The sequence below is a fragment of the Delphinus delphis genome, chromosome 3 (genome assembly GCF_949987515.2).
Source record: "Delphinus delphis chromosome 3, mDelDel1.2, whole genome shotgun sequence".
Taxonomy (NCBI): domain Eukaryota; kingdom Metazoa; phylum Chordata; class Mammalia; order Artiodactyla; family Delphinidae; genus Delphinus; species Delphinus delphis.
The window spans coordinates 72,032,110-72,272,983 of NC_082685.1; the positions used below are offsets into that span (position 1 = coordinate 72,032,110).

The window sequence follows — 240,874 nt, forward strand, 5'->3', positions numbered from 1 at the left end:
CCTCAGACCCACAACCCAAGTACATGCTGTTTGCCAGGAAAAGGACTGGGTTTCAGGATAAAGATAAATACTTTCAGCTAAAATTTATTGAGCATAGACTGTGTGCCCATTCGTGGACTAAGTGTTTTTCATGTATTATTTCATGTAATGTTCACTTTGATATGAGTTACTTTTTTTTTAATAGATCTTTAATGGAGTATAATTGCTTCATGATACTGTGTTAGTTTCTGTTGTACAACAAAGTGAATCAGCCATATGTATACATATGTCCCCATATCCCCTCCCTCTTGAGCCTCCCTCCCATCCTCCCATCCCACCCCTCTAGGTCATCACAAAGCACCAAACTGATCTCCCTGTGCTATGTGGCTGCTTCTCACTAGCTATTTTACATCCTGTAGTGTATATATGTCGATGCTACTCTCACTTCTACCCAGCTTCCCCCTCCCCCCCGTGTCCTCAAGTCCATTCTCTATGTCTACATCTTTATTCCTGCCCTGCAACTAGATTCATCAGTACCATTTTTTCCCTTAGATTCCATATATATGTGTTAGAATACAGTATTTGTTTTTCTCTTTCTGACTTACTTCACTCTGTATGACAGACTCTAGGTCCATCCACCTCACTGCAAATAACTCAATTTCGTTTCTTTTTATGGCTGAGTAATATTCCATTGTATATATGTGCCACATCTTCTTTATCCATTCATCTGTTGATGGACATTTAGGTTGGTACCATGTCCTGGCTATTGTAAATAGTGCTGCAGTGAACATTGTGGTACATGACTCTTTTTGAATTATGGTTTTCTCAGGGTATATGCCCAGTAGTGGGATTGCTGGGTCATATGGTAGTTCTATTTTTAGTCTTTTAAGGGACCTCCATACTGTTTTCCATAGTGGTTGTATCAATTTACGTTCCCACCAACAGTGCAGGAGGATTCCCTTTTCACCACACCCTGTTCAGCATTTATTGTTGCTAGATTTCTTGATAATAGCCATTCTGACCGGTATGAATCAATACCTCATTGTAGTTTTGATTTGCATTTGTCTAATAATTAGTGATGTCTTGGTGAAATGTCTATTTAGGTCTTCCACCCATTTTTAAATTGGATTATTTGTTTTTTTGATGTTAAGCTCCATGAGCTGTTTGTATATTTTGGAGATTAATCCTTTGTCTGTTGTTTCATTTGCAAATATTTTCTCCCATTCTGAGGGTCGTCTTTTTGTCTTGTTTATGTTTCCTTTGCTGTGCAAAAACTTTTTCTTTTTCTTTTCCTTTTTTTTTTTTTGCGGTACACGGGCCTCTCACTGTTGTGGTCTCTCCCGTTGCAGAGCACAGGCTCTGGACACGCAGGCTCAGCAGCCATGGCTCACGGGCCTAGCCGCTCCGCAGCATGTGGGATCTTCCCGGACCGGGGCATGAACCCGTGTCCCCTGCATCAGCAGGTGGACTCTCAACCACAGTGCCACCAGGGAAGCCCACATTTAGGTATTTTTGAATTTATTTTTGTGTGTGGTGTTAGGGAGTGTTCTAATTTCATTCTTTTACATGTAGCTGTCCAGTTTTCCCAGCACAACTTATTGAAGAGGCTGTCCTTTCTCCATTGTATGTTCTTGCCTCCCTTGTCGTAAATTAGGTGACCATATGTGGGTGGGTTTATCTCTGGGCATTCTATCCTGTACCATTGATCTACATTTCTGTTTTCCTGCCAGTACCATACTGTCTTGATTACTGTAGCTTTGTGGTATAGTTTGAAGTCAGGAAGCCTGACTCCGCCAACTCTTTTTCTTTCTCAAGATTACTTTGGCTATTCGGGGTATTTTATGTTTCCATACAAATTGTAAAATGTTTTGTTCTAATTCTGTGAAGAATGCCACTGGTAGTTTGATAGGGATTGCATTGAATCTGTAGATTGCTTTGGATAGTATAGTCATTTTCACAATATTGATTCTTCCAATCCAGGAACATGGTATATTTCTCCATCTGTTTATGTCATCTTTGATTTCTTTCATCAGTGTTTTATACTTTTCTGAGTACAAGTCTTTCGCCTCATTAGGCAGGTTTATTCCTAGGTATTTTATTCATTTTGTTGTGATGGTAAATGGGATTGGTTCCTTAATTTCTCTTTCTGATTTTTCATTGTTGATGTATAGGAATGCCAGAGATTTCTGTGCATTAATTTTGTATCTTGCAACCTTACCAAATTCACTGATTAGATCTAGCAGTTTTCTGGTGGCATCTTTAGGATTTTCTATGTATAGTATCATGTCATCTGCAAACAGTGACAGTTTTACTTCTTTTCCAATTTGTATTCCTTTTATTTCTTTTTCTTCTCTGATTGCTGTGGCTAGGACTTCCAAAACTATGTTGAAAAAGAGTGGCGAGAGTGGACATCCTTGTCTTGTTCCTGATCTTAGTGGAAATGCTTTCAGTTTTTCACCATTGAGTATGATGTTTGTTGTGGATTTGTCATATATGGCCTTTATTATGTTGAGGTAGTTTCCCTCTATGCCCATTTTCTGGAGAGTTTTTATCATAAATGGGTGTTGAATTTTGTCAAAAGCTTTTTCTGCATCTACTGAGACGATTGTATTGTTTTTATTCCTTAATTTGTTAATGTGGTGTATCAGATTGATTGATTTGCCTATATTGAAGAATCCTTGCATCCCTGGGATAAATCCCACTTGATCATGGTGTATGATCATTTTAGTGTGTTGTTGGAGTCTGTTTGCTATTATTTTGTTCAGGATTTTTGCATCTATATTCATCCGTGATATTTGTCTATAATTTTCTTTTTTTGTGATTCTTTTCTGGTTTTGGTATCAGGGTGATGGTGGCTTCATAGAATGAATTTGGGAGTGTTTCTCCCTCTCCAATTTTTTGGAAGAGTTTGAGAAGGATCAGTGTTAGCTCTTCTCTAAATGTTTGATAGAATTAACCTGTGAAGCCTTCTGGTCTTGGACTTCTGTTTGTTGGAAGATTTTTAATTATGGTTCCAACTTCATTACTTGTGATAAGTCTGTTTATATTTTCTAATTCTTCCTGGTTCAGTCTTGGAAAATTGTACCTTCCAAGAATTTGTCCATTTCTTCATGGCTGTCCATTTTATTGGCATATAGTTGTTTTTAGTAGTCTCTTATAATACTTAGTATTTCTGCGGTGTCAGTTGTGATCTCTCCTTTTTCATTTCTAATTTTATTAATTTGCATCCTCTCCCTTTTTTTCTTAATGAGTCTAGCTAAGGGTTTAGCAATTTTGTTTATCTTCTCAAAGAACCAGCTTTTAGTTTTATTGATATTTGCAGTTGTTATCTTCGTTTCTATTTCATTTATTTCTGCTCTGCTTTTTATGATTTCTTTCCTTCTACTGACTTTGGGTTTTCTTTGTTCTTCTTTCTCTAGTTGTTTTAAGTGTAGGGTTAGATTGTTTATTTGAGATTTTTCTTGTTTCTTGAGGCGAGATTGAATTGCTATAAACTTCCCTCTTGGAGCTGCTTTTGCTGCATCCCATAGATTTTGGGTTGTCATGTTTTTGTTGTCATTTGTTTCATATGTATTTTTTAATTTCTTCTTTGATTTCTTCAGTGATCTCTTTGTTATTTAGTAGCACACTATTTAGTCTCCATGTATTTGTGTTTTTTACAGTTTTTTTCCTGTAATTGACTTCCAATCTCAGAGCATTGTGGTCAGAAAAGATGCTTTATACAATTTCAATTTTCTTAAATTTTCCAAGGCTTGCTTTGTGACCCAAGATGTGATCTGTCCTGGAGAATGTTCCATGTGCACTTGAGAAGAAAGTGTATTCTGCCACTTTTGGGTGGAATATTCTATAAATATCAATTAAATCTATCTGGTCTATTGTGTCATTTAAAGCTTGTGTTTCCTTATTTATTTTCTGTTAGGATGATCTGTCCATTGATGTAAGTGGTGTGTTAAAGCCCCCTACTATTATTGTGTTACTGTCGATTTCTCCTTTCATGGTTGTTAGCAGTTGCCTTATGTATTGAGGTGCTCCTATGTTGGGTGCATAAACATTTACAATTGTTATATATTCTTCTTGGATTGATCCTTTGATCATTATGTAGTGTCCTTCTTTGTCTCTTGTAATAGTCTTTAAAGTCTATTTTATTGGATACGAGTATTGCTATTCCAGCTTTCTTTTGATTTCCATTTGCATGGAATATCTTTTTCCATCCCTTCACCTTCATTCTGTATATGTCCCTAAGTCTGAAATGGGTCTCTTGTAGACAGCATATATATGTGTCTTGTTTTTGTACCCATTCAGCCAGTCTGTGTCTTTTGGTTGGGGCATTTAATCCACTTACATTCAAGGTTATTATCGATATGTATGTTCCTATTACCATTTTCTTAATTGTTTTGGGTTTGTTTTTGTGGGTCTTTTTCTTCTCTTGTGTGTCACAGCTAGGGAACTTTCTTTAGCATTTGTTGTAAAGCTGGTTCAGTGGTGCTGAATTCTCTTAGCTTTTGCTTGTCTGAAAAGCTTTTGATTTCTCTGTCAAACCTGAATGAGATCCTTGCTGGGTAGAGTAATCTTGGCCATAGGTTTTAAGTATATCCTGCCAGTCCCTTCTGGCCTGCAGTGTTTCTGCTGAAAAATCGGCTGATAACATTATGGGGATTCCTTTGTATGTTATTTGTTGTTTTTCCCTTGCTGCTTTTAATATTTTTTCTTTGAATTTAATTTTTGTTAGTTTGATTAATATGTGTCTGGTGTGTTTTTCCTAGGGTTTATCCTGTTTGGACTCTGTGTACTTCCTGGACTTCGGTGACTATTTCCTTTCCCATGATAGGGAAGTTTTCGACTACAATCTCTTCAAATATTTTCTCACACCCTTTCTTTTTCTCTTCTTCTTCTGAGACCTTTATACTTCGAATTTTGGTGCATTTAGTGTTATCCCAGAAGTCTCTGAGATTGTCTTCAATTCTTTTCATTCTTTTTTCTTTATTCTGCTCCTCAGCAATTATTTCCACCATTTTGTCTTCTAGCTCACTTGTTCATTCTTCTGCCTCAGTTATTCTGTTATTGATTCCTTCTAGTGTATTTTTCATTTCAGTTATTGTGTTGTTCATGTCTGTTTGTTTGTTCTTTAGTTCTTCTAGATCTTTGTTAAACATTTCTTGTACTTTCTCAATCCATGCCTCCATTCTGTTTCCAAGATTCTGGATCATCTTTACTATCATTACTCTGAATTCTTTTTCAGGTAGATTGCCTATTTCCTCTTCATTTATTTGGTCTGTAGGTTTTTACCTTGCTCCTTCATCTGTGACATATTTTTTCCTTTTTTTTTTTTTTGATGAGTAGGATTGTGTTCCTGTCTTACTGGTTGTCTGACCTGAGGCTTCCAACACTGGAGTTTGTAGGCTGTTGGGTAGAGCTGGGTCTTGGTGCTGAGGTGAGGAACTCCATGAGATCTCACTCCGATGAATATTCCCTGGAGTCTGAGGTCTCTGTTAGTCCAGTGGTTCCACCATGGAGCTCTCACGGCAGGAGCTTCGGCCCAACCCCCATTGGTTCACTTGGGGGTTCCTCTCGTCTCCTTGGGTGTCAGGGTCCCCCATCAGCGGCCGGCAGGTGCCCTAGTTGTGGGGAAATGCTAACTCAGTGTCTTCCCTCACTGACCTCTTGACTCGGCCCTGATATGAGTTATTTTTTTAAGGGAAACGTTTAGTGTTTTTTTTTTTTTTATAGTTTTACTACTTAGGAGTGCATCTCTAAATAATATACATCATTTCACCTGTTTTTGAACTTGATGAATAGAATTATAATGAATGCTTTCTTTAGAATTTTACTCCTTTGGTCAAAATTATATTTGTAAGTTTTATCCACATTGTATGACACAGCACATCCATTTTTAACATTGCATATTGTAAGAATATACCTTACTTTATCCATTTTACTGCTGATGAACATTTGAATTGTCTTCATTATTTGGTTATTATGTCCCTATGAACATTCTTGAACCTGTATGCTTTTACATGTATGCATGAGGTTCTGTATGGTATAGACCCATAAGTGAATTTGCTGGGTCATAGGGTTTGTATATTTTAAACTTTACTAGAAAGTACCAAACTGTTTTCCAAAATAGTTACATTAATTTGTACTCCCACAATCAAAGGTAGAGAGTTCTTGGCATACCACACTTTATGAACACTTGGAGTTGTTAGTTTTTAAAATGTTTGTCTACCTGGTGGCAATGTTTGACATTTTGATATGAGTTTGCATTTCCCTGATTACTAATGAGTTGAACACCACTGTATATGGTCATTGGCTATTTAGAGTTTCTCTTTTGTGTGGTGTCTATCAATGGCTTTTGCACTATTTTATCTTGGGTTATATTTTTTAAATCTTAATCTGCAGAGGGGTTTTCTTTTTTTCATCTCATATAGTCTATTTATGAGTTGTTTGTCAATTATATGCATTGCAGATATCTTCTCCTCTTCTGTGACTTATATATTCACTCTCTTTATGGGGTCTTAATTTTAAAATAAAATCTTAATTTTGTGTGAGCAATGTTCAATGTTTAAGAAATCTTCCCCTATCCTGAGGTCATGAAGGTATTCTATTTTTTTCTAAAAATTGTATTTCACTTCCATTTCCAGTCAAAATGGGAAAACAGGGAATGGATTTACCCTCCTGTCCAAAAGAACAGAGAAACTGAACAAAATATATAAAACAATCACTGTCAAAATATTAACATCAGGCCATGAAGGACAGTGATTCCCAAGAGGTCAAAAGCAAATGAGATGAACTCTTTGATTGCTTCAGTCTACTGCCGTGAGGCAGCTTCCAGGGCACAGCACAAGGAGGAGGAAACCACATGGAGACCAGCAGACTCCCTGAATTGAGAATATAGAGCCAAGATTCTGGGGAGTCCAAGGCAGCTAAAGTTTGCAGAACAGGGGACTCAAGAGAGAGCTAAATAGAGGAAGAACTCCAGAGAAAGAACTCCCTAGAGTTTTCAGCACAGTGCTGCTCAGTATATGCGTGTGAATCACCCCCATTTCTCCTCCCCCGAGGAAATCAATGATTCTCGTTTCTTACATACCCTTTCAGAGATATTCCACGCATATATATCCCCCCTTTCCTCAAGTGTTATATGATATGCACTGTTATGCACCTTAGTTTTTTTAACTTAAAATATAGCTTAGAGACGTTCCATATCTGTAAATAAAGAGCTTTCTCAATTTTTTAAACAACTTTATTATCTAATCATTAATTTAAGCAGTTCTTTATTGTTGGCTACTTAAAATGTTTCAACTCTTATGTCATTATACATAATGGTGCAATTTCATACATATATCCTTTTGCAAATTCTAGTGAATATTCAGTGATATGCTGGGGCAGGCTCATCTGGGCTTGCAAGAGCCAATTATTAAAATTTCAGGAATTTGTAAAGCTGATTGACGTCAGGAGAATAGCTTGAAATTGACCATGGTGGAAGTATTCACACCATTAAAACTGGCAAAGTCTACAAGTAAAAGGACCCCATTTCCTTTTGGCTGGAGCGGGGATGGGGGCAGAGAGTTGGTCAGCTTCCACTGAATTCATTTCGAATAGTGGAATTGCTGGATCAAAGGGTATGTGCATTTGCAATCTTGATATATATAGCCAAATTGCCCTTCAAACATTTTTACTAGCAACGTATTCCTAGAATCTCATCAACAGTGTTATCAAAATTATTGATTTTTGCCAATTTGATGGGTGTAATTGGTTTCTCAATGAGGTTGTAATATATCACTTATTATTGAAAATTAACATCTTTTTGTATCTTTTTGAGTTTTAATTTTTTTAATAAAAAATCTCTATTCATATCCTTTGCCTATTTTCCACTTCAGATTGTGGGTTTTTGGGTTTTTTTTTTTACAAAGCCTCCTATTATTTTAAGGCGATTAGCCCTATTCTGGGATATGAGTTGTTCCTATCTTTTCTCCAGAATATTATGTGCTATTTAAATTTGTTATGGTAGTTTTTGTAATGCAGATTAATCTAAATGATTTACATAACTAAATTAATCAACATTTTCTCTTATGACTTTTTTTAAATAACTGCTTTATTGAAAAATAATTTACAAATCATGAAATTCATCTTTTTACAGTGAACAATTCAACAGTTCATAGTATATTCACAGAGTTGTGCAACAACCATCACTATCTAATTCCAGAACATCTTCATCACCCCAAAAGAAACCCATTCTTTTTGGTATGGATTTCTTGTTGTGGTTTTGGTTTGCATTTCCCAGACAGCTTATGATGTTAAGAAACTTTTTATGAGTTTATGGGCCACTTGTATATCTTCTTTGGAGATATGGCTTTTTAAGTCCTTTGCCCATTTTCAATTTAGGTTATTTATGTTTTTACTGTTGCATTCTAAGAATTCTTTGTGTATTCTGGATACAAGTCGCTATCAGATACATAGTGTACAAATATTTTCTCTCATGCTGTGGGTTGGCTTTTCAATCTCTTGATGGTGACCTTTGAAGCAAAAAGTTGGTGACTTTGATGAGGTCCAATTTATCAATTTATTCTTTTGTCACTGGGCTTTTGGTGTCCTTTTGCGATCAAGGTCACAAAGATTTACTCTCATTTTTTTCTTCTAAGAGTTTTCTAGTTAGCTCTTACATTTAAGTCTCTGATCTATTTTGAATTATTCTGTATTTGATGTGAGGTAGGGGGGTCCAACTTAATTCTTTTGTATGTAGAAATCCAGTTTCTGAGCACTATATGTTGAAAAGACTATTCTTTCACCATTGAATGGTCTTGGCATCCTTGTGGAAAATCAACTGACCATAAATGTTTATTTCTGTACTCTCAGTTTTATTCCACTGAATTATATACCTATCCTTATGCTTGTATTACACTGTCTTAATTACTGCAGCTGTGTTTTAAGTTTTGAAGTAAGGAAGTGTGAGTCTTCAAACTTTGCTATTCTTTTTCAAGGTTTTTATTTTCTTTGCTATTCTGGGCCTCTTGAATTTCCATATGTGTTTTAAAATCAGCTTGTCAAATCCTGCAAAAAAGCCACCTGAAATTTTGATAAGGACTGCATCGAATCTGTAGATCAATTTAGGGACTATTGTAATTTAACAATATTAAGTCATCCGATGTAGGAACATGAGATCTTTTGCCATTTATTTGTCTTTAATTTTTTTCAACGTCTTATAGTTTTCAGTTACAAGTCTTGCACTTCTTTTGTTAAATTTATTTCTAAGTATTTTATTCTTTTCGGTGTAATTACAAGTGGAGTTGTTTTCTTAATTTCACTTTTGCATTATTCATCGCTGTGTTGATTTTTTATGTTGATCTGGTATCCTGCCACCTTGCTGAGCTTAGTTAATTCTAATAGTTTTTTTTTTTATTATTATTAGCTCTAATAGTTATTATGATTCCTTGGGTTTTTTTTTTTTTTTTTTTTTTTTTTTGCGGTACGCAGGCCTCCCACTGTTGTGGCCTCTCCCATTGCAGAGCACAGGCTCCGGACGTGCAGGCTCAGTGGCCATGGCTCATGGGCCCAGCCGCTCCACGGCATGTGGGATCTTCCCGGACTGGGGCACGAACCCGTGTCCCCTGCATCGGCAGGCGGACTCTCAACCACTGCACCACCAGGGAAGCCCTCCTTAGGATCTTTTATAATAGATCATGTCATCTGCTAATAGAGACAGTTTTACTTCTTACCTTCCAGTCTGGATGCCTTATATTTCTTTCTCTTGTCTAGCTGACTTGGCTAGAATCTCCAGTACAATATTGAATAGAAGCAGTGAGAGTGAACATCCTTGACTTTTTTCTGATTTTAGGGGGAAAGCAATCAGTCTTTCACTAGGTTAGCTGTGAATTTTTCATAGATGACCTTTATCAGTTAGATTAAGTTCCTTTCTTTTCCAAGTTTCTCAGGTTTTGTTTGATTGTTTGTTTGTTTACCATGAAAAGGTATTGGATTTTGTCAATTCTTTTTCTGGTTCATTGAGATGAACATGCAATTTTGTTCTTTCTTCTATTAATACAGTGTGTTACATTGATTGATTTTAGATGTTAAACCAATCTTAACAGTGTGATAAATCCAGATTTGTCATGGTGATAATCCTTTTCACATATTGCTGAATTTTGTTTGCTAGTATTTTGTTGAGGATTTTTACATCTATATTCTAAAGGGATATTCATTTGTAGTTTTCTTTTCTTGTAATGTTTGTCAAATTTTGATATGAGTGAAGAAGTATTCCTCCTATTTTTGGAAGAGTCTGTAATGGATTAATATTATTTCTTCTTTGAATGTTTGACAGAATTCATCAGTAAAGCTATCTGGGCCTGGGATTATTTGTGGGAAGTTTTAAAATTACCAATTCAACCTTTTCACTTGTTATAGGTCTATTGAGATTTTCTGTTGCTTCTCAAGTCAGTTTTGGTAGTTTGTGTCTTTCTAGGAATTGTCCAGTTTCATCTAGTTAATGCAATTTTTTGGCATATAGTTGTACACAGTATTCTCTTCTAATCATTTTTATTCCTATGAGATCTGTAGTGGTGCTCTTATGGTTTTTGCATTGTAAAAGCCTTCCTTACTCTGAGAGTACTAAAAATTCTCCCATTTTTTCTTTTAGTATTTTTATGTTTTCATTTCCCACATTTAAATATTTAGTACATCTAGAATTTATTTTGGTACAAATTATATGGTGGCGATATAACTTTATTTTTCTTCACATAGCTATGTAGTCATCCTAACACCATTTACCAAATAATCAAATGTGGGCTTTATCATATCCTGAATCCTTGATTTATTTTTGTCCATTGCTAGGCTTTACATTCTGTTCCACATTCATGTCTGACTTGTCATATCATGTTGTCTTAGCTATCATAGCTTTATAACAAATTTTCACATCTGGCAAGGCTCATTATTCTTCCTTTGAAAAATTATCCTAGCTATATTTGCTTATTTATACATAGTTTCCCTACATGAACTATAAAGTTAGCTTTTGAAATTTTACTAAGTTCCAGTTAATCCTTAAATTAAGATACTTGAATTGACACCTTTATGATATTGAAACAACCTATCCAAGAACATGGTATGCCTTTCTATTTCTTCATGTCTTTTTCTGTGTCCTTAAGTGTTTTAAAGTTTTCTTTAGGTGCATCTTGCATAAATTTTGTTTGGTTTATCTTGAAGAGTTTTAGCTTTCTTCTTACTATTGCAAATGGGGTTTTTGTTAAATTATATCTTCTATCTAGGTGGTTTTTACATATGAATATGACTAAATTTTATATTTCATTTTATAACGTTGATAGACTGAATTCTCTTATTATTTGCAGTAGTTTTTCTATTGCTTCTCTCATTGTTTTCCAGGTGTAGAATCACAGTATCTACAAATAATTACTTTACCTCCTGATTTTCAATGTTTCACATTTGTAATTTCTTTCTCATATGTAGTTACATTGTTTAATATCACCAGAATATTGTTAAATAATGATGCTAACATTTTATATGGAGAGGTAGTAGAAGTGTAATGGTTAAGAACATGAACTCTGAAGTCTGGATGACAAGGTTGGAATCCAATCTATATAACTTGTTAAATGTATAAACACAATGGGCATCCACTTTTTTCATTTCAAAAATTGGGTTGACAATAACCTATCTGATAAGGTTGTTTTGAGGATTATATGAACAATATATATAAAGTGCTTACAACAGTGCCTGGTATATAGTAAGTGCTATATAAGTGTTTATTATTGCATTATTATATCTGTATATAGTAAGTATGTTCTTGTTTAAAATTGTGGGAATTTGGATATGTAACTGATGCTAAATGTTTAAGAGAAACATAATTGGTTAAATACGTGAATTATTGGGACATTAATCAAAAAACAAATAAAAGTGATTGTCTTCAACTTCATGTAAAATTACTGGAGTTATAAATAAAATCCTCCCTCTTTGCCCTGAGCCACATCCTTAGCCCATCCTACAGTTTAGTCATATGAGCCAGTACATACTCCTTTCTAAATGAGCCACTGCACACAAGGCTTTCTCTCACTGGTAAACCCTGTTTGATTCAAGTTTACCCATGTAAATGTATATCAGAAAGTTCTTCAGTGTATCACACAAGGTTAGGAAAATTAGACATTAACCCTCCTTGTTCTTTTTTCCTGTCCCCTTCCCATTGCCTATCAAGGAGGTCATCTTTATCAGAGTTCACCTCCACCCTGCACTCCCAGGCACACCAACTGACTATTGGGTAATAATGAAATCCTAAACTATTTTAAGTTTGTTGCAACAGCATCACATTTATATTCAAGAGTGCCAATGGCTCTCAGACCTGCACTGAATAAAGTCCAAATGTGCTGTTTCTTTCATTCAAATTCTTTCATCAGTCTGGCCCTGATCTAATTTGACATTCACCTCCTATAACTCCAGACATGGCCCCTTTTCTCTGGCCAGAGTGGTCTCTCCACTCTCCCCCATAAGCACCACTGTCATTTATGACTTTCTGCCTTAGCTTATTCTGTGTTTTCTGCTTTGAGTTTCCTTCTCCTTATTCCATACCTGCCAAATGCCCTTATTTTAGGGTCCTGCTCAAGTCCTACTTTATCCAGGTAGCCTCCACTGCTCATACTCACCTTCCCAGGAACTCCCCCAGCTCTTACTGTCTGGGTCGTATTTTTGGTACTGATACTCTGAACTCAATGTATTGTACTAAACTCTAAATTATGTGCTAGATTCGTCTCTCAAATAAGACAATAACTTTCTGGAGAATAGGGATATACTGCTTAGTACCTGATATGCTGCAAGGCACATAGAGGCTCTCATCAAATACGGTTAAATTGGGACTTCCCTGGGGGTCCAGTGGTAAAGAATCTGCCTTCCAATGAGGGGACAGGGGTTCGATCCCTGGTTGGGGAACTAAGATCCCACATGCTGCGGGGCAACTATGCCCGTGTGCTACAACAAAAGAACCCACAACGAAGATCCAGCATGTCACAACTAAGACCTGACATGGCGAAAAATAAATACATAAAATTAAAAAATATTAAAACAATTTTTTAAAAATACTGTTGAATCATTGTCAAATGAGTGCCTTAGTGAGTGAATGAACGAATGAACAAGGGTACACATAAATACATGTACAAGTGAATGAAGGAATTATCCCCAAGGCCCCACCATGTGGAGGCTTGTCAGAGACAAAACCAGAAAGGTCAAAGCCAGTAAGTGACTCATGATGTTCAAAGCCCATGGCAGGGGTAGAAGATGGGGCTGGAACATCTGGAGAGAGAGTTTGAGTCCAGCTCCTTTCCCTGTGTCAGGAGAGTGCTGTCTGGTGCCCTAGGCATACAGAGCTCACTATTATAATGCCAGGCAAGAGTAAGTACAAACTGAATTATTTCCCCATTAGTATCTGTTTATACTCCTATATCCTTCCTGAAGAAGAGGGTCTTTGTCTGAGATTCCCACATGGCCCTCACACAGCCCTCTGGACTCAATGAACTATACCTTCGTAAACAGTTCTTCCAATGAAGGAAGGAAAATTAAGCGATTCCTTCCTTCAAATAGAATGACCGATAAAATGATCACATCTTCCCTCTGGTCTAATAATTCCCATTAAGACCTCATAAGCACAGCAAGAAGTGTGCGGTCCATTTTCTTTTTAATAGGGAATGCCAGCACACGTCTGTGGACTGGCAGAATGCACTCATATCTCACACCAGAGTGACGCCACGACATTCTAAATGAAGTCCGTTGAGTGTAATAATGGTGTGGAGAAATCTAAGTATAAAACATTATGTGATCTAATCAACCCAGAGGAAAGAAGCAGAAACTTGACCAGTCCTAGCAAAGACCCAAATAATCTGAAAGAACAAATGAATTTTGAACTCTGTGGCTTTCATGAATTCCACATGAAATATAGAGTTTGGAATTAACATAAGCTCCATCAGCTCCTGGAACAATGGGATAAATTTTCATTTATTAAACACACCAAATTCACAGATTTCTGAGTCAAAACTGAGCAAATATACACACTCAGGAGAGAAACCCTGGACAGTTGAATGTTATGGTACTGGGGTGGAGTGAGGAATATGGTAGGCCAGGGTAGATGGAGGTCTAATGAGGAAAGAAAAAAGTGGGGACAAAGAACAGAGAACTCCTCTCACTTCTCTGAAAGAACAGCATGCCAGGGTGGGGAAATTAAGTTAGGAGCCTTCTGGGAAACTTCATTGTATCTGCCATTTCAATCACTTCCCCTTAAGAAGTAGATGTAACATAGAGGTATTATCATCTGAAACCAGTACACTGGCCACTGCTAATTTGACCAGGAATGGAAGACTGATGCCATCACAGCTATTTATACATGACTAAGGTAGCCTCATCACAGTCTCTGCCCAGAGGCACATTCTGCGTTAGAGGGGGATTGACTGACCAATCAGATCATTTCTCTTGGGTAGTGAGAATTTCAAATAGAATCTTGGGTCTCCAAGAGCAGGTTCTTTGGAAGAAGAGAGAAAGAAGCTAAGTCCTTCCACAGCAGCAAAGTAGAGAAGTGAGGAATAGAAAGATGCCAGCCGTTGAAGGCACAATGTGATCCCTTCTCTAAAGTTGGGTTGTTTCTTGAAGGACAGCACAGTTTTAGTGGGGCTGGGCTCTTTAAGGCATTCTGAGTGAGTTTCCTTCTTTTACACCTGAAGTACCAACACACATATTCAGAATTATTCCCTGCCTGGGGTCTTTCGGGTGCACAGAGGCTGTTCGAGCATTTCTTGTGCTTATTTTGCCTTCAGATGAAAAGATGCAGCCCCACCACCTAAAGAGTGTGTCCTGTACTTATGTTGGGCATCTAAGTTCCTTGGACAAAAGAGTAAGAGTGTCTGATCCCATGTAGCAGTGGCTGGCACATAGTAGGACTTCAACAGATGTTTGTTCAATGAACAAATGTTGGATAAATAAACTTCCCTATAATCCCTCTCTCTTTCTTTCTATAGGGTCAGGAAAATGTAACTCAGTCCTGCTGTCTTGCTAGATGTTGAGCTGTGAAAGGTAAGTCTGCAAGCAGGGCAGACAGATGTGTCTCAGAGAAGCTGCTGAGTTCCACCCCGGACAGGTCAGTTGTCTGAGGTTTCTAAATGTCCTGCACAGATCCAGACACAGAGATCTGGGGTCAGGTTTGGGGGAAAGGCCAGGTTGGGCTGGACAAGCTTCCTCCTTTTCCTCTCTTCCCTCTCTCCACTTCCCTCTTACCCTTGACCCCTCTCCTTCTTCTTCTAACATTCTTGCTCTTGAGCTAAGAAAAGGAACCTTGATCTCATCAAAGACAAAGTCACATCTACTCTCCTTTCCATCAGATACCTTACAACTCTTCTTTTTAAATTCTGGAAATAAGACTTTCCTTGGGAAATCCTAAATGCCTGCTGAAGTCTTTGAAAGACCTCATCCCCTTCTCCTCTCCTCCTTGTCACCTGTCCTCTGGCCACACCGGCCTCTTCACTGTTATTCAAACAGGCATGCTCCCAAATCAGGGCCTTTGCACTTGCTCTTTCCCCTGCCTGGAATGCTTTTTTCCCTAGATAGCCTCATGGTACAACACTTCTTCCCTTTCAGGCCTTTATGAAAATGTCGCCTTCGCAGTGAGTCCTGCCTTGATTTCTTCCTTCCTTGCTCCATTTTTCTCCATGGGGTGTATCTTTATTTTGGATAGAGTGTGTTTAATTTATTTATCTTGCTTAGTGTCTGTCTCCCATAATTGAATGTAAGCTTCTTGAGGGCCAGAATCTCTACCTGTTTTGTTTCCTATTCTTACTCAGCGCCAAGAACAGTTCCTGCTCTCAAGAAACACTTGTTGAATTTTGAATGGATGTGCAATGTTGTGAGGTGCAGGCGTCCCAGAGCTTCATCTCCCATTATGCCCTGTCATGTCCCCAGTGAGCAACTCTGAACTCAGGCACCACTCAGCCCACCACCAGGTGGGAACAGGAGGGTGCCACTGGGTAATCACAGGATGGCTACACAGTGTCGAGGGCCACATGCAGGACCTCGAGTGACCCAGTGAAAGTGACTGCATCTGTACCACTGAAATGAGATCAAAACTGAGTGGAGAGTTTGTCCACTTAGGTTAAGTGATCAGCTACGTTCCAAAGCCTTAGCAATATCATTCCATACAGATTTTGTAAACTGTGGCAGAAAGGTAAGGGGTAGCAATGACAGAAGACATCATCATTTGGTGTTTGAATCCTCATAAAGTCTCACAGGATCAAGGAGAGAAGCTAGGCAGATGAAAGACCAAAAGTGAACCCCACCACTTCAATGTCACCATCTTACTTACCATGAGGAAAATGAAAGGAAGGAAGTTAGATAACTTATTTGATTTTCTATGGACTGAAATACTTCATCTTCACCTCTCTGTCTGGATTGAAATGCACTATACATTATATAAGGTTCAGGATATCCCTTTATCACCAAAATTAATGGTGGGCAAAAGGAGAGAGATTTAAGAAAAAAAAATAATTGTTAGTATTCTCTAGACAACTAGCTAAGTTAGGAGACAGTTTTCTAGGAACAATTACCCACCAAAACTAGGATTTGAAATGGTTGAAGTGTGCCTGCCTGAAAAGTCCAAAGTTGTGAGTATTGAAAGCTTCGATTGAGGCAAGCCGGTTTTAATGATCCATATTTTGTCCTAGAATTGGTTCACAAATTACCCATAATTTCTCTTCATGGAGCACATCTGTACTCTTCATGGAGCGTGAACTTCATTAGACTATTTTCTTTCTATAAAAACCAGGGCGATTTTACAAGACAGCAGGGCGGTGTGCCTGTCCTGCATGGAATCTGAGCAGTAATCTCATCTGGCGTGTGTCAAGGCAGCTCCTTTACACATTTATGAGGTGCTGTACATCTGAATATGTACCTGGATTCCAGAAGATTCAGATTATGATTAACTGGCAGCTCACATGCTCTTTGTTATAAGGTCCACAGAGCAGCAATAGCTATTAGATGGAGGGATGAATCACAGGCTAACATATTAGCAGAGGTACCAGCAGAGGCTACAAGACAGTAACAGGAACGACTGTGTAATTCCATGTGGCAGCCAGAGAGAAGAGGGAAACGCTCTAAAGTAGATTAGTACATCCAATTAGAGGTGGTAAAATTTGTCTCTCTGTCACATGTAGACGTCCTTCCTTCAACAAACATGTGGTTGCATACCATCTCTGCACCAGGCACACTGTGAAATCCAGGGGATGCCAAGATGAATAGGGGCAAGATGTACACAGTCCTAGTGACAATGTGTACGTTGCACAAAGGTATTGAGGCAAGTCAGGAAAACTAAGTGATGTATAAGGCATTTGGCCCATGACATAGTGATAGCTAGATGTGACAAGAATATACCCCATTTAAGAAAATGTAAAAAATTTTTTAAAGGAAGGAATATGTTTAAGACAAGACTCCACAGTTCAGGATCTGACACAAACAAGGTGAGGGCAAAATATAGGAAGAATAATTTTTCAAATTCCTTAACTCTAAAAATCAAATTGCTCAAGTAATATCCATTCAACTCAACCAATTGGTTTAAAGATTGATTTTTTAAAAAATAAGGTGGAGAAAAATTCTTCGTTCTAAAGACCTCCTCTGATAGCGGTGATGGCAAGAAGTGTCTCTGGATAGTTCTAAGGCTCCCAAATTTCCATGAGAACTTCCCACCCTTTAACCCCTATTCATTGAAAAGGAAATGAACTTTTCTCCAATCTCATAAAAAGAGCTGTGCAAACATGGCTTCAAGACAAGGCCCCTAGCCCTGCCCCCCACCCCATCTTTTACCACCAGACTGTGGCACTCAAGACTCTTCCCATATGGATATTCCAGTGATGTTTAACTCTTGATCATGCCTTGGCAAGAGCACAGAAGTGGTGATTCTGTGAGAAGTCAAAGGGGGAGTTGTGCTGGGTTGAATAGTGTCCCACGAAATTCATGTCCACTTGAAAGCTCACAATGTGATCTTATTTGTAAAGGAGGTCTTTGCAGATGTAAGTATTTAAGTTAAGATAAGGTCATATTGGATTAGAGTGGGTCCTAAATCCAATGACTGGTGTCCCTATAAGAAGGCCATGTGGAGACAATGACACACAGAAAGACGGCCACGGGAAGATGGAACCAGAGACTGGAGTTATGCTGCCAGAAGTCAAGAGACACCAGGAGCCACCAGAAGCTGGAAGAAGCAGGAAGCATTCTCCCCTAGAGCCTTTGAAGGGAGCATGCCCCTGCTGAAACCTTGATTTCAGATTTCTGGGCCCTGAACCATGAAAGAATACATTTCTATTGTTTTAAGCCATCCAGTTTGTGGTACTTTGTCAGAGCAACCTGAGGAAACTAATACAGGGGTCATGAAAAGGACCATGGTTAAAAGCAATAGGTATCAGTTGAAAGAATGAATGAGAGGGCATGGAGAAAAGGGAACCTTCCTACACTGTTGGGGGGAACGTAAATTGGTGCAGCCACTATGGAAAACAGTATGGAGGTACCTTACAAAACTAAAAATAGAGCTATCATACAATCCTGCAATCCCACTCCTGGGCATATATCCAGAGAAAACTCTAATTCGAAAAGATACATGCACCCCACAGAAAGAGAAAAACAAATACCGTATGCTAACACATATATATGGAATCTTAAAAAAAGGTTCTGAAGAACCTAGGGTCAGGACAGGAATAAAGACGCAGATGTAGAGAATGGACTTGGCGACATGGGGAGGGGGAAGGGTAAGCTGGGACAAAGTGAGAGAGTGGCACGGACATATATACACTACCAAATGTAAAACAGATAGCTAGCGGGAAGCAGCCACATAGCACAGGGAGATCAGCTCGGTGCTTTGTGACCACCTAGAGGGGTGGGATAGGGAGGGTGGGAGGGAGAAGCAAGAGGGAGGGGATATAGGGATGTATGTATACATATAGCTGATTCACTTTGTTATACAGCAGAACTAACACACCACTGTAAAGCAATTATACTCCAATAAAGATGTTAAAAAAAAAAGAAAAGATACATGCACCCCAATATCCTTTGCAGCACTATTTACAATAGCCAAGACATGGAAGCAACTTAAATATCCATTGACAGATGAATGGATAAAGAAGATGTGGTACATATATACAATGGAATATTACTCAGCATGAAAAAGAATGAAATAATGCCATTTGCAGCAACATGGATGGACCTAGAGATTATCACACTAAGTGAATAAGTCAGACAGATGAAAACAAATACCATTTGATATCATTTATATGTGGAATCTAAAAAAAAGATACAAATGAACTTAGTTATAAAGCAGAAATAGACTCACAGACATTGAAAACAAACTTATGGTGACCAAAGTGACCAAAGGGGAAAGTGGGGGGAGGGATAAATTAGGAATTTGGCATTAACAAGATTAACAAGATACACACTACTATATATAAAATAGATAAATATAAAATAGATAAATAACAAGGTCCTACTATATAGCACAGGGAACTCTATTCAATATGTTGTAGTGACCTATAATGGAAAAGAGACTGAAAAAGAATACATATGTATATATATATAGTGAATCGCTTTGCTGTACACCTGAAACATTGTAAATCAACTGTACTTCAATAAAAAAATGTTTTAAAAAGAATGAATGAATGACAGTGGGATGACTGTGTCCCATCTCCTCTGCTGCAGGGAAGCCCCTGAAGTACACCCAGGCACTTAAGATGAAGGACCATTCCAAGTGCCTCCCGCCCGCACCAGAGGTTGTGAGTTAGGGATGGGAAGGAGTTCCCTGGGCCCTCCATGCCTGTTTTGTGGGTGGAGCAAGTTCTCTGGGGCCTCAGAAAAGAGGTCCAAGTCTAAAGTCTTTGAACCCACTCACAAAAACCACAGTGTGAAGCACACAGACCTGGGTTTGAATTCCTACACAACGGGTGAAATTACTGCGGCACTTTGGGCAAGCGCCTACAGTCTTTGAGTACTAGCTTCTCTTGTCTGAAAAACAGGCCTAAGAAAACACTGAACTCTTACTATCCAAATATTTCCCATAAAACTTGCAAAATTCACTCTCCAAATTGCAAAACTGCTTTAAGTAGAATGGCTATATATCTCACTTTGCCCCAGATAGTTCCCGTTTCAGCTATTAACCCAACATAGTTATTAACGGTTCTTTTACTCACAAAAACTTGACCCTGAATTATATGATCACCCAAGTTTTGAGGAATTCTCATGGAGAAAAAGTAAAGTTGCACACCTGAGCCACAGTCATATCTCAGCCATTCGCCTAGAGGGTTGCATTTTGTGATATTTGCATTCATTTTGTATCTTTAACATATATGTGTTTTGCTTATTTTCATTACAGTTCATTTCAGTGTAGAATGAAAATAGAGTCGGTATGGAATACTGGACAGTATTGTGTATCAAACACAAAACACCCACTGATGTGTTTAATATTTAGACGATTGGTGTTCTTTAGGCTTTATATGAGGCAGAAATCCTTGACGGATTGTTATCTAGATGTTTAAGATGTTCTGTGATATCTGGAGCAAACTAATTGCATTTTTGGGTAAGCCTGGAATTATTTTTTTAGATTTAAGAAAATAAAACATAGTCTCACTCATTCCAAAATTCCTCTATCTGGCACATTTTCAGGAGCAAATTAAATTGATAATGAGGCATACTTACCTCATTGGGTTGTGAGAATGAACCTTACATAGAGAGTTGGAATTTCAGCTACCAAGCTCAGGGCAAGAATAATCACTTCCTTCATTTATATTTTAAGTGCTCACTTAGGCTGGGTGACAGAAATTTAATATCACTTGGAGGGAGCTTCCAGCCTTCCCTAGGACTACGACAGGAAGTTCTGGGGTGCTCCTGTCACACCAGGGCACTGGGTTGGGAGCCCACTGGGCCCTTGGTGCCCAGTCCACACAGTCAGCTGGGGCTTTTCTTGCGCCTGCGTGTGGCTCCTTAACCTCTACTTCCGGTGTCCCGCTGTTGCTGGGCCCACTTGGGGTACAGGAGATGCAGGGCATGGCCTTCCGTCATCCCTGCCTCCATCCCCACTGTTAGTTCCCAAGTGCTGCTGCAACAAGTGACCGCAAACTCTGGCTTAAAACAATGAGAAAGTATTACCTTACAGTTCTGGAGGTCAGAAGTCCAAAATGGGTCTGATGAGCAAAATCAAGGTGTCAGCAGGGTTGGTTCTTCCTCTAGGGGAGAATCCGTTTTCTCGCTTTAGCCAACCTCTGAAGGCCATGGGCACTCCTCGACTTGCAGCCTTTACCTCCCTCTTCCAAGCTGGCAGTGCAAGATCATCACAACATCTTCACTGATTCTGCTCACCTGCCTCCCTCTCGTAAGGATCTTGTGATTACATTGCACCCGCCAGGATAATTTTCCCCGTCTCAAGATCCTTAACTTAATCTTACCTGCAATGTCCCTTTTTGCTATGTAAGATAACATATTCACAGGTACTGGGATTAGAATGTGGACATTTGTGGGGGGGAGCGTTATTCAGCCTAGCACATCCAACACGATTGTTCCCTCCTTGGGGCCTCCCAGGCTCTCCTGGAAAGCAGGGGATGGGCCCTTCTGCTCTGGGACCCATACTCCTCTCTGTGTTCGTGCCCATGTACCCACCTTAGCTCTCCTCATCCCCACGCCAGCCCAGGAGGATCTTTCTTCAAGTCTGGGGGTAAAAGGAAAGCCCCTCCCTCACCCAACCATTTAGTTCAAACCCAGAATCTCCTCTGCTCCCCTAACTACTTGGACTTTCAGAGCACATACAAAAAGTAACTTATAGTGTGCTTCTGTTTTTTGGCCAGTCACCTCCTTCTCCTGAGATTAGGGAGCAGAGTCGACCATTTGATTAAAAGGGGGGAGGTAAAAGGGGGAAATATGAGAAAAGTCTGTAAATTAATATCTCAAAGTATTATCCAGTCACATTTGCAGAAGAACAGAGGCTCTTGTGAGGGGTAAACACTGAGGAGTGTCAGGGTGGGGCCCCAGAGAAAACCTGCCAGAAGTCTGGCTCCCAAGCCTCTCCCTCCCTCTGGTGTCTTCTCACCCTTATTTCTACGGCAGCCACCGCCTCACTTGGCTCTTTGAGCTGCTTCCCCTTCGAAACATTGGCCCAAATCTGTCCAGAGCCTCTGCCCATGTTCTCCTTAGCATACCTGAGACAGGCTGGCACTGCTACAAAGAGCTGCACTCAGTACCAAGACAGACAAAAAGGCACACAAAATACAAACAGCATAAAAAGTATCATGACTCCCTCGGGCAACTGTCTGACCGTGAAAACACCCTTGTAGCAGCCAAGAGGTCCAGCCACATATGAAGAATGTCTGGCTTTCTCCCTTCAACCCCACTGCCACCCCATCCTGACCTTTCACTCCAGAGCAGGCGTCCCATTATCCCCTGACACAGGGCAGCAAACCAGGCAACTTCTCCTTTTCCTGATCCAAGTTAAATAGAAGCCCATGTTCCCAAATCTGCCATCCACCCTGGTTCACCCTCTGAAGGGCACCCCAGTCTGAGGACAGCACCATGGTGACTGACAAATGGATGGTCTCAGTCTTCATGTTAGGTTATCAACTCCATCACCTGTGGAGAACTTTATATCTTATTCATAGGTAGGAATGACCCCGATCACATACACACACACGAAAATATCTCAAGAACACGTTAACTATATTTTCCCTGCGTAAAGACACACTAATGGAGCAGGAAGGTAAATTTTCCAAGGGAGCAAAAGTGGAATTTTGGGGGGAAAAGAATGAGTTATTATTAGTTTTAAATACAAAAGCAACCCAAATTAAAAGTGGGCAAAGGACTCAACAGATTTCTCCAAAGAAGATATGTAAAGGACCAATAAGCATATGAAAAGATGTTCAACATTATTAGTCATTAGGGAAATGCAAGTCAAAACTACAATGAGATACCACGTCACACTCACTAGGATGGCTATTATGAAATAAAAAACAAAACCAGAAAATAAAAAGTGTCAGTGAGGATGTGGATAAATTAGAACCTTCATACATTTCTGGTGGGAATATAAAATGGTACAGCTGCTGTGGAACACAGTTTGGCAGTTCCTCAAAAAGTTGAATATAGAATTATCATACGACCCAGCATTTCCACTCCTAGGTATGTACACAAGAGAATTCAAACATATGCTCACACAAAAACCTGAACATGAATGTTCATAGCAGCATTATTCATAATGGCCCCAAAATGGAAACAATCCAAATATTCATTAACAATAATTAGCATTATTTGAACAGATGTCCAGATGTTCTCAGCACCACTGCTAACAAAAACCAAAAAGTGGAAACAATTCAAACACCCATCCATGAGTAAAGAAATTGTAGTGCATGCAAAGCATGGACTATTACTCATCCATAAAAAGGAATGAAGTACAATGTGGATGAACCTCAAACACATTATACCAAGTGAAAGAAGCCAGACACAAAAGGTCACATATTATATAATTTCATTTATATGAAATATCCAGTTCAGGTAAATCTATAGAGACAGAAACTGTATTAGTTAGTGGTTGCCAGGGGCTGGTGGTTGCCAGCTTAATGGGTACAGAGTTTCCTTTTGGGGTGATGAAAATGTTTTGAAACTAGAAAGAGGTAATAATGGCACAGTATTGTGAATGGACTAAATGTTATTTAATCACATACATTAAAATAGTTAATTTCATGTTACGTGAATTTCACCTCATTTTTTTATGAAGGGAAAAAGAAATACGGAACTAGGAGGAAGAGGACCAGAGATTGAGTTCTGCTTTTAGTACTTATTAGCCATTTCACTATGGGCAAGTAACTTAAAATTCCTCTTGCCTCAGTTTCCTGAGGCTTATTTATCTGTAAAATAAGGCTGATAACGTTTGTACCATCTATTTCACAGGGTTATTGTAGAAACAAAATCAGGTATTGTTTATTACATATTTATATCATGTAACAGTGATAAAATGCTAGCTATAATTGTTACTGAGGTAACAGTCCTTAAAACGTACACTCAGTAAGAAAACTGAAAGCTTCCTTTCATACTTTTGTAAGATCCACGTTGCTATAAATGTACTCACAAAGTTCTATTTTTAATTATTTCATATTTTGCAAGCAAAGAATTAAAATAGATAATTCTTATCCCAATAAGTAGGCAACATCTTAAAATTTTATTTAGGGTATCAAGTCTCATTAGATAATTGACCCACAGGGAGGAAGATAAAATACATCTCACAAATTCTTCATGGACAGGAGACAGAGATGTGAGTATTTTAAATGCCCAACAGGCACAAATGATACATGGTTACTTGTGGTATATCTATCTTCTGTGGAGCAGATTTTCACAATATATTCAACAGAGTAATGATAAAAATATGGGCTGGAGGAGTAAAAACATCTTTAGTTGAAGGAAACGTGAACAGGATTTATGGTTGCAATGGCTTAACGTTTAATTTCCCTCTTAGTGAAAAATACCCTCCCAAATTTCAATCTGGCTTCAGTCTAGTTCAGATAAGGAAAATGGGAAATTTGACTTAACAATACAAAATAACATAAAATCATCCGCATGCTAAAGGAGTCAGGAAATACTACCCAGAGATCAAAAGATCTCTCTCTTCCTCTCTTTTTCTTTCTTTCTCTCATACCATAAGCAGTCCCATAGGAATTTGGAAAGAATGTGGTAATAAACAAAGGAAGTATGATGAAATCATTAGGATTTTTATAACATATTTATGAGGCTAGTAAATAGTCTCTTTTCTCTGATTTTATATCTCTACACTATCTCCTCAAAGTATACTAGCTGATAATTTCTTGAAACATTTTAAAGGATAAAATACAAGAGAGTTGAGGGTTTATAGGATTTCACAAATAATCTGGACTATATAAATATAACTCTAGGGCTTCCCTGGTGGCGCAGTGGTTGAGAGTCCGCCTGCCGATGCAGGGGACACGGGTTCATGCCCCGGTCCGGGAAGATCCCACATGCCGCGGAGCGGCTGGGCCCGTGAACCATGGCCGCTGAGCATGAGCGTCCGGAGCCTGTGCTCCGCAACAGGAGAGGCCACAACAGTGAGAGGCCCGCGTACCGCAAAAAAAAAAAAAAAAAAAAAAAAAAAATCTATCTATCTATATATATCTATATATCTATTTTGCTTTAGAATGCCATAGTCATTTCATGCCAATGTGAGATTCTGGACATCTAGTAATAAAAGCCTGTGGTAAAATTATTCATTATCCACTATTTAGTAATTTGCAATAAAATCCTCTCACATGAACTAGACATATGTAGTTGTTATGAGTTTCAAGAAAAATTACAACAGCTCAGTCTAGCCAGCACGTGTGTTCTTATTGTGGTGAAACTGGTTTAGTTTTGTTGCTAAACACACTTGGAGTGCCCAGCAGCAAACACTTCAGCTCCCCAAATTCTGTAAGCTCATCATAAATTCTTGAGTTGAGGGCCAGATTCAAAACACATGCTTCTGAGTAACCAAGTAACCAACACATGCTTCTGAGTAACTTCCATTGTAGTTGCAAGTAACCAAGGACACCTCATAAACTCCATACTTTGAGGTTTTATACTCAGTTACATACCTGAATAGTTCATTTTCTCATTTCTAATTAATTTGAGACATGTATGTATCAAGAGAGATCGCTGACTAGCATGAGTCAGCAAGTTGATTTCCAAAAAGCTTAACATTTTCATTACTATTATAATAAGTAAATATAACTATCCTTAGCCTTTTTGAATCTCCCTTCACAGAGCTTTACCCTCCAGACGTAAGCTGAGACACTGAGCCAGTATGACTCAAATACTCAAAAGAACTATGGAAGTGGCAGTGATAACATGCCACCGCAGTAAGCTCTTCTGGCTCCCAAGCAGCCTCTCAGGATGATAGGGAGGAGGTGAAAATAAGTCTTACAACTGTGTCAAACATAATAAGTTTAACATGAGACCTTCAATTGATTTAACAAGCATTGATAGAGCACCGACTAAGCGCAAGGCCCTCCCTTTCACGAGGTATTCCAATATTTCATGCTTCTGCTGTTTCAGGCACACCGGCATCTCCTGAGAGAAAGCTGTACTTCCGTTGAAAGATCTCAGATAGTTATTAAAGATCTCATTGATTATTCTAAAAGTGGCATGGAGATAAGAGCCTCTTCCATGGGGGGAGCCTGGCTGGACTTGAGGACACAAGGGTGGGGTGTTCCAGACCAGATTACATGCAGGCAATGACCACAGAATTGAAGCATTCAGGCCCTGTCTCCCTCCAATGCATCTAACTGTGGAAACTCAATCAGGTCCAGAAATGAATCAATTTCCTTTGCCTGTGTCCTTAAATTTGATGAATAGAGCCTTTGCTTAGAGCTACTGAAGCTGCTATTCATCTCAGTTAGTTGCTAAATAAAACGTTGTTCTTGGATGTAATTCTGGCAAATATGACTTTGGAGATTTTTCGTTTAACTATGTAAGTCCAAATTATTCCCCAAGTGATTCTACATTTGAGCTATTTTTGTTACACATGCTCCATATTTTTTTCCATGTCAGAGACCAGGAATCTAGGAAGACCAGGTTTCTTGTTGACAGTGAAGAGGATAAACTCAAGTCTAACTGCACATTTTTGTGACAGCTAAATCCTTTTTGTAATGTTTATTAAGAATTATTTTTCTATTCGACGAAATTTGATAATCTGGAAAAAGTTTTAGACCTTTAGACATACAAAATTTAAAGTAATGAAGAAAGACAAAGTTTAAATAAACAAATAAGCTTGTGTCTGATAAAAGAATCAGCAGTTTTGACTTTAAGTAGAGGGTGTAGTTGAACATTTTTCATACAATAGTTCAGAACCCCATGGTCTTCTATGGATAAGGACTTGCCCATGGTCATGAAACTAGTAGGGGTAGAATGTAATTGGACTGTGAGTCCTTCTTTCCTTTCCTTTCTAAATAAATTTTTAATTTTTTCTAAGTGAAGCAGGCTCAGAGCTTAGAGAGTCAAAAAGTAACAACTAAAAGCCTTCTCACCAAAAAACACCAGCCCCTGACCCGCCTCTCACCACAACCCTAGTCTCCGTATTCAGGGAGCTCCTCTCTGATCTGTTGCTTTCAGTGTTTATACATCATCATTTTCTATATCACAGACTTTTATCCCTAATTTTTCATTATGAAAGAAATGTCAAATAAATATATACATATAAAACTATACATACACTTTAGATAAATTATTTAAAAAGTTGGAAGCATCATGACACTTCACTCCTAAATACTATGTAGTAATACTAAATATAAAATTATGCTATCTTTGCTTCCCTTGTTTTAAACATTATCACCTGACTTTCTCTTATGGTTGTGGAGGGTTTAGTTTTCTTACACCACCATCCAACTGTTTCACAGCTCACATCCACTCTGTGTCATTATAGTACAATTTTTGTTTAAATATATTCAACGTTGTATAATCTTTGTTTCTCCTGAAATTAATAACTGCCTTTATTTTTCATTTGCTTACTTTCTTCGCTTAGTTTCTTATTCATTCCTTTGACATCTTCCAAAAGCCTTTTAAAACATTTTACTGACATATTTATAGCTATAATATATCTATCTATCTATCTATAGATTTGGTTTTGGTTTTTGTCTTTAGACCTCCCGCCTGGAGCTCTCCATTCTCCCTTGGCTGTCATCCTTGACCTGCCTTTGCCGATCTCCAAGTCTAGAGACCGGGTCTCCTGGTCTCATGCTTGATGTACTCCCTTGTCTCGATGCGACAGAGCCTCTAACAGGCTCATGAGGAAAAAAGGAAAGCATAAAGGACCACTTCTATTTCTTGAGTCACGCTGCTCCAGTCAGGACTGTTTTCACTACTCACCTGGTGTGCTGATGTCCTCCTGTTTCCATTTATCCTGAGGACTCCTGTCACCAGCTCCTGTGATCCAGCTCCGAGCACCGTGTACCATATCTTCCTCTTTCTTGGCTTATTTACTCCCTTGCTTTGGTGGAACACAGTCTCCAGGAGCTTCCTGAGAAACAGTGCATGGGAGGTAAAATTCTTTCGAACTTTCATGTCTGAAAATGTCTTTATTCTACGCTTGGTTGATATTTTGGCTGACAATGCATTCCAGGCTGGAAGTAATTTTCCTGCAGAGTTTGGAGTCATTCCTCCATTGTCTTTTAGCTTCCAGTGATGTAGGTGAGAAGTTTGAAATAATTCTGATCCCTGATCCTTCGCATACGACTTGTTTTTCCTTTGTTGAAACTTGTAGAATCTTACTCCTATTTTGAAATTTTTGCATGACGTCCTTTGATGTGGATCACTGTGATTTGTGATGCTGGACATCTAGTGGGCCCATTCAGTCAAGATTCATGTTCTTCAATTCTGGGAAATGTTTTTGAACTTCTTTTTGATGCTTTCTTCCCCTTCTTTGTCTTTTTTTATTTTCCAGAAAATGTATTCAACTTTCTCTTCAACATTTCTAATTCCATCCCTAATACCATTTCTGCTATTATGCTTTTAATTGCTAAAAACTGGTTTTTGTTCTTTGAAAGTGCTTGGGTTTTCAGGGGTTTTTGTTTGTTGTTTGTTTGTTTTTGACTAATAGCATTTGTTTCCTAAATGCAGTGTCTTCTCAGCTCTCTGAGAATATTAATGATCTTTTTAGTGTTCTTTTGTTGTTGTTGTTGTTTCCTTTTCTCTGCATTGCTTCCAATTTCTCCAAATTGCCTTTTTCCCTGTTGGTTCATTTTAGCTTCTACCTTCAAGGTTCATGACATCCCGCAGATATGTGACAATCCTTGACTGTCTACTTACGTTTAATATGGGGAACCAGAAAGCTGATTGGAAGTTTTGAGATGTTTGGTTTGGGCTTATCCATATTGCACTTCACTGTAAAATGATCTGGCTGAGGTCATTTGTTGGGGAACTTTGGATGTCGGTAGGTTTAGGTCTTTCCCTTAGGGCTGGGCAGTTTCCAGCTGGAATACTTTTCTCTTTCTCCTGTCTAGAAGGTCAACATCTGGCTTCCTGTATTCTGAGAGTTAAATATGAAAAAAAGCTGAAAGGAATCATCATTCAGAGCGCAAACATTTGCTTCATTTCCCTGTTTTGATATGGTAGCCCTGCCCTTAGCACTGCCTGGCACCCGCCAATCCAGATAGCCTCAGTTTCCCCTCTGCAGGGAAGAAACCTCCAGTGCATTGTGGGGCTGGGAGGGAGCCGGCTCTTCCAGAAGTCCTTGCACTGCCTTCTGGGGACCGACTGTGCATAGAAATCAGGTTGTTCTCCGCTTTCTCCAGTCCAGGTTTAGAATTTAGTTTCCTGCATTTTTAAAGATGCCTGCTGTACATCTGCTTTCCAATTTGCAAAATTGTTGTTGTTATCTCCTGTTGCATCCACCTGGCCCTGATGAGTTTGTCTTTTATTTTAAATCACTTTACTGTAGTTTTCATAGGGTTTCAGCAAAATTAAGCAAATGTGTTCAATCTGTTATATCATCTAGGAAGCTCTATTGTGATTTTTTCTACTCCATTAAAAACATTGTACAAATCTTGTAAAGTATATAATTCAAGATTATATGATAAAGATAACTATGATACTTTTAATATAAATAACCACTCTAATCAGCTGAAGTAGCCATATCAGATGAAACCATGAGGTAATAACCAGAGGCACCGAATTTTAAAGGAAAGGAATGTTTAAAAAACGAGGTGAGAACAGAAAAACTTTAATTTACGGTACGTGATATTATACGTTTCAACTTCCAACACAGAAAACAGAAACGACTAGGTGGAAAAGGATAAATGTAGACTAAATCCCCCTTAAAGGGCAATCAAACAAATAACGGGAGAGACGGTTCCAGGAAAAAACCCTGACATTGATATATGCAGTAATAAAAGTTGAAAATAATCAATGACATTTTATTGAGTGTTTGATATAAACAAACCCTGATCAGTCCCCCTTTTATATTTTACATAAACAACCTAAGTCTATATTATATTTTAGATGCACATTAATCTATAGATTCCTGTAGGACAGCTGAAATCTACTGCAATCTACAGCCATGCAGTTAACATGTATGGCTCCTCGTGTGAACAACTGAAAGGAGATGGTCCCTCAAAGCAATGACTTTTTCACTAAAGAAGCAGGAATTAAAATGTGGAAAGTGCCAAACGACTGTCATCTGTAACACCCTGCACTTCCTCTTAGGCCTCCCTCCTCTAAGTTTCACAAAGAGACCTGTTAAAAGAGTCAGTGTCAGATACCTGGGCCACTGGGCATTGCAAATGGCATCTCAGAATTAGCTAGAAGAATGTGGGCAAGAGGAAAGAGTTTATGAAAAATCTTCAGTCAAATATATTATTTTTTTTAAAGCATATTTGTTGCACTGTTATGGGCAAAGAGGATAAAGGGGAAGCCCTAAGGAATGACATTCTCAAAGTCTGGGCATTCTCCCTTCAGGGAGATGCAGCCAATGCCAGGCATGATGTAAAAAGATCCCTCACTGCTGGTCAAGTGCCTGGGCTTCTCCCAAGGTGGATGCCATGGGGATTGAGTTGTGGTTCAGTGCTACACCTAGACAAACAAGCTGTGTTTTGCAGCAGTACACTCCTTCACCCCATAAGGTTCCCTCCCCTCCCCAAATCCCACCCCCACCTGTCAATCAGAGAAAAGCTGGTCCTTGACAATTCCTCCCGACAGGGTTTACCTCATCAGAAGCAATAACTTGACTTTGGTTTGCTTTTGTTTCTTCCCATTGGCTCTACTTTATCTTACTTATAAAGTAACACTTGGAATGGAAACATTTTTTAATGATATACTGGCTGACTGAAACAAATTACCTTTGATTTATTTTATATCTTAAACCAAAACGAATTCTTGATCTGACATTAGCTTATTCAGAGTGAAAGTTATTTCATTCTTAAGGTGAGAGATCCAAAGAATAATCTCTAAAAACCTCTCTGATATCTGGGTAGGAGATATCATTCCTCATTTCCTCATGCCACAGGAGGAAAAGGTCACCGATTATATTTAAGACATGTCCTATATATTGTGCCACTAAAATGAGTATATGGCAAGCCTGTGGTAGGAGGCCAGGGTTCCTGACTCAGTTAAATGCTGTCTAGATAGCTCGATTTGGACCTGGTATCCTGGCTTCTTTCCTTCTTCAACCAACTTGACCTTGCTCTCCAGATGTGGATTCTTTCCTTCATTTTTGGTAGGACCTGAGGTCTCTGTGGGTCGACTTTTTGTTGCTGGCTCAGCCTATCCCTGACCCAACAGTTGCTATTTGAACCAGGTATTAGGTATTTTATAGAATTTCTGGAGAGGCTAGAGAACGGGGCTTGGTTGTTAGCGAGTTTCAAAGCAGCCGCGAGAAATGGCCAACCACTGCACTGGACTGTTCGTGAAACTTCCCTGCCACTGCCATTTGCCACACCCTGGACACCAGGGATGGACTCCAAAACCTCCAGTGAAGCTGAACCAGGAAGTCCAGGTGCCTCACTCATGACACTTGTCAGATTTGATCTCTCTTTGCAGAGCCAGTACTCACACTGGTCATCTCTGTCTCCTAATCCTAAGCATTGTGTCTTCTTGGTGAAAGACTGGTCACATGCTGAGACTACCTACAAGGGAGTCTTGGGGAATGTAGTTTTAGCATTCCAGCCTCCCAGAACAAGAAAGAACACTAGAGGGAAGTTAGAAAGGGTGTTGAGTGAGGCATCTGCAATATCCACCCCACCCTAAAGGGAATGGGAACTCCCCACATTACTCATCTGGGATGAAGGAGTTCCCATCTTTGGGCCTGGGTTCTGGGAGTCTAGACAGGAGGATGTTCCTGGATGGTGGAGGGAAAACAGTGTCTGGCCAGGGAGGCAGGCTGGGAGATAGATAAGGAGTTAATGCAGCAGGGAATCTGCTAGAATGGCTTGGTACCTGAGGGGCTCCTAAGATAGCCACATCTAGGAGACACCATACATGACTCTCTGTGACAGTGGAGTACAGTCGTTAACAGTACAGACTCCGGAGCCAGTCTGCTGGGCTTGAATGCAAGATCCACCCTTATTAGCTGTGTGACCTTCGGTTTTATATACGTATATATGTGTGTCGTGCATGTGTATGTGTGTGCACATGTGTGTGTTTGTGTGTGTCTAGGTCCAGCTTTCCCTGGTAATGGGTCTGTATCCATGCTAAGGTGGTGACAGTGATGAGAGAGAAGGGGAGGAGTAGCCCTTCCTACCTGACATTCTCTCTCTATTACTAACCTTGGAAGATCGGAGTATTCTTTTATTAAGAAAGACAAATTAAGAGTTTGGACTTACCCACTACTATATATAAAATGATAAACAACAAGGACCTACTGTATAGTACAGGGAACTATATTCAATATCTTATAATAACCTATAATGGAAAAGAATCTGAAAAATAATATATACACATATATCTGAATCACTTTGCTGTACACCTGAAACTAAAACAACATTGTAAATGAACTATACTTCAATTTTTAAAATAGTAAAAAAAAAAGAAGAGGAAGAAAGTGAATAGTTTTCCTTACACAGGGAGCCTGTCTCTCTACCTGAGGAACAACAGAAAATTGCAGAGGAATTACAAAGGATTCCCTTAAGCAAATGAGCTCCTATATCATAATTACAGATTAAAAGGTTTGATGGGTTGTATCAGTTATCTAGTACTGTGTAACAAATCACCCCCAAAACTTAGTGCCTTCAAACAACAATTTATTATCTCTCATTCTTCTGTGAGTTGGCTGGGCAATTCCTCTGCTGGTCTTGTTTTTGTTCACCCACACAGCTGCATGCAGCTGGCTGGTTGGCTGGGCGGGCAGTCTAAGTTGGCCTCCCTCATGTGTCTGGTCACTGGTACTGGCTGTGGTTGCCTGATTCTGCTCCATCGGTCTCTCAGTCTCCTGTAGGCTAGGTTCACTGCCTCAGGTTGACAGAGACCCATCTCTCCCAGTGCTCCGGAAAGTGCGGGCAGCACTGCAAGGCCATGTAGGAACTCAAGCCACCTCACTTTCACCACGTTCTATTGGTCAAAGCAAACAAGGCCAGTCCAAATTCAAGAGAGTGGAGAAATGGACACTACCTCTGGATGAGATGAGCCCCAAAGTCACACTAAAAAACGGAGTGCCTCCTGGGATGTGGGCGTGGGGGAGGGGCAGGGGGACAGGATCTGTTGTCACTAAACAATCCATCACACACAGGAGGTAAATTCAGAACTGACACAATAATTAAGGATTCAGTGATGATACAGAAATTCCAAGTTCAGTACCAATCTTCTTAACAAGGCAAACACAACCGTCATTGTGATTAATAATTTCCCGCTGTTTTTCTTGAAATTCAGAAAAATTGAAAAACGATTTTTGCACTACTGTAGTTGAAGGCAGAACTTTTCAGTAACCACTTCATGATGAAATGAATAAGCTCCTTAGGTTTTTTAAATTGTAGCTTAAAAGTAATCCACTCATAACAGAAATATTACCTTCAAAAGGCCCCTCCAGGGCTTCCCTGGTGGCACAGTGGTTGAGAGTCCGCCTGCCGGTGCAGGGGACACGGGTTCGTGCCCCGGTCCGGGAAGATCCCACATGCCGCGGAGTGGCTGGGCCCATAAGCCATGGCCGCTGAGCCTGCACGTCCGGAGCCTGTGCTCCGCAACGGGAGAGGCCACAACAGTGAGAGGCCCGCGTACCGCAAAAAAAAAAAAAAAAAAAAAGCCCCTCCAAGCCCCAAGAGTCTAGAATTCCAGGACCTACATTAAGCCTCAAAGGACTCTATTGGCTCCTGTTACTGAAAATGTCATAGTTTTCAAGTGTCTCTGGCATGCTCCCTCATTGAATGAAATCTTAGGGGCTTTTCAGATCATTCAAATGAGTTTATGATGGGCCCTTCGTAGAAAGAGAGGTAAAAATCCTCCCTTCTCCCTTATTTCAAAACTTTCACCTGGCTTATGCTTGAGAACAGACTGAGTGTGGCCACCCCTGCTGGGAAGTGCCCTCCTGGCAGCCCTGAGGGGCCGCTCCCCTTCAGGCTGCTGGTGACAGAGCCAGCCCTGCAGAGAGTTGTTTCCCTTCCCCAGCCATCACCATTCTTATCTGTCCAGTTGAGAGGCGCTGGATTAAAGCTGGGCCTGGTCGGGGGCAGCAGCACAGAGGGAGTGCTGAGGTTTGCAAGGAGCTGGTATCATCCCCAGAGCAGGTGAGCGCACAGGGCTTACCTGAGAAATGCATGACTCTCCACACCTGTGCCTGCCTGGGCTGGGGATTCTTTTTCCTTCTTCCCACTTTCTTTTCAAATTCGATTTTCAGTTGGTACTTTTGAAAATGACTGTGCCGTGGTTACAAGATTCAAAAATCTTTTCCTTTGAACAATGTTTTTGTTGTGGCAGGAGAGACAATATTTAACAGTTTTTCATTTCTGTAAACCATCTCATGTCTTCCAAAAACGTGTTTTAAACTCATAACTTACAGATCATCATAAAAGACATCCCAGAGACCATTCTATTAATTGAACTCAATGAAAAAATAAAATGCAAAGTTGGATGAGCAGAATAACCAAAAGGCTGAAAGGAAAAACAACAAAGCATTAAAGGTATTTATTTGGGGAGATTAGGACTTTGATGATTTTTTCCTTCTCTTTTCTTGAATTTTAACATTTTTATTGTAAAAATAAATTTGTACATACAGGAATTTTACCACATGTTTAGGGAGCAATTAAGAATTTTGTTTTCACTCCCAAAATAATACATTAGCTTGTTTGTATAGATTGATGTGAAAACAGTGGCTTGCCGTTTATTTTATATTTGACTCTAATTATATGGCCAGGGATTAGCCCCACGACAGCAAATACAGGCTAGATTTACAATGTCAGTGTCTTTCTTCTCCAAGGAAAGCATATTAAACTCCCACTCTGGTGCCGGGGCCATCTCAACCTGAAAGCTCAGTAAGTAGCCTTTAGACTTACCTTCAAATAGAAACAAACAAACTGAACAAGAAGAGAAGGAATGTTGTCTGCAACAATTTCAAATATGTACTACCAGCTTTCTTTTTTGAGCAGTGCTCTTGACCAGAAATCCTAGGAGAGACTGGCTTATCAGTTGATGGAAGAAAGATATTCAAGGAGAAATCCATGCAGACACTGTTAGCCAGTGACCAGCACTGAACGCACAAAATGATAAGAATGCCAGTGTTTAAAAGAGCTGGAACTTTTTGAAACAGAGTAGTACATGGACTTTGTCAATCTGATGTTTTAACGAGGAAATAGATGCCACCATTTTACTTTGTCAACTTTCTTTTTTGGTGGGGGGGATGATGTTGTTTCTGAAGATACTAATTATATCTCAAGTTGCAGCCAAGGAAAAGTTGCCCTCTAGACTACTGTTGCTACCAGCGCTTGGGCTCATAACTGGGTATTTTTGTGAAACAGTAGTGCTGGAAGTCTTTTAACGTCACTTAAAAATACAAATATTTTAAGCTTTCCCAAATTTCCAATTTTTAAAGAAAAATCATTAAGGCAATTTCTATCCCCAAGAATGCAAATGACAGAGAAGTATTTAAAGTGAGATTTCTCTCTTCTACAATAGTAAGGTTTCCTTTAATACAGTGAGGTATCGTTAAACCAATAAATGAGAGTCAATTTGTATATTTTACCTTTTAAATTAAGCATAATAGATGGTATGATTCAGTCCCACAAAACATGTTTTGAAGTAGATAAATCTGCTTGTAGTAACTTCACAAATTTTCCTTTGACTTTGGATTTATTATTTCAACTGTCTCTGGTGAGGGCATTTCATATGCTTATAAATCTCTTTCATTTCTTTTTTGTGCTTTAGTGCTTCATGTTAATGGACTCCATAACTGTTACATAAGACACATCTATCTGCAAAGGTTTAGGAACAAACATTTATACCAAGACTGTAAAAGTTGGCAGCCTTGGTGAATAGTAAATAACAGTGAATAGGAGCGAACATAAATATGCAGATCAATTAAATAACAGATTGCCTCCAAAGAATTTTTTAAAACGTTGCCTGTCGAGGTAGACACATCCAGCACTCAGGTCAATGCAGGATGAAGTAGGAATCATTAGGGTTTCATAGCATTCAACTTTAGTTCTCTCAAGTAAATAGATTTTCCCTAATTTTTGGAATATAATCAGTGTTTAATCAATCTATTTCACTTTAAGTTGCAAGAATCATATTCACTGGCTCTCCACTTCTCCTCCCTTCCCAGTCATCATACTCAAACCCAACTATGCTTCTATGTTCCCTAAAGTAACCCTTTTTGACCACTGACTTTAAGTTAGATAATTGTGAAATTTCACACTCGAAATTCATAGAAACAGGCATATTAGAGTTTCAGATGAACTTCAATTCCTCAGTCTTATCTGTTCCTAACAACCTTAGTTCACACGGTTAAAGGGGATATTGTAAGCAAGTGTCTTGCACATAGCAGGAACTCAATGAAGGTGAGATTTCCCTTCTGCAGTCTTGCTCAGTGGGTTGAATCTCCACCTCATACTCTCAGGGACATTGATTGGCATGAAAGAAAAGTCACTTTACATAGTTTAAACCCATTTCATATACTCATCCTACCTTTGAAGATCCTTGAGAGCAGGAAACATGCATCTTCGAATCTTCATTTTTGTACCCCAGTTCCTAGCATGTGTAAGTGTCAACAAAAGTCAGTGCTACTGCTTCTCTTCTGGTTGGCGAAGGAGGTCTGGGAGGGTGCGAATGGGGCATCCTGGTTAGCAAATAAAGGCAAGATTACTTTTTTACTCCTTTAAGACTTTTTCACTGAAGTTTGGCATGGGCAGTCCACTAAGGGAGAACCTTTGAGTAAATATGTAGCTCTAGAAAAAAACGTGCTATGCACATTAAAGATGGAGAGAGCCCCCGTAATTTCATTCCAATACTGAGTCCTAGCCAGACCCCAGTGCCTCTCTGTGATCTAAGGTGACTGCACCCTCATCTTAACACTTGAAAGAAATTTTCCAGGCAAAAACTCACCATTCAAATGCTATAGTCAACAAAAGCCTTAGGCATTTATTTGCTAAACATGAATTTAATTTAGCAAAGTTTCATTGTAGTTTGAGGGAAGGTAATATTTGACTCAACTAAGGCATTATTTACAAATGAGGAAAAAAGTTAACACAGTGGACAAAACATAAAGGGTTGAATGACACTGAAAGGTAGCTTTGAGAGCCACATTTATGTTAAAAGCAGCAGAAATGTAAAACTTCCTTATGATATACTAGAAAAAAACCTAAATATGATAAAACTGTAGTCTCTAGTACTCATAAATCATTAGTAAGCACTCTTTAAGTTAGATGATTGTGAAATTTCACACTCGAAAGCACTCTTTCTTTGTGATGAATCAAAACTACAACAAAAGTGGCAAGCTATAAATATATACCTCCACTGTTTATTTTGCCACTACAAAAGATAACTGCCAACAGACTGGCTAATCCCTTTTATAATCCATACATGCAATACATAATGTATACATTTTATATTAATCTTACATTTTATCAGTAATTTTAATTATACAATTTACACTATGATTATATCACACAAGTGCTCTTGAAACATGTGAAAGAGACCATAAAGAATGCACACAAATGAAAGTAACTGTATTTTGTAGTAACACTGATTGTAAGTGACTATTGCATAGTTAATGACTCAGAGTTTTCTAAAGCTGGTAAGAGACATCAAGTCACAGAATTAAGAAGGCTTATGCATGCCAAGCAGGATAAATAAAAAGAAATCTACGCTTAAGCAAATTCTAGTATAACTGCTTTAAAAATCGAATATAGAGAGAAAAATATTAAAATCATCCAGATTTTGAAAAGATAGATTACTTCCAAAGGAGTAATAGCAGATTTCTCAGTAGAGATAATGGAAACTAGAAGTCAAAAGAAATGGCATATGCAAACTGCTGAAAGGAAATAATTTTATACCGAACAAAAATATCCTTCAGGAATAACATTTCCAGATAAAAATAAAATAACTTCTCATCAGCAGACTAGCACTTCAGGAAATACCAAATGGAGTTGTTCAAGCAGGAGAAAAATGATCAGTGTATAAAGTTAGATATACAGGAAGTAATGAAGAGCAAAGATAATGTAAATGTGCGGATAAATCTAAACGTGTAAGATTTTATCAGGCAATACTGATTTTTATGTGTTGTGGGGGTAAAAATACAATACATGACAAGACCTGCATACAATTGCAGAGAAGGCAAATGGAAGTAAAGTGTCCTGAGGGTTTACATTATCCAGAAAGAGAGTAAGACTAACAGGTAACACTAGGCTTTGAAAAATCAAGACTGCATGTTGTCATCTCTAGTAAAACTACCGAAACAGTATTAAAAGGATGAGTAAATGTCAGACTAGTAGAGGAGGAATAGAGAATACTAACGTCTGTTCCATCAGCTCAGAGTAAGCCAAGAAGAGAGAGAAAGAGGAACATAAAATAGGGTACCAACAGAAATAAAATATGAAGACATTAGATTTAAATACAAACATGTTAAGTAAATACATTAAGTGTAAACAGGCTACGTATTCTACGTAAGATAAAGATGACCAAACTTCATTAGAAAAACAATTTATGCTATTTACAAGAAATATATTAAGCTATAAGGACAGATAGATTGAAAGTAGAATCATAGGAAAAGATAAAGCAGGCATTCTGTAGCCAAAAGAAAGATGGTGAGTTATAGCACTATCAGACTTTAAGGCAAAAAACATTACTAGAAAGAGCAACATTTCATAATTACAAAAAAATTCAATTTATTGAAAAATAATATTGGATTTTTTTGCACTCAATAAAGTTGCCTAAAACACATAAAGAAAAATTTACAGATCTATGAGGAGAAATAGACTATCTGCAGTCATAATGAGAGATTTTAATGTACTCCTATGGTAACTTTTATAACCCTTATAACACGCAGATAAAAAGTCAGTAAGGATAGAGATGAAATGCAGGATTGACAAACTTGATCTAATACATAGAATATTGAGTCCAGCAAGGACAGAATGCACTTAATACATGGGAAACAGTTTCCCCCACAAAATCGACTAGATCCAATGTCATAAACCAACTCTCCATATGTTTTAAAAGAATGAGATAATAAAAAGTATATTTTCTCACCACAATACAACTAAGCTAGAAATCACTAACAAAAAGATTTTTAAAATGTTATGTTGTGGAAATAAAGTACTACACTTCTAAGTAACATGGCTTTTTTCTAAAGTGTAAATTAGAAAATACTTTTAACTGAATGATAATGAAAATACTACATATCAAAACTTTAGATGTGGAAAGCATCTAAAGTTGTGCTTCTTATGGGGAATTTTATCATTTTAATTGCACATAGAGCAATAAAAGAAGAAAGGCTAAAAAAATTGATGAATTGAGGAAAGTAAGTCAGACAAAGACAAGTACTATATGATCTCTTATAGGTGGTATCTTAAAAAAAAAAGCAAGCAAACAAACAAACAAAAACAACTAAGCTCATACAGAGAAGAGATGGTGACTGTCAGAGGTGGCAGTTAGGGATGGGAGAAATGGGTATCTATTTTTTTGGTTTTATTTTTAGTTTAAATAAATTGAAAAAAATAACCTAAGTTCTTTGTGTCTTAGTTTTCAGGATTCTTTCTTCTCAGGAATGTTGTTATTCATGGATTAATAAAAAGAAGAATTTGGCTTACACAACAGTGAGAGCTAAAATACTTGCCCCTGACACACACACCTATTAGAATGGCTAAAATCCAAAACACTGACAACACCAAATGCTGACAAGGATGTGGAAGAACAGGAACACTCACTTATTGCTGGTGGAAATGCATAATGGTACAGCCACTATGGAAGACAGTTTGGCAGTTTCTTACAAAATGAAACATACTCTTACCATATGATCCAGGTATCACTCTAAGAGGTATTTACCCAAAGGAGTTGAAAACTTATACCTACACAAAAACCTGTGCACAGAGTTAATAGCATCTTTATTCATAATTCCATAACTTGGAAGCAGTAGGTGAATGCATAAACAGTGGTACACCATACCATGGAGTGTTATTCAGCAATAAAAACAAATGAGTTATTAAGCCATTAAATGACATGGAGGAAATATAAATGCATACTGCTAACTGCAAAAAAAAGAGTCTACTTCAAGGACATAGAAAATAATAGGAAATTAAACTCAAAGAAAGAGAAGGAAGGAAATAAAGTTAAGAACATAAACTAATGAAATAAAATCAAACCAAACATAATCATCAGCTCCATTGATGGAGCTGTTGAAGAAAAAAGAAAAATAAATAGCCAATGTCAGGAATGAAAAAAGAAGACCTGACTATAAGTTCTGCAGACCTACAAAATTATAAAAAGATACATTAAATAACTTTATGTAAGTAAATTTTAAAATATAAATGAAGCAAATTCCTCAAAATATAAATGTAAAAACTGACAGACGAATAGAAAATTTAAATAATCCTTCAACCATTAAAAAAATTAAACCTATAATTTAAAACTTTACAATAAAGAAAACTCTGGGCACAGATGGCTTGTAAGAAACATTCAAGGAAGAAATAAGGGCAATCTTTCACAAGTCTTTTCAGAGAACAGGAAAAATACCTACCATTTGCCGATTCATGTTAAGGTGCTAGAATAACCCTGATTAAAAAAAAAAAGTACTGACAGGAAATTCCAAAAAAGAAATTTTAAAGTTGGTCTGATTTGTGAATATAGATGCAAATATCCTGAACTTAAGAATAACAAACTTACCCATTAACATAAAATTGGAATGTTGGTGATTTGCTTGGTCTGAACTGGAAAGCCAGAATCAATTTATTTACTGTTTTTGTTTTCCTGAACTTCATTTCAGAAGTAATGCCTTTTTTCAGTTCTTGTTAAGTTTGTTTTATATATATATATATATATATATATATATATATATATATATATATATATAGCAATAGAAAAAAAGGTCAATACATGTTGGGCGTATTCCAGAAAGCAAGGATAGGTTAAGATTTAAAAATCAATGCAATTCACCACATTTACAGATTAAGGGAATATCACCTGATTATTTTGGTTGATGTCAATACATGATGTTGATTTAATTCATGATAAAACCTCTTAACAAACTAGGACTAAGAAAGGAATTTTCTTAAGTCAAAAAAGAGTATCCCCACCCAAAAGAACATTCAGCAAATATCAGACTTAATGATAAAATATTGAAAGCTTTCCTTCTGGCATTAGGACGGACAAGTTTATTATTAGTTTCCTAGGGTCTTCACATGGTGTCTTCCTCTGTGTGTGTCTTTGTCACTCCTCTTTTTACAAGGACACCAGTCGTATTGCAGTAGGGCCAACCTACTCCAGTACAATCTCATCTTAACTTGATTACATCTGCAAAAAACCCTATTTGGAAATAGGATCACATTTACATATACTGGGGTTTAGGACTTCAACGTACACTTTTGGGGGCAAAATTTAATCCAAAAAACAAGGACTCACCCTATTGTCACTTCTTTTTGTACTGAAGGTCCTGGCCGTGCAATAAGGCAAGAAAAAGAAATAAAAGGTGTAAAGATTAGAAAGGAAGAAGTAAAACTGTCATTATTCATGAATAATATAGTTGTCTCTGTAGAAAATCCTAAATAATTCACAGATAAAATATTAGAATTAATAAGTTTAACAAACTGGTCTATTCAAGATTAATAAACAAAATTTATTTTACTATGATGTAATACCAAAAAACAAAAATAAATGTTTAAAAAGATATAATTTATAATAGCAAAAAAACAAAACAAAACCAAAAACCAAACACCTTGAAATCAATCTAACATGTGTAAGACATTATGAAATCTTACTGAGAGAAATTAAAGAAGATCTAAATAAATACAGGAATATGACACATTCATGAACTGGAAGACTCAATGTTACAAATATGCCAAGTCTTTCCAAAATGATGTATACATGCAATGCAATTCCAATCAAAATCCCAGTGGGATTTGGAAACTGACAAGCTGATATGAACTCAAGTTTATATGAACACAGAAAGCATCAAGAATAGCCAAAAATCTGTTGTACAAAGTGCTGAGACTTGTACTAGTAAAATTGAAGACTTACAATAAGGCTATTTTCATTAAGACAATGTGGTATTGGCACAAAGATAGACAAACATGCCAATGGGACAGAAAAGAGGGCCCACAAACAGACCCATGCATGTAGGGACACTTGTTCCATGACAGAAGTAGCATTACAGAGCAGTAAGTAAAGAAAACACGTTTCAATAAATTATGCTGAGACAAGTGGAATTCATATGGAAAAAAAAATTCGACCCCTAGCTTGTGCTGTGAACCAAAATAGCTACACCCAAAAACGTGGATGAATTTCACAAACAAATTTGAGCAAAAGAATACGTAAGATTCCATTCACACAAAGTTAAAACAAAACTAAATCATATTGGAAGAAATCAGGATTGTGGTTAATTTAGGGAGAAAAAAGTGTTAGTAGTTGCGAGTGGGTACAAGAGGAGTTTCTAGAGAGCTGGTGAATATTTCATTTCTTTAGATGGGTGGGGTTCTAGCTGCATTTGCTTTGTGATAATTCATTGATTTGTACATTTACATTCTGTGCACTTTTCTTTATTTGTATTAATCTTCCCAATAAAATTTTTAAAAAGTAGACACATTCACTCACTGAACAAATATTTATTGAGAAATCACTATACACCAGACATTGTACTAGATCTGAATCAAAAGGAATAAATATAGGCATAAGCCCTGTGATACCCTTAGCTTGCTACGAAAGGGGGACTCCCTCTTTATGTGGGGTGAAGGTGATAAGGAAAGGCATTAGATCCTTCACTGGGCTGAAACATCAAAATAGTTCAGAAGTGTTCTGTCCAGCCCTCAAAAGTGGTGGTTACTCTTTGTATACACTGGAAGGTTCCAGGGTAATTTGAGATCTACACTTAGTTATATATAGGAATCCTATCTGCTTACCTAAGTAAAATCTTGTCTCGAAAGTCATGGCACTAGCCCCTAAGAAAACCAAGAGAATACTATTATTAATTTGCAGTTAATTTTGGCGCTATTACACTAAAATAAAAAAAGTTCTTTGAAGTTCTAATGCAAAAAGCATTGAGTTTTAAAACAACATTGTCCTGATTATAAAATACATGCTCAATGTAGAACATCTGGGATAGCAGAAAATTACAAAGAAAACAAAAATCCATTTTTCTATCACCATAGCTACTGTAAATGTTTTGGTACATTTCTTTCCATTTTTAAAATGCCTTTATACATTTATTTTCACAGTTGACATCCGAATTTATACGTGATTTTGCAAACTGAGCTTTCCATTTAAAAATATGAGCATTTCCCCATGTCATTAAATAACTTTCCTAAACATAATTCTTAAGTTTGTAAAAATTATATCCCCAACTTGAAACATCTCAATGAGAGGTCATTCATCATGTGTAATCGAGTCGAAACATCCGGGGTCCCAGAGTTCTGAGAGGCGTCCAAAACTTAGCTAAAGCCTCTGATGGAACATTGGAACCTGGCAGGCGCGGCGGAGGCTGCTCCAAGGGCAGCTGCGGTCACAGACCGGGACCCGTCCGCAGAGTCCCCAGCCCTAAGGCGCGTAAGTTGCCAGGAGGACCCGGAGCCCGGAGAGTCCTCGACTTTCCATCAGGTTTAATACGCGTCTACGCTGTAAGTTCCTGGCGATACCCCAGCGCACACCTCTCAGCTCCCGGGTCCGGGCCGAGCCCGCAGCACCCGAGCAGCGCTGGCTCGCTCCGGATCCCGGAGCCCAGAGCAGCCTCTGGGTGGCTGGATTCGGCTGCGCCCTCCGTGGCGCGCCACTCCCGAGTCCTTAGCTCGGGTCGCTGGGCTGAACTTGGGAGGAGGCGCCCTCGGTTCCGGGCCTGCCCAGACTGCCCCATCCCCATCACCCCCGCCCCCCCCCCCCCCGCCCCGAACCGGGAGCGCGCAGGCGCAGCCGGCCGAGAGTTCCACCAGCGGTACCGGAGCCTGCGGTTGCGCCCGAGGCGCTGCCCCCGCTGCCACCCCTCACGATGGGCCCGGGTCCCCGGCTGCTGCTACCTCTGTTGCTTTGCGTGGGGCTCAGCGCTCTCGTACCTCCTGCGGGAGCGTCAGGCGTCCGCAAGCGAGGCCCCTCGGTGACGGCCAAGGTGACTGGGCGGCGGGCAGCAGTTTCCCCTCGTGCTGGCCGAGGGGATGGGAGAGCTTTGGGGACTGGAACCTCAGGGTCAGGGGCGGCGAGGAGGCGGCTTCCCGGGCGCAGAGGACGGGAGGCGGCCGGGGGGCTAGGTGGCAGGAGGCTGCCCGCACGCGGGGGCCCGCGCTCTCCCGGGAGACTGTGGGGGCGCTGGGCCCCCGCCGCCGGCTGTCTGAACTTTGCCTGGGAGTTGGGAGAAGCTTCCGGAACCGGCGGGCCCTTTCTTCAGGAAGGAGACCGCCGAGTACTTCCTTCGCCTTGGCGGGGACTAGGGAATAGAAGCAGGAAGAATGCGGGAGGGACGGGGACTGGCGGAGGAGACACGTTGCGAGCGGAGGGGTTGCAGCTGGGCCGCCCGCCGCGGGTGTCACCTGACCTGGCAGATCCCAGGTCCAGCCCCTGTCGCGGTGGGGTCGGGGCAGGCATTACGTGGCCTTGCTGAAACCAAGGGCTATCCTCCTTTTCCAGTATTTAGGAACGACCGTCCTCCCCGGGGAGGGAGAGGTGCGCTTTTCAGACTCTGGCGGCTGGTGGGTGGACCCCAGGGCTTGGGGACGGTGCTAGCAAGGCACAGGCGGCTCCAGTATAACTGAGGCCAGCTTTTTGATCACGATTGGGGGGTGGGGTGGGGGGACATCTGCCATAGACTGTGTCTTTACAGCTTCAGGTCCTTCCCCACCATATTTAGCCAAGGTTAAAGGATAATGGGAGGGTGCAGGGAGAGATAGAGGGAGGGAGGGAGGGGATGATTTGGGGCCCTTGATGACCACTTCTAGAAAACCCAGTGGCAGGGGTGTCTTGGAATCTGGAAGGAGGGGCAGCTGCAGGTGGTCTTAACAATCGGTCCGGTGTCTGCCAGTAGAAATGATACTGTTGGATGCTTAAATCCTCTACCACACACCCCACCCGAGGAGGGGGGAGGACAAGGGGCGGGGGAGGTTCCGCCCAACATCTGACGTAGCCTAAGAGTGAACAGAAAGGCCGTGCTGCGGAGTACGTGCGGTGATAAACTGAGCTTGCTGGCTTTGAGCACTGATTCTCCTCCCAGCCCCTTGATCTTTGGGGCTTATCTAGCTTTGGGAAACGGCTTATACAAAGCCACATAGCTGAAGGGGGGGAAGTGGGGGGGGTGTTCTTCCAATCTGCAGATACTATTTGGGTCTCATGGGATAAGCCTTAAACATAAAATTCATGAAGTTGAAATGATGAAGGAAATAAACCCGGAAATAGATTGGGTGACATTTAAAAATACCTGAAGGGTAAGGAAAAAAAAAAAGCCTGGCAAAGACTTAGGAGGCAAAGGGAACTGCATATGCAAGGCCTCCAGACAGAAAAGTATGTTCAGAGGATGGAGAAAGGATGGTGTGGCTTCAGCCCAGGGATGAGAGGGGGAGTGGCTTGAGATGAGGTTCTGGGTGAGCAGCAGCAAGATCAGGTAGTGCCTTCCGGGCCACAGTTCGGAGTATGGGTTTTAAGGCAATTATTCTCATAATTTGAGGTCTTATTCTAAGTGCAGTTATAGCTGCTGAATGGTTTTAAGCATGGGATTGACATGATCTCATATATGCTTTTAAACAATTACTGTGGTTGTTCAGTGGAGAGTGAACTGGGAGGTCTTCAGGGCTCCAGGTCAGAATCTGGATGGTGGTGGCTTGGATTAGGGGGGGTAATGGTGGAAATGGGGAGCCAGGGAGGGACTAGAAATCGACTTTTGAAATGTAACTAACAGTACTTGCTGACTGTTTAGATAAGGGTGGGAGAAAGGGAGTAGGACTGTCAGATGAAATACAGGATGCCCAGTGAGATGTGAATTTCAGATATGCAACGAATAATTTGTTACTGTGAGAACGTCACCTATAGTATTTGGGAACAGGCTTACCTGGGAAGCTTTTAGACCTACCAGTGCAGAGACTACCCCAGAGCAAGTAATCAGTAATCAGTCTCTGGGAGTGTGGAGCTGCGGTTGGGAACCTCGAGGAGAGGGGAGGAAGCTGGTGGCTGCAAGAGGGGAAGAGTTGGGGCATCTTAGCCCCAAGTCCAGGGTGCTGTCACTGAGGGAGTTTTCAGGACTCTACTTTTGGAACAGTCACTCAATCTATCTCCTTTTTTCCCACCCCATTTGTCATTACGTTCTAAAAACTGTGTAGGCATGTCCTTCCACCTTTTCAACTCTGTTGAATTACTTTTTCAGTGGACATTTTAAAACAACTAATCTATTGGAAAGTAGAAACATTAAAAAATGATTTCTCTGAGTGTGGAAAAGTAGATTAATTGGCCATCACTCTAGTTTATTGTTTTCCCCAGCAGTCTTTACCTTTTCCTCTGATTTTGTTTAAAAACAGGAATCTGTAAATGAGAGGTGTGAAGTGCTATTCCCCCCAGGGCCCTTTAATGGCACTCACCTTGTCCATGAATCCTGCTGCCAGCTGGACACCTCAGCCTCCTGGCCATCCGTGGAGCCTCGGGTTTGGGCTCCAGCTCACTAGTCTCAAAATCCACCGAATTAGTGTTTGCAGCCCTGCACTTTCCAGCAGATGCCATGGGCTCTGTGCAGGGTCAGACACCGAGACTGTAGAAAATACTGCTGCCATCTTTCCAGCTGCACTCACGTCACACTTTGCTGGCACTTCCCGCAGCTCTTGGAGTGGCCAAGAGGCTTCAGCTGGGGTAACAACAAGTTACCTAATGTCTGAGGCTCCTCCTCTGTTCCATTTCTATTTCCTCTGGAAGTGGAAAGAGAAATAATACCTACCTGCAGGGTTTTGCATATTAGATGTGATAAAGCATGTAAAATGCTTAGCCCTGATTGAAGTTCCTGATTAAAGAGGTCAATTGTTAGTGTTATTTGTGTTATGTTATTAATCCTCCTGTGGCAGTGCAGCCCTGAGAGGAATCATCATCTGGGTACAGATGACGAACAGGAGCTCAGAGCTGCCCAAGGTCCCATGGCCAGTTAGTGCTGGAGCTGGTTTGAGGACAGTTTCCTGGACCTCACAGCTCGTGTCCTTGGTGTCTTCCCCAGTTACTTTGGAAATGGAAGCAGGATTAACCCTACAGGGTTTGGGCCAGGCTATGTGAGTGCCTCTTCCCCTGTCTCTCCCCACCTCCAGTGCCCTGTAATAAAAAAAAAAAAATTTTTTTTTTACTTATTTATTTTTGGCTGCATTGGGTCTTCGTCGCTGCGCGTGGGCTTTCTCTAGCTGCAGTGAGCAGGGGCTACTCTTTGTTACAGTGTGCGGGCTTCTCATTGCAGTGGCTTCTCTTGTTGTGGAGCACAGACTCTGGGCACGTGGGCTTCCATAGTTGTGGCACATGGGCTCAGTAGTCGTGGCTCGCGGGCTCTAGAGCACAGGCTTAGTGACGCACGGACTTAGTTGCTCTGCGGCATGTGGGATCTTCCCGGACCAGGGCTCGAACCCATGTCCCCTGTGTTGGAGGATTCTTAACCACTGCACCACCAGGGAAGTCCCCCCGTAATTTTCAAATGACTTGCAAGGGCAGCCTCAAGGGAAAAAAGGAGTGACTGAGGGGCCAGCTCCTGAAGTGCAACATGGAATTCAAGTGCCACCTTTTCCAGGAAGCCTGCCCAGATCTCCATAGATAATCATCACTCTAACCGTGACATTTTATCTGTACATATCTTCTCGTGAAACCTGACTTCCCATTATAGTATAGCGAGTATCTATATGCTTTCTCTTCTGTGGGACGGTAAGCTCCAGGAGGGTAGGGACTTTGCAGCCCCACCCCTTGTCTAGCACGGGGCCTGTTCCCAAGGACACGCAGCAAAGTCACAGACGATATCAGGGTGAGAGGGTTTGCCTGGCAGCCACCCTGGGCCCACCTTCACCCTCTGTGTAGGTGTGTGTGCGCCCTGGTCCTCATTTAGTATCAACTGGCATTGAACTATTTAGGATTTTTTGAGTACCTGCGTGAGCTGACACTGCAGAGCACTGGGAATCTAAAAACACTGTTTCTACCCCTTAAGGGTTCCCTGCCTAGACAGAGCCATATTCATCGTAAATCTCAGTCCAAGTGAACGCAGCCTCAAATTGAAATTTTGTCTTTCATGCTCCTAGTGTTGCCTAACAAAAGCTGGATCTCTTAGCTGGCATCCTTCCTTTGCCTCTGGAACTGGTGAGAGTCTCCCTTCCCAGCCGGCTGCGGTCAGAAGGGCTGTGTTGCTTCTCTGCACATGGATCACTTTTCCTGACTCAGTGCTTTGGTCCCAGAAAGAACTGCCCATCCTTGTCCCTGGAGGCTGCTCCCCTCCTTCCAGGCCTGCCTCCCATCACACCTTTGCCAGGATGCCTTCCTTCAGCCTTAACATTCCTCCAGAACAGGGGGTGTACAGTGTTCTTGGGGCATTTGTAACCTGGGGCCTTGTGCTATGGTTGTTCGTTTACTTGGCCTGTTTACATAAGCTCCCTTAGGACAGGGACTCCCTCCAGTAGCTTGTACCCTCACGCTGCCTTCTGCATGGATCTTTGACAAGTACTTGTTGACAATAAGATTTGATTTCATCATTTCCATTAGAGTTAGGGAAACTCTGCTATATTTTCTTGCCATCACGCATGAAGTTGAAGGATGCTGTGGTTTGGAAAAAAAATCATATTAATATGTGTGCTAGGCTACGTGTAAGAAAATAAGATTTTTACTGAAGAGTGATGCTGGGTGACAGACACTTTTGCTTCATCTTCTTATGCTGCCCTCCCATATTTGATTCTCTTTGCTGTTGAAGTGTTCACAGGCTTTATTTCCTCTTCTTTATTTTAAAAGTCTGATAGGCTTTTCTAGTGTCTTATAGGGTGCTTCTTTACGATTACATACCCAATTCTTGTCCCAGTGCTGCTTCGTTATTGCCTGTTATTGAATTTACTCCTTGGTTCAGAAATCCCTTTGGAGAACCTGCTTCTCTTTGACCCCAGCTCTGCATGCTGGGCTCCTGTGGGTGTTAATGCAGCTTCCTGAATTGTCCTACTCCACTGCACTGCCCATTCTCAAGGGCACCGTCTTCTGTGCATTCTATGAAGTTTTACCATATAAATAATAATACAGTCTTTGCTGCTTTGGCCATGTAAAATTGCAAAATACCACATCATCCTGTGACAGACGTCCTGACGTATTGACAGAAGCTCTTGTCTTGAACTACAGCTTGACAGTCTTTACTTCGTGATTTTTCTAAACTGTACGACATCTTTTGTCTTTGACAACCCTTCTTATATTTTTTAAAGCCATCTCTTGAATGTCTTTTTTACCCATTCAAACAGTACATTGGTTCGTATAATCTAAACTCGCTAATAGAATGCCCTTTGACTCCATGGCCTTTTCAAGCATTCTATCTCAGAATCATCTCAACACAGTGATTTGTGAAGCAAGATGTATGTAATTTCATTTCAGATGAAACAGTTAAAAAAAAGTCCAAGAGAGCTTTTAAAGTTTATCTGCAAAAAAAAAGTGACTCATTTCTGGATGTGTGCTTGCTCTTTTCTGTTCTAAACTGTTGTGACAGAGTAAGGACACGTTGTACATGTGCAGCTTTGGGGACATGATGACTGAATTTGGTGTCTGAGTTTACAGGGTAAATGGTTCTGTCAGGACCTGAGTGTAATGTTTGTTGTATTTTGGGTGCAGCTGTGGCCCTGGTGCCTTAGTGTGTCTGGACGTGAGTGGCAGGCCTTCTGGAGGAGTGTTGTGTGTTGTGATAATCTTTCACGGTCCCCTTGACAGCAGATGTCTACTGAGAACTCACTGGGAATTTAGCACTGCTCGAAGTTATGTAAAAATAAATCTGGATGGTTAGACTGTTTCTCTCCTCACCATTTTTTTTCCTCCTGCCAAGACTGGAGAGCATTACCTCTCAGGAGACCAACAGTCTCCACTCTAACCCGTGTCCGCAGAGCTAGGAAACGGGAGGCCAGAGCAGTGCTGGTCTGGGTTGTGGAGGGGAGAGGAATTCTTGAAGACATTACTGGCTGACTCTGACAGTATTGAGTCCAACTTTAAACCCAGTTTCTAGTACAGTGCCTGGCCTAGAGGTGGTGCTCCGTAACTGTTTGGTGAATGAATGTTTGTGAGTGAAATGCACCCACAAGATGGTTTCAGAGCTCCTTTAATTTATATCATGCTCCTTCATAAAATAGCTCCTTCGTGCTCCTTTATAAAATACTGGTGGGCAGGGCCCTTGCATGGGGATCAGTTCTCAGATTATCATGTTCCCTTACCTTGTATTGTGGCTTTTTCACATTATAACCTTCTGCTCTGCCTTTCAACCACATGCAGGTCTTCTTTGATGTGAGGATTGGAGATAAAGATGTTGGCAGAATTGTGATTGGCCTCTTTGGAAAAGTTGTGCCCAAGACTGTGGAAAATTTTATCGCTCTGGCAACAGGAGAGGTATGTCTCAGTTTTATTCCCTTTAACTGGGCAGAAGTAGATCTTCCTTCTTTTAAGCCAAACGTAAAGATGTATTCTGGGAAAATAAGTATTAAATTAGTAGATGAGATGAACTTGAGACATCTAACAATATTTTACTTTATTTTCCTAGAAAATCGCTATTCTTCAAGCCTTCAGTTTCCTCAGGGTTCTAGAAACTGACAGGAAACAGTCATCAAGTGAAAATGCAGACTTCTCTCTTTTTACTTGTGCAGGTTAATACTTTACCTCTATAGTTTATGTGTTTACTTTTCAGTCAGCTAATGATAAATTTCTATCAGTAAATTATTGCAGGCACCTAATCTAGTTCTGTAGATATTTTGTGTAATTTTCTCATTTTGTCATTTCCAGATAAACACTGGGGTTTATCTTACAGTATGGGTTATATCTACTTGTGTATTCAATTGACATAATCTCTTTAGAAAGGATATGGATATAGAGGAAGCAAATTTCATCGCGTCATCAAAGATTTCATGATTCAAGGAGGAGACTTCACCAGTGGAGATGGCACTGGCGGTAATGTTGTCTAACATTTTTCCTTTCCTGCTTACCCAGGTGAAACCTAAGATTAAGATGATGTATTTACCCAGCATATTGAATTCCCAGATTTAAGGAACAAAGTCATAAAGACAACCAGACTAATTTTTCAAGAAGGATTGAGTTGGGGTGGGGGTGCCGTATCTAACAAAATCTTGGTAGGTGTGAATGAGTGAGGCCTCCTAATTTGTAACAGTATTGCTTTGGTGTTCATTATCTTTCCATAGTGGAGGTATATTCATTTAGTAGGCTGTTTTGCAGTGCTTAAAATCCTAGACTTCTGGTATGTAGCAATACAGAAAGATGTCTGTCATAGCAAGGAAACGTAGACTGAAAAACTGTACCCTGGGGTGGCAGCCAGCTGCAGATGTGCACGTTGGTGGAGGGGGTCTGGGGACATCACGCCAGAATGACGAGGCTGGTATTTAGGTGGCAGGATTATAGGTGAATGTACCTCCTTCTTTCAAAATTCTTTCATTTTAATTGTCAGCTTTTTCAACAATAAAAAAATTAAGTAATAGACAACTTGTCAAAATTACAGTATACATTAATTTTTATCAACAAAGTTAGAATTCTATAAAGTACAAATAATTCAATTTATAGAGTTTAAGTATCTCTGAGCTTATTGTTTCTCATTGAGGATTCCAGCTACCCAGCTCCCTGGACTATTTTTCCCCAGAAATGTAGTGAATTCCTGAACACACACACAGTATATAACCACACAGAATTTAAATTTACTTCAGGTTTAAGATTTTTAATTCAGCAAATACTGGTGTTGGTGGATATTAAATTGCTAACTTTTTCAAGAAACAAGCCATTTTCAAGCACTATTGTTCATTTTATGTTTATTGCAATTTTTTAAATAACAAAATGGCTGCCATTAAATGTTTGGATTTGCCAGACACTTCAGGAGGATTACTTTTAGTCCCTGCAGAAATGCTGCCAGGTATGGGAATGTAGAATGGAGCACAGGAACATGTTCAGGTTACTTGGTTTCATGGGGTTGGTGAGGATGCTCAGGGTAGCAACCCCAGCTGCTGCAGAGCTGGGTCTCAGTGGAAAAGCCTGCAGCTCCAGTACGGGTCCCCTCAGGACTGGCACCCCACCGCCCTGCCTGGGGCCCAGCAAGAATGGTGATGGAGTTCTACTGTGTCCTCTTTTCTGTGTCCCTCTCTCTCTCTGCTTTCCCTGCTCTGTGTGTGTGTATGGGTTCACATGAGATTTGTAGATAGGACCTTTTGGATCATTTAAACTTTGCTACCAGCCCACCTCATATGTCACTTACCAACCAGCTATAAATGGCTTGCCTTTGGTATCCACTTCTGGTCCTTCTAACTGAGCCAGGATTTTTTTTTTCTGGGTAAGATGAATTATATTTGATCTAGTCTACAAAAAAAAAAAAAAAAAAAAAGTCAGGTTTCCTTAAATTATTAAATATTGTATTAATTACTCAGATAAGTATAAAATAAGACAATTACAAAGGAGTGAAGTTGTTAAAATATCTAGTTATTCATTCAAAAGCCATATATTGCAAGATGTAAACCTTAAGAAGGAAAATAATTAGGATTCACAGAATGTCCTTACTAATTCCTCTACTGCAACACTTTGTAGATATTGTGTTTTAAAAGTTAACTACATTAGCTGTGAAGAAGTTTTGGTTGTATATAAATGAAGAAAAACACCTTATGTGAGACCCAAGTCTTAAGGAAGTAGAATTTTTGCCTGGTCCTTCACAAGTACTGCATAGTAAGAAAGGAGATGACACAAGAGCTAACTGAGCCAGGACTTTAAGGCTGGCCACCAATGGATAAGGAGCCCTGCAGCGGAGGAGGTGGGTGTGACAGTCACTCAGGGTGTTAGGGGATGGAGCAGATACTTTTCATGGTCTGTACTGTTGTTTTATAGGAAAAATGTGTTCTGCTCTCCCTGCTGCTGTGCTTGATCTCCAGCCCCCATGCCTGCCTTTGGTTCTTCCGTCCAAGGTTGGCTCCCTGGGTGCTCTCAGTTGCTGTGATCCTCTGTATCCTGATGAGCCCTGAAGTCATCAAGCCTAATGACTTCCAGGCTTGCGCTGTTCTCAGTGCTGAGGCTCTTCATGCTTAGGGAACCAGAGTTAGAGCCAGAAGGTCAAGTTCTACTCTGCTGTTTTCAAGTTTGATAACCTCTGTTTCCCATTCAAAATGGGAATGAGAAAACCTATTCTACAGGATTGTTGTGAGAATTTACTAAGGGTGTATATTAAGTGCGTATTGTACTCTGGTTGGCTGCAGAGGTAGGAGTGATCCAGGGCAAGTGACCTGAACCTCAGGACAGAGGTGGAGCCACTAGGTTCGCTTATCCACCTTTCCATTGGGCTTCACAATGTCATCCTGCCCTTCAGTTCCTTCTCGTTTCAGAGTGAAATCACTGACTTGCTTGTTCAGGGTTTGGGTCTTGGTTTGAGGCCAGAGGGCATCCTTCCATCTTGTGTCATACTTAAGGCTTTTGTTTATTTGTTTTGGTCCCTGATGCCCTGTTTCCTTAAGGAGCTAATTTTTTTTTTTTTAATTTTTTTGGCTGTGCTGCGTGGCATGCAGGATCCTAGTTCCCCAGCCAGGGATCTAACCCATGCCCCCTGCAGTGGAAGCATGGGATCTTAACTACTGGACCTCCAGGGAAGTCCCCGTTAATTTTATCCTCTGCTTTATTTCTCCTTATATTTGACCATCTTTTCCCCATCCCCACCTCCTACAGGGTTCTATTAACCAATCTACTCAAACCTTATATTCCCCTTTGAAGAATTTACTTTCATAGAACATCTGTTGTCTCTCCCCTTTTTGTTTTGTCTCACTCAGGTATAAGCATTTATGGTGAGACATTTCCAGATGAGAACTTCAAACTGAAGCATTATGGCATTGGGTGGGTCAGCATGGCCAATGCTGGGCCTGACACCAATGGCTCTCAGTTCTTTATCACCTTGACCAAGCCCACCTGGTTGGATGGCAAACATGTGGTATTTGGAAAAGTCATTGATGGAATGGTAACTTGATGTATTATTTTTTCTCATTCAAAGATTTATAATGAGAGTACTCTTAGTGATTTAATCTCCAAACGTGCTTGTTAGAGAGCCATAATTACATGCTGACTGGCCTTTTCAAAGGTGAATAAATTATATATGGTGTGGTATTTTTAATTGTTAGGAGCATTGGGGCAGAAGCTGGGGCCTTGACAGGGAGAAGTTGAGTACTTAATTCATCTCACACTTGAAATAAGTGGAAACTCTTTTTAAAGTAACCAGATAAAATCCCACATGTACATACAATGAAATATTATTCAGCCTTAAAAAGGAAGGAGATCCTGTCACATGCTGCAACATGAATAAACCTTTGGAATGTTAAAGAAAACAAGCCAGTCACAAAAAGGCTGTATGAGTCCATTCAAATGAGGTATCTAATGTAGTCAAATACATGGGAACATAAAGCAGGATGGTGGTTGCCAGGGGCTGGGGGGATGAGGAAATCGGGAGCTCGTTTCAGTGGGTATCTCTATAGATCTTCAGTTTCATAAGATGAAAAAGTTCTGAAGTTTAGTTGCACAATAGTATGAATATGCTTAAACTAATGAACTGTACACTTAGAAATGGATAAGACGGCAAATTTTATGTTATGTGTTTCTTACCACAATTCAAAATAAAATATTTTTAAAAGCCCTGAGCCCCATGTGGTTTATTTTTAAAACTCCTGAGCCTCCAGAGGTGGGCCCGCGAATAAGCGTGTTAAAAAATTGTGGTAACATGTACACAACATAGAAATTTCCATTTTAACCATGAAATAAGCAGTTTTTAAAGTGCCACAGGTAGTTCGGATGTGTAGCTGCTGCTTTAGGTACACGTGTGCACATATGAACCCACACACACAATCTATTTAGAAATATATATTATTGATATTATTAGAAGAATGCTGGTCGTTTATCTTAAATTAACCTAAGTCAGCCAGAGACTGGATTAGCTGACACCATGTCCAAAGCGCTCAGACACTTTGTTGCTGTTTTTGTCTCAACGCTGTTTGGGAAACTCATCAGAAGTCCACTTGCCTAGTCCTGGCCCAGTATGTGACATAAATTAGTCCATGAGCTTGTGAAGCCTTCCGGAGTAGAGAAAGGGGCCTTTTACACGACTGTGGGGTTGGGGTTACATTAGTATCAGACTCAACCTGTAGATTACTGGCTGGGGTCGGCTTTAAAATGGACAAACCCAAAACTAGCTCCACTACTAAACTGCTTTCTGGCTCATTTTCTTATGCCTAGACCTCTTATAGAGTGGAGCTGAAACTGTCTCAAATTCCACGTTAACTCTTAAGTTGGGTTGTAACAAGTGAATAGAAATACTTTTTATTAGCACTAGATGTTTGCAAAAATATCTAATTTTTTTAGAATATAAAATGCTAATAAAAAGAAGAGAGGAAATTCACAAATATGCTCTCTGATTAGCAAGCTAGTGGGTAAATTTTATTCTGTTATATATAAATTTCCTGACTAAATTTTCCATAGTTATCTTGCATGGTTTTTGTAATTACAGAAAAAGCAAAAACAACTTATTTCCCACTAGGGCTTTCAGACTTCACATTGATTTTACCTCTTGATCACCACAGTTGCTGGTCAGAAGTGATCCATGGGTCTACTTTTCTCTCACCAGACAGTGGTCCACTCCATAGAACTGCAGGCAACTGATGGGCATGACCGTCCACTCACCAACTGCTCCATCATCAACAGTGGCAAGATAGATGTGAAAACGCCCTTTGTGGTAGAGGTCGCTGACTGGTGATACAATGGGCAGAAAACAAAGAAGAACACACTCTGCCAGGGGTGTGTGTGTGTGTGTGTGTGTGTCTGTGTGTTGATTCTTAAAAGTTACTGTTTTGCTTTGTTTTTTAACTTTATTCTGTTTTCTACCCCAGATCACAGGAAGGTTATAGAAAGCAACCACTCAAAGTTTAGTTAGCATGAATTTTGGTAAATCACTTGTTGAGGGACTTTGCACTTAAAAGACATATCCCTTTCCTCCAATGGTGCTGTTTTTAAATTAGAAAACTTTGTATTGGCTATTTTCTTTTGAAGAACACAGTCATTTCTTTGCTGGATTCATTGTGACCCCCAGATTCAGTGATGCTGAAGATTTGTCTGAAAAAAGATGGGAACAAGAAGTTTATTACTTTGTATTCAAACAGAAATTCTTTTCAGGTAAAGGGAGATTTGATTAGTATTATCTGATATATGTCACAGGGACTTCTACCTAATGAAAGGTGCTTTGGTATTCTCTATATTAAATACTTTTTATGTAGATCAATTATTTTTGCAAGACTTTCTTTTAACCTGAAGTGCTTTAAAACAAAATATACAAAATATATGCATTTTAATGTTAATAATGAAAGATTAGCGAAGGTTCTATAAGTCAAAATATTAGCACAGCTGGATCATTTGGGATGGGAGTGCACAGAAAGGATGCCTGTCCATATCCCAAATACTTGAGCTGATTATTCACTAATTTTTACTCTGTGTAACATGTTTAGAAATTTCCCTTGAGTCCAGTTGCAACAAAAAGGAGTCTTTCTTCACTTACATAGTGGGGATGAAGATTCGGGCTGTACTTAAACTAGATGGGAAAGTAAAATCTTATTGGTGGGGCCTTGTTGTAACATACCTGGCTGTACCAGAATGTGCCTGATCTCTGTTCAAATGGGAGTGGTCGTTGTTAAACGGCCCCATTGCTTCTCCCCAAAATTACATCTCTTGAGCTGTATTCTAAGAAAACCGCTTCAATGAGAGATGAGGTGAAATGAGCATTCTTACTGCTGATAGGGGTGTTAATTGCTACAGTCCTCCTGAAGAGCATTTTGTTATTTTTTTCCAAAAAACTTCATTAAAGGCCTTTGATATGCCAGGTACCAGTTTTTGAGTTTGGGGAATACAGCAGTGGACAGCGAGAAAAAGGCATCATGGAACTTACATTCTAGTGATGAAGACAGAATAAATGAGGTAACAAATAAAAGGGTGTTGACACTGTAAAGAAAACACCAGGTTTGCTGGAAAGGCCCAGGTGCGGGCGAGGGAGAGGGGCGCTGTTTGGGTGGTCTCATGGGGGGACATTTGAGCTGAGCTCTGAGGAGAGAGAAGAGGCGGCTGTCAGGCCAGACCTGTGATCCAGGCCTTCCAGGCAGAGAGGGGAGAGATAACACGAGGGTCCTGAGGTGGAATGTGTGGATTCCAGGGCAGAAGACAAAGCCAGTGTGCTGCAGCCTGAGAGGTCAGAGAGTAAGGCTGATAATGGAGCATTTGGGGCCTGGGGTGCCAGGGCAGAGCTCTTCTTTTATTCCCAGTACAGTGGGGAGCTATCGGGTTTAAGTTGTGGGGGGGCATGATATGATCTGCATGTAAGACTATTTTGTCTACTACGAGGAGGAGTTTTATAGGGGGTTGAAGTACATACCAGGAAACTCAAAACATTCGTATCCTTTGGAATCCCACTCCTGGGACTTTGCTGTAGACGGTGATCTGAACTTGAAAGCGTGACAATGCTGTGGACGGTCTGGCAACCCGTCCCCCTTGGTCCGGAGATGGCCACCTGTTTTCTTTGAGGAATCACACAATCCTTTCAGACACCTCTTATCCTTAGGGTGGGCTGACCCTACAGATGGGTACATGCCTGGCCTGGCAAACTCATTCATTAACTCACTTGATAAATACTAGATGCTGGAGAGAGCTGCAAACGAAACTGCCAGCCCTCGTGGTTCCCATGGAAGGAGACAAATAATTCGCACATATACCACGTGAATATATAACAGAACATCAGGTAGTCATAAGTCCACAAAGAGAAACAGGGAGAGAGACTAGAGAGTGAAGAGGGGATCAGGGCAGTCCCTGAGTAGGGCCTGAAGGAAGTGAGAGGGCAGCAAACCATGGGGACATTGGGGGAAGAGTGAGCAAGGCAGAAGAGGGGACAAGAGTAGTGGCCCCGGATGAAGGGCAGACTGGTGGGCTCAAGAAACAGCAAAGGGTCCAGGTGTGCAGAGTGAGGGCAGTGGAGGAGTCAGATGGGAGAGGTGGGAAAGGGAGCAGGGGGTCCTATAGGCCAGTTGGAACATTCCCTTGTCCTGGCCCCAGTGACAGGCTCAGAGTTACATGTTTGACCCCAGTCATATTAGTGAGCTTCAACTGTGGGAGTTCTGCTGGGAGAAATGCTAGGACAGAGCTGCTGTTTCTTATGGGAAGAGGTAAAGGAGCAGGCGTGAGAATGAAATCAGCACAAAGGGAAGCTGGTCCAGGAGATGGAAGATGGATTCCTGAAGACACTGCTGAGCCCCTAAGTCTAGCCATGCCTGAAGCCAATCTCTACCCCTAGCTTTTTAATTACGCAAGCTAATACAGTTCCTCTTTTGCTTAAGCCAGGGTGAATTGATTTCTTGTGACTTACAGCCTAAAGTCTTTGTCTAATACAGCAATATTGGAAAAGTTTTACGTATAAAGATGTGAACTGCAGAATTGTTTATGATTGCAAAATACTGGAAGCAACTTGAATGTCCCAAAATGGTTATAAAGGAGTAGTATGCATTCATTAAGACTGATGCTACAAAACTCAGAGTACCGTGTTATAAAGAAAAAAGTAGAAATTCTGTATGCAGCACGATCTCAATTATGTAAATACATTCTCATAAAGCAAAAGCAACAAAATGTAGATTGACATAAAAACAAATGCAAATGGTGGGATTTTTAAAACTCATGTTTATATTTTCTTTACTTTTTGTCTTCGAATTTTTCTCTAGAGTGTATTTCTTTATAATACAATACTTGGGGAAAAACTTATTAAAATTTTTTTTAAAGGTAACACAGGAGGAAATTGGAAACAAATGTCCTCGTACATATAAAGTGCCTTAAGTCTCAAATGTCAGAAAGCACATAAGCCACTGCTACGCCCCCATGCATAAGGACATGTACTTTCTACCATATTTGCCATCTAGCTTTTTCATGAGTATGAACATAATGAGATCTCTCTTGTGATAAAGCAAAAATTGGTTCATTTTGGAAGTGCTGAAATTCTGAGACCACTAGTGCACAGGTAGCAAACTGTCAGGGTGTCTGTTATCCCAGATGATCTATGAGCTAACGTCACCCCCCCTGCTAAAAGCAGTTTATCCTGAGGGTCAGGCTGTATACTAAAAACATCAGCAAACTGATAACTACATATAAACTATTGCTTTATAACAAGGTCTATGTTTTCTGCAAAGGCTTTTGAAATAAACAGCTCGCTATTTAGCCAATCATGCTGCTAAAAGGACACAAACGTAGCCAAGGGTGTGTGTGGAATCACAGGAAAATTACACTGGCTGCTACCACCGCCATGCCCACATTATTATAATTCAGTCTTGAATCACTTTAATAAACAATTTAAACATTTTGGTATCCTTAGCCACAAGTTGTTTAATTCCAAGTGCTATTTAGCAATTTTCTGGAATATCAGATAAGAATTTAGTAAAATTTATTCTTGGGTCAGATTAATTAGCATGACACTTGCAAAATGATTGACTGCTCCATTTCCGATGAGTCTTTAGAACTCATCAACCTCATTTTTTAGTTCAGCTGTTTTGAATTACATAAAGACAAAAATATGGCAAGGATTTTATAGCAGGAAAAGGATTTGTTTTTGTTTTTCAAAATTCCTATAATTCAGGCAGCTGAAGAAATCTTTGATCTTGAAGGCTTAGAAATTCAAAGCCCCTCAAAGCACTTTTTTTTTTTTTAAGAAAAAGTAAAAACAGTATTTGTAATGGAAAATTTTGGTGCTGTTAAGTACATAACGGCTTTTACTTGTCTGCAGTTCATCTCATGGACTTGATTTTGGCCAAGTCTAAGTGTTAGGTGTGATACAACATCACCTGCTTGGAGATTTGCTAGTGTTACTGATATTCTAGAGTGATGGAAAAACAACTGGCACTGATGCAGAATTAGAGTGACTAGTCACAGAAGTCCCATCTGGGGGGAAAAAGAAGTCCATCTGACACATAGTAAGAGTCAAAACAAAATGCATTACAAAATCCATAAATGGAATTGTAAGCCCATCACTACTTTCATTACAATGCTTGGGAGTCACAAATTTGGAGGATTTGGAAGGGACTCAACATGCCAATATATCTTCTATTGCCTACTTCTAAAGTTTTATTAGGAGTCATGTAAGTTTCCACATCCATTACTTTTTCAGAGGCTGTGAAGGACTTTCTTCCTGAAGCACACTGGGCCTTTAAAGTGCTATTAAAACTACGGTCACCATCTGTCCTAGGTGGTAAATATTATGTCCTGTCATTTGGATAGATATCTCAGTTTGAAAACCTGAACCTTTTTCTTCCAACCTGGACACAAAACACAGGTCTCCTGCCTGTGCCTCTTCTGGACACCAAGACCTACACTGGGACAGACTGTCTTGAGGAGAGGAGTAAGAACTGGTCAGCCTGGAGCAGAGAAAGGCAAGACTTGATTTATCCCTGCTGTCCTGGAAGTACACCTCTCTTATAAAGACCTAAGGACTTCTGAATTGCCTCCAAGCCTGTACAAGCTGCTCTCTCTGCCTACTGAGCCCCCGCCACCCTATCTGTTCCCTGCCATTCTTCAGGACTCAGTACCTGGGATCCCTCCCTCGACGAGCCTTCACTGGAAACTTCCTCACACCGTGTTCTAACTGCTTGCTTCCTGGGTGTCTCCTGTCTCCTCCTTGGACTGGAATTTGCTCTCGGCCAAGGATTAGATCATACTCATCTCCCCCTGAGACAGTGTTTCACACATAACTGATGCTCAATAAGTATGTTCAGAATCGGTAACCAAAAATAACCCACCTACAATTATACTATGAGGTATTTAAACTCTCTCAGGACTAGAAATATTGTTAAACATTGGCATTTGTCTTTTGACTCTTTCTACCCTTTTTCAAAGACTGTTACCTTTTTCAAAAAAAATAAACTTTTCCTCGTTATTTTCTGAGTTGAGGTTAGAAGGGCATGATAGAAGTAGACTGGCAAAAATGATGTGGGTGTCAAACAGTAGAAGAAAAGCCCCAAGTGGTGGTGAGCCTTCAGTGGCAGCGTCCGTGGTGAGTGGCAGCTGGCTTGGGTGACACACCTTGGTCATGAGCGTGCCAAGCTGCTGGCAGTCGGTGAGGCCCAGCCCTGAGCTGAGCAGTGTGGATTTGACCTGAGAAGTGATGAGAAACCACTCTCTCTCGAGTCTTAAGTACTGCGGAAGTCATGGTATCCACCTTGGAAACCTTTACACTTGAATCCTCATTTGTTGGGCAATTTATGTGGTTCAGTGAGAAAACTGCACAGTCACATGGCTCCACCACGTGTAAACCCAGTTAGGTAATAACATGATGCCCTTTGTGGTCAAAGTCACAGGTTTGCTCTCTGTGCTTGGCTTTGTTCCTGGCTACGGAGCGTATTCCTGACTCTCGTGAGCAAGGCACGAAGTTAGAAATAGTTCAGCAGCATAAATCTATCACCACAATGAGAAAAATCTAGCTTAGCTTCCTTCTGCTGGTCAGTCAGTGTTGCACCTAGTCTGCTTCTATGCAGCTGCAGGCACTGGGAGCTCTTTGGAGGATTTTTTTTTAATTCATGTTTTTAAAAATTTCATGCCTGGTAACGAAATATAAATTTCATGCCTGGTAAAGAAACATAAATGGGTATAAACAAATAAAATAAATCATTATTTGTCAATTATATCTCAATAAAGCTAAATAAAATAAAATAATAATAGATCAAATCCCTCCTGTGTAAAACCAGTGAATTGTTTCCCATTGCACATAGGCTATAAGCCTTGAATGCCATGTCCCAAGGAGGGCCCTGTGGGATCCAGCCCCAGCCCTCCACTATCCTCTACACTCACCCGTTTCCTTGGGGACCCTGACTGAAGCTCTCTCCTTGGTTGGGCTTTGGAACCTTCTGATGTCTCTGTGACACCCTCTCCCTTCCCCCATTCTTGCCAGTTAATTCCTCCAACATCCTTTGTCTCTACTTCAGTGTCACTACCTCAGAGAAGGTTCTTGACCTGCCCAAACCTAAGTTACGTATCTTTCCTGCACATAAGTAAACCTCCTTATTTTTCCTTTATAGCATGTAACACATTTTATAATGACACTTGGGGGCATATTTACCCATCTAATATCACATTATTCTGTAACTTCCATGAAGTCAAGGATTCTAGTTTACTCAGATTCACATTTAAAGATAGCAATGATTTAGAATGACACCATGATGCCTTCTGTGATGAAAAAAAATTACCATGATACCAGATATAAAAGCTTATGCAAAAGAAGATAATTTCTATGGGTAAGATACCTCTTATCTTTTACTTCATTTAAAATACCTTATCGGTTTTGTTGAGCTTCTGATGGGCTGGTGTCTTAAAGGTATTATCAGCCTTCTGCAGTAACCATCTGGCATTGTTTGATTTTGTGCCCGCTCCTCCTAGAAGTAGTGAGGGTGTTTTTTAATTAAAAAAGTTAAAATATTTTTAAAATGTGCAACATGAAGGGTTGCGGTTCTCAAACTTTATTGTGCATCAGAATCACCTGGAAGGCTTGTTAGATTTCTGGGTCCCATTCTCCGAGTGTCTGGGGCAGAGCCTGAGAATGTGTACTTCTAACAAGTTCTTGGGTGATGCTGAACCATCACCTTGGTCCAAGGTTCCAACTTTGAAAACCACTGCCCTGAGATGTCACAAAACCATGTTTTTTAAACCACTGGATTAGCTTAGTAACTCATTTGTAAAGGATAGACGTTTAAGAAATCATTCAAACCATCACCATTCTGTGTATCAAACTGGTGAGCAAACTTTAGAAAACCACTGTTTTAGAACAATCAGGAGGTAACGAATCATTACGCAAATCTGGGAAGATGTTAGTAAACCCTGATTGCAAGGTCGTTCACTCCGCAAACGTTTCTGAAGGCCCTGCTGTGAAGTGTGTAGCCAGCTCTGAGCTGGCTGATGGGAACACAGGCTGCAGGCCACCCACTCCTTCAGCAGCGATTCTGGGATCTACTCCCGCACCTCCCCACCCCCACTGAGAAACAGGGTAAACAAGTCGTTAGCTGCCCCTGCCCTCAGGGAGCTCATGCTCTTTGGAGGGGGAGAAAGACCTTAAACAAATCAACAGAATACTACAGAGGGTGGTAACTGCTATGACAGAATACAATTGTGCTATGATAGAATAATGGGGCAGAGCGAGAGTTGGGGTGCCACATAAGATTGGGTGACGTGGAGGGGCTCTTGGACGAGGGGACATCTAAGTTGATGTGAGAGTGGGCCAGTCTTCTGATGAGAGGTGAGAAGGGTATTTCAGGCAGAGACCCGCAGGTTCAAAGGGCTTAAGTGAGAACCAAATTTGGCAAGTCCTGGGAAGAGAAAGACCAATGTCGCCAGTGAGATAAATACCAGGAAGAGGAGGGCGAGGAACTTGGGAGAGGGTGGCAGGAGTTTAGATTTTAAGTGGGGATGGAAGCCACTGGATAATTTTGAGCAACAGTGACATGATTTGACGGACATGTTAAAAAGATGGCTCTGGCTCTCATGTGGAGGATGGACTAGAGTACAAGTGGAAGCAGAGAGACCTGGGAGGAGGCTGCAGCTGAGAGCACAGAGCTTGGTTTAATCAAGGGAGATGGGACAGCACTCTGATTTATAATGTAGTGTAGAAAGATGAGCAATTGTCCCAATACTAGTTCTTTCCGACCTGAGTATTCACGTGTTGTTCAAAAATGCACATAAATACAAACAGTTCTAACGTGAGGCTGACGGGGGCGGGGGTGGGGCGGATTAGCTTAGCCTGAACTGTGTGGATCAACAGTGCAAATCCTGATCCCCTTTACTAACTGGTGGCCTTAGTCAAGCTATCTTGCCTTTCTACTTTCATTTTTTTCACTGTAGAGGGGAAAAAATAAGAATACATACCTCAGAAAGATGTTGTGAGGCTTCAATGGGATAATCTGTGGATAGAACTTAGCCCAAATTAGTGCTTTATCATGTTAGCTACTTATTAGTCACTCCCGATCTTTGCTTTCTTCTTCTATAAAGGTTTGTAAAAGCTTTGTCCAGTTATAATGGCCTTAGTCTCACCACATGTGGCGCCCAGAGGAGCTCACTACGTAACAGCATCTAAGTGAAGAGAATATCAGGGCTGGAGACACTGTTGATGGCGCCATGGCTGATGTTAGAGTAGAAGAAGGCAGAAAGTGTTTCACATTGTATGGGTCAGATTTACAACTATACTCTGAGAATATAAAACAAAATTTTCTACAGTCAATTACATGTACTTCAAAGGCTTAACATTTCAATGTACCCTCCTCCCCCTCACACAAAAATAAATACCTCTTCACCCTCATCACCAATCCAGACCGTCACTCTGCATCTGTATGGACAGAAAACATAAATGTTGCAGTATTTTCTGTTTTGAGTTAGTGTCTGCTACTTCCCTGGGTTTCTGCTGCTGAATTCAAAATCTATAATTATCATCAAGGATGAAAACCAAAACAAAGCCAAGATGAAAGTGATTGCTTTGAAGCTGAGTAGAGACTGGAGAAGATAGTCCTAATCACTGAACTCTACATCCAATTCAGTTAAATGGAAAGACATTCCCTAGTAAATGGCCAAAAATTCCAGAAAACAAGGATTTTGTCTATATTCTTTATTTATTAAAAAAAATAAATTTATTAATTATTTTTGGCTGCATGGGGTCTTCGTTGCTGCGCATGGGCTTTCTCTAGTTGCGGCAAGTGGGGGCTACTCTTTGTTGCAGTGAGGGCTTCTCATTGCTGTGGCTTCTCCTGTTGCAGAGCATGGGCTCTAGGTGCACAGGCTTCAGTAGTAGTGGCATGCGGGCTTCAGTAGTTGTGGCTCGCGGGCTCTAGAGCACAGGCTCAGTAGTTGTGGCGCACGGGCTTAGTTGCTCTGCGGCATGTGGGATCTTCCCAGACCAGGGCTCGAACCCGTGTCCCCTGCATTGGCAGGCAGATTCTTAACCACTGCACCACCAGGGAAGCCCTCTATTTTCAGATAACTAACACCATGCCTTAGTGCAGCAAGAAATCTCAAATGCATTTCACTGAATGAGTGGATGAGTAAATGAATACATATTCACATAGGGTGTCTATTGAAACCACTACCCAAACTTGTCTGTCATCCTTGCTGCTTCTTCAAAGAGTCCTGCTATAGACTGTTTGTGTCTGCTCCCCCCACCCCCTCCTAATTCATATGGTGAAAACTAATCTCCTATGTGATGATGTTTGGGGGTGGAGCCTTTGGGAGGTGATTAGGGATTAGTGCCCTTATGACAGAGGCCCCATAGAGATCCCTGGTGCCTTTCCCGCCATGTGAGGACACAGTGAAAAAGAGAGCCCCTTACCAGACACCAAATGTGCCAGTGCCCTGATCTTGCAATTCCCAGACTCCAGAACTGTGAGGAATAAATGTTTGTTGTTTGTAAGCCACCCAGTCTATGGTATTTTTGTTACAGCAGCCAGAATGGACTAAGACAAGTCCCTCCTCCCCATGGCCACATGCAATACTCTGAGAGTTGAGCTGCTGTTCTTTTCATAGTAGATTCTGCAGGAGGTAGGAAAGCCAATAACCACCAAAGAAGGGGAGTTCATAAACCATCTCTCACATCCCTCAAACAGTGGTTCCTAACCTATGTGTGTATCAGAATCAACTGAGGATTTTCTCTTAGTACCCAAGGACAGACCCCAGCCCAGATTTATTGATTCAGAGTTTTAGGTGATTCTGATGCACATCTCTGGTTTAGAACTATTGGTTTAGAATCTCAGAGGTTGTCAGGGATACAAGAATAGCACCTGGTATGTCTGCCCAAACTCCTCCTGCACCCTAGACAAATAGTGATCACTAATTGGTTGCTATACTCTTACTCACTGAGCCTGTATTCACTCAAAATCCTTTTCTTAAAAAAGCTTTTTAAAAAAATTGTAGTAAAATTACACGACATAAAATTTACCATTTTTTACGTGTCTAGTTCAGAGGCATTAAGTACGCTCACACTGTTGTGCAACCATCACCGTCCATCTTCAGAACTTCCTCATCTTCCCCAGCTGAAACCCACTGAACGCTAATTCCCCATTTTCCCCTCCCCCAAGCCCCTGGCAACCACCACTCTATTTTCTGTTTCCATGAGTTTGACTATTTCAGGTACCTCAAATAAGTGGAATCACACAGTAGTCATCCTTTTGTGACTGGCTTATTTCACTTGGCATAATGTCTTCAAGATTTATCCATGTTGTAGCAGGTGTCAGAGTTTCCTTCCTTTTTAAGGCTGAATAATCCACTGTATGTATAGACCACATTTTAGCCATTTATCCATCAGTGGACACTTGGGTTGCTTCCACCTTTTGGTTGTGAATAATGCTGGCAAAAACTTGGGTGTAGAAATAACTGCTCGAGTCCCTGCTTTCACTTCTTTTGGGTATATATCCCAGAAGTGGAATTGCTAAATCATGTGGTAATTTTATGTTTAATTTTTTTAAGAACTGCCATACCATTTTCCACAGAGGCTGCACTATTTTACTTCCAAAAAGCAATGTATAAAGGTTTCAAGGTCTTCACATCCTTGTCAACACTTGTTATTTTCTGCTTTCTTTGGATAGTATCCACTCAAATCGGTGTGTCAGAATCCTTACCTGAGTGCTTTATGAGCCATTATCAATTGACCAGAGTTGACAAATGAGATGAAAGCCATTTGTTATTTCTAAACTGTGATTGTGAGATTTCTATACTTTTCAAAGTGAAATGACTGAAGAATTTACCATGTGGGGATAGTCACAGTGTTATTGGTGCCATCTGTATACATGGTCCGCTGTTTGAAATTGGGGAGAGGAGGAGGATACCAGGAGAATGGACACCGGGGCTGCCATATGCAAATTTGCCAGGTGATGGAGGTTAGGCCTGAGAAAGACTCTGCATACAACAGCAACTGGGGGACATTCTGATATCAGCCCCAGGCAAACCATCAAATCCAAGAACCGGGGGATAAGGGAGTGTGAGGGCTGTCCCCATATCCTGGCTTAAGTGGTTAAGAGGATTTCTTTTCCTCTTCTTTATTCTGTTTTCTTCCCTCTACTCTACTTCTTTATTGGCTACGAATCCATGCTTTGAAATATCCATGTTTCATAAAAAAAGGGGAAACGGAATATATGTACAGTAAATATACATTATTTGCTTGCATGTGGATGAAATCTCTCTGGAAGTATACATGTAAACCAAGAACAGTGGTTGTCTCTGGGAGGGGAACTGGGAATCTAGGAGACAGGATGGGAGAAGACTTTTCTTTTTATATATCCTTTCATATGTTTTTATTAAAATTTTGACTGTGGAAATATATTCCATCCTCTTTCCAATGTGCATTTCTGAGGTGCTGACACCAGAAAGTTCCAACTCCTTCCCAGACTCCCTTGAAGCTGGGGATCAAGAATAAGGTTCTGCCAATTGCATGTGCTTTCATGAGCTGTAAAAGATGGAAGTGGGTGAATGCCATCTTCCTGCTGCTTTAGGCTGCGGTTGCTGACAAGCAAAGTCATGGGCGTTGAGAGGCAACTGTGGTATAGGTGGTGACAGCTGAACACTTTGTTCTAGTGCCCAGTCACCAGCTGCCTGGGTGCTGCCATGAGGTAGTTATGGTAGTAAGTTACCTCCTCATCCTACGTGCTGATCCCTGGATCGAAGCTACATGTGCTGTTTTTGACTTCAATACCTTCAGTAGCAGCCTCCCAGCTCCCTGAATTCCTGCTAAAGACAGAGGCTGTAGCTCCCCTGGCAGGCGGGTATTGGAAATTGCTGGAGCATTCTGGAAGTCATGCCTAGAGACCCACCAGGAGTTCATTCCCCTCATCCTTCCAAAAGATTCTGTAAGCACTGCTTCTTATTATTCCATTCTGCTTAAAATACCTACTGTGGTTTCTATTTCCTGCAATGGAATTGAAATGGAATATTAAACATTTAAATAAAAATTAGAAAGTCATCACTAAAAAAAAAAATTCAATTCTCAAAAAAGAGTAGTAGTGCCACCAAAGTTCTTGATAGTGTGCTACCAAAGATGCTTGGGCTTTATTTTTTTAAAAAACCCTCACTATCTTGGTAAATCAACTACTTAATGAGTACCTATTGGCTTAATAGATGAGGTAATTTAACAGTTACCTTGTCAGATTAGAAGTAAATGTCTATATGAATATGTGAGAAGGTGTGTGTGTGTGTGTGTGTGTGTGTGTGTGTGTGTATAAAGAGACAAGACACAATTTATGTTTCCAATAACATCCTGGCAGTACAAGACATATCCAAACACTTCTTGTTCTTCATTTTTATTTAACTCAAAATAGCTAATAACAAAAACATTTAAAAAATATCTCCAACACTTGACTATTCAGTCATTTTTGGTTGATGACACTTGATTATTTAGTTCTTGCTTATTTCCAGCATGTAGTAACACATCTATCATAAATAAATCTCTAAGAGTCTGCAGCAAGCTTTAAACCTGTATATTTAGATCCTAATCAAAAACCATGATTTAATTATTAGTTTTATATCTAAATATTTTTCTCCCACACAGAAGCTTATTAACTAATAACCATAAATAGGCTAGCTATTAACTGGTTTTCAAGGACATGTCCAAATGTGGCACATATATACAGGCTGCATATATGCTTTTATCCTTTACTACTCAAAATGTGAATGCCTGTAAGATGTACAGTGGAGTTATATCATAAACACATTTAATTCAGTACATGAGATCAGTGAAAAGGAAACGATAAGGAATAAGGAAAATAACAATCAATCTGGCAATTATATACCACCTATTCAATGAATGGATGCCCTCAAGTAAACCAAGATGAGTGTTGTCAGTCTGGTGTTCCCTCAGTCACTGTAAGTTCATATCTGTCTCATAGAGGGCAAGCATCTTGCAAGGCTAAGTATTATTCTAGTGTTTAAAGTTATGTGTTTTTTCCTACAAAATAGCCCCTAAACACCAACAACTTCAATTGGTCTTCAACGGAAGAAACAGTTACCTCTTCCAACACTGGAGGAAAAACTGGCTGCCGTGGATGGAGACTTCCAATATGGTACCATTCTACAGGGCTTTCAAGGATAATCTTGGGACCCCATTTTATCTTACGTGCCGACATTAGAAGCTAACCCCCGGATATGACGCAGCCCCACTGTAATGTAAATTAAAATGCCATGATTTTAAAAATGCCCTAATATTGTCAGTATAATTTCATTCCCAGTTTAGTTCCTTCCTCACATTTGGCACAGTGTGTTTCTGTGATGCTCTCCTGGTGCCAGCACTTCAGAATGTTACCCATCACTGGCTGAGAAAAATCTCATGATGAAAAGATTAGTGTGTCATAAAATCTGAACAAAACAGCTACCAAAGTTGATCAGTCTCACCATGATTCGGGATAAGATTTCCAATTAGCAAACGGTGTGACTGAAGCAGAGAGTAACTGTTTTGCTACGCTCGGAGCTCCCAAAGATCTTTAGCTTTCTTTTCCTGGGTTTCTAAATTGGCAGCTACATTCTACTTCTTAAACACTTGGCCTTAACCTCAGCACCGCCCTGGTTCGGTTTCTATTTTTAAAAGCACCATTCTAATGGAAATGTCCCTGCTCTGAATTAAGCTGCCGCTGTGAATTTTACCACTAGCGAGAGCCATCATGTCATAGAGTTTAGGTTAATTTGGTAGGTATCGATTTCCTTGACTACGACTTCGAAACTTGCTTCAGCTTCTTCTAGCCATGGAGGATTTCTACCTGGGCTGTAGATGAGGGTAAAATATCCCATGGAGAACTCCTTCAATAACCACATTTGGAAAATCTGAAAAACAAAAGTAAAACTGCTTTTCTTATGGACATCAATAAAACACACGTGCACCTCCTAGAACGAAACAAGGTAAGGCCTAGGCATAACTCGGGGATCTGCATCACCATACAGTTTGCCCTTGTTTCGGACGTGCCATCAGTCATGCTGCTTCGGCCTCGAGCCACGTGAGTGTACCACCAGGCGCTGCAGGAATACACGGCCAGATTTGTAGCTTATTGATTTAAGGGATGTTCTAATGGTTAATGCTGCTAGGCCCCAGCTCTTTATCTGAATGTTTTCTCCCAAGGAAGATGGATTACACTGGCAATTCAATTTCTAACAAAATCTCAATATACTTGAAGGAATTCCAAGATTTCTACTGGGAATACTTTGCTGCAGTTTTTCCGCCGTGGTTTACAGTGGCGTTTAGTCCAAGTGGTCTTGAGTATGCTTGTTCTATTATACTAGCTTCTAGAGAGCAGGAGGACAGGGGCCTGCCTTCCTAACGTAAAAGGGCAGATTCCTGACAAAAGCCACACTTGTCAAACTTGAAAAATCAGCTACATTTTTATAGGAAATGCAAAGGAAATTCAGAGGTGTATGTTATGTTGTATCTCAGTTTAGTCATCACAGCAGGTAAAATATGAACAGATAAGTTGAACAGGAGAACCGATCTATCACACGGTTCAGAATTTTCATTTATAAACTTTAGTCTGAACATAATTATATCTAGGATTTAAATAAATATAGTGATTATATATGGAAATTAAGTGGCCCAATACTTTGAGCTTCCAAGTAATATGTTCACTGATTAATTCAACCTCCACAGAGTACCTACTACATAAAACCACTTACAAGGGGATTGGACCTCATCAGGCTCTTGGAGGAGAGGGCTCAGGAGAGGGCGCTGACCAGGTGGAAAGTCTGTGGCAGGCAGGAGCCTGAGGCTAGTGTAGCAAGTGGAGTGGCTGTAAGGGCAGGGGGGCAATTCAAGCCTGGTAAGAATGGACAGGAATTCTGGCTTTATCCGAAAAGCAGTGAGAAGCTACTGAGGGATTTCAAGCAGAGTGAGACAGCAATGAGTTGTTTTGAAAAGATGACTGTGGCTGCCATTCAAAGAGCGACTGGAGCAATTTCAGAGTGGTGATGGATTGGATGGTAGTAGTGAGGGATTTCGTAACAGTACCTACTTAACAGGCTGTTGTAAAAATTGATGAATGAAACAAAGTGCTTGGACCTGAACTTGGTACATAGTAAGTACCAGCTATTATCACATGCCAAGTACTGCCTAATTACTGGGAATTTAAGTAACAGTGCCTGCCACGGAACTTACATGCTAGTCAGGGAGTCAAGTGAATAAACAAATAAAATGTGTTTTTAAAATATCTCCAATACGCAAGTACTCAATTACTTTTGGTTGATCACACTCACTTGATTTCTTAATGTTTGCTTTTACCCAACATGAAGTCACATAATTTTTAATAAAACATATCTTTAAAAGTTTGCAGTGGACTTACACCTACATACTTAGATACCAATCAAAAGCAATGACTCAGCTAAGTTAATTTTAATTCCAAACACATTTCTCACACGCAGACGTGTATTGATACCAATAGCCATAAATGAAGCTGTTGATTAATTTTCAATAAAATGCCCAAATTAGACATATTACACGCATCAGCATATATGCATTTATCCTTTACCACTCAAAATATAAGAGTCTGCTTAAGGTTAGTGATATCATAAGCTTATTTAGTGTAAACATTTTGATCCAAATCAGTAAGTTCAGCAAAAAGGACAAAAAGGAAAACAACATGAAATACTTTGGGTAATTCTACAGCACTCTAATAGGTCAAGCAGTGGTTTAAAGGCAAGGAGAAAAAGTAAAGCAGGGCACGGGGCCAGAGAGTGATAGGGGACGGGAAGGTGAAGAAGGACCTTTGTGCGAAGATGCCATTTGAGTGAAGTGGTGTAGCAGCCAGCTGTGAGGGTGTCTGGATGAAGAGCAATCCCACAGAGGGAACAGAGCATGCCCAGGCCCTGTGCTCACCGTCCAGCAAGCGCTAAGCATATGCCAGATGCTGGAGATTTAGAGGGTGAAGGTGACAGAAGGAGAGAGAGAGAGAAGGCAACACAATCTGTGATCATTGTTCTAAAGGAAGCAAAGAGGGCGCTCTGATAAAAGTGAATGGAATAGAGATATTTTATAATGAGTCCACCAACTAGTAACTGATGAGAAAATCAGAGGTCTTTTTTTCTCATCTGTTACAGTTTGCTCCACTCTAAACTGGATTTTGGCTTCATTCCATGTATCATTTGATACAATGTCCATCACTGCTTAAATTACTCAGAAAACTGCCCTTGCCTTTGCTTCCCTTTGAGAGGTGATGAGAAGGAATGTGATTTGGGAAAGGTTTTGTTGGTTTTCATTTATTTTTATAAACATCTATTGTGAAGCTTAAAAAAAAAAGTAAGGGGGTGGAGGGGCTCTTGGAGGCTACTTGAAAGGAGAGCCAGCAAAGGCTCCCTGAAGATGCACCTGAAAGAGGAGAGGGCCAACAATGTGTGAGGACAAGAGGGTTCCAGGAGGAGGAAGCAGCAAGTGCCCTGCGGGGAATGAGTTCGGCGCATCTGAGGCCCAGAAAGAACTGCAATGTGGCTGGACCAGAGTGTGTGAGGGGGTCTCGGCAGACACGTGGGCCAGGGCCAGCCCACGGTGGGCCTCGTCAACCACGGTGAGAGTCTGGGGCTCGCAGATAGGGTTGGGATGGAAAAACAGTATTGTGACGCAGCTGTGTACTCAAGGCCATCAAGACCACAGCAAGGGGATTGTTCCAAGGAAAGTAAAATGAGAAGAGCAGGGGGTCTAGGACAGCCTTCAGGAGAGCTGCCAGAGCCTGGAAGAAAAGCAGGAAGGTGGGAAAGCCAAGGGGAGATAGTGTCTGAAGGAGGGGAAAGTGGTCACCAGTGGCTAAAGTTAATGAGAGGTCAAGGAGGAGGACTGAGAAAAGTCCACGGAGTTTAGCCACACTGCAGTTGCTGGGGACCTGAGCCAAAGTTATTTTGAATTCCCCAGAAAACTCAAAACGAAGGCCAAAAAGCATATGCTAAGAGAAGAATGTTTTATTTTTAGCATTTTATATGAAGAAAGTGTTTAACTGTCAGAATTTTAAAGACAGACACTCCTCTGATTTTTATGGGTGTCAGTGTATCTGTGAAGGTACTTCCAGATTCTGTACCTGGAACAGTTAAGAGGCCTTAGAACACGAACATGTGATGCAAGTAAAATTTATCTTTCAATTAAATGCTAAAGAGTTGCAATAATGTATCACTAGTATAATATTTCTAAGACAATAGGAATCTGATTTATGACATGGGCTCAGGCAAAGTTCCACAAAAGGAGATGTAGTGGCTGGCTCTCTCATACTTCGTTCCGTCCTTTACATCAAATTCATGATTGACATTGACTCTCAAGGAGGAATCCCCTTTCTGTGCAAGTTGCTCAACTACATCACTATTCTACCAATGATCCATACCTCTTATTCTTTCTAACTCCAGACATTCGCCCCTAAGGCTCTTTCCCGGAAAGTTCCTCCCGTTCTTCATGGTCAAGCCAAGTGCACAGCAAATCCTGCTTAAGAAGCTGGATGAATTGGATTTAAGGATCATAAAATATCTTCCCTCTTCCAGGAAGCATCGTGGCTACTCCAGTCCACAGTGATCGTTCTACTCTCTACACTTTTATAGGAATTTCAGTCAAATGCTTAAAATATCTGAGCAGAAACAATACCTGGAGAAAGTACTTGTGGAACCATTTTTAAAAGCTAGTAAGAATACTTCATAAAACACTGCCCCATACAGAGTGAAGTAAGTCAGAAAGAGAAAAACAAGTATCATATATTAACGCATATATGTGGAACCTAGAAAAATGGTACAGATGAACCGGCTTGCAGAGCAGAAATTGAGACACAGAAGTAGAGAACAAACGTATGGACACCAAGGGGGGAAAGCGGCGGTGGGTGGAGGTGGTGGTGTGATGAACTGGGAGATTGGGATTGACATGTATACACTGATGTGTATAAAATTGATGACTAATAAGAACCTGCTGTATTAAAAAAAAAAAAAAGGAAGTTCATTTGGTTGAGATAAAAAGACCACTGCCCACTTAATCTAGACTAAGTTACATCATGAATATTTGTTAAATGTAACATCTTGTTAACATAATATCAACTAACACACCAGGTATATTTCTTACACATGGGAAGCAAATGTTAAAGAAAGGGGATTATTCCTCACTGAAGGGATTTTATAGAGAAAATACTACGAGACCATATTCATGTGTGGTTGTATAGCAAAGGCAGCTTTCTTCTAGAACGTCCCTCAACAGAGCGGGGCTGTGTCCTAGTTGGCCTTCTTTAAACTGATAGCTAAGTGGGTGATCTGAGCACACAAGCATCCCTGCCACAGAGAACAGTCCCCTCTCTCTTGCTGGTGATAAGGTTTTATTGTCAGAATGTAGGAATGGTGTCCATAGATAATTTATCTATTGCTATTTAGCTGCTATGCTATTTAGTTACTCTCAGAAACAAAGGCTGAAAATTCACTATATGCAAAGAGCACAGAAGGAGAGATTAGGCAAAAAGGGATCCACCCACCAGACCTGTGAGACTGGGCAAATCAGGGACCTCCCTGAGCCCCAGTTTGCTCAGGAGCGAATGATGATACCTGCCCTGCCTATTTCATGAGGTTGTTAAGGAAATTAAATGAGCTAATGTCTGAGAATGTACTCATGAAGAGCTGCATATCAGAACACTTTGAGAGGGACTCTGAATCATTTAAATTTCTAGGCACAAAGAAAGGACTCAGGCTAAAATACCAAATTACATTTACGCTTAAATTAATTCATTATACTTAAAGATACAACTTTAAAAATGTGTATCTGTCTGTCAAAGATGCTGTAATCTAAATGGAAATGGAGATACGCATGCAACGTATATACACAGCTTTTGGAAAGAAGCATTTTAAAAAAGGACCGGAACCTTGGATTCAAACCCTAGATAAAAACCAGCAGAAGCCAAAATAACACCACCCCCAGAATTAAGGACAATAAATCCCTTTCCCTCTTATTACTCTAATTCGAAACAGCCTGGCAAGAGAGAAAGAAAAATTACATTTCCTCCTGAAAGGCCTGCCCCAATTAAAATTCTGAATGTCTCTTACACCAAGAGCACTGGTTTATTGGCAGATTATTAAGCCCTGGCCAATGTCACTCTGTTAGACCTGTATTAAAAACGTGGTTTATGTGGTGTAGGGTCAGATCAGTAAAGAGCTGTTAGCAGATGACAGGTTTGATTACCGCTGGCTGCAGGCAAGACGTATGGATCCCTGAGGAACAGCAGCACCGGCTGGTGGGACAGTTTGCTGGAAAGGTCAAGAACAGGCATGTCAGCATCAGGGGACGATGGTAAACAGAAAACACTACAAACTAGCTTTGAGGGGATCAAACTGCTGTGCGGGGACACCTCAAGGTTTATGTATCTAACGGTACGGGTGAATAATAGCAAGCAGAGCTGGAGGAACAAACCAGCAGTGCGCTCATCTTCTAAACATGTCTTTGTGGAATTTGAAGCAGATATACAATCTATACCATAAATCACTGCTGCAAAGTGATTTTTTTTTTAAATCTTGTAGTACGATTATTGATGAAATGTATTCTTATTACTTGTATGAAATCATGTAGGACTTTATTCCTCTAGCCTTAAATAGAATGGTTACTTCTGTAACTTCCCATCAAATATTTATCATCTTAAAATCAACTTTCTAGCAAAGGTTTTCAAGAAAACCTTGACTTGAAACAATTAGATGATGGTAAGTAAATGTTTAACAAAACCTTAGTCTTATTCTTGGTTTGTATAACTCCTGACTGAATGGTGTTTGTTCTTACCTTGACTCTTCAGATTCTGTCTCGTCAAAAGATCTAAATTTTTTTAAAAAAAGAAAAGACGACCATAAAAGTTGGGTCAGTATTTATGTCAACAAAGGAAGAAATAGCCAGTATTCTTAGAGCTCTGAATTGGGAGACATTTTGAAAAGAGACTTAGGTATTTTCACAGAGTCACAGCGTGGCTGATGCCTCATTCTAAGGAACCCCAAGGCTGCAATATTCTTGAATTTCAGTTTTCCTGGAGATGACTCAGAAATCCTATGGTTTTGCTTTTGGACTTATATAATGGAGAAAAGATTTCACTCATTTCATTCCCACTATCTCTTCTTAAAAAATACACAACTACATATGAAGCCCAACCTCCCAGCAAATGCACCAAGCTGGAACAGGAAGCACTGACCATACACATGACTTGGTGAGTGCGGTGTACGATTCTTGTTCTGAGGTGACTGAAAAGTGGCCCCGAGTAAACACTGCTGGTGAGGGAGCTGTGACGGGTATTAGCCTCTCATCCAGTGGATGGCTGGGTTTTAACACAACTCTGGGTGTGGTTAGCTTGAACATCTTGTAGTTAGTGTGAGTCATTTAGGCAGGTCTGGAGGCAGCAAGAAAATGGCTAGAACCCTCTCCCCAACTTGGATCTGCAGAGAGTTTGTGATGACGTGGTTCTTTGTAAATAGATTTAACATGTAAGAGATGTTGCCGACTGCCTTCGGAGGCCAGATCAACACAGGTGCTCAGAGCTGGGCGAGTGGCTTGTTTCAGAGTTAATGCTTTAGGAGAACTTTTCCCAGTTGCTGCTGATATCAGATGTCTGGTTTCTTGGTAGAGAGGGGTTAGGATCTGCAGCCCCCCCATTTAGAAGTTCCTGAGGGAGAGGCAGCAGGACAGTGGTGAAAGAGCTTACGCCAGAGGCCTGGGCTCTGCCAGCTCCAAGGTAAGCGACCTTAGGAAAGGCACTTTACTCCTGTGTCTCAGTTTGCTCAACTCTAAAATGAAGCGAGTTGGATAAAATCACTTCTAAGATTATTTACAGCTTTAAAAATCATATGAATAAATGTGCCAAGGGGATACAGACTTTGCACAAGTATTCACAAATAAACATTAGTCTCTAAATAAGCTATATAATTATATAGCTATATAATTATATAGCTATAGCTATATATAGCTATAGCTATATAATTATATATATATAGCTATATAATTATAACTCCCATCATGTAACACCATTCCATATAAAAGTATAATTTAAAAAGTCAATTCTTCAAGTTTAAACCTGAATTAATGAGTGTTGGTCACCTGGCCACAAGACTCAGGAGCAATTCCTTTGACTACAAGCAGGGGGCGAGCGAGTGCTGTACCAAGCCAAAAGAATGGGTGTGGCCAGGTTGGCCCTCCGCACCACCTGTGTTATCTGTTAGGCCAATAAGTGATTGAAAAGTAACTTAAGATACATGTCCAATAGGTAAACAACTCTTACCCACAGCTCTCTGCCTTTGGTAGAGAGGGCAAATGTCGCACATTTAGGAAATCAAGAAACAGTTTGGGAAGTTCTTCGTTTTCTAAAATGACAGCCTGTGAAAGCAGAAAACAATTAGAAAGTGAAGTCTGCTAGGCAATCAATCAAATAAACTATTTTGAAAAGTCATAACCATCCATCAAAGTTCTTACCAGCATTATTACCCAAAATCAAAATTACCCATTTCACCCACCAAGATTTGAGGCCAACACACACGTTATTCAGTGTCAGCAAATGCTCCATTTTATCTATTCTTTCACCCAAGCAGCCATTATAGAGCATCTACGATATATACTTCAGATGCTGACGGGCGGCAAGACAGCCAGGTGCCAGGGAGACACAGTTCCTGCCTTCATGGAGGTACTAATCCAGAATGAGTATTTAAAAAACCTGGGAACATCAATAATACTGCTAAGAGAGTTACATCAAGTTTTCCTTATTTAGTGATAAAGTGATCTGAAATTGTGTGTGTGTGTGTGTGTGTGTGTGTGTGTGTGTCTATCTACAAGAAACCACTACTGTTCAGGAAATACTATACACGGCTTTTTTAACTGGAAGATTTAGTCACGATCCTTCAGCTAACACCTGTTTCAGCAATAGGATCAACTGACATTTATTGCTATTTGGACAGCTCCACTTAAAGGGTCAGTAACAGTTTCACCACTAAGTGTAAATCAGTGTATATGCTGAAAAAAAAAATCTATAGAGTTCTTCCATTTAGGGAGCTCTGCTAAATGGCTGCCGTAATGGCATAACCATGTCAGTTCTCAGATATCCAAATTATGCAATTTCAAGGAGAGATCTAATAGAGAACTGTAAGAGTGCATTTTCATATATATTTAGTTTTGAAAGAGTCTGCCAGCGCAATGACTGTACATTTGCTCCCCCGCCCTTTTTTTTTACAAAGACCACCGGAAAAGCATCAGACGTTGTGCAGTAATCTCTAAAATTAATGTAACTATTCTTAAGGGTCATTTTTATAATTTACCATGGCTTTTTTCCCCCCAGTAAGTACATATTATTTAAAAAACAATGAGAATTGATGGGCATATATACACTACCAAATGTAAAATAGATAGCTAGTGGGAAGCAGCCGCATAGCACAGGGAGATCAGCCCGGTGCTTTGTGACCACCTAGAGGGGTGGGATAGGGAGGGTGGGAGGGAGGGAGACGCAAGAGGGAAGAGATATGGGGATATATGTGTACGTATAACTGATTCACTTTGTTATAAAGCAGAAACTAACACACCATTGTAAAGCAATTATACTCTAATAAAAATGTTTAAAAAAAACAAAAAAAAACAATGAGAATTGATGCTGAAATGTCATTCACTCAGCTGATCAGGAACAGCTATGCAAGGTGATGCAAAAGATACACAACACGTGAAAAAGGTCAAATTGTGTGTTTCTTGTATACACATAATTCTATATAATGTATTGTTTTTAGCCATAATTTACATCTGGAGCTGCCCATTTCTCACCATGCTTTGGAATTCTGTTACTCAGTTCAGGACATATAAATGGAATAAGCTACTACAGAGATCACCAGTGCTAGCACACTGACCTCTGTACTATACTAGTGCTCAACCATCCTGCTGTTCAGTTCCTAGAGAGGGGTAATCTGGAGATCCAGCCTTGTCTGGGGCTCTTACTCTTCCTTACATGGCCATTGTGCCCACTGAAGTTTAAGAAATAAAAAAGAGGAAAATAAAGATATCTGGGGTAATACTTTATTCGTTAAACAAATATTTACGGAGCACCTATTATGTTAGGCACTGGGATATGGCAGTGAATACTACAGGTCAGTAGAATGTGGGCTGGTGGAGAAAATTAGTGATAAACAAGTAAACACACACATAAGTTAAACTTGCCTTAGAATACAGTGACACAGAATCTGCACTCTCTAAATGCCTTCCCATCCATCCCTCCATCTTTCTAAAATGTTTACTTTTTTCTTGATTATAAAGTAGAAAAATGAAAAATTCATAAAATGGAGAGAAAAAAAACCCCCTCCCCTATCCAGGGGCATTCTTCCATTACTATTTCTGTTTCTTTCCTTCAATCCATTTGGCTTTCATCTAAATTTTTATCTATCCGAGAATATTTTTGGGGTGCCCAGAAGGTCGTTATTTCAGTGTCCAAAATCAAAGGTTCTAGGAATCATGATACATATGAAGTTCGAAGGAACTGTTTTTGCCATAATACAAGTTGCAGTGATTATCAGCTTGTACTTGTAGATATCTATTCAAGAGGATAATACCTATTTGAATAATAAAGCTTAATGTTGTAACAAATACAGAGCTGTTCACCCTGGCAATAGTTTTAATTATGTGAACAAGTGGTAGCTTTCAGATTAAAAAAAACAGCGGAGGGGGTAACCGTTATCTCCACCCCCATCTTTTAAAATAAATTAAATCAATAACAAGTGTGGGACACTTTTAATGACCTGAACTACTTAATTTCCAGGATCTTTAGACATGTCATCCATCACTGCAGCATGGAGGAAGACATCTCTTGAGTGTTCGGTGGTGGTGGGGGGGGTTACTTTCGTTTTATTAATGCAAGATTTAGGGAATTTTAACAAGGTGAATTGTTTATTTGCCTTGACAGATTGGCTTACAACGCACTGACTACATCTACAGCGTGATCATTAATGACAAAAGACAGGCAAAAAGCTGTTTACACTGCAACACCGGGACAGGAATTAATCCTGCTCAACCTCCCCAGAGTACTCCAAATAGATGATCATGTTGTTTTAGGTCAGATATACTAGAAAAAAAGAATATCGAAAACTTCAAAAATTTGTGAGCATTTTTGTTAAATTGTTATTCGCAAATAATATTTCCTATAAAACAATGACCAATGTGGATTTCAGGATTTACAGTTGTAAGAAAGCAGCACTGGCGGGGGGAGGGTGTTAGTCAAGCTTTCGGTTATGCGGAGGGAATATCTCCTAAACTGTGCTAAGAAGGCTTGTAAGAAAATAATTAATACTTAAGCCCAGAGACAGAGTATAATAGAGTAGAATTTACCTAGTTTAATACATATGTATAAGTGAAATGACTGTCATTAGTTAGTACAGAGATGCAACAGAGAAAATGTATTAGGTCAACCAAATCTTTTGGTTCAGAAACACATGACCACGTTCCATGAGTGACCCATCAGTGAAGTGGGGCCTCACAACTGTTTCATTTAAATCCTCTTCAGTTTCTTGAAAAGCTTCCACTCAAGAAGAACCACTCCTTGATGCTGCACCCTGGGCCATCCCACATGCTTGGGACCACGGTCTGGTCTAAATCACCGGACCTATTCACTAGATAAGCTTCTGATTTAAAAAAATTAAAAATATATATATATATAAACAACATTTTAAATATCAAATAATATTTCCCTGTTGTTTTAGCTTGCTTATCTTTATTTTTGATTTATCTTCAATGGTAAATTGAATGGTCATTTTCATTCTTTACAGAGGCAAGTGGTGTAGTGGAAATATGTAGTTTTAGAGCAAGACCTGGGTTTGAGTATCTCCTCTGTCTACCTTAAAGGTCATTGTGAGGATTAGGTGATGTCTCCAAGAGTCTCTGGCATGCAATGAGCATTCAATAAATGTTAATTCTGTTTCCTTTGAATTTTTTTGTTGTATCAATTCTCAACCATCTATTTTATTGGTTTTGGAGGTTTGGATTATTGTCTATCTAACAAACAGAGCTTCTTAGTCCTCTACAATTCGTGGATCCCTTTGAAAATGATGAAAGCTGAGAATCTTGCTTGCTGAAAAATACACACACATATATAATTGTGCTGCCAGTGGTAGGCCCCTGACAGCCCAGCCAAAGATGGCCCCTGACAGCCCAGCCAAAGATGCCTGCTTGTAGCTCTGATGTGGCAGCAACGCTGCTGGGCACACTTTTCATTTGGCCTGGAGCCTGAAGCACTGCTGGGCCCATGCTGGATGCCAGCTCCCCAAAGGACACGCTAGCCTTCTTGTTTCAGTTTTCTACCTCTTTGTCAATTAGAACCCCGCTGGAGTGTGTGCTGCCTTGCTATTAGAATTCATGAGTGCTTTCAGCTTTAGGCTGTGGTTGAAAATATTTGTCTGGCCGTGTCTGGTGAAGGATTTTTTTCTTAAAGTCCAAAATCTACTGCTGTACCGGATTTAGAAAGCAGTTCATATTTATGGCGTCTACGTCTTCTAAATATAACTCTAGAATTCAATAAGCTGTGGTGTTGAAGGTTCCCAAAGTTAGCAAAAAAGGAGGGAAAGTAAGATTTAAACTCTATTTCTACAGAGTACAGCTGATGAAGCACTAGTATGCCACACCTGTTATGAGATGGGCATTTTGAACCACTGGGCAGTGATAGGTCCCAGGCCTGGTGCTTTCTAACTGATTAACTAATTACTCTGATGGTAGAGTCCTGACACTGCATGCAAGTTGGAATGCATGGCTGGGTAGCTAATTTACACAGTAAAACGTCAGAATTCAAAATGAGCATAACAAGTTGAAGAAAAAATTGGAAATAATCCCATTAAATCTTACAGGTTAAAGTATTGAGCCAAATACTGTAAGAGGCAGAATTAATTAATCTCCAGATGTAAGTTGGAGAGTAGGTCACAAGTGCTGTTGGTCACAAGTGGTAGGTCAGCAAGAAAGTCCTGCTTCCACAAAGGTGTAAAATGAGCTGAGCAGTCCTCTCACTCCACTGAAAGCAATATTATTTAATCCCCAAGTAAAGGGAAATGAGAATAAACTCAGGAAGAGCTAGAGGCAAGCAATGAAAATGGCTAAAAGATTAAAATAGTGTCCATATGAAGAAGTCACTCAACAGTGGGTACCAAGCATGGAATGAGGTGGTGGAGGACCAAGGAGATAATGTGGTCTTTAAGTTAACTAACCATTCTGTTAAGGAGGGTGGCAGTTTCCAAAGCTGCTGGAACAAGAAGAAACTACTGTCCAAACCAGCAGAGAAGGAATCTATCTCTAGCTGAAGCCTGTGCCATAAAACTAGGAAAAGTGGCACATGCATGGGAAGAGTAGGAATCATAAGAGCTTCTAAATATCTGGGTTCTGAACATCTTTTAGTTGCTCTTTCATACACATGCAGACTGGAGATGCTACAGAATTAACAGAAAACCAGTCATTTCCAGGCAATTTACCACTTAGGAAGTACACAGGCTGAAAATCAGGTTGTTATTAAGATGCACAAAGGAAATGGGGCTAAATCAAAGAACTGTAACGAGTGTGTGATATATTACGTAATAGACTTTGCTAAGACTATATCCAACTCTGATACATATTAAAATGGGCAATTGAGTGTACCTTGTAAGAAAAAAAATATAATTATTATTCTTTACAACCATGTTACTCAGTTACAGAAGAATAAATAACTTTTCTTATTACAGACCAGAAATATCACTCTAAAAAAAGAATGGAAAAAAATTCTCTATGAAAATATTTACCAAAAAATCGCCTAAAGGGAGCAGAAAAACAATAGCATTGATAGCAGCATCCTCCTCCAGCTCAATGTTTACTCCAGGAGAAATGTCTCTTTTATTGAAAAGGTGCAATTATCATCATGTAACAGAAATCACAAAATCCCGATTTTTCTACATTATCAGCTTTATAAAATCATGTTCCCAAAGGATACCATTGATTAGTTGCACATGTTCTTTCTGTGACATCCCAAATACTTAATTGTCAGTTATCTTTTCTTCTTCAGTAAGTAAAATGTAGTCACAAAATTACAGAGGGACCTGTTCTGCCTTAACCTTCGCTAGATGCCATCATGCAGTGGAAAACACTGGTAAAATATCACTGGATAACACCGTCCGAAAAGGGAGACATATAAACACTGTAATGATTTCCCATGAGTTTCCATTTTAGAAAATTGTCACTAAGGCGAGCATAAACGGTGACATATCTCCACCGAGGACACGGTGAAATCGAACGCTGGCATTCTAGTTAGGTCCAAACCTACCCAGCAGCCAATTATAACAGGAACGGAACATCTTGCTGAAAACTTGGACAAGACCACTTTGCTAACCTTCCAAGATCACTGCACAAAGCTGCGCTGTTTTCACTGATTTGATCCTTTTATTCTCTTTTCAAAACATTAAAAAAAAAAACCCACCACATTTCTTCCCATTGTCTATCAAGGTTTTTTAACAACCGCAAGGAACCGCTCAGTCACAAAAGCCAGGGTATTGAACTAAGTCGGGAGGTTTCCAAGAGTCCTGAAAGCTCTTTTCCTATTCCACCTTGTTTGGTTTGAAATGCCCGACGGTTGAGGTGACAAAGTTCATGACAGTTTTTCCTCTCTTCACCAGGAAAGATGCTTCACACCACACCTGCTTCAGAGGTGCAGCTAAGAACAGGGAGGGAGAAAAATCAATACCTCCTCACGGCAGTAAGTGGGCTGCCGTGTCCCTGTCCTCTGGGAACAAAACCTACCAGCTCACAGAGGCTTTGCTGTTCTCAGTTCTCCACTTACCCTTCCCCAGCACTTGCTCACAATATCACAAAATGAACCACAGTAAGGTTACCAAAGGAACACTTTTTAAAAAAGTCACCTGGTAAATGGATCTAACGAAGGCTCATGACCACCTAAAAAATAAAAATCAGATGTGCTCTGGAAGAACCCAGTGTACCACGCATCCTTCTTTGTGTGTGCCACCCTTCCCAAGACACGTCTCCTCGGTGTCTGGTGAAAACTGCACCATTCATAGATTCAAATAGATATCTGCTATCATTTCACAGGGCTTTACAGACTATCTTGCAAGAAATCTGAGGACTTGCACTAAAAGCTGAAGGCTGCTGACAAGGGACCATTTAAAATGGTAAAGAATCTGTGCAAAGAAACAAAGTCATTTGGCTTCAGAAAGATTTGACAGAAGAAATCTAATTTCTGATAATATGGCTAAAAAGATAAAACTAACCATGGAACAATAGCAACTGGGAAACCAACCATCTTTTGAAGTATTTTAATACCAAAATTTATGTCCTCTGTGTTTCTGGAATATCTATTCATAAAAAAGACATTTGTTTACCAGGTACTAAGTACAACCACTGGCACAATGGGGAACCAAACAAACATGGTCTTGTCCTCCCAGGACGTACAATCTAGTGGGGGAGATGGATGGTTTTCAAATAATCACAGTGATGAATGTGAGATTACAAACTGATATAAGTACCTTAAAGGGAAGTAAATCCCTTCTGTAAGCAACAGTAAAAAAAAGCACCCTATTAACCTGTGAAGTACGAACAAAGCTTCCCTGGGAAAGTGACCCTTGGGATGGGAGTTGAATGAGCTAATAGGATAAAGGGAGTGGGGTATTTCAGATGCAAAGCACAGCACGCTGTTCAAAACACAATGTGTTCAAAGACTTGTGGAAGGTGGAAGCGTGGCATTGGGAAAACTGAAAGGCCAGTGAGGCTGTGCCTGAGGAAACAATGAAGCTGAGCAATAAAGTAGGAGAGCCTGAGCTGGAGAGGTGGGGCAGGACTTCTGCGTCATGTGAAGGATGACTTGTATTTTGACTACAACTGGAACAGCAGTGGTGTTCCTCGGATCCAGTGACTGCATTATAGCCTCTCTTTGGCTGTCTCTAAACAGCTTCTTAATCTACTGAGTTAATTTTAACCATTAGATTTTCATTTCATATTTGGTTCCTTTTCAAGTCTGCCTGTTCTGCTTTTCTTAGGCTCATGATCTTTTCTTATGCTTTCAATTATTTTAGACATTTTAATTTTGGGTTTCCATTCAATTGTCCTTTTACTTGAACTTCTTGGGATTTAATCCTGTTTTTGTGTCTCTCACTCATAGCTGTTCATTTTCTTCTGTTTTGTAGTTTAGGTTCATGAGCTCATCTTCTGCAGGCCTTTATCTGTGGGAAAGGCTAGGCCAGGTTCAGGGAATGCCCCTCCCCACCCCCACAAGTGGTTTTGCTTCTGCTCTGAGGAAGTACAGCCCTGAATGAGCTGTAGTCAGCTTTGTGAAATGATATATTAATTTTCTAGATTGGAGGCATGAGATCATGCAGATACAGAAACTATAAACCCTAAACTCTCATGAAACATGGTTGAGAAATTTTGTTAGGAAAACTTTTGTCCATATCAATGGATTTTCATAGGCCAATGGTCTCCAAAGTGGGTTACAGAGATGTGGAGAGTTAAATAAGGTAATTAATTGTGATTCAGAGAAACAAATGTTAAAAAAGATTGAAAATATATAAGAAAAAGATTTAAAATAAAAAATAACAAAAAATAACAAAACTAGCTTTTCTAATTTTTAATGGATTTATAGCAGTACATGTATAAAACATTATTAAATATGCATATATTGAAGTATTATGCTCAACTATTTTTTGATAAGGATATACAGTCCTAGGTCAATAGACTATTACTCTGACTACAGTGCATAAAGAGTTTATAAGAGCCAGTAAGGCCCAATCTATCGAAACAACACTACTGAAATAGTCTACCTTAGCCTTGGTTATCCTTTTACTAGGGTATAGCTCTATTATTAGAAATGCCCTTCCCACCTCTTCTCAACAGGCCAACTCCTACTTCTCCTTCAAGTTTCAGCTCAAGTGTTACCTCCCTTAGAAAACATTCCTGAGACCCTCAGGTTGGGCTAAGTTATCATTTTTTATGTGTGAAATAAAAGAATCATTTTATGTGATGTGATGATTAATACTGGACTGAGTCATATTAACTTTCAACAATTTTAACCTACCACATAAGGCAGTTTTCATATAGTTTACAACAACAATATTTATTTAACACCTGGTCTGTGCTGGGCTCTTTATCTTATTTAATTTTCACAAAACAATGATATACTTTCATTATTCACATTCTACCTATGAAGAATTTGGGGCTCAGAAAGTCTAAATCACCTGTACAAGGTTTCTTAAAGGGTAAGGGGTCAGGCAGGACTGGAACCTAGGTCTCCCTAGCTCTAAAACTACTAATCTACAGATGTACCTATTCACTGAGTCATTCATTCATTCCATAAATATTTACTGATGTTTATGCATGCACAACAGCACTGGGCTACATAGTTTAATTCTTTTCTTAGTAAATTTTATTGGAATCCTTTATCTTTTCCAATATATATTTTTCTACTGTATTTGTAAATTTAATGGAACCCATAGATAAATTTAATGGAACTACTGAAATTTAGCTCCCTTAAAATACATTTCTAATTTTCTTTGGATTTAAATTTTTGCTTAACATCGCAACTAATTCTTATAAGTATATAAAGACTCCAAGAAGAAGAACAATAAATTCCATTAATTTCTGTCCTACGTTAAAAAAAAAAATTGAGGATAAAGCAAAAGCAAAGACCAAAATTATCTGGCCTCACAACATTTCAAAACCTATTTGGCAACTTCTGACCTGTTCAATTCTTCTTTGACTGGGTAAAATGCTTTAAAGCCATATTTTACATACTTTTGATCCATTTAAATTACCTAACTATATGTTGAAGAACAATGTGGCTCAATCACACATTATAGATAACACCAGATTTATGAGGCATTTTCTTGATCTTCAAATAGAGAAAAAAAAATTCTCAAAGCAATAATAAACGAGCTACTTACCTATAAGTCAAAACTAAAATCAGGGGACTAATACATTTGAATAAAATCATGTATTACAAAGCAAACCAAAACTGATTTAGTTATTCGAACAATATGGCAAGACACCGATTGAAATACAAATTATAGAATATGCTTATGGAAGTGCTATCTTTTTACTTTAAAGAAGAAATAGAAATCAGAACTAGGCTTGTAAGATGTTGCCTGGAGAGAGCCTCTGGAGATTGGTTTTTAATGAAAGATTTACAATTAGCATAGCCTATAGTGTGTTGAGGAATTGATGTTTTTAAAGTGTTTAAAGTGCTTGAAAACAATTTGCTCTCTCAAGTTCCTTAAACATGCTCCCAACTATCTACTTTATTCCTCTGATTTATTTAGCATTCTCTTTCTTCACGTACTGTGCACTTTGACACAGCTCCAGCACTGCTGAGTTTCAAGAGGTGAAGTTTAGATCAATTAGGCCTTCCGAGGTATACACATTCTCATTGCACTATAGCTAAGACATAGTGTACCGGGCAAATATCTTTTTAAAATTTTGAATGAACACCACCAACAGTATTTTATAATTGTCCAGGTATAAGCACTGCATTGAGTCTCCTGTTTATATGCTAAAGTTATGCAACTAATGTTTTACATGAATTTAAGAACCTTGAATGAGGCTGAACTTGAAAGTTCATAGTGCATGGTGCTCAGTGGGAACGCTTAGTGGGAAGCAGCTAGAGAGTGAGACAGAGACTTATTCTGAGATGCAGTAGCAAGTCCTCAGAGAAATGTACCAAAAATGAAAAGCGGCCCTTGTGGAGATGGTTCATAGGTCTAAAGTTAAAAACAAGTCTATATAGGAAATAATAAAGGAAGTGGGGAAGAGGTCCTTGACCTCTTGGCTGCAACAAAAAATGCAGTTAATGAAATTGTTCACATAAAATACACAGGTGGGTTAACAGTAGCCCAAAAGGACTACACCGAGGGAGATGGAATACGACAGCATGAAAGAAGAGAGAGTGGGTCTATATGCACCTGGCTGCTAGTCACCGCATCACGTCCAAGCAGGAGCCTGTGCTCTCAGTCCATGGAAAGAAGAACACACCTACTCTGGTCCTTCCCCCAAATCTGATGCTGAAATAAGTCCTCCCATAACTTGGAATTAAATTATCGATGTCTATTTAGGGATTTACACTCAACAGTGAACATGGACCCTTTTCTGGGGGATTCCAGATTATACCAGCCTTCCTCTGATAGGCTCCCAGGTTTCCCAGGAAGTAGGCAGAGAATGACTGCAGGGAAAGCTACTCTACACTTAAGCTTGAATTCTCTGCCTGCCTGCTGCCACTGGAGGCTGTAGCACAGACTGTTGGTTGCCTACCCAAAATCCATGCTCCTCTTCTTCCTTATTAATGGAGCACCAAGTTTTGGTGGTGGTGGTGGTGGTTCTGGCAAATTGCCAAGCTAAAAAAGCAAATGGGAATCACAAAAAACAATGACAATAACACCCCTCCCACATTTCCCAGATTCCCCTGCCACGTGTTGCAGACCTGGCCACTAAGATGTCAGTGGAGGTCACCGGATGGGAAAGACCCAAAAAGTTCCCTAAAAGTGAACAGTCAGGCTCCGCTGGCCCTCATCTTTTTCCTCATCTATTCACCCCTTTCCCCTCCCCTCTTTCCTGGAACATGAGTGTAGTTTCTGAGTTCATATGTTACCTTGTGATCATAAGGGAAAGGCCAAAAGAATCAAAGAGATCCAATCCCTGACGATCTTGAGCTACGGAAACAAACCCCACAATTACCCACCACCGGTAACGCTTGAGGAAATAATATGCCTGAGAAAGCGAAACCCCACTTTTAGTTAAGTCCTTTTATCTGGACTGTTACCTGTGGTAGAACACAAACCCCTGCCGATACAGACTTCTTGCCTCCTCAGATCATAAAGTCCAATTTTTGGCCCAAAGAGCAGAGTACTGGGTAGAATATTTTAACAAATAGAGAGAAGAAAAGGAAAAACCCAACTCTGCTATTTACTTTTAATTCACTATTTTAGTACTGGGTAGAATACTTTAAGAAGGAATGAAGGGAGTAAGGGAGGAAGGGAGGAAGGGAGAGAGGGAGGGAGGGAGGGAGGGAGGGAAGGAGGAAGGAGGGAAGGAAGCGGGGAAGGAAGGGGAGAGGGAAGGGGGGAAGGAAGGGAGGAAAGAACCAACCCTGATATTTTTATTTTTAACTTACTACTTTAAAAAAGTCCACAACATAAAGAATAGTCTACGAAAAATCAAAAAGCCATTAGATTCACACATACATTGCAGTGTCTATAAAAAGCAAGAAAAGGACAAATACATGAAAAACTTGTCTGCCTAACACAGCAGGTGCCAAGAACACACATTACCAATAGTAAAGAAATCAAGCATATAGGTAATGAGACTAAATAAATAAAAATGTAAGCTGATTATCCAGAAAAATATCCTACCAAATCACAGACAGTACCCCTACGGAAATGGAAAGTGTTTCATTAAACTTATTTTACAAAGGATTGTCCAAATCACTGTAAAGTGACCCAGAGGGAATAATTTGGCATTGGCGGGTGGAAGAAAATACAATTCTACTTTAACTTTTTAATCACAAATTTTATGATCTTTTAACAGCTTTCTGTTAAGAGCAATTAAAGGCAGACAGCAAAGATTTACGCTGATACTCTAGCAAGTTAAAATGACTATATACATTTTCAAGCAGAAGTTTTATATTTTGAAGATCTTAGCAGTTTGAGGGTAAAACACTAATTTATTAAAGAAGAAGAAGAAGAAAAAGCTGGAAAATGTGCCTCTTCTGAAGATAACATTTTTGGATTCACTTCTGCTCCCTGCCCATGGCTGTCCCTGGTACACAGCCTGCTGAGAAGCCAGACATCACTGGGGTTAGGCAGAGATACTGGAGAAACACAAGGGTACAAATACAACAGAGGGACCAATGCACAACCTGGACAGCTTGTCAGGCCTACACACTAACCATACTAGTCTACCAGACCAACCATCCCAGGTAGTGGTCTACTCAACCATGCTTACCCCCAGCCTGGCCCAGCTATGCCCCAGGGAGGGATCCAGGGAGGCACCAGGGAGCACCTGACAGGCAAGCTCCTATTTTCTGCCAGCAAACCTTTTTCATGTATGTTTCCCCAAGGCTCAGCTGGGTGTCATCACCTGGGGATGGCCACTGATCAAGTGAACACTACACCTTATTATCTTATAGTTATGGAGAAATGGTAAATAGGTTGTTTCTGTTTATAAGAATTTTACGCACTTTTGGACATTTATTCACTTAAATTGTTTAAAATTAATCATAGGTAAGTTTCTTAGGTCCTCCGTGCTTCAACAAGGTCAATAATATTCTCTACCTCAGAGGTTGTAGTTGTGATGAAATAAGACTCATGCCTATAAAGAAACTGCTACAGTGCCTACTGTACTGTAAGTACCTAATAAATATTATTTATTATTATGATTCTTAGTAGTAGCAGTAATTTAAGATGAACAAAAATAATCTATCACAGAAGCTGAATAATTTAAAAAGCTGATTTAAAGAAAGTAAACATTTTCCTATATGGTTTTACTTGTGTCATTGTTAATTTTTTAAAAAAAGCTTGTGCTTTGCATAAGATCCAACTATCTCGTAACTTCCTGGCCTCTTAATGCATACACTAATGCATGCACGCAGGCCAAAATATCTGTTTTATGGAATTTTTACACAGAACTCCTTTAGTCAGATCTTTAAAGCACTATCTCTGTGGACCAATGAGGTTAGACATGACCTAGCTGTGCTATACAGAGCCCTTCTTTGCAATGGTGCTGCGCCCCTATCAGTGAAACGTCCAAACAATTGATCTGGAGATTTCTCACTTCCATCAGCCCCCTTTGACTTGTCAGTCCTCCTTGTCCAGCTTCAGATTCCATGATTGACCATCATAATCAGTTCCCTGAAATGCCTCCAACCCCATCAGGCCCCCCTCTCTGTGTGCTCAGAATCCCTCAGTTCTGGCTGAATCCTGGCATCTCTTATCCATGCCTCAACCCCAGCTGTTAAACACCACAAGAAAACCACACAGTACAAAGAAACTGGTTTCACATTAAATTCAAGGTCTTATCTACAAAATATTGTCTTGCTACTCTTCTCTAGAACAATGGTTCTCCAACTTTAGCCAGCAGCAGAATCACCTAGAGGGCTTGTTAAAACACAGATTGCTGGGTTCCACCTCCCAAGTTTCTGATCCAGTAGGTCTGGTATGGGACCTTAGAAATTGCATTTCTGAAAAATTCCCAGGTTCCCAGGTGATGCTGATGCTACTGGTCCAGGAACCACTCTTTGAGAACCACTGCTCTACAGGAACCACCATCATCCATTTCATACCTCCTCCTCTTCTCTTTGAATCTCCCTTACCCCTTCCTTCACCCTCCCCTTAAGCTGAGAAACAGTCTTCACACTTCAGTGAGAATACAGAAGCCACCAGACTTGATGTCCCTCATCTTCACCCCTCTCTATCTACATTACCCTTCCATCATCCTCTCTTCCTTCTTCTGCTATAGTGGAGGAAGTGCCACTCCTTCTCTCAGAGGCCAATTCCTCTAGTTATACTCTGGCTCTCAGCCCACCTCTTGACTTTCTCAAGTATTTCTTTAGTTATAACCCTTATCTCCTCTGCCTATTCACTATCTAATTCCTTCCGTCCTTCCTTCCTTCCATCCATCCATCCATCTTTCTATCACCTCTGCTGAATCATTCCTATCAGCTTACAAATATGCTCTAGTATCTCACAGAACAAAATAAACAAATCGAAAAAATCTCTCAGAGAACACAGCTTACTTCTCTGCTTCTTTTCATGGCATACGTTCTCATGAATGTTCTACAGATGCTGTTTCCTTTTCTTATCTCCAGTTCATCCATTACTCAATCCTCTACAAAAATGGCTTTGGTTTCCACCATTTTCAGCCTGTCAAGGTCACAGATCTCTTCTGTGTTGCTAAATTCAATGGCCACTTTTGTCCTTAACATACTCAACTTCTGAGTAGCCAGCATTCAGCCAAACAACCTCTCTCCCACTTCCTGAAATATTCCTTTCTTTGCTTTTGCAACCCTCCGGTTTCCTCCTATCTTGTTTTCACTCTCCTTTGTTACCTCTTCCTTTTCCACCTGACCTCAAAATGTTGGGATTTTTCAAGGCATAGCCAGTCCCTCTTTTCTCCCCAGTCTTATCTGAATGTACCAACCGCCATGGATTTTAAAACCTTTATGCTGATGAGATGCATATTCATATCTCCAGGCTGGAACTTTCTTCTGGGTTCCAGACTCATAGAACTAAATACCTATTTAACATCTCCACTTGAGCTTCTTAAAGATATCTTCAATTCAAAATGTGCAAAGCAGAAATTGCTGTTTCCTTAAAAAAAAACACAAAAAACCTGCCATCCCCTTCTCCACCACCTTCTTCACCTCAGCAAATGAGAGCACCACCCACCCAGCTGCCAAAGCTGAAAGCTTCCTTCCCTTCACCTTCCACATTCAGCCTATCATCAGCGTCACCTGGAGCTCCTCTCCCACTCGCTCATAAAGCTACAGCCGGAGCGGTCTTCAGAGCCACCGGTGGGCCTATGCTCCTTCCCACAGCCTCTGCATCTGCTGTTCCCTTAGCCTTCTTCTCATATTCGACATGGTTAACTTTCCTCAGTCTTAGGTCTTGGTCTAAATGTCGCCTCAGAGGTGCCTTCCCTGATCACTCAAACTCAAGCACTTGCTCTCATTCCCAGATCTTTTTCTTGCTCCCTTATAGCGCTTGCAATTATTTTATTTATAAGTTTACTTGGTTTTTGTCCCTTCAACTCCAGCTCCAAGATGGCAGGACTGAGCCTGCTTTATTCACCCTTCACCTCTGCATCCAAAACAGTGTTTTGCATGCATGAGGGTTACTCCAGAGGCAGAACCCAACACAGGCAAATACTGACGAGGCAAATTTTGGCTTAATATAAAGAGAAACTTTGTAACTGAAGTCTCTGATGGAAGGTTATACTTTGGGAGATAACAAGTACCACCCCAGCAAATACTTTACCAAAAGTAGTTGAGGCCCAGCTGCTACAGAATGTTGTAGCAAGAATTTATAGACAGTCAGGAAATTAAGCAAGGTATTTGCTAAGAAAAACAGTAATATTGGGGCTTCCCTGGTGGTGCAGTGGTTAAGAATCCGCCTGCCAATGCAGGGGACATGGGTTCGAGCCCTGGTCCGGGAAGACCCCACATGCCACAGAGTAACTAAGCCCGTGAGCCACAACTACTGAAGCCCGTGCACCTAGAGCCTGTGCCCGGCAACAAGAGAAGCCACCGCAATGAGAAGCCCGTGCGCAGCAACGAAGACCCAATGCAGCCAAAAAAAAAAATTAATTAATTAATTTAAAAAAACACAGTAATATTTGGTATCAGCATAATATTTTATGGATTGCCAAATGGCCCCACATATACTGGGTCACCTAACTCTCATCACCACCTGTGAGGTAGATAAGATCAAAGCATTTTATGGGAAAACTAATCTTGTGATGTTAAATGACTAGCTGTTAATAACATCAAGCCCAGATCCTCTAAGGTGGAGAGTGTGCCCCTTGAGGTAGGTGAGTTGAGCATCCAGGCCTTGTACTGGTTCGCAGTTGCACTGTCTCCCTAAAGGGTACTTGCAGTTCCTTCTTTAATAACCTTCTGGTCCTTCAAGGGTCAGCTGCTCCCCTCTCACCCTCTGGCAAGAAGGGGGCCCACAGCCCCTCCCTTAAGCTCTGGAGCTCAGCCAGGGTGTGGCTGAATGTATCAGCAAGACTCAACCAAGGTGGATGGCAGACGGAAATAAACAAAGAGGGTCATGAGACTAGTGGCTTACAAATCACCAGCAAATTAAGCAATTGCTCACCTAAGTCTTAGGGAGAATAAACCAAACAGAATCATGATGCTGCCGTTTGTTGTCAGACTTACCCTGCTACTCAAAAGAGGCCCTTTTCAACCTCTTTATTACAGCTCATAATGCTGAACATCAATAAGGATAAAAAGAGAAACTGGAAATAGCCTTGTTCAGTACACTTTTTCAGGGGAAAATGTAAGTTGAAAATTAACAAGCTTAATTTGTCTTTAATTTTTAAATCTTATTATCATAAGAAATACTAAAAACTACTGTTAAAATTTCAAATGTTTTCTAATTTTTTTTGTACTCAGCCCACCACGTCTTCATTTTGAGAAGAGGAAAACAGCTACCTGCTAGAGCAATTCTGCCTTGAGCACAATTTTGCAACCAGAAAATAACTGAGCGAGACAGCAAATAGGACTCTTAAAACATGCCCCTGAATAACGAATAACACAGTGAGAGGGAGCGTCCCAACTGTGATAACTTTTCTTGTTTTGTCTCACTGATATTTTCTTACGAGGGTTTTTGGGTCAGAGTAAACTCCTGAGGACTGATCTGACATTCCCTTTGAAACTAATTACTTTAAACAGCAGGTGCTCACTTCAAGACTGAGCAGGAGAATGCAAGACATTCCGGGAAGTCAGTGCACTTGAGGTTAATGTTCTCATCTTTTAGGAGCTTCTTTAAGCTTAGATATTCCCAGCTCCACTAGCGGTGTCATTTGTGCAGAGATAAAAGAAGGATCAATCTGATAAATTGGGGGGGAGAAATGAAAAAAAATGCAATTTTTTTGCGGTACGGTAGCTGATCTTAGAATGCACTCTGAAATGTTTAAGTGCTTAAAAACTAATTGGGGAAATACTCCCTTTCTAGTTGAGACTTTCAACAGATTGCTGCCGTGATCATATACGTGTAAGGCGGGAACAGGCTGCAGAGAGAAGGGTGATGGATCTGTATCTGTGTTCGAACTTTCTACCAGTAAACCCAGTTTTGATAGAATAGGCATTTCTTCACTAATTAATGCAAAGAGGGATACTCTGGAAAAAACACTGATGCTGATGCTATACCAAACCAATGGATCTCAATGATTTTTCAGTGGCCTTCTGTTATTAATTTGATGAATGACTACCACAATTAATAAGAAATTTTAGCAAACCCCAAAGTATACCTTTTCAAGTATACCTACTTCACTATAAATAAAAATAGAAGCAATACAATCATAGTTTTAAAATAACTGCGCATTACTTTGCTGCTTGTATTTGAAGGATCATGATGAAGTCTGAGTGACCAGTCAGGCTAATGCTGTAAGCTAACTCCTGATCTTGGCCTGAAAGTCTGTTCTGATCAATGACTCAAATGAATTTGACTTTGAGATGAACAGAATCTAAGGAAAATTATTTATATTTTATGTATATGGTATAGGGTAGAGCCAAACATTCAACAGTGCTTAAAAATCACAGGTTCTAATTGCCTTAAGGCAGGCAAAGAACAAAAGAGAAGAAAAACTATAAGATGCCCTTTAGTTACACAGAAGTCAATAAGACATGCAAAATTTAAGTAATATTTAAGAGAAAAAAAAAAAGGAATGGAATTTAAAGAACAATCAAAATACAACCTAATTACTGCACTTGCAAACAACAACGTCAGGAAAGTTCACTTGAATCCCTTATTAAGAGTAGACATGTGGGCTTCCCTGGTGGCACGGTGGTTAAGAATCCACCTGCCAACGCAGGGAACACGGGTCCTGGTCCTGGGAAGATCCGACATGCCGCGGAGCAACTAAGCCCGTGTGCCACAACTTCTGAAGCCCGCGCCTAGACCCCGTGCTCCGCAACAAGAGAAGCCACCACGATGAGAAGCCCGCGCACCGCAATGAAGGGTAGCCCCCACTCATCGCAACTAAGGAAAGCCCGTGGGCAGCAACGAAGACCCAACACAGCCAAAATTAAATAAATAAATAAATAAATAAATAAATAAATAAATAAATAAAAGAGTAGACATGAATTTCATTTACTTCCACCTCTGGGACTAATTGAATAGTTATTCTTTTAAGCATTGAGAAGAAAATATTACTGAAAATAGAACCTTCTTTTATTCTGATTTCCTCAATTTCTTAGTAAAGCTGACAGGCAAGATTTGTAAGTAAATATTCAAAATTTTATTTTATTTTATCAATAACTAGTGGTATCTTGTATCATTATTAGCACTACTACTACTATTACTAAATGTGCTTTAAAAAAAGAGTTACTAGTTTTCAAAATGGATATACCTAATGAATAGGTATATACTTAATGTATTGTCCATTGTAGATAATACAGGAAACTCCCCTGTGGAAAAATTTAAATTTTGTTATTCTTACTTTCAAATTTAATGCCAGTTTTTATTCTAAAATGCTTGTTGAAAGTTAAGTAACTTCTCTGAACTATCCACATAACAAAACAAATTGATCCCTTTAGTATTTGTGTATTTTGTATACATTTCTTCTAAACACAAATACTACTTTGTAGTTATTTGTTTAGATACTGAATGGCCAAACCAAATTCCTCAAAGGCAAGGGTTAGGTGCAAATAATTTGCTCTGTGCCAGGCAGCTCGCACAGTAGATGCTCAATAAATATCTATTGAACATTGACATCTTTTTCTCAGGGGTTGACAGTATGCTATGTATTCTGATAACTACAAAATCCATTCCATGAGAAATGCTTTTGTTATCAGTTATCATTTTAGATGACCCATAGGTCTTTTTTTCCAGTAGCAAAATAATTAAGTTGCCTATAAATGTAAAGTTTTGTAATACATAAAGCAGTTTAATTTGCTGCAAAATACTACTTTTTACATGCTAAATGGAATACGATCAAACGTGCTAAAAGAACTGTTCAAAAGAAAGGAGACTGCAGTCTTCAGCAGGAGAATAAGTAGCAGTGGGATCTACACAACACCTCCTTCAGTTCAATTCTATCACACGTAGGAGCACTGGAGGGGCTTGAAATGCAGCAGGTGCTTGACAGTGTAAGTTCCCCCTCTCTTTCCAGTAGCATTCGCTCCTATCGGGGAGTCAGGGATGAAGTTAGTACAGAAGAGGTTTCTATTATCTACCAGCCATTCTTCCCTGGAAAACAAATGTGTGCACCAAAGAGAATGAGTTAAATTACTGCCTTCCTGCCTTTCCTTTTCCCCACTTCCTACCTTCTATTTTTGTTCTTTTGACTGTCTGGGGGTCCAAAAGCCACATTTTAAGATACAGTTATCTGGAAGCAACCTAAGTGTCCATCAACAGATGAATGGATAAAGATGTGGCACATATATACAATGGAATAGTACTCAGCCGTAAAAAGAAACGAAATTGAGTTACTTGTAGTGAGGTGGATGGACCTAGAGTCTGTCATACAGACTGAAGTAAGTCGGAAAGAGAAAAACATATACCATATATTAACACATATATATGGAATCTAAAAAAAAAAAAAAAGGTTCTGAAGAACCTAGGAGCAGAACAGGAATAAAGATGCAGACGTAGAGAGTGGACCTGAGGACACGGGGAGGGGGAAGGGTAAGCTGGGGCAAAGTGAGAGAGTGGCATTGATATATATACACTACCAAATGTAAAATAGATAGCTAGTGGGAAGCAGCCGCATAGCACAGGGAGATCATCTCGGTGCTTTGTGACCATATAGAGGGGTGGGACAGGGAAGGTGGGAGGGAGGGAGATGCAAAAGGGAGGGGATATGGGGATATATGTATACGTATAGCTGATTCACTTTGTTATAAAGCAGAAACTAACACACCATTGTAAAGCAATTATACTCCAATAAAGATGTTAAAAAAAAAAGAAGTTATCACCTTTCAGGATGATCTACATTGCAAGGATGAGTCACCTTCCAAACCTGAAGCACACTAATGAGATTCAAAGGCTAATGAATAAGAAAAGGGAGGTACCACCAATTGTTAACATGTATTTGCTTTCTCAAGTTTATGATAAGAGTTGCTCAAAATGTGTAGGCAAAAAAGTAGATTCTGTGGGCGTGAGGGAAACTTTGGGGGTGATAGAAATGTTCTAAAACTGGACTGTGCTAAATGTTCCAAAACTGGATTGTGCTATTGTAACTCTATAAATTTAATAAAAATGATTGTACACTTATGGTATTTCATGGTATGTAGTTTATACCTCAGTAAAGCTATTAAAAAGCGTATCTCTTCTGTCTTCTCACTCTCCTGTAGTTGACCTTCAAGAGTCTGTCAGTTGATTTGGCTAAATAAATACTGTAAGATGCTGACGAAGTTTTTCCTGGGTCAGCAAAAAGATTGTTAAATACGGCTGATACTTGGTGTTAGATGTTGCCAAGAGAATGGAATAGGGGGATTTTTTTTTTCTAATGAAAAACTAATTAAACATACCACTTTTTGTATACACAATTTTATGTCAGGTAGAAATAGTAATTACCTGCTAAAAACATATTAAATTGGCCCAGATTACATGCCTTGCCTGAATCAGGACAAGTTCAAAATGAGGAATTTTAAGTTGATTTCAGTGACTACACCTAACTAACTGAGCCCATCAATCCTAACCTTGGATTAGGATTTAAGCAAGATGATCCTAATCATCTTGCTTAAGTTTTTTTCACCATGGACACATTGCCACGCAAATGTTGTGCTGGTAACTTGGTTTTGAAGCATTCTAGTATCTCTCCTATGGCATCATCTACACCTTCAGCTTGCTGATTACCTTTTGGCTTCACGAACACAGCTCTCGTTTGTTTGAGACAAGGCGTGAGCACTGCCAAAATCAGAGGCCCTGGCTTGGCTCTTCTTTCCCAGACATGCCCTGCTCCCTGCCACACAGTGGGCAGGGAAGAGAAGGGCTTCTCTCTTTTCAACTTTCTTTTGAGTTTGACAACCCTGATGCCAACTAGTCTTCTCTCCCTACCTTGGAAATGAGATCTCGTATTTCACAGAAGAAGCACGGAGTAGATATTCTCTGCATCACACCAGACATCGGAAGCGACATAGAGAACGTAAAACGTGGTGGTGACGGATAAGGGCACAAGCGCCACTCAACACGCCAGCATTTCCAGCATGGCTTCTTTCACCTTAAAGCCCTCTGCCCTCCAAGCTTGTCTCTTGTGTGAAAGGTTTGAGAAATTAGTTGGGTTTTCTGGTATTAGAAGAAGAGAAGAAAAAGAAATGTGAAGGCAACTGCTTTTTGTTAAATTTACCTCCCAAACCTTTATCACGAGGGTAGGAGTAGAAGGAGGGAAGAGACAGAGCTAACATTTACTCAGGACCAATAGAAGTGAACTTGCCCCTCTCCCCCACAAAGAAGGAACATAGCTTATAATAAAATGTTTCCATTATAAAGAATAACAGTTATTGAAAAGCATATGAAAATGCTTTCAGAACAATCATTTGTAATAACAGTTTATTTACGAGAAAGAACCCAGTAAAGTACGTCTGCAAAGTTCTGCTATTACGGGCAAGCAGATTCATTATAAATTTTTGTTAAGAATATTTTACTCGTATTTAAAATTATAAATTGCAAGAAAATATTAAGTTATTTAGCTAAGCTTGACTAATATGTGTATTACTGAATAATAAATGCATGTTTTGTCATGTAAATATATCTACTATTTGTTCATATTGTTTTTGACAAGTGGTTTTCAGTATTTCATGAGTCTGGAAGGGAAAAAAAAAAAGCCACAATTGGTAGGTCAGCCTATCCTTCGTTTTTGAGATGTAAAATCATTGTTGGACACAGCTTCAAGGAAAATATTTATAAATTCAACATCTGTAACCACCTATTATGGAAAGACATTTTAAAACCAAATGTGATTGCTGACAAAGGATATGGGTGGACTGTTGTATAAATGGAGATCACACAACCTGTAAATAAGGAGGCTGTCAGCACAACTTTTGTGTACATTTATGTTAAGGCCAGAAGGCTCAGCAGTGGACATTACATGTACATCTGAAGATTATATAATTCTATCCCAAAGGTAGGAGGAAAATTTTTATCTAGCTTTCTTTAAATATGTTTAAAATTAGTATTCTGTGATTATTACTCTATTTGCTATTCATTGGAGACATCTGCATAAGTGATGACCACAAATGTTCTTTCTTTAAAAGCATCAGCACACATCTGATTACATTAATTCAAGTTTCCATTTTAGTAGATATTCATGGTTTCGAAATAAGATTTTTTTTCCTTAGGATTTTCGTGAAGGTTAGTCAGTCCTTCTTGGCTGCCATTCTGGTCCCCAAACCTACACCCCTTCTCACAATGCAGTGGGCATGCAGGGCTGCAGGCTGCTCCTTAACTATGGAAGCAAATCAATAGCAGCTGAATGCCATCTGCTTCGGGCCGCAGAACAGAACCAAAGTGTAAGCCATGCATCTTCCCTTATTGAAAGGTTATTTTATGCAAGTAAACAATTCATCGTCTTCTTGCACGCTTGATGCTCATTTACCACTTTGATCAATAAAATATGCAAAACAACAAAAAAATGGAATCCTAAGAGTAGTTCTGATGCCAGCGTGATAGTTAATCAATACCCGGCCTCTGTTCCCCAGGGCAAGTGTGAGCGCACTCCTGTTGTAACCTGTGAAATCCAGAGTGGCCGACGTGGCAGAAAAGACTGTTTTTAGAAGGGGGGTACCTTACGTTTACCCTGCAGGTTAAAAAAGGAGAACACATTCTCACTGAATTAAATCCAAACACTAACATCAACAGGCTTGAATGTTACTGATTCAGGCCAGTACTTCTCAAAGCTCAAGAAAAAGTCATTTTGGTTTATATGCCTTTTAGAATCTCACAGACAGATATTGGATGAGATCCCTGACATGGACCTTTGGACAGCAACCCTTTCTAAGCTCTGTCTTATTAAGTCCTGGTTTTCAATGTATTCATGTTTCAGGTGAACTCAGTTTTTCTTCTAAAAACAAACTGCTGTGGGAATTTCTTGTGCACAGTGTTTCTTTTAGTCATACCACAAGCTGCCTTATTATAGTAAACCTCTTGACAATTGATTCAGGCAGAATACTTTTCTCCCAACAAAGAAAACTATATCATCTCACAGATGCTACTGTGTAAAAAAGCCCTCAATTCAAGACTGTTTTCTAGCAAAATACAAAGCACTAAAAAAAATGGATTTTTTTCCATTCTGACCAGTTCTCTTCAGCTGAATTGTGAATTTAAGCACAACACAAGAATTTTTTTAAAAGATAAATTAGGTACCTTTCTAGAAAGTCTAAAATACAGTTTAATAGAAAGAAAAACCTTGCCCTGTGAAATAAGAAGTTCCCCAACAAGGTGTTTTTTTTTAGCATATTTTCAGATTACTATAAAAGTGACAACAGTTACCTATTAATCAAATAGTTTTAGTTTTCTAGATACTATTACAAGTTTAAAAACCTAACCTTTTTGCTCCTTACCCTGATCTACTAAATTCATCACACTTATACACACCTCTCCGGTCATTAGATATAATTAGTGGTATCTAATAAACATATTTTGTCCTATTTTCTCATATTTACCTAAGTGCGCCATTAAAGATCTTAATGATATATGGGGGAAATGAGTAATGCTATTTAATACACAGAAGGAAAGAAAATAAAATTTAAAGTCTTAATGGGATATCTTTAGTATGAAGAAAAAAAAGAAAAATCCTACCAAATTTCTATCAGTACATGTTTGTAGTAATTTCACATCAAACACTATCATAAGTACTTTTCTTTACAAAGTATTCAGCTGAGACTAAAATTTTCTCAAAGTTCTCCTTTATGAAACAAGCTAAATTACACAGCATTGACTGTGGGAAGTAATTTCCTTGTGATATTCCTAGCTTCATACAATAGAACTCTCTATTTCTAGCTATTTAAGATCATCATTCTAGAACTGTATTTAATTCATCTACTCAGCTTTTTTTAAAACACTACATATACATAAAAATTTAAATATGTATTTAAATCAAATAACTGTGATAAAATTAATAACAACAGCATGACTACAGAAGTGCAGTAGCTTTGAGTCAATGACCCAACCAGCGGCAAGGGTATAATTTAAAGGCAGAAATTTCCAGTGCATGCACCGTTAGCCACAGTGAACCTGTTACTGCTCTAAAGGGAATTGTTTGCCTCTTATTAGATTTTCTACAGCACAGCCATAAGTGATAAATGTACTGCTGTACTCACTGTCAAGTTAATCAATGCTGCCAAAGTTTTGTTGACTTAACAGTAATCCATAAAGTGAGCAGCATTTTCTCCATCCCTATGACATCTCAGTCCGCAGAAGGTTTACGAATCCAAAAGTAGCTTCACATGAGAAAGAACTGCGGTGGGGATATTGGAGCAAAAGAGGGTTGATAGGGTTGACGGATTGGGTGATTTTCAAAATTAGCAGGTATTATGAATCCCCTCTTTTGATTAAAAAAATAAAAAGCATTTAAGATCACCTCCACACACACACAAAATTCACTTTTGTTGTTTACAATCCTAATAAATGAATAACTGTCCTGATGAAAGATGATTCCTTCCACAACCCCCCTTCTCACCTCAAAGCAAAACGGATGAACAAATAAGAAAACACCCAAACCTTCAAGAATCACAGAGCAAACTAGCCATTTCTAGTGCATGGTCTTAGCCTGTCTACAGTTCAATGCACGGATCAAATCCAGTACAGGGCACCAGTAATAAGAATGGTGATGTGGAAAAAAAAAAAAAAGCCCCAAATTTTGCTTCACTGTAAATCTGAGCACATGAAAGACGTGACCATTAGAACTGAGAAAAGAAAGGAAACAACAGGAGAGGAAGAGCTGCCCTGCAAACAAACCGCTGCCATGCTTTCACAAGCAATTACAGACATATGAAATATGAATTGCAATTGATTTTTCTTCCTGGGGTCACTATGCTCCGTTTTTTACGCACTCGAGGCATTTATTTGGGCAGCAAACTGACAAGTTTTGTAGAACGACCTGAGTAGTGTAATCTTTGCTCAGTCCCGGGTACTTCATTGTGGCTTCTCATCCTTGACACTTGTCCCTCCCAAAAATTTACTGGCAAGGGATTCCTCGATAAAGACACGGAACAATGCAATTACCGGCATAAAGGGCTGGCAGAAACTGACCAGGAGATGCTCAGCAACCTTTCCTGTGCCAATGAAAAATAAATAGCATCAATCTGGAAAAGCGACTGTCATCCTTACACTTCTACAGCAAATTTTCTTATTTGGCTGGTGATAATACTGCAGGATTACTAAACTCATGGGATTTGTCTTGCCAAAAAGAAGAATAACAATAAAAAATTGTGGTTATGAGAATAAATAACACAGATTTCTTATACTTTAAAAAGGCTTTTAAAAACTTCAACCATAAAAAGATAAGGTCTTTTATCTGCTTGTTTTCTATAACTCTGATTACAAGATTTACCGGTATTCTGGTCTTCACAGAGCTCTAAATTGTGAATGTTACTGACCATAAGACAAAGCATTACTTGAAAATTTTTTTGTCTCTGGAGAACTTCCCCTCTTCCTTCCTTTCTCCCTTTCTCCCTTCCTCCCTTCCTCCCTCCCTCCCTCTTTCTCTCTTTCTCCCTTTCTCTCTTTCTTTCTTTCTGTATCAGTCCATAGATCCTGGACATCTTTTCCTATCTGTATATATAGAATTACAGTATTCTTTTGAACTGCTATTGAGTATTTTGTATAGCCTTCCACTGTATGGATATTCTAATACTTTTAACCAATTCTACTCTTATTGGGAAACTTTTGTAATTATATTGAAATGAAATAAATGCCTTACATACAGCATAGCCCAATTATGCAAGAATAATTGTTGGATAAATTCAGAAACGAAATTGCCAAGTTGTTTTTCCAAAATGTTGCCACAATTGGCAGATGCCTTAAAGGTATGTGAGAATGTTTACTCCTTACCAACAATGAGTATAAGTGTTTGTTTTAACAGTATAAATGTTTGTTTTAAATGTTTGTTTAACTTATAGATCTTTGCAGATCTATAAGTAAATATGTTATCTCATTTTAATATACTATTCTCTGATTAATAATAAAGTATTTTTCTCTTTTTTACTGACCATTTGTAATTATTTTTTAATGAATGAATTCTGCCCATTTTCCTATTTGATTGTTTTCCCCCTAGTGACTTATAAAAGCACTTCGCATATGGTGGGAATTAGACCTTTGTTGTATATATTGTACAGTTTTTTAGTCTGTTTGTCTTATGATTTGAATTTGTGGTGACTTTTTGCTAAAGAGAATTTTTAAATTTCATGTAGCCAAATTTTAAATGTTGCACATAACAAATAATACAAAAATACCACTATCAACTCAGAGAGTATATGCAATGAAATACTGCATAATCAAAGTCAGTATTCCTTATATTTGAATCTAATATTCTATCCCAAACTATCAGAGAGGGACAAAAATAACAAAAGGAAGTATTAGAATAACATCAAGTACCATTAAAACCAAACTATCTATCTGGCAGTCCTGAAGTAGCATTCAGGGTGGGCTGAGCTACAGTTAGGAGATGCTGGGGGAGGCCAGATGGGTGGCATGCAGGACTGGTAACCAGGTGTGGAGAAATAAATTAGTACCCTAAAAGCTGTAACAGAAAGTAAAATGGGATGGGATAATGGTCAACTAAAGTGCATTAGGGTTTGAGAATATTACATCTGGGTGTGGAGAACTGAGAAAGGACCCATAAAGAGGAGGTACTGGAAATGAGCTTTGTGGGATGTGTTGGTAAACAGAGATGAGAAAAGGGGGTGTACCAGGCGCAGGGTACGGTAAACACAAGAGCCAAGACAAGGGGCAGTTAGTAGGCTAGTGTGGCTGTCACGTAAGCTCCGTGCAGAGTAAGGCTGCCATTCTGAACTCCTGGCGTAAGAACATCACAATTTAGTAGCTGACAAGGAGCCATGAAATAATTTCTTGGTAGGTGGGTATCATGATTAGAGACGAAGCTGAGAAGAAATATTTACCCAGAAACTACGCAGAGTAGCCAGAGCTCCTGAGGAAACTACCGTGACGATCTTGGAGAAAAGGAGCAAAGCACAAACAGTGAAAATGGCAGTGGGGATGACAAGCAAAGTACTCCTCTGACTGATCACGAATAGCTTCCAGGACACAGTCCTGGGACTGTTCTTAGTGAAAGGGTGATTTCATAAAGGAACCTAAGAATGGCCCAAATTATTCCAAAACAGTATGAGAGGCTCTGTGGAGAAAGTCTCCAACAGCGGGATGACAAGGCAAAGAACAGTAACACCTGAAATAAGCTCAAGAGCATCCTGGGTATGATGCTGCTGAGTTCGGTTGTGCGCGTGGAATGTAAGGAAGGAGGGGAGTCTCCTATCACGAATGGTTTGAAATCGTAGCAGAGACAGATGATCAGAGCTCCAACATCCTATCCTCTGTTCAGATGTTGTGACCCTTTCCTCCTACCCAGGTGGATGAGGGAGACAACGGGGAGAATTCAATTTATTGGTGTGCCTGCTGCCTAAAAGGCACTCTGGGACAAGAGGCAACGACTAGCCTTCTCGAATCACTACGAGGGGTGGGGAACACAGGAAATGGGATAAAAGCCACAATTACCCACCGAGGAAGAGGGCATCCCCTGTGGAAAAACTCATTCTGTAAATCAGAACAAGATAAAGTAGAGAAGGCAAAGCCACAGAATGTTTTAAAAAGCTTCAGACTTTCTTTAGACCTTAACTCCAACCATCAGAACCACAATTCCCTCGGCTTCCGGTGTGTGGAGGTGAGCCTCTTCATCCAGCCTGAAATCCACCCACCATCTACACCCCACAAGCAAAATGGGAGTTTGCCAAATTCTGCATTGAGAACGACCTTTTAAAATAAATAATTTTAGAAATAGAGCACTTTATCTAATACACTACAAGGAAGTACCATAGGAAGAATATTAAAAAAAAAGTTCTAAACACATTTTACTTACTTAAAACACATTGGCATGAATGGAACAGGGACTTCCAGTGACATGGAGCAGTGCCTTAGGGCAATGCCTCCCGAACGTTTTTTATCGTACACGTCTCAAATGATAAAGGGCTGAGGTCTCACCCTAAAAAATACTTATTTAATTGTACCTGATGTAAAGGTACTACTGTATTAATTATGTACTATTTAAAACATACACAAGGGAAATTTTAAAGTAATATAAAGATGAACTAATATTTAAAACAAATTTTCCTTTGTTGTATTTATTAATGATACAAAGAACATTTCTGTTCTTATTAAAAATTCCAGATAATGGTATTTCAACATGAGAGTAACGTGATTGACTATGCTCTCTTAGGTTGGAACACAGTGATTTTTCTCCGTTGTGTTCAAGAGTGACTGAAAATTCTATTTCATAATATTTGGTTTTAATGACTGCTATTGTAGAAAACAGTATCTCAGAAAGACAAATAGATCCAACAGCTGTACTTACTGAATCCTAATACTAATTTTTCCAATTCCATTCTCCAATAACACTAAGACTTTTCAATGAAATGCGGCCAGGAAATCTTTCCTGGTGTCACACAGTTGTTCTTACAGAACAACTGGAAAACGTTGCGTTTAGAAAAAATCTGGGTCCAAGACCCACTGAAACTCTTCTTGTGAAAGATGTTGAACAGGTTAGAAAATGCCCTTTCCAAGTTTTAAGGGAGCTAGAGAGAATTTCAGGTTATACACATTAATTCTGGCAACAAAATCCCACAATGATAGAAAAGTTTTCAAACATCCAATTTTATTATGTTCCCTCCCAGGCTTGTGTTCTTTCACAAGCCACCTTCCTTCCCACCTGGTGTTCCAAGGGCCTTCTGTCTGAAGGGCCAGGTTAAGGGAGGGCTGCAGAGCTTGCAGGAACAGAAGCAGCACTGGCGCCAGTGCTGCCATTTTCCTGCTGTTCGCCATGCACCTGGGCTAGCATCTTCTAGCTTTGTCTTCCATCTGTGGTTTCTTTCTAGGGCTCTTATTAAGCTACTTGAGCCTTCTGTGAGATTTAGCTGAAAGTAGGTAATATACCCCATAAATCCACCTAATCGGGCACTGCAAACTGCAACAGACTAGAATGTTCAAGCAAGCGAGGGCACCAGAGTCAGGCGTCTGGTTGTGGACCCCAGGCTGACTTATGTTTGGACTCACAAGAGGGCCAGTATCGGTCTGTACAGCACTTTTTTTTGTCCTCTTGGCTGTGCTGCATGGCTCGTAGGATCTTAGTTCCCTAACTAGGGATTGAACCTGGGCCCAGGCAGTGAAAGCGCTGAGTCCTAACCACTGGACCACCAGGTAATTCCCTGTACAGCAATATTAATAAAGCTTAAACTTACTTCTTTATCAGATTTTTAAAAATCAATATAATTGCAAGTTGCATGACTGCTTCCTGCATCCCAGTGGATCATCAGGTACACTCCACCTTGGAGACCTGCTACCGAGAATGCCACATGTATTGCTCCTCTAGGGACAAGACTCCCACCCCAGCCCTCCTCAGATCTCTCCCTTGACCAGCAGATTCTTTAAAAAGTTCAAGCCAAATTGCCTGCTGGTTGCTACTATTTTGTCTACTGAGGAAAACGGGGGTACTTTACAAATAGGCTTACACATGTCATCCTATACAAAACGGTCCGTATTTAAGCAGACTGACTTCAAATACCAGACGATGCTACTGAGCAAGGACGGTGGTGAGGACTGTGAAGTAATAAATGTAAAGTATGATGCAGAGTATCTGATCCTGAATAGGTCTTGAAAAAGTGTTTATTTTATGAATTACTGTAATGAATAAGGGAGTGAATGGATAAAAGATTTTACCAACACTTCCTAGTGACAACATTCTGTATCATTTTCAAAATTTCTGCCTTGTATGGCCTCCAAAAGCATTTTTAATTAGTCACGGTTTTAGCTGAATTGGTTAGATAGGTTCCTGAAAGAATATTTTCTAATTTAATTTTCATGGCTAAATAATTAAGATTAGGCATTAATCCCTGTGGCTCCTTGGAGTCCCAGGAATATTCTGGGATTTCAGAAAAATGAAGACAAACAAATGTGCCACATATAACCTGGATCTGAGGGAAAAAAATGATAGGTATTTTTTTATTGTATGCTATTCTATTTCAGGAACTGGATAATGCCTCATGTATTAATATACAATTAATATACAATTAATATTAATATACAATTAATATTAATATACAATATTAATATACAATTAATATACAATTGTATAATATTAATATACAATTAATATATAAAGATATACCTCTAATGAGGTATATCTTTTCATCCCTCTTTACAGAAAAGGTGACTAGTGCTCAGAGAATTTAATTAACTACCCTAGCTTACACAGCAGCAAGTAGAGATTCAGGACTCTGAACCCACATCCACCTGATGCCAGGCCACGCTCTTCATTCCAGCCCTCTGCTGTTACCCATCCACCCCAATCTGCTACCAGCCTCTAAGTCCAGGGGTCAACTATAGCCCGAGGGCCAAATCTGGCCTGCTGCCTGCTTTTACAAATAAAGTTTTATTGGAACACAGCCCCTGTCCTTGTTTTATACATCATCTACGGCAGCTTTCACACTACAGTGGCAGAGGTGAAGGGTGTGACAGCCTGTACAGTGTGTATTGTCTAAAATAGTTACTAGCTGTTGTTTTACAGAAAAAATTGTGTCGACTCTTGCCTAGTGTAGACACTCTTGTGTTTATAGCTCTATCCCTTCCTGTCAGAGGGACAATACACATTCCTCGTGTAATTCACTCCCTTTCACCTTCCAGAGTCAAAGGTAAACTTTGATTTAGAACATATCAAAAATCCTTTTCATATAACTTGAGATTTTGGAAAGCAAGTGGTTTGGGGTACAAAAAAATCATAAGCAATATGATATAACATTTAATCAATTTCCTTTTTCGACTGACCAGAAGATACAAGTGATACAAGATACAGTTACCACGCCAAAAATTGCCCCAAATCATGAATAAATGTTGGCTCACACTACCTGTTATAAGGAATCTGGAACTAAGGGCTCTCAATTAATCTACTCCGCTCTTTGACTGCTTATTTATCAGATCGGGAAAGATAGATTTAATACTGCTTGCTTAAAATAGGTCCCTTAATTGGAAACATCACAGCATTTAGCTCACTTTATACTCGAGCAATTAAGAACAATTTGGAAAAGTGTTGTTGATTTTTTTTTTTACACTATTGTCTCCTTGATTAGATTTCCGAAGACCCAGACAAAACAAATGACAATACTAGCTAGCACTACTGGTACAAATAAAAGCCCAACAGCCAGATTACTTACTGTGAGAAATGTGAGCCATCCTCATCCATTTCATCAGTGTCTCACGTTTATTTCCCTGTATCCTTGTCTCTTGTGTAGGTAAGTGGCAATACCTCTTATAAAAGGCATCATTTTGCACCTAGCTTTACACGATTATCTTTTCTCCAAATAAGCTAAATCAACAGAAGAAATTATTTTTCTTGATTAAGCACCCACATTTCTCTTGGGAGGGAACAAAACAAACAATTAATCTTTCCTGATTTGTTCTCAGAAGTCCCTGCCTCCTTAAACACAGGCTATCCAGGTACCTGTGGCAGCCAGTCGGCAGCAATTAGGCCTGAGCAGAAAATGAATGGACTCCAGGCTGAGGGCCTAATCTGCTGAGAGTCTGTGTGAGAGGGCAAGGTTTTACCAGGAAAATTCCCTTGTCGTTGGAACGCTGCTCAAAATTACTACCTGACTTCAGCATAATTAACCAGGCTTGGGAATTTATATGAACTAAGTAATTGGAAAGAATTAGCAAGAGATATGTACATTAATCTTTACCAGTTACACAGTGCTTAATGAAATTAAGGGTCTTGTGCTCATTCTTGCCTTGCTTAGTTTGCACACTTTCTACTTCACCTGTAGAACAAGGAAAATATGTCATATGAAGATTAAAAAAAATTTTTTTTAGGGGGAAACTAGAAATAATCCCAAAACTCAACAGTAGACTCTTGGTTAAATAAATTATAATGTATCCACAGGATAGGGTAAAATATTATGAAGCCTTTATTAAAATTGTTTCTAAAAAGAATCTTTATCTATTAGAGATACATACTGAAATATTTATAGATGAAACTATGATATCTTGGAGTTTTTTCAAAATAACATGGGAGAGTAGGATAAAATATAGATGAGACTGCCCCTGAGCTGATAATGGTTGATTATCAACCATGATGCTGGGTGATGAGTACTTGAGAGTTTATTACGTTATTCTGTCTGGTCTTTACATGCTGAAAATTTCCATAATAAAAGTTAAAACATTAAAAAAAAAAACCTTCTCTTAGAGGAATATTTAACACATGAAAAATGTTTGTGATATATTTTTAAAAGAGTTTATAAAGCATTATAGATGATGTAACAAGTATTTTAAAATATAAGATTAAAAATATGCATAGGAAGAAGACAAAGGAAGCACACTATAGTTTTGAGATGTCTAAATCAGGGCTTCTCATCCTTGCCAATGTTAACATTGTGGGCCAAATGCCTGTTTGCCTGGGGCTGTCCTGTGCACTGTAGGATGGTTAGCTTCCCTGAACTACTCGCTAGATGCTAGCAGCACCCGCATCCTCAGCTGTGGTAACCAAAAACGTCTCTGTGCATCACCAGATGTACACTGTGAGGTAAAATTGCCCCTGGTTCAGAACCAATGGTCTACGTGGAAGAATTACAGATAATTATTTTTATTCTTTTGTGTTTTTCAAAGTTGTTGAATATGAACATACGTGTAAATCAGAACAATAACAAAAAATACTGTAATATTAAAAATATATTAACCTGCAAGGAGAGAACTCTTGATGTCTGTGAATAGACTAAGATCAGAAAATAAATGGCCATAGAATAGATACATTATGATCTTCCTTTGATTAAACTACAGTCATCAAACTAAAAGTGAACCTCACTACAAAAGCCGGTTCTTTTAAAAATTCATGAATCGATCATATACAAATCTGATAAAATACAAAAATATCTCAAGAATGTCAGGCTTCCTAAAATCTTCTCTGAATAGAAAACTGCAGTAGTAAAGAGAGACTCAAGACCACTGTAGCTACCTTAAAGAAACTGATAGTCACAGAAATATAATGCTAGCTCAAGGTGTTAAGTTTTTGTCAGATAAAACCATCTACTTTTTAAGAGAAGTGTGAATGTGAAGAAAAAGTAATAGATTGTCTGTCTTTCTCTCCACATGCATGAAATGGCATCACCAACTATTGGATATCTGTTTCTAGAAGGGGCTTTGAGCTGGACTCCCAGAAATGAGGAAAGGTCTGTGTGTTCTCACCCATTCTTTTTCTAGAAACAGCATCAGCCCTGAGCCCTGCCAAAGAACAGCAGGCTCGAGAGGAAGACTCAACCCAAAACACTCATCTTATTAACCCAGCGCTCTAGTTTAGGGCACTGAACCTTAGTTAATGACTACTGAGAGTATTTTTTATATCAGTACAGACTGCCAAACCAGGTGGTCAACACCTGATAATTCATAGATTTATAACTCCCAAAGTTGTAAGTTTTAAGCCTGATCAAAGCTTTGGGGCCACGGAGCACTGGAACACGTATTTTCTTTCCATCTCCTTCTTTCACACAGGTTCCTCTCCATGAAATCATAAGCGTTTCTGAGGCTCCTAAAACTTCTCAATTTGCCATTACTGATCTCACCTCCACTGACCCATCTGACCTGTGAAGGCTCATTATCCACAGTTATGTAGGACAGGCTTCCACCCGGCTTATCCACGGAAGGTGAGCAAGAATGCATCATCAGAAAATTTTAAATACTGGTTTATTTTTTTGAAAGGAAAGTGTACTGTGATCTTTAAAGAAATAACATGTATGGCTTCAGAAACTTACATTTTTCTGCACTAAAAATTATTTTAAACAAAATATTATTTTGAGATCAATGGGAAGCAGGCAAATCACTGGGGAAAAAAGGCATTTGAAATTAAGCAGCACAATTCTCTATAATTAAAATGCAAAACCTTTAAAATATAGTATAATGAGAAGAAATATCATACATTGTCCTAAGTTATTAGAGTGTAATTAGGCTTCATAGAGTGTTTTCAACTTAGCACAAAAAACTCTCACATAACTACCATAAAACCTAAAAATCTCTAGCTTACTGCATACAAAAATGAAATTTAATAACAGAGACTTCTAAAGTTTTTTTTTTTCCTTCACATTTTGTCAATTACTTCACCAATTATGATGACAAACTTGTCTGCCAAATTCTGGATAAGTGGTTAGGGTTTTCCTGCATGAAAAACCAACCACTGAAACAAAGTTATAGGATTTCTAACCGAGGACAAGAGAAACATGTATGCACAACAGAATCTGAAAACACTTGCTAGCCATGATGGATTTAAGTTATTAACAGATCAAAAAGAGATGGATGGTGGTCTGCTTTTCTTAATCTACATCATCATCTAGATCTATTTAAAGATAAGTGGTGCACTAACAAACTTGGTTAAGGTTTCGATAAAATCAGTAAAAATAATCTGCTCCCGTTACATTGAGTCTGTATCAATCAATAAAATCACTTGTACAAGGAAAGTACTGTTAAGTACTGACAGTCCCAGCCATTAATATTATTTAACACACTGTTCACAATCTTCAACGAGAACAAAGAACAGTTCGTCTCATGTTACGAGCAGGACTTTCACAGATACTCTTACTTCTATAGGCTTCTACAGGGGTTTTATGAAATTCAAACTGTACATCCTTCAAAAAAATACATAAGGTCTTCCACCATCCATAGTGGGGCTACTTAAGGCCATAGATTTCAGGCTTGATTTTCTTCAGTTGTTGAGGATAATAAAAGCTCATTATTTATTTTTAAAAAATACGTAAGGTCCTGTTCTTCAGTTGCAGTTTAAGAGAGTCATTTATAAGAAGCAAAGCTGCCATTACATCATTTCTTAATCTGTGAATTAAACTCAAAATTCTAAGGACCTGGGCTATAAGGGGTAGGGTGGCCATCAGTTGGCACAGGGCTTCTCTGCTGTACTCCGAGTTTACTCAGCTTCCTTAAGGCCTTTACCGTGCCAACATTGGATTAAAAGAGAAATGTTCAATTAGTCCTCAGCCCGAGTTGAATGGCTAGGAACAGATATGCAGATGTATGACTTAAAAACCACAAAAATAAAAAGTGGAGAAAAAGAAAGAATTATTTTACATAACAGATTTTTTTTATCTTTATAGATATCTATGATTACATGAATAATAATAATGAGAAAACTCCTTTAAGAAGTAAAACTAACTTAGAGATTATTATAAATCTGACTGTTCTAAACTTAATCTTTGCAGTCCTGACTGCTCACAATCCCAGCAGTTTGATAAGTGGTGGTTTGCAATTTTGCTGACATGAACAAGAGGAAGCTCCTTCTCTGGTAAGTGGAAAATGAAAACATTAAAAACAGAATCTCAGTTCAGTATAATTTAGTCTGTTGTCCTCAGCTCAATTATGCCTACCCTACAATTCTCATGGAGTGATTCCAAAACAAAAACCAAAAAACTTTGGGGGTCTATATAGGACTCCCCAAAAGAATAAAAGGCCCCCCAAAAGAATACTAACTGCTGGTACTTTTTAAAGAAGTGAAGAAAAGGTGAAAATATATAAAGCCATAAAATGGCTTTTGGCCATAAAACAGATCCTTTTAGTAATTTAAGAGTAAAATGTCAAATTCATAAGTGGTTTACAGTTGTGAAAATTAAGTTCACAAATATACTCTAGTGTGGAAGTAAGAAAATATGGTTCACAAAATGTTTAAAGGCAACTAGTACAGAAACTGCTCATCAAGTGAAAGAGAGCACTTCTGAGAAGACACCACAGTGGTATTGGACATGCTGGCCTGAGGCTTCATGACCACCTGATTCTGGAGGTAACTGAGGCCTTGTCAATGTAGCAACAGGTGATGAGACAGCAAAGCAGCTGTTAACCCAACTTTTTTCAAAGGAAAACACTATTCCAGCATTTTAGAAGCAGTTTCTGCTGCATAATAGGGAAGAGGACCAAGTTACCACAGAATCTTGTCTTCGGTAAAGAAGCTCATGGAAATGAAAGATAACGGGCTGGAAAACATGCCCAGTGGAAGTCGGAAGGCAGCCTACTATGCAAGAAAATGTCTTCTGAGGCACAGGGGGGTGGTTAAAAAGAGTCAAAGGCAAACTGAAGAGACTATTATTCTGTGAACTCCATAACATTAAGCCTACATACAGGCTATATAATTAAAAAAATAAAAGTTTAGGTCATGATGCAACCTCTTTGGGGATTATCTTGTGGGAACACTGAAGGTCTATTCTACACCGCGTGTGTACAAGTGTAACAGCTGCATTTTATAAAGGTGCATGTTCCAGCTTGGCCTGAGTTGAAATGCACTATCTGTACCACTAGTCACTCTCCACCACAGGTGGACCCCACCAGAGGTTCCTGCATAACCACAATCTCACCCCTAAATGAACAGAATATAAAATCCATTTTGATTTGGGAAGCAAACACTGTCAAATAAAATCTTATAGTCAGTAAAATAATTAAACTTGTTTTCCAAACCTCTCTGTGTATGTTTGAAGAATGTGTTATAGGAAAGTATGTAGTCTCCAATGTAGATCCTGGCTAACTGTGAAGAGTAATTTAGCATTTAATACTTACTAAGGCTCAGATTATCCTGGAAAGGAATCATTAACATCCTAAAATCACATATCTCTGTCCTGTGGACACGCTGTGAACTCTGTAACTTTGAGCATCTGGTTTGGGAGTGTATGGACAAAGGAAATGAAGATAAAGCCTAAGGTTTGCTCAAGGTAGGGGGGTGTGGAGGATCTAAAAGATGTAAAGCTGCTTTCTCCCCAGGGAAGGGGAGAATGAGAAACAAATCCACTGTGAAGAATGGTCCTGTGGAGTAAAGGGGAGGAGAAGAAATGTCCTTTGAGAACTTATAACCACAGTTTGGCCCCTTCACAAGTTTGCATCTAAATTAATGCCTTCTGGCGGTCAAAAAAAACCCCTCAGCTATGAAGTCTCAGTAGACAATGCTCCTAGGTAACCAGCAAAGCAAAAAACACACACACAAACAAAAGACCCAAAAAAATCTCCACAAAACTCTATGTGTAAATTCAGTTAAGTCCTGGTCAGTAAAAAAGAAAAAAAATAAACCCAAAGATAAAGATACTCAGCCTAAAATATAAAAACCAAAAAAACAAACAAAAAAACCCCACAAAAAATTTAAAAACTACACACATATACTATGAAGAAACAAAGCACAATGAGCAAGAACCAGCAGAAACAGCAGTGAACTTAGACCTATGAAGATATCAGTTATTACATTATCAGACTCAAAAAAATCCTCAAAAATATTAATTAAAAATATCTACAAAAAATACACCTAGATACAGAATAACTATAGTAATAAAGTTCTACAGTGAAATGAAATAACACCAAAGATAAAAAGAAGATTCTAAATGAATCAGAGAAAAGTGACAGATTACTTTCAAAAGGCAGAGAGGTAGTTCTAACTATGAATAAGAATTGTTTTACCATACAATACTTTGCATAAAGAACCTGGACCACCTCATTTCACTAAAACAATGTGAACAGTATTCTTTCACTTATCCTGATGTTTCTGTACCAAGATTTATTTGACAAATGCTTTACTTTACTTGACAAAAGGGTATACAAAAATGACTAGAAGGAAACAGATAATACAGAAATTCTTTTTAATTTTATTGATTTAGTCATTCTAGTTGGTATTTGTAAATCTAAAAATGAAAATATTTTGCAATTATGTAGCAAAGATATTAACCACTGTCTCCTCAACAAAACTATTAACCATTCAGGTTTTGGACTTTAACAATGCATGTCCAAAGAAAAGAACCAGAAACAATGATACACTAGAACCTATTAGAGATGAATCTAAAATCTGGAATCAGTATCTACAAGATGGTTTATGTTTCATGTTCATGCATAGAAGCTGATGAGCAGTTAGGTGTACTGTCAAAGGATGCTGCCCTTTAAAAATCAGGAAAATATGGGCTAAGAATTTGGATTTGCTATGTTGAAATTCTGATAAAAATTCTAATGAAGTTGTCTTTCTTTTAATATGAATTGCTGTAAACTATTCATAAAATATCTTATAATCAGATAAAGCTAAACATGGTCCATTGAATTCAAATGATAGGTGGTGATGACCATTTATCCTGAGAAAATGAGAGTTAATGTGTCTAAAGAGATAAAATAGAGGTTTTAAAATATGAGCAAAAATAGAAGGACTATTAAAAGAAAAAACCCTAAAACCCAGTCAGATTAGGAAAAAAATAAAGCAAACAGAACTCACAGAAACAAAAAACCATAATATTAAAAAAAAACCCAAAAAAACAAAAACCATAATATTAAATTCAAAAATCAATGGATGGAGTGTTGCGTTTGTAGACCCTGCTTCATCCCGCGTTTACGATGCCTCGTGGAAGCCGAAGCCACACTTCCCGCGTAGCCCCTCCGGCCAGCCGGGCGCCTCAGATGAGAACTGCACCCAGGCCAGCGCCCGCAGCTCAGCCACCAGCAGTGGCTCCACCATCTGCTGTTGGCTCACCTGCTGCTGCTCCTCGGCAGCCAGGTCTGATGGCCCAGATGGCAACCACTGCAGCCGGTGTGGCTGTGGGTTCTGCTGTCGGCCACACTCTGGGTCATGCCATCACTGGTGGCTTCAGTGGAGGAAGTAATGCTGAGCCCTCAAGGCCTGACATCACTTACCAGGAGCCTCAGGGAACCCAGCTGGCACAGCAGCAGCAGAATGGCCCATGCCTTTTTGAGGTGAAACAGTTTTTGGAGTGTGCCCAGAACCAGGGTGACCTTAAGCTTTGTGAAGGTTTCAGTGAGGTGCCGAAACAGTGCAGACTGGCGAACGGGTTAGCTTAATCAAGAAGTTCCAGTTGAAGGTATGAAAAATCATCTCTCATGACCAGGTTGATTTAGCATTAAAAATATAATTGATAGTGAAGATATAAAGTGTGAAGCCACCAGTTAACCGCTCCTCAATCATTAGTAGCTTTTGTGCTTCAGGATTGCAGTGGAAGAGGGTATTCTCAGCATATAGAAGCTCCCTGAGATGATACTGAGTTTGGGGCTAGGTGAATGTTTGTGTGGCCTCTTAAACATGCTTTTGTTTGTGAATTAATTAGAATAAAGTGATTTTATTTCCAAAAAAAAAAAAAAAATCAATGGATGGACTTCTACTTCCAATAAGGTGGAGTGGATATACTTTTCCCCATTCTTCCTGCTAAGTATTGGGTTGGCCAAAAAGTTCATTCGGGTTTTTCCGTGACATCTTTTTGGCCAACCCAATATAATTAAACCACTGCACATTGTATATAAAACAAACATAAAAAGATTATGAAAGGTTGAAGGAAGAAAGGAGACCTTCCAGGACTGAGGAATGACACAGTGGTGAGCTTTAGCTTTCCTGGGTTTTCATTTTGCCTCATATATCTTGACTTGGAGAAGCAAAAGCTAACAACCAGGAAATACCAACAGATGCAGACAAATAAGGCCCCAATAAAATCATGTTTCCTTTAGCAAAAGGACCATAAAAGAGGTAGCCTAGCAAGAAAGAAAACGCTCCAACCCTAAACCACTCTATTCCAGCCAAACACCACAGGAGAAACTGTGGCCCACCTCTACTCACACCAGCAAAGTCCTGTGGGAAGCCTAGACTTCAACCCTTCTGAGGCTGGTAATGAAGAACCCAGCACTGGTGTGGTGTCAGAGAAAGCCAAGAAAGCAGCCAGGACTTTCATCCCCACCTGCCAGTAATGTGCCCCCACCTACAGGGTCAGTGGAGACCATGTGGGGAGCTGGAACTCCCATCCTCACAGCAGTAATGAGTAGCACCCCTCCCAACCCAGCTGTCAGTGATGTTAGGTAGGGAACCTGGTCTTCCATCTTCACATGGTTGAAACAAGGTGGAATCCCCTGCCTTGACTGAGCAGTGTCAGAGAAAGCCAGCTAAAACAGAAGGTTTAAATAAGATCCAGAGTCTCATAACACAATACAAAAATGTCTAGAATTCAATCAGAATCATTCATCATATCAAAAATCTGGAAGATCTCAAACTGAATGAAAAAGTCAATCATGCCAATATTGAGATGACAGAGATATGTTAAAATTATCTGATAATGGTTTTAAGGCAGCCATGATAAAAATGTTTCAAGAGTAATCATAAACATATTTGAAACAAAAGGAAAAAATAGAAAAATTCAACAAAGAAATAAAAAGTCTCAGTTCCCTGGTGGTCTAGTGGTTAGGATTTGGCACTTTCACTGCCATGGCTTGGGTTCAATCCCTGGTCAGCGAACTGAGAGCCCACAAGCTGTGTGGTGTGGCCAAAAAAAAAAAAAAAAGAAAAGAAATATAAAGTCTCAGCAAAAAATAAAAGCTATAAAGAAGAATCAAATGAGGATTTTAGAGTTGAAAAATACAGTAACATAAAGAAAAGGCTCAGTAAAAGGGTTCAGTGCCAGAATGGAAGGAACAGAGGAGAATCAGTGAACTGGAAGATAGAACAACAGAAATTATCTAATCTGACCAATGGAGAGAAACAGTAAAAATAAATTAAAAAAGGCTTAGGCCCTTGTGACACTATAATAAAAAATCTAACATTTCCATTATTGGAGTACTGGAAGGAAAGGAGAAAGAGGAAGGGGCTGAAAAAAATACCCAAAGAAATAATGGCTAAAAGCTTCCAAATGTAGCAAAAGAGATAAACCTACTGATTCAAGAAGTTGGGAGAACTCCAAACAGGAAAAACTTAAAAGAAACGCAAACCAAGACACATCATAATTAAACTTCTGAAAACCAATAACAAAGATAAAATCTTGAAAACTGGAATTTTATTTTTATTTTTCAAGCACAAAATCTTTCCATATTTCTTCCTTCCTTTAACTAACATTTATGAAGTAACTATTCTGTGCCCAGAGCTGTTTAAATGCATGGACAGTATTTGAACAATAATACTGTTTCAGTAAACAAAATAAACAAAATACCTTGCCTTCACCATGCCAGAGGTTGAGGTAGGCACAGACTATGAAAACAGCCAGTTTAAAACAACATCTTACATATAGAGGAAAAACAATTAATACGACAGTGGATTTTTTTATCAGAAACCACAGGAGCCAAAATGAAGTGTCACAATATTTTCCAAGTGCTGAAAAAAAACTGAACTGTCAACCCAGAATCTTACATCCAGGGTGATCAGACTTAAAACATTCTAAGGTCCTTGTAATGTTCAGGAGGAAACTAAAGATAATAGGTAACCATGAAAAGAACAGATACATACTAACAAGGGGGAAAATGGAAAGAGAAAAAGGGAAAAAAAATCTGCCACCAATCCAAAAGCAGGCAAGGAAAGAAACAATTCAGAAAAAAAGGGACTAATAAAAAAGCATGGAGAGGAAGGAGTCAAGATGGCAGTGTGCAAAGACTCAGAGTTCATGTCTCCCCACAACTAGGGCGCCTGCAGGACGCTGGGGGGGGACCTTAATGCCCAAGGAGACAGAAGGAAACCCCAAGTGAAACAGTAGGATGTGGGGGGACTGAGGCGGGAGGAGAAGTGGAGGCCAGACAGGACCAGCGCCCCTGAGGGGTGGTTGAGAGGCAGAAGGGGTTCCCATGCCTGGAGGGACCCTTGGGGGCTTGGATCAGGGGGAAGCACACCCAGCGTATCCCCTGCCCAATCGGCCAGGGAAGTCTGCCCAGCTCTTGGGCTGGGTCCTATGCTCTCAGAGCCCCCCTCTGGGCCATGTTCGTCCTGGGGGCATAGGAAGGAGGCTGGGGTAAAAGCAGATAGGCAGGCGGGAGGGGCCCTCCAGGACTGAGGAGCAGGAGAGGAGTGGAGGGTGTTTGACCTGCCCACTTGAGCCCAGGAAGCCTGCTGGGCTCCCAGGTGGGGTCTCCCACCCTCTGAGACCAGAGGCGGGAGGCATACCTGGGCCCCTTCTGTTCCTTTGAGCCTAAGCCCCACCCCCACACCCCCCAGAGCCTTTTCCAGCCCTGTGGGTCCTAAGCATAGGCTCTGCACGCCCACCCAAACCCTGCCCCTGCTTAGGCCCCATGTGGCTTGTGGGAACTTGGTCACGAGCTGGGAGTTGGGTCAAAGCTCCTCAGGTAGGAGCTCTGAGTCCGAACCACTGGACTAACAGAGAACCTCAGACCCCAGGGAATATCTATCAGAGTGAGGGCTCCTGGAGGTCCTCATCTTGGCAACAAGACCCAGCTCTACCCAACAGCCTACAAACTCCAGTGTTGGAAGCCTCAGGCCAGACAACCAGTAAGACAGGAACACAATCCTACTCATCAAAAAAAAAAAAAAGATACAGCAAAAAAATACATCACAGATAAAGGAGCAAGGTAAAAACCTACAAGACCAAATAAATGAAGAGGAAATAGGCAATCTACTTGAAAAAGAATTCAGAGTATGATAGTAAAGATGATCCAGAATCTCAGAAATAGAATGGAGGCACAGATTGAGAAAATACAAGAAATGTTTAACAAAGATCTAGGAGAACTAAGGAACAAACAAACAGAGATGAACAACACAATAACTGAAATGAAAAATACACTAGAAGGAATCAATAACAGGATAACTGAGGCAGAAGAATGAATAAGTGAGCTGGAAAACAAAATGGTGGAAATGCTTGCCAAGGAGCAGAACAAAGAAAAAAGGATGAAAAGAATTGAAGACAATCTCAGAGATACCTGGGATAACACTAAATGTAGCAACGTTCGAATTATAGGGGTCCCAGAAGAAGAAGAGAAAAAGAAAGGGTCTGAAAAAATATTTAAATAGATTAGAGTTGAAAACTTCCCTAACATGGGAAAGGAAATAGTCACCCAAGTCCAGGAAGCACCGAGTCCATATAAGATAAACCCTAGGAAAAACACACCAGACACATATTAATCAAACTAATAAAAATTAAATTCAAAGAAAAAACTATTAAAAGCAGCAAGGGAAAAACCAAAAATAACATACAAAGGAATCCCCATAAGGTTATCAGATGATTTTTCAGCAGAAACTCTGCAGGCCAGAAGGGAGTGGCAGGATATACTTAAAGTGATGAAAGGGAAAAACCTACAACCAAGATTACTCTACCCAGCAAGGATCTCATTCAGATTCGACAGAGAAATCAAAGGCTTTTCAGACAAGCAAAAGGTAAGAGAATTCAGCACCACTGAACCAGTTTTACAACAAATGCTAAAGAAACTTCTCTAGGCAGGAAACACAAGAGAAGAAAAAGACACACAAAAACAAACCCAAAACAATTAAGAAAATGGTAATAGGAACATATATATCAATAAGAACCTTGAATGTAAATGGATTAAATGCCCCAACCAAAAGACACAGACTGGCTGAATGGATACAAACACAAGACCCATATCTATGCTGTCTACAAGAGACCCATTTCAGACCTAGGGACACATACAGACTGAAAGTAAAGGGATGGAAAAAGATATTCCATGCAAATGGAAATCAAAAGAAAGCTGAAGTAGCAATACTTGTATCAGATAAAATAGACTTTAAAATAAAGACTGTTATAAATGTTTATGCACCCAACAGAGGAGCACCTCAATACATGAGGCAAATGCTAACAACCATGAAAGGGGAAATCGACAGTAACACAATAATGGCAGGGGACTTTAACACCCCACTTACACCAATGGACAGATCATCCAAACAGAAAATAAATAAGGAAACACAAACTTTAAATGACACAATGGACCAGAGGGATTTAATTGATATTTATAGAACATTCCACCCAAAAGTGGCAGAATACACTTTCTTCTCAAGTGCACATGGAACATTCTCCAGGACAGATCACATCTTGGGTCACAAATCAAGCCTCGGAAAATTTAAGAAAATTGAAATTGTATCAATCACCTTTTCTGACCACAACACTGTGAGACTGGAAATCAATTACAGGAAAAAAACTGTAAAAAACACAAATACATGGAGGCTAAACAGTGCACTAAAAAATAACCAAGAGATCACTGAAAAAAACAAAGAAGAAATAAAAAAATACATAGAAACAAATGACAATGAAAACATGATGACCCAAAACCTATGGGACACAGCAAAAGCAGTTCTAAGAGGGAAGTTTACAGCAATTCAATCTCACCTCAAGAAACAAGAAAAACCTCAAATAAACAATCTAACCCTACACCTAAAGCAACTAGAGAAAGAAGAACAAAGAAAACCCAAAGTCAGTAGAAGGAAAGAAATCATAAAGATCCAAGCAGAAATAAATGAAATAGAAATGAAAAAACAATGGCTAAGATCAATAAAACTGAAAGCTGGGCTTCCCTGGTGGCGCAGTGTTGAGAGTCCACCTGCCGATTCAGGGGACATGAGTTTGTGCCCTGGTCTGGGAGGATCCCACATGCCGCGGAGCGGCTGGGCCCGTGAGCCATGTCCACTGAGCCTGCGCGTCCGGAGCCTGTGCTCCGCAACGGGAGAGGCCACAACAGTGAGAGGGCCGTGTACCGTGAAAAAACAAAACAAAACAAAAAAACCTGAAAGCTGGTTCTTTGAGAACATAAACAAAATTGATAAACCCTTAGAAAAAAGGGAGAGGACACAAATAAATAAAATTAGAAATGAAAAAGGAGAAATCACAACTGACACCACAGAAATACAAAGAATTATAAGAAACTATTAAAAACAACTATATGCCAATAAAATGGACAACCATGAAGAAAGGGACAAATTCTTTGAAAGGTACAATTTTCTAAGACTGAACCAAGAAGAATTAGAAAATATAAACAGACCTATCCCAATAATGAAACTGAAACCATAATTAAATATCTTCCAACAAACAAAAGTCCAGGACCAGATGGCTTCACAGGTGAATTCTATCAAATATTTAGAGAAAAGCTAACACCTATCCTTCTCAAGCTCTTCCAAAGAATAGCAGAGGGAGGAAGACTCCCAAATTCATTCCACGAAGGCACCATCACCCTGAAACCAAAACCAGAAAAAGGTATCACAAAAAAAGAAAATTATAGACCAATATCTCGGAAGAACATAGATGCAAAAACCCTCAACAAAATACTAGCAAACAGATTCCAGAAACACATTAAAGGATCATACACCATGATCAAGTGGGATTAATCCCAGGGATGTAAGGATTCTCCAATATACGCAAATCAATCAATGTGACACACAATATTAACAAATTAAGGAATAAAAACCATATGATCATCTCAATAGATACAGAAAAAGCTTTAGACAAAATTCAACACCCATTTATGATAAACTCTCTCCAGAAAATGGGCATAGAGGGAACCTACCTCAACATAATAAAGGCCATATATGACAAACCCACAGCAAACATCATACTCAATGGTGAAAAACTGAAAGCATTTCCATTAAGATCAGGAACAAGACAAGACACTCTCATTACTCTTTTTCAACATAGTTTTGGAAGTCCTAGCCATGGCAATCAGAGATGAAAAAGAAATAAAAGGAATACAAATTGGAAAAGAAGAAGTAAAACTGTCACTGTTTGCAGATGACATGATACTATACACGGAAAATCCTCAAGATGCTACCATGAAATCACTAGAACTAATCAATGAATTTGGTAAGGTTTGCAGGATACAAAATTAATGCATAGAAATCTGTGGCATTCCTATACACTAACAACGAAAAATCAGAAAGAGAAATTAAGGAACCAATCCCATTTACCATCACAACAAAAAGAATAAAATAGTAGGAATAAACCTACCTAAGGAGGCGAAAGACTTGTACTCAGAAAACTATAAAACACTGATGAAAGAAACCAAAGATGATATAAACAGATGGAGAAATATACCATGTTCTTGGATTGGAAGAATCAATATTGTGAAACTGATTATACTACCCAAAGCAATCTACAGATTTAATGCAATCCTTATCAAACTACCAATGGCATTTTTCACAGAATTAGAACAAAAAATTTTACAATTCGTATGGAAACACAAAAGACCCCGAAGAGCCAAAGCAATTCTTGAGAAAGAAAAATGGAGCTGGAAGAATCAGGCTCCCTGACTTCGAACTATACTACAAAGCTACAGTAATCAAGACAGTATGGTACTGGCAGGAAAACAGAAATATAGATCAATGATACAGGATAGAAAGCCCAGACATAAACCCATGCACATATGGTCACCTAATTTATGACAAAGGAGGCAAGAACATATGATGGAGAAAACACAGCCTCTTCAATAAGTGGTGCTGGGAAAACTGGACAGCTACATGTGAAAGAATGAAATTAGTACACTATCTAACAGCATACGTAAAAATAAACTCCAAGTGGATTAAAGACCTAAATGTAAGACCAGACACTATAAAATGCTAAGAGGAAAAGATAGGAAAATACTCTTTGACAGAAACCACAACAAGATCTTTTTTGACCCACCTCTTAAGAGTAATGAAAATAAAAACAAAAATAAACAAATGGGACCTAATGAAACTTAAAAGCTTTTGCACAGCAAAGGAAACCATAAGCAAGATGAAAAGACAACCCTCAGCATGGGCAAAAATATTTGCAAATGAAAAACGGACAAAGGATTAATCTCCAAAATAATATAAACAGCTCATGGAGCTCAATATAAAAAAAACAAACAACCCAATTAAAAAATGGGCGGAAGACCTAAATGGACATTTCACCAAAGAAGACATACAGATGGCCAAGAGGCACATGAAAAGATGCTCAACATCACTGATTATTAGAGAAATGCAAGTCAAAACTACAATGAGGTATTATTACCTCACACTGGTCAGAATGGCCATCATCAAAAAATCTAGAAACAATAAATGGTGGAAAGGGTGTGGTGAAAAGGGAACCCTCCTGCACTGCTGGTGGGAATGTAAATTGATACAACCACTGTGGAGAACAGTATGGAGGTTCCTTAAAAACTAAAAATAGAACTACCATATGACCCAGCAATCCCACTACTGGGCATATACCTTGAGAAAACCACAATTCAAAAAGACACATGCACCACAATGTTAATTGCAGCACTATTTACAATAGCCAGGACATGGAAGCAACCTAAATGTCCATCGACAGATAAATGGATAAGGAAGATGTGGCACGTATATACAATGGAATATTACTCAGCCATAAAAATAAATGAAATTGAGTTATTTGTAATGAGGTGGATGGACCTAAAGACTGTCATACAGAGTGAAGTGAGTCAGATAGAGAAAAACAAATACCGTATGCTAATGCATATATATGAAATCTTAAAAAAAAAATGGTAGTGATGAACCTAATGGCAGGGCAGGAATAAAGACATAGATATAGAGAATGGACTTGAGGACACAGGGAGGGGGAAGGGTAAGCTGGGATGAAGTGAGAGAGTGGCATGGACATATATTCACTACCAAATGTAAAATAGATAGCTAGTGGGAAGCAACAGCATAGCACAGGGAGATCAGCTCGGTGCTTTATGACCAGCTAGAAGGGTGGGATAGGGAGGGTGGGAGGGAGGCTCAAGAGGGAGGGAATGTGGGGATGTATGTATGCATATGGCTGATTCACTTTGTTGTACAACAGAAACTAACACAGTATTGCAAAGCAATTATACTCCAATAAAGATCTATTAAAAACAAAACCAAAACATGGATGTTTGAACTAAGCCCAACTATATCAGTTATCATAAAAACATGTGGCAATTTTTAATATACCTTTCTTCTTATAGATTAAGCAGCCAAGTTATGATGTAAGAGATTTGCTTTAAAAACTTCATCTGATTTTATACAGTTCATTGTACTCAAGAATTCAAGAATACACATATTGCAAGCACACATGTTCAATTTTAACAGATGCTTCATGCACTACTGGAGAAGTTAAAAATACAATACTGTTTAATCCAGTGCAGACTTCTGACCAAACGGAACATTATACTGCATAGTATAATTTAAATAACGAATGAGGGGCAGGCTAGTCAGGTCAATAGGGTCTTCTGAAGACAGCACTCTGCATCTACTGTCTAACAAAACAGCTTAACTCCAGCTGTGGCAATGTTTTCTTTGAATGAACCTTTTTTTAGGGATTAATATTAGCTTCGATTATCTTTAGTCATGAGTTGCTATGAGCTATTTCTGTTCAGCTCCCAAAACTCACTGTACCTTTAATTATTTTTCACTCCTTATGAAAAGGATGAAAACATAACTGTTTTTCCTAAGTTAGTGACATAAGATGTGGGTCCCTTTCTCAGAAAGATAAATTTCACATTATTTCAACAAACAGCACAAGTGATGTACACAAAATTTCCGTGAAGAATCTTTGTCTAAAAATTATAAGAGCTTGCCATTTAAAGCTACTACTGAAGAATGGCAAGGGACCTGACCATTAAACCAGCCTCAAATAAATAAATGAAGCCACAGCTAAACCTCAACCTTGCTGACCATTTGTTTTTTCTTTCTGTAAGATTGTGGGCTTCATCTCTGATGTACTGAAATGTTGCCAGGTTATGTCTGGCATCAGAGGGTTTCTTCATTCGTTGTGCTCTGTCCTTGTGGAATCTTGTCTGTGTAAAGTCCCATATCCTCCAGTTTGGGGAAATTTTCAAGTGATTTTTCTTTTGATTATTCTCTTCCCTACTTTTGCATTTTCCCCTCTTCTTTCTCTCTGGGCCTCCAGAATGAAAGAGGACATTAGACTTGAATTGGTCTTCTGTGTCTCTTGTCTTCTGTTGCAACTTTTGTCTCTGTACTCTACGGAACAGTTTCCCAACTAGAGAGAGCAACTCCCAAATGTTTTCAATTGGAGAAAACAACTAATTCTAAGAATTCTCATGTGCTCTCCGATTGTTCCTTTTTCATAGTATCCTAGTGTCATCTTTTGGATGTAATACCTTTGAGAAGTTCTCTAGATATATTACATCAATTTGTAAGATATATGTTGTGTTCTGAATTATCTCCTTCCTGAAGAGTCAGTGCTTTCATTCATCTTGGTCTTTTTCTTCAATGCCTGCTGATCCCTGGTTATCAGATCTCACTGCAGAAAGCAGCTTCGGTGGGCTTCCTCTGCTAGTAGGCCAGTAGGCGTGCTCGTCACAGGCTTCCTTCTGAGTGTGGGAAAGACGTGGTGGGCTTTTCCTTGAGGTAGGGGGATGGGGAGGGGGTTGTCAACTTGGGGGCCCTAATATCCACATCAGAAGCTTTAGCTTTCCTCAGCCATTCTGTTTAGTGTTTTGTTGTATTGTTTTATTTGCAAGAAAATAGTCTTACAAATTTTTGGTGTGGTCATAAACATCAGTATGTATTCTGTACAGAATAAGTGGTCTGAGCACCCGTCCCATGTGTACACCTTGAATGACCCACGTGTGTTCAGTTTCACTGCTCACCTCGGCCTCGGCCTCACCTGCCAGCTCTAGGTCCAGAAGCTCCGTCTCCAGCACAGCTGTGGGCGGGCCATCTCCCGCACCCACCGCAGCTCTCATGGCTGAGCTTGGGCCCTGCTTTTTGCTTTGTTGCACCTATTCACATGCTCCCAGAACATTCCATCTTCCAGGAAACTGTTAAAATGTTTTCTTCCTTTGATGAGGCCCTCTTTTCCTTGCCCATCCACCACCTAACTGTTGGGGTTTATTCCTTTTTAAGTGTTTCTTTTTTAAAAATGACTTCTTTTTTTAAATAAATTTATTTATTTTTGGCTGTGTCGGGTCTTTGTTGCTGTGCACGAGCTTTCTCTAGTTGTGGTGAGCGGGGGCTACTCTTCATTGCGGCACGTGGGCTCCTCATTACGGTGGCTTCGCTTGTTGTGGAGCATGGGCTCTAGGCACGTGGGCTCAGTAGTTGTGGCTCCTGGGCTCTAGAGTGCAGGCTTCAGTAGTTGTGACTCACGGGCTTAGTTGCTCCGCAGCATGTGGGATCCTCCCGGACCAGGGCTCGAACCCGTGTCCCCTGCATTGGCAGGTGGATTCGTAATCACTGCACCACCAGGGAAGTCCCTCCTTTTTAAGTTTTTATACTTTTGTTTCAGTGGGGTCTCAGGAAAGGTGGAAAGTCACTCCAAACCAGGAGATAAAACTATTATATAAACCATGTCTGATGGTCAAATCAGTTTGGGAAAACCAAATTAATTTATTCTTAAGATTTTTGTTTCTATGCAGATGACTTAACACAGAAAACAGATGTATACTCACAATTTTCAAAGGATTCTAAATATTCAAATCAAAGATTTAAAAAAAATCTATTGATCAAGGAAGTTGGGGATAGCCAATTAAATTGTGATGGTTTATGATTATATTTTCCTTTACTTTTATTATTATATCCTTAAGAAAAACTCTACCTCAAGGCTGAAAGTTTTCTCCTGATTTAAAAAATCTACAATGCATAACAAAAAGAGCCTATACTGGGAATTAAGAAACTAAAATTCCAGTCCCATCTCTTTAACTAATGTACTTAGGAAGTGAGGCAAATTTCTTAATTCCACCGGACTTGTTTCTCCAACTCTAAAATAAAAGAGCGGTGTGGGCTAACTTAGGAAATGTGTGTTGAATCCATCCATGGTCTAGCGTGTACTAGTTGCTTCTTGAACAAAAGGAAGAGTTTTCTCTGGCCCTTCCAAGAGCTAATCTGCCTGTTTTATGGGTGGTAAACTGAGAGCAGAGGGATGATCATGAACTTAATTGAAGGGCAGGAGACAAGCTGGACTAGATAAGGTCTAAGTTCCCTGTGAGCTTAAGATGCTATGACTTGAGGGTATTAATACTTTCTTAGGTTTACGGGCCTGAACAGGGCCATCCTATGTACCTCAAGCTGAGATGCATTCGCTGCACGATAGTGCCTGCTGAGAAGTGCTAGTGGCACTTAAACTCAGGGGTTCAGACTGGTGCTGAGGGTGAGTGGGATTCTAACTGGAGTTACAAAGGTGAGTAGAAGGAACAGTGATAACTGTCTTACTTCCAAAGAGACTTAAACACCAAACGCTATCAAGAAATGACACCTAAGCCAGGGTTTTCATTTCACTGGCGGTCGATCAAGCATCCACACTCATCTTTGTAACTTCCATTTGGCTCCCAGGGCATGCAAATAGAATCAGGGGGAAGAGGGGGAAGAGGGAGAAGAGGGAGAAGAGAAAAAGTGCCCCTGAACTCCTTCAGGACTTAACTGACAACAAACTGAATATTAAACGCACAAGAGCAAACAAGCCCTCTCAGTCCTTCAACCACATCGTTCAAGCTCTGTTTCTGAGAATAGAAAATTCTAAGCTCAATTTGAGTGTCACTGTAAACTCCTCTCTATGCCAGATGATTTTAACCACATATTTATATCCAAAGTACAAACAACTTAAAATGTTTACACTGAGTAGTAATGGGAGTCATGTGTCAAATACAATGGTAGGAAAAAGAGCAAAGCTTTCTTCAGAACTAAAGCTTGAAGATATACAATATCTGTGGAAAATCTGGCTTACAAATTAGAACGCATTGTTTACCTATTCCATTTAATTATAGAGAACGTGCATTTTTACCCTTTGCATACAACATCTAATGTCTCGTTTTTTGGTTTGGTTTTGCTGTGCAGTGCAGCCCGAGGCTCTGGAAGTCTCATAGCTCCATATACAGAGTCTCAAGGCACATGGCCACACAGTTTCCTGTCTTTTGTGGCCTCCACTTCCTTTAATCTCTCACTGCCAGGGAGAGGCAGTGAAGGATCCATCCACCACGTCCCAAAGCAGAAGAACAAAGGCAGTGAAGAGAGCCCTCCTCTGTGGTTCAGAGAGCCTCCACGTGTCAGCTTTCCTATTTGAATACTGTAAAGACCAAGAAAACTGCAGGAGACCAGGGATGGACTCTTGGCATCTTTCTACTGGGACAGAGTCCTGTGAACTGATCGCTAAGTACAAGCCTGTGGTGACACCTTCTCCTCAGCTTCTAGCTACTAGTCATTCAGGCAAGACCAACCAGAAAAGCTCTGTAGAGGACACAGCATATGGCTTCACACAGTCCACAGTTGCCCGCCCAAATAAAATCCACCAAGGGTTAATCCTTAAGGGGGTGATGAAGATAGCAATGGATGAACACAGTCATGGCTGCCGACTTCTCTGATGCAACATGTCTTAGATAGATCATCGCGGTAAACTCAGAACTCCGAGGTGATGTCCAGCTCTTCATTCTTTGAGAGCCAAGATTCCCCACCCCTTCCCTCCTGGCCATGCTCACCTCAGTCAGTCTCATGCGTCAGCCCCTCAAGTGGACTCATGTGTCCTGGTGAACACAAGGCTCCCACAGCCCCCCAACCCTTCTCTCAGCACTTGCCTCACGCAGTACTCTTTGGATTAATGATGACTACACTGAATATTCACCTGAGGCCACTAGCCCTTTTTGTTTAAAACTCAGAGAAGCTGACACCACCTCACGCTTTCCTTTTGCTTTTTCTGTCACTTGGCAGACAGACTGCTTTGTCTTATCTTACTTTTAGGTAGTTCTGTTTGCTCCTCTTAGCTACAGAAAAGAGCATCCTCTGCATTCTTTTAAAAACATACATTTTAATTTTCAAAGAAGTTGGTACTTCAACAGAAGTAAGTTTTATATACTCATTCTCAATTTGATTCCATAGGTGTACTAGCCAGGCCCACTGAAAATGCAGTTTCTCTCATTATCTCCCCAACACCCAACACCTAAAGGCTGGGAATGCTATGAAGAAGCAGCAAATCTTGGAGGGGAAAACAAAAAACAGAATAATTTGTAGGGCTGAACAAAAAAACCAACAGATCCCTCTGCATCGGTTTTTACTTTTATACTAATTTTTCACTTTCCGAATCCATATAACCAATTTTAAATAGAACTTAACTAAAGCTAAAAGAACCAACCAACAACATATTTATAATTTTAAACTTTCTTATCACTCAGAATGTTTGGTTGCTTGATATATTCTGTATCTTACCCATAAGTTCTGAGAAAAAAATATTGAGATATATGACTCTTTAAGCTACATTAATTGAGGATCTAAACACATCTTACCTGTAAATACGTTTCCAAACCTTGTCGTCGTTGTTCCAAGACTTTTGGGACCCAGTTCCGAACATGTTTGGAAGGGATTTCTGGAGTTTTAATACATTTCTTAAGCTATAAAGACAGAAAAAAACATAGAAAATGTGTTTTAATTATAACGACATTATTTGAGGGAAAAGCCAATAAAAGGAAGTGAACCACTGCTATCTCCAATAAAAATATAGAGGAAAATATATATACACTGAAATTTCATCAAAAATTCTTTCTTTAGCTGTCCTAAATGTTCAGGTTTCAGGACAAGAGTTCTGTGTTTTGGTAGTTGTTATTGTTATACATCATCTGGCATTTCAGATGGGAATTATTTTTCCTGAAGAATTAAGAGTTCAGTAAATGAACTATAAAGGAAGTATAGAAGTTTATAATTTCCAAAAACAATTAATACAACAAAATTTTAGTTGGAAGAAGTACTTTTCTATTTTTTTATAAATTTATTTATTTATTTATTTTTGGCTACTTTGGGTCTTTTGTTGCTGGGCTTGGGCTTTCTCTTGTTGCAGCGAGTGGGGGCTACTCTCTGTTGTGGTGCCTGGGCTTCCCATTGCAGTGGCTTCCCTTGTTGCAGAGCACAGGCTCTAGGTGTGCAGGCTTCAGTAGTTGTGGCACGCAGGCTGTAGAGTGCAGGCTCAGTAGTTTTGTCACATGGGCTTAGTTGGGCATGTGGGATCTTCCCGGACCAGGGCTCAAACCCACGTCCCCTGCACTGGCAGGTGGATCCTCAACCACTGCGCCACCAGGGAAGCCCGAAGAAGTACTTTTCTGATGAAAAGTCTTTCTACATATTTTTCACATAAAAAAGGAAAACAGAATGCAATTGTTTATAACCATCATCCCTGGAAATGCCATATGAACTAGACCACATCGTATGGAGAGTTTCTTAAAAGTTCTATTAAAAAAAAGTTCTAAAAAGAAAAGACTGATCCTTCCAAAATTCCTAAGCATTAGGTCTAAATTTTGTTCATGAAAACTGAGTGACGGTTCTCAGCTAAGCCTTCCTGGGCAGCAGTCTTAAGGGACTATATAGATAAAGGAAAATTCTATCGGACGTTGAGTTAGAGCTGCCTGTCACAGGTGCATCCTATCACATCCGCATCCTAAATCTGTGAATATTACCTTACAGGGCCAAGTACTTTATATATCTGATTAAATTAAGTGTCTTACAAGGAGAGATTACCATAGATATCCAGGTGGGCTCAATGTAATGGTAAGGATCCTGATTTATCGGGAGGGAGGCACGAGGACCAGGGTCAGCGAGAGACTGGAAGATGCTACATGACTGGCTTAGGTGATGGAGGAAGGGTCATGAGCCCCGCTGACCTATGGAGGCCAGAAAAGGGAAAGGAATGGATTGTCTCCTCTAGCCCATTGATACCTTAACTTTAGCCCAGTGAAACTCAATTTGGATTTCTGACCTTGAGAGGTATAAGATAATAAACTTCTGTTGTTTTAAGCCACTAAGTTTATGCTAACTTGTTACAGTGGCAACACAGACGAAGCTAACACACTGCCTCTAAGATGGAAAGACTTTTAATGCTTTGAGTAAAAAGTTGGAAAACTCAACTGAGACTGCTCCTTTGCTACACATGCAAAGAAATGGCATAATGACCTCTAAGAAAATGCACACAGCTAAACCCCAGCACCTAAAACTGCAATAAAAAAAGTTCTCATACATAAGCATATCTTCATTAACCATGTAAGCTGAAATTTGTTGTACACTATGCAAAAGGGGTCTTTGTGCATTTCAAAGATGAGCACTTGTCTCAAGACATTAGGCTAAGCCCATGCTTGCCTTCTCCCTCCATACCTGAAGCGCCACTAACAGAACACTGTGAAAGTATTAGCTGCAAGCCCAAATCTATCCTCCTTGTCTTCCTCACCAAACGCCTAAATTACTGGAAACAATAATGCATTCAGCTAAATTCAGCTTAAAAAGCTATATTTCCCACACCCCCTTGCAGAGAGCGGAGGTCAAAGGTAATCAGAAATCACTGAGAAAAGCATTCCATAAAATCTCTTTTAAAGTGGAACAGACTCAGCTAGCTGGCACCTTCTATACTACTCCCCTTTCACCCCTTCCTGCCTAGAATGCGACTATGATGGCTGGAGCGGCTGTGACCATTTGCCACCATGAGGAAACTCTTAGGATGGAAGACAGGTGTCCAGATGAGCAAGCAGAAAAAAGGACTTGGTGCCTGCACACTGCCTGGAGCTGCCACAACACCCCAGACTGCCCGCCTCCAGACTTGCTTTTTAAGGGGAAAAAAATAGCCCCCTTCCTCTTTTTTTAAGGTTACTGGTATTTGGACTTCCTGTTTCATATACCTGAATTCAGTCCTGGTAGATATTAGAAAAAGAAAAAGGCCAAAGGGAATAGGCCTCAGAACAACACAGAGAACAGGGCAGGGAGGAAGGGGCAATCGCCAAGCAAGAGATTAACAGCTTTCTAAAAAGACGGAAAGCAGAAGCATGATCTAAAGAAAACACTGGAGCGGAGGAAGCCCCAGCCCAGACCTCCTCAGGAAGGGACTACAGAGGGTCTGGACATCAATCTTCTCAGCAGCCTGAGAGGCTCTGTGCTCAGGACTGGCATAAGAGGAGGAGGGAAAGGGAAGAGGGATCAGTCTATGCCCCAGCCTGTGCCAAAGACCACAGAGATGACTAGCAGCCCAGTGTCATCCCTAAGCATGCACACCCTCCCCCAGTAAAAAAGGGTCAGTGTTCCTAAAGAAACTGAAGGAAGTGTTTGGGTTGAAGAAGGGTATTTGCCATTCTAGTCATTCTGGTTTTCATGGGGTCCCCAGCCTAATATCTGCCTCTCTACCCTCATTCCCTATAATGAAGCCCTTAAGTTGACACACCCTACAGAGGTACTAGACTTATGTACCCAAAGCAGAGGGACCAGTGACAAATACCCAGAATAACTGGATGGGCAGTCAAAGATCACTTTCATAGGAAAGCCAGCACTATGAAAGAGAAAGGACAAGAAAAACAAATGGAACAACTAATCCCAAAGGAAACAGAGAAATCAAATAACAGAAGAGATCTTTAATATCCGCAGGGAGATTTGAGAAGATATTGCTTCTATAAAACAAGAACAGGTTTTTAAAAAACCCAAGAACAGGTTGCTATGAAAAAGAAACCATCAGAGAAGAAGAAAGAGATGACAGAAATTAAAAAAACATGACAGAGAAATAAGTTAAAAGAGGTAGAATATAAAATGATGGAAGTCTCTCAAAGTGTAGAATAAACAAAATGAGAGAAAGGGTAGGTGAAGAGATAAAACACATATGGGATTAATCTAGGAGATTTAATATGAAAGTAATAAGCCTTTCATAAAGAATAGAAGACATTTTCAAAGAAAAGCAATTTTTATAGGACCTAATATATGTCTTCAGATTAAGGACCTATTGAGTACCAGCATAATGTATAAAAAAGGATCCACATTTACTGACATTTATCAGTTGAGATTTCAGAATATTGAGGACAGAGAGAAGACAGAGGGAAAAACATTAGTTGGCAAACAAAGGAAGCAGAACTGTATTGGCAACTGACTTGTCACCAGCAACAATGGATGCTAGAAGATCAATGCTCCAAAGATCCAATTTGACATGGATTTTTATAACCAGAATCTCATCAATTAAGTGTGAGAGAAAGTTTACCTCCCGTGCCTTCTTTTACCCAAATTTGAGCATGTAATTCCGGAAAACTGAGAAATTAAACCAACAAAGAGGAAAAATAGGATCAGGACTCATAGCTCTTCCCCATCAGCATGGGGAAGGGAAACCCAAGGGCAGCTGAACACAGCAGGCCTAGAGAACTATCAGTCTAGGTTAAAACAAAAACCTCCAGGAAGAAGGTGGATTCCATGTAGCAGAGAGTATGGAGAAGATGGATAAATTTAGGATTCGTTAAAGTACATTATTCTTTTGTCTGTCAGAAAAAATAAGTTCTAGGGTAAACAAAGCGCCCCTGAGGAAGGTCATGGAACAGAAGACACCAAGCTCCTCCTATGTGTTAGGGACACTCCTGCCTTCATGGGGCTGGCATAGCGGGAAATGGACAAAAAAAACAATAAACATGTTAATAAAACAGGGTGAGGGCAGAGAGTAACAGACGGGGGTGTGAGCTGGGGGGCAGCTGGGGAAATGACTGTGTGAGGTGAGAATGTCTCAGGAACCACCTGAATCATGCTGGGAGGGAGCCACGGTTAGGAGCTGGAGAAGGGCCACTGCAGCAGAGGCAGCAATGGAAAGGGAGGGCCGAGCCTGGTGTTCCAAACTCAGCAAGGAGGAGACGGTTCAGAGAGGTGCAGCATCAGACACTGTAGGGCCTTGCAGGCCGCAGAGGGAATTTGCTTATCATTTTACATGGGAAGCAAACTGAATGTCTTAAGCAAGGGAATGATCTGATAAAATTTTTACTTCAAAGAGCTCGTGCTAGATTCTATGAACAAGATGGACTGTAAGGGGGTGGAATCAAAGCAGGGAGACCAGTCAGCAGCTCCTGTAGGAGTCCAGGCAAAAGACGATGGTGACGTGGACTATGGTCGTGGCAGTGGAGGCGGGGAGAAGCAGAAGGCTGCAGAGTAGGTGAAAAGTGGAGGTGATAGAATGACCCCAAGACTTTGACTGTTTCAGGTCTTTGACCTCAGCTGGCAGCGCCCTGTTTATGAAAGGTGGTAGAATGCCAGGTTTAGACTAGGTGGCAGAGAACATTATTTATCTCCCCAAATCCACCGTCCCTCTCTTCTGTAGAACAGAACTCCTAATTTTGAGCTAAGTACATGATTGCCCAGAATAAAGAACACATCTCCCAATCTCCCTGGAAGCTATGTGTGGCTGTATGACTGAATTCTGGACAAAGGCAAGTAAACAGACATGTCTGTGCAACTTTCAGGAAGTGTTCTTAAAGGGAAGGACTGTTCCTTCTTTCCTTTCCTCCTTCCTGCCGGCTGACTTGCCCATGTAACGGCTAGACCTGGAGCAGTCACCTTCCACCATGAGATGGAAGCCTTGTGTTGAGAAGAGGGAAACCACAAGAGGAAAGCCTGGGTCCCTGAGGCCCATGAAACTGCCACACCGGCCTTAGATATTTATGTGAGAGAGAAATAAACGTGTATCTCACTGTTAAGGTCACCATTATTTTAGTTCTAGCGTCACCTGCAGCAAAATCGAATACCACAGTGGGGATATGGCTGATACTGCAAGCTGCCTATCCAATATTCACTCCCTTCTTCTTCTTGTAAAATAAAACAAAACAAAACAAGCAAAAAAACACCAGTGTCATTCAGAGGGCCAAAATGCTAAGCAAAAAAATCTTGATTTCCCAGGTTCCTTTATAATATGACAGAGTTGTTAATGAAATGCAGTTTAAGTCCACTGGGTTGGGCTCCTGTTTTCCTGAAAAAGAGAAACTGGCTCTTTCTTTCTGCCAGAAATGTGGAAACAATGCCTGGAGGGACAGCAGCTATGTTGTAACCAGAGGGTGAAAGTCACATGTTAAAGTAAAGATGGTGAAGTGGAAAGATAAAAGGAGCCTGGAACATAGATATTACAGAATCGATACATCAACTTGGACTGCCTGCTTTTAGTTTTCTTGTAAATGTGAGAATTAGTTTTATTTTTTATTTTTTGCGGTACGCGGGCCTCTCACTTGTTGTGGCCTCTCCTGTTGTGGAACACAGGCTCCGGACGCACAGGCTCAGAGGCCATGGCTCACGTGCCCAGCCACTCCACGGCACGTGGGATCTTCCCGGACCGGGGCACGAACCCGTGTCCCCTGCATCAGCAGGCGGATTCTCAACCACTGCGCCACCAGGGAAGCCGCAATGTGAGAATTATTAATTTCTCACTTGTTTAAGGGACCTAGTCAAGTTTCTATTATATCCAACCAAAGATAATCCTGACACAGAGGAATCAATTGTTCCGTTTTGGTGATTTCAAGTCAGAGATGCCCAACAGGCAACCAAGTGGAGATAATTTGCAGGCAGTTGTATATGAGCCTGTAAACTGGGAGTGAGAATATCTAAGTGGTATTGAGAGCCACGGAACTAGAGGCCACGACATTGGGAGTTCGGTACAGATGGAGGAAAAGGTCTGTGAGGGGCATAATCCTGAGAAGCTCTCAAGATGCTGCCTCGTGGTGCACATGCCTATAAAATTCCTTCCCTTGGGTCTGGATAGGACCTGTGAATGTGGTGAGATAGTCACTCCTTTGACTGGGTTACATTACACAATGAGACAGGCAATCCCTTGATCAGGTCCCACTTTATGAAACCCAGTCCCAGCGGACTGCTGGCTTTGAAGAAGTGAGCTGTGTGTTATGACAAAGCCACATGGCTAGGACCTGAGGGTGGCCTCGAGGAGGGGAGAACCACCTCTGGCTAACCGTCACCAAGAAAACAGTGGACCTCAGTCCTATGACTGCAAGCAACTGAATTCTACCCAAATGAGGACATGACAACGTGAAGAGGACCCCGAGCCTCAGATGAGATCACAGTCTTGGCAACACCTGACTTCAGCCCGATGAGACTCTGAGCAGAGAAGCCAGCTAACCTGTGCCCTGACTCCTGACCCACGGGGACACTGAAGTAACACATTTGTGTGGTTAAAGCTGCTATAGTTGTGGCAATCTGTTACCCTGCAGGAGAAAACTAATACAAAGTCCACGGCCTGAGACATCCAACTCTGAGGGGCAGGGAAGAGAGGCAGGGCAAACAGTGAGGAGGCGGTGAAATGGTAAGTTGAGTCAGGGAAGTGTTTCTAGAAGGGGCATGATCAGACTGTGCAGAGCGATCCTGCAAAGTCAAAGACACTGGGTAAAGAAGAGCGGGAAGCGGGAAGGCAGAGGCTCCTCTTCCCAGGAATTATACTGAGAGAGGAGAGCAAGGGGGTGAACATGGGAGGGAAGCATGGGGTCAAAGATGAGTTCTATTTCGTTCAATGGGAAATACTATAATATATTAATTTATTGATGAGACTGATTCAGTATTGGGGGAGGGGAGAGAGAGAGAGAGAGGAGTAATTTATGATTATCTGTAAGGGAATAAATACATATCTCATCTCCACACTATTTGAGGTATTTCTCAAACAAGAACAAAGCCAGAAAATGCTAATTACTTGGAGGTAAAAGGCTTATTAAGTTTCACTTTAAACAAAAAGAAACTTCTTTAACACTACTGAACCACAACATTTCTTACATTTCAGAATAGAAAATCAACTCCATTATCTGTCCTTCTCTCCTTCTTATAAAAATTCTTGAAGATATAGTACTGAAAAGATTTTTCCTTTTTATTTATGTCAGGAGTACTGAGGAAGCCGATCATCATAGCTGCTGGGCTCGGTGACAGCGTTTGTAGGTGAGTAATGAAGGGCTCTGGATGAGGAGAGACAGACCCAAGACAGTATGTGTCCAGGAGGGCTCAGCTGCTTACAAGATAAATACCCCTCTGCCAGTCCATCCGATGATTAACTGCGTCCGGGCTGCGTCCAGCCAAATGGCCTTTCTGATCCCCACAGGCAGTGACCAGATTCCACGATACCACAAACACAATCCCCTCTGCCTGGCATGACCACTCCCCTCCCTTCTCATACTGTTAGAGGAGCTGACACAGAACTTACTCCGTAAAGACCTGCTGCATATACGTTGGTGATAGCAACCATTGTCCACCGAAAGGAACAGAAATACTTTCCCCAAGCACGTGAATAAAAAGATGAAAAAGGGAAAAAAGGTTAAGGAAAGACGTGGGGGACACTTGGGGGAGCATTCAATCTTTTATTCCATGTTGTCACCCTACCTCCTCAGGGTTCCCTTTAGAGACACTTCACGAGGTGCTGTACCCCTGGTTTAGCCCCATACAGCAGTTTTTTGGTTTTTCTGAAATGTGGACTTCGTTAAATTAAATATGAGAATGCAATAGTCTACTCAGGCCAAAAGTAGGCAGTCACAAGAACTCATTCATTTAGGAATGAACCAGCACCATATTTCCCTGAAACTTTTGTGAATACAAGGCTGGGCTGGAACTGACAGCTGGGAAGGCAATGCAGACTGGGCTCAGCAGTCTGCCATGCAGGGAAGGCTTTCCTCTCCACACCGGGGACTGGGGCCTCGGGACGGAAGCTGCTTTCCAGGACCCCCAATGACGGTGCAAGTTACCTGGCTGTAGCAGGGCGCAGCCTGTGGTGCAGGGCAGGGGGTCACAGAGAAAGCTCTTACCCTGTCACAGCCTGGGCCTGAGCCGTGAGGAGAGCAGCCTATAACTTTATTTTTTTTTGAAAATACCCTGCTGAGAGTGACCAGAGAAGAACAGGGTGGGGGTCTGTTCTGGTTTCAGTATGGTGGTGGTGTTTTCCCACCCTGTACTGGCAGAGCTACGAAACAGGGGCAAGTGTAACCTGGGGTTAGACTCACAGTGAACTAAACTCCCACAGTAGAAACTGTTCTTGCTGACCAAAGCATTCCTCCAGCAATTCATAAAAATGCATAATATTCTCCAAATAGCCCATTTGCCAAATACTTATTTAACGCCTAATAAGTGCCCAACACTAACAGACAGTGAGGAAGGTACAAAAAATAAGACATGGTCCCTACTTTATTTATTTATTTCCTTCTAGTTTTATTGAGATATAAGTGACATACAGCACTGCGTAAGTTTAAGGTGTGCAGCGTAACGATTTTACTTACATACATCATGAAACGATTGCCGCAGTAAGTTTAATGAATATCCATTGTCTCGTCTATAGATACAAAATTAAAGAAAAAGAAAAAAATCTTTTTCCTTGTGATGAGAACTCTTAGGATTTACTCTCTTAACTTTCATATATAATGTACGGCAGTGTTGATTATATTTATCATGTTGTACATTATATCCCTAGTACTTATTTATCTTATAACTGTAAGTTTGTGTCTTTTAACTGCCTTTATTCAATTCCACCTCCCTCTACCCCCCCCGACTCTGGTAACCACAAATTTGATCTCTTTTTCTATGAGTTTGTTTGTTTTTGAAGTGTAATTGACCTACAACACTATGTTAGTTCCTGGCAGTGACTTGATATTTCTATACAATACAAAATGATCACCAGGATAAGTCTAGTTAAGGACATCGTCCCTAGTTTTTTAAAATATATCTTCTAGTTAGACAAAGCTTAGGGATAACTGAGTTTTAATTATCTCAGACGTTTTAAATTTAAGTAGAAACCTCCTAAATGGAAAAGGAGTTCCAAGAACAAAGAGATGAAGGAATAAAAGAAAATCACTTGAAAGAAGAACCTGAAACGTTTTAGTTTTGTTTGAATAGATGAGAACACAGAGGGAAGGACATTCAGCATGGCAAAGACAGAGAGGCAGTGATTTTCATATACTGGGGTGACAGGGAAGACTGGCTTGGCTGCCACTAACTTTTTCTTGGGAGAAGCAGTGAGAAACTAAGGCTGGCCAGTAAAGGGGTTTGTGGTAGACAAAATCATGGTCCTCCCAAAGATGTCAACATCGTCAGCCTTGGAACCTGTGAACACACTGCCTTACAGGTGTGATTAAATCAAGTATCTTGAAATGGGAAGATTATCCTGGATTATCCAGGTAGGCCCAATGTAATCTCAAGGCGGAGGCAGAGGTGACCAAGTCAGAGAGAAGAGATGTGATGACAGGAGATGTGACGATGGAAATAGAAGTTGGAGTGATGTGGTTGCTGGCTCTGAAGACAAAAGAAGGTGATGAGCCAAGAAAGGTGGCAGCCTCTAGAAGCTGGAAAAGGCAAGGAAACTGATTCTCTCCTAAAGCCCCCCAGAAGGAACATAGTCCTGCCGACACGTTTAGAGTAAGATTACAAATGTGTGTTGTCTTAAGCCACTAAGTCTGTGATGATTTGTTACAACAGTAATAGAAAACTAATGCACAGTTTAAGACTATTGGTCTCAAAAGTCAATGTCCATGATTTGGTAGATAATACAGACACATTTCAAGGTTTTTGACCAATAAAATGAAGATGAAAATAGTGCTCTAGGAAAATTGCCTGCAGCGGAGGATGAATAAGAAGACAAGGATGAGAAACAGTTAAAGAAATACTTACATAAAGTAGCAAGACTCTAGATTGAGATGGTAGGAGTACAAAATGAAAAATTAAATGGTGCTTATTACAGAAGTTTGGAAGAATGAATCAACAGGACTTGCTGACACCCTGGAAGTGAAAGATAAGAGAAAGGTAGGAAAGACTTCCAAGGTCTCACACCTTGTGGCTTCAGTGTGTGATGCAGGGGGAGGTAGGGAGGGTTGTGTCTAAGAGATGCCTTTAAAAATATAACGACACAAATAGGAATTCTCAAACTTCAACAGGCATTAAGATCACCTGGGATGCTGATTTAACAGGCAGATTACTGGGCTCTATCACAAAGATTCTGATTCAGCATGCCTGGTGGTGCCCAGGAATCTGCAATTTAATAAATACTGTTCGGCTTCAGGTCACCCAAAGTTCACACTTCAAAAAGTACCAATCTAGAAAAACTAAAAGAAAGTGAAATCGAATACTTCCAGAGCTCTGGAAGAAAAACTAATCTTACACATAGTCTGAAAGGGTGAAACTGACATATTAGAGACCATAAAAAGGTAAAACTTTTGCAAATTAAAATAAATATCATAGCCAAAATTTAAAAAGTCCATGGTGAAAAACAGCTTCATCAAGCGGCTAGTATTTTATTAATAGGCCATGCAAACTAATGATCAAAACAGAGACCCTAGCAGAAAAATGGGACAGCACATAAAGAGAATTCCAAATAGAGGGGCTACAATCATAAGCTTAAGAAATACCAATGAAAACAGCAAAAAGGCCACATATATCGCTTGCTAAATACATATCATTGGGGGGGGTAGTATGCAAAGCTGGTGAGATACTTTCATGCTTGCTGGTTGCATTACAAATCTGCTACAACCATTTTGGAAAAAAGTAATTTGGTAATATATAACTGGAGCTGTAAAAATATCTATACTCTTTAACAGAGAATGCTTCTTTTGTAATCTAGCTTAAAGGAAACAGTCTTGAAAATGGAAAAAAAAAGTTATATGTAATGAAGGCTATCAATCATTAGAAGTTGGCCATGCAATGCACACGATTTCGTTTAGTCTGGAAAACAGTCTTGTGAAGTTAGCACATTCACTGTTCCCATATTAAAACGGGGGAACCGGAGGCACAGAAAGATCACTCAACTTGCTCCACGGACTTAAGAGGTAAAGGCAGGCTCAGGAACATTCTGCTGCCAGAGCTTCCACACTTAACTTCTATACCATAATTATCACCATGAAGGAACCCCACTAGCACAGCGGCATTTGTTCCATTAAAAGATGCAAGTGGGCTTCCCTGGCGGCGCAGTGGTTGAGAGTCCGCCTGCCGATGCAGGGGACGCGGGTTTGTGTCCCGGTCCAGGAGGATCCCACATGCCGCGGAGCGGCTGGGCCCGTGAGCCATGGCCGCTGAGCCTGCGCGTCCGGAGCCTGTGCTCCGCAACGGGAGAGGCCACAACAGTGAGAGGCCCACGTAACGCAAAAAAAAAAAAAAAAGCAAGAAAAGGAGGAAAACAGCAATTGTATTAGCATAGCAGAAATATATGCTGGTAACAAGGAGTTATTTCTCCTGTCCCCAAACTTTCTGCAGGATTTAGCTTTATAATCTAAAAAACTAAACTTACTTGAGGGGATGAAAATAAAGCATATAGGGGAAAAAAAAACTCTTGAATTTTTCCAAAAATTAGAAAGGAATCCTAAGAAAAGTGTAGAGGATGAGAATATTGTTTTCATACTTTAATATCAAAAATTATAAAAGTCTGGGAGAAGTAGTAATCATTAAGAACTTCAACCAACCAGATGAACTGCCAAATGGGTAATGGTTTTAGTTTCTGCCTCAAAATGAGCCTGACAAGCCAGGAGGCATTTTTGTGTGTTTGTGGTATATGGAGATGAGCCATGCAACTACTATTCTAAAGGTACAAAGCACTTATTAATAGTTCCTACATGATTTTAGAATTAACTTGGGGACAGTGACTAAAAACTTTAACAAGTGTAATGTAAAGTGTAAGGGAAAACAGGACACTGACAACAGAGCAAATGGCATCCACTGCAGAAATAACTGAATATTCAAAAAAATTAAACAGGAATAGATTTAACTTGAATTTAAAGGGAAGGTATTTCATGTAAAAACAGAACATTCAAAGCACATCACAAAATTCAAATATGGAAACTAGGGTACCAAAATTGTAATAAAAGGATAAAGTTGTAGAAGGTGGCAGCAGTAATCACTAAAGCTTGTATATTCTGATTAATTTTTTTGCCCATTTCAATCCTCCTTAACACACAACTTTACAGTCAAGATTACAGATTTATGTTTATTTTTACACCCTGCCATTATTTGTACTTAATTGTCTTTTATAATAAGTTACCTTTTCATCAAATCTAATACAATTATCAAATGGGACAAATAAAGGGGACTTCTAGCAGCCCCTTTCTGCTCTATAACACACAAGATTTAGTGTCTGCCAACTAAAACTCTGCCCCACAATGTTATTTTTTTCTCTAAGTCCCTGTAAGGATGTTTTAATGAGGCTGCCAAAAACATGCAAAATTGAGAGGTCTGAGAATTTCTACTCTCTTAATTCTAATAGACTTGATGATATAATTTTAAGAATAGCTAAAATTATTAACAGAATTGCAGAAGTTGAGAGAAGAGTCCTAGAAAATCTAGAAATCTTTTTTGACTGTGAGAATCTAAGAACTGCCTGTAATCACTGGGGAAAGGGTCCTCTTCTGCAGAAGAAAATAAATCGTACTGGAAAAGAGAGCAGAGTGAGTCACCCTCCACTCGTAAGAAGCATGGGCAGCCTCTTGCTCAGGGCGGGCCTAATTGGCAGTCACCCAGCTGTGCCTCGTGTGGAGTTGGTCCCCAAGTATCTGGTGGGGACAGCTGGGCTGTGTCGGGGTAATGGAGACCTGGCAGGTTAGGAAGGAGGCTTGCATGTGACAGGCTGCCTGGTCCAGACTCTGGCATCAGAGGCTGGGGAGGGGAGGAGTTCTGGTTTTAATCCCATTGTACAGACTTATTTCATGAGGTACCCAGCAGAAATCTCTCTAGAATCTGTTTCCTCGATAAACAAGTGAACAAAGCCAGAAATTCTTGAGAAGGACGTGAGACCCAGACCCCATGTTTGTTTCTCTTTGAGGCTCCGGGTTGAGGGGTAGGGCTTTTGTAAAGTCAGCTGGCAACACCCAGCCTAAATCTGTATTTCACCTGTGTTGCTTCTTTTGGAAGTAAACCTGGATGTAACACAATGTTAACTGAAAAATTCAAGGTAAATTATCCCTTGCCATCCTAATGGAAAAGTGTACAGATAACTGACAGCTCCTCTTCAAAAGAAAACAGAGGGATAGAGGCTCACTCACTTCTCAATATAACCTGTGAAAGTTTTTACTCAATACTCTATTCTCCTGACTACCAAAAAGTAAGAAATTTTAATTTTAGCTACAGAGTTTTTAATACAGAGTAATAAGCACACTATCACATCATTTATGCACTGACATTTTCCAGAAAATTTAAGCGGTCCTTAAGGAAGTTAAAAGAATAGATTCTTTCTGAACATACTTACTCAGTATCTTTCCACTAACTTCTTACCTAACAAAGTAACAAAAGTGAAGAAACTGAACCGTGCCATACATTTTATATATGTGTGTGTATAAATATATATTCATATATAGGAAGTGTATATATATATATATATATACACACACAGATATGAATATATATGTATACAAAAGAAAAAATGGTAAAACTGCATTAACTCATATGTGGTGATTTTCTAGGCAATTTCATGAGGTATTTCTAGTTATTAAGGTACTTTCATCACCTCAATACTAATTTATAACCTTCAAAACATTAAATTTTGCTAGAAAATAAAAATTATTCCCTCTTCTATTCTTTACTGACTATGTCTCCCAAAACTCAGCTATTCCTTTTGCCTTCTTGTTTCTTTTATCAAAGGCTTTTAATGAAAGAGATCTGAGAACTGAAACACCAGGCTTGTAGAGAGGCCTTTATAATTCAAAAGAAGCTATGATCCCCCTTTACATGATCCCCAAACAGTCCTTGAATACATGTGACATGTATATTTTTTTCCATGTATATGTAAGTATAAGTTGATTTTAACAAATTTCTTCCTGTAAAATGTTCTTTTTTTTTTTTCCTTTGTGTAAAACACATTAAGTGTATTTTATGGATAAAATAGGGTCTGGGTCTTATTCTTTCTGAGCCTACAATACCCAGCACAGTATAATATAAACAGCTTGCTGTCACACATCTATTTATGCAAAAGATCTTAACAGAAAACCCACCTACTCAGAAAGCACACCTTGAAAGGACGGAACAATTTATTTTAAATGGAAATTTACTTCGTGATAAAAGAAGTCAACCTGTTCCAAGAACTATTAAAGCTCTTAGGAACCACAGAAAGCAGGCTTAGTGCTACACCATCTGCCTTATAGAGAAAAGGGTGGGGGGGGGGCGAAGTTACCTTTTTGTGCAGGGCATGAAATTCGCTGTACCTTTTTTCAACAAAATGTTTTCTTCCATTCATTAGCACTTCTATCTTAAACACCTAAAAAAAAAATAAAAAAGATTAATTCCACCAGTTCCAAACCCTCAATTGTCTGATGTGGTAAGTTTGTGACCATGATATATTTCATCCCTTTAATTACAGTAGCTGATCTCCCAAAACCCAGAAGGCTCAGGAGACCCTGGCCCAACAGCACTGATTAATGAGCCCTGGAGCCAAATGCTCACTAACAAACGGCAGTATCCCCACAAACGTGTCTAAAAACAGTGGCAACTTAAATGCCTTAAAATGCTCCTTAACTTTTTAATCAGAGAACACTTCTCTCCTAAAATTACTTCACCAAATGCATATGATGGCATTGAAATACAAGTGCGATGCCAAAGCGACAGTCTGGCAAAAATCGCAGGCCCACAGCATTGCGTTATGGGTATTTCAATGCGGGCAGTGCTGTGTCATCTCTAAGACAATAATGCAAACAGTAGTGCCTTTTAGGTTAATTTCTTCCTAACCTGCATATTCATCTCGCCTCAGCTGGCTAATTCTGCTGTTTGCAAAACAGGGAAAATGTAGTAAAGGTTCATTTTCCCTGCGTGATACGAGTGACAGCTTGTGCTCCCACCTCCAGGAGGTTGAAAGGCCAGATGAAAAGGCTCTCTGGGTGCACTAATTAGTAGGCACTAACATGACACTTTCTTGATTCTTAGGTCAGTGGGTCAAGACGGGGAACAAGGGATGAGGAATATTATGAAATGCTCATGAGAACACGATGTTAAAGTGGGTGGGGGAAGGCTGCTTGACAGGAGCTGAAGAGAAGGTGCTCTGTTATTTCCTAGAGTTTGTCTTTGACTCCTGCTTTGCTGAGCGAGAGTTTGTCATCACCAAGATGAAGCGGAATTGTTCCATGACTTAGTAAGCCTGGGTTCCCATTTCAATTGCCCTTCTGAAGAAAACGAAACTAAAGTTGAGGTCATGTGACACTGAAGAGTGTTAAAAGCAGGCTTACTTTAGCCCTAAAAAGAGCTACTTAAAGTTAGAATATGAGATATGAGGTCACACACCTTCATTATGAAAATAGATCTCTATGGCTCTATATTTCTGCCTTATATGTAAATGTGACTTTTTTGGAAAGCCAGAAACTATATCATCAAACATAAAATGTGTTCATATTTTTGCACTCCTTCCAATTAGAAACAAAATCTTCTGTTCCATGACTCAGTTTAAGAAACCTGCTTTTATTAAAGTGGTAAATTTCTATCAATTTAATCAACTGTTTTTTTCCCCCAAGAAATCCCCCTAAAAAATACTTTGGTGAATTAGTGAAAATATTTTCTTCTAAAAACATATGCATATGCTTCAAACTCTCAGATATACATACATTATTTTTTAGAAAAAAATTTTGTTTACTAGTTCACTAAAGAAAATTATTCTTCTGCAAAGACCATTCAAAGCCAGGAATACAATGAGGAAAGCACCCTGAGAAACACCAACAAAAGAAACACAGCTTCAACTTGGGGGCTTGTTTAATAGCATACAGAGCCCTCTTTTTAGTGTCAGGTCCCAGATTTAAATCAGGACAATGTGGGAGCAATGAAAGTAGTTTCCAACTGCTGAGCTATGTGAAATAAAATGAAGTTACGTTTTGAGTCCAGTTACTTGAGGCTTCATCACAAAAACCATCACTTTAATTGGTACGTCTGCTGAAGAATCCACAGAAGGAGGAGAAAGTTGAAGACTCAGTAAGGTTCAACCTACTAGGTTGCCCCTCAGGTGCCCCCTCCTGAAAGCCACGGATAAGACACATTACACAGCAGCTGTCTCATGGAATGTCATCCCTTCTATCGACCAGACGGCTCCATTACCAAGGTCCACAGTTACTTTTCACAATCGCTAAATTCACTTTGGGTGCGGGGGTGGGGGGAAGTATTATAAATACGCACACGTGCACACATAGGGAAAAGTATGTGATAAATTTTAATTCTAATATTTTTATTATGTTGCCATTTTAAAAATGCACAATATACCTAATACTGTTAAGACTTTTTTCTTTTAAATTCTGGGAAAACACCTTGGAAAGGAAGTTGCTTAATCAGAATTTCCATGACAATATGAATGAAGCAAGAAATGGAGTCAGTTTAATAAATCTTATGTTCCTAAATTCCATACCAGACTTTTTTTTTAAATAGTTTCTGATACGTGTTTTCCCGGCTGCCAGGAAAACTCTCTTCTTTCTTGGCTTTCCTGGCAAGCTCCTAGTACTTGTTATCTACCTCTAAGGTGGGGGCAGCAAAGGATGATGTTTGGAAAACACGCAGCACAGTATCTGGCATTCATTCATTTAATTATTTAACAGATATTTACTAAGGGACTACAATGTGCCCAGGAGTTGTTCTAGGCTCTGAGGATTCAGCAGAGAAGAAAACAGAGAAGAGCCCAGTCTTCGTGTCTTCATGGAGCACACATCCTTTCTAGTGAGGAAGGCCAATCATAAACATATAAACAAATATGGTAAAGTCGAAACACAAAAAGTGCAGTGAAGAATACAGCAGAGGGGCTTCCCTGGTGGCGCAGTGGTTGAGAGTCCCCCTGCCGATGCAGGGGACACGGGTTCGTGCCCCGGTCCGGAAAGATCCCACATGCCGCGGAGCGGCTGGGCCCGTGAGCCATGGCTGCTGAGCCTGCGCGTCCGGAGCCTGTGCTCCGCAACGGGAGAGGCCACAACAGTGAGAGGCCCGCATACCGCAAAAAAAAAAAAAAAAAAAAAGAATACAGCAGAGTGATGAGACAGAGCTAGACAAGGGTGCTGTTTTAGACTGTGGTAAGAGGAGGCCTCTCTGAACAGAGGGGCAGTGAGAGGTACAAAATCTAGAGGGACACCAGGAGAACGTGTAATGAGAGTTGAATGTGGCTGCCTCTGGAATTTCAGACCGGGAGTGGGTGGACAAGGGCTATTTGTTTTTATCCTTTTTTTAATTTTTTTTTTTTAATTTAAGGTAGAGCCTAGAGCAGGGTGATATCCACTTCTGGCCAAGACAGAGTAACAGGGAGCAGTAACCCTCCCACTTGAAACAACTAAAAAACTGGACAAGTAGGTGGGGAAAGTGACTCTTAAGACATTGGACATGAGGAAATGAATGACAGTGAGAGATGGGAAACAAGCAGAGTGAGCCCTAAGGTTACCCCAGGCAGAGCCATGAGGCCTCCTGAGTCAAGGACAGGGAGGGGAGAGTGAGGGAAAGCCATAGCAATTCAAGTTCCCGGGGGAGAGTTTTGGAGAGGAGTGAGTTGCACACAAACGGAACTCCTGAGACCTGTCAGAGGTCTCCCTCCAGCATTCAGCTGAATCCTCAGCAGCACGTAAGACTGGGGAAACTACCCAAGGACAAGAAGAGATTAGAGAGAACAGCGCTCAGAGCTTAGACACCTGGGCACAGTGCCTGTTCCCAAAAGCCAGGGTAGAAAACCTCTTAATTCATGAAGTGTTCCTTAGAGAATTCAGAAGGGTCTTGTCTCAGGAGTGGAGCTAAAGTAACGTAGACTAAAAGCTCTTTTAGTCCAGAGCAACAAAGCTTAAAAGCAAGACCTGAAGAGAGCAAATTATTTCTGAGTAACGTAACCACATGCCAGAGCAAAGCTCAAGAATATTTTTAGGAATATAAAAATATTCAGCACCCAACAAGATAAAATGTACAAAGTCTAGCATCTAAGCAAAAAGAAGCAAGAAAATTCAACTCATAATGAAAAGAAAAAACAATCAATAGAAACTAATCCAGAAATGACACAGATGATGAAATTAGTAGACAAAAGCATTAAACTTGTTATAAGAAAATTTCTTATGTTCAAGAACCTAGAAGAGGGCCTCACTGGTGACACAGTGGTTGACAGTCCGCCTGCCAGTGCAGGGGACATGGGTTCAATCCCTGGTCTGGGAGGATCCCACATGCTGCAGAACAACTAAGCCCCGTTCGCTACAACTACTGAGCCTGTGCTCAAGTCACAACTACTGAGCCCACATGCTGCAACTACTGAAGCCCATATGCCTAGAGCCTGTGCTCTGTAACAAGAGAAGCTACCGCAATGAGAAACCTGCGCACCACAACGAAGAGGAGCCCCCACTCGCGGCAACTAGAGAAAGCCCGTGTGCAGCAACTAAGACCCGACACAGCCAAAAATAAATAAATAAATAAATTTAAAAAAAAAGAATCTAGAAGAAAGGTTGACTATGTTAACTGGAGATATGGAAGCTATAAAAAAGACTTAGACAACAGGTCTGGGTCCTATTGAGGAGATAAAAAATGTCTGTGATTAAAAAAAAACAAACACTGGATGGGATTAATAGTGGGTGAGACACACAGAAGAAAAGGTAAGTAAACTTAAAGACCTGGCAAGAGAAACTGTACAAAACAAAATAGAGGAGGAAAAAACTAAAAGGTAAATCAACAGAGCATCTGTGAACTATGGGATGACTTTAAACATCAAAATGCATGTGTAATTGGAGTCCTCACAGTAGAGGTGAGATGGGGGAGAGGGGCTGGGGAGAAAGACAAATATATTTGAAGAAATCTTGACCAAAATTTTCTCGATTTGATAGAAACTATAAACCCACAGATCCAAGAAGACCAACGGACCCAAGCTCAAGAAACATAAAATAAAAAGCAAAAATCCAAGGCAAATCAGAATCAGATTGTTTAAAACCATTCAGAAAAAGAAAAATCTGAGAAAGCGGCCAGAAAACAGAGACAATACATAGAAAAGGAAGAAAAATAAGTTTGAGAGTAAACTTTTCAAATATTTCTATAAATAACCAACCCTATAAGAGTGAGTCAATGCATATATACTTCAGTTATGTAAATATGTTCTATGTAAAGTAGCATGTACAAAATCAATGTACAATTTAATGTCAGTTAAATTTTTTTTTTTTTTTTTTTTTTTGCTGTACGCGGGCCTCTCACTGCTGTGGCCTCTCCCGTTGCGGAGCACAGGCTCCGGACGCGCAGGCTCAGCGGCCATGGCTCACGGGCCCAGCCGCTCCGCGGCATGTGGGATCCTCCCGACTGGGGCACGAACCCGTGTCCCCTGCATCGGCAGGGGGACTCTCAACCACCGTGCCACCAGGGAAGCCCCAGTTAAATTTTTAATTATTATTTTTAAAGTATTTAGGTAATTTTTCCCAAATGGTAACACCAGTAATAACAACAACAACAATAACAACAAAGACTTTTATAACACTTATATAAAGGCACTGCTCCAAGCTCCTTTACCATGAAAATCACTCATTTAATTGTCACAACAACCCCACATGGGATAGGTACTATTATCTCCATTTTACAGGTGAGGAAACTGAGGCATGGATTAAGTATCTTGCCCATGGTAGCTACTGATACATTTTGAACTCAGCAATTTGGTTCCTGAATCTGCTTCTTAATCACTGCACAATACTGATTCCCAATAAACAGAATCCCTTACATAGTCCTGTTCACTGGGGGAAACGAAACACGTGCAAGTGGGAGAAACGTTCTGGAGTGAGGACAATGCCTTCCATCCAGTCTCCTCCCAAGGTTCTGTCCTCTGGAGGGGCTTTGCAGGAACAGAGCACCCTGGGCACAGGGGTGGTGGCGGTCTTGGCATGAGTTCCTTACCCCTAACTATTTGGAGCCCATGCTCCTCTCAAGCAAACACTGATCTATATAAAAAGCATACAATTCTATAGAGTAGAAAAATACTTTTTATATTACCTTTTCTTGTCAGGATCTGTACCCATACCACCCCCTCAGTCTCCTTACACTGTGGTTCCAAATCTCAGCTTGTATGGCTTTTGCTAATTAAACTTAAAAGCTTTTGCACAGCAAAGAAAACCATAAACAAGACAAAAAGACAACCCTCAGAATGGGAGAAAATATTTGCAAATGAAACAAGAGACAAAGGATTAGCCTCCAAAATATACAAACAGCTCATGGAGCTCAATATCAAAAAAACAATCCAATTAAAAAATGGGCATAAGACCTAAATAGACATTTCACCAAGGAAGACATACATATGGCCAAGAGGCACATGAAAAGATGCTCAACATTACTAATTATTAGCGAAATGCAAATCAAAACTACAATGAGGTATCACCTCATGCCAGTCAGAATAGCCATCATCAAAAACGCTAGAAACAATAAATGGTGGAAAGGGTGTGGTGAAAAGGGAACCCTCTTGCACTGTTGGTGGGAATGTAAACTGATACAGCCACTATGGAGAACAGTATGGAGGTTCCTTAAAAAACTAAAAATAGAACTACCATATGACCCAGAAATCCTACTACTGGGCATATACCCGGAGAAAACCATAATTCAAAAAGAGACATGCACCACAATGTTCATTGCAGCACTATTTACAATAGCCAGGACATGGAAGCAACCTAAACGTCCATCGACAGATGAATGGATAAAGGAGATGTGGCACATATATACAATGGAATATTACTCAGCCATAAAAAAACAAAATTGAGTTATTTATAGTGAGGTGGATGAACCTAGAGTCTGTCATACAGGATGAAGTAAGTCAGAAAGAGAAAAACAAATACCGTATGCTAACGCATATATATGGAATCTAAAAAAAAAAGAAACGGTACTGATGAACCTAGTTGCAGGGCAGGAATAAAGAAGCAGGCATAGAGAATGCACTTGAGGACAGGGGGTGGGAGGGTGAAGCTGGGGTGAAGTGGGAATAGCATTGAGATATATACACTACCGAACGTAAAACTTGCCTGGTGGGAAGTAGCAGCATAGCACAGAGAGATCGGCTCAGTACTTTGAGATGACCTAGAGGGGTGGGATAGCGAGGATGGGAGGGAGGCTCAAGAGGGAGGGGATATGGGGACGTGTATGCATATGGCTGATTCGCTTTGTTGTGCAACAGAAACTAACATGGTATTGTGAAGCAATTATACTCCAATAAAGATCTATTAAAAAATAATAATAATATGTGCTTATGCAAAAGAATTTTCAAAAAGTCCAAAGGATATAAACTGAAAAGTATGTTTCTTCCATAAGAGACTTGTATAAGGTCCTTGCCAACTTAAGAGGTATCTTAAATATCCTTTCAGAAATTGTCTATACTCATATAAGCTCTGTATGTGTACATGTAATAGAAGTTATTTTATTTTCTTACACAACTAGAGCTATAGTATATAGTTCTACTGCTTTATTTTTTCTACTACTTTTATTTTTTACTTTATTTAATACATATCAGACATCTTCATTAATCAGCACATTTTGACATACCTCATTCTTTACTGGCTACATAGTACTACCATGTACGATTGTTACCATACTTTGTTTAATTCGGACCCTAAGATGGATATTAAGTTACTGTAGTATTTTGCACTGTATACTTTTTAATATGTTTATATATGTTTACTTATATATCAATATATATAAAACATGTTTATATGTCTCTATATATACTTACATTTTATTTACATATATTAATGATTAATGTATCTATATATAGAGAGATATATCTCATCCTTTTTCCTGTACATGTACTTACACACATATATATATAAGATAAATTACCAAAAATTTTGCCAAATTTATCCCCTCAAATATACTAAGTCCCCCTGCCACCAATAGGATATGGAACGCCTGGCCCATCCTGATCAACACTGGCTATTCGTCACTTTGACAATATGATTAGGAAGTGAGAACTAATTGGGTATATTTTGACCAGTGTTTATAGCGGCATAGGTGTCCATTCCAACTATCTCACATAAAATCACAGAGACCTGATGTACCTGTCTAGGCCTCTGCTCTTGTAGACATCCTTGCCCTCAGATTTTTCCAGAAATTCCCCAGTATAAAGCTAAGGAAGCTTCGTGTAACTAAATAAACATATTAAGGTTTTCATTTAGATTTGTTTAAAAAAGCAGAAATTATATTGTTCCTGTGACTAAATTCTAGCCACAGTCCTAAGAACATTAAATCCTTAGGCTTCAAACTGAAAAGTAAAATAAATACTACTTTAAAGAGAAGATTTCAATTTGTAAGTATGGTTTTGATTATATGTTAGAGCCAATTTTTTTTTTTCCTTTTCAGTAACATTTCTGAAAATAAACTGTAAATCAATGATAAAATATTTCATAATTTGGTTTACACCTACTTTTTTCAGGAATGTATCTAAAAAACAAAATAAACTTAAACTAAAGATGGACTTAACCCATATTCCAGGTTGAATGATATCTGTCTTCAGAAGCTCATACCTTACAAAGTTATTTACTTTCAACAAAAGCAAAAAAAAAAAAAAAAAGTTTTTCCTAAATAAAAATGTCTAATAAATAACTTCCAAATACACATGGGGATTCTATATAAAAATAAAGTTTTAGTGACCTTTCATATATATATATATTTTGTTTGCTTGTTTGTTTGTTTAGTATTTGTTCAGTTAGTGCAAGATGTACCAAATATTAACTCTGGGCTTGAAATCAACATATTCTCCTTCTTGAGTCGGAATAAGCAAGAAAGACAAAATTTAAAAGGCTGTTATTTAGATACTATAAAAAGTTGTATCTCTAGAAGAGTGATCTACTGTGTGTCTACTGAGGGCCAAGCTCTCAAAGGTATTAATTCACATCACACAAAGTTTTTTGTTTTTTTTTTTAAATAAGGGAAAGATGATGAGACCCTCTAATCATAAAATTTTATGATATTTGATGACTAAATAAATTTAAAATTCAATAAAACTAGTGTAAAATTTTAATTTGCTCCTACTCAGCCTTAAATCAAACTTCCTCTGTTCTAAGATGCCAAACCGTGAGATATTATTAATTTAATTATACTATTTTCGGTTGTGGAGAAGCTGACAACCACTTTTTTTCCCATATCTTTGAAAACATCTAAATTTCAGAAATTTTTTAATGTTTTTAAGAGAAAAACATATTGCTTCAAATAAACCACTGCTTAAAGAAGAAGAATAATTCTCTAGATAATTGCCACTAGAGAATAGCTGTGTAAGAGTTGGGCCTGATTAAATTTGTGCGTACATATACATTTTTTAATATGATTCTTCTTTGCAAAGAAAATTCATGATACCAAAAACGACCCAAAATGATTAAAATCACTGATAAAAGAACAAAAATAACAAAAACAAAATTAGAGCAAGAACAAACATCAAAGACAAAAGAAACCTGTTTCCTAAGCTGGAAAGATCAAAAGGGTTTACCATCTCCCAGGAAAAATAATGTACCTAATACTCTGGATCTTTTAAAATTACAATAATGAAAAAAAAGTGCTGCCAATATACTGATGGAATAAAGTAGGAACAGAGATCAGGATGACCAAACTTTTTCTATGCTTCACTAAATGCCTCCCCGCTCCTCGAAAAGTAGAGCAATGTCTGTAGAATTTTATGAGAATATTATTTTATAATCGTGCAAATTATTATTCACATGTGAAGGCAACAGAAAGTCAATCTCAGTTGTGGGCAAACTCAGAAAACAAATAACCCACACAGCCTTTCGGAAAAAAATTACTGAAGACATAGCACTGCCAATGGAAAGATTAATCAAAATTAAGCACTCAAAATACAGTAATATAAAAGGCCAGCCATTGTTTTTGTTATCATCAAAGACTCTGATCCAGGGAAGGAGTAAATGAGTACAAAGAAAGACAACGTTATAAAGTGGTTGCTACTCTAAGAAGCTGAGGACAACTCCAGCAGAAAGCACACAGTGGTTTCATGGCCATTTGGAGCTGGCCTCCTCACAGGCTGCCCTGAGGCTCTCCTCTACAACTGAAAGGCTTGTAGTCGAAGTAGCCTGGTTCACAGAGTAACAAAAGAATCCACAGAAATCCGTCGGAAACCTGGTTCCAAATTTTGGCTTCATGTGCCTTCAAAGGTTGATGGTGAATGACCTTTAACCTAGAATTCCATATCCAGGCAAATTTTCTACCAGGAAGCCAGGAAAGTGCTCGTTTCAAACATGCAAGAGGGAGAGTATTTTATGTACTAGGTACACATTCAGGAAATTCTCTTTGAAGATTTTTTAAAAATGGAATTCAAAAAAGAAGCCAAGAAACTGTGGACCTAATCTACAGACAATATGGGGGTGTGGGGGGTATACTAAAATGCCAGCTATGCAGCCTAAAAAGTATTCAAATTAGAGTAAGAAGCCAAAGGGTTCCAAGAAGAATGCTTTCAAGAAGAAAATGGGTATGATTAACACCTAATATCATTAAAAAGGTTTTAGTGACAGAATCAAAGCATTCACCTTTCTCTGCCAAGAAAAAAAAAAAAAAGTGCTTAAGAATTCCAAGAAAACCAACTAAACAAAACTGTATACAAGGTACAGTTCCAAATATAAAGCAAAATAAATGTAACATGACCTGGTACAGTTTAGAGGATAAGAGTGTCCATTTGAAGTAACGCTTGAAACATTCTCCACTGAGCAGTACAGGTTTAGTAATTTATACGACTACATTTCCTTCCTTACAGTTCCAAAAACTTGATCACACAGTGAAAATATAAATATCTGTACACACACATATATAATTATAATACTGGGAACATTTGGGAACATTAATTATTGAACTCAGCTTTTAAAATCAATCTATACAACACAGAAGACAATTATTTTTACAGAACAGACTGTAAATTTTTTTTGTCAGTATAAAAAATAATGGCATAACGAGCAGAAAATAGGAGATGAATGGGGGAGGAACTGGGTGTAAAGGAAGTAAATGGGGTCCAAATCTTTTCATCTTACATAATTGGCAGCCAAAGGACACTGCTTAAAAATTGGTGGATGAAGAAAGTGGTTCAAATTACAGAGTAACAAATATAAAGTTATAATTTTAATGATGAAATTAAAATCATATACATAGTGAAAATGGAGTGGAGGGGAGTGACATACAGGAGTGGAGTGAATTCAATTCATATTTCTAACTGGAGGGACATAAGAGATTTTCTAAGACACCAAGAAATAGAGATTCAGATATATTACTTAGAGTAACAGTGCTTAAAACAAATAAGCAACTTTTCAACTAACTTCTGGTTCTGGAAGGTACTAGACATTTAATTTTTCCTTTTACATGTTTATGCTGAAATTTTTTCCATGTATATGAAGTACTTTTAAATAGCCTAAAAATGACATAACCTCTGCTAAATATTTTTGTTTCAAAATCTCTGGTTATAAAGGAAATATTTTGTTGAGTTTATTGATATTTATAGAATTACAGGTTTTCAGTCTAAACCCTACTACTGACTAATTTTAGCTCCCCAACTGATTACTTGATTATGAAAAGTCTTCATTTTTCTTTTCCTCTTCAGCTATATCTATGACACAAAACCAATCAATCAATTCAGGGTGAGGGAAACAATGCACTCAAATACATCAGGTCATACATGTTGATTTGTTACCGTAGTTTTTCATTAGTTTCAATACCATTGTTAGTCAAAATCTTTGACTTAGATTTTCTATAAAATGTGAATGCTGCTAGTTCTTTGCTTACCTGAATTGTTATGGCAATAAATCACATACTATGTTAAACAAGCATTCTGGAAGATAGATGCTCTATGAGCTTTATTATTCTATTTTATGACCTGCTTTGAAAGAAGGAAAACAGATAAGTTTTATCTGTACTACTTACTAACTTGGGCAAATCTCTAAGTATCTTTGAGCCACAGTATCTTCATTAATAAAATAAGAATGATAAAATGATGTCTACTGTATTAGTTTGTCAGATAATAAATGTCTTGGTGCTTTGTAAGATGCTCTGACATGGAATGAAGAATTGATAACTATGAAGTGGTTGACAAAGATGCCAGCAGGAAGAACAGAAGGGCTTCCATGGGCATTTGAGGACAGCCTTCCTGACAGGCTGCTTAAGGAATGGATTTGTGGTTGAAATAGCTTTCATACAGAGGAGCAAAAAAAATCCTTCATTCTTCTCTCAAACTACTTAGTTATAGGCTTCATCTCCTTATCACAAGCTCTTGGCTTCTGCAAAGAGGAGCAACGCCTCACCTCCCTCCCAAATCCTCCAGAACCAGCCCCAACACATCAATTCAATCTTATTTCCCACAGCTCTCCTGCAGGAGCCAATCAGCCAAGTTCTTCCTATATTTTCCCCACTCTAGGCACTGGGGGCTTCTGTTCACGCAGGAGCCTCCCTCTGCCAAGGAGTCCTCCTATCCTCCCTTCAGCAGTCAAGTGAAATTCTGCCTCCATCCCAGAGCCTTCTGGAACGTCAGGCATCACTGTTTTCCATACCTTCCCCTTAAACAGATCATCTAAGTGGCACAATCGTATTATTTAAAATACAGTCACACTCTCTAATTTTGAACAAATGTATTCCTCTTGACTATGTCATATAAATATGTATTATGTGCGCCAATGGAATTTTTTTAGGGGACAATAATCATCAAGAACATACAAGATGTTTTCAGAAAGCATTTGTAATATAATACTAATTGAAAGAGCAGTATAAAATACTTTATGCATACTATGCTGTTGCCTATATAAAATACACATAAAAGATAACAAAGGAAATAGGTCAAAACGATGTCTGAGTGGTAGAATTACAAATTATTATAATTTTCTCTATAATCTACAGTTTTCACCAGAGCATATATCATTCTTGTAATTAGGAGAAAGTTTAATCAAATTTCTGCCTTCTAAAGTTGCACTGGAGTAAATCTAATAAATGATAATTATTCGTTTTTAATACAACTATCAAGTTCTTATGAAATTCATTTTTGTATTTCCATATATATTCATTGAGCATCTGCTATGTGCCAAGCACTCTGCTATGCTCTATACAACAGCAGCAGCAGCTACCATTTTTGAGTGCTTACTATGGACTGTGCAGTGCTCAAAGCACTTCATTTATTAACTGATTTAGTCCACACAAGATCCTATAATGTAGGTACTGTTATTATCCCCACTCCATATGTGAGGAAGCCAAGTCAGAGTGAGTTACGTAACTTCAAGGCACAGAGCTAGGAGCTGATTCATAAACCCAGATAGTCTGGTTCCAAACTCCACAATCTTAAGCCCTAGAATTCTATCACTAGAAACAGCGGTGAGCAGACTCATAGTCCTAGCCTTTGTATTATTATAAAGGAAAAGTATAAAAAGGTATCTGAGCTATACTCAATATGAAACGCTTACTTTAAAAACAGATGAGTGCATAAGAGGACAGGATTTGCTCTCAGGGATCAGGAGAGCTTTCTCTCAGGAGCTGTTTCTGAATAGATCTACAGTAAAAGTAGGCAAAAAGGAGGGGCAAGCATTATAGGCAGCACATGTGCAAATGTCCTGAAGCAGAAGGTAAGAGGATGGAAGAAGCTGAGTGCAGTACAGCCAGCTTGTAAGAAGAGCATCTCTGCAAGAGGCTGGAGAGGAAACAAAAGGCTAGCTCCATCAACTGCTCAACAAGGATTAATTCTAGGACGTGCCAGGCTCAGTTCTAGTCACTGCAGATAAAACAGCGAACAATACAAACAGAGATCCCTAACAAAGAGTACTTATATTTTAATAGAAGGATGACAAAGACAATCACACAAGTAAATGCACACTAGCTGATGATAAGTGCTACGGAGAAAAATAAATCAGAGTTAATAAGGACAGAGAGGGGCTGGATGAGCGTGTGTATGACTAGTATATGGGCTGGTCAGGGAAGTTCTTACTGATAAAGGTGTATTTGAGCAGAGACCTTGTATTAGTTTTCTATTACTGCTGTAACAAACACAACACCCATTCATTATCTCACAGTCCCATAGGTCAGAAGTCCAGTGCACTTGACTGGTTTCTCCACTTCAAGTCTCACTGGGCTAATATCAAGGTATTGGCATGGCTGGGTTCCTTTTGGTGGTTCACTGGGAGAAAACCAGTTTCTGTCTCCTTGTGGTTGTAGGACTGTGGTCCCCATTTTCTTGCTGGCTATCAGCTAAGAGCAAAATTTCCAGCTTCTAGAAAGCACCTGTATTCCTCAGCTCATGGTCTCCTTTCTCAATCTTCAAAGCCAGCAACAGAAGATCAAGACTTTCTCATGTCACATTTCTGTGATCTACTTTTCTGCTTCCTCTTCCACTTTTAAGTGGAAGACTCATGGGACTATATTGGCCCCACCCAGATAATCTAAATTGTCTCTGTGATCTCAGGGTCCTTAACCTTCATCACATCCATTAAGTCCCTTTTGCATGTAAGGAAACATATTCACAGGTTCTGGGCATTAGGGTGTAAACATTTTGGGAGGCCCATCCTTCCCTTTACCACAGACCTGAAGGAAGTGAGAATATCTGGTTGTGGGAGCAGGGTGGTCCGGGCACGTGGAAGATTAAATGCTTAATATGTTTATATGCCTAGAGTGATGAGGAGGGAGAAGAGTTAGAGGGAAGGTCTGAGCGGTGGTGGGGAGAGGTGAGTGTAAGTAGAAACAACAGGACAGGCTGATAACTGGATGTGGAGTTTCTTTAAAAAAGAAAAAAAAGGAGGAATCAAATATAATGGTGAGGTTTGGGGCCTGAGCAACCAGAAGGATGGTGATGCCAGTAACTGAGCTGGGAAGACAGTCTTTGGGGGCAAACAGGAGCCCTGCACTGGCCGCGTTAAGGCTGAGATGCGTGTTAGATAGACATTAAGCGGAGATGTTCAGTAAGACCGAATTAACACGTCTGGGGCTCAGGGAGAGGTCTTGGCCAGAGATATAAATTTGGGAATCATCAAAGTGTGAATGTGATCTAAAATCAGAAGACTGGATCTGATCACCTAGGAAGAGAAGTTTACTTTGAGGTCTTGAGATCCTATTAGGGCTCATGGTTTTCCATTCTAGCATGAGAAACCTTTGCTACCTTTTAAAAGTCTCCCCCTTCCAAATTAAACTTCTCTAGCTCCTCCAGCTGTCCTTCAGAAGACCTGGTCTTCAGGTCTTGCACTACTGACCACCTTCCAGTTAAAATATAGTTCGTCACTGATCCCCCTAAACTGTAGAAGCCAGGACTTGAGGGAATATATAGCCATTTCCCAATTAGTGAATGGATTGTATCTCCCAAATCCACAGTTGAGGTAGTTTAAAACTCAGCACAGATTTTCTCATAGAATCAGTATAAAAGATAGATTTCAACTCATAAAAAACCCTGTTTAGCCCCTAATATGCATAAATTACAATAATTATATTTTTATTTCACCCAGCAGCTTTGCAGTATAACACAGTGGCTAAGAGTTCTGGCTCTTGAATCAAACTGCCCGGGTTTGAATCCTGTGTCTTCTATTGCTCTCCTCTGGGCTCGGCTAACACTCCATGATTTGGGGCAAGTTATTTAAACTTTACAAACCTGTTTCCCCAGCTATAACATGAAGTTTACAATGGTACCTTTCCAATAGGTTTGTTGTCAGGATTAAATGTGATTATCAGTGTCAATAATTTACCACATTGTCTGGCATTTAGCAAGAATTCAAACAAGAATGTTATCTATTAATATCGTTATTAACATCTAGTCATTGTTACAACTGTTTCTTTATCAGCATGGGGGAGGGAGACTTGGTGGATAGAGAGGGAAAGAGATGATTCCTCAGGAGTGTGACCTACTCACCACACCCATCCATCTCTACAAGGGAGAAGGTACTTTTCTCCCCATCCCAGAGCTAGTTGAGCCTGCAATGCACACACGTGGTAGCCTCTGCACTCACCTTTGTCAGCGCCTACTCAGAACCCTGCATTCCTGATGAGGCCTGACCACTAAGACTTAGAGGAACCCTGTCTTCCCTCCATCTTAGTTTAAGATTCCGTATCTTCGACCCGTATTCTTCTGACGGTTTTTGGAAGCCATATCTCACTGTTGGATCACAGGGCCCTGGAGGTCAAATAAAACCCCAGGTCTTTCCCAAGAGTTCTGGAACAAGTGACTGTGAGAACTGAGGTCAGGCTAACAAATGACCTGTTAAATAGGATCATGTCCATTTCAACCCATCATACAAGGATGTTGTAACTTTTCTGAAAATTGATGCTGTCATCGAAATCAGGAGCCAGTGTTTTTGCCAAGACTTGTGTTATCCGTGAATCTGCAGTCCTTCTTTCATCCAGGCCCGAGAGTTCTCTCTACAACCTCCCAGCTGGTCTCCCTGCTCCACTCCTGTCCTGTAACAATCTGCGTTTCACAGCAGCCACAGCGGCCCTTTTCAGGCATCAGGTCATGTGACTCCCCCGCTGAACTCCTTCTGATGGATTTCCATCACTCCTGGAACAAAATTCCAGTCCCTGCTCCAGCCCACAAGGCCCTATACCAGCCAGCTTCAGAGCCCCCTTCTTTTCTTCAGCTCCGAACACACCCCTCTTACTTAACCTGGTCTATCCGCACCAGCCTCCTTACTGACCATCAAATGTATCAAGCACTTGCCCAACTCTACGTTTTCTTGGTTTTCGTTTTTGTCGTAGTTAAAAATAGTTTAATGTGATTTTATTATATTTTAAAACATTGTTCTGGGAAGGCCAACTCTAAGTTTTGCAGTGCTTTTTTTTCTACCTAGAAAGCTTTCCCCTCATTTTGTTCAACTGCTGTTCCAGGTCACCTTCTATCAGCACTGAGATGGCATATGCAGATGATAAAGTTGCATCACAGAACTCAACTTAGTAAGAGCTTTTATTTATCATCCTAAATTTAAATTAACCTATTACTCAACCATAAAAAAAAGAATGAAATAATGCCATTTGTAGCAACATGGATGGACTTAGAGATTATCATACCAAGTGAAGTTAAGTCAGCCAAAGAGAGACAAATATGTTATCACTTATATGTGGAATCAAAAAAAAAAAAAGAAAGATACAAATGAACTTATCTACAAAACAGAAAAAGGCTCACAGACATAGAAAACAAACTTATGGTTATCAAAGGGGAAAGGGGGTAGAGGAATAAATTAGGGGGTTGGGATTAATATATATACACTACTATATATAAAATAATCAACAAGGACCTACTGTACAGCACAAGGAACTATATTCAGTGTCTTGTACTAACCTATAATGGAAAAGAATCTAAAAAGAATATATATATACATAACTGAATCACTGTGCTGATACCTGAAACTAACAAAACATTGTAAATCAACTATACTTAAATTAAAAAAACATTTACGTTAACCTACTTTTAAAAATGCAGATACATGATTGTTTAAAACCTAAGTTTACCTAATGAAAAATTTACAACTAAATTTCTGTGTTTAACCAAGTACCAACTTTTCTAAATCTATATAACACACACCAGTGCCAAAGACTCTCAGAGCGAAGTCTGGAATCTGAAGAGGCCAGGCCTCAGCATGTATCACTGTCATTCTTCAAGTAGAATCAGCATTTCTAGCCCATATATTAGGAACTGCTGAAGAGGAAAAAAAAAAAAAAGGACATTCCAAGAGTTTCTTGTATTGATTTCTTTTTTCCCAAACAAAGAGATTCTCCTAGTAACAAGATATGTCATAATCACTTAATTTGCCTGACTCCTTTAAAGAAAGAACAATGGATTCAAGAAAAGGTGTTGACTTGTAAAAACATAATCATTTTGCAAGATTCTGTTGTTTGTATGGGTCACTTTCCCTTAGTGATATAGGTGGCCTCTACAGAGAATCGGAAAATGCATTAAGGCTAATTCCCGTCATTCCCAAGAGCCTGAGCTAAATCTAAAGCAGCCAAAATGTGAAAACTCTAAAACTGCTCCTGAGGGCAGGAAGCATAAAGCTTCTTCTCTAAGCCTTATCTCTAGATTTAATGTGCTGGACACTCACAATTAAATTACCTCCATCAACTGGACATGATCATTTTCTTCTTTCTCTCCACAGTGTTTCTGCACAAGCAGAGCCAGTGCAACCGTGAACCTCGTGCCAGGCATTCCCCTTCAGGGCACAACACACCGATTTGAAGGGAACTCTACTGAAGTCCTTTCCCAGACCAAAAAAAAATGGTTCGCAAGATAGGGAACTAATACCTCCAGCCACCACTGGTTCATTCCTTTTCCAAATATTTGCTCTGTGAGTGTTTGAGCACTCTACTCCTCACCATGGCTTTGCCAAGTCCATCCTAAATTTTACAAACTAAAATGTACAAGATCAGTGTAATATGGACCCATGAAAGCATTTCCAGACAGAAGAGCTGCTTGGCCCTCAAAGATAAATAGTATATCCAATTTAAACACAGTTGAGAGTAGAAGAGTTATATTCATTTCATTATGCAACGTTTCATGGGATATACTGCAAAAGTAAATTAATCTGCAAAGATACATATGAAGAATAGACATAGAACAAAAAATGTATAATTATTTCTCAACTAATATATGCACATAAATGGATATGAATTATTTGTTCAACACAGTGGCACCAAACTGAAATTGAAATATGACTTCTAAAAGTGAAAAAGTATTTTCATAATAATAAAAATGTAAACGACCTAATATTTAGTAGAAAAATGATTAATAAATCATAGCACATAATGTCCCAGAAGATGTATTAACATGAAATGAGATGGTTAATCTTGTTAAAATTTTTAAAAATAAGAGCAGGCTATAGAGAGTACATTTTCATGTTTAAGGAAATATATTATCATAAGAGTGTACGTATATGTGTATGTACCAAAAAAGCTGGAAGAAAAAAAAACACACCAAAATGCTTTGAAGGGATGGAGAATGTTTTTTCTTCTTTTCACTTGTCAAGATTTTTTTCTCCAATTTTTTTCTGCACTGAAGATTTATACCTCAAACCGTTTTCTGAAGTTTTGAGTGAAAATATTCTCTAATGAGAAAAATAAGCTGTGAATCAGATATCCTGGGTTCCAGGTCCCTCTTTGACACTTAGCCATACAGACAGAAAAATCACTTCTCAGCATTATGCCTGCTCATCATCTATAACATGCGGGGGTTGACCAGATGCTTTCTAACATCTTACTATTTTACTTATGTATATCGTACAATTGCGGATTGCTTTGTCACATATATTTCTCTCCACATCCACTCTAAGGCAGAGACTGTGCCATATGCACATATTCTTGCGCTTTGTTTTACACACTGATCAGGGCAAACAAATGTTAACTCATTCACAACTAACGGTGCATGCTAACCCCTACTGTTAAAAAATCACTACCTTCAGGGTCAGATTCTATTTAGTTAGTTGTCTTACACTCTCTCTCTCTTACCAAATAGCAAATTCAGTTCTCAAGGCAGACAACTCTGCTCTTTACTCTACCCACTCTCCCCTACTCTTCTACCCTGTGTGTAATTTCCTTTTTTAAATTAATTAATTAATTATTTTAGTTATTTATTTATTTGTTGCTTTGGGTCTTCGTTGTGGTGCACGGGCTTCTCATTGTGGTGGCTTCTCTTGTTTAAGAGCGTGGGCTCTAGACGCACGGGCTTTAGTAGTTGTGGCATGAGAGCTCTGTAGTTGTGGCTCACGGGCTCTAGAGTGCAGGCTCAGTAGTTGTGGCGCACGGGCTTAGTTGCTCTGTGGCATGCGGGATTTTCCCAGACCAGGGTTCAAACCCGTGGGAGTCCCCTACATTGGCAGGCGGATTCTTAATCCACTGCACCACCAGAGAAGTCCCTGTGTGTAATTTCTGGCTGTGAAATCAGAGGACTTTATTAAATGTAAGCCCCAGGTTCATCTGGGGCGGACAGTATCTTTCAAAAAGACTGGACTACATGCCCTCTGCTCACTTCTCATGTCTTCTCATCCCACCTCTTCTTTTTCTTTTACAAAATGCTCACCCCTCTTTCTTCCTCAGCCTGCAACTGAGTGCAGCAGAACCTGTGTAGAACTATTTACCTGAGCTCTCTAGTTTCTAGATGTTTCCCCTTGCCTTGGAGGGGAACATACAACATCCCACTGTCAGAGGTTGTGAGCAAACACTTGCACTCACTCTCAGGAAGGGACGGACGAGGCCAATAGTTCGCTGTTAAAAAGATTCAGCTAGGATATCCATGATAAAGTGACACATAAAATCAGGTCCTTCTGAAGGCATTTTTCTAAAGTTGTTATAACCTTGGGCCTCCACAGTATGAGAAGATTCATTGGGTCCCAATGTGTGTGAAGTTTGTAGCCAGTCTGGTGCCAGTGGGGAGCTAGTCCATCAGCCGGCTACTCGGCTGGCCCCTCTCCTGCTACTGTGCAAAAAGCACACTGTCCATTTGACAGGTGAAGAAGAGGTACCAGTTTTGTTTTGCTTTTTTAGTTAACATCATTATATCTCATTTTAATTATTTTCCTAATATCTGAACCACCTGAGTTAATCTACTGTTGGGATCTCTTTAATATGCTTTCTGAAATAAATATAACTAAAATGACTAATTTTTCTGGCCACAAAGTCAAAACACTACACCAAACCCCACAGAAGCAAGTCAAAACAAGCCCTCCACTACTTTCCTGTTCAGGTTTTCTTCTGTGTGCAAGATATGACCTCCAACTGAGTCCTGTGCTTTTTTTAATTCAAAGATATTCCTACTTCATTAACACAATTCTTCATTTTTTACTTCTTTGTTAGTACCAAGGAGAAATTCCTGGCTTTAAAAGATTCAAATGACTTACATCAAAATCAGACCTGGACTCTCTCCTCTCAACATCCAATTTACATGACATCTCTTAGAGTTTCTCTGCTTCCATAAAATGTGGGTGCCACTGCGCATCAGGCCCAGGTTTGCCTCTTTGCACAAACAGTCCAAAATAGTTTTCCTGATCTGTTTCAACTTGAAGTGTTGTCAATATATGGATTGTCTTGCTTTCTAATTCAGTGAAAAATCTAGTTTTCCATTAGTCTCTGCCTTTCTAATTTTCGGTACAGCTTTACTAAATGTAATTATTAAAGGCAGATTCAAGAAAGCAATTACTGAGCTACCGGTTTGTACTTCTGAAGTCTTAATAAGTGGCAAAAAGCTGTAATTGCACTAAGAGTATAAAATAAAATTTTTCTATGGATTAGATATATACACACCCTTGAATCTGTATATGGAGAGACATATTTAAAACAGTATATAAAGCATGCTCTCTTAAAACACAAGTTTTAACCTGCATTGAAATTTTATTCAAAGGCAATGATCTATGCTGGGAAGAGTAGGAAAGGACATTTCAGAAAGACTACATTCTGATCTTTCTCCAGGACTCTGTGACTTTGGTAAACCACTTAACTCCCCTGGATCTCCTTTGTCCCACCATCTGTAAATATGTGAGAATGTTAAACTAGACGGCTACTAAGGGCTCTCTCAGCTCTAAAGTTCTAAGAACTATTTATTAAATTCTTCATCTCTGCTAGGCTCAGTATTACACACACACAGAGCTTCCAAAGCTTTAAATTTAGTAAAGAAGGACAATATAATTAATATTAATAATATAAAGCAATATGTAAAAGTGTTATTCCAGTGATATACACCAAATTAATTTTCCAAAGTGTCCTAAGGAATAAGCTTCACATGTGAATGGAGGATACAGCTTCTTTGACAGTCATCCAAACTATATAATCTGGCTTTCTATCTATAGGCAAACAGTGGAACATTCATTATTCGGTCACTTAACACTGGCCTTGGGCAAACAACAAACTCTGAATGGAGTCACTGTCCCCAAACCAAAGCGCCTCTGAAACATTTAGTAGCCATGTAGCGATCACTGAGCATACTTATCTCAGTACGGTGATATTATTTATTAACTCACGAGAAGCAGAAGGAGCAGGTTACTATCACTGTTTTACACACGAGAAGACTGTAAATGAGAAAAGTAAATGACTTTTCAAGTCTCATAGCTAATCAGCAGTCTGTTTTCCAGAATATGATCATGGGCAACCTTTCCACAAAATTAATTAGTGAATAGGCCATAGGAGCCCTGTCCCTGTGACTTTTTCACTCCCCAGAAAAATCTTCATTTCTCTTAATGATGTCCCTTGGTTTGTCAGCACCATTCAAAATGGTGCCTGCAATTTACCAGAAAGCTACAGCAACAGCTCTAATTCTACCTTATATGAATTTAGTTGGTATGTGAAGAACTTACCTTCATGGCTTCTAGAAATCTGTGCTAATGGATTCTGGACAGGGTCCTTACACCAAGGCCTTAAAATTTATATTCAGTAACATCGCTACCACCATTATCTGAAGGAACATCTGCAAACTCAAAACCACACTGCAGTGGTTTCTTCAAAGCCTCCTTCATGAAGGTCTAAGAACCAAATTTGAAGTCAAGGGAAAAAATGAAGAACAGAAATCATCAGGCAAACAAACGACACACTTATTCTTTTAATTCTAAGTTGAAAACCTGTATACTACGTCCATACTGAATCACCCTTCACTCTGGATGCTACATTTTAAGAACATCACTGTCACATGAGATAGTCTTTTCCATGGAGAAGCCAAGGCAGGACCAGAGGTCTTTCCCTATGGCATTTGAGGAGCAAGGAAAGATGTTTACCCAGGGGGAGCAAATGCAGTCTTTAAGTATTTGCAGAGCAAATGAGTAAAGGGATCACAATGAAGTTTTGTCAATCTCAATAACAAAATTAAGGCCAGCTAGTAAATTTTCTGTATAGTCTAAAGCTGAGGAAAAGGATCATGACTTAAGAGTTTGCCATGCAAGCATGACGAGCCCACATTTCAAATCACCCACCAGATAAGGCTGAACTGACAGTTTCCAGGCACCTTATGTGAAGAAGGATTACTATTCAACCCACTTTCTGGTCAGTGATTGTATTTTGGGAAAACAGACTACATGCCACTGTTAAGCAAACAGCCCCTGTCTTTCAAGTGAGTCAATAAGGGCAGGGGTGTCATTAAGCCAGAGAAGTAGCTAACATAAAATCTGAGATGCAGAATGTTAAAGACCCCAGATCTACTGCGCAAAGAAAAACATTTTACAAAGAAGCACCAAGATCGAGACTCAGAGTAAAAGCTTCTAAAACACAAAAGCACAAATAATTATAAACACCAAATCTGAAATAGTCACTTGAAAGAATTAAGAAAAGTGGGTACACGTCCAACTTCTAGCTTTAAAACACCAAGAGAACAAAGCAGGGCTCCAGTGATGAACCTTAAGAGGGGCCACAGAAAATGTACCAGAAGGATCCAATTACACAGAGGAGCCGGAAACAAAAAGCAGAGATACCTGGAAACAGAGTCAGGAGCACATTTTCCTCACGCAATCAGAATGGACAAGTCACATGTGTGGACACAGACTCCTAATAAAGAAACAAAAACCAGACACAGTGAAAACTGCTGTGGGTTTTGTCTTAATTCTGATACTAGGTAGCCATGCTCTCCTGGCTAGGTCACTTACTCTCACTTCGGCTTTAGTTACTTTATTTATTTATTTAGTGAAAATGTACTGATCACGTCTACATGTATACATGTGCTAGACACTGGGCATACAGTGAACTAACAGCACAATGTATAGTCTTATAAATGCTCTGTGGGAAAGGACAGACTACTGAGAGCCTGAAATAGGACATCCCAGTCAGGGCTAAGTCCCTGAGAAAGTGGTGCAGAAACTGAGATCTGACACCTCAGAAAGAGGTGAGAGTGGAGGTGGACAGGGCCAAGGCGGAAGGTTACTTAACTAAAGCAGATTCACTTGAGCAGCCAGACTGTGAGACTGGAGCTCGAGGAGTGGGGGGCTGGGGGGAAAGAGTATCAAGAATAGTCCTTAGGGGCTTCCCTGGTGGCGCAGTGGTTGAGAGTCCGCCTGCCGATGCAGGGGACACGGGTTCGTGCCCCGGTCAGGGAAGATCCCACATGCCGGGGAGCGGCTGGGCCCGTGAGCCATGGCCGCTGAGCCCGCGCGTCCGGAGCCTGTGCTCCGCAACGGGAGAGGCCACAACAGTGAGAGGCCCGCGTACCGCAAAAAAAAAAAAAAAAAGAATAGTCCTTAGGTAGAGAGGGGCCAGACCACACCGGGTCCTTTAAGCAACACTAGAGATCGACTGGTCTTTACCAGATGAGCAATGAGGAGCTGCTCAGTGATTGAAGCAGGAGCTGACTTGATCAGATGTGCAGAAGAATCCTGCTGACTGCAAAACTATGGATTCCAAAGAGTTTGGAGTGGATGGGGAAGACTGAGTAGGAAGTTATTAAGTCTTCTCCAAAGTTCTGTTTCACACTGAAAATTTTCTGTTCCTTACGTTTTCATTTAAGCATTTTATAATTACAATATATCAATTTAAAAATGAACTTAATCATAAAAATTACAAAACTCAGCCTTTAAAAGTTGGATAGTTGGCCTTTTAAAAGTGAAGTCACTAGGATCTTTTAAGAGCCCTCTCATCAAAGGCTGTTCTCCCTTCCTCATCCATGCAAGACCAAGAGAAGGCTGCTCTGCTGGTTAAGACAACAGAGAAAACCACTGTAGGTGTGTGGGCACCCGTCTAAGGAGGGAAAGAGAGGGCTGGTCATCCTCCACCTCACCTGGAATGTGTGGAGCCCCCTCCTGAGTAATGAAGGCAGTTTGCAGGTGGTCCCAGAAGAAACAAAACCAATCAAGAAAAAGTAGGGGTGGGAGTGTGGGCGCAGTGAGGGGAGAGGTGGGGGGGGGATGGGAACACTACAAAGGCTGGCTGAAGGAGAATGCAAAAGCAGAAGACATCCTCAGGGCTCTATCAATGCTGGATCAAAAGTGAAGTCGGGGCTTCGCTGGTGGTGCAGCAGTTAAGAATCCGCCTGCCAATGCAGGGGACACGGGTCCAAGCCCTGGCCCAGGAAGATCTCACATGCCGCAGAGGAACTAAGCCCGTGCGTGGTAACTACCGAGCCCACGTGCCGCAACTACTGAAGCCCGCGTGCTTAGAGCCCGTGATCCGCAACAAGAGAAGCCACTGCAATGAGAAGTCTGCACATGGCAACGAAGAGTAGCCCCCACTCACCACAACTAGAGAAAACCTGCCTACGGCAACGAAGACTGAATGCAGCCAAAAAATAAAATTAATAAAATTAAAAAAAAAAAAAGTGAAGTCAGAGACCTGCAAGATGGTGGAGGAGTAAGAAGTAGAGATCACCTTCCTCACCACAAATACATCAGAAATACATCTACATGTGGAACAACGCCTAGAGAACACCTACTGAATGCTGAGAAGACATCAGACATCCCAAAAGGCAAGAAACTCCCCACGTACCTGGCCGAGTGGCTGACAGGAGCTTGGTGCTCTGACCAGGTGTCAGGCCTGTGCCTCTGAGATAGGAGAACCGAGTTCAGGACATTGGTCCACCAGAGACCTACCGGACCATGTAATATCAACTGGCAAAAGCTCTCCCAGAGATCTCCATCTCAACACTAAGACCCAGCTCCACTCAACGACCAGCAAGCTACAGTGCTGGACACACTATGCCAAACAACTAGCAAGAAAGGAACACAAGCCCACCCATTAGCACAGAGGCTGACTAACATCATAATAAGGTCATAGATACCCCAAAACACACCACCGGATGTGGTCCTGCCCATCTGAAAGACAAGATCCAGCCTCATCCACCAGAACACAGGCACCAGTCTCCTCCACCAGCAAGCCTACACAACCCACTGAACCAACCTTAGCCACGGGAGGCAGACACCAAAAACAATGGGAACTACGAACCTGTAGCCTGCGAAAAGGAACCCCCAAAAATAGTAAGTTAAGCAAAATGAGAAGACAGAGAAACACACAGCAGATGAAGGAGCAAGGTAAAAACCCACCAGACCAAACAAATGAAGAGAAAATAGGTAGTCTACATGAAAAAGAAGCAGAGTAATGATAGTAAAGATGATCCAAAATCTTGGAAATAGAATGAAGAAAATACAAGAAACGTTTAACAAGGACCTAGAAGAACTAAGGAGCAAATACACAATGATGAAAACACAATAAATGGAATTTAAAATTCTCTAGAAGGAATCAATAGCAGAATAACTGAGGCAGAAGAACGGATAAGTGACCTGGAAGATAAAATAGTGGAAAAAACTACCACAGAACAGAATAAAGAAAAAAGAATAATTGAAGACAGTCTCAGAGACCTCTGGGACAACATTAAATGCACCAGCATTTGAATTATAGGGGTCCCAGAAGAAGAGAAAAAGAAAGGGGCTGAGAAAATATTTGAAGAGACTGTAGTTGAAAACTTCTCTAATATGGGAAAGGAAATAGTCAAGTCCAGGAAGCACAGAGAGTCCCATGCAGGATAAATCCAAGGAGAAACATGCCAAGACACATATTAATCAAACTAATAAAACTTAAATACAAAGAAAAAAATATTAAAAGCAGCAAGGGAAAAACAACAAATAACATACAAGGGAATCTCCATAAGGTTAACAGCTGATCTTTCAGCAGAAACTCTGCAGACCAGAAGGGAGTGGCATGACATATTTAAAGTGATGAAAGGGAAAAACCTACAAGATTACTCTACCCAGCAAGGATCTCATTCAGATTTGACAGAGAAATTAAAACCCTTACAGACAAGCAAAAGCTAATTCAGCACCGCCACCAGCTTTATAACAAATACTAAAGGAATTTCTCTAGGCAGGAAACACAAGAGATGGAAAAGGCCTACAATAACAAACCCAAATCAATTAAGAAAATGGTAACAGGAACAAACATATCGATAACTACCTTAAATGTAAATGGATTAAATGCTCCAACCAAAAGACACAGACTGGCTGAATGGATACAAAAACAAGACCCGTATATATGCTGTCTACAAGAGACCCACTTAAGACCTAGGGACACATACAGACTGAAAGGGAGGGGATGGAAAAAGATATTCCATGCAAATGGAAACCAAAAGAAAGCTGGAGTAGCAATTCTCATATCAGACAAAATAGACTTCAAAATCAAGACTATTACAAGAGACAAAGAAGGACACTACATAATGATCAAGGGATTGATCCAAGAAGAAGATATAACAATTGTAAATATTTATGCACCCAACATAGGAGCACCTCAATACATAAGGCAAATGTTAACAGCCAAAAAAGGGGAAATTGACAGTAACACAATCATAGTAGGGGATTTTAACACCCCACTTTCACCCATGGACAGATTATCCAAAATGAAAATAAATAAGGAAACACAAGCTTTAAATGATACATTAAACAAGATGGACTTAATTGATATTTATAGGACCTTCCATCCAAAAAGAGCAGAATACACTTTCTTCTCAAGCGCTCATGGAACATCTTCCAAGATAGATCATATCTTGGGTCGCAAACCAAACCTTGGTAAATTTAAGATAATTAAAATCATATCAAGTATCTTTTCCGAACACAACACTACGAGACTAGATATCAATTACAGGAAAAAATTTGTAAAAAATACAAACACTTGGAGGCTAAACAATACACTACTTAATAACCAAGAGATCACTGAAGAAATCAAAGGGGAAATAAAAAAATACCTAGAAACAAATGACAATGAAAACACAATGACCCAAACCCTATGGGATGCAGCAAAAGCAGCCATAAGAGGAAAGTTTATAGCAATACAATCCTATCTCAAAAAACAAGAAACATCTCAAATAACCAACCTAACCTTACACCTAAAGCCATTAGAGACAGAAGGAAAAAAACCCGCCAAAGTTAGCAGAAGGGAAGAAATCATAAAGATCAAATCAGAAATAAATGAAAAAGAAATGAAGGAAACAATAGCAAAGATCAACAAAACTAAAAGCTGAGTTTTTGAGAAGATAAACAAAATTGATAAACCATTAGCCAGACTCATCAAGAAAAAAAGGGAGAAGACTAAAGTCAATAAAACTGGAAATGAAAAAGGAGAAGTAACAACTGACACTGCAGAAATACAAAGGATCATGAGAGATTACTACTACAAGCAACTCTATGCCAATAAAATGTACAACCTGGAAGAAATGGACAAATTCTTAGAAAAGCACAACCTTCCAAGACTGAACAAGAAAGAAACAGAAAATATAAACAGACCAATCACAAGAACTGAAATTGAGACTGTGATTAAAAATCTTCCAACAAATAAAAGCCCAGGACCAGATGGCTTCACAGGCAAATTCTACCAAACATTTAGAGAAGAGCTATCCTTCTCAAACTCTTCCAAAATATAGAAGAGGGAGGAACACTCCAAAACTCATTCTATGAGGCCACCATCACCCTGATACCAAAACCACACAAGATGTCAGAAAGTAGGAAAACTACAGGCCAATATCATGGATGAACATAGATACAAAAATCCTCCACAAAATACTAGCAAACAGAATCCAACAGCACATTTAAAGGATCATACACCATGATCAAGAGGGGTTTATCCCAGGAATGCAAGTATTCTTCAATGTATGCAAATCAATCAATGTGATAAACCATATTAACAAACTGAAGGAGGAAAACTGTAAGCTCACATCAATAGATGCAGGAAAAGCTTTCGACACAATTCAACACGCATTTATGATGAAAATCCTCTAGAAAGTAGGCATAGAGGGAACTTTCCTCAACATAATAAAGGCCATATATGACAAACCCACAGCCAACATTGTCCTCAATGGTGAAAAACTGAAAGCATTTCCACTAAGATCAGGAACAAGACAAGGTTGCCCACTCTCACCACTCTTATTCAACATAGTTTTGGAAGTTTTAGCCACAGCAATCAGAGAAGAAAAGGAAATAAAAGGAATCCAAATTGGAAAAGAAGAAGTAAAGCTGTCACTGTTTGCAGATGACATGATCCTATACATAGAGAATCGTAAAGATGATACCAGAAAACTACTAGAGCTAATCAATGAATTTGGTAAAGTAGCAGGATACAAAACTAATGCACAGAAATGTCTTGCATTCCTATACACTAATGATGAAAAATCTGAAAGAGAAATTAAGGAACTACTCCCATTTACCACTGCAACAAAATGAATAAAATATCTAGGAATAAACCTACCTAAGCAGGCAAAAGACCTATATGCAGAAAACTATAAAACACTGATGAAAGAAATTAAAGATGATACAAACAGATGGAGAGATACACCATGTTCTTGAACTGGAAGAATCAACATTATGAAAATGACTATACTACCCAAAGCAACCTACATATTCAATATAATCTCTATCAAACTACCAATGGCATTTTTCACAGAACTAGAACAAAAAATTTCACAATTTGTATGGAAACACAAAAGACCCCGAATAGCCAAAGCAATCTGGAGAAAGTAAAACGGAGCTGGAGGAATCAGGCTCCCAGACTTCAGACTACACTACAAAGCTACTTTAATCAAGACAGTATGGTAGTGGCACAAAAACAGAAATATAGATTAATGGAACAGGATAGAAAGACCAGAGATAAACCCATGCACATATGGTCACCTTATTTTTGATAAAGGAGGCAAGAATATACAATGGAGAAAAGACAGCCTCTTCAATAAGTGGTGCTGGGAAACCTGGACAGCTACATGTAAAAGAATGAAATTAGAACACTCCTTAACACCATACACAAAAATAAACTCAAAATGGATTAAAGACCTAAACATAAGACCAGACACTATCAAACTCTTAGAGGAAAGCATAGGCAGAACACTCTATGACATAAATCACGGCAAGATCCTTTTTGGCCCACCTCCTAGAGAAATGGAAATAAAAACAAAAATAAACAAATGGGACCTAATGAAACTTAAAAGCTTTTGCACAGCAAAGGAAACCATAAATAAGATGAAAAAGACAACCCTCAGAATGCGAGAAAATATTTGCAAATGAAGCAACTGACAAAGGATTAATTTCCAAAATTTACAAGCAGCTCATTCAGCTCAATATCAAAAAAACAAACAACCCAATCCACAAATGGGCAGAAGACCTAAATAGACATTTCTCCAAAGAAGATATACAGATGGCCAGCAAACACATGAAAGGATGTTCAGGATCACTAATCATTAGAGAAATGCAAATCAAAAGTACAATGAGGTATCACCTTACACCAGTAAGAACGGCCATCATCAAAAAAATCTACAAACAATAAATGCTGGAGAGGGTGTGGAGAAAAGGGAACCCTCTTGCACTGTTGGTGGGAATGTAAATTGATACAGCCACTATGGAGAACAGTATGGAGGTTCCTTAAAAAACTAAAAATAAAACTACCCTACGACCCAGGAATCCCACTACTGGCATATACGCTGAGAAAACCATAATTCAAAAAGAGTCATGTACCACAATGTTCACTGCAGCTCTATTTACAATAGCCAGGACATGGAAGCAACTTAAGTGTTCATCGACAGATGAATGGATAAAGAAGATGTGTTACATATATATACAATGGAATATTACTCAGCCGTAAAAAGAAACGAAATTCAGTTATTTGTAGTGAGGTGGATGGACCTAGAGTCTGTCATACAGAGTGAAGTAAGTCAGAAAGAGAAAAACAAATACTGTATGCTAACACATATATATATGGAATCTAAAAAAAACCCAATGGTTCTGAAGAACCTAGGGGCAGGACAGGAATAAAGACGCAGACATAGAGAATGGACTTGAGGACACGGGAGGGGGAAGTGTAAGCTGGGACAAGGTGAGAGAGTGGCCATGGATTTATATAATCTACCAAATGTAAAATAGCTAGCTAGTGGGAAGCAGCTGCATAGCACAGGGAGATCAGTTGGTGCTTTGTGACCACCTAGAGGGGTGGGATAGGGAGGATGGGAGGGAGACGCAAGAGGGAGGAGATATGGGGATATATGTATATGTATAGCTGATTCACTTTGTTATACAGCAGCAACTAACACAATAATGTAAAGCAATGATACTCCAATAAGGATTTTTTAAAAAAAAAAAAAAAAGAGTGAAGTCAGTTGGCTGCTTAGGTGAAATGGAAAAGAGAAGTCAAAGGATACAGGAATACCAGAATCACCATTGGGGTATGACCACTAAGTGAACAGAATTTTGAAAGAGAATTAGGACTATTTCACTTGTCCTACAAAGGATACTGCAGGGGGAAAACTTTGAGGTCCCCAGATTAACTCTACATGCTCAGTATCTGATGATAGGGACCCAGGTAAATATGGGTTATGATCTACAAGCTCTAGGTTCTTCTTCATCAGCATGAAACAGTGCTTCCATTTGTGACTGGGATTCCATGTTACAATGATCAACTCTGGGTTCCGTCAAAACTATGTAACGATTCGGCTGGTGACACAACTCTGAAGTATAAGAAAGAAGTACCAACCAAGGGTCTGGTTCCTACCCAGCACATGACTGAGAGAAGAGGACAAGGGCACATGGATGTGTAGCCTATTCATGCACTGTGGGAAGTACTTGAGGACAGGGAAGGTACCCAAAGCCAGTCTTAAAAAGGGGATGGGTGGGGAAGGGACTGATAATATCCAAAGTAGAGTTTTCCATGTATTCATTAGCAGCATCCCCCCACCCTGCTCTCCACCTGATCTGATCAAAGGGAGAGATGGCCAGGAACCACCCACTCTGCCTCCATGCTCAGCAGGGCCACTTCCCACCTAGTATCCTTCCCCTATCCTATCCTCACTCACCCATCAAAACCTGTCTTCCCTCAGGCTGGGCCTTGGAGGAGCAGTGGGGATGGCCCTATTTTGAACCCCTTGCCATATTCTTATAATCTTGGTCCTGAAATGAAGAGGAAAAAAACCTCAAAAGTAAAAGAAAGTGGTGATGTGGCAGCCACGAACAGAGCAGCAGCCTGGGCTGTTTCCCAGGGGATGAGTTCAGGAGAGGGCAGGTCTCAAGACACCCAGACACGAGGCAAAGAGTTCCTCAAATGCTGAACATCATAGTGGTAAGGTGGAAGTTCTGATGCAACTTTGTTCTACTGGATTCTTTTTTTTTTTTTTTTTTTTGGCAGTACGCGGGCCTCTCACCACTGCGGCCTCTCCTGTCGCGGAGCACAGACTACGGACGCGCAGGCCCAGTGGCCATGGCTCCACGGCACGTGGGATCCTCCCAGACCAGGGCACGAACCCGCGTCCCATGCATCGGCAGGCGGACTCCCAACCACCGTGCCACCAGGGAAGCCCTACTGGATTCTTTTAGTTACATTTCCCGTTGTCAAAGTAAACTTTATCTCTGGTGATTTTAACTTCCTAATCTTCTCCCTTTACAGTTGTTACTCCTAATAGTAAAGTGATGGTTCACTATTTATAGAATAAACTGATATCTTTCTGCCTTGAACCTACAAGCCCTCAATCCACTCTGGCCTCAAAGCTGCATTCCTCATTAGCGAAAAGCATATACTAGAAAGGATTATTCCATTAGGTAGTTTGCACAAGATAACCACACCAATGTAATGTAATCTAGTCACTACTACAGGGCCTTCCTCTTTAAGTCATTCCCTCAGCATTTATTAAGTACTTTCATGGATCAGGCTCTGAGCTGGCCTACAGCAGGGCAGTGTAAAAGACACAGTCTCTCCCCCTTGGAACTCAGAGAAGAGCTACAGATTAACTAATTGTAAGCACATGATTATGACGGAAATAGGACCTGGAAGGATATGGAAATGGTGCAGAAGGCATCTTAACAGGGAAACCTGGGCAACAGAGGACACCCCCAATACTTAACACTGCACTCTACTCCTGACGACACGGACAGGCTAAGGCAACTGTCCTCACATTTACACATGCCCATGTTGCTTTCAGCTTTCTCCACTCTGCTACTCAGACCCTGGACTTACCTTTGGAGACCAAAAACCCAGGTTCAAACTCCAGCTTTACTGGCTGTGTGTCTACAGTTATTTAAACGCACTGGGCATCAACTTTTTCATCTGTTAAATAGAAATAATAGCTTCTCTGTGAGGATTTAAATACGTTAACATTTATAAAGTGCATTGCATGGCATCTGGCATATAGTAAGCACTCAACAAATAACAGGTTTTTTTTATTTTCATGACCTAAGTGTCCCTGAATTTTAGTCAATGCTACTAAAATTATTTGAACTACTATTTAATCACCCTCATTTAATACATCTGAATGCCTTTTACTCGCTTTGGTAATAAAGAGTCTAACCAGACTGCTCTTGGAATATGTGTCCTTCGTTAAATATGGTAACTACTATATTTCTTTTTGCACATTCAAGACAATTTCATATGTGAAATAAAGAAACATCTCTTTCTAATTCAACAAGTTGAATAGGTAACACATCCATATGGTTTTAAGGGTTTTTTTGTTTTTTTTTAAGTTTTTTTTTAAAGATATGAAAACATATACAGTAAAGCCTCCCTTGAAACTCTGACACTCTTTGACCAGGTCACACCCCACATCCCGCACCCTGCACCAGATGCTGTGAACAGGTCCTTTCAGGCTTGCTATGTTCACGTCTGAACTGAGTCAGCCTTATGTCCTTTCCTTCTATACAAAAGGCAGCACATCACACACTGTTCTACCCACTGCTTTTCACTTAGCAATGGACCCTGGCACCTTCCCATATGAGGATATAAAGACTGTCCTTTCCCTTTTATCACTACATAATATTCTCTTACATGGATACTATTATAATAAATGTCTTTTTGGCTACATCTCTTTCTGCACTGACAGAAACTTTCCTAACTGTAGTTTTGGCAGTGGGAGATGGAGAAAATGGTTAGAAATCTTATATTTTCATTTGGCTAAATTGTTCTTAGTCAAAAACGAACAGCAACTAATTTTTTTTGATGTATTTTACCTAAACAATTTACACAATCATTATGCTACAGTTCACAATAATACTTTTTCCCTTAAATTATTTTAAGACATCTGTTCTGTATTTTGCATGTTCTGGGATCATTTTCCTTCGTGTTTATATGGGGAAAGTGCTGGCTGCTACAGTATCCAATCAGTTACCCCAAGGAGATGTCAGCTGTCAACCATGTCTTTTGCAGCGATTTCCCTCTTCTCTCTCCCTTCCCACTCTGGGTGAGCTGTCAAGTTTCTAGTTTCTGACGTGCATTTACATCACTCAATGACATCTGACAGCAGTGAAAGGCCACAGAAAACTGCTTATTGATCAGAGCAAAACTAGTTGACGGAACAGATGAGGTTGTATCACAGAAATGCAGCCACATTCAGGTGATGACATTTTGCTCCCCGTACACAAGAGCTTAATGGAATACAACTTCATTATATCATGCCACTTGTGCTTACTGCACCAAACTCATCTCCTGACTGCTTTGTCTCCGTGGTGATGAGGATAATCTATCTGCACTGGTTTAAATGTATTGCTAACCTGATTTGTTCATGGATGCTTGCAAACTGCTTGTGAGTCTGTCCTGACAAATATACCAAGAGACACTGAAATCTCAATCTTACTAAAATCTAATTGTGCAGTCCTTGAAAAAAAGAAAAATAGAATTACCACTTAGTGAGCCATAACTATGTAGTTTAAAACTTTTATACCACTGGGTAAAGAAATTTAAATGGGCATTTCTTTGATTCTTATGACACTGCCAGGAGAGCAAAATAAAACAAAATGATAACTTGAGATGCACTGAAAATTTACTTATAAACGGAAAAATTTAGGTATTTCTAAGAACTAAAACACCAGATTAAGGCCCTCTGCATAAATTTATATGCAAATTCATTTTGGTTTTAAAGATAACAGTTTCAACAGCTTCCCATTTCCATTGCCAATGTAGGCAGAGAGATGACTATAAAGTTATAAATAGTACACGTCTGAAAGAAGGATCATTAAGCCAAGGAGACTCCAAACATTTTGCCACCAACATACAAGAGAAAGAAAAGGCAGCAAATGGAACAGAATCACCAGCCCTCCCTGACTCCTGGATGAAAAAATGCGAAAACTTTACCCTGAGGGTTGTCTGGCTTTCATCTTCTGTCTTTAATTCCTCCCTTGAAGCAGGCAAGTTCTCCCAAATTACGCATTCCCACAGCACCTTCACAACCTGTCCACACCTGCATCCTATCTGGTCTCAGTATTTTTCTTTAAATAGCCTTTTTATTTCAATAAAAGTTAAAAAGAACTTTAAGGTGAGTATGAAAAGAAACACTTGTTTTAAAATCATGTTTCCTGCTGAAGCTTCTGAGCCTGAAGCCTGCTCTCCAGTCCTTAGAAAAAGAGATTAGCAAAGTAAAGCCAAGTTAAAGGTTTTGGAAAAATTTTACAGGGGGTGGGGCCAGTGGTGTAGGATGAAAAGGTAAGGGAATGGGAATGACTCTCTTCCCTATCTATCAGCATTACTGAAGGTGTAGGCACCACTGAAATCATGCCTTGTAGCACTGGTGGCCTGTATCTAAACCCAGGGAACACAGGCACAGTACACTGAATGAGCAGGGGCTGGGCTCGAATTCCATCCCTCCCACCTCCTGTATGGCCCCCATCAAATTATTTAACCTCTGCAAGCCTCATTTTCCTCTCACCTATAAAAGGAGATACTGACCACATATAAACCTTAGACAACTGCTCTGAGGAGTAAAAGAGATCATGCGTGTAAACTACATAGCATAGTAAACAATACTAAGAATATTAGTTAATATTGGTTAATAAATGTTATTACTCCTTTCTTCCCATCTCCTTGTGAACAACTTCAGTTTAAAAATAAAAGGATGGAGGACAGAAGACACTCAAGACAGAGGGTTCATGAAGAAAAGAAAGAAATGGAGAGACTTCCCTGGTGGCGCAGTGGTTAAGACTCCGCCTGCCAATGCAGGGGACATGGGATTGAGCCCTGGTCCGTGAAGATCCCACATGCCATGGAGCAACTAAGCCCGTGTGCCACAACTACTGAGCCTGCTCTCTAGAGCCCACGAGCCGCAACTACTGAGCCCTCATGCCACAACTACCGAAGCCCGCATGGCTAGAGCCCGCGCTCCGCAACAAGAGAAGCCACCGCAATGAGAAGCCCACACACCGCAACGAAGAGTAGCCCCCGCTCACCGCAACTAGTGAAAGCCTGCGCACAGCAATGAAGACCCAATACAGCCAAAAAATAAAAATAAAATAAATAAGTTTTAAGAAAAGAAAGAAATGGAATAAAGGGGAACGAGAAGTACATAGATTAACAAAGAAAAAATGAAATCTGAAAAAGAAGGGGCTTTTCGAACTCAGTTTTGCAGCTTCCTTGCTGGCAAAGCTCTCCTTGCCCACCTCACCCAGGTTCTGATTCTTTCTTTCTGGCAAAGATCACTGCTCTCCTCTGGGCTCCAGTAACACTTTGCTCAGACTCAGCTGCCTGCTTTATGGTGGGCCTCACTCTCAGATCTGAGGCTCCTTGAAGACAGAGGCCTCATCTCCCCCCAAAACTTCCCCCCCCGCCGCAACTCCGGCATCCTCAGGGCCCAGCAGAGCACCAGGCCAGCTACAAGCACGGGGTGAAGCGGCTGAAATGAACGCACACAGATCACTCTCCCTTCGGAAGGCAACGGCCAGCACTACCCAGGCCTTGTGGGGGAGATTTATGTAGGTCTGAACAAGGCCTTTTTTGGCATACCTTCTGACTTTTTACTTATAACACTGGCTTGCGTAACGAAAACATGTAACAGAAAAGCAGAAAGGTATTAAGTGCCTTTATTTCAAACACGTCAGGTATTTCAAGAAATACTGTAAGTTTTGGCTTTTCAAAAACCCAACATATAAAATGTTTCTGCTTCATTTTTTTGTATTTTGAGATCACTAGAATAAAATCTTTTTTAATCACCTGAACCAAATGTATGCCTTAGGGCATCTGTAACTCAGTGCTGCTTGTGAACCACAGACCACATGTTTTTTTCCAAATACTTTTGCTTCATGCACTAAATGCTTCCTAAATGGAAGCAAAAAATTGACTCAAATCAGACTCACTCTGCTGTACTTACAATTAATAAGGCACACCACAGCCGTTATATATCATCTTGTAAGGGGCCTGATGACAGGAAATAGACATGGCAGCATGGTGGAACCCAGAGCGAGCCAGTGCAGGTCGTAAGTGGAGAGAGCGAGCATGCACCCTGCCAGCCCCAGACAGCCCAGGTTTAATGCCCGTATCGCAGCACAATGATCGACACTGGCCTTTTACTTTCAAAAGTATGTTAGCTTGGATGATAAATTCTGTGATCACCCTAAGAATGCGGAGGAACATCTCACCACATGCAGATTTTGTGGTCTTAAAGCTCTTTATATACACCCGATGTTTTTGAGGTTCATTGTTCTATATGTATTTGTTTTAATATACATAGCTTTCCCCCTGACTCTTAGCTGTTATTCTAACTCTGTGTCTAGTGCCTGAGACCTTGACATATAGTAGGTACTTAATTGTGGTTGAATGATTAAACCCGAGACATCCACAACTCAATGGACTAGAACATAACTGATGGGATGGAATTTAACCAAGGAAGCTAGTGAACGGTCAGGTGAAATTCATTTAAACTTAAATTCTTAAGTAATGTCTGTGAATATGAAAACCAAAATTACAAACTTTATCTTACAGACATGAGTAATATCTGAGCTGGAAAGTGAGAAGGACCTCAAACTAGTGCTTGGAAAATGTTGGCAGATCTTCAAATAAGTGTTCTCAGGGGCAAGCTGCAATGCTTTACGATAAAGATTTCTGGATGCAGTTAACCAGTATTACCTGTATTTGCTGAACCTCTAGAATGAATGGCTGAGACAGGCCACCCCTAATCAATACAGTGAAGACATAGAATCACAGGCTTCTTCTCATGGGTGGTGGCATCTCTCAGGTGCACTGGCAGAATGAACCCAACTGTCAGGAACTAACCCTCCCACACACCCTTCCCACCTCCGAGTCTCCTGCCTCCCATCTCCCTTCACCCCTTGCTGATAACCTCCAAGTGAAATCAGGATACTTACCCACAAAAAAACCCTTGAAATCAAACATGCCTACTGGAGTCCTGTTTCACAACTGTACGGCTGGAATGTGGGTTATAAATATACACTATATTTTAACATATACTTCCACTGAGGAAATTAAGGACTTCGAAGAACTTTTCTGAACTGCAATATCTACGTTTCACTTAAAAGAACTCCTGGAGCTAAGAACCTCACCAGGGCCCCAGAAGCTGATGGTGAGACAGCTCAGGGGTGGGCAGATGCCCGAAGACCAAGGCTGTCTTCTTCCACATGGCCCATGGCCTAACACAGTGGCATTTTTTTCCAGTTAAACTCCATGGAGTTTAACTCAAAATCAAAAGAAAACCTAATCTCAGATTTATTATCAAGAAACATTAGGCAGGGCTTCCCTGGTGGCGCAGTGGTTGAGAACCTGCCTGCTAATGCAGGGGACACGGGTTCGAGCCCTGGTCTGGGAGGATCCCACATGCCGCGGAGCGGCTGGGCCCGTGAGTCACAACTACTGGGCCTGCGCGTCTGGAGCCTGTGCTCCACAACAAGAGAGGCCGTGATAGTGAGAGGCCTGCGCACCGTGATGAGGAGTGGCCCCCGGTTGCCACAACTAGAGAAAGCCCTCGCACAGAAACGAAGACCCAACACAGCAAAAATAAATAAATTAATTAATAAACTCCTACCCCCAACATCTAAAAAAAAAAAGATCCTTAAAAAAAAAGAAACATTAGGCATTCATAACTGTGTTTCCTTGGTCACAAAGTTCATTTTAAACAGCATGTTGAATAGGATTAAACACATGAAGCCAAATTACTGATGACTATGTAAATTACTAATAATTTAAGAGTTTATAAAATATAGACAAAGCTGTAACTATAAGACACTTTTTTAAACCTAGGAGCATATAATTTTGGATTTGTAAAAAAGGCACTTAGACATTTAATGATCTTAAAATAATTAAGAAATAGATATTATAATTTTTTTTAAAGACTAAGCATTCCATTGGGTGACTTCAAGAACTGATTATTCTCAAGCTTCTCTTGCTCTAGTTTTAAAACTATGTTAAACTAAACCCACATAACTCAAGACTCTACAAGGGCTGCAAAAACCAAACATGAGGTCGCCTGTCCCTACTGTGCCACAACCAGACACAATACTCATAAATTTATGGTTTTTATTTTAATATGCATTATTTTTGTACATCTCTTAATGTAGTTATTGGAAAATACTGTATAACTAGGAAAAGAAGAGAACCAGATGCATCTGTACAGTAAATGGAGTATTTCAATCAAGAACAGTAGTCCACTAGATGGAACCACATCACAAATGGAACAAAGCAGGTTATCAAAAGTAGGAGAATTTAGAAACATACCCTTCTCAAACAGACTCACAAAGTACTTGTGCTTTAGGGCTTCCCTGGTGGTGCAGTGGTTAAGAGTCCGCCTGCCAATGCAGGGGACACGGGTTCAAGCCCTGGTCTGGGAAGATCCCACATGCCGCAGAGCAACTAAGCCCGTGCACCACAACTACTGATACTGCGCTCTAGAGCCCGCGAGCCACAACTGCTGAGCCCGCGTGCCACAACTACTGAAGCCTGCACGCCTAAAGCCTGTGCTCCACAAGAGAAGCCACGGCAATGAGAAGCCCATGCACCACAAAGAAGAGTAGCCCCCGCTCGCCGCAACTAGAGAAACCCCGCACAGCAATGAAGACCCAATGCAGCCAAAAATAAATAAAACTATAAATAAATTTATAAAAAAAAAGTACTTGTGCTTTAAATTACAGGAGCATGGGGCAGATATACTACAGTAAACCAAAATTTAAGGATAATTAGGAAACAAGACTCAACATTAACTATATAGCCACAACCTTCTCAGGTTTTAAAAATCCATTCAATGTGGCCCTTCTTTCATCCAACAAAGATGAACTGAACACCGTGTAGGTGCCCAGTACATGGGACATAGGTGGATGCATAAAACATAATCTGTAGGTCAGAGTTCATAGACCAGTGGGGGGGACACACCTGCTCATTGATCATTATAACACAGTGCAAAAACTGGTATAAAAGAGACATAGGGGCTTCCCTGGTGGCGCAGTGGTTGAGAGTCCGCCTGCTGATGCAGGGGACACAGGTTCGTGCCCCGGTGCGGGAAGATCCCACATGCCGTGGACCGGCTGGGCCCATGAGCCATGGCTGCTGAGCCTGCGCGTCCGGAGCCTGTGCTCCGCAACGGGAGAGGCCACAACAGTGAGAGGCCCGCATTCCGTTAAAAAAAAAAGGAGACATAAACAGTATACAGGCAAAGAGGAGAGTACAAACAACTCTACCTGGGGCAGTTAGGCAATGGTCTGCAGAGAAGCAAATGTCTGAGCTCGGTGTTGACTGGGCTCTCTGTCTACAGGGCAGACACGGCCCTAGGACTAGGGAACAACAAGGACAAAGACAGAGATCCAGAATTGATATGATACATCTGCACGACATTAATAAACTGGTGTGAGGTGAAGCTTGGCTGAGTCTTGGGGGAGGGGAGGTTAGGAGAGAGGGCACTGCTGAGAGGAGGTTAAGAGGCAGATTGGGACAAGATCAGGAAGGGGCTTTTCTTACCCCTTTTCATACCCATAAGTCTGAGCTTTGGACTGTAGAGAGCCAAGAGGCAGCAGAAAGGCAAACTCAAAAGAGGCGTGGAAGGACACAGTGAGGGAGAGCCTCCTCTAGAAGAGTGAGGTGGCACTGTCACCACTGAGAACACAGGGGAGGTGTAGGAGACCAGGAGCAGGGACCCAGGGCCATAGATACTTCTGGTAAATCGTTGAATGCCCAGTCAAGGGAGAGACAATGATTATCCTTATGTTTTACGTTGGAAACCTGGGTCAATGGTGGTACCCAGACTCAAAGGTACAGAGGGCAAAAAAATATTGTTTGTCTTTGGAAGAGAGAAAGAATGGAGATAATAAAATCAGTTTGGGGCATCTTGAACTCAGGTACCTACAGGAAATCGAGATGTAGACACGCAGTAAGAAGTAACACAGGGCAGAGTGATTCCAAATAGGCCACAGCGGAGGAGGGCACTGTGTTTACCTCCAGAGGCCAGGGTCAGCTAGAAAAGGAACAAGTACGCAAGACACTCTAAGGGAGAGGATGGAGGGTCAAGATCCTGAAAGATAAATTTGTGGCGTCCATGGGGCAATGACAGGAGACAAAGTCAAAAAAGCTGGAAGCCAGGTAAACCTTCCATTGGAGTGCAGTAGGGAACAAAGACATCAGAGGAGCAACAAGGCCCAGGACATGGCAGTAAATGAGACTGGAATGCCCAAATATCTACTGCATACCAGCCCCTCTGGACCAGGCTGATCTTCCCCGAATTTTAAGACCACTTATTATCTCTTGGTACTTTGTCCTTAACCATATATTGGTTTTCATTGTTGTAACTATAATCTCTTCAAATAGGCTATTTCCAAAAGGAAAGAAACTTTTATATTTTATATATCTTCTACATTCTCCTTTCTGTCACCCACAGTACAAGGCATAAAGTAGGAACATAATAAATACTAGCTAAATGAAAAGAAAACAAGCTATATTTCAAGAATTCCAACACTTAGGTCATATGGAATAGTTCCTCATAATAAATACTAGCAATGTTTTGTCTTTTTAAAATATCTAGATTCTTTTTCCCACTGAAAAAAAAAATGCTTATATTAGTAAAGGAAAAAACTTATTCCTCAGGTCTTCACAGGTAAGATTTTATCTTCTTCCAGTTACACTGACACCACACGAAACCCATTTCCACATGGCCTTATAGAACCGAAATTTAAACATATTACTTTCTAATGCATAGAATTGCATTTTCCCTGCTAATTTTTAAAAGGTTTTATATTTCACATTTTAAAAACCGCTTCTACTAAGGCCCTTGTTTTTTTTCTACCTATGAGTTAATCATTCTTTAAAAAGTTTCCCCTTCCTCTGCTATGAGAATTATCCTCACAAGTGCATATGCTGTCCTGAAGATTAAGAACTCACTGAATTCCTTCATCATGGTAGGAAGCACCCAGCAAACAGTGAAGCTCAAGTAACTGTTGAAGGAATTTTATATTATTCAACAGAGCATAACTAATAGACTATATGCTCAGACTTTTTTCCTGGTGCAGTAGTAAATTTCCATTGACTTCACGATAGTTGAAGAAATAAGTCCACTGAAGCTACTGACACTACAGCCAGCATCAACCCTCCCCTTGGAGCATCTGATGCCGGAACCCTACCAACAGCAAGGGATGTACCACGCTAGCTCCGAAGTCATCATGACCCCTTCCAGGTGGACGCTGACGACTACAGCAGGGAAAGAGCAGAGAAGACCAGGCTCTTTCAGATGAAGCAGAGATCTCATGGTGGAGGTTGGCAGGAGGTGGTGAAAGTTATGCCAACAGGAGTGGCAAAAAGCAAAGTTTTCACATCAAGAAAGAGTTCTCAACAATGTTCAGGACAGCCGCCACCAATAATGCATACACACAGTAAGCCTCTAGCTACCAAATAACACATACACATCCACAAAGGCTGGGAACCACTTACAAGGTTCTTTGCCTCCAATCCTGGACTCTGATTTGGAAACTGCCCTGATCATCACCACATTTGGTCCACCTGCTTGTTAACAAAAACCCCTGTAGACCAACGGTTCTCAAACCTGGCTGTAAATTAGTGATCTGCAGGATGGTTTGAAATTATTAATGTCCAGGCCTCCAAGCTGACCAAGTAGCCCCAAGTTTCTGGACAGAAAACAGTGTAAACAGACACATCCACGATCATCAAGATTTGACAGATGTTTACATTTTTCCACATTGACTTTGATTTCACTTTAAGAAATAAAATGTTATTGATTCAGCTAAACCCATAGTTAACCTTCACACCACGACCGCCCCCTTCTTTCCCTGGTCTGAGCTCTGCCCATAAATACACAACTGGGAGTGCTGACGGACTGGCCAGAGCCTGACCCTCTGACCCCAGGCACATGGCTAGCTGCACTACACCACCTTGCCTGTAGGAACTTGGGTTTTGATTATTATTTAGAAAGTTATAAATAGAAAGGAATTCTGAGTACGCCCCACAGCGTTTCAATTGCATGTGTATTATGTCTTGCAGCCAATTTTCCCCTTGCCATCAGATAGAATACACCTCCATTTTTACGATGTGTATAAGGGAAAATAAGGTTGAAGGCAATTTAACACTGACTCTGTAGGAGCACATCTATGCCCTAAAGTTTCACACAGGCACACTACTGTGAACCTTCTCTAAGTCACTGTATATGAAGGTAACATCAACTCTCTTCTGAACAGAAAAAAATCACATAAGTATTTCACCCAACAGATCACAATACACACACACAGAGCTTTCCAGAACATTTGTATAGTCTCAATATGTAATTACTAAACTGAACAGAAGATTCTATGATACTGCTGATCTTAACATCAAAGCCTTGTAAATGAATAAGTGAGCATTTTATTTTCCCCCCAAAGCAACAGAAGACAAAAAGTCAAATACTTTCACTTTTTTTGAAGGGCTCAGCGGAAGAGTGAACCCACAGAAAGTTTCAGATATTTAAAGAATTAAGTCCTACTAATATTATAAGAAACATGATCAGTGAACAGATTTTCCTGTTACAGAAAAATTTAGAAATCTGAAAAGCAGCCTAATAAATATGGAGAGTATCTAAAACTACTTGTTTAAAAAAAATCTTCAGGTGCAAATGTGTATGTACTTGTACCCACACAGATTTATTCACTGCCTCTTGATAGGAGATTTCTTTTTCTTTTTTTTTTTTTTTTTTTGCGGTATGCGGGCCTCTCACTGTTGCGGCCTCTCCCGTTGCGACGCACAGGCTCCGGACGCGCAGGCCCAGCGGCCATGGCTCACGGGCCCAGCTGCTCCGCGGCATGTGGGATCTTCCCGGACTGGGGCACGAACCCGTGTCCGCTGCATCGGCAGGCGGACTCTCAACCACTGCGCCACCAGGGAAGCCCCAACGTTAGGAGGTTTTTAAAAAATACTCTTACGTTGTTACAACTAAATATTTGGAGTGACAAAATCCTACCCCTTCCGACAAACAGCAGTGAAGTTCTATATCAGGAGAGTGACATACATCAGGAGAGTGCAAAATGACCAACCTTCTCCATTTAATATGCTAGGTTGTATACTGTCTTCTGCCTCTTGTGAATGCACCCCAAACATATTTGTATATGTATCTAAGAGCTCACAGAAACAGTAAGATAGGATGGGAAAAGAAACAATGGGATCATGTTTTCTAAAATAGCCTAAGAAGGTAATTTATTTTTAATAAAAATAGGAAAGGGTAACAATATTCTTGCTTACCCTTAGGAGCTCTCTTTTTGAAAAAAACTGTAATGACACTTAATTTTAGAAATTCATTTAATGACAGCTTTGATTTCCATTTAATGCACACAGTGACACCTACTGGCATTACTGATGAGGCAAAGAAGACCAGATCTGAAACTGATGCATAAGCAGAGACCTCTGAAATACATATGTTCATGCCCCTCATGTTAAATGACACTTCAGTTAAGTACGATATTCTAAAACTCTGTATTGATCTAATGTTAGAAATAAGCTAGAGGAAAGCCCACATTTCTGGCTTTCAATTTTAAATTACTGAGTGCTGTGAGAATGACACACACGGGGTTCTAGAGACTTAAGCGTTCCGTTCACATTTTCCAAAAGCCATAAGCATTTATTTTTGGTGGCTGGAGTTAAACCTCAGACCTCATAAAGTCAATATGTTTGGTTGAGGGCAGTCACATAACGTGATAATTTTTAAAAACTATATAAACCAAGAAAATAGTAGTTGGGAGACTTAGCTGCTTTATAAACAAGCTGTGCACTATTATAAATAAACTGTGTCCTATTATAAATAAGCTGTGGTCTATCACAGAAACAAGGCAAGACTTATAAGACTTTTTTTTTTTCCGATTGTGTATGTGCTAATGTTGAATCTGGCCATAGGGAGAGAAATAAACTCTAGACGAAGCAGGTGGGAAAAATATGGGCAAGTGAATAGAGCATCCATGAGAAATCTGGTAAACTACAGGTGGTCTAACTTTAAAATAGAAACGGAAGGGTTGGTACAGGACAGGAGGTTTCCAAGATGATAGGAATGGTGGCTGGCTGCCATGGAGGCCACCAAAGTATGAGAGCAGACGAGCCCTTGCCAGCCGCAACTGAAATAGCATCAGTCAGGCAGAACCAGACAGAATGCCACGAATATGTGCCTGGTAAATTCTGACTATGAAGTCAACTTGTTGACTGAATGTATCTTAAGAAAAGGATATGCATCTCACATACCAACTCAGATCACTGAGGATGGCTACACTGTAGTGCTAAGGTTTCCAAGGCTGAGTCAACAGAAAAGAGCACTGGGATCGATTAGCAATGTCTGCCATGGAAAAGGAGGAGGAAAATTACAACGCATGTGCCAAAGATCTGCTACCTCGTTATCCTAAGATTTCAAAAAACTCTGCTTCATAACTTCATCCACTTCTATCCTGCTGCACTTTTTTGCTTGTATATTTGGTCTTTGCCTTTGTTTCCAAGTGAAATTTATTTTGAAAACAGCCCTATCTTGGCTCAAATGAGGAGAAGAGGAGGTTTTCTTTGGCTAGCTGGAAAAAACATGGGGAAGGTGGCAGGGACAACTGATGAAGCAGAGCACTGACCTGGAAAGGGCGTAACTGCTGGCACTCATGGAACACACTATGCAGAGGTCTCCCCTGACAGGGGTGACAGCTGATCCCCCAGCTGAGGGTCTTTAACACAAAGAACACAGCCCAGGCTCTGTGTCAAGTCACGAGGACACCAGGGTGCCTACACCCTTGGCCCAAGATGTGGGATGCAAGAGGGTGTGAATTATCTCAGCGGGGCTGATGCTTAAATCCAAACAACAATGAACTCTCTTCTCCACCAGTAAATTATGTGACCTTTAAACCAGCCTATCATGTATTACATTACTTAGAGATGATATCATGTTAAAATTAGATGTGTTTTACCTAAAATTAATACAAATGGAATAACTTTATCATGAACAAGTTAATGGCTAGACCCATCCCCTAGGTTTATTTCCTCCTCTATACTTTTCTGTCTTATAACTTTTCTATTACAGATATATATTACTTTCTTTTAAAGTATTTTAAAAACAAAAGATCTCTATTTCTTCCACAACTGTTAAAAACTGTATATCTCTAAGCTTTTCGTAGGTTTGGGAAGCGGGGGTGTTGGCCTAATTAAAATAAAATGGAAACTATCTCTGAAACAACTTAACAAAACTTACAAAACTGTCCTTTAAATATAGGGAATATTTATTTGAAACTCTCTCTAAAAATTAATTCCTATAGGTTTTAGGGTTTGACCATGGCAGAATGAATGTCAAGGTGGGAAGAGGCAATGGGCAGTTACAAGGGTAGGACAAATCTACACAATAAGGAAGGAGAACTCAGAAAGAGAGAGGCCAAATACTGCTCATAGTCGACTAGAAAACTGTAACCATGTCCATGTGCTCGATTCCTAGGTTCCCTGAGCCAAGATGTAGAGTCCAGGTACAACCACAAACCAACAACCAAAATGGTAATCATCACATATGGGTAACTCACTGCATGTAATTTACAACGAATGTAGCAATGCCAACATATTCAGACTACCTGTCTACATGTACATTAAATATTCTGTAATACCATGCAATTACCGCATGAGACTAAAAAGGAATTTGGATCCATGAATTTGGATTAAATACGTGATTCTAAAGACAGTATTTTAAAGTCAAACAAATTCTCTGAAAACCAAGGCAACAACTCCCCCCAAACCATGAATGGTTTGTGCAACCATATGTGTTTTTACTATGCAGGAATGAAAGTTAGATATAAGGTTTTTAAAAAAGATAAAATAAATAAGAGAGTTCCCATTTTGGCTGAATAATACCAATAAGAGAAAAATTTCCCTAACTATATTTTACTTTTAGAAAGTGCGGCTAAACTAAAACGATTTCATGAAACCTAGCACTTGTAGCTCAATAAAATTACTTAATGTTGATTTACTGAAGAGTATTTATCTTACCTTAAAAGGTTTCCTTTTATTTTTACTTGGAAGCTAGACAACAGCATAATATGTGCTCCCACATATTTGTCTCATGTTGTTTCTATGAGAATGTGCAGTCAGATAACTAAAAATTACTGAGAATATCTAGATTATATTAAACTACTGGATACCGGGCCATTTCTCTTCCTAGCCCACTTCTAAAAACATCCCTCCACTGGACTATAACACTTCAAGGGCAGAAAACAAACCTTATTTTTCACTATATCACAAAGCAGAACTAAAAGAATGCTGTGTCCATAGCAGTTGCTCATTAAAAAATTGCTGCAAAAGTATTATTTGTAAGAGCAAAATAATGAAAACCCAAATGCCCATCCATAGGACACTAGCCACACAATGAAGTACCATGTAGTCATTACAAATGAGGAGGATTCTTATGAACTCATACAGAGCGCTTTCTAGGATATACTGACTGAAAAAAAACATCAAGGAAGAAAGATTACATATAGTATGTTAATTGTTATGAAAGGGAAAATAAGGAATGAAGATATAATAAGAGATGGAGATATATTAGGTTAAGAGAGAGAGAGAGAGAGAGAGAGTGTGTGTGTGTGTGTGTGTGTGTGTGTGTGTACAGAAAAGAAACACAAGAAGTATAAACCAGAACCTAATAACACTGGTTACCTATAGACATGTGCATAGAAGGCAAGGAGAGTGAGACTTTTCCAAAAATACCTTTGTATATAGTTTCGAACCAAATAAGTTGTTCTATATATTAATAAATTTAAACAAAAAAGATGGAAAAACCCACAAATTGAATATAAATAGAGAAAATAACCTAACTGTACATTAAATTTTTTTACATAACAATATAGAGTAAATAATGCAGGTAAATTTTGAACATAGTATTCTAACTACACAAACATAATGGGACATATTTTAATACAAAAAGGATTGCATAAAGGTCTTAAATTTTATTTGGTAGGCTTCGTGTTAGAATAATTTGGGGCTTGAAATGCTGGAATTTTTATGCATGAAGAAAAAGGAGATACATGAAATGTAGTCATAATTTAAAATGGGTATATACTCATGAGTATGATATATAGTATATATTCAGATATATACACACATATATGCCTATTATAATAAGTATATATGTAATATATTTCATAGTTCTAGCAACTGAGAGGGTCTGGTGGCAATGATAAACCATAGGACACTTAGCATCCCTATCTTAGTTTCTAGATGCTATTCCCCACTAAAAAGAAGCAGGCATCCATGGGAAAAGTCTCAGATTGGGCAAGTCCACAGTGAACCTTCATATCTTGTTGGACAGAAAGAAACAGTGATCACAGACAAATGCGGTCATATCAAAAGGACACGAGTCAAATTGAATGAGATCCCATGGGACAAATCTGGGATAATTTGGGCATTAAAAAGAATAATGACAACACTAGAAAAAACTTATACTTAAAAAAAATATCCATGAGTCTATAGAGATATGAGGGGAGAACAAGGAAGGGGAGAAGCTCCTCTTCACAGAAGAATGCCAGTTAATAAACGTGGAAGGAATGATGGAATTAGAAAAATCATCATTTTGCAACTATCAATTTAATAGCTTAACCAGGCCAAAGATCATTATTCCTGTTAACCACTGGGTCAAAGGAGTGAAATGTTGTAATTTAGGGGTGAAAGTAAGTGTGCAAATTATTTTCAAAGGATTCACCCAAAATAAAAAAATAAATATGTGTGTGTGTGTTTCTGTGTATGTGTGAGACAGAGAGAGAGAACAAAGCAAAGGTGGCAAAACGTGAACAGATGGTGAATCTGAGTGAATATAACTACTCTTTGTACTGTGCTATCAATATTTTTTTAAAATTAAACATTGGGGGAAAAAAATAAAAAGAAATAGGTTTGCTACAAGGACTACTCCATTGTTTGTAGGTGCTAACTATGTTATAAAGACATATGCCTTTGACCTCACAACACTCATATTCTTAAACTTACAATTCCTATTTCACTGACAGAAGCATCGTTTTGGTCACTAGATGGTCTCCAACATACATACATACTTTGTTCTTATGTGTTTGCTCATAAGTCAATATCTACTACTGACAACACATTTCTTCACAGAAACATTAACTTTCCTAGCCAGCCCCCAAAATATATTCAAAGAATAATATAGCTGAATATAATAACAAGAGTTTGAAAAAAAATCAGTCTATATGTAAATAAATCAGACCAAAGCCAATTTAATTTTTAATAAGACTTGAAGATCTAGTAATATTTCTCCAGAATAATGAGAGGCCTTTTTGGGGAGGATGCATTATTGCTGAAATACCAATAAGTGTGGGAGGAGACAAATGAAAATCTGAGGTAATGCAAAACTTATACTTTTAAAAAATAGATTGCAGGGCTTCCCTGCTGGCGCAGTGGTTGAGAGTCCGCCTGCCGATGCAGGGGACACAGGTTCGTGCCCCGGTGCGGTAAGATCCCACGTGCTGCGGAGCGGCTGGGCCCGTGAGCCATGGCCACTGAGCCTGCGCGTCCGGAGCCTGTGCTCCGCAACGAGAGAGGCCACAACAGTGAGAGGCCCGCGTACCGCAAAAAAAAAAAAAGATTTGATACATAAATCCTCAATTTGGAAAAACAATTTGCAAAATAATAAGTATGTTATCATTCCACTTCTGTCTGAAGGGGGATATACCAAACTATTACCGATCAGAGATCAGAGAAAGGGAGGAAAAGAGGCTTTTAGCTTTTATTTCACACCCTTCTGTATTATTTAAATTTTATTTAAAATTCTTGCAGGAAGTTATTGAAGGGATGAAAGTTTTAACTATAATTGTTTTTGAATAGGTATAAGAAAAGATTATGATTAAACTTATGGCATATCTAGGGCTCATTTCCTTAAAAATAATCAATTATAGTCAAAGAAAGGATAACATTGGGGACTTAATGGTCCAGACAGGGCTCTAAGTCCACGCTTTTAAAAGCCTCTCTAAAGGGAAACCTCTTCCTTATAAGAGAAGGAATGATGGCGTTAGAAAATTTCCATTTTGCCAACAACACAGTAAAATCTTATTCAGGCAGGAATCATCAATGGATGCTGAATCAGGGAGGAACCATTTGATAAGGAAGAGAACATTTATATAATTGTAAAATGTCTCTCCAAATGTTACTTATTAATTACAAAAGGAAAACTAGTAAATAGACAACAGTGAAAACCAACAAAACCTAACCAAGTGCTCAAAACTAGCATCACCAATTAGGGGCAAACAAATACCATGTGCCTCTGGATAGGATACCCTAACAAGGACATAGTAACATTAATGGAGATTTCCAGCTCCAAATCCGTGACCTGAGTCTACCCAGCAGGAGCCATCAGACAAAGCTAAATTGAAGGACAGTCTATTTTGACCTGTCTTTTATAAAAATGACAATGTCATGGAAGACAAAGAGAGACTGAGAGAGAGTTCCAGATTAAAGGGGACTAAAAAGACAGGACAACTAAACGTAATGCTTATCTGGATACTGTACCAGGAGAAAAAAAAAATGCTCTAAAGGCTATTATTGAGACAACTGACAAATTTGTGATACAGACTACAAAATAATCCTGGGTCAATGTTAAATTTCCTGATTTGACAATTTCACTGTGGTTACGTTAAGAGAATATCCCTATTTTAGGACACACAGATTGAAATAATGAGGAGTAAAGAGGTATAATATACACAACCTACTCTCAAAGGGTTCAGAAAAAGATTACATATATAAAAAGAGGGATGTAGGGAAGAGAATGATAAAGCAAAAGTGGTAAAGCTTTAAAAATTGATGAATCTGGGCTTCCCTGGTGGTGCAGTGGTTGAGAGTCCGCCTGCCGATGCAGGGGACCCGGGTTCGTGCCCCGGTCTGGGAAGATCCCACATGCCGCAGAGCGGCTGGGCCCGTGAGCCATGGCCACTGAGCCTGTGTGTCCGGAGCCTGTGCTCCACAATGGGAGAGGCCACAACAGTGAGAGGCCCGCATACCGCAAAAACAAAAAAACAAAAACAAAACAAAAAAAATTGATGAATCTGGTTAGAAAGAAATGAGAATTCTTTGTACTATTCTTGCAACTTTTTTGTACATTTGAAATTATTTCAAAATAAAGTTTAAAGTATATTCTCTCTGGCCCCATTACCTCTATGACCTGCCCTCTCTCTGTTTAATAAGCTGGTCTGATTGAATAACAGGTATCAAGGAGTGGGGGGGTGGGTAGGGCTATGAGGGTACCAAGAGTGGAGAGCACCTCTGCTGAGGGGTCTGTGTTCAATCTCACCTGCCGACTCTTCTGTCAGAACCTTTCTCTTAATCCTCACCTGATATACTTTACAGTCTCTCTTGCTTATTCTGCATTATTAAAGTTTAAGATGAGTCAAGTGCAGTTGGGGCTGTAATTATTGAGCACAGACTTTACTGAGAGAAATGGATTGTCTGACATATGTTTTGTCAGATAAAGAAACAACTGAGGGTCATTCAATATAACAATAATAAGTAGAGAGATGATCCGTAATTCATATCAGACCAACTTATTCCTATAGGAACCCAAGGAAAAGTTAGAAAATGTGTTTCATGTCTGAGACTTCCAAATTCTAATTTCATAAGTTAAAATGGACACATATATTCAACTGAATAAAGCAAACAGTATCATTAACCCTCTGACACTGTCTGCTTCCTCTATACAACCAATGAGATTACCACAAAAATATTTATCAGTCTATCCAAGCAAAGTTCTAACATAAGAATCAGTGATGTGACAATCTTGGGTAATACATTTCTGACAGTTCTGAAAGCCTACTGGATGCATTAACCCTTTAACGTAATGCGCAAACATTAATAGAAGTTCAGAGAGTTATGACAAAAGTGAACCATCTCTAAAGCAACCAATTAATCACATTAGTTTAAAATTTGAAAAGAAAAAAATACAATATTCAGGAAGATATGCCATCTGTTCATTTCAAGACATCAAGAGGTTTAGCTAGATACGAACTATATATGAACAAATACAGAAAGATGCTATTACATTAATAAGACTGTTTAACGAAAAAGGAAATCAAATATACAGAAATACAACTTAAAGAGCTGTTTCATCTTTGGCAAGAAGGTAGTCTGGAATTGTGATTTGGAATAAGTGATTTCTCAGCCTTTCTTGGGGTCACAGATGTGAAAATCTGCAGACCTCCCTGGAAACATACATACACATAACATGCAAGATTTTACAGGCAGTTCCAAGATGAGGAAATTGTGTTGAGGGGCAGTTACCTCCTACCTTCTGAAACACAGATGAGCCAGTTAACTGACACTGACCAAACATTGGTAGCCCAGCTGACTCCCCCTCTTGCCTCGACACTCCTTGCTCTGTACTCCATCTCTCCTTCTCTGCTCCCCTGTCCTTTGCTCTGCCCCATCCATTCCTACACTCCACCCCCCTGTCTCTGTGCCCAGCCGGCCCCAATTCCTCACCCATTCCCATTTCTCCCTCATCCTTCCCATCCCCATTGCCTTAACTGGTCCAGATATGGAAATAAATTATACTTTTGAGTGATTTAACTAAAGTTTTATGTTATTATTCATAATTTTAAAAGCCAGTGAGCTGAAAATTTTACATTTACAGACAGAAGATTGAGAGATTGGGAGGGGGAAAAAAGAAAAAGAGATGAAGGGAGGGAAAAACTGTTTTCCAAGAAAAAAAAAAAGTTGTTTTATATCGGGCTGTTACTTTTTGTCTTTGTATTTTTTCCCCACAGGTCCATACTAGGAAAAAGTGCCGCCCTCCGCCCCCGCCTGTGACAATCAGGAGGGTTTGGGAACACAGAGAGCCCTGAGCACCCACAGTGGGACCAGAACATAGGGCCTACAGATGAGGGCAGGAGATTCTTCCACACTGGGCCAGGGTCAGGGCCAGGAGGCCAGACACCGAGGGGCGGGCTCTAGAACCAGGACCTGGCAGATGCTGAGATGGTACTAAGTCCAGCCTCCAGGAATCGGCAGGTGCATTTTAGACACCTTTCCAGGTAGCTAGCGCTGTCCATGGCTCTGCCATATACTCTAAATCATGACAGGACGACACTACGGGACAAAGGCGAACCGACAGGGGATTATGTGAGGAGAGGAGGGAGACCAAGTTCAGCCACACTCAGCCACAGTTTGTCGACAAAATTCATAATCCCTCTATTGTGGAAATTATTTGCAGGTGAGTTATTTCAAAATTAGACAGATTTTTCACGCTCTTAAGGCAAAAGTCCACAGAGGCACCGCTATCCATCTTTCATTTATTGTATGTTCCCTCCATGTCAGGCACCATATAGAGGTATAGGTAGAGATATTTATATTTCTACGTATTCATAACTTAATGTCATCCTCAAAATAACCATATGACGTAGTTATATAAGCCCCACTCTGTAGATGAGAAATCTGAAGCCTAGCACAAATCACCCCAAGTCAAACACACTAAGTCAGAAGATGGAATCTGAATACAGCTCTGTCTCTCTGACTCGGAAGCCTGTGCTCTAAGCCTGAGTTTCTCAGCTTCTCAAACTTTCCTGTGCAGGTGGCATCTCCTGGGGATCTTGTGAGAATGCAGAGTGATTCCCGTAGGTCTGGGGTGGGTCCTGAGAGTCTGCATTTCTAACAAACACCCACCAGGGCTGCTGCTCCGTGGACCACATATCGAGTAGCAAGGGGCTAAATAAGCTATTACATTTACTAGACTCATTCCATACTTACAGCTGTGACTTCTAAAATGTGACACTGCTGCCAGAAATACACTTCTAAAGTGTGAACTACTTTAAAGATAAAAACAAGCAATATGTTTTACAGCTATTAAACTGTGCAGGGATTTTTATTTTATGATTCAGAAAACACACGCTTGTAACCTAAAACCAACTTTTAATGAAATAAAATGCATCTCCAATTTTTTCTGCATGCAATCCTGTTGTTTACAGCCAGAAGAATCTCTTCAGTGTCCTATGCCCAAACCAGATGCATCCCGCGTTTCTACCGGGAAGCCATCAGAATCTATTAAAATTACTGTACACTGATAGCAGCAGGGACATGACAAATCGCAGGCCAAGAGTCAGATACCACAGAATGTATTTCAGGGCTTTGGGGGCAGGCCCATTTGCAACCAAATGATATTGTGTGAGGCTGGCATGCTCAGTGCATGACAAACTGATGCAATTTCAGTGCTGTCTGCGGGCCAGGGGAGATTTCTCTGATGCTGGTTGTGGTTAGTTTACAGAATTGTGCAGAGTTCCCAGATTTGAATCACTTGGGGCCTGAAAGGGCTTCACTTGACAAGCTACAAATAATTACACTCTACTCTTTCCATTGTACTCTATTATTTTGCCCCCCTTATCTCCAGGATTTGAGCTTTTGTGAACAAGCAAGGTCGGCTTCTATTTTGACCACAACACAAAACATTGTTCTTTTCTGATATGATAAATAAAACAAGGCCCTGCAGACTAAACATTTTTATCGGGCCCATTTTCCACTTTTATAGGCAAAAGTCAACTTTGAGCTCAGTTAGAAAGGGTGAGCTGGACAAAGCAGGCAGGCAGGTTCCTGCAATCCTCACTTAAGGATGTGCTCTCGCTATCTGGTTATTGCAAAACCTCATTTGAAAAATGGGATATTGACTGACAGATAAAGAGCACATGGGCAGTGGCTCTTAACAAGGTTTCTACTTCCCTTGTTCCCCTCCCTCTCATCTCCAGCTCCATCCTAACAGCTCTCATTCAGATATTCATAATGAAAAAGTTTTCCCAACATGGGATGCATGCAATTAGAACCAAGCTGTCTTATGTCAGTGCACTGCTCAGAAACACCAGAGACTCCAAACCCAAGTTTGCTATTGAAGAAAGCAACTTGTGGAAGATTTTAAAGAGCATATCACCCAACTTCAGGTGGCTCCTAAGGATAATATATTGATTATTGCTCCATGTATTTTAATTGAGTAAATGTGAAGCTTTATGCTTTCATACTTTTCCAAAGAAAAACACAAGATTTTTTGTTTAAACTCCAATGTCAAGTAACATTTCATAAAGTTCTAGTCTCCAGGAAAGTTAAAAAAAAATCTATAATGATGATTAACACTGACTCAAATAAAGTAATCTAAACATCCCCTTTTAAAATCTGTTAAGCCTTGAGTATAGGTCAACCCTCCAGACTTAATTTTTGCAACAACACTATGACGTGCCTATAGAATTTCATATAATAAAAACTGGTCATTACTATCCCCATTTTAGAGATCAGGAAACTGAGGCATGGAAAAGTAAAGTAACTTGCTCAGTGAGTCACAGCTACTAAGTGGTAGCAACTGGGAACTGAGCCCAAAGAGTGACTTGAGCTGCCTTGAATACGGCTTCCTAGTTCCACAATTCCATCTACCTAAGGCCAGGTGGAACACAAGCCCAACATATCTCATCTAAGCAGAAACCAAGAGCCTGGAGAGTATTCAGGTTGACAGTAGAGACAAAGAATAGTGAGATTAAATTCTCATCAGTAGCTAAAGGATCTAAAACATAAAATTTCAGCTCCCCAAAGTGGATACCTTGATCCTGCCTCAGTACATGACTTGCTGTAAACTGGACCCCTCCTACTCTTCAAATCTGGCTTGTCTAATATGGCAACACTCACCACAAGCCACTATTGGGCATTTGAAATGAGGCTAGCCCGAAGGGAGGTGTCCTCTACATGTAAAACACACCCAATTTAAAAAGCTACTACAGGGCTTCCCTGGTGGCGCAGTGGTTGAGAGTTCGCCTACCGATGCAGCGGACACGGGTTCATGCCCCGGTCCGGGAAGATCCCACATGCTGTGGAGCAGCTGGGCCCATGAGCCATGGCCGCTGAGCCTGCACGTCCGGAGCCTGTGCTCCACAACGGGAGAGGCCACAACAGTGAGAGGCCCGCATACCGCAAAAAAAAAAAAAAAAAAAGCTACTACAAAAAATATAAAATATTCATCATTTTATATGGATGACAAGTTAAATAATATGTTGGATTTATTGGGCTAAATAAAATATATTACAATTCATTTCACCTGTTTCTTTTTACTTTTTAAAATATGGCTCCTAGAAATATGTGGCTCGCTTTATATTTCCATTAGATGATGTGCTCTAAACTCACCCCTTAATCCCAAAGTTTGTATGGCTGAGTCATTGGCACAAGCCGGTTACCTGACAAGAAAAGCAACTCCAAGAACAGAAGTCTGCCTCGCAGAAGCCTCTTTTCCACTTACACTCCTTCTCCCTTCAGATTCCTCAGGCTCTCACACCACTGTCCCCTCCCCTTGACCTTAAAATACTCACTGCCAGTGTTCTGATTTAGAAAGAGCCTTTACCTGACCCTGCTTTTCTTCTTGCTGCTGTGCTTTCTTTCCCTCCTTTCACTGTCAAAGCACCTGAAAGGGTCCACACTCCATTTTCCTCACTCTCTCCAACTTCCCTAATTCACTGCAATCTGACTTCCATCCCCCCCACTGAAACGGCTCCTCAAAGGTCCACATCCTCACCTCTTCCTCCTGACCCCTCTGTTCTCTCTAGAACAGCTGCTGGGCCCCTAACCACACAGTGGGCCTCACCTACCCATGTGCTTCACCTGGACTGATGACCAACCAGACACTTGGAAGACAGGGACAAAACCTATGTATCGAGCTCTGTCGACCTGTCTGTTGGACTCTGTCGACCTTTGCCCCAATTCTATGCTGAATTCTCTGCTGCAGCCCCTTCATGAATGTGCATGAACCCTTAGCTTAAAGCTTCCCCAGTTTTGCTGTTAGAGGAGACACTGCTTTGGGAAAGATCCCTGGTGTTCTCTTTACTTGCTGCAAATATTCATCCTTCCTTCTCCCCGATCCTTGGTTTGGATGTATCTTTTGGCTCAATACCCACCAAGAGGCAAACCCAGTTTTCAGGTAACAGACCCCTCCCCTTGCCTCTCCTGTCCAGAATCACACTGAGTCTCAAGCATCATCTGAACAGTGAACATGAAGACACAGTCAAAGGAATAAGAAGCAAACTCTTGGGCAAAGGTGAAAATCTTGTCATTGGCTACTAGGAGGAAGTGAAACTGGAATTGGTTCAGAAACGGAAAACACAAGCTAACCAACTGGGGGTGGGAGAGCAGGATAGGTTTCCTGCAGGCAGAAGAACATGAGATTCGGAGGCATGAGAAGCCCAGGGCCTCCAGCAACTGAGCTATGGGGGAGCAGTTCAGGCATGTAGGGCAGAAAGTGGCAAGTGAAGAGATCAGAGGTGGAGGACTAAATTTTATTTTATTTATTTATTTAATTTTAACATCTTTATTGGAGTATAATTGCTTTACATTATTGTGTTAGTTGCTGCTGTATAACAAAGTGAATCAGCTATATGTATACATATATCCCCATATCTCCTCCCTCTTGCATCTCCCTCCCACCCTCCCTACCCCACCCCTCTAGGTGGACACAAAGCACGGAGCTGATCTCCCTGTGCTATGCGGCTGCTTCCCACTAGCTATCTATTTTACGTTTGGTAGTGTATATATGTCAATGCCAATTTTTTATTTACCTTTTTTAGCTACCAATTCTAGACAGTTTCTAAAGTCCACTGTTCTGGAATCCCTCATACCCACCCTATGGCACTGTCCCTTCATCCTGTCACTTCTCCATCCCCCTACCCTAGCCTGGTCCACGGCAATAGTCTCATTGCTGCCTCCAATCAACCCCCTTTGGAAACATTCTGTACATCAAGGTAAGTTTAATCAACATGACGTCCTCATTTTCATGTCACTTGGCTGTTCAGAAATATGCTCTGCAGCCCTGTTTACCTCTGCACAAAGTTATCCGATTTCAAAGTTTCCGATCCCATCCTTACCTGCTGCTGGTGACAGGCATTCTCTCCTCTCCAACACCACCCCCCCAAAGCAACTCAGACATGCCACCTTCTAGAATGTGCCCTCCTCTCCCCAATCCCCGTCAAAAGTGGAATGAACTCTGACACTTCAACGATCGTGGCTGCCACCCTCCAGGAGAAACAGAGAAAAGGCAGTCCTCCACAGGGACCTCTGCCACCTGGCTCTGCCCCATGTACCCAGAATACTTCACCCTCCACCTACCACTACCTCCTGCACACTGGACACTGCTCTCTTCCCATCCCCCATCACATAATGTTCATTTACATGTTTTTACCTTTTGGGGGGTAGGGGTTCCTTCACAGAAGGCTTATCCTTTCCATCTGCTTATCTAGATCCTACCTATGCTTCAAAACACAGCTGAAGCCATTTCTTGTAGGAAGTCTTCCCGGTACTTTACTCCTCACTGATGTCATTCTTAAAACCTCCATTCAATACAACTTGTTATTTTTCTACCTATTACCATAAAGCATTCATTATTGCTTCATGGGTGCTGTGTCATTTGTGTAGAACTAAACTGCAAACTCCTTGAGGGCTGGAATCATGCATTATCTTTGTCGATTGCCCGTAGCTGGCAACAAGCAGGGATTCGAAGACTAGATTTACTAAGTTACACAGATTAATTATGCTACTTTATAACATAAATGCTTTCCTTCCTTTGTATGCTAAGACTAAGAGCACAAGAGGTTAAATGGCAGTGATCTTTAATAATCTCCATCTATCCTTTATGGAACTATCCCTGAAAATTAACTATCTTACAATGTTACAGATATATTAACTAAGCAGTTGATCAGTTCAAAATATGTTAAGGGGCTTTCAAAGACTAATATTTCTTTATTTTTATAAACTGACACTATGATAAATGGCCAATGAAAATGAATACATTACTAACATAGAGCAAATGTTGTTTTTTAAAAACTCTCCAAATCTAAAAAACTGGAAAATAAACATATACTTTGAAAATGACAGTACTGTAGTCAACTTAAGAATCCAGGGCCTACCCACATTCACTTAAGAACAATCTGTACAGCACCTGAAGAACATCAGTGGAACTGTTTATAAAGGTTTAAATATAAAATCGTGCACAAGAAATTCAGGAGGAAAGATCACAACTCGACAGTTCTCCATCATGCCAGGAAGCGCTCCTGCATAGACCCAGGGCAGCCAAATGAAGCAAAAACTGGATAAATCAAACAAAAGAAGTACTTAGTCTAGCTTTTGCATATCTAACGTTAAAACACACACACAAGATTTTAAATCACTTTTCACCATTATTATTTAATAAGCCAGGTCCTGGAACTTTTGGTTCTGTACCCATTTTCAATATGAAAATGTTTCCTATATTTTAACTCTGCACATTACTGGACATTCAAGCTTACAAAACACTTCCTTCAATTACCAAAACTCACTCTCCCATGGGCTATCCTTTGTACTGAGTTTCTGTTTCAAGTTTCTCTCCAGGGTTTAATAACGATACTGGAAAACTCTTTTTGGTTTCCTAAATCAACCCCCAATGAACCGGGTGCATGGCTTCCAACTCTGACCTCCAAATCCCAGGAACATTCCAAAAGGTACTAGCATGATGCCCCTCCACCAGGACCACTTGGGCAGCAACAACACCAGAGCCCTTCGGATCCAACTGGTTCAGGGGGAATCCTGGTCACTGGAGCTGCTGGCACTTTGGTCCCATCAAGAATAACTCTGCACACTGTACCTCTCACCACACCAGAATCACAGCCGGATTCATTACAATCTCCGGACAGAAGGCTTATGACATGCAATCTACCTGGCAGGCTAAACAGCTTCCTCCTGTGCAGTGTTGACTCCAAGAGACTTCGGACCCCTGGGCAGGTGGCACTGAGCAGGAGAGCAGGGATGTCCAGGCCAGAGGTAGAGAAGACACGAGAAAAGGTAAAACGTGTGCTTCTCACGTGCTGCCGCAATAAAGAAATCTATCATTCTCCTCCTGTTTTTTAGATCCAGGATAGTAACAGCAACGATTTTTTAGTGTATGTCCAACACCATAGTATGTGCTTTTCATTTGTTATCTCGGTTACATGTTTATCTTCACAACTCTCAGTGCCAGCATTCCCCCAGCCTTACAAACGAAGAGGCTGAGTCATTAGGACACCTGTCCAGGTGAGAACCCAGGTCTGGCTTGCCTTCAAGCCCAGACACTTTCCGCCCTGCTGCACTCCCCCTAGACTGCGTATGCCTCAAGCAAATGATGGCAAAATATTAAAAGAAGACTTCTTTAGAAGTGCATATTTGCACGGGCAATCCATAAGACTCATCTACTTTTCCCCCATAAAAATGAAGTCCTGAGATGGCGCTCACCAGCTTTTTGCCTGCACCTACTCAGCTATCTCAGGACCAGCTTGAGGCTGAAGAAAAGGCAAGATCGCAGAGATCACGACAGACCTCCCTGGTCTCCTCCCGAAGAGAACCTCCCCCATACGGGTACCGGAAAGGCTGGATACCTCGGTTATTAGAGGATTTGGGAGGTGGAGGTGCTTTTCCAGAGAGCCACGTGGCCCAGTATGCCCTGGATATGGGACGAAAGAGAAAAATGTCAAATGCACTGGCCACTCAGGTGCATGCTGAAGGAAAAATTAAGTATGATGCAACTGCTCGACAGGGACAGTCAAAAGACAAGGTCATTTATAGCAAGTACACTGACCTGGTTCCCAAAGAAGTCATGAATGCAGATGACCCAGACCTGCAAAGAACTGATGAAGAAGCCATTAAAGAGATAACAGAAAAGACAAGGGTAGCCTTAGAAAAATCCGTATCGCAGAAGGTTGCTGCAGACATGCCAGTCCGAGCAGCAGCTGATAAACTGGCCGCTCCTCAGTATATCCGATACACACCATCTCAACAAGGAGCGGCGTTCAACTCTGGAGCTAAACAAAGAGTTATTCGAATGGTAGAAATGCAGAAAGATCCGATGGAGCCTCCAAGGTTCAAGAGTAATAAGAAGATTCCCCGGGGACCACCTTCTCCTCCTGCACCTGTCATGCACTCTCCTAGCCGAAAGATGACCGTGAAGGAAGAAGAAGAGTGGAAGATTCCTCCCTGTATTTCAAACTGGAAAAATGCAAAGGTTATACAATTCCATTAGATGAACATCTGGCAGCTGATGGAAGAGGACTGCAGACAGTTCACATCTATGAAAATTTTGCAAAACTGGCCGAAGCCCTCTACATTACTGATCGGAAGGCTCGTGGAGCTGTGGAAATGCGTGCTCCAGTAGAGAGAAAGATGGCTCAAAAAGGAAAGGAGAAACATGAAGAGAAACTTAGAGAAATGCCCCAGAAAGCCAGGGAGAGAAGAGCTGGGATCAAAACCCATGTGGAAAAAGAGGATGGGGAGGCACGTGAGAGGGATGAAATCCAGCATGACAGGCGAAAAGAGAGACAGCATGACCGGAATCCTTCCAGGGCAGCTCCAGATAAGAGGTCGAAACTGCAGAGAAATGAAAATCGAGGTATCAGTGAAGTCATTGCTCTGGGTGTGCCCAATCCTCGGACTTCCAATGAAGTTCAGTATGACCAAAGGCTCTTCAACCAATCCAAGGGTATGGACAGTGGGTTTGCAGGTGGAGAAGATGAAATTTACAATGTTTATGATCAAGCCTGGAGAGGTGGTAAAGATATGGCCCCAAATATTTACAGGCCCAGTAAAAATCTGGACAAGGACATGTATGGTGCTGACCTAGAAGCCAGAATAAAGACTGACAGATTTCTTCCCGATAAGTTTCCTGGTTCAGACAGTAGACAAAGAGGCCGAGAAGGACCAGTTCAGTTTGAGGAGGATCCTTTTGGTTTGGACAAATTTTTGGAAGAAGCCAAGCAGCACGGTGGCTCTAAGAGACCCTCAGATAGCAGCCGCCCCCAAGGAACATGAGCACGGAGGCAAGAAGGGAGAAAGGAGTAGATATTTTCTGCAGAGTGAATGAACTATTATTCATAACCCTAATGATGCAAGTCATATGGGGGAACACTTTGTAAACGGCCAGGATAAAAACTAAATCTGGGTGTCAGAGCCCAGCACTACTTTTTATTATAGGAGAAGGGGTGGGGGGATGGAAAAATTCTACTTTGAATGATTTAGTTTTTTTAAAGAGTGGGTTGTGTTTGTGCTTCTCCCACCTTTTGGCATTTATAGAACATACTGCCCCACACATGAAATTAAGGCCACTTCCTTTCGAGTGACATCAGTACTTTGGGGTTAATATTTTGTCTAAGAATGACTGCTTACAAATAAAGTTACCCCAACCACAGTGCGTAGAAAGAAGGATGTTCACACATTGGAACTGTCCTGCCAAATGTGTGCCCCTGTTGTGCTGTTTTAATTTGGAGTGGGGAAAGTACGCTCTTGCTTGGTGCAACTATCTGTTTCCAATAAAAACATTTAGACAAAAAAAAAAAATGAAGTCATACACAGATGTAGAGAACAAACATATGGACACCAAGGGGGGAAAGCGGCAGGGGGGTGGGGGGTGGTGGTGGGATGAATTGGGCGATTGGGATTGACATGTACACATTGATGTGTATAAAAAAAAAAATAAATAAAGTCATAATATTCAAGCTCTCTGGAGTTCTAAGTAAACTTTTTTCATGGCACTGTATTCTGCATTTGGCAAAACTTTATCATTAATTGGTTTTGACAGAGTGTGTCTACCGGACATGAGAAAATCCTAAACAGTTCATGAATAAAATAAACACAGGTCAAACTCTAATTCAACTTCATGAACCCCAAATCGCTTTGCCATACTGGAATTTCTATGAAATGTTTACTTGAGAGGCATTATTTTTGTTGTTTTTGTTTTGCTTTGGTGGTAAAGTGAAGGAACAGGAGAGGGGTTCACAGTATCCAATGTACTCAAATCAGGAATCCCACACAAGCCTAACTTAGGGAACTCTCTATAGAAATCCAACATAAAGATTTAAATTCTTAGAAACAAATGCCAACACTAACTACTACAGAACCAACCACGTGTTAAGGGCTTTACACCTATTATTTCACTTGATTAAAACAATCCCTAATGGATATAAAGCATTCCTAGTATGCCTATTTATGAGAACCAAGGCTCAAAGCATTTAAACAACTGGGGACTGTTAAAAACATGGTTAGGAAGTGGCTGGGTGTCATCCAAGGTCCACTCTTCAACAGTGTTGCTACTTCCCTTCTCACAGAAAGTTCTCTCAAGGAGGTCAAGGTTACAAAATAAACATAAGCATCTGCCTGATTCACAAAGTCTGGCTCTAATGCTGCATGGGCCAGTATCAGAACAAGCACAACACGCTGGCACTTGTCAGCACCCAAGGACGCACATCAATTTTCCCCTCTCCTTGGACCATCGTACCCATTTAATGCTCCCTGGTTGCCCCATGTGTTAGGCAACAAGGAAACTTGTTGGGAGACCACGCCCCCAGCTGTCTTTCACACAGGCTTCTAGACTGTGTTTTGGTACCTGGCCTTCAGAGAAGGACTGAGCCAAGGTTGTGAAGGCAGAGAGAGGCCTAATTACAGCGGTAGCTCTTTTTGCAATAAACGTAATCTGAGGCAGACCCTTGCCAGGCAGTTCACATGCCTCATGCCATTTAATATTGTTAATGACTTTATGGTTAGGTATTATCATCGTTCACCTGTTTTAAAGATAAGAAAACTGAAGTTAACAGTTTGCTCATATTGAAGCTTGTTAACATAACTGTGTTTATACATTCAACTCTCCATGGAGCAATACAGGATTAGTTGATTTAACTATAGCTCAGGTGTACATGGTGTTCACAAACAGGAAGAATCTTTCTGAAATAGAGTTCTGGGATTTCTTGAGGGTCTTGGAAAGAAACTGCTGAAAGTGATGGCAACCTTAGGGCCCAGTACAGCACCTGGTGTACTGTAGGCCTTCAAGAACCATTGGTTGAGGACTTCCCTGGTGGCACAGTGGTCAAGAATCTGCCTGCCAGTGCAGGGGACACAGGTTCGAGCCCTGGTCTGGGAAGACCCCACATGCCACAGAGCAACTAAGCCCATGTGTCACAACTACTGAGCCTGCACTCTAGGGCCCGCGAGCCACAACTACTGAGCCTGCCTGCCACAATTACTGAAGTCCGCACGCCTAGAGCTTGTGCTCCACAACAAGAGAAGCCACTGCAATGAGAAGCCCGTGCACCGCAACCAAGAGTAGCCCCTGCTCGCTGCAACTAGAGAAAGCCCGCGCGCAGCAATGAAGACCCAATGCAGCCAAAAATAAATAAACAAATGTATTAAAAAAAAAAAAGAAAAAAAGAACCATTGGTTGGGTAATTCCCTGACTGTCCAGTGGTTAGGACTCTGCTTTCACTGCTGAGGGCCTGGGTTCAATCCCTAGTCTGGGAACTAAGATCCCCCAAGCCACGTGGCCAAACACAAGGAAAAAAAAAAGAACCATTGGCTGAATAAATGAATGTAAGTAAATATTGGGGCTGATGAAATTGTGCCTCACACTCCACATCTCCATGCCTTCACCCAGCCCTCACCCACTGCCACCTCTCATGGCTCCGGCCTGCGCCTGGTACTTGTGCCGGGCTCTCCCTGCCAGCCCTGCTTGGGGCCCTACACAGCACCCAGTACACGAACTTACTCACCCTAATCACGTGAACTCTGAGCTAAACTTCCAATAAAGCAGACTGTCGGCCTCCACAGCCAGGCATTTAGAATCCTCTAGGTCACAGAAAGATGAACTCCACAGAACTTTTCTAAAACCGGGACTTACTGAAGGAACAAACCCTGACTGCAGAAACAGCTTCTAACACAAAACTCCAGGTTATAGTGACATTCGTTCAAACTGCCGTCATCTGAACCTGCCTAAACCTGAACACCGATGAGTCAGAAGTCAAAAGTTCTACTTCTGCTCAGATAGAAGCACACAAGAATGGGTCTGGGTGGGGACTGGCCCAGCCCCACTGCCAGGCCAGAGCCATATGCTAAAACACTTACAGATTTAGGTTTGGTTGTCTGCCTTCTTCTAAAACGACCTGCTTATATCAGGAGAAAGGAGGAAAACAATTCAAAGTTTTACCTGAGAACACTATTAGGAGTCTACAGTGAAGAAGAGTGGCTGGAATTTCATCTAAGCACTCAGTGATCAATAAATAAATAGCAGTTGTCAACAATGGGTTGTTTAACCACATAATCAACATTCTTCATTTGTTTTTACATATGAGGTGATAAGCACACTTTAGATGTCATTCTCTAATCTGAAAGCATTGCAAGGGTCTTTTGATAATGCTTTTATTATTTTTTTTTACAGTTTTTTTTGCAGTATAATTTTTTACATCTTTATTGGAGTATAACTGCTTTACAATGGTGTGTTAGTTTCTGCTGTATAACAAAGTGAATCAGCTATAATGCTTTTTAAAAACAATTCATTTAAAAAGATACAAATGAACTTATTTACAAAACAGAAATAGATCCACAGACATAGAAAACAAACATGGTTACCAAGAGGGAAAGGGGAGGGGAATAAATTAGGAGTTTGGGATTAAAATATACACACTACTATATATAAAATAGATATACTCAATATTTTGTAATAATCTATAAGGGAAAAGAATCTGAAAAAGAAAAAAAAAATATATATATATACACATACCTGAAAAAGAATATATATATTTATATATACCTGAATCACTGTGCTGTAACACCTGAAACTAACACAACATTGTAAATCAACTATACTTCAATAAAATAAATAAAAATCTAAGAACATAAAAAACAATAATTCATTTAAAGCAGTGAATTAAATATGAAACTACTCAAAGGTGAAAACAAATTTAACACTAGATGAAAGAAAGGTAAAATAGATGATGAAATATTAACCTCTATTGGCAAAAATTTAATTAGAAGGATTAGAAATAACAACAGCTGCCCCAGTCAGAGAGTTCTTACTATGAGGCTGATACTTAATTTGAGATCCTTGAGAGAAAACTGAGGTCAACACTTTAGGGAACAGAGGGAGGGTGATGACTTGCACAAGTTGCCTTGCTGGGAAGTTACAAGCCAGAATGTGGTACCAAGTCTGTCTGGCTCCAAAGCTTACCAGTGGCACTCCTTAGAAGTTCCTCAAACTAGCTGACATCAGGAAAGCTTTTTCTAAGTTCGTTTGTTTATGGATCCAAAGACCTAATAGTGTTTTAAGTGTTCAGTCTTAGGTGCACTTTGGCTGAATCAGAATGTAAATCAGTCCTTCAAAGCTTTAAAACAAAGCTGACATATCTCCTTCATGCTAAATATACACTCTACAGGGCATCTTTTTCAAAACAGGGTAAGCCACCTCCTTAGTTTGCAGGCTTAGCTACAAATTAAAATCACCTGAAGAGCTCAACCTACCAAAGCCTGGGCTCCAATCACCTGAGAATCTCTGGGGATGGAGCCTGAAAGTGCTCTTAAGAACCACTGACTTACCCTATGAAGATGTGCTGGGGCAAGTAACCTCCCTTAATGATCTCCACAAGCACGTGGGGATATTTTTAGTGCAGTTCTTAACTTTTACTGCTCATCAGTATCACCCAAAGACTTTTAAAAAATTCCAGTGCTCAACCCATACTCCAGAACCATTAGACTGTCTGAGGGTAGGACCCAGTCGTGTCTAGTTTATAAAGATCTCCAGGTGATTCCAAGGTGCAGCAAGAGCTGAGCACCACAGCGTTAGCAGCTAATTATTTGCACTAGAAGTTCAATCCCTCATTTGGATGGCATCCCAAGGGGTCATCCACCAGCAGCACCATCACATCGACGATTAGGCTTTTTCTCAGACTCCCTGCCTTCTCCCGAGGCTGGTGATGACACCTAAAAGTCTTTCCATTTGTCAGTCACAACTGCCTTTCCACTTATGGGAAATGCTGCCTGACTCTCCCCTCAGTCCTTCAGAATGGTTCCTACTATTGAATGATTCATCTCATACACACATACAACATGGGTCATTCTCTCACCACTTTCAGTTTTATTACCTCCACTTCCTTTTCTCACTCACTGGCATTTTCAACACTGTCACTTTTTTTGACCTCGTGGACCATATGGGGTTGATGCTGTTCTGGGCATTGGAACCTGAGCAGAAAGCTACAGTGTGGCTGAAACTAACCTGACATCCCAGGACTCTGCCATTCACTGGAGGTGGGCAGAGCTGCTATCCTGTTTGCTCTAGAGGGTAGCTGTAAAAGTTGACATGAGAAGTTGTAAAAGAGAAGAGCTTTGTGCTGCCTTTCCTTGAGAAGCAAAACTCAGAAGGTTATCCTGAAATTCCCAATGCACACTTTTTGATTAATAACAAATCTGCATGGTTGAGAAGAATAAAAACCTTTGCACATTTCAGTTCTAAACTTTTGAATTACGTAAACCTTCTTACATGGGACATAAGTGAAAAAAATTCTACAGTGAAACAAAATGCTTTTTATCCAACAATATTTATATGCAAAAGAAGCAGCATTCACTGTGAAGATATTCTCTCAAAGGGCAAGTAAGGTGTTGATTAAAGCTTCCCTAAAACATATACTATTTTGGACTACTAATGAATGGCTGACAAGATTAATCTACATTTTCACCGTGACAACTATCCTCCCTCCAGGCACACACAACATCATCAGTGAAAAAGTTCCTAGCACTAAAAAAAATGCATTTGCTTGATAAAGTACTTCCTATACTAGGTAAGACTTTGTTCATTACTTCGAAAAATGTTTTCAATGCTATCTCAGATTTTTTCTGCAAAACTGGCAATGGAAAACCCACAGACAATGAATTCAGAGTCTATGATGGAAAAAACAGATCTGATTTCCCTACAAATTATAAGATAAAATGTAGCAATAATTTACTCCAATAATTTTTATGGGAAAGATTATTGACTTTCAAAATAAGGTCTCCACTAATATCCTAAGTTAATTTCAATCCTCTACCTAACAATTGGTACTTGAGAAGGAATTTTAGGATAATATTTAAAAGTTAATTAAAAACAGTGTAAGCATTCATGTCAGTCAAGCATGACCTCTGCTCTACAATGCATTTAAATGCATGTCACCTTGACCTGTAACACAGCAATGTAAAAAATTTTGGTCAATATAAATCAAATGTACACTAATTTATTCAGCAGGTTTCCTGGTATCTGAATCAACATTAGAAATCTAACCAGTATTTGTTATTCTGCTATTGACAAAAGGAAGCATATTTAAATGATAACAAGTACTCATGGGTGTCATTTGGAAGTTAAATTGTTCCCCAAGGACAGCCTCCGTAAACATCTACATTTAAAGGTCATTTACCACCAAATTATGAACAACTGTTGCATTTATTAGTACAAGTTCAATAGTTTGGAAGCTGCAGCCATCAATTTTTACTAACAGTGAGATCTAATTGTTCACTAATAATAAACAAGGAAAACAGACCATTTCTATAAATTTTTATTCCCTGCACTATGCTCACTTTTTAAAAATGGAAGTACAAAAACCTTCCATAAGTATGTATTTGAAAACTTTCCAACTTCGGGGAGAACTAAACCATAGTTTAAAATAAATATCAGATAATAAAATATAAAAGCTCGTTTTCTCATGTTATATTCATCTGAACAAAAACAAAAAGGAGGGCTTCCCTAGTGGCGCAGTGGTTGAGAGTCCGCCTGCTGATGCAGGGGACACGGGTTCGTGCCCCGGTCTGGGAAGATCCCACATGCTGCGAAGCGGCTGGGCCCGTGAGCCATGGCTGCTGAGCCTGCGCGTCTGGAGCCTGTGCTCCACAACGGGAGAGGCCACAGCAGTGAGAGGCCCGCGTACCACAAAAATAAAAATAATAATAATAAAAAAAAGATGCACTGACTTTCTACAGGAGTATTTAAGTATTGTTAACTTCACATCATAGTATTTAAGTTTCAGGATGTCCTGACTCAAGGACCTTAACTCATCTTCTGGGTAAGGGGTTAGAGTGTTTTAGTCGTATACAGGATAGTTGTATCATGTGAGGCAGAATTATGACCTTACTGTCATCTTTATTTGGAGATTAAGTATGGTTTAAGGAGATGCACATGGGTGCCAAGTTGGTAAGGGGTAGACTTGGAATGGTTAATTTTATATGTCAATTTGACTGACCCACAAGATGCCCAGATATCTGGTCAAACATTTCAAATTAAGCAGGTCAAAAAACAGGACTTCTGATCTTTCCCCCAAAATGTGCTCTACCCAAATTCATCCACATTTCAGTAAACAGTGCCACCATTCCTCCATTTGCTCAAGCTAAATATCTTGGAGTCATTCCGTTCCTCATTTTTTCTCACACTCCATATCTAATCCATCAGTGAATCCTGTCAGCTCCATCATCAAAATCTGTCCAGAATCCATCCATCTTCCACCACTTTCACCTACAGAACTGTTCTAAGCCATCATCATCTTTTATGTAGGCTACTACAATAGCTTCCTAACTGAGCTTCCAGCCTGTACCTGACCCTCCTATAGTTTATTTTCCACACTGAAATGAGACTGATTCTTTTCAAAGTTAACTCATGTAACTAACATGTAAGGACGGGGATTTCCAATTGTTTTCTCTGCTACTGTGTCCTCAGCATCTAGAAGAGTGCCACTACACTGATCATGTGGTTAGTAATCAATACATACTTGGTGAATCAAATCATTCCTCTGCTTCCCTTCTCTCAGAATAAGCCTTATCCCTCCTTCCCAGACCTACTGGCTATGCACTGCCCAAACCACCACCTTACCTCACATTATCTGCCCCCATCATACTACCTATGACCTCATCCCCTATTACCCCCTATTCTCTGACTCCAGTCCAACCTCACTGGATTCCTTTCTACATCTAAAACACACTGGGCACATTCCTATCTCATGCCCTTTGCACACACTGTTCCTGCTGCCTAGACAAGGTTCCCTAGATAACCTCATGACTCACCCCTCACCTCCTTCAGGGCTCTGTTCCAATGTCACTTCCCCAGAGAGGGCTTCTCTGATGCTCCCCCCGGCACTCTTTATCCCCCTTCCCTTGTTTATTTTACTCAGCACTTATCACTATCTGAGATATTATATAATTTAATTATCATGTTTATTTCTGCCCTTCTCCACCCATCCAACTAAAATGTAAGCTTCTTGAGGGTAGAAACTGTCGACTGACTCTCCTTGAAGAGAGACCTTTGCCTGTTTTGTTCATTGCTATATCCCAAACAGGTGGATTACTGCCTGCCACTCAGTAGGTAGTCAGTAAATATTTGTTAAATATTTATTTAACAAATGAGTCATCTGTTTCCATTTTCTCTTGGTATTATCAACAACGCTACAACGAATAACTTTACATATATATCCTTGTGCATTCATGGATACAGACCAAAAAGTGGGAAGCCTGGGTCAAAGGGTTATATAAATATTTTATTTAATAAATATTGTCAAACTGACCTCCAAAACAGATTCTCCAAGTTATAGTCTCACCAACAGTAGGAAAGTCTCAGCAACAGACAGTAAAGAACCGTCTCCCCTCACCCCCATTTTCATCAGTACTGGTTTTTATCAATCTTTTTCACTTCGCCTATCAAAGTTTTTAAAAACTTGGTTTCAACTTTGCCCTTCCTTAATTACTAGCGATACTAACTATCTTGTCATATATTTTTGGTCATTTGTACCTCTGATATTTCTCTCCTCTTAAAAACAAACAAACAAACAAACACTCTCATTACTTGTAGAGCTTCCAGGACAAAATTCTACCTGGGGATCTACAGTCCCACTAAACCACTCAACCCAACCTTCAAACTCCAGTCCCACCCCACCACCTACCCACTACCCAGGCTTCTCACCCTTCCCAAGGCCCTTCCTTGAACCTGAAATCATCGTCCTCCCTTTCTCAAACTGGCAAACTGCCACTCATCCTTCCAGAACAAGCTCTCATGTCAGCTGCCCTGCACCCACAGTACCAGTGCAATGCCTGCAAGAAAGGAGGCACATAATAATCACGAGAATGAATTGTTGCTCTGCTGGGCTTGTGTAATTTTGAAAATAAGATTAAGTTCCACTGGCAAGGTGAAGAGAACGGGGAGGGTGTATAAGAGAGAGAAGCTCACGGTTTCTAAAGCAATTTCTAAATTCCTAAATTTATCTAAACTCAAAGAACTAAGAAAAGGCAGATGGTGAGACTCAACCCACATATTGGTTCTTCCTTAGAATAAAAATTTTTAAGTGAAAACCTGAGTAATCTGCGTTTTTAATAAAAATCAACAAGAGCACAGTAGCATATTTAAAATACCCACAACACTCCCTTCAAAAAAAGGGGGGGGGGCAACTAGAAGGGGATCACAGAATGTTTCAAATATGCCCAATCCAGTCATCAGAATTTAGCCAGCAAACTACATGGAATCTACATTCAGATACCACCATTCACCTATCAGATTGGCAAAAATCCAAAAGCCTGACAACATGCTCAACTGGCAAGTTTGTGAGGAAACCAGAACTCTCATTAACTGCTGTGGGAGTGCAAAATTGCACCATTCAAGGAAGGGAATTTGACAATGCCTGGCCAAATGAAATATGCATTTACCTTTTGATCTCGTAACCCACTGCTAGGAATCTATTTTAAAGATACACTGACAAAAATACAAAAAGACATATGGACAAGGCTATTGACTGCAGCCAACGATGGAGAGCAAAGAGCTATAGAAAAGAATGCAGCATCTCTGCGTCTGCCCATGTAGTCATCGCCAGGATATACTGTTATGTAAAAAAAAAGCAGGTGGAAGAAAATGTTTTAATGTATTACTGTTTAATCTAAGAAAAGGAGTAGAGGAACAAGCATATTTGTGTATATATATTTGTAATATAAGGATAAACCATAACTTTTTTTCTTAATGGCCATTAATGGCAGAGGAAGGAAATGGTGAATAGGACATAAACAGAAGTTAGATTTCCGCAGATAAACCAGATGCAGTAGATACTTTACACAAGTACAAAACAAAACTAATTTTTAAAAAATCCCTATGAATACAAAATAAAATGAGACCGGGTAGCTAGTTGGTGTTATCAGAGATGCAGATCCCGCAGATGTGGAGGGCCGATCACGGGACTTGAGCGTCCTGGGATTTGGGTACGCAGAGCGGATCCTGGAACCAATCAATGGGCCACAGATAACGAGGGACAACTGTACTGAGATTTTCAGTGTGGGAGAAAGGAGACACAGTTGAAGACACAAGAAACTAAGAAAATAAATTCCTTCCTTGACCACAGAAAAGATCTAGAGACCTCCACAAATGCGGTCGTCCCTTGGAATCTGTGGGGGATGAGTTCCAGGAGCCCCAAACTCTGTGGATGTGCAAGTCCTTTACAAAAAAGGACACTGTACAGTAAATACAGTCCGCTCTCCATATCCGTGTGCTTGGCATCTGCCGATTCCATGAACTGTGAAAAGGTTTAGGTTGGTTGAATGGGTGTGAAACCCACAGATCCGGAAAGCCGACTATATATACCCGGTGCCCAGATCATGGTCTCTAACTCATTTCCCACTAAAGGTAACCAGACACAGCACCTAACTTGAAAAAGCCAAACTTGAAAATGACCAAAGACGGGACAAAAAGTATATAAGAATGACAAAGGCAGTGGACTGAACTACATAAAACATGCTAATATACATAAATTCATAACAGTGCTAATTTTTAAAAGAAAGCCTCTATGATCACTTTTAGTTTGTGATCTTTGGAGGCAACCAATCCATAATGTTGACAAATAAATAATAAGAGAAAGAATCAAGCATTTATCCTGCCTTTCCTATAAAAACTAAGCTTCAGAGTAACTAATTTATGAGGCAAAGTTCCTTCTTTATACATGTATTCAAGCCAATAAATGAAGAGAGAATGATAAAATTAGTATATCAATGCTAAGCAATCACTAATGAATTAATAGATTCCTTATTAATTAACATTAATTAATACTAATTAATTGATTAATATTGATAATATTAATAGGCAATGTTCTTTGAGGGCTGCTAGCATCACAAATCAAATCTGAAAATGACCAAGCCTCTACCTTTTTACCACGTAAGGAACAGAAAAATGTGTTAATATTTTTATATTACACATGACAAGGATGTAATGACAGGAATGTAATCAGCAAAATCCAGTGTGGGAAACTCTATGAGACAAATGTCACAGTTTATACAACAAAATAATTGTTAAAAAAAAAAAGCAAGGGAGAGAGGTAGAAAAAGAACCTATAGATTAAAAAAGATATATTAAGCAATCACATTCTGTAGACCTAGTTTCAATCCCAATTCAAACAAGCTGCATTAAAAAAAAAGAACATGAATGGGAAAATTAAGGAAATGTAAAAATGGATTGATATTTACAATATTGATGAATTATGGCTTATTTTTAAATAATCTGATAGTGATTGTTTTTTAAAAGGGGACTCTTTATTTTTTACACATACACACTGAAAATATTCACTGACAGGTCTGAGGTTTCCTTCAAAATGAAATCTTGGGGAGGCTGTGCAAGGAGCAGTGGGAAAGAGTAGGAGACAAAACTGGCCATGAGTTTATCATTTTTAAAGCTGAGTAAAGGGCTTCCCTGGTGGCGCAGTGGTTAAGAATCCACCTGCCAATTCAGGGGACACGGGTTCGATCCCTGGTCCGGGAAGATCCCACATGCCTCGGAGCAACTAAGCCCATGAGCCACAACTACTGAGCCTGTGCTCTAGAGCCCACAACTACTGAGCCCACTCGCCCCAGCTACTAAGCCCGCGCACCTAGAGCCCGTGCTCTGAAGCAAGAGAAGCCACCACAGTGAGAAGCCTGCGTACAGCAACAAAGAGTAGCCCCTGCTCGCCACAACTAGAGAAAGCCAGCGCATCAACGAAGACCCAATGCAGCCAAAAATAAATACATTTTTAAAAATTAAAAAAAAAAAAAAAAGCTGAGTAAAAAGGTCACTATTCCCTCCAGTGCTGGAGATGTTGAAATTTTCCATAATAAGTGATTACTTTTAAAAGGGAGGGTGAGCAAGACAACAATTGAAAATTAAAACAGAACAGACAACTACAAAGCAAAATAACAGGAAATTGCATTAAAAACCTGAATGAGTACCTGGAAAACTAGCATAAGAATACAAGGTATGAACCCAATGGTTTGCTTGTTTTGGAGAGATGCAGTGGGGGATGGAAGAGAATGGAGAAGGTGGGAAATATGTATCTCCATGCCTGCTATAATACATCCCAATCATTTATATAAACATACTAGTCTCTGTGATCTGGAAGGAAAAAAATATGTAGTAAATAGGGCTAGAAAACTAAACCTGAATTGAACTGACGAAAGTTGTAATAAGAATACAAGTTGGTTAAATGTAATCGTTGCTTCTGTAGTACTTCAAAGTCTCTGCAAAGAGTTTATCTTAAATAGCACAAATATTTATCCTGGACTTTGGTTTACATTATTAATTCACGTTACAGAACTTAAAAAAGAAAAAGTAAACTTCAAGGCAGTCCCCACTTGAAATAATACGAATAAATCACGAACATAACTAGAGACACCATTCCTTGCACTTTGTAAGGATTCTCTCACTTCATCCTTAAACCATCCTATAAGGTAGTTACAGGCAGACCTCATTTTATTGCACTTCACTTTATTACACTTTGCAGATGTTGCATTTCTTACAAATTGAAGGTTTGTGGCAACCCTACGTGGAACAAGTCTATTAGCACCATTTTTCCAACAGCATTTGTTCACTTCACGTCTCTGTAACATTTTGGTAATTCTTGCAATATTTCCAACTTTTCCATTATTATTATGTTTGTTATGGTGATCTTGTGATTACTGATCTTTGATGTTACTATCGTAATTGTTTTGGGGCACCAGAAACTGTGTCCATATAAGACAGCAAATTTAATCAATAGACGTTGTGTGTGTTCTGACTGCTCCACAAACTGACCACTCACCATCTCTCTCCTTCTCCTTGGGCCTCCCTATTCCCTGAGACACAACAATATTGAAATTAGGCCAATTAATAACACTACATTGGCCTCTAAGTGTTCAAATGAAAGGAAGAGTCGCACATCTCTCACTTTAAATCAAAAACTAGAAATGATTAAGCTTAGTGAAGAAGGCATGCTGAAAGCCAAGATAAGCTAAAAGCTAGACCTCTTGCACCAAACAGTTAACCAAGTTGTGAATGGACAAGTTCTTGAAGGAAATTAAAAGCGCTACTGCAGTGAACACATGAATGGTAAAAAGTGAAACAGCCTTATTGCTGATGTGGAGAAAGATTTAGTGGTCTGGATAGAAGATCAAACCAGCCACAACCTTCTCTTAAGCCAAAGCCTAATCCAAACAAGTCCCTAACTCTCTTCAATTCTGTGAAGGCTGAGAGAGGTGAGGCAGCTGCAGAATAAAAGTCTGAAGCTGGCAGAGTTTGGTTCATGAGGTTTAAGGAAAGAAGCCATCTCCATAACATCAAAGTGCAAGGTGAAGCAGCAAGTGGTGACGTAGAAATCTGCAGCAAGTTATCCAGAAGATCTAGCTAAGATAATGAGTGAAGGTGGCTACGCTACACAACAGATTTTTCAATGTAGATGCAACAGCCTTTTCTTGGAAGATGTCATCTAGGACTTTTCATAGCTAGAGGAGTCAATGCCTGGCTTCAAAGGACAAGCTGACTCTCTTGTTAGGGGCTAATGCAGCTGGTGACTGAAGCTAAAGCCAGTGCTCATTCACCATTCCAAAAATCCTAGGGCCCTTAAGAATTATGCTAAATCTACTCTGCCTGTGCTCTCTAAATGGAATATCAAAGCCTAGATGACAGCACATCTGTTGACAACATGGCTTACTGAATATTTTAAGCCCACTGTTGAGACCTACTGCTCAGAAAAAAAAAATTCCTTTCAAAATATGACTAGTCATTGACACTGCACCTAGTCACCCAAAAGCTCTGATGAAGATGTACAACGAGATTCATATTGTTTTCATGCCTGCTAAGACAACATCTGTCCATAGCCTGTGCCATGGATTAAGGAGTAGTTTCAAAATTCAAGTCTTATTTCTTAAGAAATACATTTCAGAAGGCTATAGCTGCCACAGATAGTGATTCCTCTGATGGATCAAGGCAAAGTAAATTGAAAACCTTCTGGAACGGATTCACCATTCTACATGCCATTAAGGACATTCATGATTCATGGGAAGAGGTCAAAATATCAACATTACCAGATGTTTGGAAGAAGTTGATTCCAACCCTTCATGGATGACTTTGAGAGGTCCAAGACTTCAGTGGAGGAGTTCACTGCAGATGCGTTAGAAACAGCAAGAGAACTAGAACTAGAAGTGGAGCCTGAAGATGCAACTGAATTGCTGCAATCTCATGATGAAACGTCAATGGATGAGGAGTTGCTTCTTATGAGCAAAGAAAGTGGTTTCTTAAGACGGAATCTACTGGTGAAGATTGTTGAAATGACAACAACAGATTTAGAATATAACATAAACTGAGATGATAAAGCAGCAACAGGGTGTGAGAGGACTGACTCCAATTTTGAAAGAAGTTCTGTGGGTAAAATGCTATCAAACAGCATTGCATGCTGCAGAGAAACCACTTATGAAAGGAAGAGTCCATCAGTGCAGCAAATTTCACCGTTGTCTTATTTTAAGAAATAGACACAGCACCACAACCTTCGGCAACTATCACCCTGATCAGTCAGCAGACATCAACGTCAAGGCAAGACTCTCCGCCAGTATAAAGATTACAACTCACTGAAGGCTCTGATGATGGTTTGCATCTTTTAGCAATAAGGTTTTTTTTGTTTGTTTGTTTGTTTTTTTGCGGTACATGGGCCTCTCACTGTTGTGGCCTCTCCCGTTGCGGAGCACAGGCTCCGGATGCGCAGGCCCAGCGGCCATGGCTCACGGGCCCAGCCGCTCCGCGGCACGTGGGATCTTCCCGGACTGGGACACGAACCCGCGTCCCCTGCATCGGCAGGCGGACTCTCAACCACTGTGCCACCAGGGAAGCCCCAATAAGGTATTTTTTAATTAAGCAATGTAAATGTTTTTTAGACATAATGAGACTGCTCACTTAATAGACTACAGTATAGTGTAAACATAACTTTTATAGCTCTGGGAAACCAAAAAATTTGTGTGACTCGCTTTATTGCAATAAGCAGTGGTCTGGAACTGAACTCGAAATATCTCTGAGGTATGTCTGTACTAGTATCCTCTTTTACAGATGAGGAAAATAAGACACAGGAAGATTAAGTAGCTTGCCCAAAGTCTGGCTTCAGGCTAAATGCTGCAGGCAAGATGAGGCAGACAGCATGAGTCCATCCACAGCCTGTGCTTTTCATTGTGAGGCTGTGTCAGCTTCTGTCATAAACTGGTATAATATTATAAATAGGATTTTGCCAAGTGGCAAAACTTTCCAAGGAAGCAACTGAAATAATCAAAATTTGATTTAAACTGTACAGGTTCATATCTAATAACATGCCTGTCTCATTTTTGAGAGACAGTGTACTACAACTTGGACTACTTAGTATCACATCAAAGCAGATGAAACTAAATACAATGTGGTATCCTGGATGAGATCCTGGAACAGAAAAAGCACGTTAGTGGAAAAATTGGTGAAATCCAAAAAGTCTGGAGCTTAGTTAATAACAAGTTACCAATGCTGGTTTCCTTATTTTGACGTTACCATGGTAATGGATGATGGTAACAGCGGAACTGGGTGAGGGGGTATACGGAACAGTTGGTACTAATTTTGCAACTTTTCTGCAAATCTAAAATGATTTCAAAATCAAAAGTTTATTTTAAAAGAATAGATCAATTTCTAAGCACCGTATCTGCAAAATTCAATCCTCTTGTAAAATTTTTGATTTTCAAGTGAATGTAGCATTCTGTTTGTTAATGTTCAAGAATATTTTCAAACTGTATTTCTTGTCTTTAAGGGTAAGGAACATATCTTACACATGCTTGACTTAATCACTCAACACACGTTTAATGTTTGCCTATGCTGTGAGTTTACCACGTGTGAGGCACTGTGCCAGCTATGTCCTTGTCACACAAAGGCCTCCTGCATCATAGATGCTTATAAAGGGTGACTGGAAGATAATCGTTGTGGGCACTGTGGTCTTGCCATCCTTCTGAACTTCTCCCGCTGAGGTGTCTACAGGGTTAGGTGGCAGGAATGGACTGACCTCATTCCTAGCTCCAGGGATGCCCCCTAACTATTTTCACTCCGTCTGGTTAACTTATCCTTGCCACAGTGATTACACGAATCATGGTGAAGGCAGCCAATCAGCACACAGAATTCCTCTGGCAACTGCATTGGTTGAGGAACTAACTAGGGATAACGAGATATGAAGGAAGAAAAGTGCCCTTGCTCTGAAGAAACACCCTCTCTTCCTCTGGATTTTGTAGAATACGATTTTTTTTTTTAATCTGCAATATGTTACCATTCTGTCACCAGGTGGAAGCGACTCTGAGGATGAAAGTAAACAGAGAGTGGAAGTGGCCAGGCCCCCTTGATCTTACGTGTCATTCTCACAAATATAAAATGGCAATAATAATATTTCCCACAGACCACTGTTAATTCCAAGGCAATATGAGCACTACGGTTATGTTAAAAACAACAAAAACAACTAAGAATTGGGATGATATTAAGGTTTTGCTAACCTTGTGGTAGTATTTACATTTTGGTTATGTTTCTTTAAAAGGTCTTTGCCTGTCAGATATTCACAGTAAAATATTTACAGGTGAAATTTTATTTTGGATTTGCTTTAAAATACTCCAGAATTTTTTTTTTTTAATGGAAGAATGAAGGGTGGTGAACGAAATAAGTACTGTAAAATATTGAAGGTGAGTAATGGGTAAATGGTGGTTCATTATATTGTTCTATTTGTGTATTTTAATCCAGAAAATATTAAACTGATAATTATCCCTGCATATATCTCAATATTATGATCATGTATATATGGAGCTGCCTTATCTATTGAAAAGCATGATATAAAGTAAATCAGTGAAAGAGTCCAGATCTCAAGAAAAAGATGTATTTATATAAACACAACACACTCAGTCACACACATACAGTTAAAATGGACTTGAAGGGCTTCCGTGGTGGTGCAGTGGTTGAGAGTCCGCCTGCCGATGGAGGGGACACGGGTTCGTGCCCCGGTCCGGAAGGTCCCACATGCCGCGGAGCGGCTGGGCCCGTGAGCCATGGCCGCTGAGCCTGCGCGTCCGGAGCCTGTGCTCCACAACGGAAGAGGCCACAGCAGTGAGAGGCCCGCGTACCGCAAAAAAAAAAAAAAAAAAACCAAAAAAACAATGGACTTGAAAATCTATCTAATTGAATGCCTCGATATTTACAGCTATGGAAAATGAAATCTAATACCTTCAAACTTTTATGGTGTTACATGAATGGTAATTCTAGTTTTCTTTTGTTTTACCAACCATGTTATCTGAAAATGGAAAATATAAATACTAACCTATACTGGCACCCAGGACCTGCTTCCTTTCATATCCAGTGGACTGTTCTCCATCCTCACCTGACAAGGCCAGTGAGCCATATCTAGCATTTTCCTTCTTATAAAGCACCTACTGTTCTTTCTCTTCCTGCCTCACACCCCTCACCCAGACCTCTCTATGTATCCTGAACTCCAAAATGAAATAGCCTCATCTGCCACAAAAAACTCAGCAGGCCCCCAAATGAAACTGCCCACATGTCAGTTCTTTTTTTGGTCACTGGCACCCAGTACTCGCGGGAGTCACCCTGCTGCCTCACATCTGGTCACCAGACCCTGGAGGTTCCTGTAAGTCCTCCCCTTTCCTTTCCCAGTTGCCTTAGTTCAGCCCTCATCCTCTCCTTTCTGGTCATTTTGCATCTCCTACGTGATTAATGCTCCAGGGTCATCTTTCTAAATGCAAAGCTAATCATGTTACTTCCTTCCTTAAAACTCCAGCCACTTCCCACTGTCTGAAGCTGAAGTCCACACCCCTTTATAGCTCTCAAGGCTAGCCATCTGGTCTCTCCACACCTCTCTCTGTCGGGAATCACTACACAACCCCAGTCCAACTCACTGAGCTGCTTCACGCCTCAGGATCACTGTGCTTCTGACTTTCTTCTCCTATTAGAAGACTCATTCATTATTTATTCAGCACGCATGTAGTGAATTTTCACTATGTGATAAGCCCTGTACAAGGATACAGATATCCTTGTATCTCCAAGGATACAAGGAGAGTGACACTGTCCTAGCCTCAAGGAGCTTACAGCCTAGCAGGGAAACAGATATCAAACAAATACACTATGGGGGATAGGGGTAGGGTGGGAAGGGTTCACCTGCATTTTGTTACAATATCCTTTCCTGCTTCTTTGTAAACTAAAATGATTTAGAAGTGGCCCTTTTTTTGTTTGGTGTGGTTTGTTTTTTGGTGAATCTGGGAGTTTAACATGCCTTCTTCCTGAGATGAAATTTTGCCCTGCACTTCCTCTTTCTGTAATTCACAATCCCAGCAAAATTCTCATCAGATTTCAAATGTCAGCATTCCTGAGCACCCCTCCTCCCCCCCACCCCCACCCAGAGCACACCACCCTAAGGCAGGGCTGAACCGCCCTGTTCCTCCTCAGGACTCCAGCTGACAACAGAGCACTCTAACCCTTCCCCACCTGACCCCTGCTGCACGGGCTGAGAGTCCCTAAGGACAGCAACAACATCCTTCCACCTTTCAATTCCCCACCTAACACAGTGCAGGCCCACGGTAAATGTTTAAATGTTCAAAGGCAAACATTCACTCTTTAAAGGTAAATTACTTCATACATAAAGCATAACTTCGTACAAGCTTTTTGAATAACAATTGAGCAATACTGATAAAAACTTAGAAGGCCCAGAAGTACCACTTCTAGTTAATGTTCTACAGAAATCCTAGTAGTAGGCATAAAAAGCATGTACAGGGATATCTTATTTCAACATTTGGCATAGTTGCCAAAAACTAGAAGCAAATGTCAATGGCCACCAACAGAGATCTGTGTAAACAAATTACGGTGCATTCCTTCTGCAGAAGATCCCTTCGCTACCAGTAAGAAGGAGACAGACCTATCCGTATTGGCACAGAAAGATATCCATAAGCTGTACAATGACAGTTATAGTGAAATCCTGCTATTTATTCTAAAAAAGAAACAAACATGGTTTCATAGCATAGGGGGGGAAAGTCTCTAAGAAAGCACCCCTATGCGTTATCCCTAAGGGCATGGGACAAGAAGGAGGAAAAATCATCCTGTACTTTAAATTTCCTGTCACTGAATTTGTTAGAATGCAGTTTAATATTTCCTAAATTTGAAACACAATCACTAAAGTAAAAAGGTACTTTTTTACACTAAAGTATACATTATTTTACCAGTTTCTTATTTAGGGAACTGAGAAGATATTTTTAAATTCTGGGTTTTTCTAAAAAGATGAAATATTATTCGATGCTACCTTCCCAGCACCCGGAATACAGACACATAGCAGGCACTCAGTTAATGTTTGCTGAATGAATAAACTGCTGTACAATTCCAAAACTGCTGGCCAAGGGTAGAAAGTATCTGCTTCACAAAGGAAAAAAATCACTCGCAGAAGTATCTTAACAAATGGTTACCAACCTACATAAATTAGGATTTTTTTTTAAGTAAATTTTCAAAAAGCACACAAACTCTCCTCACATAAGCAATCTTCTACCTACCAAGTTTACCAAGAAAAAGGCTCCTTCCAAATCAGTTTAATTCAAAACCTGGAGTGTGGCATATGGCTGGCCATAACACAAGTAATAGAAAGAAACAGGAAAACTTGGGTTAAAACACAGGCACTCTAATAGAAAAAACCAACCATTCTGATCCACCGAAGTGCTTATTTGGGGAGGTAATTAACTTTTTGCTTGGATTACTGAGACCAAGGCCCCTGACAAGCAGCCTGTTTATCTCCAGGTGCTAAAAGAATGCCCTAAAGATGGAAAGCCCTCCATGACTGTTGATGCTGATGGGAGAGGTGAGACACCTGAAAGAAGGAAAGACCACCAAGGTTTTAGGCTTAAGGAAAAAGACTTGAATAGGTTCAAATTTAAGTTCATTCCTCCACCCCCTTTTTTTGAAGATACAGTATATTTAATCAATTTCATAACTCATTTATTTATCTAAATAACAGCCAGGGAGCTCAGCTCTTCCTTGGTTGAAGTCCCCCCCTCCCCCCAAGGGAAGGCACTTTGAGAACTTGCTTTGTGATACGTGGACCCAGTAGTCTACTTAATTCTAGAAACCCACATACTCCTTGGATTTTTTTTTTTTCCATCACTACTCTTAATTCTAAAAATTCCTTTGAGAGGGTGATTTAATCCTCGCTATGAAAACACAAGGTTCCAAATAAGTTGTCACCAAAACCCAATAATCTTTAGAGAAAAGATTAAAATACTTCTCTGCCAAACTAATGTAACTGGAGTTTAGCAAGTGGGTGAATTAAATAACAAGTGAATAAGTGAATAAAATAACAATCCTTTAGAGTGCCCTGTGCAATTTTCCCCAAAGCCTACCTGTTCTTTAAATGGAAATAAAATTTTCCAAGGTCTATCCCAGGCTGAGGCATTTCTCCCTCTAGCAATGACTGCCTAGATGAAGATGTCTAAGTTCGCTGGGAAATCAACTACCTACAGTTCATTTACTAAACTTATTACCCAAAGGTTCCAGGCCCTGGTCTCTGCCCTCCCTGCCACTCCTCCACTCTTGAAAGCAGGGATCCTGTTTCTCCTTCTTCAGAGACCACAGTCCTAGGTATGGAACAGGTGCTCAGTGAGTACCTGATTTTTGCCATTTCATGGCACTGCATAACGAGAAAAAACAACAAAACTTGGGGAATCATCTAAAAGCAACACATGTGTTTGCTTTGGCTAATAAATTCTACAAATGATGATTTTTTTTAATTAGCGTATTTTCCATCTGAATGAATCCCTACGTAACTTGGAAACCAACATCAACCCGCCCGCAAAGACACTTCTGTCTGGACAGAGGAGCAGCTGTGCCAGAAACGAACGCAGCCCATCCCGGGCTCCAGAGGGCTGGCGGCGGGGAGAATGGCGAGCGCCGCGTCCGAGGATACGACTCCCGGCGCTCCTAGCCAGAGGCCGGGAGCCGGGCAGGGAGGGGGAAGGGACCAAACCGGGGCACCCCGAGCGCCCGCCGCCGCCGCCGCGCCAGGGAGGGGGCTCCTGTTTCCTTGACACCCGCGCCGGGGCGCAGCCTTCCCAGTGGGCCCGGGGAGGGAGGGAAAGGGAGGGGAGCGAAGGGACCCCACCCCTCAACCCCGCGCAGGGGCGGCGGCTGCCGGAGGAACCTTCCGGACTCAGCAGCCGCAGGCCTGGCTCGCGGGGCACTGTCCCGCCGCGGCCGGCGCCTACCGTGTATCCCCGCTCCAGGTCACTCTCCTCGTAGCGAAAGGACGGGATGTAGACCTCCATGGTCGCGCCAGCCGGCCAAGCGGAGGGCGAGCGCGGGGCGGGCTCACGGCCGCGGCCGCCGCCCCGCCCCCGGCCCAGCCGCCCCACCTCCCTTCCCGGAGCCCACGGGACCCAGAGAGTGCGCGGAGCGGGCCAGGGGCGGGAGCCCGAGGGCCGGCAGCCGAGGGCGTGGGGACTCTGTAGCCCGCCGCTCTCTGGGCGGGCCCGGGGCCGGAGCCGGGGGCCAGGAGCCGAGGGCGTGTGGCTCTGGGCTCCTGGGTTTCAGGCCCAAAGGGCGGCAGAGATCAGCTGGGCCCGGAGGAGGCGGGGCCTGGAAACCTGTGAGTCTGCAGAAAAGGGGTGTGCACGCCACCGCGCCGGGGACAGGGCCGCACCCCGACGCTCCCTGCCCTTGAGGTTCGAGCGTGCGCTGGGCTTGCAATTTGCAAGACACCACCCTTAACAGATCGTCAGACAGCAAGGAGTAGAAAAGCATGGAGCCTCTTCATTTTGCTTTTTGTTGGTTGAATTTTCGCCTTAACACTCGGCTGGCACGAACAGCAGCGAACCCTGCACTACTTCTACCAAGACTTAACTGTTTCCCTTCGATTCCAGGGTGAGCGTCTCCTTCTGAGTTAGCCATCGAATTTGGGAATGATGCTATAATACAGAGCCCTAAAGTCGGTTGCTCACTGAGACACACATTCCGATGCTCCAGTTCTAAAATCCTGCCTGTATAGGGCTTTTTAACTATAAGAGAAAAATAGAAGACGTGAGGGGGGGACGGGGGAAAGAAAGAAAGAAGAAAGAAAGGTGAGGGCTGGAATCTGCCCCTCAGGCCAGAACATAATAACCTGAAAATACCTAAAAGATGAAGTGTTCCAATGAGGAAATTTGGTTATCAGATTACATTTGCAAACTCCGAGTTTCTTCCTTAGGTTAGAGCACAGGGCAGAATAGAAACTTGAAGGTGACTTGTATAGCAAGTTTCTTGGGCTGCAAGTGAACAGCTGTGACTACGTCAGTTTGCCCTTGAGGCCAGGGGGCATTTCAACTTGAAACTCTGAAGTTTATGATGAGACCTTAGTCATGCAAAAGAGGAATAATCAGGCCCTTTGCTTTAAGAACTTGCCTGATGTGGACCCGGCAAAGCCCTCTACAGTAGCCTCAAGTGAAGACCCCACCTTCTCACCACACATTTGCAGCTCCAGGGTGTGTCCGCCTGTCAGAATGCCATGCCTCAGAATAGGCTGTGCCCTATAACCAGACTAGGCTTTCTCTTTTCTTCCACTGGCCAGCACCTCCAGATGTAACCAAACAGCTCTGTGGGCTCCATGCTGTCTCAGTTCCGAGCCTGGCTTGTAAGTTCCCTTAAACCTCTGGTGACTATCACACGGTATTGTGCCGTGTATTTATCTGCCTCAGCCCTAGATTCAACAGAAAGTACTTTAAAAAAATTATTTTTTATCCTCTTCTTGGCATATTGCCAGGCACATTTTTTGTTAAAGCTTTATATAAGCATTTAAATACTCATCTTTACAAAACCAGCAGGTACCATGCCAGATGTTATTACATTCCATGTCTCATTTAAGCTTCAAAACAACCCCATGAGGAAGTGTTATGTACAGTAGGGCTTTCAGGGACTAAGAAGTAGTGTTCCTGTGGCAGAAGACCCCCCCAAACAATTTCAGGATTGGTGGAAACAGGTTATTAAGGGCTCAGTGTGTAATGTAAACCAGGATTATGTAATCATAAAATCCTTGGGCTACAGATTGCTGATCAAGCTTTTAATATGCTTTTTATACGATCCTTCCACAACAGCCTGCTAGTAGCCTGCCATATATATCTTTGTCTGGCTTGGCTCACCTATTTACCCATTGGACTTAAAAGTCAGAAATGTATGGGTCCAAGAAGATGTGACAGGTGGTCCAAATGAATCCATTTTTTTTTCTTCCTTTTTTGCTGTCTTCTACTAATAGCTGAGTAATTTTGCCTGGCTGAAAATATATACAAGCTCTCAAAATGTGGGTGTGTTCTTGAGGGTCTATCAGCGCAGCTATAATTGTTATAATTTGTTATTTCATATGGCATAATTAAAGCTCAGAGGATAAATAGCTATGAAATTACTAGCTAATAATTAGAAGAGCTAAATTTCTAATCAAGTTCTGTGGGTAACCACTCTAAAGGGAAGAAGAGAATAGCACTAAAGTAAGAGAACATGGCAAATGTATTATTGTGATGTTCTTACATATCTTTTAGTATGGCTCTATAATCTGTGACAGGTGAACTAAATATCTTCTCAGAACATTAATAAAAATACATGGCAAGTACACATGTAAGAAGTTGAACAGTTAGTATCTGTTAATAAAGGCCAGAAAATTACATAAGAAAAATAACAAAATTCTGCTGGAATCTGGGTATGAAATCCCTACACTAAAAATACCACATTTACCTAGTATTGGGCAGAAGTATATTTCAGCAAACTTAATGATAAACTGCTTTAAATACCAACTTATATTAGAAGTCTTGACCAAAATCTATCTAGAATATATTACATATTCAACATTCAGTTATAAGACTAACATATCATGACCAAACAAGATTTATCCCAGTAATATAAAGATAGTTAAACATTAGGAAATCTGTTGCCGTATTTCTCAACATTGTCAGATTAGAAAAGAACCAAAATAAATGAGTATGAAAATAAATTTTGACTAATACTAAACTTTCTGTGGGTTATTTGTATGGAAATATGTTAATATAAATGTTTCAGACCTTACATGAAATTTCTAAAAATCTTATATGTTCTGGTATAATGTTATAAGTCATAATTCTAGTTATTACTTTAAAATGTACATCTCAGAAATAACTAAATTTCCTTGTCAATTGCATTATCATGAACTTTCATCAAATCTTTAACCGTGGTCATTTTTAAGTCTTTTGTCATTTACAGACAGTTCTGGGTGTACTCTGATGCTTTTGCAAAAATGTTCCTATAAAAGGGTTTCATCTTCAAGGAATTCATAGAAAAGACTCTGACAAATACAGGTTTCTGGTAACTGACTATACTGCTGAACTGAATGAATAAGCATTTTCAGAACTCTAATGGAAAACTGATTAATTCATAAAAGTGCTAACAAAAGATCAAGATGAAAAAAAAAATTAATTACATGGGACTGAGTGAACTGATGAGGATGTTTATAATTTTTGTGACTTTCTGTTTGAATAAAAAATAATAATAAAAATTTTTTTAAAATGAAAATAAAATTTGAAACAACATTAATAAATCAGTACACCTCTTCCTAATAATTCTTAACAGGCTGGAAATAACAAGAACCATCTTTAACTTGATAAAGGTTACCACAACCCTATAGCAAATGTCCTATTCAACATCATATAAGGAAGCATAAGAATAGTGTCAATAACTTTATCACAAGTATTGTTTGACATTCTGCTGGAGGCCCTAGCCAATGCAATAAGACAAGTAAAATAAATAAGAGGTATAGATATTGGATAGGAAGCTATAAAACTAAGGTTACTTGTAGATGAAATGACCTACATAGAACAGAATCAACTAACAACTTATTAGAACTAATAAAAGAGTTTCATAAGGTGCCAGATATTAAATCATCATATACAAATCAATAGATTTCATATTCAATAGCTTGCTTACACAACAACATTAACCAATTAGAAAATAACAGGGAAAACCAAAAGACTTCATTAACAACGCATTAAAAACTTATAAAATTTCTAAAGATAAACTTAACAAATGTGCAAGACCCATATGAAGAAAACTAAAAAAACATTAAAGGACACAAAAGAAAATCTGAAAATAGTTTTATCATGTTTCTGAATGGGAAGGATCAATATTTTTTTGATTTTCTTGGGTAAGTTTTCACCAAAACAAGTTATAAAGTTAATACAATCAAATGCCCAACCAGCTAAGAAACGTGACAAGATTGTCTGAAAAATGAATAGCCAGGGCAGGTTTGAACAAAAAAAAAAAAAAAAGAGAGAGGATAAGTTAATCTACAGGATGTTAAAACATACTATAAAGCCATAGTATTTAAACCAGTATAATCCTGGAGCAAAATTAGACAAATGATGAAGGGAACCAAATAGCTCAGAAATAAATCCCTTAATAGATGGGAACATAATATGAAACAACAATGGTATTTCAAAGCTGTGAGGGTAAAAAAATAAGCTATTCAATAAATAGCTGAATGTTTAAATAGTTTTAATCAGTATTTAAATAGTACAGTTTTAATTAATGTTAAAAATAGTATAAATAAGTGGTGTAATGAATAGTTTATGGGTAACTGGCTCGCCATCTGAAAGAAAAGTAAAATTCATTTTTAAAGTTAATTCCACGTATAGTAAAAAGCTCTAGGAAGAAACAGAGCTACAAAACCTTAAAGGAGACAAAGTCTTATTACAAAAAACAAATGTCAAAGACATTAGGGGAAAGATTATACTATATTAGAGTAGATAAAGATTTAAAATTAATGTAAACCAAAGACCGTAAAGTTTAAAAAACATTCAATAAACTGAAAAAATAAATGCAACACATATGACAAAGCATTAATGTATATTTTATATGTAAAGAATACATAATTTTCTTAATGGCACAATCAAAAATGGACACAGTGTGAACACGCAATTCCCAAGAGCATGCAAGTGGACAAAAAAAAAAAAAAGAAAAAAAATCTGTATGAGTTATCTATTATCAAGTAAAAAATTACCCCCAAATTTTAGCTGCTTAAAGCAATATGTACTTATTATATAGTTTCTGTTGGTCAGGAATCTGGGAGCAGTTTAAGTTGCAGACGAGATGTACACCAAGGCTACAACTTAAGACTCTATTGGACTGCAGGATCCACTCACAAAGTGGTTCACTCACATGCCTGGTAAGTTAATGTTGATTGTTGGCAGGAAGCTTCAGTTCCTGGCCACTTGGACCTCTCCATAGAGACATCGAGGCTTCCTCCAAAGCAAAAATATCCAAAAAAGCTCAGGGCAGAAAGTACACCTACCCTAAGAATTCACACTCCATCATTTCTGCAATATCCTGCTGGTTACAAAGGTTAGCCTATTTAGTGTGAAAGCCACTATACAATGGTTTGAGTCTCAGGAGGCAAGAATTAATCGGGACTATTGTGGAGGGTAGCTGACACATAACCATGAGCAGAGAAACAAATTCTACCATATTATGGGTAAAAATATTTTGGTGTACCTACACTATGAATATTATGTTGCACTTAAAAAAAAAACTAATGTTAGGATTTATGGGTTAAGATAACAAATTGAACATACATAATTTCACTCCATCTAGCCCCAGTAAAACTGCAACAAGGAATTTCTCTTTTTTTTTTTTGACGCATAAAGATAGGAAAAGCAGGAGAAGAGAGAATAGCAAAAAGATTTTTATAAGCTAGAAAGCAGATAGATGAGAAGTAACTTTCAGCAAACAAGTAAAAGCCAAATTAAAGCCAGCAGTGGGAAAGCTCAAAATCAACCTGATTTACACAGGACAATACCCAAAAAGATCAGCGAGAGGAACAGAAGATACATCTAGAATAGGAGGTAGTTGGCTAAAAGAAGGAAGATTGAATGAAGGCTGAGAATTGGGAAAAATCCCTTAATCCCCTCTTCCATCTTTGCACAGTTCCAGAGGATATTTCCTCAAGAGAGAGTAAAAAAGAGAGTCTTTGCATCAGAAGTTGACTTGCCCAGCTGAGGGCATGGAAACTCTTATCAAAAAATAGTTGGGGTCTGGGAGTAAATGATCATATACATATTGAATGCTGAATGCTGAAACCTTATAGAGGCTGGCAGCTACACCTTTACCTTCCAGGCAAGAAACATGAAGATATTCTCTGGGAAATCCGACAAGCCCAAGAGAAAAAAAGCTAGAAATACCAACATTGGAAATTCCCTACAAGCAGCCCAATGAGATTACTCTTCAGTGATGTTCAAATTTGATAGGCCTTGGGTGTGGCCAAGATGGTGGAGCAGGAAGACCCTGAGCTCAGCTCCTCCCACAGGCACACCAAAACTTCAACTATTTACACAGAAACTATTGATGAGAATGACCTGAAGACTAGCAGAAAAGATTTTCCACAGCTAAAGATATAAAGAACGAACCACAACAAGACCTGGTAGGAGGGGTAGAGATCAGTATAGTCAAGACCCACATTCCTGGGGTAGGCAACAACACAAACAAAAGGATAGTCACAACTGGAGAGGTTCTCCCCAAGGAGTGAGGGGTTCAAACTCCACATGGGGCTCCCCAGCCCAGAGTTCCTGCAACTGAGAAGACAGGCCCCCAGAACATGTGGCTGTGAAGGCCAATGGGGCTTGTGTACAGGAGAGCCAGAGGGCTGTGGGAAACAGAGACCCTGCTTAAAGGGCACATGCAAAATCTCACATACTCCAAGTCCCAGTACAGGGGCAGTAATCTGAAAGGAGCCTTAGTTAGACACACCTGCTGATCTTGGAAGGCCTGCTGGAGAGGTAGGAGGCAATTGATACTCTCCCTGAGAACACAGACACTGGCAGTATCCATTTTGGGGAGCTCATTCTTCCACAAGGAGACTGATGCTGGCAAGCACCATTTTGGAGTCCTCCCTCTAGCCTATCAGCACCAGGGCCTTATGCACCCAGGAGCAGGTCAACACCAGTCCTAAGCAGTCAGCCCCACTGGGACCCAGCCCTACCCATCAGCAGGCTGACAGCCTCCATATGAGGCAGGACCTGATAGCCAACTAAGTTGGGGGCCAGCCCCACCTAGTAGTGAGCCCACCACAAGAGAAATGCCCACACAGCCCACGTAAGGGGCACCTCTAGAGTGTACAGCTCAAGTGACCAAAAAGGAGTATACTCCTGAGCCCCATAGGATGTCTCCCACATAAGGCCACTTCTTCAAGATTGGAAAATGTAATCAGTTTGCCTAATACATAGAAATAAAAGCAATGAATGAGACAAAATGAGGCAACAGAGGAATATGTTCCAAACGAAGCAACAAGATGAAACCCCAGAAGAACTAAGCCAAATGGAGATAAGCAATCTATCCAATAAAGATGGGGGTGGGGGGGGTGGGAGGGAGGGGATATATGTATACACATAGCTGATTCACTTCGTTGTACAGCAGAAACTAAAGCAACATTGTAAAGCAACTATACCCCAATTGAAAAAAAAAAAGTTCAATGTGATGATCATAAAGATGCTCAATGAACTCAGGAGAAAAATAGATGAACACACTGAGAATGTTAACAAAGAATTAGAACATATAAAGAAGAACCAAACAGAGCAGAAGAATATAATAACTGAAATTAAAAATACAACAGAAGGAAACTGACAGTAGATTAGATGATATAGAGGAATGGACTGGCAACCTGGAAGACAGAGTAGTGGAAATCACCCAAGATTTATTTTTTTAAGCCAAGAAAAAGGATTTAAAAAAGTAAAGATATGGGCTTTCTTGGTGGCGCAGTGGTTGAGAGTCTGCCTGCCGATGCAGGGGACATGGGTTCGTGCCCCGGTCCGAGAAGATCCCACATGCCGCGGAGTGTCTGGGCCTGTGAACCATGGCCACTGAGCCTGAGGGTCCGGAGCCTGTGCTCCGCAACGGGAGAGGCCACAACAGTGAGAGGCCTGCGTACCGCAAAAAATAAATAAATAAATAAAAATAAAAAAGTAAAGATAGTTTAAGAGACGTCTTAGAAAACATCAAGAATACTAACATTCACATTATAGGGGTCCCAGAAAGAGAAGAGAGAGAGAAAAGGGCAGAAATTTATTTAAAGAAATAATAGCTGAAAAATTCCCTAACCTGGGAAAGGAAACAGACATCCAAGTCCAAGAAACACAGAGTCTAAAACAAGATGAACCCAAACAGAACAACACCAACACACATTGTAATTAAAATGGCAAGATTAAAGATAAAGACAGAATCTTAGAAGCAGCAAGGGAAAAGCCACTAGTTATATACAAGGGAACTCCCATAAGACTGTCACCTGACTTTTCAGCAGAAACTCTCCAGGCCAGAAGGGAATGGCATGATGTATTTGAAGTGGTGAGAGGAAAAAACCTACAACAAAGAATACTCTACCCAGCAAGGCTAACATTCAGATTTGAAAAAGAGATAAACAGTTTTACAGGCAGGCAAAAGTTAAAAGAGTTCAGCACCACCAAACCAGCTTTACAGGAAATGATAAAGGGACTTCTCTAAGCAGAAAAGAAACACAACACGAAATATGAAAATTACAAAAGGAAAATCTCGTTGGCAAAGGCAAACATATAGTACAGTAAAGGTAAGATTATAAAGCTAGTAGGAAGTTTAAGACAAAAGTAGTAGAATCATCTATATCCATAATAAGTAATTAAGGAATACACAACACAAAAAGATGACAAAGACATTATTTGTGGTGGGGAGGGTAAAGATATAGGGTTTGGTAGAATGTGTTGGAACTTAAGAGATCATCAACTTAAAATAATTATATATATGCTTATATATAAACCTCCTGGTAACCACAAACCAAAAATGTATAATAGATAACACACACAAAAAGAGAAAGAAATCAAAACAAAACATGAAACACAGTCATCAAATCACAAAGGAAGAGAGTCAAAGAAGAAGAAAGGAACAAAAAACTACAAAAAGCAACCAGAAAACAATTAACAAAATTGCAATAAGTACATAGCTATCAATAATTATTTTAAATGTAAATGGACTAAGTGCTCCAATCAAAAGACGTAGAGTGGCTGAATGGATACAAAAACAAGATCCATATATATGCTGCCTACAAGAGACTCATTTCAGATCTAAAGACACATACAGACTGAAAGTGAGGGGATGGAAAAAGGCATTCCATGCAAATGAAAACCAAAAGAAAACTGGGGTAGCAATACTTATATCAGACAAAATAGACTTTAAAACAAAGACTGCAACAAGAAAAAAAAAGGGGAGAGACCTTGAAGATGGCAGAGAAGTAAGACATGGAGATCACCTTCCTCCCCACAAATACATCAGAAATACATCTACATGTGGAACAACTCCTACAGAACACCTACTGAACGCTGGCAGAAGACCTCAGACTTCCCAAAAGGCAAGAAACTCCCCACGTAGGGCAACAAAAAAGAAAAAACAGAGACAAAAGGTTAGAGATGAGACCCGCACTTATGGGAGGGAGCTGTGAAGGAGGAAAAGTTTCCATATACTAGGAAGCCCCTTCACTGGTGGAGACAGGGGTGGTGGCGGGGAAGCTTCGGAGCCACAGAGGAAAGCGCAGCAACAGGGGTACAGAGGGCAAAGGGGAGGGATTCCCGCACAGAGGATCAGTGCTGACCAGCAGTCACCAGCTGGAGAGGCCTGTCTGCTCACCCGCCGGAGTGGGTGGAGGCTGGGAGCTGAGGTTCCGGCTTGGAGGTCAGATCCCAGGGAGAGGACTGGGGTTGGCCGCGTGAACACAGCCTGAAGGGGGCTAGAGCACCACAGCTAGCCGGGAGGGAGTCCGGGAAAAAGTCTGGACCTGCCTAAGAGGCAAGAAACCATTGTTTCTGGGTGCACGAGAAGAGGGGGTTCAGAGCACTGCCTAAACAAGTTCCAGAGATGGGCGTGAGCCACGGCTACGAGCATGGACATCAGAGATGGGCATGAGACACTAAGGCTGCTGCTGGAGCCATCAAGCACCCTCTGTGCAAGCACAAGTCACTATCCACACCTCCCCTCCAGAGAGCCTGTGCATCCTGCCACAGCCAGGGTCCCGTGATCCAGGGACAACTTCCCCGGGAGAATACACGGCATGCCTCAGGCTGTTGCAACGTCATGCTGGCCTCTGCCGCCACAGGCTCGCCCCGCACACTGTACCCCTCCCTCCCCACGGCCTGAGTAGGCCAGAGACCCCTAATCACCTGCTACTTTAACCCTATCCCGTCTGAGTGAAGAACAGACATCCTCAGGTGACCTACATTCAGAGGCGGGGCCAAATCCAAAGCTGAAACCCAGGAGCTATGTGAACAAAAAAGAGAAAGCCATGTGGCTGACAGGGTGTTGGGGTTCCAGCCGGGTGTCAGGCCTGTGCCTCTGAGACGGGAGAGCCAAGTGCAGGATATTGGTCCACCAGAGAACTCCCAGCTCCAGGTAATATCAAACAGCGAAAGCTCTCCTAGAGATCTCCATCTCAATGCTAAGACCCAGCTCCATGCAATGACCAGCAAGCTACAGTGCTGGACACCCTATGCCAAACAATGAGCAAGACAGGAACACAACCCCACCCATTAGCAGAGAGGCTGCCTAAAATCATAATAAGTCCACAGACACCCCAAAACACACCACTGGATGCAGTTCTGCCCACCAGAAAGACAAGATCCAGCCTCATCCAACAGAACACAGGCACTAGTCCCCTCCACCAGGAAGCCTACACAACCCACTGAACCAACCTTAGCCACTGGGGGCAGACGCCAAAAACAATGGGAACTACGAACCTGCAGCCTGTGAAAGAGACCTCAAACACAGTAAGTTAAGCAAAATGAGAAGACAGAGAAACACACAGCAGATGAAGGAGTAAGGTAAAAACCCACCAGACCAAACAAATGAAGAGGAAATAGGCAGTCTACCTGAAAAAGAAGTCAGAGTAATGACAGTAAAGATGATCCAAAATCTTGGAAATAGAATGGAGAAAATACAAGAAATGTTTAATAAGGACGTAGAAGAACTAAAGAGCAAACAAACAATGATGAACAATGCAATAAATGAAATTTAAAAATCTCTAGAAGGAATCAATAGCAGAATAACTGAGGCAGAAGAATGGATAAGTGACCTGGAAGATAAAATTGTGGAAATAACTATCACAGAGCAGAATAAAGAAAAAAGAATGAAAAGAAATGAGGACAGTCTCAGAGACCTCTGGGACAACATTAAATGCACCAACATTTGAATTATAGGGGTCCCAGAAGAAGAAGAGAAAAAGAAAGGGGCTGAGAAAATATTTGAAGAGATTATAGTTGAAAACTTCTCTAATATGGGAAAGGAAACAGTCAAGTCCAGGAAGCACAGAGAGTCCCATGCAGGATAAATCAAAGGAGAAACACACCAAGACACATGTTAATTAAACTATCAAAAATTAAATGCAAAGAAAAAATATTAAAAGCAGCAAGGAAAAAACAAAAAATAACATACAAGGGAATCCCCAAAAGGTTAACAGCTGATCTTTCAGCAGAAACTCTGCAGGCCAGAAGGGAGTGGCATGACATATTTAAAGTGATGAAAGGGAAAAACCTACAACCAAGATTACTCTACCCAGCAAAGATCTCATTCAGATTTGACAGAGAAATTAAAACCTTTACAGACAAACTAAAGCTAAGAGAATTCAGCACCACCAAACCAGCTTTACAACAAATGCTAAAGGAACTTCTCAAGGCAGGAAACACAGGGAAGGAAATGACCTACAATAACAAACCCAAAACAATTAAGAAAATAGTAATAGGAACATGCATATCGATAACTACCTTAAATGTAAATGGATTTAATTCTCCAACCAAAAGACGTAGATTGGCTGAATGGATACAAAAACAAGACCCGTATATATGTTGTCTACAAGAGACCCACTTCAGACATAGGGACACATACAGACTGAAAGTGAAGGAATGGGAAAAGATATTCCATGTAAATGGAAACCAAAAGAAAGCTGGAGTAGCAATTCTCATATCAGACAAAATAGACTATTAAATTAAGCCTATTACAAGAGACAAAGAAGGACACTACATAATGATCAAGGGGTCAATCCAAGAAGCTATAACAATTGTAAATATATATGCACCCAACATAGGAGCACCTCAATACATAAGGCAAATGCTAACAGCCATTAAAGGGAAAACTGACAGTAACACAATCATATTAGGGGACTTTAACACCCCACTTTCACCAATGGACATATCAACCAATATGAAAATAAAAAAGGAAACATAAGAATTAAATGATACATTAAACAAGATGGACTTAATTTATATTTA

General features: G+C 40.1%; 2 protein-coding genes and 2 pseudogenes across 3 annotated transcripts; 3 read left to right on the plus strand and 1 right to left on the minus strand.

Moving 5' to 3' along the window:
• Window positions 1–44,023: 44,023 nt before the first annotated feature.
• On the plus strand, window positions 44,024–61,975 carry PPIC (peptidylprolyl isomerase C). Of its 2 annotated transcripts, XM_060008955.1 has the most exons (6): window positions 44,024–44,209; window positions 50,536–50,649; window positions 51,111–51,204; window positions 54,060–54,244; window positions 55,898–56,067; window positions 60,455–61,975. In XM_060008955.1, the coding sequence occupies exons 1-5, from the start codon at window positions 44,093–44,095 to the stop codon at window positions 56,024–56,026; spliced, it is 639 nt and encodes a 212-aa protein (XP_059864938.1). In that variant the 5' UTR covers window positions 44,024–44,092; the 3' UTR covers window positions 56,027–56,067; window positions 60,455–61,975. The 2 variants fall into 2 exon arrangements, with proteins under 2 accessions (XP_059864938.1, XP_059864937.1); XM_060008954.1 differs by lacking the exon at window positions 60,455–61,975 and having other exon boundaries at window positions 55,898–56,548.
• Window positions 61,976–68,553: 6,578 nt separating this feature from the next.
• SNX24 (sorting nexin 24) lies at window positions 68,554–229,141 on the minus strand. Its single transcript, XM_060008958.1, has 7 exons — window positions 228,821–229,141; window positions 145,689–145,772; window positions 131,098–131,202; window positions 77,526–77,620; window positions 76,046–76,078; window positions 75,458–75,522; window positions 68,554–70,116 (listed from the first exon to the last, which is right to left on the minus strand). Exons 1-7 carry the CDS (start codon window positions 228,878–228,880, stop codon window positions 70,049–70,051), a joined length of 510 nt encoding a protein of 169 aa, XP_059864941.1. The 5' UTR covers window positions 228,881–229,141; the 3' UTR covers window positions 68,554–70,048.
• Window positions 116,510–117,283, plus strand: LOC132423335 (coiled-coil-helix-coiled-coil-helix domain-containing protein 2 pseudogene; annotated as a pseudogene).
• Window positions 204,614–207,377, plus strand: LOC132423336 (SNW domain-containing protein 1 pseudogene; annotated as a pseudogene).
• Window positions 229,142–240,874: the final 11,733 nt, after the last annotated feature.

Coding starts and splice junctions, on each gene's coding strand:
- PPIC (XM_060008955.1), top strand. CDS start 44,093: ATGGGCCCGGGTCCCCGGCTGCTGCTACCTCTGTTGCTTTGCGTGGGG. Junction 51,205..54,059: donor CAGTGGAGATGGCACTGGCG/GTAATGTTGTCT, acceptor TGTCTCACTCAG/GTATAAGCATTTATGGTGAG. Junction 54,245..55,897: donor GAAAAGTCATTGATGGAATG/GTAACTTGATGT, acceptor TTCTCTCACCAG/ACAGTGGTCCACTCCATAGA.
- SNX24 (XM_060008958.1), bottom strand. CDS start 228,880: ATGGAGGTCTACATCCCGTCCTTTCGCTACGAGGAGAGTGACCTGGAG. Junction 145,773..228,820: donor ACCTGGAGCGGGGATACACG/GTAGGCGCCGGC, acceptor TTTTTTTTTTAG/GTGTTTAAGATAGAAGTGCT. Junction 131,203..145,688: donor TTCATGCCCTGCACAAAAAG/GTAACTTCGCCC, acceptor CTGTCTTTATAG/CTTAAGAAATGTATTAAAAC.